The sequence below is a fragment of the Pelophylax lessonae genome (genome assembly GCF_965119305.1).
Source record: "Pelophylax lessonae genome assembly, chromosome: 11".
NCBI classification, from domain to species: Eukaryota; Metazoa; Chordata; class Amphibia; order Anura; family Ranidae; genus Pelophylax; species Pelophylax lessonae.
In genome coordinates, this window is record NC_138778.1 from 97988047 (window position 1) to 98276404 (window position 288358).

At 43.4% G+C, this 288358-nt stretch overlaps 1 protein-coding gene across 6 annotated transcripts; it reads right to left on the bottom strand.

Annotated features, from left to right (window-relative positions):
* Positions 1 to 12100: 12100 nt before the first annotated feature.
* Positions 12101 to 176918, bottom strand: ATP6V0A1 (ATPase H+ transporting V0 subunit a1). Of its 6 annotated transcripts, none has more exons than XM_082272083.1 (22): positions 176807 to 176918; positions 137577 to 137719; positions 133282 to 133360; positions 124544 to 124641; positions 120424 to 120552; positions 102479 to 102561; positions 101233 to 101359; positions 78525 to 78607; positions 74905 to 74998; positions 73514 to 73726; positions 73228 to 73378; positions 72995 to 73134; positions 71282 to 71445; positions 64799 to 64889; positions 64589 to 64707; positions 63994 to 64225; positions 53981 to 54088; positions 43535 to 43642; positions 40275 to 40292; positions 26822 to 26939; positions 20550 to 20721; positions 12101 to 12403 (listed from the first exon to the last, which is right to left on the bottom strand). In XM_082272083.1, exons 2-22 carry the CDS (start codon positions 137691 to 137693, stop codon positions 12310 to 12312), a joined length of 2538 nt encoding a protein of 845 aa, XP_082128209.1. In that variant the 5' UTR covers positions 137694 to 137719; positions 176807 to 176918; the 3' UTR covers positions 12101 to 12309. The 6 variants fall into 6 exon arrangements, with proteins under 6 accessions (XP_082128209.1, XP_082128212.1, XP_082128207.1 ...); XM_082272086.1 differs by lacking the exon at positions 40275 to 40292 and adding an exon at positions 27254 to 27346 and having other exon boundaries at positions 102479 to 102585; XM_082272081.1 differs by having other exon boundaries at positions 102479 to 102585.
* Between the last annotated feature and the right edge of the window lie 111440 nt (positions 176919 to 288358).

Genomic DNA, 288358 nt, shown 5'->3' on the forward strand with positions numbered 1-288358 from the left:
AAGGTACACATCTGGAAATATCCCTAGGAGACACAGCTAGGGATGTAGCGTTAGTGGAGAACACATATGGTCATGGAGGAACTTGATAATTTAATGCCAATAGTCTTGGATCCTCGGGCATTGGCAGAATAAATGAAAACAGGTACCCTGGTCTGCCTTACACACAGGACAAAGAGTGTCAATATTACCCCTGTACTTAATTAGCATATGAGGCGTAAGATATGAGCGATGAAGGATGTAAAGCTGCGTCAGTCGATCCGACAGCTTCGGGGACACCATTTTACAAGCGTCTAACGCTTCGCTCCACTCCTCATTCTCAAGGGCAGCAATGTCATTCTCCCACTATGATTTAAGTGCGTATGCCGCCACAGAGGAAGTAGGTAAACGCAGCATATTGTAGAAGGTTGAGATCAAACCCTTAGGGTCAGTGCTCCTAAGTATTGTTATCACTGGGATAGATTCAACCCACGGGACACCTAGGGCAAACTGCAAGTGGAAGGCATGACGGACCTGCAGGTATCTGAAGAGCATATGACCCGGCAACAAAAAGTCAGCCTTCAGATGTTGAAGGGCTTAAGCTCCCCATTGTCCAGCAGATGGGAAAAGTAATAATCCTAGTGCTTAACAAATTTGAGTCTGGAATCAAACTGGAATTCAGAGAGCAGGGTATTAGAGGGGTGTAAACTAGGGATCGACCGAATATCGGCAACACCGATATACTGGGGGCCGATATGCACTTTCCCTGATATATCGGAATTGGTCCCTGAGGTTACCAATATTTAGGGAAAGTGCATGTACTGGGGTGATGCTTCTAGCTGCAGGCATCACCCCAGTGTCCATAGCCGACAGTCGGCTGACGTGTAATGACAACCGATGCGGCTGAGAAGCCGTTCCGGTGTCATTACAAGGAGCGTAAGGGGACGCCCCCCCCCTCCCGCTGCCTTTGGCGGCTCGCCCGGGTCTCCTGTCCCACCGGGGAGACCCGGGAATCCTACCTCCACCGCCGCCAAAGAGAAGACCTGGAAGAAACCTGGAAGTGATGTCATGACATCACTTTCGGGTACTCGGCGCCGAATTAAAAAAACTGACAGCATTGTAAACAGCTAAACTTGGCGTTTTGAATACTTTTTAGTGCCGAGGAGGGGTTTGGGGTTTTTTTAGACCCCCAGATCCCTCCACAAGGAGTATCTTTAGAAAAAAACATTTTTTTTTACATGTCCGAAAATATCGGCCAATACCCAATGACCAAAATATCGGTATCGGCATTAAAAAAACGATATCAGTCGATCACTAGTGTAAACTCATGGAACTTGGGGAGATTGAGTCTATCGGACACTACATCCTATATGCGCCGATAATATAAAAGACTTGGCGTCTCCCCTGGCCTTGGCCCCCAGCAGACCAGTCAGTATAGCCGAGAGGGGGGTCGGCAGAGGAACGGGACCACGTGGGGACAAAGCAAAGCAAGAAAACGCGACTTATCTGTCTTGTCGATATGAAAGAGCTGGGATAGTTGGGATGCAATATAGTGTAAGCTAAGGTCTGGGAGTGCAACACCCTCCAAATAAGTGGGATTCTTAAGTTTTTGCCATGACAATTTGTGTCTACTGCTCCCCCAGACAAAGGGCTTAAGGAAGGATTCCATCTGCTTAAAGTATTTGAGAACCATTTTAATTAAGTTTACGTGACCCATTACTCCAAGAGGCAGTCTAGCCCAAATTTGCATTTTGGGCTTGATTAAACACGGGTTGTATGTTGTCAGAAACATAGTCAGATGGCATATATGTGACCTGTATGCCTAGGTATTTGATGCGATTTACTCTTTGCAGAGGAAGGGTAATTCCATCGGGAGGGGGAGGGGCATTATCAATCGGTAGGATCTGAGATTTGTCCCAGTTAATTTTGAGGCCTGAGAAAGTACCAAACTGTTCTATGAGATTAAGGGCCGTGGACAGGGAGCTTCACTGTGTTTTTAAACTGCAATATCTTGTGTGTGATATTGTATATTAAAGTGTTTTTGTAATAAACATTTGTTATTAACCTACTGTTTGATCTAGTGATCTGTTCAGTGATGGTACCATTAAAATCTCTCTTTTGCCCCTCCCATTCTCTATTTGTAATATATTTGAAATAAAAAATAAAATTTGAAATTATTCAGTCAGGGTATACTGACAAGATCCTACATGCCAGCAGTGCAAGAGAAAACAAACAGAGCGCCTCTAAGTGCAGCATTTATTGGTAGCCATCAAATACATAACTGTAGCAACTCACATGGTAAAAGAGTATAACAGGCTTGGGAACTCCAGTGGTATGTCCGATGTAGGTATAGGGGTCCTGGAGAGTGGGATACCAAGAGCCAGTCTGAAGTCTCGACGCTGTACATGCCAGCAGTGAGTGATGCATGCTTTCGCATCTTCCATATGATCCACAATATCAAAAACGCCAACTTTTAATACCGATCCACTGCAAATATTCTATTGTCATAGAGAGAGGCAAAAATGGACATCCACCATAGTTATGTCATGGCATCACTTCCTGTTTACTGAAAGGCGGCAGATTTTAAAAAAATGTCAGTATTCAAAAACAGGCAAACTTGGTGTTTTGAATGCTTTTAAGTGCAAAGGAGGGATTTGGGGTCTTATAGAAACCAGATCCCTCCATAAAGAGTACCTGTCACTACCTATTTCTGTCACAAGGGACAAAAAAAATGAAAGGGACAGTGTAAAAATAAATAAAATAAAAAAAATTAAAGCGCCCCATCCCTTCGTGCTCGCGCGCAGAACCGAACGCATTCGTAAGTCCCGTCCGCAAATGTAAATGGTGTTCAAACCACACGTGAGGTATCGCCGTAATTGTTAGAGGGAGAGAAATAATTCTAGCACTGGACCTCCTCCGTAACTCTAAATTGGTAACTGTTAACATTTTTTAAAGCATTGCATACAGAGATTTTTAAGTACCGTAGTTTGTCACCATTCCACAAGCGTGCACATTTTTAAGGCATGACATGTTGGATATCTATTTACTGGGCGTAACATCATCTTTTACATTATACAAAAAAATTGGGCTAACTTTAACTTTTTTTTTTTTTTATTCATGAAAGTGTATTTCTTCACCTAGTATGTATGATGCATGCATATTCTTAGCCCCCAAGTGCATAACTTTACATTTATCAACATTAAACCTCATTTGCCACATAGTTGCCCAATGAAACAGTGCATTGAGGTCAGCTTGTAAGTTGGAGACATCCTGTAAAGAAGTTATTCCACTGCAAAGCTTGGTGTCATCTGCAAAGACTGAAATGCTACTTTTAATCCCAGACCCTATATCATTTACAAAGATATTAAAAAGTAACGGTCCCAAAAATTAACCTTGGGGTACACCATTGATAACCTTAGACCATTCAGAGTAAGAATCATTAACCACTACTCTCTGAATTCTATCTTTTAGCCAATTTTCTATCCAATTACAAACTGATCTTTCCAAGCCAGTAGACTTTACCTTACACATTAGCCGTGTGTGGGGAACTGTCAAACGCTTTTGCAAAATCCAAGTATACTACGTCCACAGCCACTCCTCTGTCCAAGGTTTTACTTACCTCCTCATAAAAAGAAATCAGGTTTGTTTGACAACTTCTGTCTTTCATGAATCCATGCTGTCTGTTGCTTAAAATATTTTTTTCCAGCAAGAACTCATCTATGTGGTCTTTTATTAAACTCTCCAATATCTTCCCGAATAGAGAAGTTAAACTAACAGGTCTATAGTTACTTGGCAAAGACTTTGATTCCTTTTTAAATATAGGCACCACATTGGCCCTACGCCAATCAAGTGGTACTATTCCAGTCCTTAACGAGTCCCTAAAAATTAGAAACAAAGGCTTAGAAATTACAGCGCTCAATTCTTTTAGGATGCGTGGGTGGATGCCATCTGGTCCAGGCGCTTTATCCACCCTTATTCTGTCTAAATATTTCTGGAGCATATCACTTTTGAGCCATTGTGGATGATTTGGGGCTGTGTCAATACCGTCCTCATTATGGTCATGAGCTCCCCCATTCTCCTTTGTATATACAGAGCTGTATTTAATACATTTGCCTTTTCTTTGTCCCCAGTCACCCACTCCTGATTATTTTGTAGAGGGCCTAACATGCTCAGACCTAACCTTTTTACTGTTAATACATTTTAAGATTCTTTTGGGGTTTGTCCTACTATCTTTTGCAATCTGTCGTTCATTTTGAATTTTTGCTTCCCTGATTTCCTTTTTACATATTCTGTTATATTCATTCTTTGTAACAATTAAACAATGATAGTGTTCCCTCATTTTTATATTTTTTAAAAGCTCTTTTTTTTTATCTATAGCTTTTTTAACTTTTGCCGTGAACCACATAGGTTTTATTTTTAGCCTTTTAAACGTATTACCCATGGGAATATACTTTGCAGTGAGTTTGCATAAAGTCTTTTTGAAAAATTCCCATTTCTGTTCTGTGCTCATCGATGCCAATATTCCCTCCCAGTCTAAACCCTGAGAGCAGCCCTCATTCCTGGAAAATTTGCTCTCTTAAAGTTAAGTGTTTTTGTATTTCCTGTATGCAATATTTGCTTACAGCTAACACTAAATGAAATCATGTTATGGTCACTGCTACCCAGATGTTCTTTCATATGAACATTGTTAATAAGCTCTGCATGGCTTGAGATTACCAGGTCCAACAGAGCATCATTTCTAGTGGGGGGCCTCAATAAACTGCACCATAAAATTGTCTTGTAATAGGTTTATAAATTTTTGCCCTTTAACTGTTCCAGCAGTGCCATTACTTCAGTCAATGTCTAGGTAGTTAAAATCCCCCATTATAACACTGCCCCAGCCCTTTCTATCTGTGCCAGGAGCTGAGTCTCCACATCCTCATTAAAACTGGGAGGTCTATAGCAAACTCCACTGATAATCTTTGTTTTATGCACATCCATGTGCATTTCAATCCATACTGCTTCAGATTCAGCACACTCTCCATCAACTAGGTCATCTTTCACACTCACTTTGAGATCACTTCTCACATAGAGACAAACACCACCACCCCTCCGTTTTACCCTGTCTTTCCGAAAGAGAGCATAGCCAGGAATATTAATAGCCCAGTCATGTGAAGAATGAAGCCAAGATTCAGCAATACCAATTAAGTCATAGTTCTCCTCGTGCACCAGAGCTTCCAACTCACCTATTTTGCTTGGCAGACTTCTGGCATTGGTGAACAAACACTATAAATCATTGTCCCATTTTGCACACTTATTTTGCATGTTTTTAATTTTGGTACAAATAGTACCATTTCCAATGGTTGTTTGTAACATGGGAACCTTCTTATCCTCTGCCATAACTCTCCCTTATCTTTCCCCATTCCACCCACCAATAGGGGCTGACCCCTGTCTGACCCATTATAATCTAATCCACCCTCCCCCCTCAATCCTAGTTTAAAAACTCCTCCAGGCTTCCCATAAACCTCTCCCCCAGCACTACAGACCCCCTTCCATTTAGGTGCAAACCATGTTTAGCATATAAGTTGCACCCCAATGAAAAGTGAGCCCAGTGCTCTAAAAACCCAAATCCCTCCTTCTTACACCAGGTCTTTAGCCATGCATTCAGCTCTCTAATCTCCCCTTGCCTTTCCTGTGTTGCGCATGGCACAGGCAATATTTCAGAGAATATCACCTTGGAGGTCCTTCCCTTCAAATTGCAGCCAAGTTCATTAAATTGGTTCTTAAGGAGCCTCCACCTTCCATATATTCTGTTATTGGTTCCAATGTGGACCAAGACAGCTGGGTCCCAGCCCCTCCCAGTAATTTATCAACCCGGTCCACCACATGCCGAACCCTGGCACCAGGGAGACAGCAAACCATTCGGTTGAGGTGATCCTGGCAACAAATTATTCTATCAGTCCTTCTGATTATAGAATCCCCAATTACCACCAACTGTCTAGGACTACCTACAGTCCCCTCACCACCTCTACTAGACGGACTGCTCTCCCGGCTGTTAGGGATAGCAGTGACATCTAGGGCTGCCACCTCTGAGTTTGCCACCCCCACATCTTCACCCAACATGGCAAATCTGTTAGGGTGCTCAAACCCAGGTCTGGCCTTCCTTTTCTGTGAGCCCCTACCACTCCCTCTGACTGCATTAACCCATCTTCCTACCTGATAAACCTGACTTACCCCTCCACCCTCCCCATTAATCCCACTAGCCACCTGCTCAGTGAACAGAGGACCCCTTTCAAGGTTTTTTTTTTTTTCAAATTATTTCTTTATTTCTTTAAGTTCAGTTACATATACATTGTATTGAATACATTCCAACTTTCACAATTACAAATTATACAATATTTAGTTCAGCTCAAAAGAGCCATAACCTTCCTTTAAACATTCTATAGCCGAACATTTCAACTTTCACGATTACAAATTTCAAAATATTCAGTTCGACTCAAAAGTGACCAAAGTCTTCCTTAGGCATTCTATAACCGAACCCAAATCTCCCATTTCAATCCTTTTCCCTCTCTCCCCTCCTCCCCACCTCCAAAAAAAAAAAAAAAAAAAAAAAAAAAAAAAAACCAAAATCCTTTTTCTTTTCCCTTCCCCCTCCCGCTCAAATCTCTCTTCCCCTCTCTTCTCCTCTCCCGAACCCCTTCCTTATACTTATTTATCCATTATATCTAATTCTTTCTCTGTGTTTTAAAGTTGTCCTTCTCCTGGATTTACGTAATCTATCCATTGTTTCCATTTCTTCTCATATTTATCCGTTTGTTGGCGGGCGGAAGAGACCAAGCTTTCCAAGTTATTTATTTCCTCCACCTTCCTAAACCACGTAATTATATTAGGTGGCTCAGTCTCTTTCCACCTGAGAGGAATACATGTCCTGGCTGCATTTATTAAATGTGGTATAATAGATTTATTGTAATTTTGTATCGGTATGCTAGAGACGTGGAGCAGAAACAAAGCCGGTTCTTTGGGGATATAGCTTTTCGTAATTTTTTGTATTATCTTCAGAATCTGTTCCCAATACATTTCTAATTTAGGACATGCCCAGAATATATGAAGCATTGTGCCTCTCTCTGTCCCACATCTCCAGCATCGGTCTGTATTCGCTATAGAAATTTTATTCATTTTAACCGGAGTGTAATACCACCTGGAAAAAATTTTATAATTCATTTCTTGAATTCTAGCACACATTGAGGTAGCAAATACTGACTTAATTATTTGATTTTCTTGTTCTGGTGAGAAAGTAGTGCCCATTTCCCTTTCCCATTCCCTCAAGAAAGGGAATTTATGCTGTACCACTGATGTCATTAACAAGGAGTACATTTTGGATATAGTATGTTCCAGTATTCCATTTTGGGTGCATATTTTTTCATAGGGTGTTACCTCTTTATCCCCCTGAGGGGGGGCTTTCAATGTTCCCAGAAAGTGGCGTAACTGAAAAGCCCTCCATGAGTCTAGGCCGAAAGGGCCTGACCCATCTGTTAACTCATCTGTGGTCACCCATCCTGTGTCTGAGCGGAAATCAAGAATCTGAAAGATTCCCCTTTCTACTAAAGCCTTAAACTTCCTGTCTTGACACCCTGGCTCAAAGAGGGGGTTCCCCAGGACCGGGTATAGTAAGGAATTCTCCCGTGTAAGATTGTCTTGTTTAAATATTTTTGCGCATATTTTAATCGTGTTTCCTATAACAGGGTGATTCTTAATAGCTGTTGGCAAGTTCTTATGACACCAGGGGGCTCTTTTCAGTGATACCTCACATTGTGCCTGCTCTATGTTTGGCCATAATTTATATTCTCTATGGCGACACCAATCAATCATTCTGCCTAATTGAACAGCATGATAATATCTCTTCATATTCGGAATCGCCAGCCCCCCATCTGTTTTGAATCTAAATAAATATTTCTTCCCTACCCTGGGGCGTTTTGATTTCCAAATAAAATCCATTATCATGGTTTCAATCTGGGACAAGTATCGAGGTGGAATGTGGATGGGAAGTGCCTGGAAAATATACAGAAATTTTGGTAAAACACTCATTTTAATTATATTGCACCTTCCCATTTGACCCCTTTCAAGGTTGTCAGTTCTGCCCAGTGTTGCAATTTGCTCCTCCAGATCTCTTATGCGAGCTTCCAGAAGGACAACCTGCTCACATCTGTCGCAGCGGTATCCATCCTGGAGCGGTTGCTCCGTTATTGTATACATGCGGGCACACTGTGCACTGCACAAAACCTTCAATCTTGCTAGCACACATTTTCCCAGTTACAAAAATAATACAACTAACAGAAAATTTCAGATGTTACTTACTGGTCTGAAGACTCCTGTTCAAATCTCCTGTTTTAAACTCTGGTTTTTAACTCACCACTTAGTCAAGTTCCACTAGGTCAGAGTTCCAGCAAGCAAAAAGGTGACAAGCTAAAGGATGAGCAAGCTCAAATGAGTCCAGCAGAAATGTAAATAGCACCTGTGACCAATTAAACACTCCCCTTAATTAGTAGTCTGAAGGAAGGAAGGAAAGAAAGAAAGAGAAAAAAAAAAAGGCTATTTAAAATGAAAGTGACAGAAAAAAAAAGAACACAAAAAGGGAAAAAACCCCCCAAAAAATGCAAGAAAAGAGCCCCTCAAAATACAGTCACCAACAGTCGAAATCAAAACCGTTTATCACTCTCCAGTCAAATTTCCCACTCTTCGGCCTCCAAACAGCAAATCTGCTAAATATATAAAACTGTATTTTAGGGAGTGGCCACTACGTGGTCATAAACACTGACATCCAGTCAGCCACTCCTCAGACCTTCTCATCTCAGATGGTTTCTGTCCTCCCCCCCCCTCAAGGAACAGAAACAAGTGTCTGCATCAGCAGTCTAGAGGTCTCCTTTTAACATAAAAGGAGGAACATCAGCAAAGACTTCTGAGAGACACTCATAAATCTTGGTCATTGATTGGACTTTTCCAAACCCACAGAACTGGACTTTGTTAAGTATTTTTATTTCTAAACCCTTTTTATTTATCATATTATTGTCTCTTTTTCCTTTATAATACTGTATCTGTAATATTTTTTAATAAACCTTATTTAAAAAATTGTTAATATTGTCTCTAATACACTAACGCAGAACTTAAAGAATCCCTGTCTCTTTGAAGAGCGCTGCCTAAATGGTAAATCTATGGATATACTGGTCTGTAGTGACAGTGTGTCTCGCAGAAGTTTATTTAAATCATAACCGTTATCGCGAGTAAAGAGTTAACTGTTCAGTTAACAAAACCCAGTGAGGATTGCTCTCAGACAGCTGGCACTAAGATTGTGGTTCTGTGAGATGGAGAATCTTTGTGCAGGGTGAGGCTGAGAGTGCCACCATGATCATGTATTAGTGACAATGTGGTGTGAGGGTGGCAGGAGTCTGACGCCACGTTGATCACATGGGGCACTGAAGAAGCGAAGGTCATCTCAAATTGGCACATACTAGAAACTATGTCATATCAGCATTTTGCATAATTTCCACTCCAGCATCGTGAGTTCCAAGCAGTGAAAGGAACTTATTAAAAAAAAAAAAAAAAATGAAATCAATCTTGGTGTGCTGCAACCTTTCTCCAGGCCATATGGTAATTTAGACTCCCTTCTGCCTGCAATGCCATACCACATATTATAAATGGGTCTTAGAAAGAAGGTACCAAAAAAAAAAAAAAAGTGAGAACCCTGCCCTTCACCCCTTCAGCAAGAAAAGAGTTACTCCCTATCCTGCCTGACCCTAGTTCAAGGCAGAGGAATCTCTTGATCTCTGCTGCTATGGAAAGACTGAGAAAATGTTACATTGCTCAGTGAGTTCCTATAATGTATGGGGAAATAGCACACAGAAGAATTCAGCTGCCACCAGTGATTCTGCCAGGCTCCCTGCTGGCAGAACACAATAGCACTGCGGGAGAGATTCCTCCATCAACGCTAACTGTGTTGATGGGGGGGAAATCAAGCAATTTATTTTACTTTTAAGGAAAGAAAATTGCATAATGTATGGCCTGCCTAACACATAGGACTGAATCAGTGACTCTCAGTAGGTAAGGCTGAATATAGACAATAGCCAATCCAGTTCAGCCTGTGAAGGTGCATGTGTGCCAATGTCTGTAATAATTTCCCATATCCCTGTATGTTGCGCTTACTAAGATGCACATCCAAGAGTCTTATAAAACTATCAATACTCCCCGCTGACACCACAGATTGTGGAAGAGTGTTTCACATCCTTATAGCCTTGACAGTGAAAAACCCCCTACGCAGCTTAAGGTTAAACTGCTTCTGCTCCAATCTCATTGCATGGCCCTGTGCCCTCTTACACTCCCTGGAATTGAAAAGTTTCCTTCCTACGCTGAGATCACCATTACAGTATTTGTACACGGCTATCACATCTCCATCTCAAGCATCTCTTCTCCAGGGAGAATACATTTAGCGTTTGTAGTCATTCCTCATAATTGAGGTCCTCCGGTCCTCTTTTTAATCTTCTAGATTTTAGGGTTCTAACGAGCAGGGCCATCCAATTCCTCCTGTATTGAATTGTATTGTAACTGTATTGTCTTCCCTCATATTGTAAAGTGCTGGGCAAACTGTTGGCGCTATATAAATCCTGTATAAGAATAATAATTTAGTTGCCCATCTCTGGACTCTCTCCAGCTCCAGCACATCCTTCCTGAGGACTGGTGACCAGAACTGGACAGCATACTCCAGATGTGGCCGAACCAGAGTTTTATAAAGTGGCAGGATTATCATTTTATCTCTGGAGTAAATCCCCTTTTTTATGCATGCAAATAGTTTGCTGGCTTTGCATGCTGCAGCTTGACATTGCCTGCTATTGCTCAGTCTATCTTCCACCAGGACCTCCAGATCTTCCTCCATCTTTGAATCCCCCAGAGAGACTCATTTCATGTTGGATAAAAAATAAACCGCTTCTGCTATATCTGCTTTAGAAAACTTCTAATCCTCTGTTACAGTAGTATCATGTGTTATATATTTATTTGTAAAACACAGATTTAAAAAAAAAAAAAAAAAGATAAAAAAAATCAGCTCACAAAATTCTACATTAAAAGTGAAATAAATTGGCCCAGAATTATTCTAGGTCCCCTAGGGAAATAACAGTAAAAATGCACACACGAGTTCCTGGTCGTCATAAATTACAGGTTTATTTCCAGAAGCAGGGAGACTTCATTCACCGATTCACAGCATCAAAAACAGGGTAACAAGGTCATCTATTATTACAGTGTGACATTACTAATGTAAACAATATAGGGACAGTGATGGTTTCTGGCTACAATGGGTCAAGCTCATGGTACCTAAATTGCTCAAACTTTTTGTTACCCTCCTGTTTTCCCAATAAGGTTTAAACCAGCGTCAGTTAAGTGTTTACCTATCTTCTATTCAAAGTAAAAGCAACTATTAGAGTTCAAACCGGATTCCACTTTGCAGTTTACACAAAACCGTCAGAATAGCCTTTCCCAAAGCAATATTATAGGTTAAAAGGAAGAATCTAATTCATTTCTTTGGACAACAGTTGTTCAGCCCTCAAAAAGTTGCTGCTACGTTTGAGCAAAATGGAAGATGGGCGCACAATTTCATCTTAAAATCTCATATTTGTAAACCATTTTTATATTGTTTTATAATGTTTTTGTAAAATTGACTTATTGCAAAATGAACATTCCATATCTGTAGAAAAAAAAACAAAATCAAAGTGGCAAATATTTATCTCAGTAACATGGGAAACAACATGGACTTAAATTTATTGACAACCACCTTGCCACATGGACATTCTGCTGTGGCCACCTTGGGTACATTTACAAGAAATGTAAATAAATACAACTGTCATGCCAGTACTTAATAGATCACCCCCCCAACCCTGAAAATGTATGATGTGAGCGAGGATATACCACGGTATTGTCAATTATCAAGCGCAATTGCGTGAAGTTATTACTGCAATAATACAATTACTACCGTGTATCATTAGTGAGCAAATAATGAGGTAGAAAATGGTAGGAACAGCAAAAGAAAACGCACACGTGTAGGCGTTGACATTTCGATTCTTAAATGATGAAACAAGGTATTTTTCATCTACATTTACCATGAACTATGTGATTATGCAAACCCCCTCATAGCGGGCTTCCCATCCTCCATTTTTTAGTAGACCACTGACTAAACAGAGAGGGCTCTAGCAAACTAGTATTCCATTTAGGACAGGAACTAGTCTGTAATGTTTGAAGGTTTAGGTTTCACACCAATGCATCATAACAGGAAAACAACATAGGGAGGGAGAGGAACACATCTAACACAACACATCAGTCGTCAAATTTGCCCTCTCGAATGCACTCAAATGAAAATGGCATGAATTTGAAGCCTGTTCCAATGTAGAACTTATTCTGAAACTCTACCCTGAAAAAGAGAAAGAATAATATGTAAAGAGGATATCGGCAGGTAAATATATATTTCTTTGTATATCAACTTGTAAGACTATGGAAGTAACAACCACTTTATTTATTAGGACAAGCATAGAGAACATCTGCACTGTAAGCAATATAAACCAACTGAGTTTTTTCGGTAGTCGGGAAAATAACGGAATTTTTGTAAAATCTTACCGTAAAATTCCTTTCTCTGAGTCCTCCGATGTCAGAGGACGTAAGAGAAATAGATGATTTCTAAAGTCTCACATTTCCCTTGCCTTTGTCAACTGAGTTTTATTAATAAAGTTTCACTGTATGTGCTTCCTCAGCCTGCTTCCGTAACAATGGTGAACATGCAGAATAGAATGTACTGTGATAAGGTGCATTGATTGAGATAAAATGCCTGCACATTGACAAATGGACTGATTGATAGGCAGCCAATGGAAGTCAATGCAGCTGGCTTGTGCAGGACTGCGTCTAGCCAGCTCAGGGAAACCCTAGCAAGCAGAGGGATTGGTATTCAAGTCTGCCATCTGCACCATAGCAGCTTTCCATCTCAGGTCTATAGGAGTTGTGGAGGACGATAGACAGCCTTTGAAAAATGTAGTTTAAAATCTTGATTTTACGTTAAAGGAAACATGAAGGCTACCAATGCCGACTTCTCTCTGAAAAATGCGTCTGGCTGTCCGACTGAACCTCCCGTTTAATACATAAAATCATGAACAAGGTAGAAGCATGTAGAGAAGAACTTCTAAATGTTTACATCTATATACTTATTCTTTATCACTGTGAAGTAGTGAAGCCAGTATGTCAACCTGACAGCCAAGCAATTGGAATTTTCAGAGGGAGTTTGACAATGGCAGCCTATTAATTTGCCTGTGACAGGCGTATTTTAAGAGAAATCTGCATAGAAAGATTTGGAGGTTAGCACTGAAGACAACAGTGAATGAGGGAGCACACATGAACCGGCTCAGACTCATTGTAAGCCACTAAATTGTATCTTAATAATGAACTTCTTATGTGCTCCATTTTGCTGTTTTTTTTTTTTAACCGAAGATATGTAGCAGAATACATTTAGGCCAAAATTTATTGAGAGATCTGAATTTTGATGGGATATGTTTTATAGCAGAAATGAAATAATAGTTTTTTTAAAAAATAGTCAGCAATTTTTTGTTTATATAATTAAAAAGAAAAAAAAAAAAAAAACAAGGAGGTGATTAAATACCAGCAAAAGAAAGCTCGGTTTGTGCGAAAATAAATTATATAAATTTTGTTTGGGTACAGCATTGCATGGCCGCGCAATTGTCAGGTAATGTAGCGCAGTGCTGAACAGCCAAAAATGGCCTGGTCATGAAGGGGGTAAAACCTTCTGGAGCTCAAGTGGTTAAACATACAATTGAAAGTGTTTAAGTATATCTGTTTAATTTATGCACAAAGGGAGGGCTGACACCAATCAGCCCACAACAGGACTTAGGAGTGAAGTCCATTTCTGGCAGAGAAACATGTATTTTTCTGTACTTGCCAGGCTTTTAAAAAAACAAAAAAACTAAAAAATGAAAATGCAGGGAAAAGTGCATCTATTGCAGGGATGTACAGCAAAAGTTTTTTTGGCTTTGACAAATGCTTTGAGATTTCTTCAGCACATGATAAAATGTTATGTGGGTAGTACGGCAAGAATGCTGGAGTTATGCCACGAATCTCTCTAGCCAGATCCAAATAAGGGAAAAGTCAATTTGCTGCAAGTTTGGAAGAGCTGGACTGTGTCCCCGTATAAGGAACTGCTCAGAGCTGCTGAGCTCGGTATTCATGAAGTGCTATCATACTGTTCATCTTTCTCCTCTGTCCCAGAAAATCACAATGATGGTGTGTATACAGATGTTGTCTTACAAAACATTTATTCTATGTAGATTGTAAAGCTGTGACGGTAATTCTTCCATTGTAGTGAAGCTACACTTGTCATGCTGCGTTCCCCCCTCTACATACCCACATTGCTGCTCTCATCCTAAGCACATTACAGTACATGCATATCCAATACATGCTGGGAAAATGTGTTAAACAGGGACAGCGACACACTGATGGAAATCAGCCAGCTTTACCTTCTAGTCTTAGAGCTAACCTTTGGTTCCCATACAAGCAATAAAAAAAAATTAAATTTTTTTGTTGTGGGTTAATAGTTACATTTTAACCACTATTAAGATTTGGCTGCTCAAAGACCAGGCCCTATTTTGTGATTCGGCACTGCGTGACTAACAGACAATTGCGAGGTCATGCGACGCTGTACCCAAACAAAATTGATGTTCTTTTTTCCCCACAAACAGAGCTTTCTTTTGGTGGTATTTGATCACCTGTGCAATTTTTATTTTTTATACTAAAAACAAAAAAAAATAGCGACAATTTTGAAAAAATAACAATATTTTTCAAATATTTTTATATGAAATTCTCAAAAAAAATCAAAATTTTTTAAAATTTTAGGCCAATTTGTTTTCTGCTACATATTTTTGGTAAAAAAAAAATCGCAATAAGCGTATTTTGATTGGTTTGCGCAAAAGTTATTGCGTTTACTAACTACACGATAGATTTAGGTCATTTTTATTGTTTTTTTTACTAGTAATGGCAGTGATCTGCGATTTTTTTTGCGGGACTGCGACATTGCGGCGGACAGATCGGACCCTGACTGACATTTTTGACACTTTTGGGAGTACCAGTGACCATACTACAGTAATCAGTGCTATAAATATGCACTGTTACTGTAAACATGACACTGGCAGAGAAGGGGTTAACTTTATTGGTGATCAGTGGGGGTTAAATGTATCCCTAGGGGCGTGATTCTAACTGTGGGGGGGGGCGTGGCTTGTGATGTAACCACAGAGACATACTTTCCTACATAGCAGGATCGCATAGTCTCTGCACTTACATCAGGGAGAATGACAGACGGCTGTGTATACATCAGCCGTCTGCCTTTCTCCCTCTCCTGCGGGACTGCGCAGACATCGGAGCCGCCGGTCACTCGCGCTGGGATCTCAGTAAAAGAGCGGGGGCGGGACGCGCCTCCAATGACGCGCGCTCGCCCCCCCCACAGGCGGCTGAGCGAGTGACGTACCGTTATGTGGTTAAAGGGTAACTCCACTTTTGTGGAGGAAAAAATAGTGAATAAAAAAATGATTATAGCTTTACAATTGGGACACAAGTCATATTGTAATTAAAGGTTATTAAAATTACCCTCCCTTTTCAAACTGCAGTGGTGTAAATTTCTGAAAAATGCAATGCAATATGGCTACCTGGAATGTGTACAGAACCCCCCAGAAACAATTTCCTGCTTGTGTGATTGGCTGATTTTCCCAGAAGTCTGCACTAAGATAAAAATCAGATATTGAACATCCCCTGCAACAAAAATGTAATTTTTTGGTGGGATACGTTTAACCGAAAGACCGCTACAGCGCGGAACTTAATTGCCAGGAGGGTGTCTATGAACGTCCTCCCGTGCATGAACTGCCTGCGCGCTCCCTGTGGAGCACGCACAGCTCACTCTGTGATTAGCGAGTCCACGATACTCAGCTGATCACAGATCTGAGTAAGGGGCCGATCCTAGCCCCTTACCACGTGATCAGCTGTCAGCAAATGGTAGATAAATCACGTGATGTAAACCGCAGATCAGCTTTTTTTTCTCCTCACGCTGTCAGCGTGAGAAGAAAAAAAAGCCAATTGCCGGCTGTTGTTAGAGGGACACCGGGCCCGAAGAGGACAGGATCATCTGTGCCCCAGTGCCTACCAGTGCCACTAACCAGTGCAGGTCATTGACACCTGCCAGTGCCACCTATCAGTGCCCCATCATCCGTGCTGAATCAGTGTCATCTATCATTGCCACCTATTAGTGCTCATCAGTGCCCATGAGTGCCACCTACCAGTGCCCATCAGTGCAGCCCATCGGTGTCACCCATCAGTGACACCTTATCAGTGCCCATCAGTGCAGCCTAGCAGTGACCACCAGGGCCCATCAGAGCTGCCCCATCAGCGCACATCAATGAAGGAGAAAAATTATCTGTTTGCAAAATTTTATAACAAACTATAAAAACTGTTTTGGTTTTTTTTTCCCCAAAATTTTCGGTCTTTTTTTGTTTGTTCCAGCAAAAAAAAAAAAAAAACCCCAGCAGTGATTAAATACCACCAAAAGAAATCTCTATTTGTTTGAAAAAAAAAAGATAAAAATGTAATTTGGGTACAGCGTTGCATGACCGTGCAATTGTCATTCAAAGTGAAACAGCGCTGAAAGTGGAGAATTGGCCTGGGCAGGAAGGGGGTTTGGGTGCCCAGTAGGCAAGTGGTTAAAAGGGAAATCGCATCTAAAAAGGGATGCAGACCCTGCGAGTGTCCTCATTAGAGCCCTGCATGTGCAGCAGCTGACTGATAATTAAAAAAACACTCCCATACAGTCACTCTGCGTCGGACACAGACAAACAGCCAGCTATTCCTTCAGAATAACAAAAGGTGGGAATCTGTAACAAAGTTTGTTAAAATCCTTGCAATGTACAGAGATTAGCCAGAGGGGAATGTTCTTTTTGTCAACAAAAGTGGAGTTACTCTTTAACCCTCACTTTGCCAGTAAAATAGCTAATGTGCAAAGCAATAGTGTTAGTAGCAATGTAATTTACTGGCAATTTTCCTGGGAGGAATGGACTCTAAAAATGAATGTCCAGGATTGCAGAGAAAATGATCAGGAGGTTCATTCATCTTACTTTTCGAAGTGAGGCAGATGAGGCGATTATTATATGTGACACTGGTGTGGGCAGTGTGCGGGAGACAGCTGCAATATGCTGCTACTATGTTTCTTCCATGTGCTGGAAGAATGACAGCAATGTCCCACAGTCTTGGGTTTCACTGAAATTCTCAGCTTTAATTAGAGCAGCTGAAAAGCGGCGTGCTCACGCAATCACTAGAAGGGACACAGAACATGCATCCTATGACTGGACTGTAAATTTATGTGTGTGTGTCAAAGGGCTGCTTTGATCACATTTCTCCTACCAGTTCTATCTGTTATGAGAAGCATACAGAGGCTGGCCACTGCAACCTTTTGAAAGCTGGCTATTGCAGTACTGACCCAGAACAAGTATATAAATCAGCTGGGAAGTGATCACTTCACATAGTTTCAATCACTTTGGTTCCCTGCAGCTCTCACTTATTCTGTCTTATAGATCAGGCTATTCTACAATTTTTACAAAACCCAAAAAGGCTCTCTTGGCCAATCTAGTGGCTTGTTTTGCCAATCCAATCACACCTTGTATGCAAAACTAAAACTGCGTATGAATAGTCTTTGTATTTTGTTTGAGAAACAAAGCACTAAATAACTAAGATATGTGATTATGTGAGGTATGCTTTTTAGTTATGTGTAATTATGCTAAGCAGAATTACTGATTTTATTGAAATAGATAAACATCATCAGCACTTCTAGAGATGTTATTTTCAGCATTTTTGCTTTTAAAAAAACACAGGTATACATTTGTTTACATTCAGTCTAGAACCCTAATATGGGCTCTTTCACACGGTCCGCCTCCGTAAGCGGATCCGTGCCGCTCAGCGGGGATCGATCCGTGATCCCAGCTGAGCCGGCGGATGACAGCTCCGTCTCCGCTTGCAGTGCGGAGAGGGAGGTGTCAGAGCCCCGCTGCTCTCTATGGGGGATCGGATGAGAGCGGACCACCTGTCCGCTCTCATCTGATCCCATCCGATCCGATCCCCAGGACGGATGGAAAAACGGAATTTTTGTAAAATCTTACCTGTAAAATTCCTTTCTCTGAGTCCTCCGACAGTCGCCGCCTCTTCATATTCGTCACATATGGGGTATTAGACTTTGCTCCGAAGGAGTAGCTAGGCAACAGAATATGTTAACAATAAAGCTTTAACATATCCCACCCTCAAGGGGTGGTCCCCTCAGTCAATACCCTCCTACTTCCTGCAACCATATCTCAGTTTTAGTGGAATAGCAGTAGAGTATACATTCAAACCCCAAAAGAGGGGCGGGGGCGGCGACTGTCGGAGGACTCAGAGAAAGGAATTTTACAGGTAAGATTTTACAAAAATTCCGTTTTCTCTTACGTCCTCCGACAGTCGCCGCCTCTTCATATTCGTCACATATGGGGACGTCCCAAAGCAGTGCAAACATGAGGGGTGGGAAACGCATCCGCGCCGAAAGGCAACGCAGTCTCCACATCAAAGAAAGGAACCTTACCAAAGGAAGGAAACCAGCTGGGCAACAGCAAAAATAAGTGCTCAACAGGAGCAACAACCCAGGAAAAGACAAAAAACCAGGGGATACAAAACTTATCCCAACAGCCAGGAGTCCCCAACAAGGGACCCTAGGGAACAGCCGCACTAAGAACCTTGCGGCCAAAGGAAGCATCCGCCGATGCCTGAACATCTACTTTGTAGAATTTTGTGAAAGTGTGTACGGTCGACCAAGTCGCCGCCTTACACACCTGGGCTACAGAAGCCCCATGACGACAGGCCCAAGACGTACTCAGAGATCTAGTAGAGTGCGCCTTCACAGGCACAGGGGGAACCTTCCCCTGCAAGGCATAGGCCTGTTCAATGGTCTGCCTGATCCATTTGGCAATGGTAGAGGCGGAAGCCGCCATGCCCTTCCGAGGACCCTCTGGAAGAACAAACAAGGTAGAGAGAAAACTCAAACAAAATATCAAAAAGAAGAAAGAGTCTGGGACAAAAAGTCCCAGCACAGAGAGAGCCAGCCACTCCTGACAAGCTAGACATTAAAACTGAGATATGGTTGCAGGAAGTAGGAGGGTATTGACTGAGGGGACCACCCCTTGAGGGTGGGATATGTTAAAGCTTTATTGTTAACATATTCTGTTGCCTAGCTACTCCTTCGGAGCAAAGTCTAATACCCCATATGTGACGAATATGAAGAGGCGGCGACTGTCGGAGGACGTAAGAGAAATAGGGTTTACATCCGTCCGGATTTCACGGACAGGATCGGATGCGGATGGCAGCGGGTGTCAGCGGAAGTGTCTCCGCTGACATCCGCTGCTCCATAGGGCTGAATGGGCATCCGATCAGATCCGCCTAAAAAACTGACAGCCGGATCTGATCGGGCACCCCAAAAACAAATAAACAAATAAAAATAAATTGGTTAAAAATAAAAAAATAAAAATAAACTAAAAATAAAAAAAAAATTGAAACCAGTGGTGGAACTACCAGGGTCACCATGGTCGCACTTGTGACCAGGCCCTGGCTGAGGTTCAGGGGACCCTTTATGGTTTCTTGCATCAGGGCCCTGAAGTTTCTAGTTATGCCTCTGTACTATAAGGCAGTGGTCCCCAACCCTGGTCCTCAGGGCCCACTAACAGGCCAGGTTTGCAAGATAACTGAAATACATCCCAGGTGATATCATTTGCTGCTCAGTGATTGCAGTACTCTAGTCTGCATCTCCCCAAGGTAATACTTAAAATCTGGCCTGTTAGTGGGCCCTGAGGACTGGAGTTGAGGACCACTGCTATAGGGTATAGTGCAACTTCTATCCAGACATTGGGAAAGCACCACTTGCCAGACACATGGTAGCAACATTTGTGAAAGACACTTACTGGGGCATGCATATCACAGGATCTGTTATATTCCTTGATCGAGAACCCACTGCCTCCCCATACATCCTTTATATAATGAATCACATTTGTTGATTAAACTGCAGATCTACATACAACATTGCCTGCACTGCCAATAAGTCAATGAAACATTTACCTACATGAAGAAGATTTTTCCTTTTACTGCCCCTATATACAAGGCAGGGCAGCATTTTTAAGGTCTCTGGCTTTGGTACATTGTGGAGGTGTGGGAACCTAAGTGAAAATGTAGGCAGATGGGGATAGTAACAAGATGTTCCACAGGGAATAATTGCCAACCTAGTGTAGACATAATCTCTCACCATCGTAGTTGGTCAGCTGCCTGAGCCTTCATGACGTTCCAAAGTGTGGCTAGAGTTTGGGCAGCAGTAAGGAGCAATTCTCTTGCACAAAGATAGGAAGTATTATTTACTTACTGGAAGCACAGGCTGCCTCAGGACTGGAGATTCTTATACTTATTCTAATACTGCTAAGGAAGACATTACAAAGACAAGAGGTTTCCAGACTTACCAGTGCAGACGTAGGGCATGCAGGAAAGCTGACAGTCCCTCCATGATAAGCAGGATGGCAATAGTCAGTGCAGAGAATGCTGCAAACACCAATACCAGGAGAATGCCTCCACCTAAACTTTTTACATGTAGGCCCACATGCATCACCATAGTCCAGAGGACCTCAGAGAGCTCTAGAGGAAAATCAGAGAATACATATTTATGCAGGGAGCTAATAAGAAGGTAACAGCAATACATATTTCTCAAATACTGACTGGCTTAACATCTTTTCTAATACAATACTCCTCGACAGTCCACAATATAAGAGGGTTTACTTGCAAACTGCTTGTATGCTGTTAATTGACCCCACAAAGGCAAATAAATGGAACCTATAGCCTAGGTTGGCTTTGTTCGTTTGATGTTGGTTCTTTTAATATGGTGACAAGTGGGGCAACCCAGTCATACTTAAGTATGACATTTACCTAAAGCATGTGAAACATAATTTGCGGTTTTAATGTTAGTGAAAGACTGTATCGTTGCCCGCATTTTTTTTTTCTCCTTAGGTGTAATGTAATAAAAACAGAAGTATGGCCTAAGTTTTTTGGGGCATAACTCTTGTGGGCAGAGTTGTATAAAGTACTCAAAACCCATACTTGAGTAAAAGTACAAGTGCTCGATCAAAAAGTGACTTGAGTAGAAGTACTAAAGTATTTAACATTTTTTGTACTTAAGTATTGCAAGTAGTTTTTTAAAAAAAATTTGCTACTCAAGTACTGAAAGTAAAAGTACCAGTAGTTTTGAAAAAAAAATTGCTACTCAAGTACTGAAAGTAAAAGTAAAAGTACTGTGTTATGTAGTGATTAAAGAAAGAAGTCAAAAGTTTGAACATCATATTGTTTTTTATTATTTCAAATGCAGCTTTTATTTATGCATACAGTAGCATTTATTTTCGTATGCGCTGATAATACGCATGTTTTGAGCTTCATGAAACCTGCCATCTACTGTTCTGGCAGTGGTAATTTTTATAATAGTAACGAGTAACTATGCAGCACAAAAAAAAAATACTGGAGTAGAAGTATTGAAATCATTGAAAAAATGTAGTGAAGTAAAAGTGGAAGTAGGAGAAAAAAATTCTACTCCAGGAAAGTACAGATACCGCCTTTCGGTACTTAAGTACAGTAGTTCTACTTAGTTACTATACATCTCTGCTTGTGGGTCACAGAAGGGGACTTACTTGTGCTCTCCTGTGACCCAAAATCAGGCGACAGCAGGCTTTAGCCGCTGCAGGCTCTGGAAGGATCCCAACCATGTTATCAAGATCCACGCCGATGCCTGATGGGTAGCTGGCCTTAAACCTGGTGCTCCAGTGAGAGCTGGAGGGGTATAGCAGGGAACAGAGACTGAGAGTCACCGCTCTCTGCTCAGAGCAGAGACTAACAAATGAGTGATCGGAGGTCATGTGACCGCTCCGTTTTCGGGGCTCAGAGGCAGTGGGGAACAGCTATAGCATAAAGGAGAGTATGTGTGTTTGTTTTCTCCATTCCCATACTTCTCTTTTAATACTTACTTTAATATTTTTTTTATTTATTTTCCTTTTATTCCACTAATTCCCCCATCATTGCACAATACAAACTGATTCAGATATGAACTGTACTAGAACCAGACTGGTAACTCTACAGCTCCTTAGCTTTATCTCTCTTCTGAATTCCAGACCTTTATTTTTTATGGATTAAAGTTATGTGTTATTTTCTGGCAGACCTACAGTAATAATTCCAGACTTAGGAGCGTGAAACTCAATTCTAGGCAGACTGCTACATAAAAGACCGCCTTGGTCTACTGACTGGACAATAAAGCAACAGAGAGATATTGCCTGACTCCAGATGATATGGGAGGCTGATATAAAGCATGAATCAGTTACTCGTGGTAATTGTATGTAAAAATACAATCTGCTAGAACTGCTGTACAAACTATTCCACAGTGCAAATCGTTTAAAGCCCATCAAAGTAAAATATTTAAAGCGAGCCCACACCTTTTATTGATATATGATCCCCCAAACTCCCACTGGAAAACCATCACCTCCAGAACAGCTACTCCATTGGGTTCCCTTCAGCTCTAACGCATTAGACTCCATACAGAGCCGGACCTAGGAGATTGACAATCCTGGAAATGTTGACTTTTCTAGCAGACTTTGGGGGACCATTTCATAGCAACAGAGCCCAGTTTAGCAGCACAGGCAGCAGGGGCAGTAAGTATTTGGTCTCTTCTTTACAGGTATGTGCTAGCTTTATACATTTTAGATAAGTGACAGGGTTGTTCTAAGCTTAGTATCAACAAATTTATACATAGTGTCTGCATGACACTGCTCAGTGTATTAACAATGAAAATCTGTACATAGTAATACATGATATCCAACTGATCTGCCTCCAAATGAAAAATAACAGCTGACCTAGATCTACTCTTTGATTACCTACTAAGTAATATTGGTTCCTTTAATTACTACATAACCACAACAATCATGTGAAAGAGTAACTGCTAGAAATATTTCATTGTTTCAAATTTTTATTCGTAAATGCATATTCATGTTAGTTGGCAACCAATTCAAAATAAGGCTAGCAAATAAATAATACAAGAAAGGGATTGATTGATTGAATCATCAGTTGCAACAACTATAAAATGTGAGACAAGAATAGGTGCCACCCAAGAATTGAAGCAATCGTTATTTTCCAACATGCTGGAAATAATCTTTGGTACCTAGAATCTAATTGGTCAGTTTTCTACAGAAAAAAAATACATTAGGTTTTCACTCTGTGAAATGGACCCAGTTTCTTGCCCGAAAAGGTCACGCTAGTGTAAGTGTTATTCAAGGATATGCAAAAATGTACTAGTTGTCATTCTAGTCAAATAAGGTACCTATCTACAGCCTCCCTAACTCAACTTCTCTAAAATATTTGAAGGAAAGGACAGTAAAAACCTCACCCTAACACAAACAAATGTACTGCATCTATTCTTCCCCAATGATTCTTGTCACTGGGATCCCATAAATACAGTACCTTCAGCAGTAGCAAGGAAAATATACTGTAAGTAAATCTAAAAGCAGGGCTGGTGCTATCACTAGACAGCTGCCTAGGGCGAACTGCCACCGATGGCGCACCCACGGCTGCTGGTTTCCCTACTCTCCCCCCCAGGGCCGGCACCAGCATAATCCTGGTTTCCGGCAGACTCACCGCAAGTCTCGGCACAGGAAGAATGCAGGGAATAGAAAAAGAAAAGAGGATGCACTGGCCTAGTACATTATCGAACAGATTTATTAAAATATATAAATAATTTCATAAAGATGTCTACATAAGGTTAAAGGGAATCAGTGTGTGCAGGAAGGAGGGGTGTTGGGTTAAAGGGGGACAGTTTGTGCAGGAAGGGGCAGTGTGTGCCGGAAGGGGGATGTAGGGTTAAAAGGGGGCAGTGTGTGCAGGAAGAGGGTTAAAAGGGGGGCAGTGTGTGCAGGAAGAGGGATAAAGGGTTAAAGGGGGGCAATGGGTGCAGGAAGTGGGGTGTAGGGTTAAAGGGGGGCAGTATGTGCAGGGAAAATAGGGGGGGCAGTATGTGCAGGAAGGGGTAGGATTAAAGGGGGGCAGTGTGTACAGGAAGGGGGTGTAGCGTTAAAGGGGGGCAGTATGTGCAAGGGAAATAGGGGGGCAATGTGTGCATGAAGGGGGGCAATGTGTGCAGGAAGGGAGTGTAGCATTAAAGGGGATCAATGTGTCCAGGAAGTGGGTTGTATGGTTAAAGGGGGGAAATGTGTACAAGAAGGGGGGTGTAGAGTTAAAGGGGAGCAGTATCTGCAGGGGAAATAGGGGGGCAGTGTGTGCAGGAATGGGGGGGCAGCATGTGCAGGAAGAGGGGTATAGTGTTAAAGGGGGACAGTGTGTGCAGGAAGGACGGTGTAGGATTAAAAGAAAGCAGTATGTGCAGGGGAAATAGGGGGGCAGTGTGTGCAGGAAGGGGCACAATGTATGCAGGAAGGGGGGGGGGTATCAGATTAAAGGGGGCATTACCTGCAGGAAGGGGGGCAGTGGGGGGGGGGGTCGTGCAAGTAGCAGGTCTTGCCTAGGGTGCAAAATAGTCTAGCACCGGCCCTGACTAAAAGGAACCCGTATGATTGTCTAGATACAAATCTAGTTACTACAGTATGTGATGCACTAGCCTTGAGAAGTAAAAATAAATCTTCCTTTATGTTTCCTGACTAAGCCAAATCCTCCATCCATTTTTATCTCACATGCTCTCCCTTTCGGACACTGACCAGGTGCTGAATGACAAGCTGCAAGCTTGGGAATCAGTAGTGTCACTGCTATGCCCTCTGCAACATCTTCTCATCACACTGTAGCACAGGGGTGCTTAACCTTTTGAAGAGCGAGGGTCACTTAAGTGATTTGGTAACTCATCACGGGCCACAATGAACTATGGAGCCCGCCCGTGTCTGACGTCACAAGCCGGAAGATGTCCGTTGCCGCTCCAGCGGCTTTGATATATAGATTGGGAGCTTTTTGAGCTGCTTTCATTTCATTTTATGTGTGGTGAGTGCATTACTTTTTAATAATTTATACTGTTTGAAACGTACTGCACCATTAGTTCTCTTTTACTTCTGTGGTACCACCAACCCCATTGAACATTTGCAAGGATCAAAATACTCCACTACTCAGTTCATCTTGAGGATACAGAACCAAGTGCCCCCCAGTATGATAATCTTTGGGATTTAAATGCTTATTTTGATCACTGTGAGAGCAGTGATCAATTCACTCTGGTAAGAGGCTTGCAGATTTATGTGGTGGAGGTGTAGGATATCCCTGTTCACCAAGTGTCATCCTGCTATTACACACCAAGGGGTTAAAGACGTGGACTCATTGTATTTTGTGTTTTTTAACACTATATGGACTCTACTTTGATCCCTGTTCTCATATACATATTAGCGCTGCATTTTAAATATTATTTCTGTTGTCATTTGTTGATTGATGCTGGCTGCTATATCTTAAACTTGGACGCACGGTTTTCTTTTATTTTATTTCTATGGAGTTTTACTGCCTCCCCAAACCATAAATTTAAACAAGCCCTTACGGTCCTGAGCCTCCTATAAAACTGTTTTCACACATATGCGCTGCGGTTTATCTGCACCGTGGGTGCAGCGTAGGGCACCTGCGGGTTAGCTGAGATTTGCCATAGACTTCTATTATATCTTATGGGTATGGTGCAGTTTCTGAAAGCGCACCAAACCTGCAGGATATAATAGAAGTCTATAACTCAGTGTGGTTAACCCACAGAAAAGCCACAGGAGCACTGCGCTGCACCTGCAGATCAGTGTGAAAGCAGCCTAATACCCCTTTTTTTGTGCTAAAATGCCCATTGCAAAAGTGCAGTGTATTTGACAGTTAATACACTGACCTTTTCCTCTCTTCCTGCTTCTGCTGGCATCTCTCTCCAGGCTGCTAGAACCCAGGCAAAGTGCCTGGGACAAAATCTGGCGCTACAGAATAAGCATTGGCTCCTTTCGCGGCCGCCTGCTTTCTCCACTGCTGGCACTGGCTCCATGCACTCTGATACTCTGGGATGGTAGGTTGGCAACCCCTTGATTGCAATCTGGGCTTGGCCACCCACTATCTCAGAGCATGGGCTTCCCTGGTTTAAGGTCGAGGGCCACATCACAGGGCTCCGAGGGCCAAATGTTGACAAGGGATGCTGTAGCAGGAAGCTGCATAAAGTGGACTTCACTGGCATAATCAACAATTATTTATGGGACCCTTACAGAGAGACTAGGAAAACTGTAAATGCAGATGTACTTATAATTAAGTGGTGCAGCACATTTTTCTTTTTTTTAATGGGAAGCCATAGTTCCACTTCAAACATTCAGGCTACGTTTCCACTAGTGCGACGCCAAAGTCGCACGATTTGGAGTGCGACTTTGAATGCAATTTTGATCTGACTTCAAACTCTCTGACTCAATCGCATCAAAAGTCGCATCAAAGTAGTGCAGACACCTTTTCAAAGTCGCTGCAACTTTAACTCAGATAGATTGGAACGTGTGCCATTGAAATCAATAGGCCGTAACTTGCCATGTGACTTTATGTGTCCAAAGTTGCATGACAAGTTGCACTAGTGGAAACGGAGCCTCAAGACCCTACACAACATATGGGCACATGACATTGTGATTACTATTTACAAAAAAGTAAAGTCTGGGTTCAAGGGTAACTCATACATGTGTACAAACAAAAACATTACACTACAATAATACATTTTTTTACTTACGGGCATGGGCCAAACTCAAGGCCCAAAGTCGAAGATAAGAAGCTGTGTTGGAAATGCACCCCAAACAATATTCAATTGTATGAATGGCCTGGTGGACCACAACATCTCCAAAATTAAACTGCAGAAAAAGGAGAAAACCAGAAAAAAAAGTTACAATGTCTCACAATAAAGATGAGGTTGTTTTAGACGAGAAGATACATGGAAGGATATCCCATCACATATTCACCAGGTGCATAGAGGTGTTTGTGAACAGATAAGAAGCACAGAGAAAGTCCAGATGCAAGCACTCCACCATTTTATGTGTCTTTCTGACAACCCAAAGAACAATATCATCCCTGAGCAATAACCATACTCACCCTGATTTAGAGGTGTTTTAAAGAGAATGTTCAGAAACCTATTCTACTCTTTTATAGTAGGCAGATTTATACTTACAGACTGAACAGCAATCATAGCAACCTGACCTTCATCGTTATCTAACTCATCAACCACTACAGAGTCTTGTTGATAGGAGAATTGGCTGGATAGCTGGAAATGGAGGTGTGACATTATAAAGAGGTTGGAACACTGTGTGTCAACCAGAATTAACAAAAGATATTAATGGTCCTATTCAAAAGAGTGTGATAATTCCTATGGGAATCCAATCAGATAGAAAACATGAGAGATTCGGATTGGTCATATTGTGTACTGCACTTGGGATTTGGCAACCATTGTAGAATAAGACCATAGATGGTTGTATACCTATGATGTCTATTGTTTTCAGAGGTATTCAATAAAGTGGAACTTTAGTCAGACGTCCTGTTATGGCGCTTTTCCACTGCATGGACCCGAACGGTTCGGCTCGCTTTTGTGCTTTTCCACTGCTGGTACCACATGGTACGGGGTAGGAACGGTTCGGTACGGTGGCGCTTTTCCACTACATGGAACCGAACGGTACGGCTCTCTAAAACAGTACCACCTCGATTGTGGTTACAAGAGGTACCATATCCCACAATCCTTTGCATGCAGTCACTACTAGCCACTGATTGGTCAGATAATCGTTGTTATCCCACCCACTTAACTTTAGTACTACCTTAGTGGAAAAGCAAACCATAACAAACCGTACCAAACCGTTCCAACACCGTACCATGCGGTACCAGCAGTGGAAAAGCAAACCGGGCTAAGCAGGGCCGAGTAGAGCCGAGCCGGTACTTGCAGTGGAAAAGTGCAATTAGACTACTTCAGGCTGGCCTCTTTTGCAGGTATAGCGATGTAAAGCATCAAAAAAAGTGCCTATATTGTTTAAATCCAGTAATAAACTATTTCACCGTGCTCTGCACATGCTCAACTGCTCTCTATTTTTTGGCACTGTGCCGAAAATGTAAAGGATGATTTGCTGACAGCCTAAATATTTCCTGTTGCTCAGGGGCTCTGGGCTTCAGCAAAATGGCAGTCACCAGTAAGAAGAAAAAGGAACAATTTTGGAGGCAATATACAACACACTCTAGTTTTTGAAGCATAATTATTAATGTCAAGTGGTTATGGGTAAAGTTCCCCTTTAAGGGAGTAACAGCACTATGGACAAGGTTTTCAAAAATTCCTCCATGACACCCCAATCAGGAAATTTGTCCTCTTAACTATTTGGACCATGAAGCATACATAAGTTATCACAAGCCCTTCCCAATCCCTTCCCCCAACCTGTGTTAAATAGAAAACACAACAATCACAGCCTCTGCAGCAGAGTGGCAGAAATTACAGTGGTAAGAGTATTGTCAAATTTCCACACTCTAAAAGTTGTGCACCTGGGAGTACCGCCTCATGGAGGTATTATATATCTAATTCTATATATATATATATATCTACAAACACAGTACCCTAAAAAAGTATACCCCTTGAAATGTTCCACATTTTGTCATGTTACACCACCAAAAAAGTAAATGTATTTTATTGGGAGTTTATGTGATAGACCAACACAAAGTGGCACATAATTGTGAAGTGGAAGAAAATGATAAATGGTTTTCAAAATGTTTTACAAATACATATGTGAAACGTGTGGCATGCATTTGTATTCAGCCCCCCTGAGTCTTTTTGGGGATGTCTCTCTAGATGTGCAATGCTGGTAGAGTGACGTTTTTGCCCATTCTTCTTTGCAAAATAGCTCAAGCTCTTTCAGATTGGATGGAGAGAGTCTGTGAACAGCAATTTTCAAGTCTTGCCACAGATTTTCAATTGGATTTAGGTCTGGACTTTGACTGGGCCATTCTAACACATGAATATGCTTTGATCTAAACCATTCCATTGTAGCTCTGGCATGTATGTTTAGTGTCTTTGTCCTGCTGGAAGGTCACCCCAGTCTCAAGTCTATTGCAGACTCCAACAGATTTTCTTCTAAGATTGCCCTGTATTTGGCTCCATCCATCTTCCAATCAACTATGACCAGCTTCCCTGTCTCTGCTGAAGAAAAGCTTTCTCACAACATGATGTTGCCACCACCATGTTTCACGGTGGGGATGGTGTGCAGTGTTAGTTTTCCACCACACAATGTTTTGCTTTTAGGCCAAAAAGTAAAAATTGTGGTCTCATCTGACCAGAAAACCTTCTTCCATGTTTGCTGTGTCCCCCACATGGCTTCTCGCAAACTGTAAACAGGACTTCTTATGTCTTTCTTCCAACAATGGCTTTCTTCTTGACACTCTTCCATAAAGGCCAGATTTGTGGAGTGGACAACTAATATTTGTCCTGTACACAGATTCTCCCACCTGAGCTGTGGATATCTGAAGCTCTTCCAGAGTTACCATGGACCTCTTGGCTGCTTCTCTGATTAATGCTCTCCTTGCCTGGCCTGTCAGTTTAGGAGGACGGCCATGTCTTGGTAGGTTTGCAGTTGTGCAACACAATTTCCATTTTTGGATGATGGATTGAACAGTGATCCGTGAGATGTTCAAAGCTTGGGAAATTTTTTATAACCTAACCCTGCTTTAAACTTCTCCACGTCTTTATCCCTGACCTGTCTGGTGTGTTCCTTGGCCTTCATGATGCTGTTTGTTCACTAAGGTTCTCTAACAAACCTCTCAGGGGTTCACAGAACAGCTGTAACTATACTGAGAATACATAACACATAGGTGGACTCTGTTTACTAATTAGGTGATTTATGAAGGAAATTGGTTTTACCAGATTTTAGTTAGGGGTATCAGAGTAAAGGGGCCTAAATACTAATGCATGCCACACTTTTCAGATATTATTAATCATTTTTTAAAACCATTTATCATTTTCCCTCCACTTCACAATTATGTACCAATTTGTGTTGGTCTATCACATAAAATCCCAATAAAATACATTCATTTACATTTTTGGTTGTAATGTGACAAAATGTGGAAAATTGCAAGAGGTATGAATACTTTTCAAGGAACTGATTATATATATATATATATATATATATATATATATATATATATATATACATACATACATACATACATACACACATATATACACACACACAATATTGTCAAAAGTATTGGGACACCTGCCTTTACACGCACATAATGGCATCCCAGTCTTGTCTGTAGGGTTCAGTATTGATTTGACCCACCCTATGCAGCTATAAACAGCTTCAACTCTTCTATGAAGGCTGTCCACAAGGCTTAGGAGTGTGTCTATCTTCCAGAAGTGCATTTTTATTAGGTCAGGCACTGATGTGGATGAGAAAGCCTGGCTCCCAGTCTCTGCTCAAATTCATCCCAAAGGTGTTTTATCGGGTTGAGATCAGGACTCTGTGCAGGCCAGTCAAGTTCCTCCACCCCAAACTCGCTCATCCACACTATATTGGCAAAAGTATTGGGCCACTCCTCCAAATCATTTGGGGAAGGGGGGATTATGATGTGGGGTTGTTTTTTTTTTTTTTTTAGAGGGTTGGGCTGGGCCCCTTAGTTCCAGTTTAAAATCATGCGCGACGTGAGAAAAAGACATGAGTGCATATCTGTTTCTCACATCGCATATGCTCTGAAAAGCATTCTTTACTCCCTCTCCCGGTGACGTCACACGCCAGCGTTGCGGTCCACGCTACGTTCCATTGAAGAGGTCTGCTCGGTAGTGACATGGGAGAACGCCAGCGTTCAGTATCCACCTTGCGGCTCCCTGACATGTAGACCCTTGGTGCTTGTGTGATCCACCGGATTGCTTGATCCTTCTAGATGGGTCTTATTCTTTACTCTTTAGGGAGTGCCCCCTTGTCTGTGTGATTACATTGTTTAATAAATACTGCACTAAGAGGCGCTTTTCAGTTTTTTTTTTCATTGTTCCCCTTGATGTATAGAGTTGGCCTCACTCTTAGAAGAACTTTGCCCTAAGTGTTTGCTCTCCACTGTGTGTCTATCATTCGGGCTGGAGACAGACATTTATCAGGGTATACATTATGGACCATTATTGGACTATGGACTCCCTTTAAATTTCAATCCTATGCGCGTGCCTTTTTTCTTCTTTTGCATTCTCGTACTATTTCAAATACACCTCACATACATACATATCTTATCTTCTTATCATATATATCTTCTTTTCTCAGAGCAGGTTAACAAGAAAATGAAGATGCCAGAGATAAGAAAACAAAGTCACTCGTAGCTTTCAAACTGGCAATTGGCTGTCATATCTTTTAAGGATGCAGAGGAGTCCTCTGCAGACACCATCTCTTTAGTGCATGGGTGTCCAAACTTTTGGCTTCTCTGGGCCACATTGAGTGTAGAGAAATTTTCTCGGGCCGCATATAAAATATATAGTTAAGGTATATAAGTAATAAAACGCCACTTCGCCCTTCCCGTGCTAAAGCCCCCCCCCCAGCACTAATTTAACACAACTAGTGGATGATCCCCCTCCGAGGCAGCCTCTGTGGCCATGCCCCCGACTCGACTTCCTTCCTCCCCAGCAAAAAAAATGGTCAGGGGGCAGTGGGCCTCATTGCCTGCGGTTCCGGGGCGCAGGTTGGACATGTCTGCTTTAGTGCATGCATAGCACAGAGACTTTTTGTAAGAGGAGAATAGTGGAAATGCTGCATAAATTTGAAGCCTCTGTTCTTTATTGGCGTCATTTTGGCTTCTTGCAAAAAAAAAAAAAAAAAAAAATTGTCCACTACGCTAAAATGAATATACATGCACAACAATAAATACTTCGATCTCGGTATCGCTTTGTGTAAAGATTTACTTAAACCTTTACACTTATTTTTAAAACAACCACTGTCTCTATATGTGGACGCTCAAATCTTTGCATGTGACCAGAACAAACCACCCCCAAAAAAACAAAACAAAAATAAAAATCCTTCCACCACACACTTTTTCTATTGTTTTTTCACACACCACCAAAAAGACCTCAGATCAGAGTCACTGAAAAGTGACATGTCTGCAACAGCCTGCTATGCACACAAAAGCATCAAACATATACACTGCTCAAAAAAATGTAAAAGAACACTTTTAAATACACATCAGATCTCAATGTGGAAAAATATCACGCTGGATATCTATACTGATATGGACTGGGTAATGGGTTAAGAATGAAAGGATGCCACATTGTATGATGGAAATTAAAATTATCAACCTACAGAGGACTGAATTCAAAGACACCCCGAAATCAAAGTGATAAAAAAAAAAATGATGCAGTAGTCTAGTCCATTTTGCTGAAATTTCATTGCAGCAACTCAAATTGGTACTCAGTAGTTTGTATGGCCCCCATGTGCTTGTATGCATGCCTGAAAAAGTCGGGGTATGCTCCTACTGAGACGACAGATGGTGTCCTGGGGTATTTTCTCCCAGATCTGGATCAGGGCACCTCTGAGCTCCTAAACCGGCTGAGGTGCAACCTGACGGCGTCAGATGAACCAAACATAATGTCCTAGAGGTGTTCTATTGGATTTAGGTCAGGCGAGCGTGGGGGCCATTCAATGGTATCAATTCTTTCATTCTCTAGGAACTGGCTGCATACTCTCTCCACATAAGGCCGGGCATTGTCATGCACCAGGAGGAACTCCGGACCCACTGCACCAGCGTAGGGTTTGACAATGGGTCCAAGGATTTTATCCCGATTCCTAATGGCAGTCAGGGTGCCATTGTCTAGCCTGCAGAGGTCTGTGCGTCCCTCCATGGATAGGACTTTACTGGCCATCACTGACCCACCACCAAACTGGTCATCCTGAACAATGGAACAGGCAGCATAATGTTCTCCGAAGCTTCTCCAGACCCTTTCACAGCTGTCACATGTGCTCAGGGTGAACCTGCTCTCATCTGTGATGTCAGGCCACCCTCATGAAGTCGGTTTCTAATTTTTTGGTCAGAGACATTCACACCAGGGGCTTGCTGGAGGTCATTTTGTAGGGCTCTGGCAGTGCTCATCCTGTTCCTCAGTGCACACAGGAACAGATACTAGTCCTGTTGTTGGGTTAAGGACCTTCTACAGCCCCATCCAGCTCTCCTACAGTAACTGCCTGTGTCCCGGAATCTCCTCCATGCTCTTGATACTGTGCTGGGAGACACAGCAAACCTTCTGGCAATGGCCATCCTGAAGAAGTTGGACTGCCTGTGCAATCTCAAGGGTCAATCAAGGGTCCAGGTATCGCCTCATGCTATCAGTAGTGACACTGACCCTAGCCACATGCAAAACTAGTGAAAAACAGTCAGAAAAATGAGTAGGGGAAAAATAAATTTCAGTGGCCTCCACCTGTAAAATCATTCCTGTTTTGGGGGTTGTCTCATTGTTGCTCATCTAGTGCACCTGTTGTGAATTTCATTAACACTAAAACAGCGGAAACTGATTAACAACCCCCTCTGCTACTTAACTGACCAGGTCAATATCCCAGGAGTTTAATTGACTTCATGCTGTACTCTAATTAAAAAGTGCTTCTTTAATTTTTTTGAGCAGTGTATTTTTCCTATGTTCAAAGCTGATCAACATGCAGGGCTACTGCACTGCCATCTAACTAAAAGCTAGAAGAAGCTGCAAGATCCAAATGTACACTGGCAACTCTACTTCCAGACAGCACCTTCAACTCAAATCTAGAGGGTTGGCGTAAACCAATTAGCTTGAATCTCCTAAGATGAATTAATCATTTTTACATAAAAAAGGGAAACAGCAGCATCTAGTTATGACTTTTAGCAAAAGTAAGATTAGCAGGTTATTTTGCCACCATCATGCCACACACACGGCCTAACTGTCACTAGCAATGTTTAAAGGGTTTCTGCAATCATACTGTCCATGTTCACTTAAGTCAGCCATTGACTGTTGGAATCTTGGCTGGTTCAATAGTGACCGGCCAAGATTGGAACCATTATGGGCAGGCTGATTATACCAAAGTTGACCAATCAATCAAATTGGGTACAACCAGCCTGTCGTATTTTTCATGCGAGTATTGCCAGCGGCTATAGCCGCTAGCAATAATCACTGTGTATTCTCCCGGCCAAAATGGGTTTCCCCACCCCCCCATGCCAGGACAGCACAATAGCTCTGCAGGAGAGATTCCCCTGTCAACACTGACTGTGGTTGCAGGAAAGAAAATCACACGTCTATGGGCAGCTTTAGCTGACAGATACTGTATTTTCTGGCGTATAAGACTACTTTTGAACCTCAAAAAAATCCCCCAAAAATGGGGGGTCGTCTTATACGCCGAGTATAATATCTCCAAGGTAACCTAAGTATAAGTATTACCGGTAGATGTAATCTCTCAAGACGCTGGCTGTGTGAGAATCCTGTACCGGTATACCGTAGCTTCGGCTACATACAATGTACCGTGCGGAGCCAATCAGGGAGAGCGATGTATTCTATTATTGAATGCAAAGCCTGCTCGGATTGGCGGAGTAACATCAGCCCGCCTCTCTGACTCTGCCAATCCGAGCAGGCTTTGCATTCAATAATAGAATACATCGCTCACTGTGATTGGCTCAGCGCGGTATACTGTATGTAGCCGAAGCTACGGTACATACGGTATACCGGTATAGGATTCCCGCACAGCCAACGTCTTGAGATTACATCTACTGGTAATACTTAGGGTACCTAGGGAGATATATGAGAGATTACATGTATTACAGTAAGTATGACAGACAAAATGATGCAGCGCAAATCCTGTAAATAATGGCATAAGAAATAAAGAGTCCCAAAAAGATGAAAGAGACAGTTCCTTAGGTCCAATCTGTGTTGAAAGAGGATATAGGAGACAACGACTCCACACAGTGATCTCCCTCCACCATAAAGCACACTGATGCCCTCACCTCATGATTCGACCACTGTGTTACCAGAGGTCAAAAATCGCAGTGTAAATCCACATCAATAAGCAGGCTTCAGGTACATTCGTATACACTCCTTGATAACTAAGGACCAGATAGGACTCACAGACCGGATTCCCCAAATGTAGACATTCCGAGGTATAAATGAAAGTGCAGACTGCCAGTACTAAACTTCTTTTAATAAATATAGTTTGCACTTACATGGTAAACGATAAACACAGGCACATCAGTACAGGTGCACATCGATAAGACTTCAGCGTCGTGGGCTGTGCATAACAGCAGCCAGCCACACACGCTCAGAAGTCGGAACAGCAGCAGCAGCGGGTGACGTCAGACGGATGCGGCTCAACCTCCCGTACGTACGTTACGTCCACCGGGACTTCGTCAGCGGGGGTGGAGCCTATCAGTCACCAACATGATTATATAACCTGACGCTGCTCACATGATCTTGAGGACGTACTTGACAAAACACTGAGGACATCTAGTGGTCAATGTCAAGTATTACATCCTTCAAGTAAAAGAACCCACAAGGTCTCTTATAAATACTAATGTCTCATGGTCAATTTGTAAAAACTTTTTCCCATATCCCAGACACATGTATATATCTTTACAAATGAAGGCACATACATATAATGTAAAAATACCCACACTGTTAAAAACACATAAAAAATATATGTATTAAAAAGTTCATATAAAATCAGAAACAAATATAAGATATAAAAAAAAGAGTCAATCACCTATCCGAAATAAAACAATTAAGGTCAAATTCAACATTTAACCCAGACGGATGAGAAACTCTAGTTTCAAATATCCAGTAAGATTCCCTTTGGCTCAGGAACCTAACAAAATGTCCTCCCCTCCAGTGCCTATTCACCCTCTCTATGCCCCAAAACCGCAAGCCTCTGGGGTCACGATTGTGCACCATCCTGAAATGTTTGGACACACTATGGGTTTTCAGGCCTTTCTTGATGTTATTCACATGTTCGCCAATGCGAACCTGCAATGCCCTGGAAGTTCTGCCGACATACTGGAGGCCACAATCACACTCCAGCATGTAGACAACTCCCTGGGTCTGGCATGTGATCAATTCCCGTATTGGATAGACCTTATTTGTGGCAGATGCTGAAAATTCCTTCTGCTTCTTTACATTGCACTTGGAATGCCTGCAGGCTCGGCATCGCCCACAAGCATAGAAGCCTGATAAAAAAGTAAAGAGTTTATTTTCTTTAAATAAGAAAAGAGGGTCCACCACTCCAGGAGCCAGTACATCTCTCAAGGTTCTGGCCTTTCTGTAAATGAAATGGGGACGGGAAGGTAAAACTGGACCTAAATCCCGATCCTTTAACAAAATGTCCCAATGCTTGGCCACTATCTTTTCAAATTGTTTGAATTGTATGTTGTAATCCAAAACCATCCTGAAATCCTGGGCATTTGCTTTATTCTTAGGTGGACCAGAGACAAGGGCACCCCTGTCCATATCTGCCACTCGAGTAATTTCTTTCTCAAGATCAGCTTGGTTGTAACCTTTCTGCACAAACTTTTTAGATAACTGTGTGGATTGTGATAAAAAATCCACTTCAGAGGAACAGTTCCTCCTCAAACGGACGAACTGCCCCCTGGGGATATTACAAAGCCAAGCTTTGTGGTGACAACTACTCAATGGAATGTAACCATTCCTATCGGTAGGTTTGAAGTAGCTGCGTGTCTTGATAGCATTCTCCTCTCTGAAAATCTCTAAATCCAAAAAGACAATCTTTTCCGGATTGGTATTCCAAGATAGAACAATGTTCAGATTATTGGAATTCAACCGTTCCATAAACCTATTGAGACCTTCAGAGCTGCCCTGCCAAATAAGGAACACGTCATCTATGTACCTGTGGTAACAGATCAGCTCCTCTGGGCGTTGGTGAAATACCACAGCTTCCTCCCAGTGGGCCATGAATAAATTGGCCACACTGGGAGCAAAGCGGGCTCCCATCGCCACTCCCTTCCGTTGAAGGAAGAAACGATGGTCATACCAAAAATAGTTTTTTTGGAGACAGAAATCAAGACATTCCAACAAATAAGATCGATGTTCATTACTCAGTGGAGAAGCCTCGAGTGCCCAACGGACTGAGGTCATAGCATTCTCATGGCCTATAATCGTGTAGAGGGACCCTACATCTGCGGTCACTAGAAAGATACCCGACTGAATACTCGTGTTTTCAAGGATCTGAATAATATGCCGGGTGTCTCGCAAATATGCTTTTGTGTTACACACTAAGGGTTTCAGGAAATGATCAATGTATTGACCCAAACGTGCAGACACAGACCCAATCCCATTCACAATAGGTCTCCCAGGTGGTCGCAGGGCATCCTTGTGTACCTTTGGTAAAAAGTAGATGATGGGGGTACGACAAGACAATGGATCAAGGAACAATGATTCCTTCTTGTTAAGAATGTTATGGTCCTTCCCTCTCAGGATAAGTGAATGTAACTCCTTTTGAAAATCAAAAACATGATTTTTACTTAGGGGTAAATAAGTATCTCGGTCTCCCACCAGTCGTCCCATTTCCTCTTTGTAGTAGGATTTGGACATAACCACTAAACCTCCTCCCTTGTCAGCAGGACGGACGACAAGATCCCGTTTCTGCTCAAGAGACTTAATACCGCGTTTAATATACGCTGGGTCATTCACCTTTTTGATTTTCAGATCCTCGAGGTCTCTGGTCACCATATTTTTAAAAACTACCAGATGTTTATTATCTTTCACAGGTGGGTTAAAGATGGATTTATTGAAGAGGTTGGAATGATTCCCCCTTTGTTGTATTGCAGACCTTTCGCCTGGTTTGCTCAGGAAATATTTCTTAATGTTTAGAGTCCTGACGAACTTCTGAACATTAATAAAAGTGTGGAATTTGTCAAGATTCTTGACAGGGGCGAACTTAAGTCCTTTATCAAGGACTTTAAGTTCTTCGCTCGATAATTCCGAGCCACTAATGTTAAAGATCCCAGCACCTAGCGGGATCTTTTTCTGCTGGACACGTCTTCCTGATCTCCTCCCTCTAGTCCTCTTTTTCCTCTGGGAGTATGTTGAAGCGGCCCCTCCCTCCGTGGGCCGGGAGTCCCTAAAAAATGGGAATCATCAGTTTCCTCTACATCCTCAAGTGCGCTAAATCTATTATGGACAGGAACCGGTTTTCTCAGATAAGGTGGTATATTTCTATTGTTCTGATTATAATTGGATCCGTAATCCTCAAACGGGGCATAATCATAAGAATTCCTATTTGATGTTTCTTGATAATAGTTACCATTAGCAGGAGGGGGAGGGTATTTCTGATATCTCCCTCCTCCATTGCTAGACTGAATAGGTGGAGGGGGTGGATGAGGCCTACCACCTCTCCCTCTATTTCTGCCCCCACGTGGTCTCCCTCCTCTCTTCCCCCGTGGTACTTGAGGATGATAAACCCTTTCCACTGGAGGTGCATTGGGTCTCCTAGGGGCTTGATAAGAAGGGACCGACACAGGGACTACATTAACCTGATCTGATAAGTTAGTGGCCACCTGGGGGCTAGATTGCCACTTAAACACCTCACCCCTTTCAAAGTCACCTGAGTCCCTGATAAATTTTCCTCTCTTTTTTTTATCGTTTACCATGTAAGTGCAAACTATATTTATTAAAAGAAGTTTAGTACTGGCAGTCTGCACTTAGAGGTTTTCTTCTTTCATTTATACCTCGGAATGTCTACATTTGGGGAATCCGGTCTGTGAGTCCTATCTGGTCCTTAGTTATCAAGGAGTGTATACGAATGTACCTGAAGCCTGCTTATTGATGTGGATTGACACTGCGATTTTTGACCTCTGGTAACACAGTGGTCGAATCTTGAGGTGAGGGCATCAGTGTGCTTTATGGTGGAGGGAGATCACTGTGTGGAGTCGTTGTCTCCTATATCCTCTTTCAACACAGATTGGACCTAAGGAACTGTCTCTTTCATCTTTTTGGGACTCTTTATTTCTTATGCCATTATTTACAGGATTTGCGCTGCATCATTTTGTCTGTCATATCTCTCTGGGATTTTTTGCTGTGTATCCTGGGTCGGTGTTCAGCTGGCATTTCCATCTAGTTTAGCTACACTTACCTGTCTGCGCTGATTGTTTTTACTTGGGTACCTTAGAGATCTAGGAGAAATCTGATGTTTTTCAATGGTGTTGCCTTGCTTTTTAACTTGAAAATTAGGGGGGTCGTCTTATACGCCGGAAAATACGGTATAAAGAAATTTCCCAACTGGCAAACTTTTTTACATTGTCAAATTGTTTACTTTTTAATCACAAAAGACCCTAAAGAAGCTATTTCTGGACTCCACCTGTTTTCAACAAACATGGCGTTATATTAAGGACAGATAAAGAAATAAAAGACAAACAATAACCTGTGCATGTGGTTTTCATCTAATGCTGCCTCTAAAGTAATCAGTGTACGGATACATTTCTAGACAAATCCAGACATATAAAGCTTTGTTCTGCCTATGCATAAAGCAATGTACAACATTTAGCAATGACCTGCAGCACGCATACTGCACCACAGAAGAAGTGAAAAGCTATGTACGCACACAGAAAACCACTCACAATTTAGCATATTCTATGGACACCAAATATACACGAATCACATATATATGTACATGAATTTATATACATATATAATTTAATTTTGCAATTTATATACTTTATCTTTAAATTGATACAGCCACACTAAAATTGCAGCTCCCCTGTATTCTTTTTCTCAATGTAGTGTTTTTTTGTTCCTTTTTTCTAATGGCATATTATCATTTTAAACAACTATCCTCTGCAAATGATGTATATCAGGATGAGGTTTCTGTAATTTTATTGTACACACGAAATCTCACATATGCTTTTCAGGCCAATGAAAGGAAACTGACTGTTCACAAAAGGTCTGCTTGGGAGATAACAAAAAACATCTTTATAGATGAAAAAACCATTGAATCTGATTCAGAGGGAAGCTGCAATTTTAGGTCAGAAATTGCTAAGCATCAGAATTAATGAATGAAATGAAAGATTGCAGAAACGTCATGGATTGGTCCGGGAACCATCACAAAGCCCACCAAGCGAACTGAAGAAACAATGGTTAAATTGTGTAATGGTTAAATTAAAACAATGATGAATAAGCCATATCTCCAAGTCTTCTTGTCTGATTGAGAGCATGCACAACGGACTTTGGCTCTTACCACTTCCTCCACGGCAGGCTTGGAATAATATAAATCCAGATTTAATAAAGGTTTAAAAGAGAAAGAAATACAGGTTAGCCATAAATATCACTTTAAAACTTCAGTCCCTCTTTGAAGATTCTTAAAATGTTTTTTTTTTTTTAATAAAAAAGATACAACAAATCTACTGTGAATGTTACCTTACTGTATTTGGAAAAAAAAAAATTAAAAGTTACGTATTTAACTTGCTTAACTTTTGCCTTTAATGGAAAACAACCAGTGTTTGAAATGGTATCTTACATTGATTTGCAAAGCATGTGTTAGCTAATATGTTTAATAAGAATAGCAAATCTATAATTGTCATGGGACAAGAAACATTACTGAAATTACACACCAAAGCATGAACAAATGAGCATTGCTTGTGATGTGCACATAAGTAAACATAAAAAAGATACTATTATAAATATACATTTGTAAAAAAATTTATTTTAATATTGAAAAAAAAAAACCCTTTAAGGTTTCACATGCATTAATTAAAGCAGAACCGAACCCAAAACCTTTTTTCCATTTTGCAAAGAGTACAGGAGGGTTTTAACCCCTGTCATTTTTTCCATTCATTTCCTGTCCCAACAGGAAGTAAAAGGAATTCTCTCCAGAGTGGGGGCTAGCTCTGGTTGTCACCAAGGTCACAGAACTATTTGTCCGTTCGATTTCCCCTTTATTCCTGTTCTGGTGAGAACTCAAAATGTGAAATTTTCTTTCGCTTTTCTGCTGGTGATAATGGCCACCAGGACCTATAGAAAGGGTAAATATCCTTAAAGGGGGCACACCAACTGTCCTCTTAGAGCTTAACATGGATTGTCCAGTACAAATTTCCTATGTGACAGCCGATATAGTCATCTTCATTTTCATATCGAGATATATCAAAAGAGGACTTTGCATGCTCGCTGTCCATGTTTTACTGCAGAGATGAACTAGAAGCACACATAAGCTGGCCACAGACAAAATTGAAGTTGAGCAGGTTCAGCTGAATTTCGAACCTGTCTATGGACAGGCTGATTGTATTGAATTCGATCCATCAATCAACTTCAGTACAACCAGCCTGTCAGGTTTTTCTTTGCCTGATTGCTGCCAGCTGCTTGCCGCCAGCAGTAATCATTGTATTTTGCTGTGGGGAAGGCACCTTTGTGCTCCCTACCGGAAGAGCAATCTCAATCATACCTGGCTTTATTCCTGCACACGTTGGTGTTTTGGTTATTTCCACCCTCCTTGAGTTTTCTTCCACTTTTCCTCTAGTGTTATCTCCAATCACAGATAATATTTAAATGTAGTGAATTTGGCAAATCCAATGAGACTCAAGCAATCAATGATTCCATGTGATGGCTTGCTTTATGGCATTATTGCTTGCCATTACCTTTGCTGGCTTGTTAAACCAAGTCTTTAGATGTATTATCCCACTTTCTGTAGAAAATGTTCCCTTATCTTCAACTGTTAGGAGAAATGTGACTTTTAACATTTTTGCTCCAGATGCAGAGAGTGCCGGGCTCAAACAGCCACTTCACATGGTGCAAGTCAGAGAATGGAATATCTCTTCCATTCTTTGACTTGCACCACGTGAAGCCGGTGTTTCAGCCCGGCACTCTCTGCATCTGGAGCAAAAATTTTAAGAGTGCCGGACTGAAACACCGGCTTCACGTGGTGCAAATCAAAGAATGGAAGAGCTATTCCATTCTCTGACTTGCACCATGTGAAGTGGCTGTTTGAGCCCGGCACGCTCTGCATCTGGAGCAAAAATGTTAAAAGTCACATTTCTCCTAACAGTTGAAGATAAGGAAACATTTTCTACAGAAAGTGGGATAATACATCTAAAGACTTGGTTTAACAAGCCAGCAAAGGTAATGGCAAGCAATAATGCCATAAAGCAAGCTATCGCATGGAGTCATTGATTGTCTTGAGTCTCAATGGATTTGCCAAATTAACTACATTTGAATATTATCTGTGTTTGGAGACAACACAAGAGGAAAAGTGGAAAAAATTTAAAGGAGGGTGGTTATAACCAAAACACCAACGTGTGCAGAAATAAAGCCAGGCATGATTGAGACTGCTGGGGATTGGCAGTAACGTTAAGAGGAAAACGTCCTAGGGCTGGTCCTGGATATCCATATACAGCCAGGTGGAGCTGCGAATGCTGGTTACCCCTTTTGAGGGGAGAGATTTCTGGTGAGTGAAGCAACAAGAGGGGAGACATCAGGCACATTGCATGATACTGTGGAACTCCCTTTTGCTGCAAAATCACTTAATATAGTTTTTCTAGCAGCACTATCATAAGGGCTTGCAGTGCTGTCACGTGACAGTGGAAGGACAATTGCTTACCATATAAAGACTTTCCATTTAGAGCACTGATCACTTTATATCAGCTTTGGTCACTTCAAATGAATTTTTGTTACATTGATTTATTGATGTTTTAAGTGCAAACGGTCTATTTCATACTAGGCACTAGCACTTTTAATATTTTAATATGGTTTTAAATTTCTGTTTTTTTTCCATTGATTTTTTTTATATTTTGATTTTTTTTTTTTCTACCTGCACCATTTTTTGAGGTTTTATGTAGTTTTGATTCTAACACTATATAGACACGCACAGGGCAGCGCCAAACCCATTTTTTGTTTAAAACTCCATAAAAAAATACTTTGACCTAGGCTAAGGTTGGTCAAACATTATACAATTTTCCTTTAAAATTTCCAAAACAGTATAATGTGAGGTCAAACCTAAACACTTTCAATTAGTATGCAATCAGGCAGCTCCTTGCACTACATAATTTAAGGTAAATCTAAAGGAAATTGAAGAAGAAAATCATATAATCTATGGCCAACTAGCTATCAAAGCATTCGCATTCAATAGGTACAAAAGAAGGCCCTGCTGCAATTTCTAATTATAAAATGCTGTCTAGAGTGTTCTATGCATATTGTGAGAGTATGTCACTGCATATTACCACATGCTTACACCGATTCTTTTCCATCAATCACATTTTTTAGTGCTGTTTGCATATGTACTTATATTTTCCCCATTTGTAGTACAGCTGGCAATATAAAGAACATCTACATAGAACATTTGAGGGACTGATATTTCAAAGCAATGTTGTTGTCACACAGGACTAGAAACAATATGTTCAAGCAATAAATTCCTTTGATGGAAGTTGTCCTTGCAACACATTAGGAACTGATGCTCTGCAAGGTCCTCCAACCGCAAAGGATTAAAGGATCAATATAATAAATGATTACCTCTTCGCCTTCTTCTGAATGCATGGACAGCTGGTCGTGCTGAATAATTTCGGCATCTTCTTCTGTGGGCCCGTTACCAACGCGGATACCTCCAAAGTTATGCGTACCCTGGATTAGTGGGTGTGGGGAGGGGTATTTATAAATCAGGGTCAAGGCTCTTGGCCAATCAGCATGCTCTTTTTCCCCATCCCAAAGGCAACCTTTCTTCACAACATCAAAATGCCATAAAACTCCCCTATAGAAGTAATATTGGCTACAACTATTTTAGTTATAGGTGGCTATATAGTTAATTATATATATTCCTAGATATATTTTAAAAATCTATGATCCTATGTATTTAAAATTTGATAAAGAGAAACCCTGATTTATAATTTAATAGCGCTAACACTACCTGCCAAATCTGAGATAAGAGGGGGGTCTGCCTATACACACGGCTTAATACGAGTGTGTCTGAGTCTCTTATCCCAGAACGTGGTAGTAGCATTAACCTTATTAATTTATAAAACACACCAGGAAAAGCTAACCCACCCTCTAGGAAAGAGAACATGCTGGAATACACAGACAGTTCAAGTAAAGTTCAGAGGAATTTAAAACAGCTGACAAATCTATTCTTTATAGTACAGTGTTGGCGCAATATAAATGACATATACAGTGACTAACAGAGGTCTCCCTTTCAGCTGTCCATGTCCTTACATTTAACGAAACATTGCTTTCTACCATGTAGGCCACCAGTCAAAAGTATTTTGTTCTCATCAGAAGAATCCTATTAGCAAAAAGTAAAACATGATCACCACCAGTCGAGTCTACCAGTTGCATTTCACTGTGGCCAACCCCCAACATTACCAAGAGAAAAAGATCAAGCCATGTTGGATATTTCACCTAAATCCTGTCTCTTCTTTTTCTTTCCTCCCTCCTCCACAGACATAATTATGGATGCTTGCATGCCTATAAATTTAATTTAGAACTAAGGTTTTTTTTGTTTTTTTTTCTTCAAACATGAAATTTTCGTGCCTCCCTCTTAAACTGAACCTACAGTTAGGTCCATATATAGTTGGACACAGGCATAATTTTATTTTTTTTAGTTATTTACCAAAACAGATTCAAGCTATAGTTATATAATGGATATGGGCTGAAAGTGCACACTCTCAGGTTTTTGAGGATATGTTCATCCAAATTGGAGGAAGGGTTTAGGAAAATTAAAGCTCTTATGATTAGCCATCCCCCTTCTTCAGGGAAACAAAAGTAATTGAACAATTGAATCAAAAGCGGTTTCATAACCAGCTTTTGGCTACTCCTTCGTTATTTCTTTTTAATTAGGCAGGTAAAAGGTCTGGAGTTGATTCTAAGTGTGGTATTTACATTTGGAATCTATTGCTGTGAACCTACATCATTCATTCAAAGGAGCTGTCCGTGCAAGTGAAACAAGCTATTGTAAGGCTTCAAAAACAAAACCAATTTATTAGAGAGATAGCAGCAACATTAGGAGTGGCCAAATCAACAGTTTGGTATATTATGAGAAAAGAAGAACGCACTGGGGATCCTAACAACATAAAAAAATGACTGGACGTCCATGGAAATCAACAGTGGTGGATGATCGCAGGATCTGCTCTATGGTAAAGAAAAACCCATTCACAACATCCAGACAAGTGAAGGACACTCTCCAGGAGGTGGGCGTATCATTGTTAAAGTCTACAATTAAGAGAAGACTTCACAAGAGCAAATACAGAGGGTTCACCACAAGATGCAAATCATTCATAAGCCACAAGAACAGAAAAGCCAGTTTAGACTTTACCAAAAAAACATCTAAAAAAAGCCAGACCAGTTCTGGAAAAGCATTCTTTGAACAGATGAAACTAAGAATAATCTGTACTAGAATGATGGGAAGAAAAAAGCATGGATATGGCTTGGAATAGCTCCTGATCCAAAGCACACGTCATCTGTAAAACATAGTGAAGGCAGTGTGATGGCATGGGCATGTAAGACTTCCAATGTCACTGCGTCATCGGTGTTTATTGATGATTTGACAGAAGCAGCAAGATGAATTCTGCAGTGTTTAGAGATCAGCCCAGATTCAGCCAAATGCAGCAAAGTTGATTCTACAGAACTTCACAGTACAGATGGACAGTGATCCAAAACACACTGCAAAAGCGACCCAGGAGCTTTTGAAGGGAAAGAAGTGGAATATTCTGCAATAGGCAAGCCAATCACCTGGTCTCAACCCAATTAAGCATGCTTTTCATCACTTGCTGAAGGCAAAACTAAAGGCAGAAAGACCCACAAACAAAGAACAACTGAAGACAGCTGCAGTTAGCGCCTGGCAAAGCATCACAAAGGAGAAAACCCAGTCTTTGGTAATATCCATGGGTTCCAGACTTCAGGCAGTCATTGCTAGTTAAGGATTCTCAAAAAAATATTAAAAATTAACATTTTATTTATGATTATATTAATTTGTCCAATTACATTTGAGCCACTGAAAAGGGGGGGGGGGTGTCTGTGTATAAAAATGATTGCAGTTCCTAAAATTTGTACTTGATATTTAGGTTCAACCCCTTGAATTAAAGCTGAAAGTCTGGACTTCAAATTCATGTGGATTGTTTCGTTTTAATTTTATTCTGGTGGCATACAGAGCCACAAGTATGAAAATTGTGCTTGTGTCTAAATATATATGGACCTAACTGTATATCTAGACTGTACACAAAAAAAAAACCGATATATTCTGATCAAGCAATAAAACACTTTAAAACATTCACATTTGTAGCTATAGGCATTGAGGAAAAAAACACCTTTAAAGTTTAGAGACTCTTTGCAACTTAGATAATTTTCTGTTTATTTCTTTCTGGGCAGCCTGCCAGCCCTCTAATGTAAACACTCAGCAGATACTTCTAAGGCTTATTTCACACCAGCAGACCGATCGGGTCCATCTGTCCCTTTTTCAGGCGGACCTAATCGGACCTCCTATTGTTCTCTATTGGGAGGAGTATGTAAACGGACATGTTTCCCTATTTACACCCTCCTGCGTCTGATCCAATTCGGGCCGCCAAAAACAGATGGATGGGGATTCGTTCTGCATCCATCTAGTGTGTTGGATGGAAAACAGACAGTCGGTCCGTTTCCATCCGACCGCTTCATACAAAACACTAGGCTGGGTCCGTGTCCACTCTGCATAGCAGAGCGGACACTGACCTGTCATCCACCTGCTCTGCTGGGATCAGTGGACAGATCTGTTCGATGGAGTCCACCCCATGTGAACGGGGCCTTAGTAGTTAGAAACTGATTGAATCTTAAAGTGTTATCTTTGAGGAACTGAAAGCTAGGAGTCCGCTTTCTCAGAGGGGGGGGGGGGGACCTGTCCGCTGGTCCCCGTTGAGCAGGCAGCTGGCTTATGTCACTATGCACCTTTATTTGCATAAGAGCAACAGTACACACTGCACATAACACTCATAACATTGTAGCTCCTCCCTGTCCTGTGTGGTCTTCTCCCATCTCATTTGTTGACATCAGCATTTTGTAATAAAAGTAATGACTGGCTGATGATGGAGCTAGTAAGAGGGAGGATTAAGGAGGGGATGGACCACACTACTACAAGCCCAGTTCTTGGCAAAAAATTAAAAAAAAAAAAAAAAAAAAAAAAACTTTTTCGTACAAAGAACTTCCTGTGCAGGAAAAAAAATGTCACTTCCCTAAAATGGTACCACCATTTCTGCATCTGAACATGCCCCGTTATAGCTATAAACCTGACAATAAAATCACAGGGCATAGTCATATTCAGAAAATCTGCCAAATGCCAAAAAGGGAAACCTCTAAATGGTTTTTGGATTAGCTTTGTGTTCGTTTAACATTTTTGTAACTTTTATCTTTTGTCTACTTAATCCTTTCACTACCAGAGGTCAGCATGCATCAATTAACTTGGCAGTAAAGCTATTACAAATCTGAATACTAAATATTATTCATAAATAATTTTTAAAGGCCATATGTTTGTTATACCATTTCAATTAAAGCCATGCTTACTTTTTTGTATGATTTCTGAAAACTGTGCAAAAATGTAAAAATAAAGTTTTTTTCCTACTATAATTGTCCTATTTTGAATTATTACAGTGATCACTTGATTGGAAACCATATTGGAATTCCAGATCAGCAGCACAGCAGCAGTTAACTTTCTTCCAGCTGTCAAATAAGATAATAAAACTTGCTGGATTGAATACCAGAATTCATATTCAGTATTTTATATTTACCGGACTCTAAATTTATATAATTTCTAGTCCAGGCCATAATGAGGGGAAAATGTGAAAAACCACCCATGCATTCCATTTAACTAACACCAAAAAGATATCGGACACTTGATTTACACGATTCATCATCTCCTCAACTAGAGACCCAACTCTGATTCAGTCACAGAATTATTAAATGTTTCCGATTTCACCTATAATATTATATATCAATTTGATTCTCGTATTGAGGACAAAATATATTTTCATAGCACCTAAACAGTGGCAGGCATCTTGTAGAATACAGTTTAAGCCTTTGTGTCTCTCTCTAGAAATATCCTTTAAGCAGCTTAATTTTAAAAAATCTAAGACCAAATTTATCTTTTCTTGTTTCTTTTGGATAGAATATGGAACAGGTAAACCTCCTGTTGAGGTTTTTTAAGTCCATTTGGGGAGATTTTGTTTTTAACTTGCCCTCTTCAGACACAACAAAAAGTGAGAAATCTCTTACTGGAAAAGATTTGCCCTCTATTCCTGTAGTAATGACAGCTTAAAATATTAGAATTTTCCAAACTTTCAGTTTTTGGACAATAGTAACCTAGGCAAACAGGGAGGATATATTTCCCCTGCAGGAACACAGAAAAAAAAAATGGACAGTTTCCAACCATTTCTTACTCTAGAATCACTTTATGGAACCTTGGACATAAGTCCTTACCAACTATAGAGACCTCTAAACAGACACTGTAAATGTCAATTAGGTCACCATTTGAATGCTGAGTTTTTTATGTGCACATATCCCCATTTGCCTGCCAACTGAGGCATATCGATACCCAATACAGAAAAGTTGGATACAAGGAAACAAGACTATACTTAGAAAGATGCTTTCTTTTTTTAATCTCAAGACATAAGGGTAGGACAATCTCTGGGTATAGCCAAAGACTGAAACAATTACAGTGCCTATGTTATTGTAGTCAATAGAAGCACATCTTTACTGGCTCCCATATTGGACAGACTTCTGAATCTGTCCCCCTGTATAAATGTGTTAAGTGCTGGGTATTTGTTGAAATAAATCTAAAACAGAAAACAATAGACACTGAATGAAAGATTTCTAAACCAATTGCCATTTATTGATGGTGTCTCAAGAACATAAACATTCACTGTATGATGGCCATTTAAAACCTAGTGAAAGTGAAGATATCATTAAATTTGGATCTTGTGTATAATGCTACGCCTAAAAGATAAGTCCAGGCAAAACCTTACTAACGCTAAACCTGCTCTGTGCCACATTCTAAACCTAATCTATCTAACCCTGTAAAGCAAAAATCACTGTACTTGCCTATTCTGCAGCTGATCTGGTCCAGTCCCACGCTGAACTGTCAGCGGCGCTTCAGCATGGAGGCGGGTGCAGGAGAGGCACTCGACAATGGAAGCCCCATAGTAAGTCTATTAGTGACGTCACTTCCCATTCATTTCAAAGCTGTTATATATGGGTGACATCACTTCCCATTCATTTCAAAGCTGTTATCGGTCCTCTCCAGCACAGAGCTTCCGTCGCTGAAGACCAGACCGGATTGGGTGCCACTGACAGTTTAGCGTGGGACCAGACCGGATCGGCTGCAGAATAGGTACAGCGATTTTTGCTTTACAGGGTTAGATAGATTAGAGTGAGAATGTGGCACAGAGCAGATTTAGCGTTAGTTAGGTTTTGCCTGGACTTATCCTTTAAAGGGACCCATATTTTATCTCTGATGTATTATATACTGTTGTGGGGTAATAAAACAAGTCCTATACATCATCAACATGGTTTCATTACAAACACAGTTTGCTTTAATAGGGTATTTTGGGTCGGCATCAGTAGATTCTAAAGCTAACATTTTTTTTACAATTACAATTTTCTTTATGATTACATTGGGGCTTCTTTTCACTTCAACCAAAACTTAAAACCCCAAATTTCACAACACCAATTAACAAAAATCCAGGACATCATGTTGCATAGAGATTATATGGTCAGTAGACCACCCAAATTTGAAAAATCTTATGTTTCTCAATACTGTATTATGTTGTAGTTTACTGGATTAATGCAACATATTTTTTAGTAAAATGGGATTTTGGTTATACATTCATGGACAAGTGAGGTACATTTCCTAATACATTTACAAAAGGCTGACAAAGTTAATGTGGGTTGTGGTAAAGACAGGTTTAACGTGACCTGTACCCATGATTACCATAAGAGCTGGTTCACACTGGGGCGACTTGTCAGGAGACTTGGTCGCCTGACAAGTCGCTGTGGGTCGCCTGCCATAGATTAGCACAGGACCTGTTCTAATAGGAGCGACACAAGTCGCTCCGACTTAGAAAAAGGGTCCTGTACTACTTTGGGGCGACCTGGAGCGACCTGCATTGACTTCAATGATATGAAGTCCGTGCATGTCACTCCGAGGTCGCGGTGCGCGCTGTGCACCGCGACTTCACAGGTCGCCCCGGCAAGTCGGATCGCCTCAGTGTGAACCGGCTCTTAGGATGGACTATCACTACTATCGCTCTGAATGTTTGTCAACTGCATATAAATGCAGCAACAAACTGAAGTATTGAAACACACATCCCGGCAAAAAGTATGAACTCTTAACACACGGATGCCACAAATTATTATATATTTTTACTAATGGCGTTTACTGTAACTTCATGCATTTCTATGATTTGTATCCAACTCACTGTTGTGCTAATTTACGACTTTCTGCGGTTTTTCTATTTGGGATATGTATACACAAAGCAGCATTCATAAAAAAAAAAATGCAAAACCACAATCTAAGAACTGTAACTGTTTTAAACTCATAGGTGCTGAAGAATAAAGGGACAGATATATTTATGTATGTAAAATTCACACATATCACAATAGAAAGGAAAAAGAAAAAGAGACTATATTTTTTATAAATGGACATACATATTATATATATATGCCCATTTCATGAAAACGCTTTGGCAGAAATATTAAATTTTTAATACTAAAACCAGGTCCACCTAAAACAGAGATGCAACCTCTGCTTATAACATTCAGTGACCCCAGAAAGAAAGCTTTCCAGCTCAGGCCCCTTTCACCTCCAACCCCACAGCATGTTACTTTATATATGCGAGGAATTTAATGGGTAGGGTATTACATACTGGATTCCCCATTTATTGCTAATGGGAATGCAGTATGGGGAGAATGAACGAACTGCATGGAACAAAAATTACACAATTATACAGTTTAATGTTTGACAAGTTTACAAAAACAGTATGTAGTATAACGAGTTTAGTTTCAACTAAATTAATTAGAAGCATGAAGGCCTCGGATTTAAAGAAACATTAAAGTGGTTGTAAACCTCAGACATGAAATATGAACAAAGCATATCCCTCTACAGTGTGTACTGTTCTCAATCCAGAGTATTAAGTGTTATTTCTGTGTGCTGCCTTTTTTCCTCTATCTGTATGAATCCCACTTATGAGAAGTTTTCCTGACACCAAGAGAAAAATGGTGACGGAGAGGGACCTTCAGTTGATTGACTGCATCAGCTCTGTTCATGTGTGCTGTGTGAAGGGGATGTGTCCTTTCCCTCCAATCAGCTCTCAGAGCTCCCCACACGGAGCTCTGCAGAATGTAACTTTAGCCCTCTGCCCCTTTTTTCCTGACAACTTAGACAAGCTTTAAAAGTTCAGCACTTTGAATGTATGTAGAGAGAGGAAGACTGCAGGCAGACAGATATAACTTATGTAGGATGACTTCACTGGGTATATCAAAGGGTTTACGACCACTTTAAATTAACTTAATTAATTCCCATTTTTGGGGCAGGGACTGGTGAATGATCACCTTGTAAAACTAAAAAACTGTTCCATGCACAGTGGTGTAGTGGTTAGCACTTTCACCTAGCAGCAAGAGGGTTGCTGGTTCAAATCCCAACCACGACACTACCTGCCTGGAGTTTGCATGTTCTCCCTGTGCCTGCGTAGGTTTCCTCCGGGTACTCCGGTTTCCTCCCACACTCCAAAGACATGCTGGTAGGTTAATTGGATCCTGTATAAAATTGGCCCTACTATGTGTGTATGTGAGTTAGGGACCTTAGATTGTAAGCTCCTTGAGGGCAGGGACTGATGTGAATGTGCAATGTATATGTAAAGCGCTGCGTAAACTGACGGCGCTAAATAAGAACCTGAAATAAAAAAATACAGCAAAAGTGTACAGTTTGCGGTGTTCACTGGTCAGGTCTCTAAAGATTTAAATCGGGCACTGTCAGCACTGACCACTTCTAGGAGTGTCAGATGTCTGTGTCCCCCACCTCTGGATGGTTCCCTTTCTCTGACCTATGCATCAGTACAAGATTCAGCAATTACGTAGAAGTCAGAATAGAAACATAGAAACATAGAATGTGTCGGCAGATAAGAACCATTTGGCCCATCTAGTCTGCCCAATATATCTGAATCCTATGAATAGTCCCTGGCCCTATCTTGTATGAAGGATAGCCTTATGCCTATCCCATGCATGCTTAAACTCCTTCACTGTATTTGCAGCTACCACTTCTGCAGGAAGGTTATTCCATGCATCCACTACTCTCTCAGTAAAGTAATACTTCCTCATATTACTTTTAAACCTTTGCCCCTCTAATTTAAAACTGTGTCCTCTTGTGGTAGTTTTTCTTCTTTTAAATATGCTCTCCTCCTTTACCGAGTTGATTCCCTTTATGTATTTAAATGTTTCTATCATATCCCCTCTGTCTCTTCTTTCTTCCAAGCTATACATGTTAAGGTCCTTTATCCTTTCCTGGTAAGTTTTTTCCTGCAATCCATGTACTAGTTTAGTAGCTCTTCTTTGAACTCTCTCTAGAGTATCTATATCCTTCTGGAGATATGGCCTCCAGTACTGCGCACAATACTCCAAGTGAGGTCTCACCAGTGTTCTGTACAGCGGCATAAGCACTTCTCTCTTTCTACTGCTTATACCTCTCCCTATACATCCAAGCATTCTGCTGGCATTTCGTGCTGCTCTATTACATTGTCTTCCCACCTTTAAGTCTTCTGAAATAATTACTCCTAAATCCCTTTCCTCAGATACTGAGGTCAGGACTGTGTCAAATATTCTATATTCTGCCCTTGGGTTTTTACGCCCCAGGTGCATTATCTTGCACTTATCCACATTAAATTTCAGTTGCCAGAGTTCTGACCATTCTTCTAGTTTTCCTAAATCCTTTTCCATTTGGCGTTTCCCTCCAGGAACATCAACCCTGTTACATATCTTTGTGTCATCAGCAAAAAGACAAACCTTACCATCGAGGCCTTTTGCAATATCACTTATGAAGATATTAAACAAAATTGGTCCCAGTACAGATCCCTGAGGTACCCCACTGGTAACATGACCTTGTTCTGAATGTTCTCCATTGACTACAACCCTCTGTTGTCTGTCACTCAGCCACTGCCTAATCCACTCAACAATATGGGAGTCCATGCTCAATGAACGACATCATGCGTCGAGAGACAGGCATCCGACACTCCTTGAAGTACTAAATTCTAAAGAGGCTTTCAGAGGTTGAAGTGCTAGAATAGAGGAGAGGTATGTGAAACAGGCCACCAGAAAAGATATACAGTGTCTTCTAGTGCAGGGTTGCAAATTAAAAATCTTTAGAGAACCTACAGTGTTCTCTGGGGGGGGGGGGGGGGGGGGGGGAGGGGGTCACTGCACAAGATACAGGGATGCTCTTTGAGACTGGAGAAAAACATGTTTACCGTTCACATACAAGAGCTGGTTGTAGCCAACTCAGTTGAGTGCCTCAAAAACAGCTGGATGTGACAATGCAAGGAGTTTTTTTTTATTTATTGGGTTGGATGAATGTACAGGTGTCCAATCTGAATAACTATGATTGCATGTATAAGTTACAGTTACAGAATGCAGATCCCAGGCAGCCTACTGGAGCCCCCTCTAAATGTATGAAGCAGTTTGTGGATGAATCATTTCCTGGTATGAACACAAATCTGAGCAGTCTGTTTTAGGTGGAAATACACAAAAGGTCTTAGGGTCCGTGGGTGGATGCAAAGGCACCACACAGATTTTGGAAATATTTTGCCTTTAAACATGTGATTAGGTGACAAATCTAAAAAGTTAAGAGCCATTTTCATCTGCAATGTCACTGTTCTTAGAGATAAGCAGACCCCATGTAACAGTGCAGAGGTAAGTCATGGCTCAGTAACAAAACACACACATTTTCCAGATACTCACCAAATGTTTCCTCCTTAAGTACTGTTGGCGCAGCATAAAAGGTTTTAAGACCAGCATCCAAGGCACGCAGAGCATAGCACAGACAACCAAGAAACACTGCAGTCCTTTCTAGAAGACAAGACAACCATTACTAAAACACACAAGTATGGTGAGACAGCATAAATGCAGCTCTACTGCATGTTTTTACACATTCCCCCCCACCAGCAAGTGTCGAAAGAGACCTAAAAGTTTGTTTCCTCAGAAAGCATTGTACATTGTAACTTGATTATGACAAAATATTTTCAAAATGTATTTCAGTGAAAATATAAAATGTAGTGTTGCAGCATAGTTCATAAGCCTCAATTTAGCAATAAAGCAAAGCTTCAGCCAAAAGAACAAGACAGAAATGAGGCACACCAGCTTTTGCTGCAAGATTCACTTCAATTTCAGAGATTTCCCCTGCTGTACTTTTTTTCTGCCGCTGGATGTCCTCAGCTCAATGGCCTGCATTATTGGACCCAATTCCTTTGAGCCCAGGTCATTCTGGACCTTCCAAAGCCTGAAGCAGCACAGTGATAAGCTCATATCGGTCACTTCTTTATTCTTACTTTTCTTGTTTAAAAAGTCTTCCCCATTTTTTCAGGCTACTTTTTCGTCCTTTGCACACTTCCTATCCTCCGCTGATAAACCTTACTGGTAATAGTTTAGAGTGAGCAGAGCAGGTATTTCTGGGTAACATGCTCTCCTCTATGGGGTTGATTTACTAAAGGCAAATAGACTGTTTGCAGTCATATTCATTTTCCCCAGAGTTTAATAAAAACCTACAAATTTAAAACATTTTCTGAAAGCAGGGGGCCTGCAGAGAAAAAAATTGTACATGCAATTGTTGATGCCACACAATATTTCCACAACGACTTATCAATCTATATATTTAGTAAAAAACAAACTCAAAATAATTTTCATGCACACAAAAACAACAAAATTCCCTTTTTTTTCTTGAAAAATATAACATGAGATTGTGTTGAGTAAATGGATATACTTCAAGCCTTAAAATTGTCTGAGGAAAAAATTGCAAAAAAAAAAAAAAAAATGATGCTCAAAACTGTTTATTATTATTATTATTATATGTAGCAATATTTCCAGGCACTGGGCCTGATGTGGGTCTGCCATGGTTATTGTTACCACCAACAGCACATTTAAGCTTGTTGCCCAAGTGTGAGATCTGAGACAATGAACAGTCCGGCATCTTTGGTTTTTAGTTTTATTGTAGTAACTTGGATGGGAGAAGGGAATGAGTGGGATACTCCTCTGGTTCAACTAGGTACAAATTTGGGACACTTGAGAAAAATGCTGCCTAGCGGTGTCTTGGTGCCAGCTGAAGGCTGACCAAAGCTTACTGGCGCTTGTAAAACTAACTTGCGGTCTGTGAACTAAAACGACTTGTGCGACTTCCTCACAGCTCAAAAGTCCTGTACACTGCTCCCTGTAGTCTTCACTGACTGAGGTAGCTACTTGCAATGGTGCTGCAACACTTTACACTTTACCCTTCAGGGCCCAACTGCTGGCACCCCCTTTACTCTTCAGGGTTATCACTGGCACCCCCTTTACTCTTATTTCTGCACCGGATTGCTAGCTCCTGGATCCCTCTGACCTTCTCCGGAGTGGTCCCCTCTGCTAGGCAGACCCCCAGGGGCAGTTTGCAGTACTCACGACTCAGAATGCTTTCCTGAAACTCGACCCCAATGCTCCGTTGGTCCTCAGCACACCTGGACCCTCACTGCAGCTCAGCTCAGCCCTGTGCAGAGATGTATAGTAACTAAGTAGAACTACTTCACTACTGTACTTAAGTCCCGAAAGGCGGTATCTGTTCTTTCCTAGAGTAGAATTTTTTTCTCCTACTTCCACTTTTACTTCACTACATTTTTTCGATGATTTCAATACTTCTACTCTGATATTTTTTTTTTTGTGCTGCATAGTTACTCGTTACAATTATAAAAATTACCACTGCCAGAACAGTAGATGGCAGCTTTCATGAAGCTCAAAACGTGTATTATCAGCGCATACAAAAATAAATGCTACTGTATGTATAAATAAAAGCTGCATTTGAAATAATAAAAAACAATATGATGTTCAAACTTTTGACTTCTTTCTTTAATAACTACATAACACAGTACTTGTACTTTCAGTACTTGAGTAGCAATTTTTTTTTTAAAACTACTGGTACTCTTACTTTCAGTACTTGAGTAGCAACATTTTTAAAAAAACGACTTGCAATACTTAAGTACAAAAAATGTTGAATACTTTAGTACTTCTACTCAAGTCACTTTTTGATCGAGCACTTCCACTTCTACTCAAGTCACTTTTTGATAGAGCACTTGTACTTTTACTCAAGTATGGGTTTCGAGTACTTTATACATCTCTGGCCCTGTGTCTACTCAGGCCAGCCTCCTGGGACAGCCGACTCTTCCTGATAGGAGGAGAGACAGCCGTCACCTCCCTCCTGGGACTCTGCTTCCCGCCAAAGACCATCTGACACGCGCGCTCCATGGATTTATACCCCCTCCCAGAATGCTGTGAGGCAGAATCTGCCCTTCTAGGATGGATACAAGCCCTGGTGTGCTATTGGTCAGGTTTCCTCCACTGCCCAATGAGAGCCCTCATTGGGACACGGTGGGGAGACTACCCAACACAACAGGCACACCTGGGAACACCTGCCAGCCTAGCTGAAAACATGGCCCTGCTGATAAGCAGACAAGGCCCACTATACTTTACCTAGCACCTACATTGGAAGGTGCTACATATATATATATCAATTAACCATGAATTAGCAACCTAGAATTTCATATCAATCTGGCGTGCATGGCAATGCCAAATGTGTGTTCTGCAACTGTCCTTTATGCATGTATGTGCATCCCATGCTTGAGTTTACATTCATGTCTGATGCTGCCGTGGGCGCTGTACATATTTATTACATTCCAATAGTTTTTTTTTTTAAAAACGTTTGCTATTACAATGGGGCTGGCAAGTCTCCTATGTGTCATCACTGAGCAGCTGACAGGTAATATTGTCTTCTCTGTTCGCGCCTGAAGTAGTTTGAGCATTAACTGAGTGCTGCACACAGCTTTACCTGTAAAAGGGGTTGGGTGACTTTAAAGCTGCCCAGATCCCTTTTACTTAAAAGCCAGAAGGCTGCTGATTAAATCTAAGACAAGCTCATAGTTGCAATATAGAGAGACACTTCCTCAGCAGAGAGGCGCTTAAAAGAACAATCATCAAAAGAAGTTCTTTGATATGGTGATAAAGATCCTCTCTTAGGATCTGACCCAAAGAATCGTGGGAAATGTTGTAGATTTTCTGTAAAATAAACACATGCATTTTGTCTAGAGATGATAGCTTGACCAGAACAAAGCCAGGGTAAAACATTGAGCAATTATTAAGGCAAAATAGCCTTGGTAACTTGGACGCTCACCTATATTAGGACCTTGTTGTATGATTCATTATCTGTTTGTTTTTTAATTTATGTGTCACTCTTGTGTATTCATATCTCTTTGTACACTATCATTCTATTACAAAATCTTTCAATGTCTCTCTTTGCTTTGAAACCACTTTCTGCATCCACAGAAAAATTTAATTTTGAATGAATAAATGGATTTTTGTAAGATCTTACCGTAAAATCCTTTTCTCTTAAGCTCATTGACAGACGTAGTCTTCTTGATTCTCAAGAGCTGGGTTATGTTGTCTCCGCAGGAGTAGGACTAGGCAGAAAGACAAAACGTTCTGGCTCCACCTTAGGGGCAGTCCCTGAGGGTATATCCTCCCTCTCTCTGCTACAGGAAATCAGTTCTGTTCTAAAGCAGTAACAGAGAATTTAACCCAACCCAACTCAATGATAGAGGGGCGGGCACTACGTCTGTCAATGAGCTTAAGAGAAAAGGATTTTACGTTAAGATCTTACAAAAATCCATTTTTCTCTATCGCTCATTGACAGACGTAGTCTTCTTGATTCTCAAGAGCTGGGACATCCAGAAGCAGTGCCACAAATGAGGGGTGGGATTGACAAAAATCAAATCCAATCTAGAAGGCCCAACCGGTGCCAAACTAGAAGTTTTAAAGGCTCATTATAAACAAAGAATGAGACTCAAAAGAAAAATTTCCAACGGAAAAAAACCCTCGAGGCAGACCACTGGTCTCCTCAAATGGCGGCCTGCAAAACCTTGCGGCCAAACACGGCATCAGATGATGCCATTACATCAACTTTATAATGTTTTGTAAAGGTATGCACCGACGACCAGGTAGCCGCCTTGCACACCTGGACCACTGACGCCTGATGGCGAAAGGCCCATGACGCACTAAGCGCCCGAGTGGAGTGTGCCTTAACAGGGAACGGGGGCTCCCGACCCTTAATAGAATAAGCCTGTACCACCGTCTGTCTGATCCATCTGGAAATGGTCGCGGCAGATGCAGGCAACCCCTTTTTGGGTCCATCCGGGATCACAAAAAGTGAATCCGTCTTGCAAAACGAGTCTGTCGTTTTCAAGTATACCCTGATCGCCCGGACCACATCCAAGGAGTGTAAAGCAAACTCCCGAGGATGACTGGGCTTAGGACACAGGGAAGGTAATACAATTTCTTCATTCAGATGAAATTCTGAAACCACTTTTGGTAGGAAGGATGGATTCGGACGAAGAACCACCTTATCTCTATGAACCACCAGATATGGGGAACGACAAGATAAAGCGGCCAGTTCTGACACCCTGCGTGCAGAAGTGATAGCCACCAAGAAGGCCACCTTCTGGGACAACGTAGGTAGAGGAATCTCCCTAATATCTTCAAAGGGAGGTTTCTGAAGAACCGACAATACTAAATTAAGATCCCAGGGTGGTAACGGCGCGCGCACTGGCGGAGCCAGATGTCGCACCCCCTGGATGAAATTCCGCACCAAGGAATGAGTAGCCAAAGGCTTCTGAAAGAAGATAGCTAAAGCTGAGACCTGACCCTTGATAGTGCTCAAGGCCAGTTTCTGCTCAACCCCTTGTTGCAGAAAAGCTAATATTCGACTAACCGAATAAGACCGTGGACGGAACCCCAAAGGTTCACACCATGCAATGTAGGACTTCCATGTGCGATGATAAATCTTTCTGGAAGTCGCTTTCCTTGCTTCAACTAGAGTAGGAATAACTGAAGCTGACAATCCCTTGTCCTTCAGCACCTGGGTCTCAATAGCCAGGCCGTTAAAGCCAGCGATCGTAAAGCAGGATGGAAGATCGATCCCTGAGACAGTAGGTCCTCCCTGAGAGGAAGTCTCCACGGGACGTCCGCCACCAGTCTGACCACGTCGGCGTACCAAGCTCGACGAGGCCAGTCCGGAGCTACCAGAATTACTGGAATTCCTTCCTCCTCTATCCTGCGAAGAAGTCTTGGCAGTAACGCGAGAGGAGGGAAGGCATACATTAGCTGGTATTGCCCCCACGGGGCGATCAGTGCGTCTGCGGTCTCTGCTAGAGGATCGCGGGAGCGAGCCACGAATCTCTGTACTTTCCTGTTGAATCGTGATGCCAACAGATCCACATCCGGGGTGCCCCAACGAAGGCACAACTGGTGGAAAACTTCTGGATGGAGGGACCATTCCCCCTGATCCAGAGTCTGACGGCTGAGATAATCTGCCTGCCAATTCTCCACCCCCGGAATGAACACCGCAGAGATAGCTGGAACAAATCGTTCCGCCCAGCGAAGAATGCAAGCCACTTCTTTGGCCGCTCGGACACTCTTGGTGCCCCCCTGGTGATTGACATAAGCCACGGCCGTGGCGTTGTCCGACTGGATCCGAACCGGGCTGCCCTGGAGCTGCTCGGTCCAGTGAATCAGACAAAGTCTGATCGCTCTCAGTTCCAATACATTTATCGGCAACCTGGATTCTTCCAGGGACCAAAGTCCCTGGACAGATAACTGACCGAGAATTCCTCCCCATCCGGATAGACTGGCATCCGTGGTCACTATCGTCCAATATATTGGCAGAAATTACTTTCCCTGGCTGAGCATCGGAGACCGAAGCCACCAGACCAGAGACTCTCTGGTCTGTTTGCTCAATCGGATCTGATTGTCCAGGGATTCCGGATTCCGATTCCATCTGAGAAGAATCTCTTGCTGAAGAATTCGGGTATGGGACTGGGCAAATGGGACTGCTTTCGAAGGAAGCCACCATCAACCCCAGAACCCTCATACAAGTTCGAAGAGAAGACCAGCTGTTGGATAGTAACAACTGGACTGCTAATTGAATCTTCCGGAGTTTCCCTACCGGAAGAAAAACTCTTGCCCTGACTGTGTCTAGAATTAGACCCAGATATTCGAGCCTCTGGGTGGGAACCAGAAATGACTTTTGCTGGTTCACCAGCCACCCGAATTCCTGTAAAGAAATCATAGTAATTTCTATGTTTTGTAGCAAGGTCTGAGGAGACTCTGCATGAAGCAGAAGATCGTCTAGGTAACCAAGAATCGATATGCCTCTTTGGCGCAGTAGTGCCAACATTGGGGCCAACACCTTCGTGAAGACCCGAGGAGCCGTGGCGAGACCGAAAGGTAACGCCACAAACTGATAGTGGTTCTCTTCTACGGAAAAGCGTAGAAACTGCTGATGTCCTGCGAAAATGGGAATGTGAAGATATGCGTCCTTGATGTCTATGGACGCTAGGACATCCCCTGTATGCAGGAAGGCTGCTACTGTGCGAATGGACTCCATTCTGAATTTTCTTATGTTGACAAAAGAATTGAGTGCCCTTAAGTCCAGAATTGGACGCACTTTGCCCTCTTTCCTGGGTATTGTAAATAGGTTTGAATAAAACCCCTGAAAACGTTCTGTCCAAGGAACGTGGACTACCACTCCTTGTTGTAGTAAATCCGTGACTGCTCTCCGCAGATCTTCTAAACGATCCGGGGATAGTCGAATATTGGAAGGGAAGAATCGCGCCGGTGGGAGAGATCGAAACTCGATCTTGTACCCTGACCTTATGACTTCGCAAACCCACTTGTCCGGGATTCTGGAAAGCCATGGATCCGGGAACCGGCGAAGACGTCCCCCACCCCAGTTATGGGTGGGGGCGCACCTTCAGGCTTTGGACGATTTATCTTCAGGTCTGGAGGGGGCGGGCTTTTGCTTGCCCGACCAACGTCCCCTGAAGCCCCCTGAAGGAGCTTTGGAGGACTTAATTTTTTCACCCGCGGGACGAAAAAACCTCTTGTGAGCAGAAAAAGAAGGCCCTCGTCTTTGACGAGTTCCTTTACCTTTAAAATCTTGCGGTAAAAAGGTGCTCTTTCCACCCGTGAGATCCTTAATGATCTCATCTAAGTTGGCTCCAAATAGACGCTCTCCTAAAAAGGGGATATTAGCCAATGCTTTATTGGAACCTTGGTCGGCTAACCAACCTTTTAGCCACAGTGTACGCCTGAGAACCACTGCTGAGACTGATGTTCACGCCAATAATGGAGTGGCGTCTAACGCCGCATCACACACAAACTGTAACCCCTGTATCATTTGTTCCAACAAATCTGATACCGCCTGAGGGACCTCTTTTTAAGTCCCGGCGTAACCACTTGGTCCATTCAGTTACAGCCTGCGAAACCAGACCAATAGCAATTATTGGTCTGAAAGCTGATCCAATCAAGGTAAACATGGTGCGAGACATAGCTTCTATCTTGCGATCCACTGGATCTTTAAAAGACGGAGCGTCTTCTAGAGGAATAACCGTGGCTTTATTCAATCTAGCAATTGGTGAATCCACCACAGGTGGTTCTGTCCATTTCTTAATGAGGGTTTCCTCAAACGGATAACGCCTGTTGATGCGTTTGGAAATAGCAGAAGTGCGTTTTGGCAGACTCCATTCTTCTTTGATTGGATTGCCAAAACATTTGGGCAATGGAAAAACCTTCGCCACTTTGATGCGTTTTTTAGTCCCAAAAGGGATTTCAGTTTCAGCTATTTCCGACGGAATACCCTGTAATCTTAAGGTTTCTTGAACAGATACAATGAGTGCGTTTACCAACGCTTCCTCTTTGGCTATGGCTGATGCCGAAACATCCTCCTCACTGTCTGAAGAGACAGTATACGAGACACCAATCCTAGATGAAGTACCTGCAACTGCAGAAATAGGCTCAGAATCTGAATCCGAGGTTTCAGATAATAAGGGGTTAGGCGGGGGTCGCTTTCTTGCGCCCTGTCCCTGACAAGCCACTTCCACCCGGGACACAAAAGTTTCCATAATAGCTGACAATGATTCAATCGTCAGTGGGGTGCTGGAGGATCCTGCAGACCCCTCGAGGGGATCCGGAGGAGATACATGAGTGGCAGGGTCCATGTTAATTCAGGACACCTCTGCCAGAAAACACAAAAAAACTTTTTTTTTTTTTTTTTTATGTGTCTCCCCCTAGCGCAATAGCGCCCCTCAGAGTACCTGCTTCTCGATCCCCACAGAGAGAGAGAGGGACCCCCAAGGCTCACCAACCGATGCAGTGAAGTTTCCCACCAACTGCAGTCAGCGTCTGTCTTTTACAGACTGGAAGGAGCTGTTGCTTCTTCCCGGGTAGAAGGACGTGGCTCCGCCCCCTGTGTACGCCTTCCGGCGTTCCCAGCTCTCCACGAGGTAGCTGGGCTCATGAAACATGGCCGCCCCCATACAGGAGACATTAGACTCCAAAAACATGGCGGCCGGCGTGACCTGAGGACATACATGCACCTGGTCTACAGCAAAATGGCGGCGGACCGCCGAAATCGTTTTTCCCAGCACATCCACCTGCATCTCTGCTGAGTGGCGATTTATTGATCTACAGGAGATACACTACAAATAAGGTAGGATTATACCTCCTATGTCTGCTGTAATGCTACAGTCTGCTGGGTAGAGTGTTAGCTCTCAAACCAAGTCCACTTCCCACAAACACATACTGTATTTACAAGGGGGACTTTTAGTGTCAGGTAAATACTGACCATGTATGGAGGGGCCCATAATTCATACTGCCTCATAACGAGGAAAGAAAAAAGGGAACGTTTACTCACCATACCGAACCGACAGGCACCCTCTCTTCACAATACCCTCTCCACCGGGGTGGGAGGTTGTGGACCACTCCGGACGCCTCGACTCTCTGGTTCCTGGCGTCCAAGCGAGACTTTTAACTCGCAAGGTCAGTCCCTCCACTGGGACTCCGTCGCGGCCGACCCAGCGCGGAGCTCTGGTCTGCACGCGCTCGTAGGCAGAAACCGGGGTGACCACTGGATCTCAACATCCAGCCCGTCGCCCGGCCCCGCATACTTACTTGAATGTGTCGAGGCCAACCAAGCGCAATGCAATGGTCTGCGCGCGCTCGTAGGCCGGCTGGGGTGACCACTAGTGTCGCCCAGTCCGGCGTTCTTGCTTGAAGATCTCACAGGAAAAAAACACTGGAGAAAAACTACCTAAAAAATATTTTTTCTAAAGAAAAAATCTTGCCAGGACCAAAAAGATCCCAGCAAGGAACTTAGGTCCTTACTCCTGACTAGACAGAAAAAAACTGATTTCCTGTAGCAGAGAGAGGGAGGATATACCCTCAGGGACTGCCCCTAAGGTGGAGCCAGAACGTTTTGTCTTTCTGCCTAGTCCTACTCCTGCGGAGACAACATAACCCAGCTCTTGAGAATCAAGAAGACTACGTCTGTCAATGAGCGATAGAGAAATACTTTTTGTGTGAGTATTATCAATGCTACTTGTTTTACATAGTTAAGTAATGGGTGGGGAGATCATGTGGTCATTTTACATACAAACACGACTTAGAGGGGTTCTTTAGGAAACTCTTTTCATTTGACCCGTTCCACTGTGAATACTGGTAAACTGTTGTGTACGCTGGGTATTAATCATAGCTGACCTTTACTCAAACACTGGTATTAAACCATGTACATGTTAAAACGGTATTACAATCAGAATTAATAGCACATAATATGCTTTAATTTATACAATAAAATACTTGCAGTATCTTTAGTGACCTAAAATGCAGGTATGTTGACCATTACTGACCTGTCCACTATACAGCATAGGAATGTTGTTTTTGCTATCAGGATCATTATTGTAGCTGAAGAGGAACATGTTGATGAAATGAATGAGAAGGCTTGGTGCTATCCTAGAAGTTGAGGCATCATAAGCACACCACTTGTAAAGGATGAGTATGATTAGATATCCAAACAGAGATGCCATGAAGATCATTTCTGGGATAAATCCCAAGTAAATATTAAAGGGCTTCTTAAAGTATCTGAGAAGATAAAAAAAGTGAAAGCTTTGTTGTTCAGTCCATATCAAATTAAAATTAAAACTTGACAAGGTACAGTTGTTATAGGACAAGCACTGTAAAGTATTGTCTGAGTGTCAAAACTTCCTATTGTAAATTAAAGTCAATCTATGGTTCATAAAGAGACCAATCGGATGTAATTATAATATGTAAGTGTCAAAATAGAAATCAATTAGATGCCCCAGGGCACTATAAGGCTCTAAGTTGACTGTTTCCCACATAGATTCCCATAATAATATATTACATTGCTAGAATACACTAGTTGGTCTGTAGAACATCTAGATATCATCTTGGATTACTTAACTGTATCAGAGAAAAAATACGTACATATGGTTTAGCAAGCTGAGGGTGACCCCAAAAAGCATATGTATGACACCCAGGACAACGGACATTTTCATCTTGAAGGAATTTAGGAAGGTAAGCTTGTTTGTTGCTATGCTCCAGATCTGCAATACAGTCATAATGATAATAACATTATGATACACTTTAAATATACAATCAATCCTGGTTATAGTCACATTCAATAAATGAGCTTACCGGGTCAATGCCAAAAGGATATGGGCCATTAAACACTCCAGTTACATCTGGATCCAGCTGCAGAACTGGTGCATTCTTCAGAAGCTCTTCTCTACAAAGGCAAAGAAACATTAAATAAGAATGGTTTATTGGCCAGAGACGAATCTACTTTTCATTACAGAAACTGAAATAAACAGAATTTTTGTAAAATCTTACCGTAAAATTCCTTTCTCGGAGTCCTCCCACAGTCGCCGCCCCTCATAAGTCATCACTATTGGGTATTGCCTTCCGCTCCGCAAGAGTAGCTAGGCATAAGACTCAGTTAAAAGACAAAAGCATTTAGCATAGACACACCCATGGAAGCTGTCCCACTGGTCAATACCCCCCTGCAGTAATCCCTCCCAACTCAGTTTGGTAGAATAGCAGTAGGTGTACAAGAAAAAACCCCAAAAGAGGGGCGGGGGCGGCGACTGTTGGAGGACTCAGAGAAAGGAATTTTACGGTAAGATTTTACAAAAATTTAGTTTTCTCTTACGTCCTCCGACAGTCGCCGCCCCTCATAAGTCATCACTATTGGGATGTCCCAAAGCAGTGTAGACATGAGGGGTGGGAGACGCAACCGTAGAAAAGGCAACGCAGTACCCACATCAGAGAAAGGAACCTTACACGCACAGTAAGAGAACCTTCTGGGCAACAGAAAAGGCTCAACAGGAGCAACAGCCCAGCAAAGCAAATAACCCAGGGTATAAACAACCCCAACAGCCAGGGACCCACAAAAAAACAAGGGTGCCCTATGGCACTCCCGCACTGAGAACTTTGCGGCAAAAGGAGGCATCAGCTGATGCCAGAACATCCACCTTATAGAATTTTGAAAAGGTGTGCACCGACGACCAAGTCGCAGCCTTGCACACCTGGGCCACCGAGGCTTGATGCCGGTATGCCCAGGACGTACTCAATGATCTGGTAGAGTGCACCTTAACAGGGAAAGGTGGAACCCGTTCCTTCAAAGCATAGGCCTGTTCAATGGTCTGTCTGATCCATTTGGCAATGGTCGCTGCAGACGCAGCCATGCCCTTCCGAGGTCCCTCAGGAAGGACAAGAGGGAATCCGATTTCCGAAAGGATTCAGTGGACAACAGGTATACCCTGATCGCCCTGACAACATCCAAGGAATGCAATGCAACCTCCTTAGGATGCTTAGGCTTCGCAAAGAGCAAAGGCAAAACAATGTCCTCATTAAGGTGAAAATCAGAGACCACCTTAGGGAGAAAAGACGAATGAGGTCGCAAGACCACCTTATCCTTGTGAACCACCAAATAAGGAGAGCGGCAAGAAAACGCTGCCAACTCCGACACCCTGCGAGCTGAAGTGATCGCCAGTAGAAAGGCAACCTTTTTAGACAGCAGAGGTAACGATATATCCCGGATGTTCTCAAAGGGAGAACGCTGTAACACGGACAGAACCAAGTTCAAGTCCCATGGAGGTAAAGGCTCCCTCCGGGGAGGAGCCAAATGTTGCACACCTTGAATGAAGGTGCGAATTAAGGAATGAGACGCCACAGGGCGTTGAAAAAGAACAGCCAGTGCAGAAACCTGGCCCTTTTTCGTGGCCAGCACCAGGCGCTGGTCCACACCAGTCTGAAGGAAAACCAACACTCTCGTCACCGAGTAGGAGCGAGGAGAAAACCCCCTGGACTCACACCAGGCAAAATAGGCTTTCCAGGTACAGTAATAAATTTTACCAGACGAGGCTTTCCCAACCTTGATTAAAGTAGGCATGACCTCTGGGGAGAGACCCCTGTCTCTCAGGACCTGGCTTTCAACAGCCAGGTCGTTAAAGCCAGCGACTGTAAAGCAGGATGGAAGATTGGTCCCTGAGACAGTAGATCTTCCCACAGTGGCAGTCGCCAAGGAGGCTCGACCACCAGGTGAACAACGTCGGCGTACCAGGACCGGCGTGGCCAGTCCGGCGCCACTAGGATCACCAAGTTCGGTTCCGAGGCTAGCCTGAGAAGGAACCTGGACAACAACTGAATCGTAGGAAAGGCATACATCAGACGATACTGATGCCAAGGGGCCACCAACGCATCCAAGGCGTCCGCTCGCAGATCGCGCGTTCTTGCCACGAACCTTTCCACCTTGTGATTTAGCCGAGACGCGAACAGATCCACGTCCGGGAATCCCCACTTCGCACACAGCATTTGCAAGACCTCCGGGTGTAGGGACCATTCCCCCTGGTCCAGGGTCTGGCGGCTCAAATAGTCGGCCTGCCAATTCTCCACACCCGGAATATGAACTGCCGATATTGCCGGGACATGAGTCTCGGCCCAAGACAGAATGTCGGTCACCTCCCGGGCCGCCCGGGCACTCCTGGTGCCCCCTTGGTGGTTGATGTAAGCCACCGCGGTAGCATTGTCCGTCTATACCCGAACAGGACGGCCCCAAAGTCGATCCAACCACTGGAAGAGACAGTTTGATCGCTCTCAATTCCAAGATGTTGATCGGAAGGGAGGATTCCTCCTTCGACCAAGTGCCCTGGGCAGACAGGTTGCCCAGGACTCCACCCCAGCCTGACAGGCTGGCATCCGTGGTAATCACCGTCCACAGCAACGGATGGAAGGATTTTCCTTCTGACACAGCCGGGGACTGAAGCCACCATAGAAGATCCATTCTGGTCTGGCGACTCAACGAAACCCTCAGATCCAAGGACTGAGGAAGTCTGTCCCACCTGGCCAAGATCTCTGCTTGAAGAGACCGAGTGTGAAACTGAGCAAATGGGATCGCCTCGAAGGCTGATACCATCAACCCCAGGCACCGCATACAGGTCCTGAGCGACGAGGACTTGTTGTCCCTGAGGGACCTGACCTCGTTTTGAAGGGTCCGGAGCTTGTCCTCCGGCAGAAAAACCTTCGCTTGAGACGAGTCCAGAACCATTCCCAGGTAGGGAAGACGAACCGAAGGAGACAACGTCGACTTCTGAACGTTGATGGTCCAACCGAACTCCTTTAGCGTCTGTACCGTAGTTGACAGATTGCACGTGAGGCTCTGACTGGCACTCGATCTTAACAGGAGATCATCCAGATATCCCAAGACCGCAATGCCCTGTGCCCTCTACAGGCCCAGAACAGGCGCCAGCACTTTGGTGAAGACACTTGGAGCCGAAGCGAGACCGAAAGGTAACACTACAAACTGATAATGGTCCTCCACAATGGCGAACCGAAGGTACCTCTGATGACCCTCGAAAATGGGGATGTGCAGATACGCATCCTTCAGGTCTATAGAGGCCAGGAATTCCCCTGGACTCAGGGAGGCCACCACTGAGCGGAGGGATTCCATGCGGAACTTCAGAACGCGCACAAAGCGATTCAGAGCTTTTAAGTCCAGGATAGGACGCACCTTGCCATCCTTTCTGGGCACAGTGAACAAATTGGAGTAAAACCCCCGAAAACTGTCCCAATGAGGCACCGGGACAATCACCCCCTGGACCAGGAGGTCCTGCACCGCTTGATGCAGGTCTTGCAAACGCCCTGGGATCAAATGAAGATTTGAGGGAAAAAATCTGTCCGCCGGCCGCGAAAAGAATTCGATCTTGTATCCTGATCAAATGATTTCCTGAACCCACCTGTCCGGAATACTGAGAAGCCAAGGATGGAGGAAACCACGCAAACGTCCCCCCACCCCTGAAATGGGTGAGGGCGTCCCTTCAGGCAGAGGCGGGCTGAGCCGTCGTGCCGGCATGGCCGGACTTTTGTTTACCCGCCCAGGGCTTCTTCTGGCCACCTTGGCCCTTGGAAGGTTTGCCCTTGAATTGTGACTTAAAGGCACAAAAGGACCCCTGAGTGGGTTTAAAGGCGGGACCCCGCTTGCCGCGAAAGGACTTGTGCTTCGGATTCTGGGGCAGCAGAGTGCTTTTGCTCCCAGTGACTCCTTTAACCAAAGTATCCAAAGCCTTGTCAAAAAGGCAAGACCCAGCATAAGGAAAGTCAGCCACTGTTTTCTGTGACGTCTGGTCAGCCGACCAGCTCTTCAGCCAGATCAGTCGACGGTTAAGCACCAAGACACTAGACAGGCGTGCAGCTAAAGGGGCCTCATTTAAGGCCGCATCGCACAAAAACATGACCCCTTGATGAATCTGGTCCACCATTTCCAGCGTAGCAGGTGGGGCAGAATCAGTCACGAGAGTGCGTCTAAGCACCTTAGTCCAGTCCGCCACTGCCAGAGCCACCATGACAGAAGCGAAAATAGGTTTGAGCATAGAGCCCGCCACCGTATAGGCATGGCGGGCAAGAGACTCCAACCTCCTGTCCGTAGGATCCCGGAACACCGGGGTATCCTCAGTGGGAACCAGAGTAGCCTTGTTTAACACGGCCACAGCGTGATCCACCTTGGGGGCCACGCACCAGCGCGCATCCGTAGAAGGCGCAAAGGGGTACAGCAGTTTAAACCGACTAGGCACCGTGAAGGGGCATTTTAAACTGCGCCATTGTTCATTTACTGTGTGATGAAACTCAGCGGGGCAGGGAAAAACCTGGGCCGACTTGCAGGCCCTATGTGTACCAAAAGAGGACACAATGGCCGGAGGAGTGGGCTCATCCTCCAAATGTAGTGTTTCTTTCACAGAAGAAATCAAATCATCCATGTGTGCGCGTTCTTCAGGCGACCCCGGGGAAGAATCATCAACCCCCTCCACCTCCCCCTCAGACCCCAGAGGGTCCAGGGACGAGCGAGACCCTGAAAAGGGCACGCCAGGCACAGCAGCCACATCACCATCTGAATCAGAGGAGAAAGATAATCTGGGCCTTTTCCTAGCAGCACGTTCAGCCATCAGCACCTCCATTTTTGACACCAAAGACGCCACCACAGCGGCCACATTAGGCATAACGGGGGGTTCAGCAGAACTGGGGTCCCCCACCAAGGCTGGCGGGAATTAGCTGTCCTGAGAATCCATTGCCCAAAACAATGAGTAAAAGTACTGGCCCTTTAAAAGCGCTGCGGATAGCGCAGCCCACCGCTATATCACTGTGTACACAGACCCCCCCAAAAAGGGACAAAACTGAGCCAGGAAGGCCCACATGTGCTTGGAACGATCGTTCTGCCACACACAAGATGGCGCCAAAACACTACATAGCAAGCTACTGTAAAAGCCCATAGTGAAGCCAGGCATGCTGCCCACATCCAAAATGGCGGACCGCACGGTTTTTAGCTACAGCGGACGCCTCACACACAGTCTGCACCTCCCAAACACTAAAAGTGACACAGGAGAGGGGCCCCCACACCACGCAGTGCCAGCAGTGTAATAAAGAAGACCCCCACAGGGATCGCATCAGGGAGCCCCACAACCGCACAGACATTAGGGGACACACAGCAACACAGGACTGCCACCCCAGACAGAGGTCCCCACACAGAAAGTACTTGCCTGTACTGGATGGCGTGGGGTGCCTCTATGAACGGAAAGCCTCTGTCCTCAGACGACAGGGAATGCCGTCAGCCAAAAAACGCAGGACACTGCAGCACAGGACCGCAGATGTGTCCAGTGAGGTAGCCACCTCACAGGCTGCATCCCTGCTGCGAGCAGGGATGGGTCTTTCATAACGCCAGGGCGAACCGTAGCCGAACGCTCGATGGCAGGCTGGGGATCCATCTGACCCTCTGCCCTGGAGAGCCAGGACGGCCAGTCCGATTCCCAGCTCCGCATGATCCATCTTCATCCGAAGATCCGACTAAACTAAAGCTGACAAAATAAACAGCTAGTAAAGCAAAGAAAAAACTGACATTTTGCAAATAAAAATCAAAGAAAAGATTAGAAAGGCTGAGACTGAAGCCCCAGGACAGGGAAGCCTGACTACTCCTGACGCTAGGCAGAGACAAACTGAGTTGGGAGGGATTACTGCAGGGGGGTATTGACCAGTGGGACAGCCCCCATGGGTGTGTCTATGCTAAATGCTTTTGTCTTTTAACGAAGTCTTATGCCTAGCTACTCCTGCGGAGCGGAAGTCAATACCCAATAGTGATGACTTATGAGGGGCGGCGACTGTCGGAGGACGTAAGAGAAATTCTTCTGTGTCACAATATCTTTCAGTATATCTGAAATCAGTCTAGCTGGTTCAGTTAGAAGACAAGTACCACAAGCTGGACTTATCAGTGGACTTAAAAGGGTAACTATTCCTAACAAAGCTTTACCTATAAGTCATATACTTTTCTTATGTGACAGGAGATGGCAGATGCCAGACCTGGTGTTTTTGCTTATGTCTTTGGGTGGTCAAATCTATGGGCAGCTTTTAAACTAATATTCCTACATAGTGCCAACTACAGAAGTGAATCTATTGCATATTTCAAGTAAGAATTCTGATGCATGTTCTATGATCAAGGTGAGACCCTTGATCAGAGGAACAACAAGTTTTGATGTATGAACAATAACTAGATGGGCAATACCAATGTTTAAAAAGAAGGCTGTAAACTCCTTATTAAAAGAAAACCATACTTATCAATGACTTTCTAACACGTACGTCCAGTTAGCCTTTGGGCTGGTGAACATTGGCCTTACACTCCAGGAGGAACCAAACATATTCAGAGCCTTGGAGAAGCAGTCATTGTAAATCAGGCCAGTGTAGACGGAGAACAGGCCCATCAACAGAATGATATATCTACCGCTGAACACCATGCTAAAGAGCTGTAATCAGAGAATAAGGCCAGTTAGATTATAAGAATGACACACAAACCATAATTCTTCACATACAACATGAACTGTCACAGAGATTGATAATTTAATTTATTATATTGTAACAGCAACTGAGCCAACAGTGCTCACAATGATCATCAGTGACACGAGTTTTATTTGCGAAGAACAAGAGTAGGATAGGCAATATGGGCTATAGGGTAGTATAACGCTTCTAAACCAAGAGAGAATTTACCTGATCTTTATCTTCAGTTTATTGCATATTGAAAGGTGCGCATTAGTTATTTTAAAAGAAAAATTCAGTTTGAAATTTGAAGGGGAAACAAATAGACTTTTGCAATAATTAATAGGGCAACTTTAAAAGTCATCGATAACTACTCATCCCGTTATTTTTTTGTAATCTCTGCTTCTGCAAGTGACCCTTGTCTTAAAGTTTTCTGTAACCAACCACCCTTCATGATGTCCTATTTACTACCTAAACACAGTGCGGATAATTTACACTTTCCATGTCTGTGGCAACATTTGACACCAAAAAGCTTTTAATTTCCTTTCCTGTAGCTCTTTTAAGTGCCTATATCACGTCACAGATTATGAAAGCTTCCTTTTTCCCCTTGCCCTTTAGAATGACCTCAGTATGCCTGTTCAGCTAATGGTCAGTGGACACAAAAGGCCCCTTCACACCAGTTCAGTTTGTTTAACACGTGCATATTACCAAGCACTGTTAAGGCAGCCCATTATGTGAAGGGGCTGCCTAAAGAAGGCCATAGTTGCAGGAAAGAAAGTCCCTTCATGCACCCATCAACACATTCAGCGAGGAGCCGTCCCTGATGGAAAAACACAGTGATTAATGCTAGCTGTTATAGATGCATACTAGGGATCCAATGTGCTGGTTGTAGCCAAGTCAATCGATTAATCAACTTGGGTGCAATCAGCCTGCCCGCAGATGGATGGAATCTTGGTCAGTCCCTGCTGAACCAGCCGAGATTAGATCCATCCAAGGCCAGCTTAACGCATCACAATTGTGCATTACAGGTGCATTAATGTGCCCCAAATGAGCTTTTCCATATACAATGATGTAAAATTTCATAAACAACTCAGATCTGGGACATCAACTACGAGACAATAAGATGACGACGACTGATTTAGGAGTTACTACATTAAGCATATTGCTCTTTGCCTTAAACAAGTACAATTGTAATGATAAAAACATGTGAAAAGCTGTTGCTGTTCTAGAAAATGCTGGTTGCATGGCTGTTCGAATACCAAAATCATGTTGGTGAAACAAGCATGCAGCTATTAAAGTCAAAAAATGTCAGTGTTCCTTGGCTTCATTTTTGCTCCAGCTCAGTGACTTACACCAAAGCGGTCACAGCCAGGCAACTCAAATTTTCAGTAGGAGAAGTCCGCAAGGGTAGACCACATGTTTCTCTCATGATGACAAATGTATTTTTAAATGGGCTTGAAGTTCTTGGAAAAAGAGGTCTTGGTTATCTAGCCATACAAAGTGAAAACATTAAAGAGAAGGTGATGAGTAGCTTCTTACCTCATTGTCAGATTTTTGGGACAGAATCCGACTTTCTCTCACGACCATCCATACTGCAAACAGTGTCATCAATATGCCATGACCAAAGTCACCAAACATTACAGCAAACAAGAATGGGAAAGTAATAATTGTGTATGGAGCTGAAAAGAAAATAATTACAGTAAATATACTCCATCTACCTATGCTGCACGCAGAAAACTACAAACATTTATTTTAAGTAAGAATGAGATTACCTGGGTTTATTTCTCGATAATTGCCAATACCATAGGCATCTACCAGGTTTTGGAAGCCATATGTGAACTTGTTTGTCTTATTGTAGGTTGGTGGAGTCTGGTTAGTTTGCATCCTATTGAGGATGGAAGGGACAGTTGATCCACTGTGTTCCTAAAAGAAAGAGGAATTTCTTTGAATATGTTATACCATTAAATTGATTCTTGCCAAAAAAATGATCCAAGCACAATCTATATAGGATGTAGGCACATATTGTTATTTGAATGGGTAACATAAATGTATACTTACTGTCCCTCTCCTAAGAGCGAACTGAATGGAATCCAAATCAGCCACTGGGCACCATACTTCTGCGATCAGACACTTCTGTGTCACATCAATGTTACAGAGGTTCAAAGTATGGTAAATAGCTTTCATTTTCCGTACTTTGATGAACCATACTCGGATTGTTTTTGCTGCAGCCTGGAGGACACGCTGGCGATGGTCTTCTGTTTGATTGAGAACCTGGGCATTGCAAAAGAAGATGATGAAATTAGCTGTAGAATGCTATAAGCCTAAACCTCAAATGCAGTCTTATTGACCGATTGCAGCTCTTGTACCTTTATATCCCTTATGTACCGGAGCAAAAATCGCAAAATACGGCCAGGTCATTAAGGGAGCAAATCCTTCCGGTCTTAAAGTGGTTAAAAAAAATGTAGCCGTACTGTAAGCATTAGCACACATTTTCAGCAGCCTTTTTCTATTAGCATTCAGCCATTGACAAGGCATACAAAACCAGCATACTTCAACAAGCCATAGTATTTCTAGGTGTTAAAAAAGTGGCAAAACTACATGGTAGTGGCCTAATATACCCCTACCAACCACTAGGTACAAAAGGGAATAAACCCCAAAATCCAGAAGTGCTTATAAGGACAGCTAGGGTGAACTTGGCTGCAAGGGGGCTCAGAAAGGGAAGGGGACAAAAGGATCGAGTGGCTGCATATTGACAGTCAGCAATGGCCAGTAATTGCAGCAGGGGGTGAGACGGCAGGGGGAGCGGAATTGAGCTTAAAAGATACATTCTTTAACCTTTGTGGAAGTTTATTTAGGGCATTATCTCCAAAGTTTAAAATCAAGTGTTAATAATTATCGCAATTCAGCTGTTTCCTGCTCCATGATAAAACTGGGCCTTAGGAACTATGTAAAACTACAGAAGATATCTACAGACAATACCTGCTTTGCATTTCTAGTGGTACTCAACATTTCCTGAGATCAGATGCATTAACCTACAGATTGACAAAAGTCTTGCCACTTATTCTTACAACTGCTACATCTTGCTGGTGAAGGATCTCTGGATAACAGACTTTAGTGAGCAGGTGTCTAATATTAGGGTATCTCACTCTGTGTGCTGTTTTTTTTCCCCCATTTATTTTATATTATAATTAAAACGCAAAGACGGGGGGGAACACTCATAACTCCGAGTCGTGTGGTAAAAAAAAAAGTCTAAAACTATAGCTGAGAGAACTTATTGTTGCAGTATCCATGACAAATGATAAGCCAAGGGCTGGACAGGCTCCGCCAATAAGTAAAATATTAATTTTGGATTAGCTTACCCTTGAACAAAAATTATCCTAAGAAAGGTTTCTCAGACAAAATGAACTTAGATAAATATTTTTGTAAAAAAACACCCTCTAAAGCTTTACCATTTGCAGATCATCAATCCTTGTGTTTACTCCAGCAGCCATTTCTTTGCGCTCCTGAGGGGTCTCTGGACAAGGATAGAGAGAAGCACGGAACCTGCAGAAATCAAAAGAGATGTATTCATTTACAAAGGTGCAAAGTACCACAAAAAACATGAGAATGTATATTCATATATCCGGGACTGAATTAGAAAATAGATCAATGGGAAGGGATGTGGTAAAAATCCGTTTTCCCATATTATGTGATTGGAGATCAAGATTTTTTTCAATCAACACCAGCTGCCCAGGCAAATTCTGACATTTCTCTCATACATGTACAATTCTGAATTTTTTGCCAGAAATTTACTTAGATAATAGCCATTTTTTTGGGTAAAATCTAAAACATGTCATGCTTTAAAATCGTGCACACCCGTGAAATGGCAAACTATGACACATTAAAGCGGAGCTCCATCTGAAGGGGAAACTCCGCTTGTCTGCCTTCTCCCCCCCCCCCCTGGTTTTGATGGTAGTGCCAGCACCCAAGGGCAGATTCAAGAATTGGCTCGGGTGAGAACACTGCTTGATACCTAGACAGGTAAGTACCCAAATAGTAAAAGTCAGAAGCTACAGTGTTTGTAGCTGTTGAGTTTAATTTTTTTTTATCTTTTTGGGGAGGGGGGGGGGCAATTACCTCTTAAAATTATTTAAAGGTGACACTTAAACAACTGTTAAATGATCACCATTTACTTATGTATGCATTCACATCTGCACGTGAGCACGGGGGTATGGGGATGGTTTAAAAGAAGTTTTTTCGATTTTAATATTTGTTTTCGCTTTTTTTTTTTTAAATCAAATTTATTGCTATTTCAAGGAGTGAGCAACATCCCTTGTGATAGCATGGGCTGTGACAGGTCCTCTTTATGGCGAGATCTGAGGTCTATTAGACCCCAGATCTCTCCTTTGCCCTCCAAAGCAATCAATTAAACCAAGATTGGTTTGATTGGCTGCTTTACTAGCCAGTAATGGCTGGTAAACAAAAGACCAAAATCGGAAGTAACAAAATCCTCAATGCTTCCGGCTTCATACATCAGAGAGGCTATTGGGGAATGGAAAGTTCCTCCTTCCTCCCTATGGTCAGCTGGTGCGACCTCCGGCAATGACACTTGGCTATCCGGTGGGATGTGTGGCGGTGGGAATGGAGGGGTGTCCTTTCACTGCTTGTAAAAAGTGATTGAGTGGCTGTTTAGCTGGAGCTAAAGAATGATATCTGGAAGATAACTGTAGCTGCAGCCAACATCCAGATATCAGTACCACTTCCCGAGAAGGCACATATGCGTACTTTGCTCAGGAAGTGGTTAATGAAAGAGGAATAATTAGGATTAAATCTAGCATAATGCACATACTACTACTAAGAGAACTAGGATTGCCAATCGTTTTCCTTCGGAAATGGTCTGAGGCTTGTAGGCAAAGCAACATTATTTCAGTAGCCATCTGCTGCGGCTACAAATCTTTCTGATTATTTTCTCTACTAAATTGTATCTATCTCTAGAGTTGTGTGTAATCGCTTACAACTATATTAGGTATAAAAATGAATTAAAATTGGTATATAAAGCTGGCAATATTTAAACTAGTTTTAAATGTCTCAAAAAGTCAAAATCGCCCAGCTACTGTCCTACATATAGCTGCAATCATCATGACTCAAGCCTAACCATAAACGTCTTTGATTTGCTTCCTTTTGGGCTGGTAAATATTCAAGTGAAATGGTTGTTATATTTGTTTGATAGGAGCAATAGTACCTGCCAGAAATCCTGTGAACGTCCTGTGCTTTCTGCCTCAGCTACACAGTTAGCATTGTTCCCAGCTATGTTGAAGGACAACAAAGCAGCTCACATATGTTATTGAGGAGAGAGGAGGTTTTCCCTATGTCCTGTCCTAAGGTGACAATGCTTCTCCTCCACAGATACAGTACAGAAAGTCAGCGTTGTCACCCTATTAAAGGAAGTTTGACTTGCAATATTACCAGGTAAAAATCAAAGGAGGAAAAAAAGCTTTACGCAGTCACCACATTTAATGGATAAGTTCACCTTATGGAACACGTTACATGTTCCACCCCTATTTAGGGTGAAACATGTTCCAGCAGATGCAGCCTTCGCCCCCCTCCTCCCCAGTGACAGCAGGCAGGCATCTTCTCCAGATGCCTGCTGTCATTATTTGACATTGCCCGGGCACGTCATTCATTCACAGTCCTCTATGAATGGAAAACAGCCTTTGTGGCTGTTGGCTTGAACTACCATGGTACGGTTGAGCGCTCTGGTAGTTCATTCATTCTGCCTGTCAGTGTCTATCTGCCTGCCCATACGAAGTACAAGCAGACAGATACACTAAGAAGTTTGCAGGAGTCGTGCATTGCACCCATAATCTCCTGGTCACGGGTGCAATACTTTACAGGCTCAAAGCTTAAAAAAATATAAAAAAATTCAGATTTTATTTTACCCGCAAAAAGATGTGCATTTATTTATATATTTTTATTAAAAGGTGAATTTATCCTTTAAAGACTGGTAAATTGCAATAGATTACATTATTTGTTCTTGGGTTTAGATACAAATTTTCAGTAGCCTACTTCAATATTGTTCATGTGACATAGTACTTTATCTTTGTAAATGTTTAGTATTGTTAAGAACATTAACAAGACAATCTATGAGCAGATACGTTTTACCCAATGATCGACCGATATTTTTTTATTGCCGATACCGATATTTTGGTCATCGCATATCGGCTGATATTTTCGTACATTTTTTTTTCTTACAGGTACTCTTGTGGAGGGATCTGGGGGTCTAAAAGACCCCAAACCTCTCCTATGCACTTAAAAGCATTCAAAACGCCAAGTTTGGCTGTTTTGAATGCTGTCATTTTTTTTTAATTTGGAGCCGAGTACCGACGTCCTTGTAAATACAGCCGTGTGGCTTCTCAGCTGCATCGGTTGTCATTACAAGACAGCCAACCGTTGGCTATGGACGCCGGTACCGGGGTGATGCCTCTAGCTGCAGGCATCACTCCGGTCAAACACTTTCCCAGAATATCGGCAATATCGGTCACCTTGGTGGCCGATTCTGATATATCGGGAAAGTGCATATCAGCCCTCGATTTATCGGCTTTGCAGATGATCGGTCAATCCCTAGTTTTAACCATCTTTTCCTTTTACCACTGCCTGGTGGTGGCGAAACCTCGAAACGTTCTCAACTTTCCAACACTCAAGCTTCTCTGCTTTTTCTATACCAATGTGTCAGATTTACCTTTGATTTGGAAGAAACCTGCCAAACACAGCTAGAGCCTTAGATATCACGGGGATGAGTTAAAAGGTCATGCTGGTCCAGGAGGGAGCACTAACTAGTGTTTATGTCTATGTCAGGAGAGAACTGCTTTTTGCAAATTAATAAAATCATGTATAATCAAATAGAACAGTTGGTATTCAGTTTAAAATAAATATGAATGAGTGAGATGAAAAGGTATTTCCAAGTTTAAAGCATATGGAAAAGACCTGCCCTGCTGCACAGAATGCTAAAGCACCATATATTTTCATTTTGTAATATACCAGGATCATGTGGGTCATCAAAGTAGAAATGTCATCACACACTGAGGCTTACCCCTCGCAGATCTTCTTCACTCGGTTCTTCAGCTGATCTCCTTGGAAGAATATGATGAAAACAGATTTGTGAACACTGTCACCCTGTGAAATGTAAGCAAAAAAAAAAAAACATTATCTCAGTGATCCTATGACTTTCCTATATAGGAAACATACTCTACAAAAGGCACTAATTATTTTAGTATATTAGGGTGGCTGAATAGCATAAACATTCAGGGAGTTCTACCATTCTAGGCACACACTTTCTGTAGTGTAGTTTACAGCAGTCGCAGATCTACAAACATTTTCTGTATCCTTTTATCTCTTGTAACTGGTCACCAGGGAGGCTTAAAAGAAAATGATGGGGTTGGGAAAAAAAAAACATTTAAACTCTGATCGGTGCTGCTTCTGACCCTCTTCAGCTCTGCACTGAGAACTGAGCAATCAAACATCACTGATTGTTCAGTTCTCCCCTCCACTCTGAGCAGAGAGCTGTGACTGTCAATCGCCGACTCTCTGCTCTGCCAATCCAGTGCTCACTGGAGCGCTGGGCTGTGGAAGGGATCTGGATCAGTCTCCCAGCGGCTCGCTGAGAGGCTGAGCTATGTGTCGGTCCAGGCTTCTGGGTGGATCCTGACTAACGTCGGAATTGGTCCAGAGCTGGACAGGCTGAGTGATGCCAGCTGACAGCAGACTTTAGCCCACTGTCGGCTGAAAATGGGTCACAGGAGTGCAGAAAGAACTGCAGTACTGTGATCCATAGAAGGCCAAAATAGCTTTGGCCAAACTTCTTTAACTCCAGGCTGCTTTTTAATGTACCCATGCAGTGGAGTCCCCCTCTACACTGGGGAGAGGTTAAATGCTCATATGAGTAGAGAGGAAATTAATAAGTACAAAAGGCCTTTTTCATCACTCCCACAGACTTCCTGGCTACTAGCCAGTCACAGCTCTCAGTGACATCATCATGCCCACATTTAGGAACATCAGGCAGCAATTTTTACCACTGTCTGTTTCCCCATGGAAATATTTTCTTACAGTTTTTGTTGAACTTTCATGACAGAAAGTAATAAGGGATGTTAGAACCTCTGTCGTGTTGAAATAGCTCTGTCCCAATAGGCAATATATCCTAACGTCCTCTTGCTTTACTTGTTTGTTTATTATACATTATTTCATGCAATAAGAAGTGAAAGAGCTCCTTTACATTTGAGGTTGGGAGGGGGTAACAGTATAAACAGGTGGTTGAGCCATATTTTTACTGCCCCTCCATTTTTAAGCTGAAAATTTGGGGGTGTACACATGCAACAGTTACAATGCTTTGCAGCAAAAAATATATTACCATGTTTGGTGGGTAGTACTTCTGCCGGACGCAACCCAATCAAGTAAATGGGCCCACATCACAACTGCCCTGCAACCATGTGTACTGCACGTGGTTGCAGCACTGAGGTGTAGCATTTACAAGGTCAAAACGGGAGGGGAGGAGGCTATATATCGTGAAACCCGAGTTTGACTTCCATAAAGGGCAAGGCTCTGGGATTTCTACACACAAGCAATTACCCTTTTGACCACAGTACGGTAAGTAATACTTTAAGAATTTTCAAGTGGTTGTAATTATTATTTTTTGTAAAAAACAATTATGTCTATACCTACCTACGCTGTGCAATAGAATTGCACAGAGCAGCCCCGATCTCTCTCTTCTCGGGTCCTCCGCAGTCGCTCCTGACTCCTCCTTTCTTGCTTGTGCCCCCCAATAGGAAACCAATTCCCATGGGGCACTTATGCGGGCTCACTCCCGCGCCACGCTACTGCATCCATTGACACAGACAATGCCCCTGCTCCCTCGTCACTGGAGTTAATTGACAGGATCTGCCCAGGGAGGAGGGACAAAGCTGGGAAAGCCACAGCGCTCATACACAGTGCATTAAGGTAAAGAAAATCTTGAGGCTTTATAACCACTTTAAATTGAGTTTTTGTAGATACTTAAGGTTGTTTGGGCCTCGGAAAGTATTTTGATTAAAGGTTAGACCTGTATCATCAGCGAGTTCGACCAGATGTGCTAAAAAAAACCTACCACCTTTGCAAAAAAATAAATGAGAGTAAGTTGGAATAGAATGGGAAATACGTAAAAGGACCAGGTACCACCAAAGGAGGAGTCTTCACTGCCAAGACATGTGCTGAACTACTGGTTGTGTTGGGCCAAATCTGATTACAATCCTCTGCTGCCATATACCCAAACCAGTTCTTCCTCCCATTTGAAAGCATAGGGGGGAACAGTACATGACATCTGTGCCATAAAAATAAAATAGACTACCGTGGATTGTTTAGCAAGAGCAAGACTCTCCGATATGCTTTGAGAAAGGACCCTGCAACCGTTTATGGGGAGATCACTCTGTAACCCCCCATCTCCTTTCTTTTTGTGCATTTAGTCCCTTGGTTGCTTAGGCTCCCCGGTCTACATTTGGCCGTTTGGTATTTTTTAATTTAGGAAGTACCATCCTCCAGCTCAGTGGCTGGGGGTTACAGTATCTCTGGAAACCTTTTATTTCCTTTGAGAAAGGACAAGTTGGGTCTCTCAGGTACCTATGATTGGAGGAAGTGTTTAACTTGGGGGTATGGAAAGACCTCCCCTTAAGTGTAGTTCATGCTTATCCCAAAGGGTCTCAAATAGGCCTATATCAGAGTCTCATTTTCACCTGGTAACCCTGTTTATAACAAATCTCACGTCCCTAGGTAGCTACACTCACTCCTCCAAAGTATCAAAGGAGTATCACACAGATTAGGCTATTACTTCTCCACTACATTGTGGATTGATGGGATTAGTAATTTACAAAAGAAAGAGAAGATATTGTGTTCTGTCTTTTCAGATCACTAAAGTGACAAGGACACTGCAATTCTGGAAAAATCAACAGGTATTTTCTGTACTTGCTAAAAATGTCATTACACCGGAAAAGAAAAAGAAAATGAATGCAACCACCACATCTAAGGACTGGCAAGCTGCAACATATTACATTTTTGTTTTTGGGTTTAGATGTTTAGATATGGTTTTTTAAAAAATTCTGGAGATCTACTTTAACACTGCAATTGGATATCGGCTGCTGTGGGGTCATAAGTTGAACTCCTGCAGAATTTGAAACTTTTTAAAAGCCTTAAGTGCAGGGGTGTGCCAAAAGCAGCATGCCCCATCTCTGGTGTGTGATAAAAATACAGACAGCTGTATGATCTCTCTGAAGTACCACCAGTGCATATGCTAACAGATGTGATTTATCACAGAGGCAGCTGTGTGGTCTTCTCATAGTGTAGAACACATCGCAAATGCTGACATGTAAAGGGTCTCCTACCACTGACAAGAACAATCACAACACAGACTGCTGTGAAGCTAATCTCAAAAGTGAGGAAATTGTGCTTTCTATTCATCTCTTTAAAGCAAACCTACACTTTGACTATGCAGGACAAACTAAATGGCTTGTTTTAAAGCCCCCCTTTACAAAAGTACATATGACCTTTCCTTTGGTCCCAGGATCACAAAACGGGAATTTCCAGGTATTGAGGAGTATGTGACCCACTCGGTTTCCTTTCATTTGACAGTGCCGGTGGCCAAAGTTAGTACCAGCAAAGTCACACGGGTGCGGGGAGAGAGTCCTCCCCATATGTAAACTTTGATTAGAGCAACTCAAGCCTACATAGACTTGCACAAGGTTTGCATTAGGAGGAATTCCAGCCTAGACCATGCTGTTATCAACACCGAAGAACCAGAATGCTTGCCTTGTTATATACTGTATTCAAGACATGGAGCTGTAAGTAACTAGGCTGAAGATGATTTGCTCAGCAGGGTACTATGTCTTCTTGTTTGGTTGATACACCTCATCTGACCATCTCTCTCTAAAGAGCATGAGATGTTCAATAGTTTAAAATTCAGTCCAAGGTATTAATTACTAGTCTACGACTGTAGGTCCCTATTCACACTTCGCATAGCGAAAAGCAAAATCCTGCTGGGTATTTTTTGCGTGTTTTTGCCGCGTTTCCATGCATAGGGCAACCCAATTATTTTGATTGACTGCCCATGCCTGACAAATGCACCAAAGAAGCTTCTGCACCTTGTTGGTTTTTTCCATGTGCATTTTTGCTGCGCAACAATCACGGCAAAACCTCACTGTGTTTGGGGATTAATTACCACTGAATAGCACCCAAACCCATTTTGTGCATTTTCTGTGTTTCTAGCGCAATTTAGAATGGAGGACAGAATCCCAGCGATTTCAAGTCCCTCAGGTGTAAATGGGGACTAATGAAGGGGTGTGTTCGGTTTAGCGGTTTTGCGCTTTTAATCATAGTCCTCAAGATACTTGCCCACCTTTAAGCAGGTGTGCGTGGCAACATGTCAGCCTCTATCTTTCATGCTCAAAGCTTAGAGGCATTGTACATTTTCAAATGTTTTTTCATCTTAACTGGGTATTAGTGCAGTTCTATTCCCAGTGCCGTTTCTTTGTCTTACCTTGGAATGATGGGCTCACATGTTGTGACTGCAGTTTGTCACGTCATGGCTTATCGATTCCCCCATGTCCATATATAATTCACCTAGTCTCTCCCTATTCGATAAAGGTACAGGCAACTTTTTGTTCCAGGTCACAATCCATACCTCATCATTTCCTCTGTCTTGCTTCCCAAATGTGGAAGTGCTAATGAGATGAAAGAATCCATAGTGATCTCTCTAGTAATTGCCCTGCCTGCTGTGTCTGTGTCATATCTAATTAAATTACCTATTACCTGAAGAACCGCAGACTGAGAGACCCTGGGATTGTGGAATATGACGTTTCTTCACCGGAAATGTCAGCTCCCACACTACAGACAGAGGTTGTGCATTACCTGTGCAGTGTCATGCTGCTTGTCTCTGTTTGAGCATACATTTTTGACACAGGAATACAACGATTCTGTCTACTATAGACTGTGCACACAGGCCAACAAATGACACCATGGAACCTACCTGATCAATGCAACATGGTTGTAAAGGCTGAAGGTTTTGTGTGTGAAGCTAAAAAACCTTCTCTGTGTGAATCTCCCCTCCTAATATTTACCTGAGCCGAAACTCAATCCAGCGTTGTGCACGAGAGTAGTTGCTTTCCCGAGTTTCTCCATCCTCATTGGCTGAGACACAGCAGCAGAAGCCATTGGCTCCCACTGCTTTCAATCACAGCCAGTGAGGAGGGAAAGGAGGGCAGGACCGAGCTGCATTCTGTTTGTCTTATGGACACACAGTGGCAGCTCTGGAGTGAGCACGCACGAATGCCCCCATAGCAAGCGGCTTGCTATGGGGGCACTTGGCAAGGGGGAGGAGTCAGGAGCACCAGCAGGGGACCAGAGAAGAGGAGGATCCCAGCTGCTCAGTGCAAAACCATTGCACAGAGCAGGAAAGTATAAAGTTTTTTTATTTTTTTTTTAAATTAGCATTTAACCACTTACCGACCGCCCACCGCAGATGTACGTCACTAATTTGATGCTAAATACCGTGGTTATGGCAGCAGATAGCTGCCATAACCCCAGTATTTTTAAAAATGGTGGGTGATCTGCTTTCAGGTAAGGGTGGTCCCAGTGGCGGATTCGCCGCAGGATCATCCTTACAGGGCGGCAGAAGAGGTGACCCCCCCCCCCTCCTCCGCCGTGTTCCGGTCCTTTTCCCCACTTCCCAAACCCGCCGGCAGCGGGGAAAAACAATCCGGTCCAGGATCCTCTTAGACAGGAAGTCAAGTGAGGACAAGATGGCCCTCTCTCGACTCTATGGTCTTGGAGGACCGGAGCGACGTCAAACATCGTTGCCTAGCGACCGGCTTAAAGAGCCGATTTTTTTTAACCATTTTTTTTTTCTTTTTAGTGTACTTGTGAGCTCTGAGGACTTTTTGACCCCAGATGTCACAATAAAGAGGTCCTGTCATGGCTATTTCTATTACAAGGAATGTTTACATTTCTTGGAATAGAAATAAAAATGATCAAATTTTTTTTAAACTGTGTAAAAATCAAAAATAATAAAATAAAAAAAAAAATGTAAGCGCCCTGTCCCCGTTAGCTCGCACGCAGAAGCGAACGCACACGGAAGACCCACCCACATATGTAAACGGTGTTCAAACCACACATGTGAGGTATTGCCGCGATCGTTAGAGCGAGAGCAATAATTTGAGCCCTAGACCTCCTCTCTACCTCTAAGCTGGTAACCTGTAGACATTTTTAAAGTGTCGCCTATGGGATTTTTAAGTACCAAAGTTTGTCGCCATTCTGCGAGTGTGCAATTTTGAAGCATGACATGTTGGCTATTTATTTACTCGGCCTAACATTTATCTTTCACATTATGGAAAAAAATTGGGCTAACTTTACTGTTTTCTTATATGTTAATTTAAAAAAAGTGATTTTTTTTTTCCAAACAAATTGTGTTTGGAAGACCGCTGCACAAATACAGTGTGATAAAAATATTGCAACAATCTCCATTTTATTCTCTAGGGTCTCTGCTAAAAAATATATAATGTTTGGGGGTTCTAAGTAGTTTTCTAGCAAAAAAAAAAAAAACGGATTTTAGCTTGTAAACACCAAGTGTCAAAAATAGGCCTGGTCTTAAAGTGGTTAATATCAGTTTAATAATGTCTATAAATGAACAAGCTGAAGGTAGGAGCTGGTTTGCTATGCAAAGATGCTCTATATTCTGTCTGCTCCACTTTTGATCAAACCTCCTCCACTAAATGTGTGCCATGTGGGGAATTCTATTTCTCTGAGTGAATGATGGCATGATTCTGGTAATTCTCTGTTGATGAGAGTGTGGAATGATCCACCATGAGTTGGTATCCCAAGCTTAAAACTAACTGAAGAAACATAGTATTATCATCATTTCGCTTTGGCTCACTCATGCTGACGCTTAATTTTTTATTTTTTGTTTAAAACCTAAATAATAAATATGTGAGCAAGGAAAAAAATCAATTCAGTTGGCTGGCTTCTGTCCTCGGGTGAGGAAGCAGCTGCGTTAGCGCTCTACAAATCCTGATTATGTATTCACTACTATAACACATGACCTTGCATGTATCCTGATGTGAACGAAGACCGTTAGATGCATATCATCACATATGTATATACTGGCCTGCCAGTGTTCCCTGGCACGGTTCCACTAAACGTCTTATCTCCAGAGGCAGGCAGTTTATTGCACACAACAGAAAGCTTTGATCTGGCACTGGTTATGGGCACTACCCACCAAATGTTCTTCTCAGATAAGCAGTGTAATTACAATGACTCATACACAGAACATTTCTCTACTGTGCCAGATCCAGAGACTGTCTCAACTTCTACACTCACGCTGCAGGCCAGAAATAAAAACATACTAATTCAATCAACCTTATTGCGCGTGCTGTCAGTAAAGTGCCTAAAAAGTGTGGATCTGTAAAGTGGGGTACACACTATAAGAAAATCAGGCGAACGATCGTCCGATTTTCCTCGTTGTTTCACAGCAAATCAGAACCGATTAAAAAAAAATTTGTACAAAAATTCTCGTACGACAAAGGCTTTTTTTGTTGTTTATTGTTTCTGATCATGCCTAGTCTTTCTTTTCTGATTTTTCTTGTACAAAAATCGTACAAAAACGGTACACATTAAACGAAAATCGTTTGTTTTGTCCCGTATGAGAACAATTTTGGGGTTTGTCCCTTCGAGAATTTTCATACAAAAATTCTGAATCGTCTGTAGAAACTTCTGTACACACTATACGAAAATCGTACAAAAATTCTTTGGACGAAAACGTTCGCCCAATTTTCTTATAGCGTGTACGAGCCTTTAGAAATTATTATTAGTTTGTTTTTTGTTTTTTTTAAGGAAAGACAAAACATAGCACAGACGCCATTGTTAAAATTTCAGAAATCAGTAAACTACTAAAAAGATTGTGTTTAATCTAAAAGTTAGCAATACAGTACACCTATTTTCTCCTATTCATCCAGAAAAATCAATAGAGTCCTCCATCCACACTAAATAATGTGAATGGAGGAATCTTCACTGCCAATAAATGTATTTTAAGTGTTTTTTACCCCAGCATTTCAAATTCCTGATATGTTCCTGCTGTACCATGTACAGTACTTGTATGAAAAAGTATCCTGTACTCTTTGTATTACTTCCTTTGTGCGAAATCCCTGGTGTTCCTGTCAGTCCCTCTGCTTTCCTGTTAAAAACTGACCATACTAGGCAGGAGAGCACACTGTGGTCAGTTCCCCAGCTGTACTGGGAACTCAGCCTGCTCCCCTCCAATGATCAGACTTGTCCTGACACGCCCCCCTGCACAGCCATTCACTAGGAAGCTCAGTGTGCTGCTGCTTCTCCTCCTCCCAGATCTTATGCGGCTGAGAACAGAGGGAATGTGATCACTTATAAAAAAAAAAAAAAAAGGGGGGGGGGGGGGGAAGGTATTTATAATGTTTTTTTAAATACATACACAAATATTTGCCTTTCGTTTCAATTTTAAACGAAATGGGTTGTTTTTGTTGTGATCATTACAAATCGCTTTAAGTCATCCTCAACATCAGCACTGTCTGAATACCTGAACATTGACTGGATCCAATCATGTTGATTTTCCCCCCAGATCTGTTAATTTTTAAATCTACTTTTGTTGAGCCGGGTGGTGCTAACTGGGCCACCCATGGCTGGAATTTTTGTTGATTCCTGATGTATGAGCTTAAATGAGCTTATGCGTCTGTTAGGTTAGGCCAGGGGTCTGCTAACTTTAAGACAAAAAGAGCCCCTTGGACCGGTTTCCGAAGAAAAAAAAAAACTGGGAGCCGCAAAACCATTGCGACATTTAACACAAATATAAAGTGGCAAGTATACAGAAATGAGAGAACCTATGCGCTACCAATGGGTAAATAAGGGAGAAAATGAAGGACGGGAATATAGAGAGTAGAATGGAGCACCAGAAATCTGCAGCCAATTCAGTAGTGTCCCCACATACTATAAATAATCTAAGGTAAAAGGAACCAGCACAAAATATTCTAAAATCGGTGAACCAGACAATCTCTAAAACTTAAATAAATGGCAATAATGACAAATAACACAATTGAAAACCACTAAAAATCACAGTGAACAGTATAAGTCAATAAAATCAATGAATAATCAAAATGAATCTTCTAATAGCTGATAAATATAAGGTGCAGACAAAATATGTGAAGTGCTCGAGTGCTCGAGAACTAAATATTTACAATGAAGTGATCACTGTGATAAACACATTCGATGTGAGAAATTATGATCCACGGAAACTAGTAAATCTAGTGACGAAATGCTGAGTAATCACTCAGAGATAGAGTGACAGTGATGATCCACGGTGGTTAATAAAATAACTAGTGAAGTGACAGTGTGATAAGTAATAACTCAAAAATATGGTGACAGTGGAATGAACCAATAAAAATTAATTTGAATATTAATATGTGCTGGACAGCACCAAAAAACTATGATAAAATAGAGAAAACACTACTTCTGCAACAAAGTGACAGTGCATGAAAGTGCTCGAAATCTAATAAGGTAGCATGCCAAGTAAAATTATTAAAATTGATGTAGATTATAAAAAACGCAGAGAAGATGATGAAGCCCCCAAAAAAGTGCGACAAGTGCAATAAAAACGCCAAGGATGGCAATGGAAAACTGTCCAATGGTGGTGGGGCAACACAAGACCCTTCCGGTGACCGACCAGTGAGATTGTTTCATGAGCTATAAATCCACAGCTAGGTGTAATGGCCGCTCACCTCACTTAGCACTCAAATGCGCGTTTAGGGTATATTAAGTAACCCCTCAGGACTCCTCTCACATCAATGGTTACCAGTTATTCCTCGCAGTGTGTCCCCCAAATAGATCAGATGCCTTTTCTCATCATATCCCATGGACCGTGAATGATGATAATAGCGATGCTCTCCATTGACCTGCATTCGCGCCGCTGTCCTCCTCTCTGACGGCGGGCGGGAAGGTGATGTCAGGACGGTGCGTGACTAACGCACGCACCGCCCCCCACGCGACATTACACGGGATGTCCTCTATGATTGGTCCAGCCTGGACCAATCACAGCCAGGACAGCGCCACAGTGGAGGAGTGTCAGGGCGCATTGCTATGCGCCCGATGACACCCAGAAGGCCGCCTCCTCCCCTCATCCGCCCCGGAGCCGCGGCAAAGGTTTAAAAGAGCCGCAGGTTGCCGACCTATGGGTTAGGCTATAATTAAAGATTCCTGGAATAGGCCTTAGGCTAACTCCAAATACATCAAGTAGAACCTATCATTTTATAAAAAAAAACAGCGAAGGGCACATTCAATTTATTAAACAATAACCGTTTTTTCTTGTTCTTTGGACTATCAAATATGAAGGTCCTGGCACAAGGCGATACCTTAAAGTGGTACTAAAGTCTTGTTTTTTTTTTTTGGTTAAAAATATCAAACATGTTATACTATCTGCTCTGTGCAGTGGTTTTGCACAGAGGAGCCATGATTCTCCTCTTCTTGTGTCCCTCTTCGGTGCTCCTGGCTCCTCCCTCCTGCTGAGTGCCCCACAGCAAGGATCTTGCTATGGGGGCTCCCGAGCTGAGCCGCTGCTCTGTGTGTCCATTCAGACACAGAGCCATGGCTTGGCCCTGCCCCCTCGCTCTCCTCAATGGCTCACTGACTTTGAATGACAGCAGTGGGAGCGGATGACTCAGAGGAGAATGAAGGGTCCAAATGATCCTGCCTGAAAAACTGACAGGAGGACCCAATCAGTTCACTCGTGTGTAAGGGGCCTTACATAGCCAATCATCCGTTTACATATGCAAGTCCATAGGAATAAAGTGCTATCCATTTTTCATCTGAAAGCTGACACATGAAAACAGACAAACAGAACACCCATGTGAAAGGGCCCCACTTTAGATTTAATAACATATCCCTGCAAAAAACAAAAATTCTTACTTCTCCTTCTGCATGTGCCCCAAACATGCAATGAAGAGGAATCACCGTCCTGTGTCCACAGTTGCACACAGGGATTCCTCCTAACAATCCCAGCATCACTGCTGTATCTTTGCTTTAGGCTGCATTCACATGTCAGCGTATTGATCGTGGGAAGAATAGCCGCGATTCCGCCCGCAATCCGGAAATCATTGCAAATTACGGGACACCTGTGCGTTGCTGGTGATTTGCAATAGCACCCCAAACGCTGTGCGATGTTGCCGCGATTTCCGCCTGCCGAATCGCGGTAACATCGCGCAAAAAAAATTGCGGGATGCATTACGCTCCAAAGAAGCTCTTGTACTTTTTTGGGAGTAATGCGTCCCGAGATTATTTTTGGCGCGATGTTACCGCGATTCGGCAGGCGGAAATCACGGCAACATCGCACAGCGTTTGGGGTGCTATTGCAAATCACAGGCAACGCACAGGCGTCACGCAATTTGCAATGATTTCCGGATCGCGGGCGGAATCGCGGCGATTCTGCCCGCGATCAATACGCTGACATGTGAATGCAGCCTTAGGCCCCTTTCACACTATTGCAACGCAATTTTGCCGCGATTTCGCGGCACGATTTTTGCTGCGATTTTGAAAGCATGGGCAAGGCTATATGCCTCAAAATGCATTAAAATCGTGGCAAAGTAGTGCAGGAACTACTTTGAAGTCGGTGCGACTTCAAAACGCACTGATATGAATGGGGCTCATTGAAAATAATGGAAAACGACTTGTCATGCGATTTTGCGGTCCAAAATCGCGGGACAAGTCACACTAGTGTGAATGGGGCCTAAAAGTGTAACTGTGGCCTTGTTGTGGATATTCAAATATTTACATATTCTTAACAAACAGTAAATTATTTTTAAAACATTATCACTGACCTCTGTAGCTACGGGCACTATAGAACAATTCAATAAACTTAACAACAAGAAAATTATTGTCTAAGGTGGCAGGTGTCAAACAGATGACCCTCCAGCTGTTGTGAAACTAGAATTCCCATGAGGAATTGCAAGGCTGACAGTTACAACCATGACTCCCTTAGGCAGAGGCATGATGGGACTTGTAGTTCAGCAACAGCTGGAGGGCCACTAGTTTGACACTTTGCCATCTCAGCAAGTTACCCCCCCCCAGCCCAGCAGGGACAGCCTTCTAATCTCTGACATAAACAAATAGTAAGTGCTCTGGGAGAGGTAAACAAGGTGAGCTGAGCTGCTTGGAGATGGACCTGAAGGACTTCATTGCTTTTACTTTAAGGCCCCTTTTCATACTTGTGCGACCAAAAAGTCGCACTATTTTGCTGCAAATTTTTTGCCACAATTTTGCTGTGATTTTGACTAGCCTTGAAGCAATGCCTGTGTGATCTTGAGATCTCTGGACCACAAAACGCATCAAAGTCAGACCAAAGTAGTGCAGAGACTACTTTGAAGTTGTTGCGACATGCAGTAGATATTAACGGTACTCATTGGAAATCATTGAGTATGACTTGTCATGCAACTTTGCAGTCCCAAGTCGCAGGACAAGTCGCACAAGGGTGAAAGGGGCCTAAAGCTGCCTTTTTCAACCAGGGTGCCCTGGCACACTGGTGTGCCTTGAGGTTTCTTCAGAGGTGCCTTGGCAAAATGCCTAAAAACTGATCAAAAATTGTTTACAAGCCAGAAGGTGGATCCAGCCTTCCTGTTACACAAAGCCACAGGTTTTCATTATGCACCATTACGTTTTTCTAGACACTGCCATCTTAGCAACCAATGGCGTCATCAGTTAAGAAGAAGGATGTCTGTTGCCTCCACCGCATCCTTGTTCTACCCTCCTGTGCCTCTCTCCCTCAGCGCTGAGGTGACATTAGCTGATTGGAGAGAAATGAGGGAGTAGAGAAACATTGGAATACTAGTCAATACCAGCGTGAAAAAGTGTATTTGCTTTGGAAGAATAAATCACCTTTGACGCGGATGTCCTACACGTGGATGTTGCTGCGTTGTGTAAATCTATTAGAATACTTTTTTTACATTTTAGAATGGGGTTCCTCGAGACAGTCCATAATTTTAATGGGTGCCTTGAGATTGTCTATAATTTTAAAGGGTGCCTTGACTGAAAAAGGAGAAACACTGGCCTAAAGGATGAGTTATTCCATAGTGCCTGCAGCTACAGAAGTCAGTGGTGGCTTGTTTTGAAGCCGATTTACTACTTATTGAGAATATGAAAAAGGCAAATGACCATGGCCTGGCCTCAGTAACAATCCATTTTACTCATTATGCACAGTGATCTCACAAGTCATTCAATCGCAGTAATTAAGGCTTACAAATAATCTCAAAGTTCTGTTAAATATGCTACAAACCTCACACAAGACCGCAGCTTCTCTGATATGAAGGTCATAAATGTCAAATATTAACCAAGGGAATTATATTAGAAAGAGGTTACTGACCATTATAAAACATTATGATTTCTGAAAACTACGTTCTATATTCTAAAAGCCAAAGAAGACTTCAGGCCATTAGATGCGATAATGACACAGTCCGGTGTCAAACAATGAGACAAAAAGTAACTAGTAAGCCTGACAGACTGTTAATGTAAACATACTAGATTCATTCCCCACTAAGCCCTCAAGCACATTGGAGTGACTTGTCATGCGATTTGACAGGTCAAATCGCATGGTAAGTCGCACCCTTTTGTCAACAGTGGCACTGTTCAAATTGGTGCGATGCCGACTTTGTGGTGCTACATCAGTTTGAAAAATTACACGACTTTTAGAGATTTCGGGTGCGACTTGCATATACATTTGTGCATGAAGCCGCACAGACCTCTTTAAAGTCACACCTGAAGTTGCACTGATATGCGGCTTTGAAATTTCAGATGAAGCTTTCAATGTGAGTGAACCCTGTGACTTTCCCATCATGGCAGTGTGAATCCAGCCATAGTACCCATGTAGAGCCAGATGTGCAGGGTAGATTGCAGTTTTTTTTTTTTAAATTTGCAATGAACAATTTAGTAGTTTACAGGAGCTTGAGCCCATGTAATTCCAGGTGATTTTGCTACAACTAGAACTGGTAGTCTAGACCCAGTACTAAAACTGAAAAAAATCAGCTCTAATTCAATCAAAACTGAGAATCCACTCACAAATTAATAACATACGGATATGAAGCAGTAATAAAATAATTATACAGTGATAATGAATAAAAATCCAAGTGAATTCATTAAATTAAATTAAATGATCATATACAATAGATAAATAAAGTTCAATGTAAGAAGTCCATGTGAAAGTGCAGAAAATAATAATAAGCAGCCGGTGGTAATCCAAAACGTGATGCAAGTCAATCACACAGTGTCACCGATGTGAACAATCCCAACATAGAATCCAACATTGAGTGCAATGGCTGCTCACCTCAGTATAGATAAAATAAAGCGATTTGTCATAGATATAATATTCCTCTGTGAAACTCCAATGATGATGGTGGCTCAGCTAACAGGATGTTATAGATAGATAGCCAAACGTATTGGAAGTGCACATCCCCTTAATAGTTCGCTCATGTAAAATAAAATAGGGGCTCCATAGTGTAGTAAATAAGAACAAATTTATTGCAAAATGATAAGTAACTTACAGTTAAAACAGCAGAGGAAATGGATCCCTTGGTCCCCGCACTAAGCGGGGTATAGTTTCCGAACTTCCGGTCACGGCCGTAGACCGGAAGTGATGTCACTCGGCTCCTCCCGACGCGTTGCGTCACAATAACACGTGACTTTCTCAAGGGTTTTCTTATTTAGTTTAATGAATTCACTTGGATTTTTATTCATTATCACTGTATGATTATTTTATTACTGCTTCATATCCGTATGTTAATTAATTTGTGTGTGGATTCTCACAGTTTTGTTTGAATTAGCGCCAATTTTTTCACAGTTTTTGATTCTATTGGTATGTGGTGACACTACAGAAATTGGCAGTTTTTTTCACATTTTTTATTATTGGATCACAGATACATTACGCTTTTTATTTCTATATTTACTTCACCGGTAGCGCAATGGTCATTTGTTTTTTTATTTCTCTAGACCCAGTACTGCGTTATCTTGATAGTCCATCTCAGAGTGTCTGCAGAGAATGAATGCAGAAACTCATACAGCTCTTGTGTTCAACTTGCCAACAGCAGTGCTTTCTACAACAGTCACCTGTTGGTGTAACTTGGGATCTTTAAAACGCCACCTAAAACCAAGAATTGACAGACATCTAATCCTATGTGCATGATGATTCACCAAACACAAGGTGAGTTTTCCTGCCTGTTGCACTTCTTCTGTGGTCAGTGGGTGTCACTGTGCAACAGTAAGACCTGCTAGAATCAATCTGATGGCTAATGACATATTAATCTGCTAAGTAGCCCTTGGTGAGTATGAATTCATTTATCTCAGGATGCAGCAGTGACTTAATCATTTCCTAATCTTAATACATCATACAGTGTCATTCCGGACAAAAATGAAAACCTGTCTTTTCAAAGTTTCCCATAATCTGTGTACATTCGCAATATTTTTTAAATTAGCCCAAGTTATCAGCTGCTATTCAAATGGCTATTCCCACAAAGCGACTTTGCCACCCAGAAGCTGCACTGCTTCATTATGCGTGAAGAAGTCCCAGGCAAGGTGGACACCTCCTCCGGTGTGCATGCTTTGTAATTGTTAGACTGAGCTCTGGTACCAGTCTGAATGAGCATATACAGCAACTATCCTCCTCTTCCCTAATTTTGCCATGTGTCAGTCCTCAGGAAATCTCTACCTGCCACTCACCAGAGGTCTAGTGGTCACGTGACCACAAATACAAAAAAAAAAAAAATGAGGCATTTTAACCACTTCAATACCCCCTTTCTGCCCAGGCCAATTTTTAGCTTTCAGCGATGTCGCACTTTGAATGACAATTTTGCAGTTATACAACACTGTACCCAAAACAGAATTTTAATGATTTAGTGTGTGTATCAAAGGTCAATGAGTTTCTGGACTCCTGACAGACCCTTACATTTTTCATCCAGTGCTGCACTGACGTTTCTGAATTCTGAGTCACGGGGAAAGCAAAAGAATTGTCAAAGGATCTGCGGGAAAAGGTAGTTGAACTGTATAAAACAGGAAAGGGATTAAAAAAAAAAAAAAAAAAAGATATCCAAGGAATTGAGAATGCTAATCAGCAGTGTTCAAACTCCAATCAAAAACTGGAAAATGAGGGGTTCTGTTGAAACCAAACCACGGTCAGGTAGACCAACTAAAATTTCAGTCACAACTGCCAGGGAAAGCGTCCGGGATGCAAAGAAAAACCCACAAATAACTTCAGGGGAAATACAGGACTCTCTGAAAACATGTGGTGTGGCTGTTTCAAGATGCACAATAAGGAGGTACTTGAAGGAAGGGAGTTGCCAGAAGAAAGCCATTACTAGGCAAATGCCACAAAGTATCTTGCTTAGGCTCCATGTACACGGGACGTTAGAAAAAACATGCTGCAAAGCCAGTTCTGACGCCGGGAAAAAGCAGCTGTAAAACGTGCTTTCAGTAGCTTTTTCCATTGGCGTTATTGCACGTTTGGCCATGTTGCTTTTAGCAGCGTTTTTTCTGCCTCCATTCAAAATCAATGGTTCCCTATAGGAGCCTATTGATTTGAATGGAAGTCGCACCACAAGTCGGAGCGCTGTGAGAATCTTAAGGGGGAACTCCACGCCAAAAATGGGAAAAAACAGCGTGGGGTCCCCCCCGAAATCCATACCAGACCCTTATCCGAGAATGCAGCCCGGTAGGGCAGGAAGGGGGAGGGGACGAGCGAGCGGCCCCACCCCCCCTGGACCATACCAGGCCACATGCCCTCAACATGGGGGGGGTGTTGGTGCTTTGGGGTAGGGGGAGCTCTGCACCCCCCACCTCAAAGCACCTTGCCCCCATGTTGACGAGGACAAGGGCCTCTTCCCCACAACCCTGGCCGGTGGTTGTGGGGGTCTCTGGGCAGCAACAGAAAAAAGTGACGGTTCTGGAGTGGCCATCTCAGTCTCCTGACCTCAATATCATTGAGCCACTCTGGGGAGATCTCAAATGTGCCGTTCATGCAAGACAGCCCAAGAATTTACAATTTTTGTCAGGAAGAATGGGTAGCTTTACCATCTCAGACGAGAAAAGAGCCTCATCCACAAATACCACAAAAGCCTTCAAGCTGTCATTGATGCTAAAGGGGGCAATACACGGTACTGGGGTATGTAAACTTTTGATCGGGGTCATTTGGGTAGTTAAATGTTGTCATTATGATTTAAAAAGAGTAAACACAGACGATTGGTAATAAATTAATTCAGCCAAACACTAACCATGAGTGAAAGAAACGTTTTTGTGTTATCATTCATATTCTCTGAAAAATGGCCAAGAAATCAAATTCTGCTAGGGTATGTAAATTTATGAGCACAACTGTAGTTCACACAACTAGAGCCTTCTTTTGGTGGTATTTAATCACCACTAGGTTTTTATTTTTTGCCAAATAAACAAAAAAGACTGAAAAAGAACGCATTTTCTTAGTTTCTGTTGTACCCATATACATTTTTATCATTTTTTTATCACACAAATAGAGCTTTCTTTTGGTGGTTTTTAATTTTTTTGCTAAAATTAACAAAAAATTACAGAATTTTTTAACGTGTTTTTCTTAGTTTCTGTAATAAAAGTTTGCAAATATATAATTGTTTTTCATAAATTTAGGCCAAAATATTTTCTGCTACATTTCTATGGTGAAAATAACCCAAATCCATGTATATTATGTAGTCTATAGGAAAGTCCAGTCCATAAACTATAGTATATATCTGAAAATTGATCAATCCTGATGTACTGAGGCCCAAAAATGTCAGGACAGTACAAATACCCCCAAATGACCCCTTTTTGGAAAGAAGACAGTCCAAGGTATTTAGTAAGAGGCATGGCGAGTTTTTTGACGTTGTCATTTTTTTGTCACAATTTTTTGGAAAATGAAGAAATTAAAAGCAAACAAAAAAAAAACACATTTATTTTTGTTTACATACTGTCACTAGTGTAGTGCAGCATCATCATAACCAGTGTGGTGATAGTACGAAAAAAATGTAATAATTTTTTTTATTACTTTTTTATTTTTTTTTTATTTCAACACACTGTGACCAGAGCAATATAATGTACTACTCTGTGGAAGTGATCCGGAGTTTTTATATTTTTTACACATTATGATTGCTTATATTAGTGAATTTCATTTCTACAGTATAAAGCAAGCATTTTACTGAAAGAAACGGATTCAGTTTGTTTGCTTGTGATTAGCTATGATTGGCCAGAGCTAAAATCCTGGTACAGATGGGCTGTGATTGGCCCGGTCTGTACCACGTGATCACATTGACCAATCACAGCTAGAAACTGTACACAATGGATGGCAAATAAGGAAGCCATGCATTGTTTACAATTGTCTTGTGATCTGCTGTGATTGGTCAGCGACAGATCGTGAGCTGCGACTTCTGAGAGGATGTCATAGGACATCCACTAAGAAAGAGGAAAGGCCACCAATCTGCTATAGGCTGGGCAGGATAGTGGGTACATTATATAGTTCAAAGCAATGCTACTGAATCACTAAAATTGTTTTGACACTATAGGGCAGCACAGTGGCTACGTGGTTAGCACTTCTGCCTAGCAGCACTAGGGCTGTCAGTTTGAATCCTAAGCATGACAGGAGTTGTTCTCATTGTCCTGTGTGGGTTTTCTCCCACACTCCAAAGACATGCTGGCAGGTAAATTGAATCTTGGCTAAATAGGCCCTAGGGACCTTAGATTGTAAGCTCCCCGAGGGTAGGGGCTGATGTGAATGTACAACATATATTTGTGAAGTGCTACGTAAACTCACAACACTATATACAGTGCATTCGGAAAGTATGCACAGCGCTTCACTTTTTCCACATTTTGTTACATTACAGCCTTATTCCAAAATGGATTAAATTAATTATTTTCCTCAAAATTCTACAAACAATATACCATAATGAAAATGTGAAAGAAGTTTGTTTTAAATTTTTACAAACGTATTATTAATAAAAAAAAAAAAAAAAACACATGTATATAAGTATTCACAGCCTGTGCTCATCACTTTGTTGAAGCACCTTGGGCACCAATTACAGCTATAAGTCTTTTTGAGTATGATGCTACAAGCTTGGCACTTATTTTTGGGCAGTTTCTCCCATTCTTCTTTGCAGGAGCTCTCAAGCTCCATCAGGTTGGATGGGGAACTGTAGCCAACAGCCATTTTCAGATCTCTTTAGAGATTTTTAATTGGGTTGAAGTTGTCCCGTAGCCACTCCTTTGTTATCTTGGGTGTGTCCTTATGGTCATTGTCCTGTTGGAAGATGAACCTTCGTCCCATTCTGATGTCCAGAGAGCTCTGAAGCAGGTTTTCATCAAGGAGGTCTCTGTACATGATGCCTGCCATTCAGGCCAAGGAGTTCAGTCTTTGTTTCATCAGACCAGAGAATTTTGTTTCTCATGGTCTGAGAGTCCTTCCGGTGCTATTTGGCAAACTGCAGGTTGGCTGTCATGTGCCTTTTACTGAGGAGTGGCTTTCATCTGGCCACTCTAGCACACAGGCATGAATGGTGGAGTGCTGCAGAGATGGTTGTTCTTCTGCAAGGTTCTCCAAAGAGAAACGCTGGAGCTCTGTCATAGTGACCATCGGGTTCTTGGTCACCTCCCTGACTAAGGCCCTTCTCCCCGATAGCTCAGTTTGGCCGGGCGGCCTGCTCTAGGAAGAGTCCTGGTGGCCCCAAACTTCTTACATTTACTTATGATGGGGGCCACTGTGTTACCTTAAATGCTGCAGACATTGTTCTGTACCCTTTCCCACGATACAATCCTGTCTCAAAGGTATGCAGACAATTCCTTGGACTTCATGGCTTGGTTTGTGCTCTGACATGCACTGGTAACTTTTTATAGACAGGTGTGCACCTTTCCAAATCATGTCCAATCAACTGAATTTACCACAAGTCAAGTTCTAGAATCATCTCAAGGATGATCAGTGGAAACAGAATGCACCTAAACTCAACTTTGAGTGTTAAGGCATAGGCTGTAAATACGTATGTACATGTGATTTATTTTTTGTTTTTTGTTAATAAATTTGGAAAGATTTTAAAAAAACGTATTATGTGTTGTCATAATGGGGTATGGTTTGTAGAACTTAGAGGAAAATAATCAGTTTTGGAATACGGCTGTAATAAATTGTGGAAAAAGTGAAGTGCTGTGAATACTATCCGGATGCGCTGTAAGTACCTGTAATAAATAGATACATATTTATGCACAATGCCATTAAGAAGCCATCTAAAAATGAAGACAGACTAAAAGTTCAAAGCCACTTCTCAACACATCTGCATGGCGTTGAATAGGGCCGGAGAGTCGGGGCTCCTTAGAGCCTTAGTGCAGATAGACAGGACACTTTCCTGTGTTTGTATGGTGGATACTCTGATAATATGGAAGGAAGTCAATCTGTTAATCAGCGGGGACTGACCTCACTAAGAAAGCACTTCCTCAGCTGCACAATGAAGAATATGAAATCTCATACACAGAAAAGACTGCCAAGCATAAACTGTACCATATACCTAGGCACTCATCTGTGCTGCAGTACCAAACAAAGAACAATTTCCCTGGTTACCAGGATAAAAAAAATAAAAAAAACATACATTAATGCTTACGAAATGAATGTGGCTGGGAAAGACTGAGAAATTAAATCAAATGAGACAAGAAAAAACAGTTAAAACAAAAAATAAATAAAAAATCATGCTGTTATAACAGTGGCTATGTCTTGTGTATGTGTAATTTGTAGAGAACCTTTTACTTTTTTATATTTAAAAAAACTTTTCACTTGGACAGGAAACACGGACCATCATTCTAATGGCTGCCTTTTCTGGAAGATCAAGCAGTTCCTAAATGCTAAACTGACAAATAGCAAACCACTGCGAGAAGCTTCAGATTAAAGCTATCATTTTCCAACCCCAGAAAAAGCAACCCAGGATTCAGAAAAGCTCTAGTTGAGGTATTTTATTGTTACCTATTTCTTTTAATAACACCAGAACACATATAAGTATTATTTCATAAGAAATCATGTATTGGGCGGCACAGTACAGTGGTGTATTGTTAGCACTTTCACCTAGCAGCAAGAGGGTCGCTGGTTCGAATCCCAACCACGACACTACCTGCCTGGAGTTTGCATGTTCTCCCTGTGTCTGCGTGGGTTTCCTCCGGGTACTCCGGCTTCCTCCTACACTCCAAAGACATGCTGGTAGGTTAATTGGATCCTGTATAAAATTGGCCCTAATATGTATGTATGAATGCGAGTTAGGGACCTTAGATTGTACGCTCCTTGAGGGCAGGGACTGATGTGAATGTGTAATGTATATGTAAAGCGCTGCGTAAATTGATAGCGCTATAAAAGTACCTGAAATAATAATAAAAAAAATAAAATGTATTCCCCCAGATCAATAAGGTTCTTTAAAATAGGATGGCATCTAGGTTTTCTGAGTCAGCTGGGCTCAGTAGGTGCTTGTTTCTTGATTTAAATGTAGTGCACCCCCATTCGGATGACTAAAGCAGCCCAAACATTTGTCTTTTTTTTTTTTTTTTTTTTCCATTCAACCAGCAGGTTGATCGGAAAAAAAAAATTGATTTTTGACTTACTGTAAAATCCTTTTCTCTTAAGTTCATTGACAGATGCAGTCCTCTGATCCATATCAGTAGGGTTATACTGCCCCCTACAGGAGTAGGACACTAGGAAGAAAAAAGGTTCGGGCTACGCCTACAGGCAGTCCTGGAGGGTACACCCCCTCTCTTCCTGCATAGGATGTCAGTTTTGTATCAAAGTGTCAGAAGAGTAACACCGACCCAACTCAAAAAATAGGGGCGGGTACTGCGTCCGTCAATGAACTTAAGAGAAAAGGATTTTACGGTAAGTCAAAAATCCAGTTTTCTCTATCGTTCATTGATGGATGCAGTCCTCTGATCCATATCAGTAGGGACGTCCCAAAGCAGTGCCATAAAATGAGGGGTGGGAACAGCAGAAAAGAACAAGCCCCCAAGGTTAAACATAGCCAACCAGGCAACATAGGACTCATCAGAATAAAAGATGAGGCCCACTTGAAACAAACAGTAAACACCCTCAAGGAAGGACGAAAGCCTTCCAGACAGCAGCCAGCAAACCTTTGCAGCCGAAAGAGGCATTTGCAGATGCCAGCACATCCACCTTAAAAAATTTGGTAGATTAAAACTAACATCCTATGCAGGAAGAGAGAGGGTGTACCCTCCGGGACTGCCCATAGGTGTAGCCAGAACTTTTTTTCTGCCTAGTGTCCTACTCCTGTATGGGGCAGTATAACCCTACGCATATGGATCAGAGGACTTTGTCCATTAATGAACGAAAATTATTTAATTCCCCCAACCATACATTCGAGATGGATGTGGGAATCTTCCCAGCTGATCCGTGACTTCCCAGCATTGGGTGTCTTCCCCGCTGTGGGAATACACTGATCAGTGCTGCCAGCTATAGCATTGGCAAAGTCTGACAGGGTGGATGTACAGAAGTCGATCGATTTCTGTACAACCACCCTGCCTATACATGGATCGAAATTCAGTCAATCCCCGCTGAACTGGTCAAATTTCGATCCGGATTTAGTCAACTCCTGCCACAAACACATTACAGTGTCATAAAGTGCCAAACCACTTTCTAATATTCAAAAATAAAACCATTAAAGAACAGAACACACTTATGTTAATAATAAACACAGAAGGCATTTTCTTACCGTCACTGGATCTTCCAATGGGTTTTCAATCTCTGCCTGTCGAAGGAACACATTGCCACGGCAAACGCGCCACAACATCCTCTCAAAAGTAGGAATCCGCTCTCGATTAATGACTCCAGCAACAAAACTGTAAATATATCAGTTTTTTTATTAAATACCCAGGTAACAATTTTTTTTATAAGGAAGATGTGAGCTGCATCTACAGTGATATACAGTCATGGCCAAAAACATTGGCACCCCTGCATTTCTATCAAAAAAAAAAATGATTGCAATTACAAATGTTTAGGCAATCTCATGTTTATTTCTTTTGTTTGTATTGGTATGACACAAAAAAAGTGGAGACACAAAAAGCCACATCTGGCACATTCCACACAAAACTCCAAGAATGGACTGCACAAAATTATCGCCACCTTCTCAAAATTGTAAAAAATCATTGCATTCCAGGTTTGTGATGCTCCTGTAATTTGTAATTAAACTGACCTGTATCAATTAACAGGTGCCGACAATATAGAAAGCACCCTGGCAACCAGTTAAAATGGTGAAAAATTTACTAAACCTCAATGCACGGGTGGCAATATTTTTGGCCATGACTGTATTTAACATTTGAAAAAGATTAGATGAAGCAAACAGCTTGATAAGGTGAGGTACATGTATGATCTTTATAAAGGGGAAATTATACTTGGGAGACATGCTGGGAGAAAAGAAAGGTGTGTTGTTGGATCAAATCCCTACATCCAACAATAATTTTAAGTTTATGGTCAGCTTCAAGGAGAAACGGAAGGTCGAAGCTCTTTTGGTTATACTTACACTGTGGGTCACAGGAATGGACTTAGTTCTGCACTCCTGTGACCCACAGCCTCTGCCACGATCCTGACAATAACGCCAGGATTAGCCCAGATGGCTAAGCGGTAGCTGGTTCAGCCTTTCAGTGAAGCGCTGACAGCCTGAGCCGGACGTTCCCTTCCCCTCTACAGTCTGGCACTCCAGTGAGCGATGGAGGGGCAGACTGACAACCACCGATCTGCCCTCAGAGTGAACCTGAGAAATGATCGATTATCGGTCGTTGATCTCTTAGTCCTCAGTGTAGAGCTGGCAGAAGACAGCTGTAGCATCGGATTAATGCTGCAGCCAGCTAGGTGAGCATGTAGGTTTATTCTTTTCATTATCCGCCCTTCCCTTTTAAGTTATATGTAGTTAAGTACAGCGTGTATGTAATAGCATAAATGTAAAGGACAATTGCACATACCCTAGTCTCAGCGGCGTTCCTCTTCCCACCTCACTAGGGTCCAGGAGAGATGACGACTCTTCCAGCAGGTCAGGATCCGCCATCTGCTGATGATGATGTAATTGAGCCTGAATTCACAAACCAATTAATAACTAATCAAAGCAGTTAGTGGCATGCAGGGGCCATGAGGAGCAGATGTTACAGCCAGAAAGAAGGTGGGACACAAGGATCAGGTGGTAAAGTCTATGTATCAAGGCAAAGGGACATTCCATTTTTTTGCCCACAAAAAAGGTATGCTATAATGCACATGGTTCTACAGACTGAACAATCCCATGGAGCCAGATAGCCAATTTAACAATGAATAACAAAATAATAAATAAAACTGGTAGCACCCAACTTCTGCTATTCAATTCAGAAGCTTATCTTTAAAGGCTACTTAAATCGGCTACTGGCTCTTCAAATTATTAAAGTAGAACTGAAGGCAAAACTTTTTTATCTTGGACAGAGTAAAGGCGGGGGGTTGGGAAGGTTACGTCGTGGTTTTTTCTTTTCTTTTTTTTTGTGCCATCTGGGGAGATTTCCATTCACTTCCTATTTCATAGCTAAAACAGGAAGTGAGAGAAAATCCATCCAAAGTCCAGGAATCCCTGGCTGTGACCAAAATTAGTGTCCCCATTGGAGGGTTTCTCCTCTATTTCTGTTTTGGTGACAACCCAAAATTTGGGATTCTCATTCACTTTCACTTTGAAGGATAATGGTAAATAGGACAAATACAGAGGGTGAATCTTATGAATGGGGGCACAGGCAGCAATAAAAAAGACAGGTGTTCTAATCTCTCTTCACTATCTAAAACTGAAAAAAAAGTTTTATCTTTAGACATACTTTAACATATCTCTGAGACAGAAAGGTCAGAGATATTGTTAGTAGGATGAATACAAATTGGGAATGTACTGACAATATGTGCACAATATCTAAGGAAGTAATCTGCATTAATACATAGACCCGAGAAGGGAGGGGGCATGGGGTACCTATAAACAGTAAGGTCTTTGGGGCTGCAGAATAGCAGTGTCGGAGTAAAGGATTTGGGAAGAACTCAAAATTATACCCATTAGCATACATTAAACTTAATTTCATCTTTCATTTAATGTTTCATCAACTACTAATTTACTGTACCCAGCATCTGAAGGAAACATATAAGGCCAGAAATATGGGCGCTGCAATTGCTAACTTGATGCAAGGTTCAAGACTGTCCTCCTAATCCTGGTCACTACTTTGTGAGTCCCAAACCTGGGAAAGGTATGCTGTTCCAGGTTACCAACTCTCTTCTTGTAGGGACGTCAGAATCTTGAACGCAGTCCAAAATCTGGCATATTTAAAGCAATACCTGCAATGGCAACTGTTGAATTTCTTTCCTCTGCTGTAGCCCCCCGCTCTCTGTTTAAAGGATTTGTTGACAACAGCAGAAGCCACTGCTCATCTTTCCTTCTGTGCGAAAGAAAGGGGAGAAGAACTGCAGGTGGGCATAGTGCTGCATCGATACAGGTAAGTGTTTAGGGGAGCGGGGGGGGGGGGGGCACAGCAAGTGGCAAAATGTTTTGTAATTTTAGTCCCCATTCACACTAGCGCGACTTGTCAGACGACTTGGTCGCCTGACAAGTCGCGGTGGGTCGCCTGCCATTGATTAGCACAGGACCTGTTCTAATAGGAGCGACACAAGTCGCTCCGACTTAGAAAAAGGGCCCTGTACTACTTTGGGGCGACCTGGAGGCAACTTGCATTGACTTCAATGATATTAAGTCCGTGCATGTCGCGCCGAGGTCGCGGTGCACAGACTTCACAGGTCGCCCCGGCAAGTCGTGTCACCCCTGTGTGAATGGGTTCTAAAGTGGCTGTAAACCACAACAAAAAAAAAAACACCTGTACAGCAATTGTATAATGTGCTAGTATGCATCACGTACTAGCACAATATGGAATACTTCCCTTAGAACGAAGTCCTCCCCTGACGCGCTGTCACTACTGAGAAGGCTGACATGTTCTCCCGGTCTTTTATCCGGGTTCACGCGCTCTGGCTATGTGATTGGCCAGAGCCCCAATGACGTTACTCCCGCACATGCGTTTGGTAACCCTTAGTTCTGGAACAAAGCTCTGAAGTTCAGGCAAGGTACCTGGGACCTTCAGAGGGCATGTGCTGGTGATGTCACTGTCTGCATGCAGGGTGAAGATCTCCTAAACAGTGCACGTTTAGGAGATCTTCATTTTACCTACAGGTAAGCATTATTATGGATTTACCTATAGGTATAAATGACCAAGCGGGGTTACTACCGCTTTAATGTAGGGAATGCATTAGGGTAAAAAAAACGCTTTAGCTTTAGAACCACTTGAAGTGTACTGGGTTGTCTTCAAATATTGTTTTCAGGTAACTAACTGGCAAAGTAAATTAAAGAGTGCATATTTATTAAATTTAGTTTTTTTTTTCTGGGATATTTTTGCTGATGATACTAGATGTATGCTGAGCCTATTCTGATGCTAAGGAGATCCATAAAAGCTGTGAGGGTCTGGGTGGCCCAAAGTTATTGGGATATTTATACTGGTGACACTGTATGTATGCGGAGTCTTTCCTGATGTAAAGGAGTTACAAATAAGCAGTGAAGGTCCTTTCGACCCAAAGTCATCTGGTGACTGCAGGAATATCTGGCAAGGGAGCTGCAGGAATATCTGGCAAGTACTGGCTGTGTTGTACATGTGACAACAATTGCTCATTTTCTTCATATGTCTGGGTTATGGGGTAGAGTGGCAAGACGGAAACCTTTTCTTACGAAGAATAACATTCAAGCCCGGTTAAATTTTGCAAGAACACATCTGAAGTCTACCAAAAGCATGTGGGAAAATGTGTTATGGTCTGATCTAAACCGTACATACATAGTTTGTGAGGTTGAAAAAAGACATCAGTCCATCCAGTTCAACCTATGATGTGTGTGTTTGATGTTAACCATACATTGTATACCCCCTTATGTTGTGGTCTTTAAGGTGCCCATCTAATAGTTTTTTAAGCTATCGATGCTCCCTGCTGATACGACTGCTTGTGGAAGAGAATTCCACATCCTTACCGCTCTGATAGCGAAGAACCTCTTACGCATTTTATGGTTAAACCGTTTTTCCTCTAGTTTTAGTTTTGAGTGGCCACGTGTCTTATTGTATCTCCTTTCTCTGAAAAGTTTGTTCCTTATGTTACGGTCGCCAGTACAGTATTTGTACATTGATATCATATCCCCCCCTCAATCGTCTCTTCTCCAGAGAGAATAAGTTCAATGCTTGTAGTCTTTCCTCATAGCTGATGCCCTCCATTCCCCTAATTATTTTTGTTGCCCTTCTCTGGACTCTCTCAAGTTCCAGCACATCCTTCCTGAGGACCGGTGTATCTAAACATTTTAGTTCCTATGGGCTGACAAAACCTTTTTAGTACATCGTTCTGAATACAGTCATTACTCTTATGACAACACCATACTCTACTTTTAACCCAATTCAAACATTTAAAAAAACTAAGTGGCTATTATGTATAGAGATTTTTCATTTTAAAACTTTTAGGGTTATAATTTCCTTTAAACAAAGTATTCCCACAATCCTTTATATTTTAGACTTATTCTGCAGCAATAAATGCCTTCAAATACAACACCAACACACAACACTAAGGATAAAAGATAGATCTGCTTCGAAGGCAACATCAATAAAGCAGATAAAAAAAAAACAAACACAGAATTGTCACTACTGTGTAAAGACAACATTGGTGAAATAAAAGAAATACATGATAATATAAAGTAATAAATTATTAAGGAATCCAGGATATAGTTAGAATTATTATCCCTATGATTGTTGGATATACAGACTTTGTGAAGTCTACTGCAGAATTCCTGCCTAGTAAAACATTATAACTAAGTAATAGAACAGCAATGCAGAGAGGAATACAACTTGTCGGGTGATTTTTTTTTTTATTCCAAAAAAGGGTCAGAAAAACACAATTTTGGTCCATATATGGATATATAGATGACATATATATGGATATATAGATGAAATAGTATAATTATTAAAAAGTTGAGAATAACTTAATTTTCTTATTCTAAACGTTCCTCACAATCAGGAACAAGTAAAAAATGGCCGCCCAAATTTGCCACTGCAGATATTCAACTGGAATAATGAATCTGCATGAAATGAATCTTAAAAACCCAAATAGCAGAAATGTGCCTGGAAACCTTAATAGTAAGTGCTTGGACACAATACGAGAAACAAAATAAGAGGGGGAAAAAAAAACAACACAAATACAATGCACACTGCTGTAGCGGCAAGTCAATGTTGTATGTTCATAATGACAACCAATAAAGACATAAAATGGTAATAACACAGCAGTACCCCCACCCCTGAGTGCTTAATGAAAGGCACAAAGGGCTGGAGTCCCCACATTATCAATGTATCTTAGGTGCAGGACTACAAACACAGAGAAAAAATAATTTGCTTGTAATGATATTCACAAAACACAAACCACCACAAATACTATGGCAAGACAAGTATACTGCATCCTATCAACCCCTCAGCACATCCGGATGACGACACAATTATATAGGTTACCGTGATGGCCTGGATTCTGCAGGCAAAACAATAAACTACACCTGTTACGGTGCCAAGTATTCCATTCATTTAAATCACTGAATGGAAATGCAGAAATATTATTGACATCTTAACCAGAATCTCTTTATGCAGAAAAAAATGGATTTTTGTAAGATCTTACCGTAAAATCCTTTTCTCTTAAGCTCATTGACAGACGTAGTCTTCTTGATTCTCAAGAGCTGGGTTATGTTGTCTCCGCAGGAGTAGGACTAGGCAGAAAGACAAAAATGTTCTGGCTCCACCTTAGGGGCAGTCCCTGAGGGTATATCCTCCCTCTCTCTGCTACAGGGAATCAGTTCTGTTTTAAAGCAGTACAGAGAATTTAACCCAACCCAACTCAATGATAGAGGGGCGGGTACTACGTCTGTCAATGAGCTTAAGAGAAAAGGATTTTACGGTAAGATCTTACAAAAATCCATTTTTCTCTATCGCTCATTGACAGACGTAGTCTTCTTGATTCTCAAGAGCTGGGACATCCAGAAGCAGTGCCACAAATGAGGGGTGGGATTGACAAAATCAAATCCAATCTAGAAGGCCCAACCGGTGCCAAACTAGAAGTTTTAAAGGCTCATTATAAACAAAGAATGAGACTAAAGAAAAATTTTCCAACGGAAAAAACCCTCGAGGTAGACCACTGGTCTCCTCAAATTGCGGCCTGCAAAACCTTGCGGCCAAACGAGGCATCAGACGATGCCATTATATCAACTTTATAATGTTTAGTAAAGGTATGCACCGACGACCAGGTAGCCGCCTTGCACACCTGGACCACTGACGCCTGATGGCGAAAGGCCCATGACGCACTAAGTGCCCGAGTGGAGTGCGCCTTAACAGGGAACGGGGGCTCCCGACCCTTAATAGAATAAGCCTGTACTACCGTCTGTCTGATCCATCTGGAAATGGTCGCGGCAGATGCAGGCAACCCCTTTTTGGGTCCATCTGGGATCACAAAAAGTGAATCCGTCTTGCGAAACGAGTCTGTCGTTTTCAAGTATACCCTGATCGCCCGGACCACATCCAAGGAGTGTAAAGCAAACTCCCGAGGATGACTGGGCTTAGGACACAGGGAAGGTAATACAATTTCTTCATTCAGATGAAATTCTGAAACCACTTTTGGTAGGAAGGATGGATTCGGACGAAGAACCACCTTATCTCTATGAACCACCAGATATGGTGAACGACAAGATAATGCGGCCAGTTCTGACACCCTGCGTGCAGAAGTAATAGCCACCAAGAAGGCCACCTTCTGGGACAACGTGGGTAGAGGAATCTCCCTAATATCTTCAAAGGGAGGTTTCTGAAGAACCGACAACACTAAATTAAGATCCCAGGGGGGTAACGGTGCGTGCACTGGCGGAGCCAGATGTCGCACCCCCTGGATGAAGTTCCGCACCAAGGAATGAGTAGCCAAAGGCTTCTGAAAGAAGATGGCTAATGCTGAGACCTGACCCTTGATAGTACTCAAGGCCAGTTTCTGCTCAACCCCTTGTTGCAGAAAAGCCAATATTCGACTAATCGAATAAGACCGAGGACGGAACCCCAAAGGTTCACACCATGCAATGTAGGACTTCCATGTGCGATGATAAATCTTTCTGGAAGTCGCTTTCCTTGCTTCAACTAGAGTAGGAATAACTGAAGCTGACAAACCTTTGTCCTTCAGCACCTGGGTCTCAATAGCCAGGCCGTTAAAGCCAGCGATCGTAAAGCAGGATGGAAGATCGGTCCCTGAGACAGTAGATCCTCCCTGAGAGGAAGTCTCCACGGGACGTCCGCCACCAGTCTGACCATGTCGGCGTACCAAGCTCGACGAGGCCAGTCCGGCGCTACCAGGATTACTGGGATTCCTTCCTCCTCTATCCTGCGAAGAAGTCTTGGCAGTAATGCGAGAGGAGGGAAGGCATATATTAGCTGGTATTGCCCCCACGGGGCGATCAGTGCGTCTGCGGTTTCTGCTAGAGGATCGCGGGAGCGAGCCACGAATCTCTGAACTTTCCTGTTGAATCGTGATGCCAACAGATCCACATCCGGGGTGCCCCACCGTAGGCACAACTGGTGGAAAACGTCTGGATGGAGGGACCATTCCCCCTGATCCAGGGTCTGACGGCTGAGATAATCTGCCTGCCAATTCAACACCCCCGGAATGAACACCGCAGAGATTGCTGGAACAAATCGTTCCGCCCAGCGAAGAATGCAAGCCACTTCTTTGGCCGCTCGGACACTCTTGGTGCCCCCCTGGTGATTGACATAAGCCACGGCCGTGGCATTGTCCGACTGGATCCGAACCGGGCTGCCCTGGAGCTGCTCGGTCCAGTGAATCAGACAAAGTCTGATCGCTCTCAGTTCCAATACATTTATCGGTAACCTGGATTCTTCCGGGGACCAAAGTCCCTGGACAGATAACTGACCGAGAATTCCTCCCCATCCGGATAGACTGGCATCCGTGGTCACTATCGTCCAATATATTGGCAGAAATGACTTTCCCTGGCTGAGCATCGGAGACCGAAGCCACCAGACCAGAGACTCTCTGGTCTGTTTGCTCAATCGGATCTGATTGTCCAGGGATTCCGGATTCCGATTCCATCTGAGAAGAATCTCTTGCTGAAGAATTCGGGTATGGGACTGGGCAAATGGGACTGCTTCGAACGAAGCCACCATCAACCCCAGAACCCTCATGCAAGTCCGAAGGGAAGACCAGCTGTTGGACAGTAACAACTGGACTGCTGATTGCCTGACTGTGTCTAGAATTAGACCCAGATATTCGAGCCTCTGGGTGGGAACCAGAAATGACTTTTGCTGGTTCACCAGCCACCCGAATTCCTGTAAAGAAATCATAGTAATTTCTATGTTTTGTAGCAAGGTCTGAGGAGACTCTGCATGAAGCAGAAGATCGTCTAGGTAACCAAGGATCGATATATACCTCTTTGGCGCAGAAGTGCCAACATTGGGGCCAACACCTTTGTGAAGACCCGCGGAGCCGTGGCGAGACCGAAAGGTAACTCCACAAACTGATAGTGGTTCTCCTCTACGGAAAAGCGTAGAAACCGCTGATGTCCTGCGAAAATGGGAATGTGAAGATAGGCGTCCTTGATGTCTATGGACGCTAGGACATCCCCTGGATGCAGGAAGGCTGCTACCGTGCGAATGGACTCCATTCTGAATCTTCTTATGTTGACGAAAGAATTGAGTGCTCTTAAGTCCAGAATTGGACGCACTTTGCCCTCTTTCCTGGGTATTGTAAATAGGTTTGAATAAAACCCTTGAAACCGTTCTGTCCAAGGAACGTGGACTACCACTCCTTGTTGTAGTAAATCTGTGACTGCTCTCCGCAGATCTTCTAAACGATCTGAGGATAGTCGGATATTGGAAGGGAAGAATCGCGCCGGTGGGAGAGATCAAAACTCGATCTTGTACCCTGACCTTATGACTTCGCAAACCCATTTGTCCGGGATTCTGGAAAGCCATGGATCCGGGAACCGGCGAAGACGTCCCCCCACCCCAGTTATGGGTGGGGGCGCACCTTCAGGCTTTGGACGATTTATCTTCAGGTCTGGAGGGGGCGGGCTTTTGCTTGCCCGACCAACGACCCCTGACGCCTCCTGCAGGAGCTTTGGAGGACTTAGTTTTTTCACCCGCGGGACGAAAAAACCTCTTGTGAGCAGAAAAAGAAGGCCCTCGTCTTTGACGAGTTCCTCTACCTTTAAAATTTTGCGGTAAAAAGGTGCTCTTTCCACCCGTGAGATCTTTAATGATCTCATCTAAGTTGGCTCCAAATAGACGCTCTCCTGAAAAGGGGATATTAGCCAATGCTTTTTTGGAACCTTGGTCGGCTAACCAACCTTTTAGCCACAGTGTACGCCTGAGAACCACTGCTGAGACTGATGCTCGCGCCAATAATGGAGTGGCGTCTAACGCCGCATCACACACAAACTGTAACCCCTGTATCATTTGTTCCAACAAATCTGATACCGCCTGAGGGACCTCTTCTAAGTCCCGGCGTAACCACTTGGTCCATTCAGTTACAGCCTGCGAAACCAGACCAATAGCTATTATAGGTCTGAAAGCTGATCCAATCAAGGAAAACATGGTGCGAGACATAGCTTCTATCTTGCGATCCACTGGATTTTTAAAAGACGGAGCGTCTTCTAAAGGAATAACCGTGGCTTTATTCAATCTAGCAATTGGTGAATCCACCACAGGTGGTTCTGTCCATTTCTTAATAAGGGTTTCCTCAAACGGATAACGCCTGTCAATGCGTTTAGAAATAGTAAAAGTGCGTTTTGGCAGACGCCATTCTTCTTCGATTGGATTGCCAAAACATTTGGGCAATGGAAAAACCTTCGCCACTTTGATGCGTTTTTTAGTCCCAAAAGGGATTTCAGTTTCAGCTATTTCCGATGGAATACCCTGTAACCTTAAGGTCTCTTGAACAGATACAATGAGTGCGTTTACCAACGCTTCCTCTCGGGCTATGGCGGATGCCGAAACATCCTCCTCACTGTCTGAAGAGACAGGACCCGAGACACCAATCCCAGATGAAGTACCTGCAACTGCAGAAATAGGCTCAGAGTCTGAATCCGAGGTTTCAGATAATAAGGGGTTAGGCGGGGGTCGCTTTCTTGCGCCCTGTCCCTGACAAGCCACTTCCACCCGGGACACAAAAGTTTCCATAATAGCTGACAATGATTCAATTGTCAATGGGGTGCTGGAGGATCCCGCAGACCCCTCGAGGGGATCCGGAGGAGATACATGAGTGGCAGGGTCCATGTTAATACAGGACACCTTTGCCAGCAAAACAAAAAAAACTTTTTTTTTTTTTTTGTGTGTCTCCCCCTAGCGCAATAGCGCCCCTCAGAGTACCTGCTTCTCGATCCCACAGAGAGAGAGAGGGACCCCCAAGGCTCACCAATCGATGCAGTGCAGTTTCCAACCAACTGCAGTCAGCGTCTGTCTTACACAGACTGGAAGGAGCTGTTTGCTTTTTCCCCGGGTAGAAGGCGTGGCTCCGCCCCCTGTGTACGCCTTCCGGCGTTCCCAGCTCTCCACGAGGTAGCTGGGCTCACAAAACATGGCCGCCCCCATAGAAGAGACATAAGACTCCAAAAACATGGCGGCCGGCGTGACCTGAGGACATACATGCATTCGGTCTACGGCAAAATGGCGGCGGACCGCCGAAATCGTTTTCCCAGCACATCCACCTGCATCTCTGCTAAGAGGCGATATATGGATCTACAGAAGATACACTACACATAAGGTAGGATTATACCTCCTATGTCTGCTGTAATGTTACAGTCTGCTGGGTAGAGTGTTAGCTCTTAAACCAAGTCCACTTCCCACAAACACATGCTGTATTACAAGGGTGACTTGTAAGTATCAGATATATACTGACCATATATGGAGGGGCCCATAATACATACTGCCTCATAACGAGGAAAAAAGGGAACGTTTACTCACCATACCGAACCGACAGGCACCCTCTCTTCACAATACCCTCTCCACCGGGGTGGGGGTTTGTGGACCACTCCGGACGCCTCGACTCTCTGGTACCTGGCGTCCAAGCGAGACTTTTAACTCGCAAAGTCAGTCCCTTCACTGGGACTCCGTCGCGGCCGACCCAGCGCGGAGCTCTGGTCTGCACGCGCTCGTAGGCAGAAACCGGGGTGACCACTGGATCTCAACATCCAGCCCGTCGCCCGGCCCCGCATACTTACTTGAATATGTCGCGGCCGACCAAGCGCAATGCCATGGTCTGCGCGCGCTCGTAGGCCGGCTGGGGTGACCACAAGTGTCGCCCAGTCCGGCATTTTTTGCTTGAAGATCTCACAGGAAAAAACACTGGAGAAAACTACCTAAAAAATGTCTTTTTCTTAAAGAAAAAAAGTCTTGCCAGGACCAAAAGATCCCAGCAAGGAACTTAGGTCCTTACTCCTGACTAGACAGAAAAAAAACTGATTCCCTGTAGCAGAGAGAGGGAGGATATACCCTCAGGGACTGCCCCTAAGGTGGAGCCAGAATGTTTTTGTCTTTCTGCCTAGTCCTACTCCTGCGGAGACAACATAACCCAGCTCTTGAGAATCAAGAAGACTACGTCTGTCAATGAGCGATAGAGAAACAGTGATGGCTACTCTTCACTTTTATGTTATATGCAAGACATGCTCACTAAACCACAACTCCATAGCAGAGTTTCTTATTCCAGAGGTTCTCCCCTGCTTGCCCCATTAGACTCAATGTGGCAATTTTATGTTTTAGTAAATAATAAATTGCATAAAAAACTGGATGTGCTATATTTAAAAAAATGAAGGGACTTTTTAAAAAATACATTTTGTAGACAAGGGCAAAAAATATGACACAAAAGATGGATCCAGTACAGAAGAAATGAAACTGCACGCCAAACTCCCACAATAACAAATGAATTGATCCAGTAATCAAACTCTGCCCCAAGGGTTCTATAAAGTTTTTATTAGCAGGTGTTTGGGGTGCATCTGTTTATTCATATTGGAATTTTACAACAGCCGTGGATTACCTGAGGGAACACGTGCACTCTAGGATCAGTATGAAAATACAAGTTAGGCCCCTTTCACACATGCTGTCCGTTTGTCCGTTTTTTATCCATCCGTTCAAGGATGAAAAACGGACATCAATGTATCTCTATGTAAAAATGGATGACAACGGATGATCATCAGTTAACATCCGATTTCATCCGCTTCCGTCAATGTCCGTTTTTTTGAACGGATGAATGCCCTATTTTTCATCCGTCAAAAAAACGGATCGGACGAAAAACAGATTACAACTGACGAAAAACAGATGAAAAATAAATAACAACTGATGAAAAACGGATGACAACTGACGAAAAATGGATGAAAAATAGATGGAAAACTGATACATTTTGACGTGACTGAACTGATGAACTGAACGGACCGTATGTGTGAAAGGGGCATAAGAAAACTGAAAAGGGGAAAAAAGAGCACTTCTGATTATGGCTGTGTAGAAAAGCCACAGGTAAAATAAATAAGGCTCCACTTCCAAAGTCACATAGTTTATTAAATAAAAACAATGGGATAAAACATCAGCTGATAGGATGTCAGGCTGAGCCCATGTACTTGCCCCCACTGCTGATATACTGCTAGGCTGAGTCTCCGGCCAGACGACACAGCCAGCTGGCATCTGCGCTGTCACCTGGATGATGGATGGATGGGTTGACAGAGAATCTGGAGAAACAGTCGGTACCAACCCCTAAGGCAGAGAGATCTTGCGCTGGACAGCTAGATGTACAAACCTTGTCGGCGCGGTGTAGTGATGTCATCTCCCGCGCCGCCGCTGCATCTTCCAGCCGTCTGGTGCAAGGGCTCTCCCCTTCGGGGGTTTGTACATCTAGTTGTCCAGCGCAAGATCTCTCTGCCATAGGGGTTGGTACCGACTGTTTTTCCAGATTCTCGGTCAACCCATCCATCCATCATCCAGGTGACACCGCGGACGCCAGCTGGCTGTGTCGTCTGGCCGGAGACTCAGCCTAGTAGTGTATCAGCAGTGGGGGCAAGTACATGGGCTCAGCCCGACATCCTATCAGCTGATGTTTTATCCCATTATTTTTATTTAATAAACTATGTAACTTTGGAAATTCCCCTTTGGAAGTGGAGCCTTAATTATTTTACCTGTTGCTTTTATACACAGCCATAACCAGAAGCACTCTTTTTTCCCCGTTTCAGTTTTCTCACATTAAACTCTGCACCCCGGAGTCTTCAGTTGAGCTGCTGAGGTTGTACACTGGCCTTTTTTTAGACTTTGGTCATCCAGGCCCCCTGTCTTCTTTTGTCTGCTGAAAATACAAGTGGCTACCTTGAGCAGAGAGACTTGTATGTAGGCAGCTTTGGTGGGTGCTAAATATTCGCTGTAATGAAGGGGCACATAATATAAATACATTTCCACAACAAGTTGTTTTTTTTTTTTTTTTTACTACTGAATTGTGTCAATGCGAACAGAAATATTAAAGGAATGTGGAATGGGGCCAAAACATCAAATAGTCTTCAAAGTAATCTTATGTATTGTGAGCCAAATTATTGAAAATTCCCTGAACTAGAGAAAAAAAAAATCAGATTACTAATAAAGCATATTTAAAACGCCAAAAACCGCAATCCCTAGCATCCATAATTTAAGCAGAACCTCGGCCTGCCCCTCTCTACGATACCGCCGTTATGGCCGGCCCGGCCTATGGCACATCTGTGCACATACAGGTGATTTTCTGCGCGTGCAAATGGTTGGGGAAACCAGTGGATGAACAGATGTGCCACAGGGTCTTTGCAAATACCTGCAGCACATCTGCACATGCACAGGGAGAAAAAAAACAAATTCTCTAGGCAAAAAAGGTGGAAGTCCTACTTTGCAGTAGAAATAAATGACTTTGTTAAAAAAAATAAAATTCAATTGTAAGAGTGAGAGGAAGGAGGCAGGGCAGCATGACATGATCTTTAGGGTGAAGGTCTGCTTGTTCCATGTTACAATGTGTTCCATGAAAAACAAGCACTTGCTCTTGAGATGAAGAATAACAACCAATAAAATAAAAGATTGATATAATTCAGAGTGTCCTACTTTACAACATATTTCTAAAAACACACAAAATGTATTCCAGCTGTCTCCTTGGCCATCCTTTGCAAAAACTCAAGGTACCTTCTTCTGTATGTCATTCTGGATTATTCAATAAGCTTGTCCAAAGAGCAATGAAATCATGTAATTGTAATAAATCTCTAATTGATAACTGTAAAAGGATATCTGTCTGCTATGCGGATGCTATACTTAAAATAAAAAAAAAAAATGTAATAAAAGAAGCCTGAATCTTTACAAAATGGTTGAAGAGGTTTTTCAATGCATAATACCAATTATAGAAGAGCAGTTTATTTACAAGTATTTTTTTTAATATTCTGTACTTTCTAGATTGGGATTCCAAGATGTCAGACCTGTGATTAAAATTGCTTTTGTCCATAAAGAAATGCAAAAGAGTTAAAAGGATGCAGCCTTAATTGTAAATTGATTAACTGAAAAGCACAATTTAGAAGCAACACACTGAAAACAAGGATGAAGCAATGGATGGAGGGAGGGGGGGGAGGGGTGTTGGGAGTGAAGCCATAATGCCACCTGCATGCCATTAACCTCTTTCTCAAAAACAACACAATTTATTTTGATTGGCCTGATCAGCCCACCAATCAAAATAGTAATCTATTAGCCAACCTTAACACCTCTTACAGATATCAATCTGCTACACATATAAAAGCGTTATCCTAAAACTGAGCAGTATTCGCAAACTCTTTCACAGCCATCAGCAAAGAGGGGGGGTTGGTGGGTGTTCATTCTGCACTTACCTTACATGAAGTTAGAACACACCCACCATGTATAAAACCTCCCTATAACACAACTAAGTTTAGCAATCTCTGAAACATTAAAGCAAAAATGTTAAACCCCACAAGTGTGCCTAACCTAAACCTAAGTCAGTCCATCAAAATGTCAGATTTGAGTTAAAGTCTATGTATAGCCACATTTTCTATTTTTTTATTTCTTCGTTTTGGATTGAGTATGTAATGGATTAGTCCCTGGTCAGGTTATGTATTTGCTGTTTGTGTACCATTGGGGAAATTTCCCTTAATTTCCTGTACAAGAGACACAACAGAATGGAACAGGAAATCTCCCAAAGCATAGCCTTCTTAGACCTCGTAAGTGCCCCCATTAAAAGACTTTTCCTTACCTTTTGTTCTGGCCTATAGATATACTTTAAAGTGAAACACTGGGCAAACCTCTAAATATACAGCCGACTGCATATACAGTATGTTTACAATCTTACCTGCAATTTTTTTTTTTCATTCTGGTCAGCCAATCTTGTGATTTACACTGCACATCCTGGTTTCACATGGGTAGTCCAATCAGGTCCACCTGTCTTTCAAGCAGACCTGACTGGACCAGCCATTGTTCTCTATAGAGCGGCAGATGTCAGGGGACATATGTCCACTGACACCTGCCGGCATCAGATCCAACCATGTCCGCCAAAAACAGAGGGATAGGGGATGCATTCCTCAGCCGTCCGGTGGATCGTATCGGATGACAGTTGGATGGAAACAGCCAGGAGGTCTGTTTACATCCAACCGCCCCATAGAGAACAGGCAGAGTGGTGTCCAGGTCCACTCTGCATAGCGGAGAGGAGACAGATCTGTCATCCACCTGCTCAGTGGGGATCAGCAAAGAGACCCCCTTCTGAGCAGGCGGATGCGCATAACGGTATTCTGGCAGCACTCACAGTTCGTTGTTCTTGGTGGCAATAAGCTGTGGGCTTAAAATGCCTCTGCAGTGTTGCCACCACAGTGCACAAGCTCCCCTTCTTTTGCTACTTCTCTCTACCCCCTGCTTATGGTGGAGATTACTGTCTACATCAGCACAGTCCAGGTCAGGGGTTAACCAAGCCAAAGCAGGTTATATGTCATTGTGGTGTCAGTTTATCTTTTTCAGGCCCTTGTCCCCCCAGGCCATGCAGAGTGAAGAGGAGCAGTTAATTAAGCTTCTGATCCACCCTGCAGGCAGTAAAATACTTGTCTGACAGCTCCATTTCACTCTGCATGGTCTGGGGAGGGGCAGAGGGTGAATCGAAAAAAGCTGGGAGCTATGCCATCAGGACATGTGACCTGCTCCTGCTCAACTCAAAAAAAGTCACATGACCCCAGAAATGACAGAACAAAAAAGGTTTAAAATGTTTCTTCTGTTGATGGTATGCCCTATATTTCAGACATGGGAAAACTATCTGGGTCTACAACCACTTTAGGGACTGCAATGAGTGTAGCTTTTGACTTGCTTCTTCACTCCTGTTGCATTCTCACAAGTCCAAGTAGGTTAGAAGTACCCTGGCTGTGATGACTGTGGCTACTGTGCAAACCTGTCAACATAATCACAGAGACGTTGCCCTATGAGATATACAAAAAGATTGTTAATTAAACTATCGGGATTTAACCAATAGCTTAAAACAACAGTTTTGCTGGACTGACCCTTTAAACTAAAAGAAACCCCAAGAATGTGAGCATGAAAAGCTGTGGAGAAAGAAAAGTCAGTAATGCATTAAAAAAAAAAGAAATATGCAAGAACAATGAAAATGAGAATACAAAAACATAGGGTTGATTTACTAAAACTGGAGAGTGCAAAGTCTGGTGCTGCTGTGCATGGTAGCCATTCAGCTTCTAACTTTGGTTTGTTCAATTAAGCTTACAAAAAAACCTGGAAGCTGATTGGTTTCTATGCAGAGCTGTACCAGATTTTGCACTCTCTGGTTTTAGTAAATCAACCCTTATATGTTGAGATATGTTGCATGTAGACATAGGCAAGGAAGCAGAAAATAAGAGGGTAAAAACAGTAAGCAGGCACCAAAAAGGATGATTGGGAGGAATCTGGCAGAGAGACAAAGCGTGATTACAGGGGAAGCAGATATCCAGAAAGGGCTAACCAACAACAATAAAGTAGGCTACCAAATGGAAAAAAAAAAAAACAGACAATGAGCAGGCAATAAAAGAGACAGCAAAAAAAAAAAAAAAAAGGCACAAGGTGGGTAAGCTAGAAAAATAATACACAGTCAATGAAAAAAAAAAGGGCTAATGAAATCACCAGGTAGAAGAAAACATGGAGTTAAAAAAAAAAAAGTCAAAAACGCAAGAATAAATAAAAAAGTAGTAAAATATCAAACAGTAAAATGGTATATTGAAGAAAAAAAAAGCAGACGACACAAATGTGGAGTCACAAAAACTAGAGTAAAGAAAACTGAAGCAGTCATCCCTGGCAACCAATGAAGTTTCAAACTCCAACTTTTTTTTTGATAGGGCTTCAGCTACAGCTTCTATTTTCTCTGCTCTGCTTGTTGTACATCAGCACAGCTGATACAGAGACCTGGAAATATACATCAGTAAAAGCGAGCAAATATTCTAGCATAAATAGTAATGAAGCCAAAACCATTTCAATTCTGTCCCTACATTCACAACATATTTGTGAACACTTGATACAGTGTGATTAAGAATTAAACAATCAAGTACAGATATATAAAGTGGATTCATTAATCCTCGGTGTCAGCTGTAGCACTTCTAATCTAACACAACTGGAATGACCTTATGGTAGAGCCAAGTATAGCACAGAAAGTATTAAATGTGAAAAATCAGGATAAAATGCAGCCAGCAGCTGCAATCATCTAAGCCTAAATCCCCACCCCAATTCTAAGCCTATTCTATCTACCCTGTAGAAAAAAGAAAAAAAAAAAAGCCTGCCTGTGACGGCACTCACCGTCACTGGAAGTGAAAGACAGATACTTAATAGACACCGAGAATATGGTTTTGATTACTTCAAATGGGACAGTAATATTTGACAGCCCTGTATCTTGAGAAATAAGTGAGGACTATTTCTGGCCTGTTTGATTCTGAACATGTTGATTGAAAGAGCTAATCACATTGGCCTCTGTTCCATGTTTTCAATGTCAGAGACGGACAGTCTGTCACTGGCGGTCTCTTCCTATTGTATGTATTAAGGTTTGATGTGGATTCTGTTAAGCCTGTCTGTTGTTAATTGTTAATGAACTCACATATGGTTTCTGTCCAGATGACTAGATAATTAGTTCAGGTTAATTCTATTTCTGTATACAATTTCATCTGCATATGATAATGTAATCAGGCCCACCTGACCTGGTGGGGTAATCTGATTAGGAGGGGAATGTCCATGCTGTATATAAATTCTGTGTCACTGTTCAATAAAGAGGTTTCAGAACAAGCTAAGTAGTTGGCTAGCTTTGTATGGGGGTGGCTGGAATATTTGATATCTATGTTAAAGACTAAAGGAAGCCGTATACTGACGGAAGCCCACAAGCACAGTGTTGGTCGCAGTTCAGTTACACTGCCTATACTTACCTATTGTGAAACTGCTCTGGTCTGGTCAAATGACAGACTTAAAGCACCGACTTAAGTGTAGAAAATGGACCGCAGACAACGACTGCCCCATAGTAAGCCTATGGGTCATGTCATTGCCCAGGTTCTGCAGCCTTTGTGGGATGTCCCTCCTCTACACTGAAGCCGAACCAGACCAAAGCAGCTTTAAAATATGCAAGTATAGGCATCTTTTACAGGTTGTATAGAATAGGCTTAGCATATGGGTGGGAGTGGATTTAGGCTTAGTTAGGGTATGACTGGAATTCCACTTTAAAAAAAAAACTTTGACACTATATACAATTGAAAATATATGTAAAGAAAAAAAAAATCAAACCAATTGTTCTGGGGCGCAGTTACTAAATTAGGAGACAAAGAAACGCTGACCTCATCAAAAAACTGCTGTGTTTTGCGCAGAATGAATTTTAGCTCCGTCAGCTCCAGGAAGTTCCTCTTCAGAGCCTCTTGATTTGTATTAATCTCTTTCAGCTCATTCTCAATCTTCTCAAAATTGGCCTGTTAGTTGAACAGACAGTAAAGTTATAAAAAAAAATAGAAATATTCCCATCAATGCAACAGAAATATAGTTTATTACACCAATTTTTTTCTGCACCTTAAGGCCTGTACACACGATACGAAAATCAGACGAAAAATACCGCTTTTAAAGCGATTGTACGATAATCGGATCTTTAGTACAGAGCTTTCGTGAGCCAATCATGACAGTTCATCTGATATTATCCGATCGGACAAGCACTAAAGTTTTCTCGTACAATACCAGATCATATAGTTTTTGTTTAATCTGTACAGTTGTCATTCGTAAATACAATACAAATATAAAACAACACATATTATTTCCAATTTTTTATTCTGTCGCATGAGAATTTTCCTAGCTTTAGTAAACTCTTCATGTTCAATATGTGACTAGCATGCCAAAAAAAAAAAAAAAAAAACAGATGATTTTCGGATTTAAAGACTGTGTGCTGTAACCTGCACACTTTTAGGCTACATTCACACCATCAATTTATCCCAGTGCGAATAGCATTGGTAGGATTCCTGCTGCTGTTGTGAGCGGCTATCTGTGGCCGCTGGCACCATTCACTATAATGAAAGGCTGCTGGTGGCCGCAGCTTTTTGCGGCTGTCCACACAGCAAATTACCTGTAGTTATCACTGCTTAGTTTTCTGTGTGTAATTGCGGTTACCTGGGTTTATTCATAAGGGAAAACACAGGTAAATTTTTGTATATAGTGTGAATGGGCCCTTAAAGTAATACTAAACACACACACTGTTTCATTTACAATATCCTTTCTATTTGACAGCACTGTATTTATTTTAATTAAAAAAACGTCTAAGTACCTTTTTCCTAATATACAGCTGTCACATGACCCAGCTATTTCCCAGCCCGTCTGCAGGAAAACATAAGCAGGAGGAGCTTCTAGTCCTCTGCTGCTGGTCACATGTTCAAAACAAATACAAAAAACAGCCTTTGGAATACAGAATAAAAATTAAAGTAATATAAATAAACTGTTAGAAATTGTCATACAAATATATTGTTTGAAATCAAATCTTTATTATTTTTTTGCAAAAACATGTTGTGGGTGGATTTCTGCCAGTCACAGACTGTGTCATGCCCCTGCAGTTTGTGTCTTAGAATAAGAGAGAGAGAGGTGAAGCCACCATCAATCTACATGTACATCCTCCATTGTGTTTAGTTGGTATGGAGGAAGAAGGAGGGAGTGGGCTGTTATATACCATTGTGTACACCCATTCTACAGTCACATGGGCTGCTCTGGGGTGATATGGAGGAAATGCTAAGCATAGAAACTCAATAAAGACTGAGCATGTGCAGACCTGCCAACACTGCTCTACAAAATCCCCAACTGCATTGGGGACATGAACAGAAGGTGGAGATTAAGAACAGCAGGATCAACCAGGCTTTTTGCAGAATACAGAAAAATCTCATAGTGACTTGTGTGAGTATGAACAGCATGGAATACAGAATATATTAATAGTTTCTTATGATGCAGGTTTATTGAAACTTTAAATGCAAATTTCCACTGTGTTAAACAGATGGCAATAAAGATTTCTTTTTAGTATAAATATTTTGTTTTGGAAACATTTTCTTAGCATTTCAAAAGAAACTTTGTTAATTATAACTTTTTTAGCACAAATGAGCCTATTTCACACCATGTCTACATGTTCAAATATTTCTTTTTTAATTATAAGCAACTCTTATATTGTGGTTTTAATTATGTTGATTTTTATGGTTGGCCTGTGCCTTGTAGTCAACAAGGATAGTTTTATTGCATTATTTTAGGTATTATTGTTCCACTTTTTATTCTTTTAAATATTCATCACATTTAAAGCGGAGTTCCACCCTGAAATTTTTTTTTCACTGTCCGCTTGCTCTAAATTACTTGTAAAACAATTGGATAATTTCATTTTTTTTTTATTCACTTACCTTGTTTTTAAAGAAAATATACTTTCCTTACTTCCTCTTCCTCCCTTTGCGGCCAGGGTCGGCCCGCCATCACTTCCTGCTTGCGTTGACTCCTGGGAGCTGAACGTCATCGCTCCTAGGAGTCAATGCGCCTGCACCGGCCCCGCTCATCAGTTCCGGCGCAGGCGTGTCATTCCCCGCTAAACAGCTTCTGGGCATGCCCAGAAGCTGTGCAGGGCTGACGCGCCTGCGCCGGAACTGGAAAGCGGAGCCGGTGCAGGGTATTCTGGGACCGAAAAGGACGCCCTGGCTTCAGCTGCCCACACCTGAGATGGCAGCGCTGGACAAGAAATTTTCAAGGTAAGTATTTCTTCTAAAAAGGTAAGTGTGACCTGGGACAGTTCAGAGGCTATCCATTCAGAAATGCACTAGCCCTGACTGTCCCAGGGGTATTTTAATCTTACTTTTTTTTTTTTCAGACCGGATCTCCGCTTTAAGTCTTTTTTTATATGACTATCCTAGCCATATGACAGCTACTTTTGAGTGCCCTTTAGTCTACTCGTAATGCTTTTGTGTCTGTTGCCCTGGTCCTACATTAGGACCGCGTTGCACCGCTCAATATCTATCCTGTTTAAAACTCCAGTGTTACAGTTTATGGGCAGGCTTGGCAAAAAAATGGTGTTTATATTAAAATGGGTTCCCATGCCCATGTTCCACGAGTCCACAGATGCTGTGAATGTAACAGCTTCCGTAAGGGGTCCAGGACTACTGAGCAGCTGTCATCCTGTGCTACATGTGATCTACCGGCTACCTGTACCTCATACTCTGTGGATGCTATCCGTGATAGAAAGAGGCTTCTTCTGTGTAAGTCTGTAATTGTTCTTGTCTAAATAAATGTACTCAGCTTTTAATTCCTATTACTCCACCCTTGTTCATCTTTTATCTTGCTCCAGCTTTTTAGCTCCCCCCAGATTGGTAAAAGAAGCTGCAGGACCAGCACAATGTGAACTAAATAAGCTGATGGACTCTCTGGGATATTACAGTCATGCAAATTATAATGTTTTTGTATAAATTGTATATTTAATTTATATGTATTATTGGTTATCTTTTTATTGTGCTAAAAGCCCAGGCATCCTGGACTTACAGTACCTTCTAACACAATCAAGTGCTCTTACCAACACTGATTAGGACCTGACTGGCCCCTCTTCATTTTGTGCATGCCTACCATGGCTCGCTCGTTCTTATAGAGAGAGAGAGAAGGCAACAGCTGCAGGCTGCCCATATGCATAGCTACCCATAAAAATGAATAGGGCCAAGGTATGCATGTGCAAAATGAAGAGGAGCAGTCCAGTCCATGTAGATTGCAAAATTGCTGGGTGGATGCTAAAAGGTAAATATATGCCTAGACTGTCTAAACTCAGGGGGTTGGAAGCTTAATTGTACTTAAAAGCACATTTTTTGCTTTTTCAGAATGTGTAAATATTTAAATGAATGTAAAGTTATGTTTTTTTCCCCTAGAATAAAAAAAAAAAGAAGAGCATCCCAGAACCTCCTTTTCTGTTTCCCCCCACTGGTGCTCTGGGGTCCTCCTCTTCTGTGGGTCTTCCTATGGTAGAACAGGTGCGGACTTGATCCTGAGGTGGGCTGTGTACATACATAGACACAAAAATGCAACTCAGTCCCCGCCCCACTCCCTGCTCACTGGATTTGACGGATAGCGGCAGGAGCCAATGGCTCCCATTGCTCTTAGGAAAGCCTGAGAGACAGTGGAGAGAGGAGTGAAGACTTGCAGACAAGCAAAGCACTGTATTGATACAGGTAAGTAGTTGGGAAGGTAGGGTAAAAGGGGAGAAACAGGCACTGAAATTTTTTTACCGTAGTGCAAAGAATGTATTAAGGTTAAAAAAAAAAAAAAAAGTTATGCCTTTAGAACCACTTTACATATCCACAGCCTGGTCACATTCTGTCTCTATTTGGTTTCCATCTCTCACATATCTTACTTGCCAATCTTAACAATTTTTCATATCAACATACAATAAAAATGGAGACTTCTTAATCTGAAACTCACCTCAAGGTCAATCATGTCCCTTGGAAAGGGTACTTCTGGGTTCTCACCAGTGTCAAGAATGGGGATATTCGCCTTCTTAATTTCTTTCTCCACAAATCCTATAAAATTATAACATTACAATCATTGTACTTTTAGACATCTCTGGAACAAAGACCTTCCATAGGTAGGTCTATGACAACTGAAATTAAATTAGTAAACAGTACAAATCTGTCTCAGCCTACTTCTGAAAAAGGTGAATATAGGTAATTAATAAACGTGCTAAAAAAACAACATTAGGGTCAGTCTTTTACTTGCAGTTGCTAAAAGATTTTTATAATTATCCTTGCAATAACACAGAAGGGCATAGAACTGCTTCTCATAAAATAGTACATGCTGGCCTTGGGACAGATCTCAAGCTATTAATGTGTACAGTATGTGAACCCTTAACAAAGATCTTAGTATTTGTTCACTTTTGAGCTAATAAATATGCCATTGAAAGATTTTTATATCTGTCAAAAAAAAAAATTTGGTTGATCTTATCAGAAATTTAGTGCAGTCCTGTGTCCTCTGCACATTTCTTGTGTTATCTCAAAGAGCCCCTCCGAGTTCTATTCTTGGACTACAGAATTAGTAGAGTTATGTTGTCGAGATCTGAGAGTGGGATTGGTTGGGCAGTTTATCAAAAGCCACTGGGCAGAGCTAACACCGCTCAGTTCACAAAAATGTGGGGAGCAAGATTCAGAGGGCACAATTGGGGACATTAGCGGTAGGGTGTTCAGAGCTCCTAAACCCAACGTGGGTATGGGGAAAAAAAAAATCAGAAAAGCAGCCTAAAAACAACATCAAACGAGGATATATGCAACCAGTCAAGATTACGAGGTTTGTATACCAATGCCGGAAGCCTGGCCAACAAGATGGGAGAGCTGGAGCTGCTGATGTTTGAGGAGGAATAAGATATTGTGGGGATAACAGAGACTTGGTCGATAGCTCCCATGATTGGATGGCGACCATTCAGGGGTATTCCCTTTATCGCAGGGATAGAGAAGATTAAAAAGGAGGAGAGATATGTCTGTATATTAAGAACAGTGTACAGGTAAATATGAGGGATGATATTAACCACTTCCTGCCCGCCCTAAAAAAGGGCATGCCCAGAAGCTGTTTAGAAGGGGATGACACGCGCGACCCGGAAGTGACGTCGGGGCCGGTGCAGGCGCAATGATTCCTGGGAGCTATGACGTTCAGCTCCCAGGAATCATTGCAGAGCCAGGAAGTGACGACGGGCCGCGGCCGAGGAAGGAGGAAGAAGGAAGTAAGGTAAGTATTTTTTCTTCGCTACGAGGTAAGTAAAAAAAAAAAAAAAATATGCGATTATCCATTTCTTTTTCAGGTGACCCGGAGCGAGAAGATGGAGGTAAGTATAAAAATAGGGTGGAACTCCACTTTAATACTAAAGAAAAGGCCTTCAAGGCTGAGGGGTCACTGGCAGCATTCAAGCATTACAAAGAGTGTAAAGACCAAATCAAGGTGGCTAAAATAGAACACGAGAGACATATAGCGGAAGAGAGTAAAAAGAACCCCAAGAAATTCTTTAAGTATATAAACAGTAAGAAAGCGAGGCCAGAACACATTGGCCCCATAAAAGATGACAAAGGAAATATGGCCACAGAGGACAGAGAAAAGGCAGAAGGGTTAAATAATTTCTTCTCTTCAATCTTCACAAAAGAATCGGGGGGCTACACTTACCCAGCTTGTAAGGCTAAACTAAGTAATACGCCTCAGGAAGTACCGCCATAGCTAACAGAAGATAGACTTAGAACTAAACTAGAGAAACTTAACATAAATAAATCACCGGGACCGGATGGCTTGCACCCGAGGGTTCTTAAAGAGCTCAGCCAGGCGATTGCCAGACCATTATTCTTGATCTTTAAGGATAGTCTACAGACGGGTATGGTGCCAGCTGATTGGGAAAAAAAGCCAACGTGGTACCAATATTTAAAAAAGGGCCGAGATATATCCCGGGTAACTATAGGCCGGTCAGCCTAACATCAGTAGTCTGCAAGATTTTGGAGGGGATGTTAAGGGACCACATACAAGACTTTAGTAATGAAAACTGTATTATTAGTAGTAATCAGCATGGATTCATGAAGAATCGTTCTTGCCAAACCAATCTATTAACCTTCTATGAAGTGAGCTGCCGACTAGATAAAGGGGGCTCTGTGAGGGTCTCTGATGTAAGGGGGGGGGGCTCTGTGAGGGTCTCTGATGTAAGGGGGGGGCTGTGAGGGTCTCTGATGTAAGGGGGGCCTCTGTGAGGGGGGGTCTCTGATGTAGGGGGGGATCTCTAATGTAAAGGGGGGCTAAGTTATAAGTGATCATAAAAAGAAAAGTCAAATAAAGTCCAAAAAAGGTGCAAGAAAATGTGAGGGGGCGCCACAGGATTAGATTGCACAGGGCGCCTTTAACACCTAAGGCCGGCCCTGAAGGTAAGCCTGTGGATGTGGTGTATCTGGACCTTGCAAAGGCCTTTGACACCGTTCCCCACAAACACTTACTGTTCAAACTAAGGAAGGTAGGTATGGACCATAGGGTGAGTACCTGGATAGAGAATTGGCTCCAGGGGAGAGTCCAGAGGGGGGTGATAAATGGGGAGTACTCGGATTGGGCGGAAAGTGTGGAAAGTGGGGTCCCCCAAGGTTCTGTCCTGGGACCAATCCTGTTTAATTTATTCATAAATGATCTAGAGGAGGGGATATCTAGTACAATCTCAGTATTTGCGGATGATACTAAACTAAGCATGCCAATATCTTCTACCTTACAAGCGGACCTGAACAAAATAATGGGGTGGGCAACTACATGGCAGATGAGGTTTAATGTTGAAAAAATTTAAAGTAATGCACTTGGGCGTCAGAAATATGAAAGCAAGCTACTAACTAGGGGGGAAACCTCTGGGTGAGTCTAGGATGGAAAAGGACCTGGGGGTACTGGTAGACAACAGGCTTGGCAGTGGCATGCAATGCCAAGCCGCTGCAGGCAAAGCCAACAGAATACTGGCATGTATAAAAAAGGGGATTCACTCCAGAAATAAAGAGATTATTCTCCCACTCTACAAGACTCTGGTCCGGCCACATCTGGAGTATGCTGTTCAGTTCTGGGCACCGGTCCTCAGGAAGGATTTGCTGGAACTGGAGAGAGTCCAGAGAAGGGCAATAAAAATAATTAGGGGAATGGAGGGCCTCAGCTATACGGAAAGACTACAAGCATTGAACTTATTCTCTCTGGAGAAAAGACGATTGAGGTTGGATATGATATCAATGTACAAATACTGTACTGGCGACCCTAGCATAAGGAACAAACTTTTCAGAGTAAGGGAATACAATAAGACGCGTGGCCATTCACTAAAACTAGAGGAAAGGCAGTTTAACCTTAAAATACATAGGGGGGTTCCTCACTGTCAGAGCAGTAAGGATGTGGAATTCGCTTCCACAAGCAGTCGTATCAGCAGGGAGCATCGATAGTTTCAAAAAATGATTAGATGGGCACCTTAAAGACCACAACAAAGAGGGGTATACAATGTATGGTTAACAGCAAACACACACACACATCATAGGTTGAACTGGATGGACTGGTGTCTTTTTTCGACCTCATGTAACTATGTAACTATGTAATAAACAAACAAGATTGACGGTGTAAATCCACCGTCAATTTCAACGCCTGCCGCCACGAAAAAGAGGGGCTGCTCCCGCTGCCTGATGGCTTTTAAATAACATCAGCAGGTGACCTTGCCCCCTTGCCCTTGGGACATCAGCCAAGGGCATGCTAGGTCACCCAGTGATGTCATTGGGTGGCGCCACCCTTTAGTTATTTAAGAACTGTCGGACGGGTCATGTGCTTGTGATCTGCAGGGTTTGCATGCAGTAGTACCATGCGATCTGGCTGCTGTGTGCTTTATAAAGTAGTGCATTCATTACTGTTGGTGCGGTCTGGTGTAATTTCAGCCTCTTCAAACGAATGGACTAAAACTGCACTGCACCCAGATCACATGTGAATTACCCAGGAACACACAGCGCATTCTTGTGCCATTCATGGTGTGAACCAGACTCTTAGGGTTTGCATACACTTTAAAGCAATCCTGGCACTAACCTAAATAATTGCAGGTATAGGCACAGATGTAAGTAAAGTGCAAGAAAGGGGTTGAAAATGGCGCTACCTTTGTGCAATAAATAATAAGGTGCAATCACTTGCAATCAAATGATAAATAAGGGGGTGTGTCCCATAAAACAATAAAAGAGGTAAAATTAATATATACTGTATATTGGGTGGATTCAAATAAAACGGATTAAATATCCTGATGTGTGGTAGGTACAACCCAAAAGTGCTGAAGTGCAATAAATAAATTTATGACATAGACAAGTGTGTTTATTGTGATAAGTATATATAAATAGATCAATACAGTGCAGAAGTAAAATAAATCATGTGTTAGGTAATAATCCTGGCACTATTACTATTTGAAAGTGTAACGTGCCAATACAAAACAAATTGGTGATAAGAGTGGTAAGTGAACCAGGGAAAAATCCCTTAAGGTAAGGTGGCAGCTGCAATCACCTGTGTAACCACTAGGTGTCGCGCTGTGTATACAACCTGCCGTGTATAGACCAATGTATATCTCCGAGGGTCCCCCTCCACGGTCAACAAGGCACCAGTTGGCGTGTTTTCATATGGAAAAAGAAAGAGGGGGGCCCCATGAAGTATTGATCACAAATAGTAAGAGAAAACGTAGCATCCACTCACTGTGAGAGCTGCCTCGGATCAGTAGCAATCGCCGGGAAGCTTCCGCGTTCCACGGCGGTGGAGTCTCAAAACCGGAAGTGATGCTATGACGCAATGGACCCGCCCTACGCTTTTACCATAGGCACAGATGAATTAAGCAATTAAGTGCTTATTTACAGTGTTTTCTCCTTCTATATGTAGCACTGCCCCCTAGGGAACTGCTGAGAATTACTTCTTGCGGGTCCCCTGGGTTACCATTAGCAACCGATAGCAGGCAAAACAGCATTTGAAAGTTCTTGGTTCAGACAATGAACAGTCCAGGGGATTTGTTTTTTGGAACTTGGATGGGAGAAGGGATGAGTGGGATACTCCAACTTGAACTATGCACAATTCCTGAAGACAACTAACTGTACAATGTGACAAGGCCGCTGCTTCACCTTGCTACTGAAGTGAAGATAAAGAATATGGACTCTCACATAGATTACTCTTCAGGGTCTAACTTGGCACCCCCTTTCTCACTGACTGTGTGCACTGACCTTCTGTCCACTGACATGCTACTGGAGTGGTCCCCTTCCTGGGCAGACCCCCGGCAAGCTTCCTGGTACTCACAGACACTGTTTTTCTCTGGGTCGCTCTGCCTCCAACTCCTTTGTCAGCATCCACAGGACCTCCCGGCTCAGCACCACACCTCCAGTCCACAAGGCCGACTGACTGTGACCACCTTCCTCAGCAGCAGGAGGAGAGACAACTGTTACCCTCCTCCTGGGATCAGGCTTCCCGCCCAAAGACCCCCTGTTGCATGTGTCACTGGCTTTATCACCTATCCCAGGATGCATCACTCTTGTGCCAACCCACTGAGATAGTGACAAAAGCCTGTGTGTCACTGGCTGGGTTTCCTCCACTGTCCAACATGCTCCCCTATTGGATGCAGTGGGGACACTCCCTCAGACCAAATGGATCCCACATGAACACATGCAACAGGCCTAACTGTAAATCGTGCTCCCTGATAAGCAGGAAGCACATAACTTTAGCCTGTAATTCTGCTGATCAGCAGCCAGAATCAAAACTATGCTACTTATCTATCACCTGACTAGGAGGGTGCCACATCTAAATAATTACTTATTCACTTGCAAGGTGCTTTTGAAATTGCTAGGAAAAAAAGGACTAGTCGATTTTTCCCATCAAAGCACCCTCACCCCGTTTACAACCCCAGCAAAACACCCCCTCCCTCCTTACAGGTCATGTCCTCTTCTGGGAGTGTGGTATTTTCATCTGTGCTGGCAGCCTCTCCACCCCTAACTTCACCTCCCTGCATAAACTTTTTTGAATCTACAGGGGAAGGGTCATAGGTGAATCGCATAGGGTGTCACTTGAGTCACAGCTCTGAGCCTGCTGACATCACATACAAGACAGAAACATAAAAGAGTGACAGCAGAAAAAAGAGTTGTCCATTGAGCCTGTACAGTTTTACACTGATCAGCAACAACATTATGGCCACCCACCAAAACATGACTAACCGCAAAACAAAACCAAAGAAAATTCCCAGCTCAACTCACCAGCTAATCTGCAAAAACCAAACTATCCTGTTAACATGACTACCTACAAATTAGTAGGTCCCTCTTCTGGCCTGTCAAGGCATAGACTCCACTAGGCCTCTGAAGGTATGCTGTGGTATCTGGAACCAAGCCATCACTAGCAGATCCTTTAATTGCTATAAGTTGCGAGGTGGAGCCTCTATGGGTCTGACATTTTTAGCACATCCCACAAATGCTCCCAGCTACCGTCTCAGAGCATTTGGATGTCTACACAAGCAGGGTTTTTACAGGTAACTAACATGCATAAAATATGTTCGATGCACATATAAAATGAATGGTAAAAATATTTTTTAACCACTTAAGCCCCGGAAGAATTTACCCCCTTCCTGACCAGGGGGTATTTTGCGATTCGGCACTGCGTGACTTTAACGGACAATTGCGCGGTTGTGCGACGCTGTACCTAAACGAATTTGACGTCCTTTTTTTCCCACAAACAGAGCTTTCTTTTGGTGGTATTTGATCACCTGTGCGATTTTTTGATCACGCGCTATAAACAAAAAAAATAGCGTCAATTTTGCAAAAATAACAATATTTTTCACATTTTTTTATATGAAATTCCCCCCAAAAAAAAAGTAAAAATCAAAATTTTTTAAAATTTTCGGCCAATTTGTTTTATGCTACATATGTTTGGTAAAAAAAAAAAATCGCAAAAAGCGTATTTTGATTGGTTTGCGCAAAAGTTATCGTGTTTACTAACAAAGGGAAAGATTTTTGTTGTTTTTTTTTTTAACGCGTAATGGCGGCGATTTGCGATTTTTTTTGCGGTACTGCGACATTGGGGCGGACAGATCGGACCCTTGACTGACATTTGTGACACTTTTGGGGTTACCAGTGACATTTCTACAGTAATCAGTGCTATACAAATGCACTGTTACTGTAAAAATACACTGGTTGTGAAGGGGTTAACTTTATTTGGAAGGGAGGGGCTGTGTGTATCCCTAGGGGCGTGCTTTCTACTGTGATTGGCTGTGGCTTGAGCTGTAAGGACACTGATCAATGGATCTACATACTAGATCCGTTTGATCAGTGTCTTTACAGCGAGGAGAATGACAGGTGGCTTGTTTACACAAGCTGCCTGACATTCTCCCTCTCCCCCGCCGATCGCCGAGTGACCGGCGGACATCGGGTCCGCTGGTCACACGCGCGGGGGGGGTCCGTGACCACGCGGGAGCGCGCCTCCGGGGGCGCGCGCTCGCTCCCTAGACCCTCACAAGCTAGTGACGTAGCCCTACGTCACTTTGCCTGTGAGGGGCTGACTGCCGACGTAGATCGGCGTTAGGCAGTCGGCAAGTGGTTAAATTAATGGTCTGGCAATAGGGTCTCTAAGACCCAGTTCACACTACTCCGACTTGGGACGTGACTTGTGCAACCTCAAGTCGCCCCAAGTCTCTTGTCATTACAAATTCAATGTAAATGAATGAGAACCGTCTTAATATGCACTACTGAAGTCGCTTCGACTTCAGAAAAGGTTCCTGTACTACTTCAAGGCGACCTCTATCCGACTTGTGCACATAGACTTCAATGGGAGTCGCCTCCAAGTCGGATCCTTATCTATTTTCAAGCGACTGTGATCAGACTTTCCAGGAAGAAGAAAAAGATTACCCAGACATTCCCCACAGACAAAGTCGCCTATCATTTAAGTCTCTTCAAACGTCGCGCTAAAGTCGTGCTAAAAAGTCGTTTCTTCATGGGGCGACTTTCTGGTCACAGTAGTGTGAACCGGCTCTAAGGGTCATCTGCACCAAGCCAGAGTTGTGTACTGCCTGTGCCTAGTTGGTCATCTGCATCTGCTAAATAAAACCGTTTAATAACAACTTTCCTGAGTCTTAATAGGCAATAAAGAAAAGCTACGTAATCTATTTCTGGCAAAGGTGCCAAGATTTCAGAGCTAATGTGTGCTCAATACTGTTTGCTAAGGCTATGCGCCAGGGAATTTTAGACTTTATTTCTTAAGAATATTGGTGTAAGAGCAAAGTACGCCCATTCTGACAACAAGTAGCAGACATGCGTCTCACATGCAGGGCTGTCTTTTATTGGCAGGGAGGCATCCCATTCATTTCCATTGGGACACACCGCGGCACGGGCACAGCTGCCGTGTCCTCATACAACACGTGGGTGGGTGTTGGTCCTCACCCTGTATGCGTACGGGGGTCCATACCAGCAAGTTGTATTAGGATACAGCAGCTGTGCCCATGCCGCTACGTGCCCCAATAAAAATGAATGGGACACCGGCAAAGGGATGCATGCAACAGCTTTGCATACCCTTGCCAGTAAAGGATGGCCCTGCACGGGAGATTCATGTTTGCGCCCCATGTGCGCACTAAAGGAGAGCGATTAGGGGGGTGGAGTGGTTCCCTCCATACAAAGGAAAAGACAACAAACAGATCTAAAACTTACGTAATTTTCGATCCATTTCTTCGCATCTTCTAACCTCATTGACAAATTTTCTTTGGAAAACATTTACATCAGGATTCAACTGAAAAAAAAAGAAAATGGCATGCAAAAAACAGATCTTTAAGGTTAATATATATTAGCTAAAAATGAGAAGGAAGCAGTATAAAAATATAAACTATGACTTTTTTAATTGAAAGCTTTGAATGTTACTTCTACTGATATCAGTGAAACAATATATTCTTAACCAGCTTCCTGCAGATTGCAAACTACATATCCCATAGTTCCCTGCCATGCCCCCACTGTACTGCTGTTTTGTCTAAGCCAGAGTGAAAGAGCCTTTCCTCAGGCACCTTTTAGATATGCATTATCAAGAGGTACCTTACCACTACATGGCGTAGACTTTTATTACGCAGTCTAACTATCACTGGTCTTCACTTAAACCCAGTACATGTACACAAAAAGTCAGCTGGTTCAGCAAGAACTTTACATGTGTACTGCTGTTTGTTCAACAGAAGCCCGTCTAATGACCGGCTTCTGTTGGAAGGGTCATGCTGGAAAACCAGCATTCCATCAGCGTTTGTAGCCAATGGCTGCAAGCGCTGATCAGTGTATTCTGCCGGGGAAAGTCCCCCCCCCCCGTCTGAATACAAGCTCAGTGGGAGAGATGCCCACATCACACATGGTTGTGTTGTTGCAGGGATCAGTCAATGGGTTGAACGAAAAAAAAAAAAAATATGAGCATGTATACCCTGCTTTACACAAGGAGATAAAGATAGAACACAATTCATCGTAAACACAAGCATAAAGCAAATTACTGCAGATGGGGTTCTCTGGAATGATTCTAAGGTATATATGGGGACTATATGCATACCTTCCAACATTTTGAGATAAGAACAAGGGACACCAATTAATAAAAGTATGTAGACATAGGACACACACCATGCCACGCCCCCTTTAAGGAGAATTATACAAAAAAAAATGATTGGTTAAATCCACAAGTGTTTTTTTTTTTTTTTTTACCATTACTATTCCTTTATACTGGCTTTGAAATTTACAAATGCAGCAGTTTAGAATTTTGATGAAAGGTTTAGCACTAGAAAATAATTTTTGAAAGATAAATGGTGCATTTTATATACACAACTATATAGATCAGACCAAAATGAGGGACAAATTATGAGGAAAGAGAGACTGTTCCAAATCAGGGACAGTCCCTCGAAATCAGGGACAGTTGGGAGCTATGTATATGTACACAGAATTTTAAAGAAACAGGATAAAACTATTGAAAACTAAAGCATACGTTTGTCTTTTTAACTCAGATCTTAAATGGGTTACTAAACCCAGGACCCTGCATTGACTATATCTGGTCTCCCACAGTACATGGAAATGCAATTATTTTAGTAAATATAAACTGCTAAATACCTTTTCTCATCAGCAGTATATAGCAATCTTTTGAGTGTCTGGTTAAAGCTTGTTCGAGGTAATCTCTTTCCCTCCTGACTGTCCTATGAAGCTGCAGGACCCCTGACCCTCTTTTCGGACAGTGCTGATTGGCCCTGTGCTGATCACATGCACTCTCCCAAGAAAAGAAAAGAAAAAACTCTCTAGCAATACACACCAAACTGAGCTCATGCAGGACTCTGTACTATACTGTAGTCTACTGTACTAGAGCCCTCTAGAGCAGTGATTCTCAACCTTTTTTTAGTCAAGGCACCCTTTAAAAATGATGGACAGTCTTAAGGCGCACCATTCTAAAATGTAAAAAACATTCTAATAGTCTTACATAATGCAGCAACATCCACAAGTGCAAGTAGAACACCCAACATTAGAGGTGATTTATTCTCCCAAAGCAAATACACTTTTGTAAACTGGTACTGACTAGTATTCCAAGGTTTCTCTTCTCCCTCAGTTTTTCTCTATCATTCAGCTAATGTGAGGGGCAGGGGAGGGTCAAACAATGATGCTATGCAGGCAACTGACATCTTTCTTTCTTATCCACTGATTATGCCAATGGTCGCTAGGACACCAGCAGCTAGAAGGTTGTAATTGTGCACAATGAAAACTTTTTTTTTTTTTTTTAATTTTTGGGCAATTTTTAGCCATTTTGCCAAGGCACCCCTGAAGAAACCTTAAGGCACCCCAAGGTGCCTAGGCACACTGGTTGAAAAAAGCTGCTCTAGAGTACTCTACTAAACTAAACTAGAGCCCCGGGGCTCTGTACTGTCAGCAGATGTTGATCTTTTAATACTTATTTATTTCATTGGACTTTTTCATTGATATAAATTGTTTTTTTTTTTTTTTTTTTATTTCACATTCATTTCACCTGATTTTTCATGGATATGAATTGTTTTTTATAATATAATTTTTTTCAATTTTTTATCACTATTTTTATCAACATATTTTTGCACTGAATAATACAAATAGATTTTCATATTTTTTAAATAATAATATTATGAACTTGCACTTTCTTTTAGATATTATAGGATATTATAATATTGAAGGGTAGATTTGCGCTGATTCTATAGTTTGTGGATTCATTTTATGCTGCGCACTTTTGCAGCCAATTAGCTGCAACTACATATAGTATTCCTTAATCACAGTTTGTAGCAATTGATTGTTCTAGGCGCCAGATCTCTTTTTAGTATATCAGCAAATGTGTTGGGGACTGTGGAAGAAGGGAAAGATCGGGGGAGACAGGATCAAACAGCCTTTTTACAGAATGCAGACAAATTAACCCCCTTAGGTTCCACATTGAGTATAAAAAGCATACTTTACTGCATATACACTCTGACTTTACTATTGTGGGTTTAGTAACACTTTAACTGTGTTTCTAATCAGTGGTGGCCCATCCACTGGAGGCGCAGGGGTGCCGCCCCCCCCTATCAATGCATCCAGCCCCCTAATCTACATGCAGGGTGCCGGACGCATGGATTCCAATGTTTTTTTTTTTTTGGAAGCATGTGAAAGAGGCTCTAATAGGCTTCAAAAAACGGTGGGCTCGGGGCGCAGAGCACTGCGTCCCGAGCCCACCCAATTGTGTGACAATAGCGAATTAACATTTGCTATTGTCACACGGATCTTCCTCCGGGCCAATCAGGAAGCGGGTCCTGAGACCCGTTTCCCATTTGGCCGAAAGGCGAAGCCATGCCATCGGCCAAGGAGGAGGGAGGAGACACAGGAGACTGAGGAGAAGCCGCCGCCGTTGCTGCTGCCTGCCTGCCCTCCACATGTTCAGGGTGAGTGAGCCGGCGACCGGGGGTATGGTGTGCGGGCTGGTGTGGTCTGTCTGCCCCCCCGGCCCATGGAGCACCAGCTGCCACCACTGGTTTCTACTATGGAAATTCTCCTTTGCCCTTTGACAAGGCAACCGTTGTCAGACATAAGTGAAAGTGAGGAGGATTCTCCTCAGTGGTGACAATAATAATAATTTTAAAGTCACCAAAAGTTTAATATTTCTCTCATCCAAAGTGTATAACTTTATCAAAAAAAATTACAGAACCACCCAGGTGATTACATATAATTGGGATATAAAGAAACTTCAAGCATAGTTGGCTCCTTCCAAAATGTCTCTTGAAATCCTTCCAGAGACATTTTGATGCTGGCTTGGTGTATACCCAGGCAGCATCAACATGTCTCTAGAAGGATTTCAAAATGTTGAAAACGAAGAGGCTTTATTTGGCAGCTCATAACAATGATTAAGATCCTGAAAAGCTACGGTGAAACTTGTTCCTTGGCTGATGATTAGAGGTAATGAAACCTACCAAGCAGCCACAGGTGTTATGCCTGGTAACAAGGGTCCAGGTTGTGTGCTTGGAGCTTCCTCCCATAAATGTTATTTTTGGCAGTGAGGATTTGTTTAAATAGACAAATTAAACCTTATTTCCATTTCAGCAGTGCAAATAATATAAAACATTTCACACACCAACTACTAGACACCCATTTATAACTCTTCACTGGCTTTGAAGTTCACCAACAGCCTGTTCACATTTTATTGCATGAAAAATACTTTGTTTCCTATAAGGATTATTTTTTTCATTTAGGATCATCCTCCTAGCAAGCACAAATGACAGTAAACACAATTTATCGCTCATCACTGTGAGTAACAGGAAATATTTTTCCTTTCCATATTCCAAAGTATTGAGAAGCATCAATTGCCTATTGAGAGTGGTTCCTTTTCCGAAGAAGACAAATCACTGTGTAATGGGCATAATAAAGGAGTGCAGGCAAGGCAATCATCATGCACCTTTTTCATTATAAAACATTTTTACCCCGTTATACTGACTGATCAAAAAAATACTTACATCTCGGAACTGCACTTTTCCCAGCTCGCCCAGTTCACTGACACAACAGTAGGCAGCTTCAGACTGGAGAAAAAGCTGAGCCAGCGTCATCTCTTCGCTCCTGAAAAGTTCCCCCATCTTTACAGATTCGTCTGCTGCTTATCCTAAAAAGGAAACAATTTACATATGACTATACAAGTTTCTCTAACACAGCCTGTATGCAATTCTAAAAAATAAATAAATAAAAAGGTTTCCTGACTTAACTAAAAAAAAGTTGACCCTTGCTTGTTGTTTCCCTACTTATACTTGAAAAGCAGCAACCATTGTATCAACATAAATGACAAATGGTGGACAAACATCCAAGAACAATCTAAATGCTGAATGACTTGGTGTAACAATTTCGAGGTATTCATGCAATGGACAAAGAGTCTGCAAGCACACATGTCATCAACTGATAAGCAGCTCAATCAGATAGTTATACAGCACAGTGGTTCTTGGTAAGGCTGCATTCAACAAAAGTGAGGAGTCCCAAAAAGCAGGAAGGTCAGATTTGAAGGTTTACGTGCACAAAGTTCAAAGTGAGCGCCACACAAAACGTCTGACAGTTAAAGAAGAACTATGGGCAAACATTTATTCCCCATTTTGGATAGAGAAGGCAGGGTTATAACCCGTCAGATTTTTTTTGCCATCTTTGCAGAGATTTCCCTTCACTTCCTGTCTCATAGCCCAAACAGGAAGTAAGGGGAAATCCATGCCAATTAAGGGAAATCCTTGGGGACCCCCAGGTCACCAGAACTAGTGTCGTCATTGGAAGAATTTCTCTCTATTACTTTTCTGGGGACAACCCAAAATTTGGCATTTTCTTTTACTTTCAGTGATAATAGAGACAAATAGAGAGGGTGACCCAATTAAGCAATACAATTTAACAAGTGTTCTAAATCCCTCTCTATTCTGGCCTTTAGTTATACTTTAAGTGCCAGTTCACATAAATGTGATACGGGAACCCTGCGAATCCAATGTGGGTTAACTCACAGACAGTTCACACTGCCATATGCGAATCGCTGGGGGTGTCAATACAAAGTTAACGACACTCCCGGATTAGTTCACATATCGCAGTACTGTCAGTTCGGACATGAATTGTATCGCATAGGTGTGAACACCCATGCGATCCGATTCTGGTGCAGACCCAAAAAAGGGTCCTGTGCGAGTTGTGACCGAATGCGATGTGAATTCAGCCTAACAATCTGTATGGCTGAATTCTCATCGCATGTGATTTTCAGAGAAGTGCTCTCCGAATCACATACGATGTCTGTCAGCGCACATATGTGAACCCGGGACTTAGGGTCCATTCACACGGCTTTCCGCCCAGCGGACTGTTTTGCTCAGTGGGGATCGATTCGCCGATCCCCGCTGAGCAGGCGGATGACAGGTCCGTCTCCACTTACTTTGCAGAGACAGAGCTGTCAGATCCCCGCTCTCCTTTATGGGAGATCGGATGAAAACAAACCGCCTGTCCGTTTTTATCCGATCCCCTGGATGGATGGAAAATAGGGTTTCCATCCATCTGGATATTACAGACAGGATCGGATCGGATAGCAGCGGGTGTCAGCAGACATGTCACCGCTGACATCTTCTGCTCCATAGGGGTACATGGAGCATCCGATCAGGTCCGATGAAAAACTGACAGGTGGACCTGATTGGAAAGCCTGTGTGAAAGGGGCCTTTTACTGATATTTGCTCACTAGGAGACAATGCATAACAGCCAAAACATTTGAGGGCCTCAAAAATCTCCCCCCTCTTCTGAGCTTGAATTTGATGGGAGGATTGGAAGATTATAAAGTGGCACAATCGCCAAGGTTTAATTTCTTGCTTTATAAAGAAAAAAAAAAAAATCTATATATGCGAAAAGGGTCAGTGAAATAAAAAATCTGCATATATCTAAATATATTTTGGGATGAATAGCACTACAGCACACCAGTGTACCAGAGGCGTAACTAGAACCTTCAGGGCCCCGATGCAAGAAACCATGGACCCTGGCCGGACCCCTGGCCAGGGCCCTTCCCTTCAAGCCTAGGGCTCTTCCCACTTATCCTTTATTATGGTCCCACGGCGGGACCCTTTCACAAGTTCTGCAGTGGGCCCCCTTCCTGCCATCTTGGGGCCTCCCCACGGTGGTGGAATGCCAGGGCCCGGTTGCAAGTGTGACCTTTGCGATGCTGGAAGTTCACCCACTGGTGTCAGTAGTTTTTATTTTTTGGTATTTTAATTGTATTATTTTTTATCATTTTATTTTATTTTTTTCCAATGTCACTGACTATGACTCTGTCCATTTAGAAAAGGAAGGAGCTGGTAAATTACATATTTACAGACCCCTTCCTGGTTCTCTATTGTGACACATCCCCTGCAGCAGCCGGCAGCAGAGGGAAGGGAGCACAGTGGGGGAGGGGGGAGCACACAGGGGCCCAGAGACAGCAGAATACAAGTGAACTGGATAGGAGGAGTGGCGGGGGCAGCATATAGAGGAACCAATCTCCTCCATTTTCCTCCTGCAGCTACAGGAGGAAGAAGGAGGGCAATGATTTCTCTACATTCTGCCCCCGCCCTCTCCTGTCCAGGTGTACACGGGAGCCGCACAGGACTCCTGGAGCATGGGGCCCGGTTGCAATTGCAACCCTTGCAACCCCTGTAGTTATGTCCCTGCATTGTACCTTGAGGGGCTGAGGTGTTCTGGAGGACACACTGTGGAGTTATCTTTCTGTGCATACAATTTGGACGTGGGTACTCGATAAAATTTCTTATGACCACAGCCATACATATAACTTTATAGCACACTATTGTATGTAACGTGCATTGCCACTTGTACCACAATTCAACAGTATGAATGTGTCCTAAAGGGAACCTGTCAGGACAGCTGTTATCTGTCATAGCCAAATCTCTCATCCAGTACTACCACTGTCTAACTTCTATAAGTGATGCCAGTTCCTGAACAAATCACATGTCTAAGTGCCGGTTCACACTGTTCCCGACTTGTCAGGCGACTTGGTCGCCTGACAAGTAGCGGACCGTGCTGTACAATTGGAACCGTTCTAATAGGAGCGACTCAAGTCAAGTTCCTGCACCTTTTCTTTGCAAAGTCAGAGCGACTTGCATTGACTTCCATTATGTGAAATCATTGCAAGCCGCGCCAAAGTCGCTGTGCACGGGCGACGGCATTAGTCGCCCGAAGTTGTGTCGCCCTAGTGTGAACCGACACTAAAGCAACACACAGGACCTGAAACATTCAGGCAAATAAAGGTTCAAGTGTTGTACTGAGAGCCTAAGATGGGGAAACCGAAATACTGACAGGTTCCCTTTAAAGTGCAGGGTTTCAGTAAAAAAAAAAATGAAATCTTGGAAATAGTTGAGACTTGAAATAAGAGATTCTTTAACCTTTTTGCCTGTTACAGTAATACTGGTACCCATGGAGTGATGACCGTGGTACAGAGAGATTTGGCTAGATGAACAAAGAATTTTTTTATTTTCTTATTGTTGACTTAAGCAAACTAACAGGCAACAGAATATCAAATTCTTCCCACAAAGGACCCCTACAGAACATTAAACTTATCAGATTTTACACCAACACTAAAGCAAACTGTATCCCTTATATTAATAAACAGAACCAAGCAGTGTGCTACATAAATAGCATCAGGGGGTATATGTAGCCATATGTTAAGATTCTTCTAACTATGTATAGGTATATACTCCCCCCAATCACCTGTTTTGTGGGGTTGTCTTTAATTTACACATGTTTTCATCGCGTTTCAGAAACACTCTGCAAACATATGCCGCGCTGCCGGGGCCATTAATTGTTAATGGCACCTCAAGTGCAGGTAGTGGGTGTGCATTTGCCATACTTTGTCGCACTACAAACGCTAAAAAAATGGACCACACTCCACTCCAGAAAAGGTTTAAGAGCTTCTTTGGATTGCTTGTCACACATAGGATATCCCATTCAAGTGACACAAGCCAGTCGTCTATGCGTATTCCTGCTACCTGTCTGCTGGGATAACTAGTGGACTTGAACCTGCGGCCCAACCAGAGTTCCCCTTTAACCACTTAAGCCCCAGAAGATTTTACCCCCTTCCTGACCAGGGCTTTTTTTGCGATTCGGCACTGCGTGACTTTAACGGACAATTGCGCGGTCGTGCGACGCTGTACCTAAACAAATTTGATGTCCTTTTTTTCCCCACAAACAGAGCTTTCTTTTGGTGGCATTTGATCACCTGTTCGATTTTTTGATCATGCGCTATAAACAAAAAAAGAGCGTCAATTTTGCAAAAATAACAATATTTTTCACATTTTTTTATATGAAATTCCCCCAAAGAAAATGTAAAAATCAAAATTTTTTAACATTTTTGCCCAATTTGTTTTCTGCTACATATGTTTGGTAAAAAAATCGCAAAAAGCTTATTTTGATTGGTTTGCGCAAAAGTTATTGCGTTTATGAAGGGAAAGATTTCTGTCAGTTTTGGTGTTTTTTTATTTTAACGCGTAATGGCGGCGATCTGCGTTTTTTTTTTTGCGGCGGACAGATCGGACCCTTGACTGACATTTTTGACACTTTTGGGGTTACCAATGACATTACTACAGTAATCAGTGCTATATATATGCACTGTTACTGCAAAATGACACTGGCAGGGAAGGGGTTCACTTTATTGGGGAAGGAGGGGTTAAGTGTGTCCCTAGGGGCGTGCTTCTAACTGTGATTGGACATGGCTACTAGTGTAGGAACAGTGATCAACGGTCCTACATAGTAGAACCGTATGATCACCATTCCTACACAGGGGAGAATGACTGGCGGCTTGTTAATATTAGCCACCTGCCTTTCTCCCTTCACGGAGGACGATCGCGAGTGACCAGCGGACATCGGGTCCGCCGGTCACACGCACTGACTTCCCGGGGAACGAGCCAGGGCGGGTGGGCGCGCGCTCACCCCCTATTGGCTCACAAGGAAGTGACAGGCTAGTGACGTATATATACGTCACTTTGCCTGGCCGGGGCTGACCGCCGCCATATATAGTCGTGCGGCGGTCGGCAACCGGTTAACTTCTGCTGGTTTGCTTGTGGTTCTGCCTATCCCTGACTGACACTTGTAACCATATGCTCTGCTGATCTTTCTGGTGGGCATCTCTGATTCGAGGTTCTGCAATCCTCTTGTCCCTTGCCACCAAGTGTTCCACTTCCAAGGGTGCTTGAGCAGAAAAAATAAGTGTCCTTTCACATGGGCTTTCCGCCCGGCGGACTCCGTTTTGCTCAGCGGGGATCGATCTGCCGATCCCCACTGAGCAGGAGGATGACAGGTCCATCTCTGCTCTCTGTGCAGAGACAGACCTGTCAGATCTCCGCTCTCCTCTATGGGAAATCGGATGAAAACGGACCGCCTGTCTGTTTTCATCCGATCCGATCCTCCAGACAGATGGAAAATAGGGTTTCCATCCGTCTGGATTTCATGGACAGGATCGGATCAAAGAGCAGCGGGTATCAGCGGAGATGTCTCCACTGACATCCGCTGCCCCATAGGGATGCATGGAGCATCCGATCAGGTCCACCTGAAAAACCAACAGGCGGACCTGATCGGAAAGCCCGTGTGAAAGGGGCCAAAGAGAGGCCACCTGTGTCCTTTCACTCTCCCATCTGACAATGTGAAACCAATAACTGACACCAGCCACTATCCAGCAAACACTGTAGCCATTAGAAATTGTTGTTTAGAACCACTGGTAAGAATCTGCTGATTCTAGCTGGCTGTGTGCAGGCCTTGTGAGTGTAGCCCTATGCTACCAAGGCAGCTTACAGGACAACTCAAGGACACTGCATTTCAGGCAAGATGAAGAAGTATTTTATGTACTTGCTGAAAATGTTCTTAGGCTGAAAAAGAAAACTACTGCAGTCATCACAGAGCAAAAAGGAAAATACAAAGTGACATAAAAAGTTCAGTGCTAATGTATCAGAAACTGTCCAAGGCAGCAATCTGTGATTATAACAGCAGTAGTCAAACATACCCACAAAACTTTTCCTAACCTTTTATTCCTTATAAAGATCCAGATTTACCTGAAAAGACATCCTTTTATGTATCTGCCTTGTTTAACCAGTTGCCGACCCGCCGCCATACTTATACTGCGGGAGGTTGGCTCTATCCCACGAAACTACGTACCTGTACATCATTTTGCGGGACAGCTAGTGGGGGCGCGCGCGTGCCGCCGGAGGCACGTGTGCACACTGATTGGTCACAGTGAGAGCCAATCAGCGGGTCCAACGACCGCGATGTCTCCCAGGCACCCGCAATCGCTCTCCATGGAGACAGAACGGTGATCTGCCAATGTAAACACAGCAGACAGCTGTTCTGTCAGTAATGAACACAGGGATCCTGTGTTCCTCCTATTTAGGTACACAGGTCTCTGTGTTCATCCAGGAAGCCCATCCCCCACACAGTTAGAAAGCACCCCCCTAGGGACACATTTAACCCTTTGATCGCCCCTGGTGTTAACCCCTTCCCTGCCAGTGTCATTAGTACAGTAACGGTGCATATTTTTAGCACTTATTACTGTAGTAATGTCACTGGTGCCGCCCAAAAGTGTCAAAAATGTCAGTTAGGGGTCCGATCTGTCCGCCGCAATGTCGCAGTCCCACTAAAAATCGCTGATCGCCGCCATTAATAGTAAAAAAAAAAAAAAAAGACATAAATCTTCCCCCTAGTTTGTAGAAGCGATAACTTTTTCGCAAACCAATCAATATACACTTTATACACAATATACACACAAAATACGTAGTAGAATACATATTGGGTTAAAATGATGGAAAAAAATTGATTTTTAATTTTTTTTTTTTTTTATTGGAAATGTTTTATAGCAGAAAGTGAAAAATATTGTTTTTTCAGAATTGTCACTCTTTTTGGTTTATAGCGAAAAAAAATAAAAAAATCGCACAGGTGACAATGACCACCAAAAGAAAGCTTTATTTGTGGGAAAAAAAAGGACATCAATTTTATTTGGGTACAGCATCGCACGACCACGCAACATTCAGTTAAACGCAGTGCCGTATCGCAAAAAATGGCCTGGTCATTAAGGGAGTAAAACCTTCCGGTCCAGAAGTGGTTAATAATCCACCCCATTTATACAAGTACTGTATACACAAGTACATGTATAACAAATATAAAAAAAGATTAGCATTATATTCATTACAGCATTTACATCATTCATCCTGGAAGATAGTAGAAATGACACAATTTATATTCTGATGTTTGATTGGACACATAAGTAATATTGTAACCAAACAATAACCAGAAGGGAACTGACAAACCATCAGGAAGCCGTGGTTTTCTAGTGAAAGCTGACAGTTTAAGCAATTTTAAGGAAACAAGCTTTAAGGAAATCCTCTGCACACAGTTATCCTTACAAATAGAAATCCATTCTGCTAAGATCTATACGTCCGCATATACCACATGAAACAAGCTGTTCTGGCATGTTCTGCGAACAAAGAATAAAATGTATACACCAGGAATCCTAGATCACTTGAGAGTAGCGTGACTAACCAAAAATGGGTTCGCCAGCTCGCTGCTCGCTCTATTGAGGCATCACATGTGAAGCAGCTGATCTTTCTAATAAACAGAAAGCAATTATCAGAATAATCACTGCTGAACAGTGCAATCCAACGCCATATGCAATTACCGGCTGCATGATCATCCAAACATTAAAAATTAGGATTCCTATCGGTTAGCTTGTATGACTTGGCTCTCAAACTAGATGATTATCTGTGGCCAGAAATGAAATCCCTGGAAGCAAATTGTCTTCATTCAGAGCCAGAGTCCCTGATCTCCATGATCTCTTTACCGTACACCGTTCACTTTTCAAGGAGCTTTTAGAGAATAAGTTCTTCACTTTGAACACCCAGACACATGCAAAGGTAAATTTGTCCAGTAGGGTATGTTGGTGTCACACACAGTCTGTTGTGTTTCAAGTTATGCCTTTCAGCACAAGTACCTGATGATCCTGACAGTCCCTCATTTACTTTTCCAAACTGACCTTACTAAGCACAGAACCATATGCAGTATCTCACAAAAGTGAGTACACCCCTCACATTTTTGTAAATATTTTATTATATCTTTTCATGTGACAACACTGAGTCCCCGTTCACATTAGGTCGCTCTGACTTAGGGGGGCGACCTGTGAAGTCGCGTGCAGCGCGACTTGCACAGACTTCAGATAATGGAAGTCAATGCAAGTCGCCTCCAGGTCGCCCCCAAGTAGTACAGGACCCTTTTTCTAAGTTGGAGCGACTTGTGTCACTCCTATTAGAACGGCTCCTGTACTACACAGTGGGAGCGACGGTGCACGACTTGTCAGGCTGACCAAGTCGCCTGACAAGTCGTACCAGTGTGAATGGACCCTTAAGAAATGACACTTTGCTACAATTATTAAATAGTGAGTGTACAGCTTGTATAACAGTGTAAATTTGCTGTCTCCTCAAAATAACTCAAGACACAGCCAATAATGTCAAAATCCCTGGCAACAAAAGTGAGTACACCCCTAAGTGAAAATGTCCAAATTGGGCCTAATTAGACATTTACTCTCCCCGGTGTTATATGACTCATTAGTGTTACAAGGTCTCAGGTGTGAATGGGGAGCAGGTGTGTTAAATTTGAGGATCTGAAAAAAAGAATTGTTGCTCTACATAAAGATGACCTAGGCCAGTGATGGAGAACCTTGGCACCCCAGATGTTTTGGAACTACATTTCCCATGATGCTCAACTACACTGCCGAGTGCATGAGCTTAATGGGAAATGTAGTTCCAAAACATCTGGGGTGCCAAGGTTAGCCATCACTGGCCTAGGCTATAAGAAGATTGCCAAGACCCTAAAACTGAGCTGCAGCACGGTGGCCAAGACCATACAGCGGTTTAACAGGAAGGGTTCCACTCAGAACAGGCCTCGCCATGGTCGACCAAAAAGGTTGAGTGCACGTGCTCAGCGTCATATCCACAGTTTGTCTTTGGGGAACTAGAAGTATGAGTGCTGCCAGCATTCAAATTGGTCTGCATGGCTGCCGTCCCAGAAGGAAGCCTCTTCTAAAGATGGTGCACAAGAAAGCCTGTAAACAGTTTGCTGAAGACAAGCATACTAAGGACATGGATTACTGGAACCATGTCCTATGGTCTGATGAGACCAAGATAAACGTATTTGGTTCAGATGGTGTCAAGCGTGTGTGTGTGTGTGGTGGCAACCAGGTGAGGAGTACAAAGACAAGTGTGTCTTGCCTACAGTCAGGCATGGTGGTAGGAGTGTCATGGTCTGGGCTGCATGAGTGCTGCCGACACTGGGGAGCTACAGTTCATTGAGGGAACTATAAATGGCAACATGTACTGTGACATACTGGAGCAGAGCATGATCCCCCCCCCCCCTTCGGAGTCTGGGCCGCATGGCAGTATTATAACATGGTACCGACCCCAAACACACCTCCAAGATGACCACTGCCTTGCTAAAGAAGTTGAGGGTAAAGGTGATGGACTGGCCAAGCATGTCTCCAGACCAAAACCCTATTGAGCATCTGTGGGGCATCCTCAAACGGAAGGTGGAAGAGCGCAAGGTTTCCAACATCCACCAGCTCCGTGATGTCATCATGGAGGAGTGGGAGAGGACTCAGTGGCGGCCCGTGCATAGGGGGCGCCAGAGCGCCGCCCCCCCCTAAAAAAAAAAAAGAAAAAAAAATAGAAAAAAAAAATGACAAAAAGTACAAATAAAGTTTTGAAAAAAAAAAAAATCGTGTTCGCAGGCCTATGCGCTCGGCCTGGTGGCTATGGGGGGGGGGGGGGGAGGGGGTTTACGACCCAGAAGAGGCGCCGAATGGCTGCCTTCTGGGGGCGTAACCAGGGCGCAGGAAAAAGCGATGAGCCACCCCCACCTTCGTGATATCCTGGCTGTGATTGGTCCAGTCTCCAGCCTGGACCAATCATCATCCAGGACATCGCTGACTCGCAATGGGGGTGGTGCCGGTGCGTGCGTCAGTCACGCACCGTCACCGCCAGATCTCCTTCCCGCCGCCCCGTTTGGAAGACAGAAGATTGAAGAGGAGGACGTCCATGGCGCTGCTCGTCTCGGTTCCCGGAATCCCGCCATCGTCAGAAGGTAAGTGACTGAAGCCAACCTGTGCCCTCACCTGTGCCATGCCTGTACCATCACCTGTGCCATCACCTATGCCATCACCTGTGCCATGCCATCACCTGTGCCATGCCTATTCCATCACCTGTGCCATGCCTATGCCATCACCTGTGCCATGCCTATGCCATCACCTGTGCCATGCCTATGCCATCACCTGTGCCATCACCTGTGCCATGCCTATGCCATCACCTGTTCCATGCCTGTACCATGACTTCAAAGTCATGCAATTTTTTTACCGCGTTTTTTGCCGTGAAGCAATACCTATTACATTTTTCTTTTTGCGCCCCCCCCAAAAAATTTTGAGCACCAGCCGCCACTGAGAGGACTCCAGTGGCAACCTGTGAAGCTCTGGTGAACTCCATGCCCAAGAGGGTCAAGGCAGTGCTGGAAAATAAGGGTGGCCACACAAAATATTGACACTTTGGGCACAATTTGGACATTTTGACTTAGGGGTGTGCACACTTTTGTTGCCACCAGTTTAGACATTAATGGCTGTGTGTGGAGTTATTTTGAGGGGACAGCAAATTTACACTGTTATACAAGCTGTACACTCACTACTTTACATTGTAGCAAAGTGTCATTTCTTCAGTGATGTCACATAAAAAGATAGAATAAAATATTTATAAAAATGTGAGTAAATGGTGTATTACCTGCTGTTCATACTCCCTTAGTCACGAGATGTGTTCTTATTTTTTTAAATTAAAATAATTACAGTGCCTGCCATCACATACATACAGAAACAGAAGGGACAATGTAAGTTAAACGGTGTGTTTTGTATCACTTTAAGCATACATCTCCTGTGTTCTATGTATCCACATGCAGGAAGTCCCATTCAGTGGGATACAGTGGCTGCTGCTCCCAATTGGCTATCCATGTGGGTGCAGGTGCGTGTCTTCAAACTCTGTCTGTGTTCGGGAACAAGCACTAGTACCCTCACGTATGTTAAATGTGGAGCATCTGTTGTGTCTCTGCAGCTTCTGCATCCCAATGGACGTGAATGGGACTACCTGCATGCAGATGCACAGAACATCGGAGGTGTGCATCCTGTGTGGCAATGCAACATGTGTGCATTTTTATGTGTTTTTGCTGCATTTTCAATGCATTTCAATGGGGAGGTGTGTTTTTGGTGCGGTTTTTGTACTGGACCAAAATGCAGCAAGCAAGATTTTGCTAAATGCAGTGGACCCACAATGGAACAGAGTTCCATAGAATTACATGGTCACACATTTTTCTTTCGCTTTTTTTTTTAAACGCAGCCTAATGGTGCCCATACACTAGACGAAGAATAGTTTGAAAATCTGTTCATTCGTTTTTTGTCAAGTTAAAGGGCACAAATCGAAAATCAGTTGTGACGTTTTTGAGCCAAAAAAAATAATTAAAAATCGAAGGAAACGTTTGGAAAATTTCTGCCAAACCGATGATAAATTGAAAGGTTAATGAGTTTCTTGCTCGTTAAAAATTGAACTGATGGTACTTTGCATATGTGACCCAGGAGCAAAAAACAAATGAGAAATTGATTAATTTATGTCCATTGAACGATTTATCGTTTGAAAGTCATTACATGATGGCAATATCATTTGCTCTCACCACCGTATTTTTACTTCAACTCTTCTGGGAAGGCTGTCTACAAGGTTTAGGAGTGCCTCGATGGGAATGTTTGACCATTTTTCCAGAAGTGCAATTGTGAGGTCAGGCACTCATGTTGCACGAAATGGCCTGGCTCGCAGTCTCCGCTCAAATTCATCCCAAAGGTATTCTATGGGGTTGAGGTCAGGACCAGTCAAGTTCTACCACCCCAAACTCGCTCATCCATGTCTTTATGGACTTTGCTTTGTGCACTGGTCCAATTCATTTGGTAATGGGGGGATTTTGGTGTGGGGTTGTTTTTCAGGCGTTGGGCTTGGCCCCCTTACTTCCACTGAAGGGAAATCTTAAGGCGTCAGCATACCAAGACATTTTGGACAATTTCATGCTCCAAACTTTGTGGGAACAGTTTGGGGATGGCCCCTTCCTGTTCCAACATGACTGTACACCAGTGCATAAAGCAAGGTCCATAAAATACATGGATGAGTGAGTTTGGGGTGGAGGAACTTGATTGGCCTGCACAGAGTTCTGACCTCAACACGACAGACCACCTTTGGGATGAATTTAAGTGCAGACTGCGAGCCAGGCCTCTCTCGAACATCAGTGCCTGACCTTACAAATGCGCTTTTGGAAGAATGGTCAAACATTCCTATAGACACACTCCTAAACCTTGTGGGCAGCCTTCCCAGAAGAGTTGAAGCTGTTAGAGCTGCAAAGGGCGGGCAAACTCAATATTGAACCCTAAGGACTAAGATTCATGTGCGTGTAATGGCAGGCGTCCCAATACTTTTGGAAATATAGTGTATGTTTTCTAGGGTTGATTGTTCAAAACTATGGTTGCAAGTAAAACTGGTCATAGACGAAATTTCGCCAGTTCAGCAGGGACTGGCAAAATTTAATTTTGTGTATGGCCATCCCGGTTCAATAGAAGTTGACCATAAGGGACATGTGGGAAAACTTTTGCTGATTGACTGCAGCTGCTGCTTAGTGTATTCTGACAGCCGCTGTCAGAATACAATGTCCTGGCAAGGGGATTCCTCCATCCACCTTGTTTGTGTGGAATCAAGATTCTATTAGTATTTTTTTGTTCAGCAAAAATCTTCTACTTTGGTTTGAAAACAACTACTGAATACAATGATAGTAATCGTATACAATACATCAAAGCCATTGGAGTTCTAAGAAGTCATACTGCAGGAAAAAAAAAAATACTGCCTAGAATCAATCCCGGAATTCAGATATGCTCATTTCAGCATTAGTAATGGATTCTAGTCTAAATTCTTTGATTCAGTTTTCCAATAAGCACAAACAACTATAACTAATGCATGGCATTAACACACACAATGCCTCCATTATAGTCAGGCCACTTCTCATATCCTAGTTACTATTTCTGACTTGTTTCATCCACAAAACGTTTTGTTTGACTTTTAAGCAAAGAAAACTAAATAATTATGTGCGTTTATAGAAGATTTATTGGTAGAATAAACAGATTTGTAATAATAAAAAAAAAAGTTACATCGTGACAGCTGCTCTAAATATGGTCTCTAGCTGAGCTGGCTGGAGAAGACTTGTAGGACCTGTGTTGGATTTCTAGTGCTGCAAAAAATAAATACTTAGGAGGGTTAAGGTGCTATTAAACCCAAAAGCAAACAATTATATTGCAGCTTACCAATTCTTAGATATGGTGGCTGCATTCATTTTCTGTTTTAGGCCCCTTTCACACTATCCGTCCATCGGAAGGATTCCGTTTTTCTCAGCGGGGGATCGAGCAGGAGGACAGCTGTGTCTCCGCTGTGTCTCCGCTGTCAGCTGTCAGTTCCCCATGCATCTCTATGGGGGAAATCAGATGGGAACGGACCGTCGGTGCGTTCTCATCCGATCAGATCCGCTGGAAAGATGGAAAATAGGGTTTCCATCCGTCCAGATTGGACGGATGGGATCGGGTCGGATGTCAGTGGACATGTCTCTGCTGACATCCGATGCCCCATAGGAATGCATGGGGGACCGTTCAGATCCGCCAAAAAAACGGGCAGGCGGATCAGAAAGGTACGCCTGTGTGAAAGGGGCCTTAGGGTTTCTATACTTTATTTTCACCTGGTGATCTGGCCAGTAAGTCTTGTTTTTTCAATAGAACAAGCTCTTCAGCAGATTTAATAGAGGGTTAAGCCAAACCATTTACCACTGACCGGCATGCTTACAATTGTCAGCTTTTATAATTTATCACAAAAGGAACAAAACTGTTGGCTGCAACTGATTATAAAGTATGAGCTGGAGTTTGGCTTCAATCTGTTCATGTGTTTAAATTTGCTAGCACATCTAACACTCCCCTGCCCCCCCCCCCCCCAGACTGGCAATGCTGCTGTCCAAAAGGTGCCCTCTGCGCTCCTACACCCAGACTGCGGGCACTCTATTACAGGTCGTGTGTTACTGGCCAGATCACCAGATAAAAACAGGGAGGGGGTGGGGGGGGGGGGGGATGAGCCTAAAGAAAGCTGCAATATTTTTGGTGTTGGGTTTAATACCCCATTAATATCCACATACTAACAAAAATGCAACAACCAGCCATTGTTTGTACATTTGTCTATCGTTTTTGAAGGGCTCTTTCACACGGGCGATCTGATCAGATCTGCCTGTCAGTTTTTTAGGCGGATCTGATCGGATCCTCCATGCAGCTCTATGGGGCAGCGGATGTCAGCAAAGACACCTCCGCTGACACCCGCTGCCACCCGTATCCGATCCGGTCCGTGAAATCTGGACGGATGGAAACCCTATTTTTCCATCGTTCAGGGATCGGATCGGATGAGAGCGGACAGGCGGTCCGCTCTCATCCGATCCCCCATAGAGAGCAGCGGGAGCTGTGACACCTCACTCTCCGCACTGCAAGCGGAGACGGAGCTGTCATTTGCCGGCTCAGCGGGGATCTGCCTACGGAGGCGGACCGTGTAAAAGAGCCCTAAAGCTGGGCACACAAACATGTGACCCCCCCAAGAAAAAAGAAATGATTTATCTCCTTTACACATACATTCACAATTAAATACATGCATGTTGGTGATCTTCCCATTACCGTCTTTGAGGAATACAGCTCACTCGGCTAAAATACTGTATAGGAAATCTGTATAAGTGTGGAATAAACCATCATGGGAACCTCAATATGAACTAAACCTGTATGGAAGATACATAGTGTTAAATGTACTGTAGGCCAAAGCCAGCGATACACTGTTAGATTTTCAGTTGTACGCTAGTACAGAAATTCTGAAAAATCGCTTGTCGGAACATTCTTTCTTGCCATCCAGTCAACTAAGACTTTCCTTTTCCTTTCACTCAAAAATTACCGTTCACTCTTTACCTCCATCCCCACAGCCTGTAATTGTGTTTCAAGACTTTTGAAGGGGGTAACGAGTACCACTTTTTGTCAGTACCCACTTCCCAAATCTTCTAGCCAAGCATTACCCTGCTTACCCTCCCCCTCCCCCCTGATCTGCACCCGCAGATTCCTATGACACCTCATATGTCCCAGAGGCACCAGATTAGTCACCCTTCAACTCATGCTTTTGCGCAAAAGTCATAGCCGGCTCCCAAATCCAAGATGGTGGTCCAAGGGACCTGTAACAAGGCGAAGACATGGCTGCGGGAAGACAGCACTGAAAGCCATGGGTTGTAAAGTACCCGATTTTTAAAAGTCAGCAGCTACAGTATTTGCACAGTAGCTGGCATTTCTTTTTTTTCTAAAAAATTCTAAAAAGTTCCTCTTTAGAGGTTTAATCCATCTGTTTGCTAGAAATGCAGACAGTGCCTCAAAATTAAAGCGGCTATAAAAGGTTTTCTTTTATTCTAAAAATAACAAACATGCAATACCTGCTCTAGCCAGGCTGGCCTTGAACCTCCCCTTCGGATTTGGATCAGTCTATCCCTAGCCAAAATTGTGGTAGTAAAGTAGCTCTTCCCAATTTTCATCAGATAAACCAGGAATATACCTTGTCCGTTGGACTCTCACTCTCCCTAAGCGAGATGGGACACTTCAAATTAGAGTGCTGTAATAAGAACTGATTAGTTTAGAGTGTACATCACACAACAGTTCTTTTTCCAATATAGAGTTACCCAAGCGCACTTTCCTGACTCCAGGCTGCACTGAGGCTGTGTGTTTCAATTGAAGGTATCTGTAGTGCCAAAAGTTCGGGACCAGGAAGGCCTTAGGAAAGTAGGTAAAGGATTTGAAGGTACCATTATCAAATAATTGAGGGGTATATTTAAGGCCCTTCCTAGCCCAAAGGGCATCTGGGGGGGGGGGGGGGTGAGAAAGTGCAGAAGGGTAGGATTATACAATAAGGGCTGATTCAGTGAGACAATTCCTGGAGAACTGGGTAGCATAGATTCACATTGATTATAAATTTGGGGGGAGACTTTCAATAGGTCTGCACCATCAAAAGAGGTGACAGAACGCCTGTAAATTAAGTTTGTCATAGCTTCATATAAGGTTACCACTGCAGCCTCAGCACCTGTAGCCGCAATTGTGGAAATAGCCAACAATGTACATACATTAGTTGGGAGGCATAATAATAAAGACGTAAATTAGGCAAGGCCAGTCCTCCGCGTGACGCCGGCTGCTGAAGTGTAGTTCTAGAAAGTCTAGGCGCCCTGGGATACCATAGAAATGACGAGAGGAGAGAGTCTCTCTTTGAAGATCCTATTGGGGATAAATACAGGACTGTTCGCCAGGATATATAAAAATGTAGGTAGCATGATCATTTTGAAAAAAGGTTCACCCTTCCAGTCAGGGTTAAAAAGGTAGAGCTTTCCAATTATCAATTTTAATTTTGAACAGGGATATACGGGGAAGAAGATTGATGGAAATATATGCGGACAAGGATTTCTGCACATGGACTCCTAAGTACCAAAATGAGGCAGGTTCCGGTAATGGGCAATCCATAGGGAGGGAGATGGGGAGTCCCAAGTCTACAGGGAATATATTCGACTTGGACCAGTTAACCTTGAAGTCTGAAAAGGTCCTGAAGTCTTGCATAATTTTAAGTACCTTCATAAATGTGTTTTGAGGATCTGATAAAGTAACATGTCATCCGCGTAAATGAGAGACACGTTCTTCCAAGGTACCAATCCATTGAGTGCCTGAGAAGTTGCCTGAGGGGTTCTATGGCAATAGAGAACAATAAAGAATACAATGGACATCCCTGTCGCGTACCACGATGGATATAGAGGGATTTGGACACTTTACCATTGATACGCATATGGGCTAATGGTTGGTCAAACAAGATACGAATTCAAGTTAGAAAGACCCTACCAAAACCAAATCTTTCTAACACGTAAAACAAGTAGGGCCACTCCACTGAGTCAAAGGCCTTTTGTTGGTCAAGTGTCACCACTGCTCTGGGCAATGAAGGAACATTTGGAGCCTAGAGATTGGTAAATAGTCTACGGATATTTATGTACGTAGAGAGGCCCGGAGCAAAACCGGTTTGGTCTGCACTAATTATGGTAGAGATCACCTTATTAAGCCTTAAAGCGAGAATTTTGGAAAGGATTTTAAGGTCCACATTAATGATATCATCGTGTACGGGTCACAGTACATATATCTTTCATAATTAAAGTGGAAACCCCTCTGGAGTATGTGGAATATGTAGCGTGAAAGGCATGAGCAATTCGAGGTCTCTTCAAGGTCCATTATTCTAGAGGTGGAGATGGGTCTCTTGTAGCAGGAGGACACTGGTTTTCGTGCGCTTAAAGTGGTCCAACACCAGGGACCTCTTAATTTTAGAATTCAGGCCTCTAACATTTCAAGGAATTAATTTAAGATTCATGATACCGCCTGGAAGTACAATGGCTTAAAGAGGAGCACCGACCCATTATAAGTAAAGATAAACTTGGAGATAGTCATTGCTAAACACTGCAGTGATCAATTGGGGACATAACTATGCCAGTGCCGAACTAGTAAGGGGGGGGGGGGGGCTAACACCCCTCAAAAAAAAAAAAAAAAAAAGGGGCAAGAGAACAAAAAAAAAAAAAAAGGGGGGTTCATTAGGAGAAAAATGGGTGTGGGGTGAGCTTTTTCTTGCACCACTTTCAGCGGTGTGTCTATTGTTCAGCTTTTGCTCCATGAAAGACATTTCCAGAGTCACAGAGGGGCAGGTATGCCTTTTATATAAGACTTCCAAGGATCGGGAGGGTTAACCCACATTTTTAACTGGTAACAAAAAAAATCAGAAAAAGATGAATGGAAAGAAAACCAAAAAAAAAAAAAATCATCCCAGGCCTTAAAGCCACTTTGAGGCCTCAGAAGGAGAGAGAAAAAAAAAGTGGGCTTTGCCATCACTGACCACTCATTGTTTGGCAGGGTACATCATATTGTAACTTAGTTGCCTGTCTCGAAGGCGACGCTTTACTGCATTGGAGGCGGTTCTCTGTTTCTGGGTAACTGACGAAAAATCCAGGAAAATGGAGATTCGATTTCCGTTAAACTTAAGTTCATTGAGGATGCGAGCTGCTCTTAGGATGTTCTCTTTATCTCCAAAGTTAAGGAGTTTAGCCAACAATGGTCTCGAGGGTGACCCAGGTGGAGGAGGGTGCATGGGTACCCTGTGAACTCTCTAAATGGCAAATAGGGAGGAAAGATGTTCTGTCCCTATGATGGATTTCAGCCAGATTTCAAGAAAATTGTCAGGGTTTTCCCCTTCAGCCCCCTCTGGAAAACCAATAAAGCGCAAGTTATTTCTGTGCATGCGATCCATGAGATCTCCAAGCTTAGCAGAGCGTTCCTTTGAATCTTGGTTTTGGGATCTAACCTCAGCAGTTAAGGGGTTAACTGTCTTCCACATCACTAATACGTTGTTCTGCCGTGGAGATCCTAGTAAGAATCTTTTGCATATCATGTTTACCTATAGATAAATGCAGCCTGACTGTTTCTATCTGGGTTGTCAATGCAGCTTGACAGGATTGTATGGCCTCCATAATATGTTTCAGAGTGAGATCACCATCTCTCGTGTCTCCCTCCCCCTCAGTCATCTCCTTCTATGCAGGGCCTCCATCATGCTCCCTTTCATCCCAAGCCCCTTCTGCCTCCCAGGGGTTGGATTCCTCACTGAGTAGAGGGGGAGCTGTAGCAGACCTCTGTGGGACCAAATGGGAGAGTCAAAATGATCTTGAATGGTCGCAGGGGGTTTATTTATAACAGTACCTTGTTTGCTTTTAGGTGTTGGTATCCTTGTTTCCTCCTGCGTTGAGCGCTGCTGGGTGTCCCTGGGCGGCAGTGAGAATGGGGATGGAGAGCCGGCACCAACTTGAGAGCACTCCACAGCAGACTGGTGCGAGAGATTTCCCTATAATTTAGAGCCATGGGAGCCAATCTTCACCATCTTGCCGGGCATTGGAATGTAGCTGGCAGTAAGCCCGAGCGGTTTGTGTCAAAATTATGGCAGAATCGCTGACGGATCTTTGTAGGACCGAGAGGTGCACTCAGAGCTCTGGAGTCACGCTGCTCACATCTCCGGCGCTAGCCATGCCCCCTCCTTGTTTGACTCTTTGCTGTTGGCAGTAGAGCCCATCATTTCTGGTAGGTGGTCCTAATTTCCCCCCCATGGTGATCGATGCACTTGTGGTGATCCCTCTTTTTCATTCCAGAACATGGAATATCTATTTTCTTGGATACGGATCTTAACCTCCTTTTGGACATTATCTATTCACAAAATGTGGACTTTGCCTTTTTTATATCTGATATTTTGATCTTTATTGTGAAAACACGTCTTTTTTTTTTGCTATATTGCATAATTTTTCACTTCGGTTGACCATTGCACTAATATATTTTATGATTGAAATGCGTACATGTGGCACTTTACACGTTAAAGTAATCAGACTTGTTTCCATGTTTTTAGCGCGGCACTGTTGGGTTTTTCACTTTTTTTAAACAATATAGTTGTATTGTAGTGCCAGCAGCTGTTTTTGAACACAGTAAGCACATTTGTTTTTCTATACCTTCACTACTTCTCTGATTGGATGAGATGAAGGTTGTGACATCACCGCCCTGCCTATCCACCTTCTCCAATCAGAGAATGCTTTGTACTCATTCAGAATGCAAAGGATTCTCTGAATGGTGCCTGTTGCCAGCCCAGGAGACTGACCAGCAGAACCCAGAGGCTAGCAACAATCCAAGCGGGATCCATGTAAATGCAAAAATACCCACACCCAAACATTAGCTTTAAACTAACTAAAAACATTCTGGGTGCATAAAAAAGTCTTACAGTTTAATCCCTTTAGAAATCAGCTACACCCTAAGAAGACAAGCCCTGTCCCCTGCCAGCACACTGTAGAAAGAGTCCTTGCCCTCTATGTGGATGCAGTGGTCTCTCTGCAGAGGTCCAACACACTCCTGCTGAGTCATTCCCCTAGCTGTCAGAAAAGTGTATGCTCCCTGCTGATTGGACAGCTCTACCAATGACTCAGCAGGAGACCACAGAAAGAATGGGTCTTCTCTACAACTTGCTAGAAGAGGACCGGCTTTTCTACCTAGACTCAGGCTTTGACTGCTTTCACACATGCTAAGCCTTTGTACGCCTTTTGTTTGGATGCACCTGGAATGTATTCAGCCAATTTGAACTGAAAGCTCAGTTGAGCATTCAAAATACACAACTCGGAGGAGAGGCTTTTGTTTCGGCAGCTAACCGTCTCTGAAGTGCTCCAGCTTTGTTTACATGTCTATCTTTGAGCCAGCTGGACGAAGTACAGATGAGCTGCCCCTATATCATCTCACTGATAGACTGACGGAAAGCCCAATGAAGTTGAAGCAGCTGCTTTGTGCTTATGCGCTAAACGTAAGCCTTAACCACTTAAGCCCCAGCCCTATTTCGGACACTTTTCGTTTACAAGTTAAAATCAGTATTTTTTCCTAGAAAGCTACTTGGAACCCCCAAACATTATATATATATATTTTTTTAGCAAAGACTCTGGAGAATAAAATGTAGGTCATTGCAATATTTTTTGTCACGCGGTATTTGCGCGGCGGTCTTTAAAACGCCATTTTTTTGGAAAATTTTTGAAAAATCCCATTTCACTGCAATTAAAAAAATACTAAACAGTAAAGTAAGCCCATTTTTTTTGTATATTGTGAAAGATGATGTCACGCCGAGTAAATAGATACCCAACATGTTACGGTTTAAAATTGCACACACCCGTGGGATGGCGACAAACTACAGTCAATAGAGATCTCAACAGGCGACGCTTTAAATTTATTTAATGGCTACCAGTTTAGAGTTAGAGTGTCACTCTTTTTTTTTAAATTATTGCTCACGCTCTGGCAATCGCGCCGATACCTCACATGTGTGGTTTGAACAGCGATTTCATTCGCGGCTCGACTTCTGTATACGTTTTTTTTTCGTGTGCGAGCTAACGGTGACGGGGGCGGCTAAAATTTTTTTTTTTCTATTTTTTTTTTTTTTTAACTTTATTACAGGTTTTTAAAAAAAAAATAAAAAAATCTGATCACTTTTATTGCTGTCACAAGCAATGTAAACATCCTTTGTGACACCAATATGCAGTGACAGGTACTCTTTATAGAGGGATCGAGGGTCTTAAAGACCCTAGACCCCTCCACTACACTTCCCTGTATGCAAAACGCCGAAAACAGCATTTTTGCATACAGCCGTTTTTTAAATTTGACGCCTTTTGCAGCACAGTAACCCGGAAGTGACGTCATGGACGCCGCCTCCGGGTTACGCCATCGGAGACCCGATCAAAGCCGTTTCCGGCTTTGATCGGGACTCCATCCAGCCGGCGGACGTGCCGGCTGGGTGCTCGGGGCTCCCGTTGGGACGGGAGCCCCGAGCAAAGTCGCGGAAGGCGGCGGGAGGGGGGGGGGGCGTCCCCTCCCGCTCACCCGGGTAACGATCGAGCGGCTCCCAAGCCGCATCGGTCGTCACCGACGGAAAGCCAACTGTCGGCTGTTAACCACGGTACCGGGATGGTGTCTCTAGCTAGAGGCATCATCCCGGTATAACCCTGCAAAGTCTGCCGACGTAGATCTACGTCAGTCTGCGGTAAGTGGTTAAGGCTGGATACACACTATACAACTTTTGTTGTTAGATTTCTTTAAGATTTACCTTCAACTATGTAGTGCAAGGGCCTGCCTGATTGCATACAAATTGAAAGTGTTTAGATTTGACCTCATATTATATGGTTTTGGTAAATATAAAAGAAAAAAATCTAAAGAAAATTGTATAGTGTGTATCCAGCTTTACAAACATGTATACTTACCTGCTCTGTGTAATGGTTTTGCACAGAGCAGCCCCAATCCTCCTCTTCTCAGGTCCCCCAGTGGCATCCCAGGCTTCTCCCCTCCACTGCTTGCTATGGAGGCACTCATGCATGCTCGCTCCCAAGCAAGCTCTTTGTGTCCATAGACACACGGAGTGTGTGCCAATGACTCCCACTGCGGTCTCTGAGCCAATGAAGAAAGAGCTGAAAGAGCCTCTGCTCGCTGGCACATCGCTAAATCAAGATCATGCTAGGTTTGCAGCTGCATGCAGAAGGTGTTTTTTTACCTTAAGCCCCGATTCACACCATGCAATTTGTCATGCGATTTGACAGTTGGCAAAGGAACTGTTCAAATCGCAGCGACTTTTAAAAAGGTTCCTGCACTCCTTTTTTGTGATTTCATTGCGACTTGCACCGACTTCTGTTAAACGAAGCCACAATTCAAATCGCACTGAATCCGCAGCTTTAAAATCGCACTGCTTTAGCACGATTTTAAAGCTGCACTGGTGTGAACCAGGGCTAATGTAGAGAAAGTGATTGTAAAGTCTTGTTTTTTTTTTTTAAATAACAAACATGTTATACTTACCTCTGTGCAGTTGGTTTTGCACAGGGCAGCCCGGATCCTCCTCATCTCTGGTCCCTCTTCGGCTCTCCTGACCCCTCCCATCTGTCAAGTGCCCCCACAACAAGCAGCTTGCTATGGGGGCACCTGAGCTGAGCTGCAGCTCTGTGTGTCCATTCAGCCATGAAGCCCCCTCTCTCTCCTGATTGGCTAACTGACCTAGATTAACAGGAGCGGGAGTCAATAGCGCCACTGCTGTGTCTCAGCCAATCAGGAGGGAGGGTTTCCGGATGGCTGAGGGACTCATGGACATCGCTGGATAGAGATGGGGCTCAGGTAAGTATTAGGGGGTGCTGGGACGGCTGCTACACACAGAAGGCTTTTTATCTTAATGCAATGAATGTATTAGCATAAAAAAACCTTCTGCCTTTATAACTTCTTTAAGTTAGAAAACGTTCTGCCTCTAAAACCACTTTAACTCTTCAATACAACACATGTAACATATGTCCTCTTTTGTATCACACTACTTTCCTTTACTATCTCCAAGGAATCCTCCAATGTATGTTTTTTCTGTCCATGTTGTAAACTATAAGAATAGATTTGACTTGTTTCTATTTATTTTTCGTTAGGTGTATGAACAATGCCCATTTTTTATTGCATCTTCATTGACCAATTCTATTCTGCGGTATATCTGCTTTGCTAAACACTAAAACCTACCAGTTAGGAAAAAAAAGGGTTTGCTGTGCACATAAACAGGATACTTGGTAACAAATAAAAGTTTTCTTTACCAATAACCCTCATGCATTTACACCTACCCTTTCTTCTAACACTATGGCCACACTGACCTGACTCAGCAACAGTTTGTTGAAAACAAATAGAAAGAAGTGACACTGCTATGTGCTGGTAATGACACTGGATCCAGTGCGTACATTATATATGACGATCTAACCATTTGTCACAGTCTGCTAATATATTGAAGGGCATAAGAGCATCTAGTTTAGGGCGTATATACAGTTCCATCTAAAGTGGGTATAAAAAGGATGATCACCCCCTTTGGTGTGGATTTTGGAGCCCATGCCATTTTTTTTTTATTGTTTTTTGCAATTTTTTTAAATGTAGGCAATCCTTTTATTTTTTATTTTTTCTTACATTCAGATGTCAGCGGGAAGACCCGCTGACAGCTGATAACTCATCAGTTGTTAAGGTCGCACCTGCCAGATTCCCAGGCCATTCCTTAACAACTAGATATTCACAGCTTGTTAAAGAAAAAAAATGCAAAACACATGAAAACTGCATGGGGAAACGCATCAAAACCCAGGTTCAAAAACGCAAAATGCGCCGGAAAACCGCATCAACAGCAGCTGCATAGATGTGAACCTAGGGTAAAGCATGGAGCTGGTAATATCCTGTTATAGGCGTGTTTTTCTGCAGCAGGGACTGGAGCACTTGTCAGGATAGAAGGAAGAATGGATGGGGCAAAAAATCTCAAGGAAAATCCGCTCCCCTCTGGCAGAAAGTTGTCAATAGCAAGGCTTACCTAACAACATGACTATAACCCAAAGCACACAGCAAAAATTACCACACAGTGGTTGAAGGAGAAAAAGGGGACTGTCCTTGCATGGCCTAGTCAGAGCCAAGACTTGAACCCCATTAAAAATCTGTGGAATGACTTGAAGTCTGCAGTCCACAAACTGTCACCTTCAAATTTAACTGAACTTGAGCAGTTCTGCAAAGGATATGGGCAAATATTGCAAAGTTAGAAGAGACATATCCCAACAGACTAAAGGCTGTAATTTATCTCTTGCCGACTGCCCACTGTAGTATTACTGCAGCAGGTATAGGCATAGTACAACGTGATTTTGTGCACGAGGTCTCAGCGGCGCGCGAAAATGCCACTAGAGCCCAGCTTCCACTGTGTATAGACACAGCAGGAGGCAGGCCGCGGGAGGAGTGGCGGCGATTGCCACCGGCCTCCCTCAATTTTCAGAGAAACTGACAGAAGACCCGCCTGCTTATGTAAACAAAGCAGGCGAGTCTTCTGTCACGCAAGCAGGGGGAGATCAGGGGTTTCAGCATAGCTGAAACCCCGATCTCTCTGTGCCTGTCACAGAGCCCTTCCCCCACACAGTGAGTAAGCACCAACAGGCATACATTAATCTTTGATCACCCCCAGTGTAAACCCCTTCCCTGCCAGTGTCATTTATACAGTAACAGTGCATATTATTTAACACTGATTATTGTATTGGTGTCACTGGTCCCCAAAAAGTGTCAAAAATGTCAGTTAGGGGTCCGATCTATCTGCCGCAAAAATCGCAGATCGCCACCAAGTCCAAAAATCTCTCCAGTAGTTTGTAAACACTATAACTTTTGCGCAAACCAATTAAAATACGCTTTTTGGGATTTTTTTTTACCAAAAATATGTAGCAGAATACAAATTGGCCTAAACTGATTAAAAATTTTTTTATTTTTTACATTTTTTTATTGGGAATGTTTTATAGCCAAAAGTAAAATATATGGCATTTTTTTTTTTTTTCAAAATTGTTGCTCTTTTTTTGCTTACAGCGCAAAATCTAAAAACCACAGAGGTGATCAAATATCAGGAAAAGAACGCTCTGTTTGTGGGATAAAAAGGACATCAATTGTATTTGGGTACAGCATCGCACGACTGCCCAATTTTTCGGTAAAAGTATCGCAGTGCCGAATCACAAAAAATGGCCTGATCATTAAGGGGGTAAAACCTTCCGGAGCTGAAGTGGTTAAAGCAAAAGGTGGTTCAATAAAATAGTGACATAAAGCGGATGATCCTTTTTCCAACTCAATTCTGTTTTTGAATTTTTTTTTTTCTGTTTTTTTCTGATTTGTTGGTGTTATATCTTTCACTTGGATGTTGCAGTAAATAGAGCTGGATAAAACAAAAACGGTGTCTGTCTTCATCTCAGCCTGCAAAGCAACAAAATGCGATTATTTTAAAGGCGGTGATTCTTTTCTATACCCGCTGTATATTAGCGTGCAAAGTGCACAGAAAGGGAATGTAGCAATCGGCTGCAGATCAATTTGTAGATCTAGGAATATTAAAGTGGCACCAAAAAAAACATCTATTCAGGTATTGAGAACTCCAAAGCCCCTTCTATTCTAGCAGCCTCCTCCAGATCTACAAATGGATTTCCTATATCTGCTGTGATCCGACTCTCTGTTAGGGGGTGGCAATGTTTGCTCTGCAGGGTCCCATTGTATGCAGGAATGTAATCACCCTCTCTTGCTCACTCCTGAGATGGTCTATGGGATTTGTAGTGTTCATAGAGCCGTGCACATGACTGCGACCAACATTCGGTGCTCATTTCAAACAGAAGTGAGGAGAGGTGTGGGATCTCACAGAGGATGTTACAAGAAGGCAGAAAAAACACTGAGAAACTATTTGATGGAAAATAGATTACATAGCCATTAGGTAGATGATGTTAATGGATTATTTTTAGGGGGTAAAGAATTTCGTTACTTTAAAGTTGAACAAAGAAAAAACACCATTTAATACAGTGTATTTCTTTCAAACAATGAAGTGTATTTTTTACTGCACTGCTCCCCCCCCCCCCTTTTTTTTTAACAAATTTTATTGAAATGTCACCCATACAATTGACTGTGGTGCAAAGAGGTGACTCACGCTGTGCTAAAAAAAAAAAAAAAAAAAAAAAAAAGAAGTAGTGCATGTGGTCTTATTTTCAGTATACAGTGCCCGCACACCACCACAACACAGTGTCAGACCGGGCACACAGGACACAAGGCATTTTGCCTTGTCTTGAGGTGGGACTGTGCTGGAATAGCCACCCAAACAGCACCACAGCAGCTGGTGTGAATGGGCCCTTAACCGCTTGCCGACCGCCGCAAGTAGATTTACTGCGGCGGTCAGCCCCTGCCAGGCAGAGTGACGTTAATTAACGTCACTAGCCTGGGAGGGTCTGGGGAGCGAGCGCGCTCCCGCGCGGTCACGGACCCCCCCCGCGCGTGTGACTGGCGGACCCGATGTCCGCCGGTCACTCGGCGATCGGCGGGGGAGAGGGAGAATGTCAGGCGGCTTGTGTAAACAAGCTGCCTGTCATTCTCCTCGGTGTAAAGACACTGATCACACGGATCTACTATGTAGATCCGTTGATCAGTGTCCTTACAGCTCAAGCCACAGCCAATCACAGTAGAAAGCACGCCCCTAGGGACACACACAGCCACTCCCTCCCAAATAAAGTTAACCCCTTCACTGCCAGTGTATTTTTACAGTAACAGTGCATATATATAGCACCGATTACTGTAGAAATGTCACTGGTAACCCCAAAAGTGTCAAAAATGTCAGTCAAGGGTCCGATCTGTCCGCCGCAATGTCGCAGTACCGCAAAAAAAAAATTGCAGATCGCCGCCATTACGCGTTAAAAAAAAAAACAAAAATGACAAAAATCTTTCCCTTTGTTAGTAAATGCGATAACTTTTGCGCAAACCAATCAAAATACGCTTTTTGCGATTTTTTTTACCAAACATAGGTAGCATAAAACAAATTGGCCGAAAATGTTAAAAAATTTTGATTTTTACATTTTTTTTGGGGGGGAATTTCATATAAAAAAAATGTGAAAAATATTGCTATTTTTGCAAAATTTACGCTCTTTTTTTGTTTATAGCGCAAAAAGTAAAAATCGCACAGGTGATAAAATACCACCAAAAGAAAGCTCTGTTTGTGGGAAAAAAAGGACGTCAAATTCGTTTAGGTACAGCGTCGCACGACCGCGCAATTGTCCGTTAAATTCACGCAGTGCCGAATCGCAAAATACCCCCTGGTCTTTTAGCAGGAAAATCCTCCGGGGCTTAAGTGGTTAAAGTGACGCTGTAATGAGGAGTAACTGCCAGTTTGACACCTGTGTGCTAGGGAGCATTTTTCAAAGATGTTTTCACGTTTCACAATAATGAATAATTATTGATACTATTGTATTGTTGATTCATATATTTTTGTTTATGTTTTTATATTGTTTATATTGATCAACTTCTATTTATTCATATGTATTTGTATATTTATTTTGTTTTTCTTTTTGACTTATCTATTTAGATAAAATATGTCCCCTGAAGAAACCAAAATCAAAATGTGAAACATGTCAGGATTGCTACACTGCCACTTTTTATCGCATTGAATTTACCTGCTGAACATCGAACATAGATTGGTCCCATCCGATCGAAGTGATTTCTCAGCAGAATAAAGCATGGATGAATGGATGGGTTTTCTTTGAAGATTAACAATAAATTCAATAGTGTTTTTGGTTTGTGGTGCTCAGATGCAGCGTAGTTCCACTTTAAAGCGGTAGTATCCTGCTTTTTGTGACTTTTATCCTAAGGTAAGCCTATAATAAGGCTTACCTGTAGGTACAACCGGCACGGTTTAGGAGATATTTGCACTGCATGCAGCCGCTGACGCGAGCGGCGCATGCGCTCTGAAGGTCCGGGGGGACCTTCAGAGTTCCTTGCCGGGAGCTTGCCGGAAAATGACTCCCACGCGCATGCACGGGAAATTACGTCATCGCTGCTCCAGCCACTCACAGCGCCGGAGCCGCCGAACCTGGAAGAGACGCAGAGCGATCATGTCAGTTCCCACAGCAGTGTCCGGGGGTCCGTGTCGGGGCTTCGTTCTAAGGTAAGTTTTTGATAATGAGCTAGTATGTGATGCATACTAGCTCATTATGCCTTTGTCTTGCAGGGGTTTTTTTTTTTTTTTAGTATACTACCGCTTTAAGTACTTTTAAATGACGGACTTCCGTTGGTTTAAGGTGGATTATTATAGCTATGATTACAAAGCCACACCTCAACTTCAACTCTAACAGGGAAAGTAGTTTCACATCCTGGCTGAGCTGTCTGGCAGGGGTGTATGAAACACAAAAATGTATGGAAAGAATTACAAATCCATTGACAGATACAGTAAGTCAGTTCTCATATGAGCATTTACATACAGTATACAATATATGCAAAGTGCTATATAAATACCTAATAAATGATATAGTTGCTGCCTGGAGTTCTGCTTTAACCACTTGCTGACTGCCGACAGTAATCTTACTGCGGCAGTGCGGCTCCCCTGGGTCCAACGAAGTAAACATACGTCGCTGGACTCCTAGTGGTTTCGGAGGCACGCTCCTGCTGTGTTTAGACACAGTGGAAGTCGGGCCGGAGGAGGAAAGGCGGCGATTGCCGCTTCTCTTCCCCGATCATCAGGGAAAATGTGAGAAGACCCGCCTGTTTATGTAAACAAAGCAGGCGGATCTTCTCAGTGACAGACAGCATAGCTGAACCTGCGATCTCTGTCTGTGTCACAAACCCCCCCCCCCCCCCACGTCAGTAAGCATGAGGCTCACATTTAACCCTTTGATCACCCATAGGGTTAACCCCTTTCCTGCCAGTGTCATTATTACAGTAACAGTGCATATTTATAGCACTGATTACTGTAGTAATGTCACTGGTCCCCCCCAAAAGTGTCAATAAATGGCAGTTAGGGGTCCAATCTGTCCGCCGCAATGTCGCAGTCCCGCAAAAAAAAAAAAAAATCAAAGATCGCCGCCATTACTAGTAAAAAAAAAAAGACATAAATATTTCCCGTAGTTAGTAAATGTGATAACTTTTGCACAAACCAATCAAAATACGTTTAACTTTTTTTTATCAAGAATATGTAGCAGAACACAAATTGGCCTAAAATGTTGAAAAATTTTGATTTTTACACTTTTTTTTTTTGGGGGGGGGGGGATGTTTTATAGCAGAAAGTGAAAAATATTATTTTTTCAAAATTGTCGCTCTTTTTTTGTTTATAGCGCAAAAATTAAAAATCGCACAGGTGATCAAATACCACCAAAAGAAAGCTCTGTTTGTGAGGAAAAAAAAGAATGTCAATTTTATTTGGCTACAGCATCGCACGACCAGGCAATTGTCCAATAAACTAAAGCAGTGCCGAATCGCAAATTAGGGCCTGGTCAGGAAGGGGGGTCAAATCTTCCGGTCTTAAAGTGGTTAAACTTAAACATTAGCTTTTTTACAAAAGAGATCGCTTACGTGGCTTGCATTCGGATTGTGTTCGGGTACTTTACGTGTACACATGGGTGTGAATTTTGTATTTCCCGAGTGAAGTTAGTCTTGGAACTGATGCAAGTCGTCCCGTGACAGGGATCAGCATTCTACTACTGGCAGAATTCCTCTCTGTTTTGTGACCGGTTGTCTTTACAAAATGCAACTGAAACATCCGGCCATCACCATTGATGAGAATGAGAAAATAAGATGGGCCTGCCATAGCAGAAATGATTACCGGCACCACGTTGAAGCAGCAAGATACAACTGCCAGGATCAAAGCTGGCCAAATAATCATGTAATCAAATAGGAAAACTGCTCACTTACACACGGTACAGGTAGAATGGATGAAAAGGCTGTGTTGGGGATTTATCTCAAAACTAGACAATTCACTAAATGTGTGTTGTTTAACCACTTAAAGCGGAGTTCCAGCCTAAACACACTCACCTGTCCAACGGTCCAGCGATGCGGCGGCCCGAAGCCTCGCTCTTCTCCCACTCTCCTCTGCAGCGCCGGCATCATTGGTGTGGGCAACCGGCTATGACAGTTTGCGGATTCACAGCCGGGTACGCACTGCGCATGCGCGAGTTGCGCTACGCGTCGTGATTGGCCGGCAATCTTCTGGGACCTCTGCCATGTCCCAGAAGATTGCAGGGAGGGAGGGGGAGAGGAGAACTTCCGCTCAGAGTGCCACGGCGCTCCGAGCGGAAGCAGGAGCGGGTACATGTCAAAACTAGGTACCCACTCCCCTCCCAAAAATGACATGCCAAATGTGGCATGTCAGGGGGTTAGAACTACCTAAAGAGGAAGTTCCACTTTTGGGTGGAACTCGGCTTTAAGGATCGCCCACCCGCAATGTACTGTGGACAAGCAAATTGAGGGGTCACTGCCTGCCACCGGGTTTAGGGCACTCAAATGTTATTGTATACAGTCTGTAAGCAGGCTTCGGCCAATGATTCATGGCTGGGACCTGCTGATCGGCTGGGTCCAATCACAGCCCGGAGCCATGCGTTGACAATCAACACAAGGCTCTGTACTGAGGGAACAATCTCTTTGTTTCTTTTCCCTGCAAAGGGATAAAAAAACAGGAGATCTTTAAGCTCTGTTCACACCTGAGCGCTTTTCAGCTCGTAAAACGCTCATCTCTAAAGTCTCAAAACGCCCAACAAGCAAAATCCCATTCATTTCAATGGCCCCTGTTCACATATGAGCGTTTTGTCGTCTGAAGCTCAAAAAAGTACACAAGCTTTTTTTTGGCAGATTACAAGCGTTTTTGTTAGATGTTAATGCCTGCCTCCAAACACCTGCAAAAAATGCCTGAAAAAAGCACAAAAAAATACCCAAAAAAATGCCTGAAAACGATACGCTCCGCTGTGAATGAAGCTTTATGCCATACTTGCAGATTATCTGCAGACTTTTGTCTGCAGACTTACCTTTTCTATGTAGTGCAAGGGCCTGCCGGATTGCATACAAATTGAAAGTGTTTAGGTTTGACCTCATATTATATGGTTTTGGTAAGTCTGCAGACAAAAGTCTGCAGATAATCTGCACGTGTGTACGGGGCATTAGTAAAAAAGCAGCAAACATTGTTAGGCACACATTTAACCCCTTGATCGCCCTAGATGTTAGCCCCTTCCCAGCCAGTGTCATTAGTACAGTGACAGTGTATAATATTATCACTAATTAGCGTCACTGGTGCTGTCAGTGGCAGTTAGTGTCAGATTGTCCGCCGCACCATCACAGTCCCATTATGAGCCACTGATCACTGCCATTTGTAGTATATAAAAAAAAAGTTCCAATTTATATACCACTTCCACGCAAACCAATCAATATACACTTATTGGGATTTTTTTTTTTTTTTTTTTTACCAAAGACATGTAGCAAAATATATTTATGAAGAAAATCCATTTTTTTTTTTTATTGGATGTTTTATAGCAGAAAGTAAATAATTTTTTCACATTTTTTGGTCTTTTTAAATTTATATTGCAAAAAATGAAAAAACCCAGTGGTGATCAAATACCACCAAAAGAAAGCTTTATTTGTGTGAAAAATAAAATTACATAAAAATTTCATGTGGGCACAGTATTTCATGGCTGTGCAATTACCAAATGAAGTAGCACAGTGCTTAACCACTTGCCGACTGCCTAACGCCGATCTACGTCGGCAGTCAGCCCCTCACAGGCAAAGTGACGTAGGGCTACGTCACTAGCTTGTGAGGGTCTAGGGAGCGAGCGCGCGCCCCCGGAGGCGCGCTCCCGCGTGGTCACGGACCCCCCCGCGTGTGTGACCAGCGGACCCGATGTCCGCCGGTCACTCGGCGATCGGCGGGGGAGAGGGAGAATGTCAGGCAGCTTGTGTAAACAAGCTGCCTGTCATTCTCCTCGCTGTAAAGACACTGATAAAACGGATCTAGTATGTAGATCCGTTGATCAGTGTCCTTACAGCTCAAGCCACAGCCAATCACAGTAGAAAGCACGCCCCTAGGGACACACACAGCCCCTCCCTTCCAAATAAAGTTAACCCCTTCACAACCAGTGTATTTTTACAGTAACAGTGCATATGTATAGCACTGATTACTGTAGAAATATCACTGGTGACCCCAAAAGTGTCACAAATGTCAGTCAAGGGTCCGATCTGTCAAAAACATAAAAAACTAATTTTTATGTTTTCAAGAAAGACTCTTGTCCGCAGAATGTGCGCAGACAGCTGTCGGAGGCATCATACTAACAAGCGTACAATCGGCAGATCTTTCGTCCGCCGACGTTTGTATGCTGACGATCGGTACGTGTGTACGGGCCTTTAATGAGCTCCTAGTTTGTCTTCATTCACAGAATGATCTCCGTCTAATGCAGTGGTCTACAAACTGCGGCCCTTTCCTTGCATTTATCTGACCCTTGGGGCACGGTTTCGTCCACTAATACAAACAATAGGACCTAATCCCCCCCCTCCCCCCCCACTGACACCAACGATGGGACACAATTCCTCCCACTGACACCAACAATGGGGCACAATTTCTCCCAATGACACCAACAATGGGGCACAATTCCTCCCATAGACAACAATGATGGGGCACAATTCCTCCCACTGACACCAACGATGGGACACAATTCCTCCCACTGACACCAACGATGGGACACAATTCCTCCCATAGACAACAATGATGGGGCACAATTCCTCCCAATGACACCAACGATGGGGCACAATTCCTCCCATAGACAACAATGATGGGGCACAATTCCTCCCATAGACAACAATGATGGGGCACAATTCCTCCCACTGACACCAACGATGGGGCACAATTCCTCCCATAGACAACAAAGATGGGGCACAATTCCTCCCATAGACAACAATGATGGGGCACAATTCCTCCCATAGACAACAATGATGGGGCACAATTCCTCCTAATAACACCAACAATGGGGCACAATTCCTCCCAATAACACCAACAATGGGGCACAATTCCTCCCATAGACAACAAAGATGGGGCACAATTCCTCCCATAGACAACAAAGATGGGGCACAATTCCTCCCATAGACAACAATGGGGCACAATTCCTCCCACTGACACCAACAATGGGGCACAATTCCTCCCATAGACAACAATGATGGGGCACAATTCCTCCCACTGACACCAACGATGGGGCACAATTCCTCCCATAGACAACAATGATGGGGCACAATTCCTCCCAATAACACCAACAATGGGGCACAATTCCTCCCAATGACACCAACAATGGGGCACAATTCCTCCCAATGACACCAACAATGGGGCACAATTCCTCCCAATAACACCAACAATGGGGCACAATTCCTCCCAATAACACCAACAATGGGGCACAATTCCTCCCAATAACACCAACAATGGGGCACAATTCCTCCCAATGACACCAACAATGGGGCACAATTCCTCCCACTGACACCAACAATGGGGCACAATTCCTCCCACTGACACCAACAATGGGGCACAATTCCTCCCAATAACACCAACAATGGGGCACAATTCCTCCCAATGACACCAACAATGGGGCACAATTCCTCCCATAGACAACAATGATGGGGCACAATTCCTCTCAATGACACCAACAATGGGGCACAATTTCTCCCAATGATGCCAACAATGGGGCACAATTTCTCCCAATGATACCAGTGATGGGGCACAATTCCTCCCATAGACACCAGTGATGGGGCACAATTCCCCCATAGACACCAGTGATGGGGCACAATTCCCCCATAGACACCAGTGATGGGGCACGATTCCTCCCATAGACACCAGTGATGGGGCACGATTCCTCCCATAGACACCAGTGATGGGGCACGATTCCTCCCATAGACACCAGTGATGGGGCACGATTCCTCCCATAGACACCAGTGATGGGGCACAATTCCTCCCATAGACACCAGTGATGGGGCACAATTCCTCCCATAGACACCAGTGATGGGGCACAATTCCTCCCATAGACACCAGTGATGGGGCACAATTCCTCCCATAGACACCAGTGATGGGGCACAATTCCTCCCATAGACACCAACAATGAAGCACAATATCTCCCAATGACACCAACAATGAAGCACAATATCTCCCAATGACACCAACAATGAGGCACAATATCTCCCAATGACACCAACAATGAAGCACAATATCTCCCAATGACACCAACAATGAGGCACAATTTCTCCCAATGATAGCAGTGATGGGGCACAATTTCTCCCACTGAAACAAAGAAATGGGCATTATTTTTTCCCACCGACATCGGGACCTCTTCTACTCCCAGTGGCCACAGTGTGGCCTCCCAAAAGTCTGAAGGACAGTAAACTGGCCCTTTGTTCAGAAAGTTAGGAGACCCCTGGCCTAGTGCAACATTACAAATGATTTGCATACCTGAGCTAAAGGCATAACATTACCACAATGATACATTGTATTCTTTGTATTTATTGACCAATGTAGAATTCCCCTCATTGTTACTTTGTACATTCCTAAAGTACCATGAGATAAATAATGAATGTGAACTGTGTGTTTTTTATCTAAGAGAATTAACTTTAAAGTGGAACTGAACCCAAAAGAGGATGTTCTTTTCTGCCACCTCCCCCCTTCTCCCAAATTTGGATATATGTTAAAATCATTAACCAGCTCCCACCTAGGCGATCTGAGCAGAGGTTCACCCCCAGCCCCCCCCCCCCCCCCCCTTTGCCATCAGCTTTTTGGGACACATCACAGAAGGCTGTGGGACCATTCACAAAGCACTGTGCGGCTCACGCATGCGCAGTGGGAAGCCGGCTGTAGAGCCACAAGGAGTCACAGCCAGCTTCCCTTAGTAAACACGCCCAGCGCTGGGACCCGATTATCACCGAAGAACCAGCCCGGGTCAGAACAGCACTGGATCCAGGGACAGGTAAGTGTTCTTTTATTAAAAGTCAGTAGCTACAATATATATATTATATAATTTCTTCTTTAAGATCCTCTTTAATGATTTATCAAATTGTTTGCAGCATTAACTTCACATATTTTCTGAATGAAAGGTAAACTTGGCCTTTAAGTGCTCTTTTGCAGGTTTTTATTGAGCTTCTTTGAGCATAAGCATTTTTATTCACAATCCCTTCCCCTTTTGCAGACAGAAAAAAATGAGAGCTGAAAAAAGCTCAAAAGCCTGCAGAAGCCGCTTCTTTGAGATGCATGAGCCCTTAGAAGTTTAAGACAAAGCATTTACCACTGACAGGGGTGCTTACAATAATCAGCTTTTATTCATTTATGTAAAACCTTTATTCCAGAAGGAAAAAAAAACTGTCACTGTAACTGCGTATAATGTGTTAGCTGGACTTCAGGTTTAGTCAAGTCCATTGAAATCAGCGAGTCTAATGCTCCCCTCTCCCCAGACTGACAATGCTGCTGGAGGTCTGCTTTACTTCTTCATCCAGAATACAGACACCTCAAGAGACGTATTACTGGCTGGATCACCAGGTAAGAATAAAAGGGAAAAAATAAGGCCCCTTTCACACTGGCTTTCCGATCAGGTCTGCCTGTCAGTTTTTCAGGCAGACTGGATCGGATGCTCCATGCACCCCTATGGGGCAGCGGATGTCAGCGGAGACATCTCCACTGATATCTGCTGCTATCCGATCCGATCCTGTCCGTGAAATCCAGAAGAATGAAAACCCTATTTTCCATCCATCTGAAGGATCGGATGAAAACGGACAGGCGATCCGTTATCATCCGATCTCCCATAGAGGGGAGCGGGGATCTGACAGCTCTGTCTCTGTATAGAGAGCGGAGACGGAGCTGTCATCCAACTGCTCAGCGGGGATTGGCGGATCGATCCCCGCTGAGCGAAACGGAGACGGGCGGAAAGCCTGTGTGAAAGGCCCCTTAAAAACAAAACGAATTCACATTTAATGACTGGTAAGCAATCGATTACATTTTTATTTTGGGTGTAATATTAGGTTAAAGTGGTTCTAAACCCGCATTTTTTTTTTTTTTTTTTACACCTTTTAAAGTGCCAGGGGTAAAAAAAAAAAAACGATTTTTCCATGTTTTTTAACATACCGATATCAGGCCCTTCCTGGTTTACGTCCCCAAAGCTTCCGTTCCCCTGAGTGTGCGCCCAGCCACTACGTTGCGTCTTGGGACTACATGTCACGACATGCTTGGCATCACCGTGAATATGCCTTTCTTCAATTCTGGGGCTGTGTGCGGACGCGCAGAGTTTCTCTTTAGCCGCTCAAGAGTACTCAGCGCATGCTCCTCCCAACAGGATCAATCAGAGCACACGGGAGGCGGAGCTACAGCGTCCTCCATGGCTTTCATCAGCGTCCTCCCCATTCATACGGGTGCAGCTAGCACTGCCACGCAGGCTGTAGGCCCATAGATGTAAGTGTGCGCCCACGTGCCCCCATGAGATCAGTAATACAAAGGGGGCACTTTTTAACCCCTTGGTGCCAGCTGCACGCAAATATTCAGCTTCTCAGTGGGTGGGCCTTGGTGCCAAGCGGCCGTATATTAGTGTAAATACAGCTATGCTGAGAGCGCGCACCCTGCACGGAGTTACCACACAGTTACCAGCGACTAATGGAAAGCTTCCAATCACTACTTGTGATCTGGAGTTTTCTGATCATGTGACTGATGTGACGTCACATGATCTTAAACCCCGCCACCCGGCATCCTAAACCTCCCAAAGGGCCAAAAGGTTAAAGAGGACCACCGGAAATGGGGAAAACAGACCCAGAAAAAAACAACTTTGAAGCAAAAGGTTAGATTCTTTATGTAATGCAATTATTTAAGAACAGAATTAGGCAAAAAAAAAAACAAAACTGAGGGTTTATTATCACTTCAACTATACAGTAATGACACCCAAAGAGAAAAATGATCACAGTGAGGAAAATGACAAGCATAGAATAGATATATAATAAGAGGCCAAACGTTTAGGATTCATTCCCACTAGTGGGTAGGCAAGGGGTGGTGGGGAAACCTCACAGTTGAGCCACAACTTTACTTCACAGCAGGAATTTTACCCCCTGTCACTTTCAGCTGGCATAGCGCCCGCACACACAGACACGCCTGTGGCGCACTAGTGTGGGGTTCACCTCCTTACTGCCTGACAAATAGAAGTCTAATGAATCTGAAGAGTGATCCAAACAGGGAAAGCATAGGCTTACCTATAGGTAGTGTAAATATCTCCTAAACATGTACCGTTTAGGAGATATTTACCTTACATGGAGCCAGTGACTTCACTGGCGCATGCGCTCTGAAGCCCCGTGCCGTGCGCGGGAGTGACGTCACCGCGGCTCCGGCCAATCAGATGGCCGGATGCCGCGATCCTGGAAGACAGGCGACTGGACATGTCGCCCGTCATAGAGGTAAGTGGGCGGCACGGCGGGGGCTCATTCTAAGGTAATTATTTCATAATGAGCTAGTATGCGATGCATACTAGCTCATTATGTGTTTGTTTCTCTTTCAGGTTGAAAAAAAAATAATAAAATTTGGGTTAAGCCCCCGTTCACACTGGGGCAAGCTGTCAGGCGACCTGGTCGTCTCACAGGTCGCCTGCCATAGAGAAGCTGTGGGCCCGTTCTAATAGGAGCGACACAAGTCGCTCCGACTTAGAAAAAGGACCCGGAGCTTCTTTGGGGCGACCTGCATAGACTTCAATGTTATGAAGTCCGTGCCGGCCGCTCCGAGGTCGCAGTGTGAGCAGCGCGCCGCGACCTATGAGGTCGCCCGGCAAACTAGCGTCTCCCCAGTGTGAACGGGGCCTTACAACCTCTTAACGACCCCCCCCCCCCACACTTTTTTCCTGCGACAATTTGGCTCTGTCCCATGAAGCGACATAACTGAACATCGCTTCGCAGGCCACAGGGAGGAGCCGATCAGCGGGTCTGGCGGTTGCGATTGCCCCCGCGATCGCTCCTCGTGGAGACAAAACTGCGGCGTGCCGCTGTAAACACAGCAGTGTGTATCCAGCTTAACAGTGCATATTTTTAGCACGGATTACTGTAGTAATGTCACTGGTACCCCCCAAAAGTGTCAGAAATGTCAGTCAGGGGTCCGATCTGTCCGCTGCAATGTCGCAGTCCCGCTAAAAATTGCTGATCGCCGCCATTACTAGTAAAAAATAAATAAATAAAAATGACAAATCTTTCCCCTAGCTTGTAGACGCGATAACCTTTGCGCAAACCAATCAAAATACGCTTATTGGGATTTTTTTTTTTTACCATAAATATGTAGCAGAATATAAATTGGCCTAAAATGATGAAAAAAAAAAAAAAATTGATTTTTACATTTTTTTATTGGGAATGTTATAGAGCAGAAAGTAAAAAAATATTGTTTTATTTTTTTTCAGATTTTTTTTGTTTGTAGTGCAAAAAATACAAAATCGCAGAGGTGGTCAAATACCGCCAAAAGAAAGCTCTATTCGTGGAAAAAAAAGGTCATCAGATTTATTAGGTACGGCGTCGCACGACCGCGCAATTGTCTGTTAAAGTAATGCAGTGCAAAAAATGGCCTGGTCATTAAGGGGGCAAATCCTTCTGGTCCTTACGTGGTTAAAGTAACGCAGCGCCATATCACAAAAAATGGCCTGGTCATTAAAGGGGGGTAAATCCTTCTGGTCCTTACGTGGTTAAAGTAACGCAGCACCATATCACAAAAAATGGCCTGGTCATTAAAGGGGGGTAAATCCTTCCGGTCCAGAAGTGGTTAATCGGTTTAAAATCTCCCAAAAAAGCAGTGAGGGGGACATGGAGCTGGATGTGTCCAATCAGTGAGCTCTGATAGGATTCTATAGGATCACACAGCTGATCTATGCTCAGGGATGAGGACCAGAGATCTATAAAGGATCTGACACCTAGGGGCCCCCAGGCTAGGTCAGGGCCCATAATACCTGACTACTGAGCCTTGTAGTTCCACAGCTGCTGGTAGTAGGCCAGTGTATGTGTGATATGATATAATACAATGGCCAGGGCTCACACCCACCCACACCCAGGTGACAGCCATAGGTGTATGTATGGACCTTGGGCAGGTGAAGGTCCCTCACCCCGGTGTTCCCCTCCTCAGCCCCCCTCATATATCCGCCCCCCCATTTATTCATTATAATACAATATTCGTACCTTAGAGATGAGAGCCCAGCATCAGCTGCTCCTTCCCCTCCTCCAGTCTACAGTACAGCCACATGACGTCACTGCACCAACCCACAATCCGCCGCGCCGCCATTGGCTGTCACTAAGCTGTGAGGAAAGGCTGTCATGTCTCCCTTCAGGATTCTCTTCCCACACGGTCACCTGCTTCAGGACACCTGCGGGGGGGAAAGTAAAAAATTCTAGTATATTTATATTCTGCCTGCTGTGTCTACTCAGGAGTATGACTACGTTCATATTCTTTTATTCAATATATTTTATTAGCCTATCCTGCCCATAACCAATATGGACGCTGGAAGGAAGGTCACGTGACAATGTCTACAGCGGAGGAGAAAGGGGGATGGGGATCTGCCGCATTGAGGAGGGCGGAGGTCACATGATTCACACCAGGCTGTCAGTTATTGGCTTGTGTAATTGCTGTTTGTGGAATGTGGAATGTAGAATTTCGGGACACTAGTTAGCATATTTCAGGTGATTCGTGATAAATATATATATATAAAAAAAAAAAAACTTCTTACATTAAATGTTATACTGTTTGTCTATTGGCTGATCTGCAATTCTCTAAAACACTACTGTGCTAAATACATGTTATATTTATCTGCCGTTAGACACTTTCACTGCTTGATTTTTAATGCACATTTTATTTAACCACTTCTGGACCGGAAGGATTTGACCCCTTAATGACCAGGCCCTATTTTGCGATTCGGCACTGCGTTACTTTAACTGACAATTGCTCAATCGTGCGACACTGTACCCAAATAAAATTGATGTCCTTTTCTCCCCACAAATAGAGCTTTCTTTTGGTGGTATTTGATCATCTTTGCAATTTAAATTTTTTGCACTATAAACAAAAAATTGAAACAATTCTAAAAAAAAAAAAAAAAAAACAATATTTTTCACATTCTGCTAAATGACAAATCTGCAATTTTTTTGCGGGACTGCGACATTGCAGCGGACAGATCGCACCCCTGACTGACATTTTTGACATTTTTGGGGGGACCAGTGACATTACTACAGTAATCAGTGCTAAAAATATGCACTGTTACTGTAATAATGCCATTGGCAGGGAAGGGATTAACCCTGTGGGTGATCAAAGGGTTAAATGTGAGCTTAGGGGGGTGATTCTAACCGTGGGGGGGGGGGGGGGGGGTGTGGCTTGTGAAATGACCATTGAGACATGTGATCCTAAATAGAAGGATCACGTGGGCTCTATGATCATTTCAGGGAGAAAAACGGTTGGCTGCTGGAACCGTCCTTCTCTCTCAGTGCGGAGCAATCTCAGGTGTTGGGCGGCAATTGGAGCAGCCTGACCCGTGCATCGGCTTCCCCGCTGCCAAGTGGGGGTGGGAGCGCGCCCTCTAGCTTTCCCCGCGCGACTGACATAGGTGTACGCAGGAGAGCCACCCTGCTGCAGTAAAACTGCGGCAGGTGGTGGGGAAGAGGTTAATTAGTAAAACAGTCTATTCAGGTACTATATGGCCTTCTAACAACAACCGTGTGTCTGTTCATACTATTTACTTTGTGTACATACAGGTGCGTCTCAAAAAATGAGACTATCATCAAACAGCTATTTTCTTTGAGTCTTTCAATTTAAAAAGTGAAACTCATATATTATATAGAGCAGCCTTTCTCAACACAGAGGAACCCCTGAAATAAATTTCTGGTCTCGGGGAACCCCTGCTAAAAAAAAAACTCTACAACTCATGACACATTAGTGTGACAGTCAGTGGGAAGAATGCTCCTTAATCTTGTCATCATTGGGAAAAATTACCCCCTTACAGATAGCTAAAAGGAACAATGGTGTCATTGGGAACTTATCTGAGAGGCAGAAATTACCCATTGCTCAAGGAACCCCTAACAACCTCAGGAGGACCCCTAGGGTTCCACAGAAACCCTAATGTAGATTAATTACACACAGAATGATATATTTAAAGCATTTCTTTATTTTAATTTTGATGATTATGGCTTACTGCTAGTGAAAACCCAAAATTCAGTATCTCAAAAAATTTGAATATTACATAAGACCAATAAAAAAAAAAAAAGGACTTTTAATACAGAAATGTTGGCTTACAGAAAAGTATATCCATGTACAGTATGGTATGCACTCAATACTTGGTCAGGGCTCCTTTGGCACAAATTACTGCATCAATGCGGCATGGCATGGAGGCGATCAGCCTGTGGCACTCCTGCGGTGTTATGGAAGAGAGAATGGTGGCTAAATTGTATACTTTGCTCTATAGAAAATGATTGCATTATGAGACTATGTTCAATTTCCTTATTCATGCCTAATACTGGATTTAATTTGCTGGGGAATCATATAATAACCCCCTGTTTGCATATGCTAGCCCAGCCTTTTTCAACCAGTGTGCCCAGGCACCCTGGGGTGCCTTGAGGTTTCTTCAGGGGTGCCTTGGAAAAATTCCTAAAAATGCATCAAAAATTGTATACAAGCCAGCAGGTGGATCGGCCTTCCTTTTAGTTACACAAAGCCTTTCTAGACACTGGCATCCTAACAACCAATGACAACAGTGAATAAAGGAGGATGTCTGTTGACTCTACAGCATCCTTGATTGTCCTTCCTGTGCCCCTCTCCCTCAGCACTGGGGTGACATTAGCTAACAGATGGAGAGAAATTGAGGGAGAAGAGAAACATTGGAATACTAGTCAGTACCGGTGTGCAAAAGTGTATTTGCTTTGGAAGAATAAATCACCTCTAATGTTGGGTGTCCTACGTGTGGATGTTGCTGCATTATGTAAAACTATTAGAATAGTTTCATTTTTTACATTTTAGAATGGGGTGTCTCAAGACTGTCCATCATTTTAAAGGGTGCCTTTAGATTATCTATAATTATAAAAGGTGCCTTGACTGAAAAAAGGTTGAGAAACACTGTGCTAGCCGATATTGGATGCGTATATAAAGGACACTGCTAAGTGCTAACCCTATGGCTGTTAAAATCTACAAATCTCAATGACATTGCAAAGTCTCCTGTAACGAGTGGATTTCTTATAAGAATGTTTCAGAGTTTATATTATATATATATATATATATATATATATATATATATTGTGACAGGAAGTCAGGTAAATCTGTGGATGTAGTCACAGACAGGAGATACATTTCCACCTGGTTTAGAAAATTCACCAATTACTATAGGGTGTCGGCTGCAAAGGTAGCCAGAACTGTCTAAGGACGTTGAACAGACTTCAGCTGTTCAGAATGAGGAAATTAAGGCCTCTATAATTGGTCCAGAGGAAGTCGATTGATTGCTGCCTCCTGACGCTGTGTGAGCTGGGGAGAGGAGGACGGTCAGATGTGTGCCTCCCGACGCTGTGTGAGCATGGGAGAAGACCTCCTGAAGCGATGTGCGCTGAGGAGGGTAACAAGTGTGAAGACTACTCAAGGTGAGGTCTGGACTATTTCTATGTGAAAAGAAATAAATGAACTGTTTGCTATGTGAAGAGACAAGCAAAGGAATGGTTGCTATGTGAAGAGACAAGCAAAGGGACATGTTCAATGTGAAGAGGAAAAGGGACATGTTCAATGGACATTTGTTGTGTGAAGAAAAAACATGGACTATGGAGTGTCTGCTGTAGGATCAGCAAAGTTTGCCCAACAGTAGGTTGGAGACAGACTCCGTAGGTAGGTTCCTGTATGTGAGAAGGTAGCCGCCCACAGTGGCAAGGATTTATTTTGTGTTTTATTTTTATTTTGGATGTTTTTGAGGCTTGCACTTGTGTGAAGTAAATTGCAAGAATAAACCAAACTGTTGTTTGCAACCACTTCTCGGCTATCTCCTTGTGTAACGAATCCCCCCCCCCAAGGGGTCATCCACGCCCGCCACCGAGCTAATCTCCCACAATATATATATATATAATATAAACTCTGAAACATTCAGATCAGGTCCACCTGAAAAAAAGACAGGCAGACCTGATTGGTCTGATCGTGTGGAAAGTGGCCTTAACCACTTTACGTCCAGCCGCCGCAGATGTACTGCGGCAGGCTGGCTCTCCCAGGCAAAGCCCCGTACAATTACGGCGCTCGCCTGGGAGGAGCTAGGAGGCAATCGCGCCCCGCCGGCGGTGCGCTACCGCCCACGCTCATCAGCGGGGAAGCTGGCGCGAGTGTCCGACACTAGCGATCTCTCCCCACTGATAGAGAAGGACGGACGGCTGATGTAAACACAGCCGCCCATCCTTCTCCCTGACATGATCACAGAGACCATGCGATCCTGCTATATAGGATCGCATGTCTCTATGGTCATCTCACAAGCCCAACTCCCCCACAGTTAGAATCACTCCCCTAGGCTTACATTTAACTCCTTGATCACCCATAGTATTAACCCCTTCATGGCATTTTTACTGTAACAGTGCATATTTTTAGCACTGATTACTGTATTAATGTCACTGGTACCCCAAAAAGTGTCAAAAATGTCAGTTAGGGGTCCGATCTGTCCTCCGCAATGTCGCACTGCCGCAAAAAAATCGTAGATCGCCACCATTACTAGTAAAAAAAAATAAAAACAATATAAATCTTTCCCATAGTTAGTAAACGCAATAACTTTTACGCAAACCAATCAAAATAGGCTTATTGCAATTTTTTTTACCAAAAATATGTAGCAGAAAATAAATTGGCCTAAAATGTTAAAAAATTTAGATTTTTACATTTTTTTTGAGAATGTCATATAGCAGATTGTGAAAAATGATTGTTTTTTTTTTTTTTTTTTTTAAATTGTCGCTCTTTTCTTGTTTATAGCGCAAAAAATAAAAGTAGGGCCTGGTCATTGAGCAGCAAAATTTTCCGGTCTTAAAGTGGTTAAAGCACAAGATTTCTGAGACAGTTTTATGTTGGATGGTGATGAATGTGATTCATTCTTTGTGTTTTTCAGTAGTCTTTTTTGCAATTCTTCCAATTGCATAACATGCTGTGTATCACAACTGGTAATATAATTTGTGGTCTGTAATTTCCAGAGAATTTCCCTAATATTTTACTGTACACTTGCACAGATTTGCTAGGTAATACAGCTTCCTTTTTTTTAGCTATAGCCAAAACCTTTTTGTTTTTAGTTCAGGACAAAGAGCTCCATTCAAGAAACAGTATCTACCTTTACCAGACCATACATCCTCAACATGGGGGGGGGTACGACTACCGATCTACCTTTCCCTGGTTGATGATGTCACAAGGGAGTTGGGTCAACCAGTGATGTCACCAGGTGACCCCACCCCTTAGTTCATTTAGTGGTGGGTGGGCAGTCGAGCTGTCATTTGGCAGGAGGACAAGCGTTAGGTGTGGATCTTTTTTTTTTTTTCATGCTTGTCAGTGGCCGACATTTATCGTGATTGACGCTGGATTTACTTTGGGGGACATTTATTTTTTTTACTTACATTTTTGCCCATTTTTTAGTGAATGAGTACAAGTGCTATGTATCCTATACTCAATCACATGGGAGGGGGCCGGGATCTAGGGGCCCCTTTTGCTGGAAAACTACTTTGAACCACCAAACATTTTTATATATATATATATATATATATATATACATATATATATATATATATATATATATATATATATATATATAATTTATTTATTTATTTTTAAGGCAGAGGCCCTACAGAATAAAATGGTTGGTGTTGCAATTTTTTTTTTTCACACAGTATTTATGCAGCAATTTTTCAAACAATTTTTTTGGAAAAAATACCCTTTTTTTAAATTTTATTGCAGAAAAACACAATATATTGCCCAATTGTTTGTTAACATATTAAAGATAATCTTATCACGAGCACATAGATAACAAACACGAGATGCTTTAATATTGCGCATGCCCATGCAGCGGAGACAAGCTATGTCCATTTTTAAAAGCCTTTACAGGTTACCACTTTAGATTTACAGAGGTCTAGTGCTACAATTACTGCCCTCAATCTGACTTTTGCTGTGAAACCTCAAATGCATGGTGCAATTGCTTTTTACATACGACACAAGACCGATGCTTGCGTTGGCCTTTGCGCGAGAGCACGGGGGGACAGGGGTGCTTTCATTTTTTTTTTATTATTATTTATTTAATTTAATACTCCACTAATCCTTCATTTAATACTCCACTGCTTGTAAAAGCAGTATAGCCGCTAGGATTTCTTTTACATGAAAACCAACTGCCTAAAAAAACTATACCAAGATGATGCCTAAACCTTCAGGCATCGTCCCGGTATAACCACTCAAAGTCCAGCGACGTACCAGTAGGTTGCTGGTCCTTGTTGGGGATATACAGTATTGTAATGTTCTTTTTTTTTTCATGCAGCTTGTGGGCTGAATGAAAAAAGAGAACCTAACAGATTCCTCCATTCACATTGATCAATGTGGATGAAGAAATCTCTGCCAGAAAAGGTGTGTGGTATGCCAACCATTAGAATATACCAACCCTGCATCCACCCACTTGTGGCCCACTATTGATGGGCATACATTGAATGTTCTTTTTTTTTTTTAATTCAGCCAATGGGCTAAACCTAACAGATTCCTCCATTTAAATCGATTGATGTGGATGAAGAGATCTCTGCCAAGAAAAGTGAAAAAAATATATATCCCGAAGCATACGGGCGATCCTCCCACTGTCTACTCAGCGATGGGTTGCTGCTGGGTTTAAAAACATTAACTCAAAAAAACACCAGCTTTTTTTTATTGCAATTTGTGCAAGAAAAGAGTAAAAAATATACCCTGAAGCATAGGGGTAATCCGCCCGCTGACCACCCCTGCCCCCATGCTTCAGCATATATGCTCTTTTTTTAGATTGCGGTGGTTAAATCATCTCCTACAGTGCTGTAGTCACTGATTTATGCATTCTGAAAGCAAACATAAACAGATCACCGCTGCAGCTGAATGGGGTTCTTGCAAAGCAAACAACCGTTAACAATAAAACATTACCTTAATAAAACTGCAACTTTTTTTATTATTGCAATCTGTGCCAAAATAGAATAAAAAATATATCCTGAAGCTTAGGGGCGATCCACCCTCTCACCTCCCCAGCCCCATGGTTCAACATATACTGTTTTTTTTAACTACGGTGGTGCAATCACCTTCTACAGTGCTGTAGTCACTGATTTATGTATTTTGAAAGCAAACCCTGTTGCTTTCAGAATAAACAGAATAAACAGATCAGTGCTGCAGGTGAATGGCATTCCTGCAAAGAAAACAATGATTAACAATAAAGCACAGTAACAATAAAACATTGCAGTATAGCAGTATAGTGTACAGTACAACAGTAAGAACAGAACATTAACTCAATGAAACAACAACTATTTTTGCCTTTTTTATTTATTTTTTTACTATTTTTTTTCACTTTTCTTGTAACTGTAAAAAACTTTCAACGTTCCAGGCTAGGGTCTCTCAAAATGCGATAGCCAGTTTCCTGACTATCTAACATCTTTCGAGACCCTGTGTGAATGTGTGCCCTAGACTGTGTCGTGCTGTACCTTATACTAATACTCCCTGAAAACTGCCCTGGATGCAGAGCCCAGGTTGGCCAGGACAGGAGGGACAAAAACATGTATATATCAGTGGTTACTACCGACATCTTTTTTGGCGTGCTTTTTGGGTAGAGGTACCAGGGAGGACACCCGGAAAATGCCTCTTATGCAGCCAGCACTGCATCTGGATTGGAAAATTGGGCCACAGTACCTTCTGGAAACAAAAGGGCTGTGATGATCTCTTCCTGAAACAACAGGGCGTGAGCACGCGGCCATTCAGTTGTACACTAAGGACATCCCAGAGGATCCCCAGTTATAACGCCCATTGAGTCCGGGCAACATCGCGATCAGGTGGCTGGATCACCTGTACCGTGTGGCTCAGTGGGGACAACGTTTGCAGCGGGAGGACCGGGTTTTGTGCCTTGGATATTTGTTTCGCTTGACTACATCCGATTTCATGTGAGTGTGATTTTAACTTTTTAATAAAGCCTTGTTTGTACATATTACACTATGAGTCCCTATTTGTCCCCCTTTATGTGAGAGGAGAGGAGGAGGTGCTGTTCATATCTCTACTGGTTGGAGTGGAGTCCTGAGGGGATCGCCATCAGGGAGTGGAGGATCATCTGTTGAACAAAGCGCTAGACCCTAGCGTTAAGGGTACGTGTTCACTCTCAAGGGGGGGGAGCACAGTGGTGAGGTGAAGGATATGTTAGTTGCAGAGTGACCAGCAAAGAAGTCTTGTTCAACACTACATAACAAGTTTCCTATGCACCCTATCTTTCGTGTGACTTTACCCTGAGAACACCATGGACTTATGAACTTTGGCTTTATTATATTCACCATTTTGCCATATACCCTCAACCCGGTTAGAGGTTGTTTTCTAGCGCTGCTAGTGTTTATGCGGGCTGTGGCTCCTATACGCACCTTTTTATATGTTATGATCTGAGTATAGCGGCTGCTTTATTGGGAATATTGGCACATGAGAATTTACATCTGGCTGTTTGGCTAGTTGTATATGTTTGATCCTTTGAGGATTGCATTACATAAGCGCTGAGTGGGTGGGATAAGGAACTATTGCTTCTTTCTTGCTCTTTTTGTGGAATAAATATACAGACACTTTCTTTTACCAGCGCCTGGCCTTACAGGAAATTAAGCATGGCCCCATTATCTGGTCATTGAAGTCCACCCCTCCCATGTTAAGGATGTAGTCGTGGACAAAGGGGGGGTTCTCAAAAACACCAGTCGCTGTTGCAATTTGGACTGTTGTATCTGCATGAATAGAAGATAGGACGTGTCCTTCCACTTCACTGCAAGCAACTTATTACTTTTCAAGCAGGCTCTCTCCCCCGGTCTAAGTCGGGAATTTACAAGCCTGTTCGCACAGTGCCACATGCGCCAATTCCAAATTCAAAGAGGTATCTAAAAAGTGGCACGCTTGTATAATAATTGTCCATGTACAAGTGGTACCCCTTTCCGAATAAGGGTGACACCAATTCCCAAACAATCTTGCCACTGCTCCCTATGTAGTCTGGGCAGTCACAGGGCTCCACACTGCTATCTTTTCCCTCACCAATCAGGAAAGTCTATGTATTCTGACACACTTGCTGGGGAGAAACTGTTTTAAAGCAAGGCGGCCAGAAAACTTAATGAGAGACTCATCTACGCAGACAGCTTGTTGCGACATATACAAGGCTGCAATTTTTTGGTTCAAGTGATTTATGAGTGGCTGAATTTTGTGGAGCCGATCATTTCCCGGGTCACCCCGAGGATGACAGAGTTCATTGTCATTGAAGTGCATAAACCACATGAAATGCTTGTACCCCTGGCCATGGCTGCAGAGAACATGGGCACATGATGAATTGGGTCTGTGGACCAATATGACCGTGACTCTTTTTTAGTAATACCTATGTTGAGGGTTAGGTCCAGAAACGTCTTAAATTCATAGTTACATAGTTAGTCAGGTGGAAAAAAGACTCAAGTCCATCTAGCTCACCCAATGAAAAAAAAAAACACAAACATACAATCCCATATACACAATCCTTTACCTACAGTTGATCCAGAGGAAGGCGAAAAACCCAGCAAAGCATGATCCAATTTGCTACAGCAGGGGAAAAAAATCCTTCCTGAACCCTGAGAGGCAATCAGATATTCCCTGTATCAATTTTACCTATAAATGTTAGTACCCACTTATATGTACACCTAGGAAAGAATCCAGGCCTTGTCACAAGTTAGCCTACAGTTCTTGCTTGTGTACTCTTACCTCCTTGCTGCTGTGTTTTTTCAACCCTTTTTACTTTCACATGTGTGGTTTGGCTGGTCTCGCCTATGAGCTTTGTCTGCTATTCTGTGGGCTTTTATTTCCTTCCCTTCCATCACTTCCTGTCCCACCTCCTGGTTGGCTTGTCTATTTTAGAGATTCTCAGTGTAACCCATATTGCCTGAGCAACTTCACAGTTTTCTGAGCTCCCGTTTGCATACCACTTGTCTATAATGTGTTTGAATACCTGTGTACTGACCCCAGCTTTGTTTACCGCCTGTGCTTGTTCACTACCCTCCCTGACCTCGGCTTGTCTCCTGGATTTCCTTTCGTCTGCTGCTTGTACTCTGCACACATGAGTGGTCTCCCCATCCTCAGCTGGGTGTACTTGGGGGCCGCGATCTGGTTCTAGCTTGCTGCAAGTCCATCCCCACCATCAGGGGCTCGGGTAAAGAAGTAAGCTGGGGCCTTAAACTCCGAGCCCTGGGGAATCCTGAGCTGGTGATCTACAAGGGCTCACTACCACAGACTCCTGATAGGCATGTCTTAAAGAAATCTACTGAGCTGGCCAGAACCACCTCTGGAGGGAGTCTGTTCCACATTTTCACACCTCTTATAGTGAAGAAATCTTTCCTTATTTGGAGACAAAATCTCTTTTCCTCTAGACGTAAAGAGTGCTCAAAATCAAGTTCACTAAATGGACCCCTTATATATTTATACATATTGATTATATCCCCCCTAATCTCCTCTTCTCAAGAGAGAATAAATTCAGTTCCTGTAATCTTTCCCCATAGCTGAGCTTCTCCATGCCTCTTACCAGTTTGGTTGCCCTTCTCTGCACTTTCTCCAGTTCCCCGATTATCCTGGTGCACAAAACTGAACTGTGTAATGATATCCTGTACTGGACACACGAAAAGCTGTTGCAAGCAGCCATGTTGTTCAGTCATTATAGGTCAGCCATTCCAGTCTTGCAGAACAATTACACATTGCTGCAGTGATTACCTCCTCCCTCCTCCTCTAATTCATGGAATGTATAGGTTTTACACTTCAAAAGAGCCGTTATCTCAACTCGGAGACAACAGAAACCAGCCTGTGCTGAGCTGTAAACCACTACTTGAGTCCTGCCAGGATGTCTGTTTCTGCTGTCCTATCATAAAACTTTGACCAAATCCATTAAGGATACCAAGAACTAATGGGGATCGTAAAAGGCAATCAGAGAGCTCTGCCCAATTCAAAACTTAACAAATCCACACACAATTCATAAACTCAGACAGGAACATGACACATTAATAATAAGTATATATTTGGATGAGAAATGTTGCACTGAACGAATGAAAGTAAAACATGACCACACTAGCACATAGAGAAGGTAGCTGTCAGATGCCTCCTGGGTGACAAGTTTATCTGAGCTACCCAGTGTTTAGTATGCCTGGATGTGAAATTCAATGCTAAACAATAATCTATCAGTTTCAAGAATGCAACCGGTACCTATTGGAAGATATGAATAGTGGTTTAAAAAACTGTCCATAGAGGAGGGACCTGATATTGTCATAAATTCAGGACAGCCCATGGACACTCCGTTTTATTGGTCAGGGGCATCTGTCAACACCCCTTTGATCCCAGAGAAAAAAGGGAGACCTCACCAGTTGAGAGAGTTCTCCTTTACCCACAAAGCAGGAATAGCTGTCAAGTTTGAGAACCGATAACACTTGGTTTATCGACTGAATTCTGATAACACCCAGGACATTGACTGCAAGCATTCTTCCTCCACCATTCTACCCTTTTTTTCTATTGCTGAAATGATGTCTCTATTTCGTTCAAACACCTTTTTTCTGTAAATATTTTATTTGCACCAACTTTGACCTTTTCAATATTAAAACCATATTTTGGAAAGGGTTAACCTTGTCCCTAAGCTCTTAATGCAAGCTAAAAAAGAACCTGTCTATTGAGGAGTGCTACTGTATAGAATAAATCCTCTGAACAATAGTTATTCAGAGAAAGGGAATACAATAAGACACGTGGCCACTGACTAAAACTAGAGGAAAGGCGGTTTAACCTTAAAATACGTAGGGGGTTCTTCACTGTAAGAGCAGTAAGGATGTGGAATTCTCTTCCACAAGCAGTCGTATCAGCAGGGAGCATCGATAGTTTCAAAAAAATATTAGATGGGCACCTTAAAGACCACAACATACAGTGGTATACAATGTACGGTTAACAGCAAACACACACGCACATCATAGGTTGAACTGGATGGACGGATGTGTAACTATGTAACTATGTAACTAACATACCTGTCTGTGGTGACAGTGTGTGTTATAGACGATTATTCTAAAATCATAATTGGTATGGCTAGAATTACGAACTTCCCCCTGCTCAGACCAAACGGGAGTGGTGGCATTTAAAGTGGCAATCGCTCTTAACCTGCTGGCACCTAGATTGTGGGTCCCATGAGCTGGAGAATCTTTATGCAGGGTGCAGATGAGAGTGGCATTGTTAGGTAAAGGCCCGTACACACACGCAGATCGTCGTCATACAAACGTCGGCGGACGAAAGATCTGCCGATTGTATGCGTGTTAGTATGGTGCCTCCGACAGATGTCTGCACACAATCTGCGGACAAGAGTCTTTCTTGCAAACATGAAAATTTTTGTCTGCAGACACCAGAACGGACAATTGTTTGCCTGTCAGTACAGAAATCAGCCGACAGACCGCAGATTTGCAAGACTGGGCATGCTCAGAAAATAAAAAACACAGGGAAAGTTAACCATTACATGACATCACTTCTGCAGTCAGCTGAAGTCTGCGGACAAAATTCTTGTGCTGTCCTTGTGCTGTCTTTGCACTTTTCAACAGACACCGACATCCCGGGGAGAAAAGACGAACATTTGTATGACGACGATCTGCGTGTGTGTATGGGGCTTAAGTGACAGCGAAGTGTGAGATTGGCCGGTCCTTTGTCACAAGTTAGTGAGAAGGTCGGGGATCCGATACCTGCATCCATCACAAACTGCATATTCCAGATGAGGTCTTACTAATGATTTGTACAGGGGCAAAAAACCTCTCTGTGGTCCAAACCTCTCCTAATACAAGAAAGAACTTTGCTTGCTTTGGAAAACCGCAGCTTGGCATTGCATGCTATTATTAAGCTTATAATCTACCAGAACACCCAGATCCTTGTCCACTATGGATTCCCCTGGTTCTACTCCCCCAGTATGTATGATGCATACATATTCTTAGCCCCCAAGTGCATAACTTTACATTTATCAACATTAAACTTCATTTGTCACATAGTTGCCCTATGAAACAGTGCGTTGAGGTCAGCTTGTAAGCTGGAGTCATCCTGTAAAGAAGTTATTCCACTGCATAGCTTGGTGTCATGTGCAAAGACTGAAATGCTACTTTTAATCCCAGACCCCATATCATTTATAAAGATATTAAAAAGCAATGGTCCCAACACCAAGCCTGTAGACTTTACCTTACACATTAGCCGAGTGTGGGGAACTGTGTCAAACGCTTTTGTAAAATCCACTACGTCCACAGCCACCCCTCTGTCCAAGGTTTTACTTACCTCCTCAAAAAAGAAATCAGGTTTGTTTGACAACTTCTGTCTTTCATGAATCCATGCTGTCTGTTGCTTAAAATAAAAAAAAATTTCAGCAAGAACTCATCTATGTGGTCTTTTATTAACCTCTCCTGTATCTTCATGATGTAGCAAGGTTTCTAGGCCTGTGGCCTTATGTGGGTCTGCCGTTAGTGCCGGAATCCTCTCCCGCCCATGTGAGCGGAGTCCCTGGGTGTGACAACTGCAACAGAATGAGTGGGATACTTCTTTAGGCTCAAACTAATTACAATTGGGACTTTGATCCTGAAAATGCCAGTTGGCGCTTCCTTGACGCCAGCCAGCGCTAGCCAATGCTCTCTAACACTGAGTACACATTGCAATTTGATAGAAGTGCTTAATCATCGACTGAAAGTCCAGAAGATCCAGGACTGTGAAACTGTAGAACTCCTGACACTGTTATGCTGTATAAATCACTGAATACTGTCCCCCACTTTTGCCAGCTTGAGGTAGTATGGAATAGCTGTACTTGCAACTGACACACTGTCTACAATTCAGGGCCCAGAATCAGGTGCCCCCTTGACTGTAACTCTTCAGGGTCCACTGACTATGTACCCCCTTTGTACCTTCAGGGTCCTCAACCTAGGTACCCCCTTTGCAGCTAGCTGACACTGGATTCCAGAACCTCTTCCGGAATGGTCCTCTCTGACTCTAGGCAGACCCCCAGGGGCAAACGTTAGTACTCACAACCTGTGCAGGCTTTCCTGGGACTGGACCCCTTTCCTTTCCGCAGGCTCTCGGTACACCGGATCCCCTCAGCTCAACTCAGCACTCTCTGGATACTCAGGCGACACCCCGAGATATCCTCCTCCTCAGACAGGAGGAGAGACAGTTGTACTCTCCCTCCTGGGACTCTGCTCCCACCAAAGACACCATGCCACGCACTTCCCCCCAAACCTATTCCAACTCCCAGAATCCTTTGCAGCCTAATCTGCCTTCTGGGGTAGTTACAAGCTGGGATGTGTCCCCTGAGTGGGCTTCCCACACTGCCCAATGAGAAGCCTCTCACAGGAGCCAGTGGGGATACTTCTCCCCTCAGCAGGCACATCTGGAAGCCCTGACACCCTAGCCAAATAAATCACAGCCCTGCTGTTAGCCACTATACATTTACCTAGCACCTACCTGTAGGGTGCTACAATGATATAGAAGTTAAACTAACAGGTCTACAGTTACTTGGTAAAAACTTTAAACCCTTTTTAAATATAGGCGCCACATTGGCCCTACGCCAATCCAGTGGCACTATTTTAGTCCCTAACGAGTCCCATGATACGTTTCCATGCAAATTGTCTGGCAAAGTTCGAATTTGGGTTTTCGGCGATAAATTGATTGGCATATAATTTTCTTTGGTCCACAATAAATCTGTACAGATCATTTGTGACAAACAGCAGATTTACTTCCCCTTGGATTTTTTTTAGCTGTTTCCACCTGAATCCTGGTTTGGCCAGTGAATCAGTGAAGTACGGGCGCTGGAGAATCTGTGGGCTCCCAATCAGTATTTGCAGATGCAGCCGGAAGGACACTATGGGCTCTACGGGCCTGTGTTTAAATTCTTGGTGGCTTCAGGACACTACTTGTGCTAGCCACTGCACCAACTTGAACTACACTTATGGGACTCGCCATGTCAGCAAGTGTTACTGCAGTGCTGGTTTGTTTACGACCAGGTTGTACTAGGCCACTGGTGCTTGCCAGTACACCAAAAGGTAGAGTGGCATTAGTACTGGCACTGTGCTGAATATGGGAATCATTATGCGATTGTAGAACCTCAGCAACCAGGGAACGGGGTTGGGTATGCCTGACTTTAGCAGTTACCTCTACTCCGTCATCAGAGCCAGGGCAGCCATCAGAAATTTTGGGGCCCCTTGCACTGTTTTAGGCCTGGGCCCCTCACATGGATCCGACCGCCAACATTCCCTAAGGCCAACCTACTATGTCCTCATCCTCCTCCAGTCGCATGTCCTCCTTCTCCTCCAGTCCCATTTCCTCCTTCATCCCATGTCCTCATCCTACCCCAGTCCCATCTTCTCCAGGAAAATAAAGGTGAATGGTTCTAGTAAGTCCCGGTTCACACTACCGCGACTTGTCAGGCGACTAGGCCGTCTGAAAAGTTGCGGTCCATTCTGTGCTATGGGAACCGTTCTAATAGGAGCGACTCAAGTCGCTCTGACTTAGAAAACAGTTCCTGCACTACTTCGGGGCGACATCGGAGCGACCTGCATTGACTTCCATTATGTGAAGTCTGTGCAAGTCGCGCCGAAGTCGCGGTGCACGGCGACTTCACTAGTCGTCCCCAAAGTCGGATCGCCATAGTGTGAACCGACACTAAATGCCACCCCTCCTGTTCAAGAGTGAACAGCTGGAGAACAGAGGAGGGCAGGGCTTACAGCTGTGTGGGAGGGCTACTGAGGGGCACGACCCCCCACATAGTGCCAGCCTGCAAGGGAACGGCGGAGCTTACAATTGAATGGTATTTCGAGGACAGGTTGCAACCCAACCCTGTTTGGGGCCCCTCAGGATGCCTGGGCCCCCTACATGTGTATGGGCTGTACCCCCCTGATGGCGGCCCTGATTAGAGCTATCTTTCAGGGTGCCGCTGCTCTCTACAGGTTCATATACTGAGCTTGATTCGGACAGTGAGGACTCCCCATCGCTCTCATCTGTCATGCTCAGTATCCTGTAGGCCTCTTCAACAGTGTGCCTTTCGTTGGACATTTTAGCCACAAAATTTATAGGTACCTAGTGTGACTCACAGGTAAAAAAGCACCTGGCTGTCAAAAACTATTTGCACTGCTACAAACAAAATGTATCTGCTAGTGCTAGCAAAGATCAGGCCTGATTCTGCTAACGCTGCGGGCTTGTGTATTGTGTATCAGAATTGACAGTGCTCTACTGACACTACACTTGTTGGGGGGGGGGGGGGAGGGGGGCAGAGGTACTAATGCAGGTACTGGCAGGTTTTCAGGGCTGAACCTGCTAATTCTGCACTTTTGGGAACACTATACTATTAGGGATGTTAGTAAAGTTCTGATCTGTTCAAAGATTTTGATTCGTTCAGACTATACCAGTAATGGAGGTTTAGATTGTGTCTGTGTTAGTGTTACTGGCAATAAAAGGATTAAATGTGATAATGAATATGTGGCGGGCAATCTCGCCAGGGATTGACGCTAACTGACTCTAAAGGCCCGTACACACGTACCGATCGTCGGCATACAAACGTCGGTGGACGAAGGATCTGCCGATTGTACGCGTGTTAGTATGGTGCCTCCGACAGATGTCTGCGCACAATCCGCGGACAAAAGTCTTTCTTGCAAACATGAAAATTTTTGTATGCCGACACCAGAACGGACGATTGTTCGCCTGTCAGTACAGAATTCGGCCGACAGACCGCAGATTTGCAAGACTGGGCATGCTCAGAAAATAGAAAACACAGGGAAAGTTAACCATTACATGACATCACTTCTGCAGTCGGCGGACAAAATTCTTGTGCTGTCCTTGTGCTGTCTTTGCACTTTTCAGCAGACACCGACATCCCGGGGAGAAAAGAGGAACATTTGTAAGCCGACCATCGGTACGTGTGTACGGGGCTTAACTCTATCTGGTGTCACCCATGACACCAAAACAGTGAACAGCAAAATATCTGTACACTGCACCTAATGACACTGTGACAGGTAGTGAAAGGGTTAACTGGGGGGGGGGGGATTAAGGGGTAAAATGTGCCTAACTATGTGTTCTGGTGTCAGTGTAGTGCTTGTACTCACTTTAGCTGTTATTTCTTCTCACACTGGATCCTAAAAGGACTCAAGCGAAAAGACTACATTATTTCCTGTGTCTGTGTAATAAAAACTCAGACACAGGACATTCTGTGATTTGTCAGAACTTATCAGCAGGTCCAGGCCAGAATTTATTGGCCTAGGGTTCTGAACTAAATCACAGAACTGCTGGGCCGGTGGGCACGCGTGCCCCCTGCCCGTGAGCACGAATGATGTACAGGTACGCGATTCTGTGCAGGGCAGCCGCGGCCCCGCAGTGACTGTACACAGTGTTGGGGTAGTTACTCAAAAAATGTAACTAGTTACTTCTGTAAATTGTAACAAGATTACTTTACTAGTTACTGCATTTGAAAAGTAACTTCACTACCTATTACTTTACTCCACTTTTTCTTCATTGACCGTGTAGAAGAAGATACATGACACTCTTTCTGCATAGAGTTCATTGTATAAACACAGGCTTTGGGAAACATGAGAACAAAAGCTGAAAAAACAGAATAAAACATAAAGTGCAACAAAAAGTCATAAACTTCATCCCTCTCTATTCTTCGAAATAACGATTGTATCGCACGGCTTGGGTAACGCAGGAAAGCCCGTTCCTATAGCCTAGTAAAGTAGTGTAGTTACCTCCTATAGCCTAGTAAAGTAGTGTAGTTACCTCCTATAGCCTAGTAAAGTAGTGTAGTTACCAATATTAGTATTGTAACTAATTACTTTACTTCGTTACCAAAAAAAGTAATGTAGTTACTGTAATCAGTTACTTTGTAACTAGTTACCCCCAACACTGACTGTACATGGGGTCAACAACCAGTTAATGTATGGCCACTTCCCTCTTGAGGTGTGTGTACTAGTCAGTAGCTTGACCCAGTCCCTTTATAAGGTGTGAGGAGGAGCTGTTCAGTGGTTGCATACCTCCCAACTGTTAAACTTGAGAATGAGGGACATTTCGGGTTGACAGTGACCTGCAGAGCGCTATGCGTGCCACAGCAAAAAGTGGGTGTGGTCAAACAGGATAGTGGAAGGTGCTTAAGACCGTGGTTAAACAAAACCTGGGCTTCCTTGTACCTATAAAATATACTTTGAATGCTGTCCCACAAGCTGGATCTCAGGGATACATATAAACATCAACACAATAATTTGGAAAAAATACTTCCAATGCATCTGGTTTTGTATACACTGAAAATAGACGAAGAGCTTAAAATAGAGGATTTTTTGAAGGACTGGAGGAACCCTGGGAGGTAGCCAAAGAATAAGTACTGCAATAAGTGTAGCACATAGAAGCAAATGATGTTTATGGCCAAGAAGTGCCTAACATTGGGAGTGGCTTAAAGAGGGATGATTGCACAGCAGCTGAGCCTAGATGCTGTATACAGTACAGCATTTCTTGAACAAATGAACATCAGAATGAAATCTTATCTCAAATGTTATAAATATGCAACATGACACTTAAAGTTCATTCACACTAGTGCTTGTAGCGGTAGAAAAACTGTGGCTCAACCACAAAGTTTTACCACCTCCCCAACTGCTCCCCCATTAGCTGCACAGGCAGCAGTCGTGGGTGTACATATGATGCAGCTGCGATGCTTTACTTTGTGGTTGCAGCAGAAATGATATCCCCTGATGCATTGGTGGGCACTAAGGCCCTCTGGCTGTGACTCATTTGAGTGAATAGGGATTCTGTGCAAAACACTACTTTTACAACCCATACCACTCCAAACCACATAGTATTGCAGTACCATGGGGTTCGGTGGCCGCAAACAAGCTGCCATTTACAATTGATGGCACCCATGTGCATCTCACAAGGGCAACATGGTTGCATGCAGTGTGGGAAATGCACACTGGACACACCCATGTTCCAGTGTGAACCAACCCTTAGGAAGAGAGATTTGAGAGATGAAAGAATCACTATGGTATATGGAAGGCAATAAGGAAGGATCACTATGGCACATAGAAGGCAGGAAGGATCACTATGGTATATGTAAGACAGAATAACTATGGCACATGGAAGGCAGCAAGAATCTCTATTGTACATGGAAGGCAGGAAGGATCACTAGGCTACATGGAAAGCAGTGTAAAGATGGTACAGCGCCACTAAATGGAATAACTAACTAAAGGAAAGGAGGTGAACCAATGTCCATAAGTCCATGTGGAGGAAAAGGATTCAAATGCTGAAAATGTAGCCACAGATTCAACAAAATTCTTGCAAATGGAGTTTCTTGGCAGAGATCACACAAACAATAAAGGATGTACCCTTACCAGACAGTTGGACCCCCTGTTAAGGAAGGTCAAACAGGCGTGCAAAGTCAGTCACCAGAAACGAATAGACAACCCAATTCCTCTCCGAACAGCCAGAGAACATCCGGATAGGACCATGGAACCGGTAGACCTCAATGGACTCCAGGTGTACATAGGGGATGACCTCCAATAATACAAATGGGGGCGCACATGGTGAAGTATGTACGGATTTTTATTAAGGCGTTTTGCAAAGGCCTGTTCCAGCCGCGGCCAATCAATCGATTAACATCGATTGATAGCTGTGTTAGTGGAGTCAAGTGCTGGAACTTGGCTCCACTGCAGGATTCAGCCCAGATTTGAGGGACACCAGGATTTACTTGAAAGAACGTGCAAATCCGGGACGGTTGGGAGGTTTGTGGTTGGTGTGCAGAGAAAAGCTCAGGATGCAACATTAAGGTGGAAAAACATCCCCTCTGGGGAAGGGGAACCCACGAGGAAGGCCTACAGCCTGGAGAGGATAGGATTGAGAACTTTATTTAGTAATTAGTACCATAAGCAGCCTCTCCTGTATAGTTGGAGGGACTTTGGAGCTGTACAGCTAGGATGTGGATATTTTGTGTTATGCACCTTGGACTCTAGTTAACATAGTTTGAAATTACTCATACCATATGTACTGGACTGTGTGACCAACCATGTGGAATTGTGGAACTGATTATCTGTAATCCTTTTTCTTTTCAATAGTTTTTATTAAAGTTTCAAAACATCAAACATAAAATACAGTACAGGTAAACGTAATGGTTGTATAACATTGAACAAATACAGTAAACACACTAGAGTATACCATACAAAACCGTGACGGATACATTTTTGGAGCCCCCAGTACTCAATATCCGGGCCCCCCCCGGAGACCAGGCCCCAGTCCAACTCCCCCCACGCTGAGCCGAAGGTTCGGGCCGCCCGGACCACCCCCAAGGGGATCAATACTGTGGTCCCACGCCCTCCCCCCCCACCCCCGCAGGAGCTGGGACCCAGCCCCCGGCGTACACCCAGAGCTTCCCGAAGCTAACAGGAGGTGCGTCCACAAAGAACCTTAACTCTAGCATGCTGTAGAACAATACGTTTGCAATATCCACGCAGATGAACACAGAGACCATCAACCGGACGGTCTAAACATCAGCCTCAGATAGAAATATATGTCATCATTAATAATATGATCAAGTAAAGATCAAGCCCGAGCAAGAGGAAAACCCCTCAGCTCGGGTACTTTAGCAACCAAGGACTCCATTCACGGTCAAACAGCAGGCTTCTATCGCTGGAGTTGGCAAAGAACTGTTCATAGGAGTAGTGGGTTCTAACCCTGTTTATGACATCTGTCACCATGGGTGCATCAACAGACCTCCACGCCGCGGTGACAGACATCCTAGCAGCTGTGAGAATGTGAGAGGTCACACAACGAAACGGTCGTGGAACCTTGTCAATACCCAAGTTCAATAGAGCTAGGGCTGGGGACATGGACAGCGAAATTCCCGTTATAGAGATAAGTAGTGCAAACGCCGCTGCCCAATATCCTCTCAGCTTCCTACACTGCCACAGTAGATGGAATAGTGTACCTCTACCCCCACACCCCCTCCAGCATAGGACTGGTGCATCTTTGAACATCTTAGCCATCTTCACAGGTGTCAGATAACTACGGTGGAGAAATTTGAGAGCCACCTCCCAGTGGTTAGTACAATGCGTAAATGTGTAAAGGAGCGAATAGCCAGCCGCCATTCCAGCTCCGAAAATGCCACTGAAAGGTCGCCCTCCCAGGCCACCATACTAGCCGACTTGACCCATCCACGCTGGAAGCGCAGACGATGGTAGAACCACGACAACCCCCTCGTTTTACGATACTCCTTGTGCAAATAGTCCCAGATCTCAGAGGGCACCTCAATAATCGGGTTGGGAAACTTAATGTGGTAATGGTGTAGCTGTGCATGAAAGAAGGAGGACGGGGTTCCGACCTGCCCACGGACATCATGGTATGTGAAGGTATCCGGGAACAATGTCCTCGGAATTTTTAGGGAGGGAAGCAGGAACTGATAGGCTGCCAGTGTTAATTCTCTCTTAGCTATCGGGGTTCCTTCCATCCTCTGTACCTCCCCCCAAGCTCCCAGTGTGGCCCGCAGTGAGGACAGGCTGGGAATGTGCACCTCCCTTTTCGTCAATGCGGCCTGAAGCAGAGATGGTAGATCTCGCTGCGCCACCATTGCCCTCTCTAACAGCACCCATAGTTTGTCCGAAATTGGATCGAACCAAGCTTTCGCTTGGTCCAACAGGGCAGCAGAGTGGTAGGACTTAAGATGAGGGAAACCCACCCCCCCAGCCGATCTAGATTTAAGTAACGTGGAGTATGACAATTTAGGTACCCTGCCCTCCCATAGGAATTTTCGGAAGAGCTTATCCATACCTCTAAAGAAGGATTCGGGTAACAATATAGGGAGCGTCCTAAAATAGTACAATATTTTGGGGAGCGCTATCATTTTAAGGGCAGCTATGCGGCCCATCCAGGAAAGATCGTAGGACGCAATGTGCTGCAAGTCCCCCGCAATAATGGACTGTAATTTAGCAAAGTTGGTCTGGTACGTTAAGGATGTCGGCGCCACTAGGGAGATACCCAGATACGTAAGGGACTTGTTAGTCCATTGAAAAGGATATTTTGACTTCAGGAACTTCAAGATCGGAGGGTTCAGGGAGAGTGGTAAGCACACGGACTTAGTGACATTGAGTTTGTAGTAAGAGACTGTCCCAAACCTGTCTAGCTGTTGCTGTACGTAGTGCAATGACTTTACAGGGGAAGTTAAGGTCAGGATCACATCATCCGCAAAAAGCCCGATTTTGTGATCCCTACCTCCCACCGAAATCCCAGATATATTAGGGTCGCTCCTAATCGCCTCAGCCAGAGGTTCCATAACCAGAGTGAAAATCAAGGGGGAAAGGGGGCACCCCTGACGGGTCCCATTTGTAATGTTGAAATTAGATGATAAAGCACTTGATGTAAATACCCTAGCTGAGGGCTTGGTGTACAGTGCTGAGATAGCCGAGAAGATGTTCCCCCTCAACCCGAATTTAGTGAGTGTCGCTCTAAGGTACCCCCAGTGAACCCTATCGAACGCTTTTTCAGCATCTAATGTCAGGAACACCGAGGGCACCTTCCGGGTTTCAGCTATCTGCACCAGGTCCAGCATCCTCCTGGTACCATCCGGCGCCTGTCTCCCTTTCACAAAACCCACTTGGTCAGCCTTGACCAGGTGAGGAGTTACCTCAGCCAGTCTGACCGCTAATATTTTGGCATACAACTTGAGATCGGTGTTTAAAAGGGAAATGGGGCGAAAATTCTGAGGAGCATCTGGCGCCTTCCCAGGTTTTGGAAGTGCCACGATAACCGCCTGGAGCATCTCCTCGGGGAAGGAGGAGCGCTGAACAGCGGCATTGAGCATCCTACTTAGATATGGAGACAGAACCTGACTGAAGGCCTTATAGTATTCTGAGGAGAAGCCATCCGCTCCCGGTGATTTATTGGAGGGCAAAGAAGCTATGGCTAGTTGGATCTCCTCTTCGGTTATGGGGGCATTAAGGGATTGCAACATATGGTCCGTAACCCCTGGGAGATGAAGGGTATCCAAGAAGTCAGCTATGAGGGAATCTGTAGGCTGTGGGGTAATCACATCATCCTGGAGATTATACAACGAGGTATAGTAACTTGAGAAAGCATTAGCGATCTCATTAGGGTGTCGCACCTGATTACCAGAAACGGGATCAGTGATAGAGGCCAGCTTAGTTTTTTGTTGTCTTTTCCTTAAGTAGTTAGCTAACATTTTCCCCGACTTATTTCCTTGAGAGTAATGCCGCGCTTTAGTGCGAAAGAGGAGGTATTGATGTTCCTCCATAAGTTTAGCTCTAACCTGCAGTCTACAGTTTGTGAGGTCTCGCAACAAGAGCTGGGACGGATTCAGTTTATGCGCTGATTCTAGTGCTTTAAGTTTCTCCATTAGGGCCCTAAGTGCCCCCGTTCTTGCTCTTTTACCCCTAGAAGCCTGCTGAATGAGCAACCCTCTCGAGAACGCCTTATGAGCGCACCACAAGTGAAACACATCAATCCCAGGGGTATCGTTGTACCCAAAATAGTCCCTTATCTGACCACCTAGTCGGTCCCTATGAGCGGGGTCCCGGAGCAAAGAGACATTATTGCGCCACAAATGCACCGGCGTTGTCACGTGAGACTCCGAGACCGCCACCGAAACCGGCGCGTGGTCAGACCATGATATAGAATGTATCACAGAATTCTCCACTGCCCTCAAAAATTGCAAATCGGCCACAAACAAATCCAGCCACGAATAAGATTTGTGAGGGGCCGAGAAGTAGGTAAAATCCCTTTCCGTGGAGTTAAAGCATCGCCACACATCGTACAGGTCAGAGGCATGCAAGAACCTCTGCAGAGTAGCCCTTGCACGTCCCTGAGCTGGAGAACAATCTAGCTCCTGGTCCACCACACAGTTGAAATCCCCACAATACACCGTGAGACCTTTCTTCACGCGATCCACCTTCTTGACTAATGCTTTAAAGAATTTGATCTGGCCCTTGTTCGGGGCATAAAGATTTACGATTGTATATGTAGTGTTGTTGATGTCGCAGATCAATATCACGTATCGACCTGCCTCATCTGACACCACCTCATGCAGCTGAAATGCCACAGAATGTTTAACTGCAGTGAGCACCCCCTTTTTTTTGGATTCCCCAGAAGAGACAAATATATGTGGATAAGCCTTATCCGTGCATTTAGGTGGGTTGGATCGCGCAAAGTGGGTCTCCTGTACACATACAATATCACCCTTGAGGGTGCGAGCCTCTCTCCAGAGGGACCTACGTTTGAACGGGCTGTTCAGTCCATGGGCGTTAATAGAGACAATTTGAATAACCATTCAAAATGGTACCGTAATGATCATTGCAGTCCAATCTATATGCAGAGACAAGGACTCTGTAAGATATGGTTGGGGACCATGAATGGCCTCCAGCATCAGCGACTAGACCTAAATTGGAGGGTAACACTAGGCCGTGGCCGTCACAGTACCTGCAGTCCATGTAGAATAAGGTCAGAACTGAGCAACTTGTCCTCGCTGGTATAATGGAACCGTGGGAGTCCTTGGTTACAGGGTGAGTGGTTTCCAGGTGTAAGTAGCTTGCAAAGAGGCTGAAGAAATGAAAGAAACAAAATAAAACAAAACATGGAAGTAACAAAGGTAACAAACCAAAAGCTTGGGGTAAACCCCATCATGCGATTCAATCGCAGGTAGTGGTAAGGGGGGTAATAGCACCGGCCTCCCGGATACCCCTTGAACTCCAGCATGTCGGTCAGGGAGAAAAAAAAAAAGGGAAACAGACAGACCCCCTAAAACCTCTCTGGATCTGCTGAAGAGACCTCCAGGGAAAAGGGACAGGCCATTAGAACCATCGGGGCCAACGGGAAGGGACCCAAAGTTCATTTGTTGACTCGGCGCCATTCAGGTTCAAGTCGAGTTGGCGGATCTGTACTCGGCGGTGAGCTCTGCTGATCCGGGATAATTCCCCACTGCTTAGTCAGCGCAAAGCCCTCATGCACTGAGCGAATAACATGTGTGCGGCCCTCCTTGATTATGAGCAGCTTGGTAGGGAATCCCCAGGAATAAGCAATGTTGTTGTTCCGTAGTAGCTTGGTCAAGGGAACTAGTTTCCTCCTCGCCGCCATTGTGAACTGAGACAGGTCTGCGTAGACAGATATATCATGATACGGGTCCGGCAGCGGTGAATGCTTCCGCGCGAACCTCATGAGATCGTCTTTGACATGAAAAAAATGGATGCGGGCTATGACATCCCGTGGCACCTTGTCTGGAAGATGTTGCGGCTTTGGCAAGCGGTGGGCCCGATCTACCACTACTTCCGTCACAGGTGTGTCAGGCATCAGAGCCAAAAGCATGGCTTGGACATACGGCCTCAGGTCTGACGGGGGAATAGACTCCGGGACCCCCCGAAGTTTAACATTGTTTCGGCGGGCCCTGTCCTCCAGGTCCGCCATCTTGCTCTTTAGGGCCTCCAGGTCATCGTCCTGCCCGTTATGAGAGTCAACTAGTTCATTATGCGCTAGTGTGAACTCCTCCATTTTGGATTCCAAATGGTCCACCCTGCCCCCGAGTTCAACTACATCGGTTTTAATTCCATTGACACAGGCCACAATTTCCCTGTGAAAAGCGCCATTAATAGTGAGGAGCATTTCCTTCATAGTGGCATCTGTGAGAGGCTGCCCTGTAGTAGGAAAGTCTTTAAAGTTCTCATAGAACTCCAGCGTGCTGTTCAGGGACCCCTCCCCCGCCCGCTCATCTCCTGCCCATCTGTGGCTTTCAGACCTCTTGGGCGCCGATTTGTGGGGGCTGTGGGTAGGTGAGGTCCCCTGGGATGACTTGCTGCTCGCGGCGGGGGAGACAGAGCCGGAGGTCCGTTCGTGAGTTCGCCGCGCCTCTCCGGAGGCTCCGGCGCCTCGGGCCTGCAAGGAGGACTCGGCGCCATCTTGTGAGCGCGGGGTGCTGGAGGTGGCGAAAAAGTCCGTCAGTTTACGGGGCGCCCCGCGGTCTTTACGCTTCCTCATGGTGGTCTAGAGGTTCCTGAGTGGTGTATGAGGGGATTAGGAGCCGGAGGTGCTTACCCACGTCGCTTGGCTGTCGGTGGAGATACCGGGAGAGACGGAGCTCGGATCCTAAGCGGCCATCTCCTTCGGCTGCCGGCCACGCCCCCCATCTGTAATCCTTTTTGATACTTCAGTAAAGGTTATTAAAAGCCATTGTAATGCCTCTTTCCTGGTTAAGACTGAGTAGAAGTGTGAAAAAGAAACCCCCACAATGCAACACTAAGGTGAACGTGAATATGTGCACAGCCAACAGAGATACTTTATTGTAGAAGAAAATAATTGGTGAGCCTTGGAACTGGTGGTGGTTAGGGGAGATGGTCAACCTCCTGGTGGTACAAGTATAGTTCACTCTCAGTATGTCACAAACCAGATGGCCTGGGCCCCCATGTACTGTGGGCTTCAAGCGTTTGGTCAGATTATGGAGCTCTAAGCTGTAACCGCATTATTAGACAAGCCCTTAGATTAGGATGAGCTCCAGGCACTTTTATAGATCTGGGAATAGAGAGTTATGTTCTAGGACTTGCCATCGTACAAGGACAGCATTTGTTGGCTGCATTGAGGGTCAAATGGATGTCTTGCTTTGATGTAAGACCCCTAGCTGCATAGCACCGGCATATGTGACTGCTAGGGGACACTATCAGTTGTCTCCCAGTTGTGCTCTTACTTTGTCACCTTGTTACACAGGCTTCCATTGGAGGCTACAAGAGGCCGCTCCAATGCACACTGCACAGGTATGATTCACTGTCGTCATCATCAGGAAATATTCATCCTATACAGCCATCGCTGAAATGCATTACGTAAGAAGGAAATGGCTGCAAAGGGACTACAGGAGAAGAGCAGCTCTAAAATACAGCAAATGGTAAAAAGGTAAAAAGTATTTTTTATGGCACTTATTTGTTTTATATTAAGGGACATAATCATACCCCCCTGAGGAAGTCACGTGAACCAATGATGATACGTATGAGAGGAGGGGCTACATTGTATGACGTCATCATGCATTGAGGTGCTGTTTGAATGGTATTGCATTGCAAAAAAGGAGCTATAATGGAGGAGTTTAATTGTTTGTAATTGGCTGTATTTGGTGTTTTATTTGTATGCACAATGTGAGTGGTAGTTTTAAGGATGGGTTTTAATAAAGAATGTTATAAGGATAAAACACTATCTGGAATTTTTTTCCTATATATATGGCCAAATGGAGGAGTGAAGGAGATACTGCAGAAGGCATTCTTAACAGAGAAGTGACCTAATATTTGAGATAACACTTTTGGATGATATCCTGGATATTAATACAAACCTGAAGGTGGAGGAACACTGGAAAGTGGACCCTGAGGGTTATACTTGTCCATTTAAACGGGACACAGGCTCATATTGACCATGCAGTAAATAGCCTGGTCATTGATTTCAGGTGAGAGTAAATCCAAAAGAGGTGCTTAATTACTAATGGTGGTGGATGTCACTATGTGAGTGGCTTGTGTACATTGTATAAAATGTGAGTAATATTCTGGAGGATGCACGTAAAGGAGTGATGTTTTAAAATTATAAAACATTATCTTGAGTTCTCTTTTTTATGTGAATATTTTTGTATTTGTGTGTGAGTGGAGATGGAGAGAAGGTTGCCAGTAAATAAAGGCTGATCTACTAAATCATCTGAAGTATTTGGAAGTCCATCTGGAGACGAGCAGATAATATCCTAAAGGGATAGTACCATAAAATAAATAAATAAATAAGAGATTGTTACTATCATTAGTTGAACCATATGAAGACTTAAAGCGGAGTTCCACCCTGGGACATTTTAATAAAAATACCCCCGGGACAGTCAGGGCTAGTGCATTCCACAATGGCTAGCCTCTGATCTGTCCCGGGTTGCACTTACCTGCAAGAAGAAATACTTACCTTGAAAATGTACTGTCCAGCGCTGCCATCTCAGGTGTGGGCAGCTTGAAGCCAACGCGATCCTCTTCTGTGTCCTCTTCCGTCTTCTTCGGTCCCACGATGCACTGCACCGGCCCCGCCGTCACTTCTGGTGCAACAGCGTCATCCCTGAACAGCTTCTGGGCATGCCCAGAAGCTGTTTAGCAAGGTATGACGGCGCCCGCACCGGAACTGATGTCGGGGCCGGTGCAGGTGCATTGATTCCTGGGAGCGATGACGTTCAGCTCCCAGGAATCATTGCAAAGCCAGGAAGTGACGAATCGCCGTGGCCGCAGAGGGGAGGAAGAGGAAGTAAGGTGATATATTTTCTTCTAAACCAGGTAAGTAAAAAAAAAAAAAATTGTGATTATCCATTTGTTTTTCAGGTGACCCGGAGCGAGAAGATGGAGGTAAGTTTTATTTTAGGGTGGAACTCCGCTTTAAGAGGTCTGCCGATCCTCAGCAAAAGAATGTAAGGAGTTTTTGACCATATATAACATATAAGGTCCTACCAGTAATGTAAGGACACACTTCATGGTAGAATCAGCACATGTATGTTGGATGCTGGTGGACTACTTTTACAAAAGAAGGACATCAAATGGTTGGAGGTAATATCAGCACATGTATGTTGGATGGTGGTGGACTACTTTCACAAAAGAAGGACATCAAATGGTTGGAGGTAATATTCAGACACTGGGATCAAGAAACATTACAAAGTCAAGGTTTAGGAGACTTTACTGATGTATACAATTTCTTTTTTTAAATCAGAAAACATCTTTATTGAGAGAAATTCACAGCACCATCGTAAAACAGCAATATACGGTACAAGCATAAAAACATAAAAGCACCAGTACCTCACAAAATTGCTTACAGAACAAATACAACACAGCCCCTTTAGAGCAGACAACCCCCAGCAACCGTGCCTGAAACAGTATCAGTATTATTACAGTCCTCCAATCCACCCCCAGAGCGTCAAGCTATCTTCCCCCGGCAGTCCCAACCCATAGTTACACATTTAAGATAACAAACGGTCCAGGATGAGGTCAGTAGGGGCCATTCCCGGGCAATCCAACCAGGCACCCCAGACTTTAGAGAATTTTTATGGAGATCCCCTGTGTTGGTAAATAACCTTTTCCATTCTGAGAGTGCCCCCTACCTGTTCTAACCACATCCGATAAGTCGGTGGCTCAGGCGCAGTCCATAGTGGCAATATTAGTAAGCGAGCCTGGAACAGGGCGCGGGAGGCGGCCTCACGCAGATATCTGTCTTCCACACGTTGGTCCAGAATGCCTAGAAGGCAGTGTTTAGGGTCCCCAGGTATATCTATCCCCAGGGTACTATTAATAGCAGAGCGCACTTCAGTCCAGTATCTGTGCAGCCTTGGACAGCGCCACATCAAGTGAATCAAGTCACCCACCTCCCTTTGGCAATGACCACACATGTCGTCGTCACGGACACCCATAGAATACAGTTTCAGAGGAGTATGGTGGACCCTAAGTAATATGTATAATTGAGATACCTGATGGGAAATATTCAGAGAACATGTGCGGACTGATTCTAGGGCCTCTTCCCACTGCTCACCCGGGATCTCTCCCACATCGGTGCTCCATTGGTCACAGGCTTTGCTAGGGTATTTTTCTAAGTATGCGCTCAGCAGGGCAGTATAGCAGCTAGATATGAACCCCTTAGTGTCAGCAAACTGCTGCATGAGATAGAATATAGGAGTAGGCGACATGTGGAGCTGTCCCGTGGCAGCCTGAGCCCGCAGCGCGTGTTGTAACTGTAGGTAATAAAATTTCATGTGGTCGGGTAAGGAGAATCGCTCCTGTAACTGTGCAAATGGTAGCAAGACTCCTCCGTTGAGGACGTGCCACAAATGTGTCACCCCCAAAGCCCGCCATCTGTCCGCCTGATCTAATTTGCACAGTTCCGGGTAAGCGCGGTTGCCCCAGATCGGACTAAATTTGGTATATCCCGTCACTTGTTGCATCTGTTTAGTCTTATCCCATATCTTCTGTAAGAGATGGTACGTCGGGTATCGCCGATTGGGTTTGGTGAATAGCTGTGCCTCCAGACCCTCCGGCACCCCAGCAGCCCCCGTAAATTCCTGCATAACTGTTAACGCTGCACCAGTCGGAGTCCCCGACAGCGCGCCCACCAGGTGTTGCAGCTGGGATGCCAGATAGTACAGCCAGGGTTTGGGCAGGGCAAGGCCCCCCCCATCCCTGGGCTTCTGCAGCTGCTCCAAGCGGATCCTAGCCGCCTTTCCCTTCCACAGTAGGAAACGGAAGAGGGTATTTACAATACGAAAAGTTTTCAGGGTAATAACAATCGGGGAGTTGTGCAGGAAGTACAACAGCTGTGGCATCAAGATCATTTTTATAAGGTTTACCCGTCCCGCCAGTGACAGCCAAAGCTTAGTCCAGATCCTAATTTTATCCCGGAATCGCTTAAGTAGAGGGTTAATGTTGAGCACACTATATTGATTTGGGTCCGCCGATACCACCACCCCCAGGTATTTAAACTTATCAACCACCGGAACCGGGCATTGAGGGTCCAATGGTTGAGCAGGGTTCGCATCCAAATGCAGCAGCGCCGATTTGGACCAGTTTATGGTGAGGCCCGAAAACCTCCCGAAGTCAGTCATAACCGCCCGTAAGGAGCCACCCGTGTCCCCCAGGGTCGGGAGCATGTCATCCGCGTATAGGAGTATTTTGTCCTGGAGAGGGCCGTATTTGAATCCCACTATGGAGTCCTTGTGTCTGATACGCGTCGCAAGGGGTTCAATTGCAAGTGCGAATAACAGAGGGGAAAGCGGGCAACCTTGCCGCGTTCCCCTACGCAGGTTGAAGCCCACAGATGTCCTACCTCCCTCTCGTATCGAAGCCCGGGGCTGATGGTATAGCAGCCGCACCCATGACAGAAACACTGGGCCAAACCCAAACGCCTCCATCACCGCCCACAGATATCCCCATTCCACGCTGTCAAACGCCTTGTTGGCGTCCAAGGACAACAAAGCTCTTTCTCCCACGTTATCCACAGGCGTTTGAATCGCAACGAACAGTCGCCTAAGATTAAGGGCAGTGGACCTATTGGGCATGAAGCCCGCCTGATCCTCATGGATAATATGAGTGATCACCGAGTTCACCCGCCTTGCCAAAACCTTAGCTAGCAATTTGACGTCCACCTGGAGCAACGAAATGGGTCTGTACGATCCCGGGTCCGTGGGTGACTTCCCGGGTTTAAGCAGAAGCACAATGCTCGCCCTAGACATGGACTCCGGAAGTGCCCCAGCCGCTCTAGCCGCCCGGAACACCTCCAGCAACTTCGGCATCAGCAGCCCCGAGAAGGTTTGATAAACCTCTACGGGGAGGCCATCATCCCCGGGCGCCTTGGCTCCCGGAAAGAGGGATAATGCCTCCACCAACTCCTCCACTGTGATGGGTGCCTCAAGCCCCTCCCGTTGTTCAGCCGTTAGTCTCGGGAATGGTATGGTACCCAAATACTCCTGCAATTCCTCAGAAGAGTACGCTACCCTCGTGGAATAAATGTCAGTGTAGAATCTGGTAAGTTCTGCCATAATCTCCTCCTGCCTATTCACCAGCTGCCCCGTTGGTAACCGTAGTGCTCCTATAGGGGGAACCGAGGGGCGCGCCCCCACCAAACGAGACAGCAAGCGGCCCGTCCGCTCCCCCTCTTCGTAAAACGTGGTCTTGCTGAAAAAGCGTTTCTTGTCCACTTTAGAGCAGACTTCCCCCATCCATACCGATTGAGCCGAGAGCCATGCAGCCCTCTTCTCCTCAGTAGGGTCAACAATATAATCCTTCTCCAACCTCCTTGCGTCACCTGCTAACTGTTCCTTAAATTGCTTGGACCCCATCTGAACCTTCCGGATCTGGGTAATCAACACCCCACGGAGGAAGCACTTGAAGGCATCCCACCTCGCCAGCGCATCCCCGTGATGGTCGTGGATTTCAAAGAACTCCCCGATGGCAGCTGCAATGCCATTGTCTTGTGGGAACAGCTTCAGCCAAAACGCGTTGAACCTCCAGGGGGCCCTAGTTAAGGCCACCCGGGGGCGCACCGCCAACTGAACCACCAGCGGAGAGTGATCGGAGATTCCCCTAAGGGCATATTCCGTTTCCTCAACAACAGGGAGGGCGGCCCTATTACACACACAAAGATCAATCCTAGACAGGGAGGAGTGCGTTTTAGAAAAACACGAAAACTGAACCATTCCGGGGATGCTTCAAGCGCCAGGCCTCCGCCCATTCCACCTCCTCCAGGAAGCGTGAAAGGGCAGTGCCCCTGTCAGCCAATGGAGAGGGGGATGGCGGATGCCTATCCCGGGCGGGGTCCAAGATACCATTAAAATCCCCCACCACAATCAGCGGGGTGCCCATTTTGTCTAGTGTGAAATTAAGCAGTTCCCTAAGAACGAAAGATGAGAACGGGGGCGGAGTGTAAACCACCGCCAACACACATGTAAATTGGAACAGTACACAATGCAAAAAAACAAATCTCCCCTCAGGGTCCACCTGCACCCCCAGTTCCCGGAAAGCCAGCGCCCGGTGGATCAGAACGCTGACTCCCCTGGAATATGAGGAGTGGGTGGAGTGATATCCCCACCCCAGAATACCGCAAACAGCTCACAGTGTCCCCCTGCAGATGTGTCTCTTGGAGGCCTATGATGGCTGGGTGATGTTTCTTCAACTGTGTAGCAATCATAGCCCGTTTTACCGGGCACCCAAGGCCACGGACATTCCACGAAATTACAGGCACTCCAGCCATGACGAAAAAGAAAGACATTGTGGGGCCTCGGCCCACCTGTACCTCCATCGTGCAGCAGAGCAGGGAGCGACATCCAGCAACAAAAGTAAAACAGGCAAATGGTGCGGAAGCATAGAAGCCAAGAAGTCTGATGTGGGTGAAGATCTCTCAAAAACAAAAATAGGAAGTAGAATGAAAAGTCTCAGTCCAGCACGGCACAACGGCGCCTCGTCACAAAACTGAAAACGGGCGGGCAGCCCATGAGCGGTGAACCCGACAGTGTCCGGACAGTCCATTGGTGTCCACCTGCCCAAAAACGCACAACTGTGCGAAAAAATCACAACAAGCCACACCAGCAGTGTTGGCAGATATAGCAAAATCCAGATATGCATACTTTGCGTAGAGCTTCATCTTCCAAACAGTGAACTGTAAACGTCCCCGGCCGGGTCAATTTGTAATCCAACATGTAGGCACTTGTAGAGGAGAGCGAACCCCCACACTCATCAGGAATCCGTCACGCCACCACCCCAACTCAGTCTCCCGGATCTTCAGGGCGTCTGCGACGGAGAGCGGGCTCGTGCACGTCCAGCCAATTCACCGCATCCGTGGCCGTATCAAAAAAGTGTGCCCTTCCTTCAGCCGTGACACGGAGGCGAGCGGGATACAGCATGGTGTACACCAGACTCAGGCGGCGGAGCCGCTGCTTTACTTCAATAAATTTTGCCCTCTGCTTCTGTACCTCAGCCGAAAAATCAGGGTAGAAGGACACTCTGACCCCATTGAACCGTAAATTGGCCTGGGGGCGTTGCCAGGCAGAGCCCTAGTGGGGACCCGGTGCGCCCTCTCCACAGCAAATAGGGGGGAGAAGGAGGCCCGGTCAAAAGTATCGCACAGCCAAGTCTCAACAAAATCAGTGGGGTCCCGCCCCTCCACCTTCTCCGGGAGCCCCACTATGCGGACATTATTTCTGCGCAGGCGGTTCTCAATATCATCCGTTTTATTCCTATTAGCCTGAGCCAGCCTGGCCGTTTCCCTGGACTCCGAGAGTAATGTGGGCATCTGATCCTCCAGGTCGCAGATGCGACTTTCAGCAGCAGTGGTGCGTTCCCGCATTTTTTGCAGATCTTGCCGCAAAAGGGCCACCTCCTCCGTGAGACCCCCCAATCTGTCCTTGACAACATTCACGGAAGCCGTGCACTTCTGTACAGCCATCAGGATATGTCCCAAAGTGGGCTGGGACCCCTCCAGCACATCACCCTCCAGCTCAGTCCCAAACTCAATTTGCCCAGGTGGTTCCAGAGCTCCCAGGTCCTGCTGCGTGTCCCCCAATGCCTGCGCACCCGGGTGGGGTGCAGCCTCCATTGCGCTAGGGCCCAGGATGTCGCATAGTTTCTTTGCGTACAGGAGGATGTCGCCCACGCTGTCCTTTCCCCCCGGGCGCCCTGTCTTGGGTTTAGTGCCAGTGTCCTTCAACTTATCAGGGCCCCTTGAGGTGGGCTGCGGTGTCCCCCCACCGGCGCCATCTTGGCCGGCCGAGCCAGGGACAGATCCATCCTTCTGTTTGCTCCCGCGGGTCATAGCAGCACCCGAGCGGGACATTCAGGGTATAGGGAGGTAGGGCCCGAGCTGTTGAACAGTCCCTGGTGATCAGTGGGTCGGCAAAGGAGGTCCGCTGCCGACCGGATCCGCGCTGGTACGAGCGGGCGCCTGCCGCAGGAAAGGCAGCGGCTTCGGCCCACGACTAGGCCGCAACCCGGAATTCAGGGAAAATCAGTCCGCCTCCAAAACTAACGGTAGTCCCGTACCTCAAGAGGGTCCGCAGTGGCAGGGATGGCGATCCGGGTCCCAGGGCCTCAAGGATGAGGAAGGATGGCTGAGGATGATAGTCCGGCGCGGTGTTCCCTCGGCGATCCCGAGCAGCCCCACGCCAGGTGTCAATCCGGGGGTAATGCGGGCAACTCGTGTAGCGGCAGACTCAGGGGGACCCCCCAGGAGGGGTTCGGGTCCAATGTGGGCTATCCCGGCCGGGGGAAAAAGGGCAAAATATCCGGGTAATAAAGGGAGCTCCGTGAGTTGCTGCTACTCACATGCCCGGTCGGCTACGCCCCGATGTATACAATTTCACATGGGCTTATGGCATATAGTCTTTATTATTTGAGTATATAGTATCTCACAAAAGTGAGTACACCCCTCACATTTTTGTAAATATTTTATTCTATCTTTTCATGTGACAACACTGAAGAAATTACACTTTGCTGCAATGTAAAGTAGTGAGTGTACAGCTTGTATAACAGTGTAAATTTGTGGCCCCTCAAAATAACTCAACACACAGCCATTAATGTCGAAACCGCTGGCAACAAAAGTAAATACTTGTGGTTAGCTTGTTAGTGGGCATGGAGGAGGAGAGAGCGGGTTGTCATTTTCAACTGTGTATACGCCCACATGTGTGAATCTACAGCAGGGATCCTCAAACTACGGCCCTCAAGCTGTTGCGGAACTACACATCCTATGCAGTGGTGGGATTCAAAAATCTTAGTAACCAGTTCCGACTTTCCCAGCAGAATGACCAGCGTGCCCCCTTTCAATGCACAGTGACCAGCGTTCCCCCTTTCAATGCAGAGAGACCAGCGTGCCCCCTTTCAATGCACAGTGACCAGCGTGCCCCCTTTCAATGCACAGTGACCAGTGTACATGCCCCCTTTAATGCACAGTGACCAGCGTGCCCCCCTTTCAATGCAGAGAGACCAGCGTGCCCCCCTTTCAATGCAGAGAGACCAGCGTGCCCCCTTTCAATGCACAGTGACCAGCGTGCCCCCCTTTCAATGCACAGTGACCAGCGTGCCCCCCTTTCAATGCACAGTGACCAGCGCTGCGTGCCCCCCTTTCAATGCACAGTGACCAGCGCTGTGTGCCCCCCTTTCAATGCACAGTGACCAGCGTGCCCCCCTTTCAATGCAGAGAGACCAGCGTGCCCCCCTTTCAATGCACAGTGACCACAGCATTGCCCCCAATCATTGCAGAGCGCCAGCCACAACATTGCCCCCAATTGCAGAGCGCCAGCCACAACATTGCCCCCAATTGCAGAGCGCCAGCCACAGCATTGCCCCCAATTGCAGAGCGCCAGCCACAGCATTGCCCCCAATTGCAGAGCGCCAGCCACAGCATTGCCCCCAATTGCAGAGCGCCAGCCACAGCATTGCCCCCAATTGCAGAGCGCCAGCCACAGCATTGCCCCCAATTGCAGAGCGCCAGCCACAGCATTGCCCCCAATTGCAGAGCGCCAGCCACAGCATTGCCCCCAATTGCAGAGTGCCAGCCACAACATTGCCCCCAATTGCATAACGCCAGCCACAACATTGCCCCCAATTGCATAACGCCAGCCACAGCATTTCCCCCAATTGCATAACGCCAGCCACAGCATTGCCCCCAATTGCAGAGCGCCAGCCACAACATTGCCCCCAATTGCAGAGTGCCAGCCACAACATTGCCCCCAATTGCAGAGCGCCAGCCACAGCATTGCCCCCAATTGCAGAGTGCCAGCCACAACATTGCCCCCAATTGCAGAGTGCCAGCCACAACATTGCCCCCAATTGCATAACGCCAGCCACAACATTGCCCCCAATTGCAGAGCGCCTGCCACAGCATTGCCCCCAATTGCAGAGCGCCAGCCACAACATTGCCCCCAATTGCAGAGCGCCAGCCACAACATTGCCCCCAATTGCAGAGTGCCAGCGATCCCCCCCGCGAGACCCATGCACTTACCTCACGGAAGGTCTCGCAGTCGGCTCCCCGCGTCTCCGAGTCCTCCCGCGGAGCCTCCTTCTCGTCCAACGGCACGGTGTTTGCCTTTCGGCCAATCAGGAAGCGGGAGGACCCGCTCCCTGATTGGCCAGGAGGAGGATCATGTGACAATAGCGAATTCTCATTCGCTATTGTCACAGAATGGGCGGGCCGTGGCGCCACGTCTGCCCGAGCGCGGGACATTCAATTGTCCTGCGCATCCTCAGACGCGCAGAGGGATTCAGCCGGTTCTGCGAACTTGCAGAAAGTTAGCAACCGGTTCTATGGAACCGGTGCGAACTGGCTGAATCCCACCACTGATCCTATGAAGCATTGTAAAACTCTGACATTCACAGACATGACTAGGCATGATGGAAATTATAGTTCCTGAACAACTGGAGGGCCATAGTTTGAAGACCCCTGATCTACAGTTACATGGGCTGCTCAGATGTGATAGGGAGGAAATGCTTAGCATAGAAACTCACTGAAAACTGAGCATGTGCAGAGCTGCCAGCACAGCTGTAAAATCCCTAGCTGAATTGGGGACATGAACAGAATGTGGAGATAGAGAGAAGCAGGATCAGCCAGGTTTTTTGCAGAATACAGAAAAGGAATCTCATAGTGACTGGGTTTACAGTGGGTACGGAAAGTATTCAGACCCCCTTAAATTTTTCACTCTTTGTTATATTGCAGCCATTTGCTAAAATCATTTAAGTTCATTCTTCTTCCTCATGAATGCACACATAGCACCCCATACTGACAGAAAAACACAGAATTGTTGACATTGTTGCAGATTTATTAAAAAAGAAAAACTGAAATATCACATGGTCCTAAGTATTCAGACCCTTTGCTGTGACACTCATATATTTAACTCAGGTGCTTTCTATTTCTTCTGATCATCCTTGAGATGGTTCTACACCTTCATTTGAGTCCAGCTGTGTTTGATTATACTGATTGGACTTGATTAGGAAAGCCACACACCTGTCTATATAAGACCTTCCAGATCACAATGCATGTCAGAGCAAATGAGAATCATGAGGTCAAAGGAACTGCCTGAAGAGCTCAGAGACAGAATTGTGGCAAGGCACAGATCTGGCCAAGGTTACAAAAAGATTTCTGCTGCACTTAAGGTTCCTAAGAGCACAGTGGCCTCCATAATCCTCAAATGGAAGACGTTTGGGACGACCAGAACCCTTCCTAGAGCTGGCCATCCGGCCAAACTGAGCTATCGGGGGAGAAGAGCCTTGGTGAGAGAGGTAAAGAAGAACCCAAAGATCACTGTGGCTGAGCTCCAGAGATGCAGTCAGGAGATGGGAGAAAGTTGTAGAAAGTCAACCATCGCTGCAGCCCTCCACCAGTCGGGGCTTTATGGCAGAGTGGCCCGACGGAAGCCTCTCCTCAGTGTAAGACACATGAAAGCCCACATGGAATTTGCTAAAAAACACCTGAAGGACTCCAAGATGGTGAGAAATAAGATTCTCTGGTCTGATGAGACCAAAATAGACTAAAATTCTAAGCGGTATGTGTGGAGAAAACCAGGCACTGCTCATCACCTGTCCAATACAGTCCCAACAGTGAAGCATGGTGGTGGCAGCATCATGCTGTGGGGGTGTTTTTCAGCTGCAGGGACAGGACGACTGGTTGCAATCGAGGGAAAGATGAATGCGGCCAAGCACAGGGATATCCTGGACAAAAACCTTCTCCAGAGTGCTCTGGACCTCAGACTGGGCCGAAGGTTTACCTTCCAACAAGACAATGACCCTAAGCACACAGCTAAAATAACGAAGGAGTGGCTTCACAACAACTCCGTGACTGTTCTTGAATGGCCCAGCCAGAGCCCTGACTTAAACCCAATTGAGCATCTCTGGAGAGACCTAAAAATGGCTGTCCACCAACGTTTACCATCCAACCTGACAGAACTGGAGAGGATCTGCAAGGAGGAATGGCAGAGGATCCCCAAATCCAGGTGTGAAAGACTTGTTGCATCTTTCCCAAAAAGACTCCTGGCTGTATTAGATCAAAAGGGGGCTTCTACTAAATACTGAGCAAAGGGTCTGAATACTTAGGACCATGTGATATTTCAGTTTTTCTTTTTTAATAAATCTGCAACAATGTCAACAATTCTGTGTTTTTCTGTCAGTATGGGGTGCTATGTGTACATTCATGAGGAAGAAGAATGAACTTAAATGATTTTAGCAAATGGCTGCAATATAACAAAGAGTGAAAAATTTAAGGGGGTCTGAATACTTTCCGTACCCACTGTATATGAACAACATGTAATACAGCATTTATTGATATTTTTTTTTATAATGTGGGTTCAGTGACTGGCCTGGCAGACAAGTGGCACATTCAACGCTAACCTCAAAATTGGTCTTAAAAAAAAAACAAACATAAATGGTGTTTGCAGTTTTAGGTCCTCTTTCCACCCCCTAGTACAAAGTGTAGATGAGCCTACACATGAATATCCTTAAAGGAGAAATTTGAAATTTGGGGTAGTTAAAAAATAAACATCTATACTGTACTCATCTCTATGCTACTGCATTGGTCTGATTCTGCTGCTGAAGCATCATAAATTCTCCATGTTAAGCTGGCCATAGATGGATAGAATTTTGAATGAAAATTCTTAGTATAAGAATCTGTGCCTATTTCTAATCTTTAGTGGGTTAAATCAAAGTCCATTTTCGACCAGAGTGAAGAGAAGATTGGATGGGAAATTTTTCTCGAAAAAAATAATTTCTAACCGTGTATGTGGTTTACATTCGGTAAAGTCCATTCATTTAGAAAAATTGAATGTTAACAGCAAACAAAATCTTTCAAACAACATTCAAATGTGCTGAGAATTTTCTTAGGAATTTTCTTAATATTTTTCCTTAGAATTTATTGAAAAAATTTTTTTTTAATTTTGTTTATTAATTTTTCTTTTAGGCACTAATTCAAAAAAGAGCACAACAGCCTGACAACAGGTCACACTGTATAACAACACAATAGTCAGCACAGGGCTTCCTGCATAACTCCCAGACTTGATATGGGTGTAATGTTTAACAAGTTCCATTATATATACTTAGGGCTTTTTTTCTCAGAAAATAGGTACAGGAACTCAGCCCACGAACCCCCAACCCCCCCCCCCCCCACACACACACACACACACATACACACACCCTCCAAACCGCATCAAATAGTGGGTGTTGTCAAATTTCACTAACAGTGGGAGGTCTTAAAGGGGCATTGAATATAAGGAGTGTATTATGTACAGAGTGCAGAGTTTGGGGGGGTTGCACACAGAGTGCAGAGTTCGGGAGTGCGTTACATACATAGTGCAGAGTTTAGGGGTGCGCTACACAGACAATACAGAGTTCAACCTTCTTCCACAGCTGTTTATCTCTGCATTTCCATCCACATCTCATTTTCACCCCTCTTCAGCTCTGACCTCTGCATGCAACCCCCCTCTCCACTGCCCCCATCTTATCCCCACCTCTATAAAAGCCCCACTATCTTCCACATGTCTTACTTTTGTTGCTGTATTAAGCTGAGGAACCCAGTCGGCTCTAGTAATTCTGCACATTGTATTTGGCTCCGTCTCTCTAACACTCGGAGAGATTATCCAGTGAGGGTGTAGGCATCTACATTGCACCCTGGGCACCTGCATCTCCCCTGTCCCTGTCCTGTACTTAGTGGGAGCCACTCAGAATATAAGATCTGGGGGAGCCGTTGGGAGACAAGCTGTCACTTGTAGACACTGAAGTAAGACTTCTGTGTTTACAAGTGATAGTGGTAAGCAGGGAGCAGAGGGCCGGAGCCAGAGGTGGTGGAACTGAGTTCCACCAAGTTTCAGCTGAAGAAAAGCCCTGTATATATTAATGTGATATAAGACTAAGAATGTTTCTTAGAATTTAATTTAAAATTCTATCCAGCTATGGCCAGCTTTATAGACACTCTCTAGGAATTCAACTGCTACCACAACAATGGGAAGATACTATCTACCAAAAATCTGGTACCAATGACATAATGGGGTTGATTTACTAAAACTGAAGAATGCAACATCTGGTGTAGCTGTGAATGGTAGCCAATCCGCTTCTTACTTCAGCTTGTTCAATTAAGCTTTAACAAGAAAACTGGAAGCTGATTGATTACTATGCAGAGCTGCACCAGATTTTGCACTCTCCAGTTTTAGTTAGTCAACCCCATTGTTCTGTGTGGGGTTTGTAGGGTGTCCAGGAATCGTCATGTACAAAAACAGTACATAGTAATTTGAAGCCCCTAATTTAAAGCCTGCAGTTGTTTGATTAGCTTTCTCATTGCAGTATGTAGTAAAGGTATGTTATATTTCACACAACTGCCTAAATTGTAAAGCACTGTCAGCCAATAAAGACACCAGAGGTCACAAAAGGATTATTTATAGTTAACAACCCACTTTTAGAGAACCTGTCATAAAATTAGGCAATTCAAACTGAGCAAGAAAGAAAATTGTGCAAGCAGAGATTACCTTCAGTATAAGCCATATGTTGGAAAAATTCAGTAAATCCAGAGATGTAGGTAGCTGAAGATAAAAATCTTGACTTTGCCTGTAAGGCTGCAATCACACCTAAGCGACGCAACATGCTTTTTTGCTGCCCTGGTCTGGTGTAAATCAGTTGCAAGTAAAGTGGTATCATAAGGTCTGGGATGCTACTACTATATAGACCTCCCAATTTATTCATTAATACTATACTACAATTGTGTATGTACTATACCTTGACATACAGTGGATAGTTGTTTAGTTTCTTATTGCATTGTAGCTTGTTTTTACTTTTTTACAAGGTTTGGCCTTTTCCTTTTTTTTTTTTTATTATTTTTTCCCTTCCCCCTTCTTTTTTTTTCTCCCTATTGATGGGGAAATGGTTGTGGCATATATACGTCTCACACATACCTTTCCTGTTACGCATATTACATGTCTTTGTTTCTTCATATGAAATGAGAAAACTGTTCACAAGAAAGGAACTGCGTATAATGATCATTGGTCTAACTATAAAACTGTATTTCAGAAACACACTTCTTGGTGTTATATTGTACCTATATTATATAACATGTACAACTTTGAACACATATGTAGGCCCTCACTTTTGTATTTTTTTTTTGTATGTATGAAAAATGTAATAAAAAATGATTTAAAAAAAAAAAAAGAATGAGCTGCCCTAAGCACAACAGATGCACTGAATAAAACCAATTTTGCACTAATGTGTTTTTAGCACATTAGACACACGACAAAACCCTGGACTTAAACCTGCATTTGGGTTACCATTTAGAAATAATTTCACCACAAGCACGATGCACGTTTTTCCCCGTTTTTCGCACATATTTAGAAACACGGGCAAAAACACGCTTTCTGCACGTTCCTGGAACACTTAGGGGTGAATGCTGCCTAAAAGTTGAGCCTGACACTTCTGAGTCAGCTACTGGTGAGTGACACAATCCATCACTTTAAGGGTGCATTCACATATGAGCAATGCATCACTTTTTTTGCCGTGTTTGTCACCTGACAGCATAGGGTAGCCTATTCTCTTGAATGGGCTACCCTAAATGGAACAAATGTGTCAAAGTAGCTCATGTACCTTTTTTTTGGTACTACGTTTTTTATACCTTTTGTCGTGTGACAAAACTCAGGACTGCTGCCTGCATTTGGAGTGTCATTAAGAAATACTCTGTACCAATACCATGAAGAGCTCAGTGGGTACAAGATCTAGGGCCTATATCAGATGATCTATGGGAGGTGGCACTATCAACCCTTCCCTTATACTCCCTATCCTCCACACAAAAATTAACTAGCTGTTTACAATACATAGATCTTATCATCCCCTGGAGAAGTTATTTAAGTGGCGGTGTAGAGGTTCACCATCATGTCCAAGGTGCAATCAGGGTTCGGCTAATTTAATACAAATGTTGTGGAGATGCCCGAAACTTCACCGTTACTGGAAGGGGGTTAGCTCTACTAATAATTTGGTCTTTATGATAGAGCTGCAACTAGACCCTGGTATATGCCTTTTGATTGTTGAGTCCTCGGAGAATAAATATCCTTGTCCTGATAGTGCGTAGGCTTTTTCAAGCACGCAAAATAATAGCACAAAATTGGTTGTCACCACATCTGCCTACAATAGAGGGTTGGAAAACACAAATAAAGGATATTATACTTAACGAAAAATGTATATTTCAACTTAGAGGTTGCCCTGGAAAAATGGGGAAATTATGGAAGGGGTGGTTGGGCTACTTTGGGTTAACCGAGATGCCTGTTAGTTAAAAAGTGATGAGAGGGGGTGGGGCTTTTTTGTCTTCTGTGTTTGATATATTTCTTTGTTAATATGTGTATTAATATGCATATGTGTACGTGTGTTTTTGCAGTTGTTTTTGTATAAAATTGCCCCAAAAAAAAAAAATATGATCTAAAAAAGAAATAATGGCACTGCAAGCTTAATGCTCTTTTTTTCTGCGTTTTTTTGTATGTTTCCAGAAACGTGGGCATAAATGTGTGTTTATGCCAGCATTCCTGAAGTGCCTAAAGTGGGGTAAACACTAGTAGAAAATCTGCCAAAAATTCCCGTCCGAGGTAAAATCGTACGATTTTCGGCTAGTGTGTACACAACATTCAGCAGCCAGTGCCGACATTTTCAACGGAAAAAAAAACGGAGGGACAAACACCAAAATTTTTATCGTCTGTCCCCAGCACGACCAATTTTCGTTTAATGTGTATGCAGTACATCTGCAAAAAATTGGATACGAAAGACTGGGCATGATCGGAAGTTGCTGACAACCCGGAAGTCTAGAAACAAACGTCCCAAAAAAAAATAAAAAATCGGACGAGAAATTTCGTGAACATTATGCACTGTCAACTAAAAATGGTTATGACCGCTGAGCATGAGAGAGAAAAATCGGACGATTTTAAGGGCTAAAGTATCAATTTAAAGATGGGGGATGGGGATGGAGTTGGGGCTGACTTACAGGAAAAGTTGGATTTAGGCTACGTTAGATTTCTAGATTTACTAATCAAGTTGTCTCACAGCATTCCCTGAGGCTATCTGCTGCTTGTGCAAGGATTACTAGACACTGATGTCAGGTCAAATGCAAATACTTAGTACAAATTCACACTGTGCAGTCCCACTAGCACTTTGGGCAAAAACCTGCAAGTTTCTTGGGGGTTAGCTGAACTTTCCTATAGACTTCGGTTTCGGTGCGGTTTCAGAAAGTCCACCAAAGAGGCAGCATGCAGGACTTTTGGTGCACTTTCTGAAACTGAGACCTCATAGAAAGTCTATTGGAAAGTGCAGCTTATTCACACAAAAAATGCTTTAGCAAAAGTGCAGAAGGGCAGTCTAAAGTTGCCCTTACACTGCTTGCATTTTTTTTAAAATTACATTTACCCACTTGCCGCCTGCCCGCCTGCCGCAGTTTTACTGCAGTAGGCTGGCTCGGCTACGAGAAACGACATAGTACTACGTCGGTCGCACGCATGGTGCTGGTGGGCGAGTGGGTATGCTGATGCACGGGGTCGGCGGGCCGCGATTACAGCCGGGCACCTGCGATTGCTCTCTGCTGAGAGAGGAGGACGGTCAGCTGTTGTAAATCATTCTTCTCTCTGAAACGATCACAGAGCACCTTCTATATAGGACCACAGGTCTCTGAGGTCATTACACAAGTCACTCGCCCCCCACCAAAAGAGTCAAAAAGGTCAGTTAGGGGTCCGAGCTGTCAGCCGCAATGTTGCAGTCCCGCTAAAAATCGCAGATCGCCGCTACTACTAATAAAAAAAATAAATAAATAAATAAAAATTACATAAATCTTTCCCTTAGTTTGTAGACACAATAACTTTTGCGCAAACCAATCAAAATACGCTTATTGTGATTTTTGTTACCAAAAATATGTAGCAGAATACAAATTGGCCTTAAACGAGGAAAAAATTAGATTATAAAATTTTTCTTTTGGAAATGTTATATAGCAGAAAGTGAAAAATATTGTTAGGTTTTTTTTTTTTTTCAGAATTGGCGCTCTTTTTTTGTTTATAGCGCAAAAAATAAAAATCACAGAGGTGATCAAATACCCCCTTTTGTAAGCTCTATTTATGGTAAAAAAAAAGGACATCAATTTTCTTTAGGTACAGCGTCGCACGACCGCGCAATTTTTTGTTAAAGTAAAGCAGTGTCGAATCGCTAAAAAAAGCGGAGAAAATCCTTCCGGTCCAGAACTGTTTAACCATGTATAAATGAACACAGAGCTGCAATACTTTGTGTCTTTTTTTATTTGCCTAAAGATCAGCTGTAAAGTAGATCTTGGATGCTAAATGTCTTTTTTTATAAATAACTGCCATTTTTTTCTGGAAATACTTTTAATTTCTTTTTACATCTTTTTTGTATCATGGGGCTGCCAATTTTCCTCCAGCCCTTTGCAGCTACTTCCTGCCTTCAAGCACTCGTTCCAAAGTCTGCAGCACATTATTGCTATGATATTTTTAATGGTTAAACATAGCTGAAAAACGTATTCTTCATCACTTGTGACAGGGTGACAGGATTATTTGAACCTTTATGGTAAAATAACAATGTTTACCAATCGCATACATGCACATAACCAGTGATATGTAAAGCCTTGTTCAAACGGGCATATTTAACCACTTTACCACTGGAGGATTTTCCTGCTGTACGTCCAGGCCACTTTTTGCGATTCGGCACTGTGTGACTTTAACTGACAATTGCGCAGTCATGCAAAGCCGTACCCAAACGAAATTTACGTCCTTTTTTTCCCACAAACAGAGCTTTCTTTTGGTGGTATTTGATCACCTCTGCGCTTTTCATTTTTTGCAATATTAATAAAAAAATGCGACAATTTTGAAAAAAATAACAATATTTTTCTATTTTGACAGTTAAAAAATATCCAATATATTCAATTTTTGTCATATATTTAGGCCAAAATGTATTTAGCTACATGTCTTTGACAAAAAAATTCTCAATGAGCGTATTTTTAACCGCTTTAAGACCGGAAGATTTTACCCCATTCCTGACCAGGCCATATTTTGCGATTCGGCACTGCGTTAATTTAACGGACAATTGCGCGGTCGTGCGATGCTGTACCCAAATTAAATTTATGTCCTTTTTTTCCCCACAAATAGAGTTTTCTTTTGGTGGTATTTGATCACCTGTGCAATTTTTACTTTTTGCACTATATACAAAAAAAAGTGACAATAACAATATTTTTCACATTTTTTTATATGAAATCCCCCCCCCCCCCAAAAAATGTATTTTCTGCTATCACCGCAGCTCCTCCCCTGGCCCGACTCCCGCTGTGACTGAATACAGCGGGAGCGAGCCTCTGGCGGCGTGAGCACGCCGCCCATAAGGGGAGGAGTCCAGTGATGTAGGTCTACGACGCTGGACGGAATCAAACCACTTTGCCGCAGTAGGCTCAACGTGAGCAGTCGGCAAGTGGTTAATGTTGGTAATATATTCAGGTAATATGTGCAATGATATTACAGCCAATGGAGTTTACAGTTTTTGGGTTTTTTGTATTTTAAAGTTGCACTTCGGTTTGTCAAAAAGCAATATTTCTGTTTGTTTATGATACTTGGTTTTATTTGTAAAGATGTTATATATCACAATGGCTAAATCTGTGTCTGTAGTGTATGTTCAAACCTTATAATAACATATTATTCGATTTTTAGGAGTATACAATTCATTTGGAAATGCTAGAGAAATGTTAAAATAATGCATTACAATTAACCTAAACCTATTCGATTTGTAGTTGACTAAAATGTATGAGATTTTAGTTGACTAAAATGTCCTGGAGATTTTAATCGACTAAAATATGACTAAAACTAAAACAATTCAGACAAAAGACTAAAATACGACTAGAACTAAAATGGCATTTTAGTCAAAAGACTATAACTAAAACTAAAATGGCATTTTAGTCAAAAAGACTATAACTTAAACAAAATCGAAATTTGCTGCCAAAATGAACACTGCTCACGATACTGTTTTTCCAGAAGTATTCTGCCCAGCAGCTCCACTTGGTCAGCACACTGGATCCTTCTGCAGCACAGCTCAACCCCTGGTCCCTAGGACGACTGCCTGGACCACCTTCCTCAGCAACAGGAGGAGAGACAGCCGTCTCCTTTCTCCTGGGACCTTGCTTCACACCCAAAGACACCCTGTCACATGCTCCCTCTGGATTTATTCCCAATCCCAGGATGCATTACAGCAATGCCCACCCACTGATACTAAAGTGAGAACACTGCAAAGGTTAAATCAAAAACCAATGGGCATGTGCTATATATGATGAAGTGTATGTCTCCTAAATGGGATGATATGACCACAGTGCATAAAAAACACTACAATATAGATAACAAAGTCTAATTAAGACAACCAATATCCGTGATGAATGTAAACCAAAGCGTACTAAACCATAAACGGTACAGCTGTGCAAAATGGTGCAAAGTCCAAATAACAGTGTCCGTGATCAAAAAAACAAACAGGACAGGTGATGTTTCAGGTGATAGTCCCAAGACAACTAGATGTGCTTGATATCCCACCACCGATGTAGATTAGCTTCTTACCAGAGTTGTAAATAAAAGGGCATATGTGTAACCTGATCCAATTGAAAAATCACATGCTGGGGAGAGGGAAAAGTGAATATCTCACCACACCTTCCTTATCAGGGAGGGGGAGGGTAAAGCCCCGTACACACGCAACGATTATCGGCCGACCGATCGTCCGTCTTTTATCCAGAGTTGTGTTTTGTTGGTTGGAATGTGCCTAGACTGCACATGAATTTTCTCGCCCAACAAAAATCTGCTTCTGAAGTGATGTCATGTGTTGGTTTGCTTTCTTTGTGTTCTTTCTTCTCTGAGCATGCCCAGTCTTGCTCATCAGATTTTTCCCTATCGAAATCTGTACTGACTGCACGAAAATCGGCCGCGTTTTGACGGCCAACAAAAATTTTATAGTCTGCACACCAGATTTTTTTCGGCCGAAAAGTCGGAGTCAGTTGTCGGAAGCATCATACTAACAAGCCGAAAATCGGCAGATCAGACGTTGGACGAAAATTCCCTGCCAATTTTCGATGCGTGTGTACGGGGCTTAAGCCTCTTACCGGATCAATAAACTGTAAGGACCTTAGATGTTTCCTGTCTGGAAGTGGGTTCCCTCCTCTCATTCAGATATGAAGATGGACCGATACTCCCTGGCAGTCTATGGCTGTTACTGATCCTCGTAGTGTAACATAAAGGACAAAAGCAGCTAATAGTGCATTATCCTCAGACCAATTTATTAGGTAAAATAGAGTACACTTGCATCAAGTATAAGACACCATGGATGACTTCTGAGAGGTTCCTGTAATCCGCGGCCGCCTGCAGTGCAGACCACAGCGATGTGTGTGACGATGCGGCGCCTCCTCTCTGCAGTAGAACTTTCTCACATTTGTTTAGCTCACCTGCTTTATTTACTTCATTACATTATTCCTTATTTTGGATCTAAGGTTGCAGCTTCACAAATAATTAATTTTTCATCAGCGCACTTTTCACCAGAGTTGTATAAAGTACTCGAAACCCATACTTGAGTAAAAGTACAAGTGCTCGATCAAAAAGTGACTTGAGTAGAAGTGGAAGTGCTCGATCAAAAAGTGACTTGAGTAGAAGTACTAAAGTATTCAACATTATTTGTACTTAAGTATTGCAAGTAGTTTTTTTAAAAAAATTTTGCTACTCAAGTACTAAAAGTAAAAGTACCAGTAGTTTTGAAAAAAAAATTGCTACTCAAGTACTGAAAGTAAAAGTACAAGTACTGTGTTATGTAGTTATTAAAGAAAGAAGTCAAAAGTTTGAACATCATATTGTTTTTATTATTTCAAATGCAGCTTTTATTTATACATACAGTAGCATTTATTTTCGTATGCGCTGATAATACACATGTTTTGAGCTTCATGAAACCTGCCATCTACTGTTCTGGCAGTGGTCATTTTTATAATTGTAAGGAGTAACTATGCAGCACAAAAAAAAAATATCGGAGTAGAAGTATTGAAATCATCGAAAAAATGTAGTGAAGTAAAAGTGGAAGTAGGAGAAAAAAATTCTTCTCCAGGAAAGTACAGATACCGCCTTTCGGTACTTAAGTACAGTAGTGAAGTAGTTCTACTTAGTTACTATACATCTCTGCTTTTCACACCCTTTACATATATGCTTTGCCTAGCACCAACCTAGGAGGGTGCTACATAAAGAAAAAGTAATACAGAGTACACAATTCCGACACAACTCATATTGTAATTTAATGTTTTTAAAATTATCTTTCCTTTTCAATCTGCAGCTCTGTAATTTTCTGTGAAATGCAATGCAATATAGGTACCTGGAAATGTTCTGTACACATACAGTGTACAGCAAGCCCCCCAGAAACATAATTTCCTGCTTGTGTGATTAGCTCACTGATTTTCCCAGAAATCAGCCTGGCATCCCCTCAATAAAAATGGCATTTTTGGTGAGATACTCCCACTAGGAAATCACACCTAAAGGGATGCAGACCCTGAGGTTTTCCTCATTAGAGCCCTGCAGGTGCACAGCTGATTGATAATTTTGAAAACACTCCCATTAGATTCACTTTCCCACATGGATACAGACAAACACACAGGGATTTCTTCAGAATAACAAAAGGTAGGAATCTGCAATAAAGTTTGTTAAAATCCTTGTAATGTACATAGAGCACCCAGAGGGGAATGTTTTTTTCTCAACAAAAGTGGAGTTACTCTTTAAGCAAATTCACCCATCCTTCCATGTCTCCATACTTTTAAATGTTGAGAAATCTTTTTGAAAAACACCCCCCTAGCAATTTTAGCCATGGCCATCTTGAATAAGGACAGATGATTCTTATAGCCTTTACTTCCTAGAATCCATCTACCCTTAGCACAGGAATGCAAGCAGTGGGGCATGCTTTGCCTAGCATGTCCCTCCTCCTCCTCTCTTCCAGATGAAATAAGAAAAAATGCCCATGAAGACTCCTGGGATGTATAACATAATTTGGCCTAGGCCAGAAACCAGGAAGCAATTGAAAAAATGTAAAACAAAAGTTGAAACAAATGAACATAATATACCTTCCTATCTATTGCCTACTGCTAGCAGCATAAGGAATAAAAATAGTTGATTGAGAGAGTTTAGTTTCGCTCCAATGAGGTGTCAGGAGAGCGGGGGAGGGGGGGATAAGTGCTTGCAATGGAGGGTTCGGGCTATTATGCAAATGTGTTATTTTGTACTGAATATTATTTTAGGGTCCCCCATTAACATCTATACTAGTCCCTCATATAGAAAAAGAGTCTGAAGGGAATTCCTTGCCGTTTGTTTACAAACAGAATGAAGGCCTCTTGACCCCTGTAGGGAAAGAGAGCCTTGACTAATGGGAGCATGGCCAGGAGTTGGGATCAAGCAGGAGGATATATGGGTCAAATAGATTGGACGGAGCCTTGAGTATGGGGATGGGCCTGAGCTCAGTTAGGAGGACCTTCCCAAGGAATTTCTGGGTCCTTTTGAGAAGAATCGCGGTAATGAGCTTTCCGAGGCTAAGTGGGCCTTTAGGAGGAGGGAGGGCCGGGGTCTGTATTGTAGTCTTGGTGGGCATTTCCTGAAATCTTGTCCATCCCGTCCGGGAAACGCTCGCACCTAAGGTCCTGTCGGGAGCAGATCTTAGGTAGAATTTCCTCATCCCCAGTTTCCCGTAAAGATAAACCACTAATCACAGTTGTCCTCTCCTGGGCAGCGGGTTCGGTGGTTACTCAGGCGTTGGTAGACTGCAGTGCTGGCGGTTATTTTATTGATAGTACTTTTGCTGCTGCGAATTCCATACCCTTGCAGCCTCGTGTTTCTCCACTAGTTTTTGAGGCGATTGATAGCAGACCCCTGCAACCGACACAGGTTACCCATGAGACTTTTCCAGTTGATGTGGCGATAGGGGCTGTTCACAGGGAATTGACCTGTTTCCAGGTTATTTCGTCCCTGCACTACTCCGTTATTGTGGGGTGCCCTTGGCTTCAGAAACACAATCGGACCTTTGGTTGGCAGTCGGTCGAGATCCTCTCTTGGTCTCCACAGTGTGGTGCTGTTTGTATTTATGGGCCTGTTAAGGTACTTTGTACCGCCTCAGATTCAATGTTATCAAGATGTATTTGACAAGGTGCGTGCTGGTGCTCTTCCTCCTCATCGTCCGTACGATTGTGCTAAAAACTTGCAACCTGGTGCCTTATCCCCTCATGGCAGGGTTTATCCTCTTTCAGTTGCGGAGAATAAGACTATGAAGGAGTACGTCGCGGATGCGCTTGCCTGGGGGCACATTCGCAAGTCCACTTAACCAGCAGGTGCAGGTTTTTTCCTCATAAAGAAAAAGGGGCGTGAGTTGAGACCTTGCATTGATTACAGGGGCCTCAATGGTCAAGAATGCATACCCAATTCCAATGATTACTGAATTGTTTGACCGCCTCAAGGGAGAAACGGTCTTTACCAAGCTTGACCTAATGGCATAACCTTGTAAGGATCAAGGAGGGAGATGAGTGGAAGACCGCATTTAATACCAGAACTGGTCATTACGAATCTCTGGTTACGCCCTTTGACTTGTGCAATGCGCCCACTGTCTTCCAGCAGGTCATCAATAAAGACCTTTGTGATATGTTGCAGCAATGCGTGGTACTCTGTTTGGACGACATCTTGATTTACTCGGACTCCATTCAATCACAATACCTGGATGTCAAGTGGGTTGTCAGGATCCGGACTGGTAGCAGGAGCGGTGCAGGGAGTGGATCCTCTGTGTCAGTGAGGGAATGGCGTGGACCGTACCGGAGGATCGGTTCTAAGTAGTTACTGCTTTTCACCAGAGCCCGCCGCAAGGGTCGTGTCCTCCGGTAGCGGCTCAACCTCACTGACTGCTGAGACAGGCGTAGTACAAAAGGGACAGGCAGAGACGTAGTCAGACGTAGCAAAGGTCAGGGCAGGCAGCACAGGTTCAGAGGCGGTAATCATTAGCAAAGGGTTCGGCAACAGGCAAGGGATTACACAAATAACGCTTTCACTAGGGCACTGCGGCAACAACGATCCGGCAAGGGCAGGAAGGGGCAGGTCACCTATATATGAAACAGGAAACAGGAAGGGAGGTTTGGACCAGGCACCAATTACTGGTGCACTGGCCCTTTAAATTTCAAACAGCCGGCGCGCGCGCGCCCTATGGTGCCGGGACGCGCGCGCCGGGAACCACGTGAGCGGGGAGCGGAGGAAAGAGCCGGAGCGGGCACAGGTGAGTGGATCTGGGACGAACGCTCAGCGTTACATGGGTGCTGAAATGGTTACATGAGAATGGGCTTTTCTGTAAGCTTGGGAAATGTGAATTCCACCTGTCTCAGGTTGCCTTCTTGGGCTACATCATTTCTGCTGAAAGGTTCTCCAGGGGACCCACAGAAGGTTTCGGCTGTTCTACAATGGCCTCGCCCCAGTGATCTCCATTCCATTCAGTGTTTCCTTGGGTTTGCCAACTACTATCGGAAATTTATCAGGAACTTTTCCTCTTTGGCCAAACCTATCTCAGATCTGACCAAGAGGGGCAGCAATTCCCACATTTGGACGCCTGCTCCCATCCAAGCTTTTGAGGCCCTCAAGTCTTCTTTTGCTAAGGCTCCCATTCTGTCTTATCCCAATCCTGGTTTGCTCTTTGTCGTAGAGGTGGATGCGTCTGAAACAGGAGTAGGCGCCCTCCAGTCTCAGCGTCAGACACCTGATGGACCCTTACGTCCTTGTGGGTTCTACTCCAAAAAGCTGTCTCCAGATGAATGCAATTACGAAATTGGAGACAAAGAGCCATTATTCTGGCTCTCAAAGAGTGGAGACACGTGCTCGAAGGTTCTGTGTTCCTGTTCACATTCTCACCAATCATAAGAATCTGATGTATCTCTCAGAGGCCAAGAGGCTCACACATTGTCAGGCCAGATGGGCCCTATTCTTGTCTAGTTTTAACTATGTGGTCTCCTATTTGCCCGGCTCCAAGAATGTTAAGGCTGATACCTTGTCTCGCCAGTATTCTGAGTTGTCCAGGGAGGACTCCGTGCTGACACCGGTCATATCTTCAGATCATATCCCGTCTGCCATTTACACCAACTTAACCTCTCTTCTTGGGGAACAGATCTTGGCTGCCCAACCTGATGCTCCCACAGAGAGACCTGCTGCAAAATGTTTTTTTACCTGAGGGGTTACGCATCAGACTGTTGCTCACGTAGCACAATTCCAAGACTGCCGGTCATCCTGGTAAGAACCAGATGTCCTGGGATATTTCCAGTCAGTTCTGGTGGCCATCTCTCCGTACTGATGTAACAGGTCAAGGAGAGGGTGTGGTTGTCAACACATTATCTCAACCTCAGGGTGCCCACTGCAAAACTGGCAACCTGTTTTGTTGTTCCTTTTCGCATCCTCTGTAAGGTGAACCAGGTGGCCTATGCCCTTGGTCTTCCCCCTGGCATGCGCATTACCAATGTCTTTCACTTGTCACTTTTGAAGCCACTGGTTTGCAATCACTATACTCATTCACTTCCTCGCCCTCGTCCCATTCCTGTGGGCAATCATGAGGAGTATGAGGTTAGCGGCATCTGTGATTCTCATCTGTTTCGAGGTTAGATTCAATACCTGGTGCACTGGAAGCATTATGGTCCTGAGGAGCACTCCTGGGTTCCCTCTCTTGATTTCCATGCTCCCGCCCTTCTCTGAGCTTTCCGTGCTTTCCTCAGAAACCGTTTTTTGCTGCGCAGAGGAGGGGCCCTTGAGGAGAGGGTACTGTCAAGGTCTTACCTTGCCCTCCTGTTGGCAGCTCTCTTGGACATGTGCAGACTGCTGCCTCTTATAATCTCTGATTACATCATCACTTGCCTGCTGCCTGGGTGTCGCACAGTGATGATGCTGCACACCTGACTATATCTACCACCTGATGAGTTGCAGTGCTTGTCCTTGCGTTTGTGCTCCAAGGTGCATCTCTTCTAGCAGTCTTCTGTTCTCCATGTTCCTCTGTGTATGACCTGGCATGGCTGATGATTCTCCTTGCTCTCGACCCCGCATCGGCAGAGAACCTGGCACTGGCAGACGACCCGGCATCAGCAGACTACCCGCTTCTGGACTTGACCCCGGCCTGGATGACTACCCGCTTCTGCACTTGACCCCAGCTTGTTCCAGATTTTGCTTCCTCACTCTTGCTGTGCATTTATTGTTATTTGCTACAATAAACTGTTTATTTTACCTGCATTTCCGTGTGGTCTGGTTTTCTGGCACCCTGACAACATCATACAAACACATCAGGGTTAGGGTCCTTTCACACGGCCGCTCCGTGTGTCCGCAAATCATCCTATTTTTTTGCGGATGATTTGCGGACTTTAATGTAAGTGAATGGCACTGCGGATGTCAGCGGAATACCATCCGCTGACATCCGATTTTCCTCCTTTCAGTTCTGTTCCGTTTTTAGGAATGGAACAGAACCCTATTTTTTCATCCGTGTAAAAAACGGAAAGGAAGGAAAATCGGATGTCAGCGGTGTCATCCGCTGACATCCGCAATGCCATATACTTACATTATGTCCGCATATCATCCGCAAACGGATGGGATGATATGCGGGCACACGGAGCGGATGACACAAATGTCATCCACTCCGTGAGAAAAAAAAAAAAAGTCCCGCAGCGGACTAAAGCAGCGGAGCGGCCGTGTGAAAGAAGCCTTAGGGTATCCCCCCAAGCATGTTATTTATGATAATTTACAATTATTATTTATTTTTTAGTCTTTATTTATCAAAGGCAATTGTCCTATATTACAGAGCAAGGAAAAGAAAAGGCCAAACAGAGACGTACAAATACCTGAAAATGATGAAGAGCTTTAAACGTACATGCAATCAAGGAGTTTATTAGTTTAGAAGAAAAAGAGGAAAAAAGAAACAGCCCACATTGGCAAGTTCTTTTTCCACTGAATGACAAGAATTCTATACTCATTATGGTAAACCTGTCTCCCAAGCCTCACCTGGTGTCCAAGAGGGTTTCATACTCATACCATTGAAGCAACTAAATTTATCACAAGTACTCTTCTCAGTAGCTACCAAATCCTCCATCTAGTATATTTAGTTTAGTTTTGCCAACCAGCCTGTCATTTTTTCCAACAGGCCGGAATACAGCCGGAATACAACTATGCACTACATTAGTTACGAGTATATAACGATTGTGATGTGAATGTGCAATGTATATGTAAAGCGCTGCGTAAATTGACAGCGCTATATAAGTACCTTAAATAAATAAATAAATTGTAAGATACAATTGAGTCGGTATGATGGTGTAACAGGAAGAAAGCCGGTTCCAATTGGAGAGGCTGGTCTTTAAATTTATGTGTAATAAGGAGAAGCTCTGTTCAAAAGGAGCCTACCTTATTACAGGACCAAAACACATAAAGCAGGTCCCCTACAATCTTCCCACATCTTCAACACAAGTTTGAACTCAATGAGGACAATTTGCTCAAGCGGACTGGCATATAATACCATCTGATTAGAATTTTAAAACCCAATTCCTGGTACCTATAGTTTTTATTTAAGTTTTTTAAGAAGTTCAAAAAATTCTAACAATTTTTATTCCGGAGTACGAACGAGGACGAGATATGCAGATCTCTTTCCCATTTACAGATATACAAAGGTCTATAGCCAGTGAGATAGCCATGCCATAAGTCAAGAATATTGCGTGTCTAGGTGTCTTTGAAGAATCACAAAGCTGTTCAAACAGAGTGAAAGTATGCGCAAACACTGATGCTGAAGGAAATGACGAGAGGAAATGCAATAACTGAGTTTTGGTCCAAAATTTGAGAGTAGATAACTCAGGAACATATATCAGTAATTCCATGTTAGACCATTTATTACCCACCTTAAAATGGTGTGCTGGACAGAACTTCTGCCTCACCAGATTTTGGAGGCTATAATTCTCCAGACATGGGTGAAAGACTGGGTTTCTCAGTATTGGAAAAAAAGGGGAAGGAACCAGAGAGATAGCCTTATCAGTAAAAGCTATCTGGCAAATATACCTCTTCACTCCTATAGAATGGGACTTTATAGCTCATGCTAACATAGCAGGACACCAAGGAAGAGTAGGCAAAGGAATTGCTGATATGACTTGCTCAATAGCCACCTACTGTTTTTGGGAATTATGCTTCAGCCAATCAAGAACTCTAGCCAGGTGGCATTCCACCTGATAACAATAAACATCTGGAAAAGCCATCCCAGTTTATTTGGTAAAGTCACTAGCGAGTTAGTTACAAAGAAAAGAAGGTCATCGGCATATGCCGCTACATTTGGTGATGGAGATTTCCCTATGTTGCAGCCAATAATGTAAGGGTTCATCCTGATCCATCTCAAAAGAGGCTCTAAAGTGAGAATAAAGATCAACAGTGACAGAGAGCAGCCCTGACGGGTCCCATTAGTAATCTGAAATGGAGTAGATAATGGGCATTTACATTTATCTGTGCTGGGGGATGGGAATCTATTGCCCTAATCCAGGCCAACATCCTATTTCCCAGGCCCAGATGGGCCATTGTCTCCTCCATAAACTTCCAGTTCACCCGATCAAAAGCCTTTTCGGCCTTCCTGGATGGCAACATTAGGGGATTAGAATGGGGAGGAGCTGTGTGATCTAAAGCAAGCGCTTTGGTCATATAATCCCTTGCCTCTCTAGAGGGCATGAAGCCCACCTGGTCAAAATGAACAATGTTGGTGAGATTAGTTAAGAATCTTGCCACTACAATCTTTTTAAAAAATGTAAGATCTAAGTTCAAAAGAGAAATAGGCCTATAAATGTGACATAAATTAGGTTTTTTACCTTCCTATAGGATGACAGAGATAAAGGCTCTAAGTGCATCAGCCAGGAAGGGGGAGCCACATCCAATAGCGTTAAAAGCCTTAAAAAAGAAAGGCAATAGCACCTTTATGTAGATCTTATAATACAATAGAGTAAAGCTGCTTGGCCCAAGTGCTTTACCACTCTTTGCCTGAGAAATATCTATAAGAAAGTCTGCTACTATTTCCACATGAAGACGAAGAAGTTCCATCTCTTCCAAATACTGTGCAATTACTTTGGAATCACCCGTTCGCTGACAGTAGATAGTTTACAATTTTTAATATTGACCATAAAGCATTGCTAAAATCAATGTTCCCTGCCAAACTATATATGTTCCCCAGGGCAATGCACAGCCTGTAATGCCATTTGTTACATAGTTACATAGTTTGTGAGTTTGAAAAAATCTATACTGGGAAAGGTATCCCAAAGAGTGAAACCCACAGCTGGAACCTGAGGTGTACAGGTAGGTGCTGGGGTAAGAAGACATGAGAAAGAAAAAAACCTATAAGAGAAGGGGAAGGGAGAAGAAAAAGGAGGGAACGGAAAAGGGGGAGGGGAAAAGGGGGGAAAGAAAGGGGGGGGGGGAAGGAAAGAAAAGGAGGGAAAGAAGGATAAAAATATGGGGAGGAAAGGGATAGGGGAAGGGAAACAAAAAAAGAGAGGGGGGGGGGGAAAGGGGAAAAAGAAAAAGGGGTTGGGAACTGGGAAAAAAATGGGGAAGGAAAGAGGAAGGGAAAGACAGATGAAGATGCGAAAAAATGGGAGGGCTAGTGGGACTTTAAAGGTACCAGGTAGTTCAAAATAATAAGTACATAGTTTAAAAACTAGAAATATTTATTGACATAACATCTTTAAAATACAAGACAAACAATACAACATAGATGCAAATATTTTGACATATACAAGAAGAACAATGTATTGAACATAAGGCAATGATGATAATGAAGATAAATAGGTCCAATGATGAGCATTAAACCAATCCCGACATGTTTCGCGGGCAATGTCGGGATTGGTTTAATGCTCATCATTGGACCTATTTATCTTCATTATCATCATTGCCTTATGTTCAATACATTGTTCTTCTTGTATATGTCAAAATATTTGCATCTATGTTGTATTGTTTGTCTTGTATTTTAAAGATGTTATGTCAATAAATATTTCTAGTTTTTAAACTATGTACTTATTATTTTGAACTACCTGGTACCTTTAAAGTCCCACTAGCCCTCCCATTTTTTCGCATCTTCATCTGTCTTTCCCTTCCTCTTTCCTTCCCCATTTTTTTCCCAGTTCCCAACCCCTTTTTCTTTTTCCCCTTTCCCCCCCCCCCCCTCTCTTTTTTTGTTTCCCTTCCCCTATCCCTTTCCTCCCCATATTTTTATCCTTCTTTCCCTCCTTTTCTTTCCTTCCCCCCCCCCTTTCTTTCCCCCCTTTTCCCCTCCCCCTTTTCCGTTCCCTCCTTTTTCTTCTCCCTTCCCCTTCTCTTATAGGTTTTTTTCTTTCTCATGTCTTCTTACCCCAGCACCTACCTGTACACCTCCGGTTCCAGCTGTGGGTTTCACTCTTTGGGATACCTTTCCCAGTATAGATTTTATACAGACTAGGGATGTGGTACCTTTTGTTTATAACTCTATAAAACAAACACACTTTTTTCAATGAGTTTGAAAAAAGACATCAGTCCATCCAGTTCAACCTATGATGTGTGTGTGTGTTTGCTGTTAACCGTACATTGAATACCCCTGTATGTTGTGGTCTTTAAGGTGCCCATCTAAAAGTTTTTTGAAACTATCGATGCTCCCTGCTGATACGACTGCTTGTGGAAGAGAATTCCACATCCTTACTGCTCTGACAGTGAAGAACCCCTTACGTATTTTAAGGTTAAACCGTTTTTCCTCTAGTTTTAGTGAGTGACCACGCGTCTTAGTGTATTCCCTTTCTCTAAAAAGATTGTTCCTTATGCTAGGGTCGCCATTACAGTATTTGTAAATTGATATCATATCCCCCCTCAAGCATCTCTTCTCCAGAGAGAATAAGTTCAGTGCTTGTAGTCTTTCCTCATAGCTGATGCCCTCCGTTCCCCTAATTATTTTTGTTGCCCTTCTCTGGACTCTCTCCAGTTCCAGCACATCCTTCCTTAGGACCGTTGCCCAGAACTGGACAGCATACTCCAGACATGGTCGGACCAGAGTCTTGTAGAGTGGGAGAATAATCTCTTTATTTCTGGAGTGAATCCCCTTTTTTATACATGCCAGTATTCTGTTGGCTTTGCTTGCAGCGGCTTGGCATTGCATGCCACTGCCAAGCCTGTTGTTCACCAGTACCCCCAGGTCCTTTTCCATCCTAGACTCACCCAGAGGTTTCCCCCCAGTGAGTAGCTTGCTTTCGTGTTTCTGATGCCCAAGTGCATTACTTTACATTTTTCAACATTCAACCTCATCTGCCATGTAGTTGCCTACCCCATTATTTTGTTCAGGTCTGCTTGTAAGGTTTTAACATCCCGCATAGAAGATATTGGCATGCTTAGTTTAGTATCATCCGCAAATACTGAGATTGTACTAGATATCCCCTCCTATAGATCATTTATGAATAAATTAAACAGGATTGGTGCCAGGACAGAACCTTGGGGGACCCCACTTTCTCCACCCGCCCAATCCGAGTACTCCCCATTTATAACCACCCTCTGGACTCTCTCCTGGAGCCAGTTCTCTATCCAGGTACTCACCCTATGGTCAATACCTACATTCCTTAGTTTGTACAGTAAGTATTTGTGGGGAACGGTGTCAAAGGCCTTTGCAAAGTCCAGATACACCACATCCACAGGCTTACCTTTATCTAGGTGGCAGCTCACTTCATCGTAGAAGGTTAATAGATTGGTTTGGCAAGAACGATTTTTCATGAATCCATGCTGATTACTACTAATAATACCGTTTTCATTACTAAAGTCTTGTATGTGGTCCCTTCACAACCCCTCCAAAATCTTGCAGACTACTGATGTTAGGCTGACCGGCCTATAGTTACCCGGGATATATCTCGGCCCTGTTTTAAATATTGGTACCACGTTGGCTTTTTTTCCAATCAGCTGACACCATAACCGTCTGTAGACTATCCTGCCAGGCAATCACCTGGCTGAGCTCTTTAAGAACCCTCGGATGCAAGCCATCCGGTCCCGGTGATTTATTTATGTTAAGTTTCTCTAGTTTAGTTCTAAGTCTATCTTCTGTTAGCCATGGCGGTACTTCCTGAGTTGTATTATTTAGTTTAGCATTACAAGCTGGGTTAGTGTAGCCCCCTGATTCTTTTGTGAAGACTGAAGAGAAGAAATTATTTAACACTTTCGCCTTTTCTCTGTCTTCTGTGGCCAAATTTCCTTTGTCGTCTTTTATGGGGCCAATGTGTCCTGGCCTTCGCTTTCTTACTGTTTATATACTTAAAGAATTTCTTGGGGTTCTTTTTACTCTCTTCCGCTATATGTCTCTCGTGTTCTATTTTAGCCGCCTTGATTTCGTCTTTACATTTCTTATTACACTCTTTGTAATGCTTGAATGCTGCCAATGACCCCTCAGCCTTGTATTTTTTGAAGGCCTTTTCTTTAGTATTAATATGCATTTTATGTTGGAGTTTAGCCACCCAGGGTTTAGTTTTGCTCTTTTAAATTTATTTCCCTTTGGAATGCACTGGCCAATCCCTTTGTTAAGTATGCTCTTGAAGCACTCCCATTTTCCTCCGTGTTCTTTGTTTCCAGGGTTCTATCCCATTTGATATTTTCTAGCAGAGAGCGCAGTTTTGGGAAATTGGCTCTTTTGAAATTCAGTGTCCTTATATTACCCTTGTGTTTCCTATTACTATGATTAATACTGAAACTAATTGACCTATGGTCACTGTTTCTTAAGTTTCCCCGTATTTCTATATCCGTGAGCAGGTCTGTATTGTTGGTAATCAGTAGGTCAAGTACTGCATTGTTTCTTGTCGGTGCGTTCACCATCTGACCCATAAAATTGTCCTGCAAAAAATTTAACTCATTCTACCGTGCTTCTGTCACAGTCACACCTCGGTCTGGCTTTACCTTAGATCCTCTGAAAAACTGATACAGCCCTTTCATTAGCTCTCTCTCACACCTGAGCCTGCTTTTTGGACTCCAGCCGCACACAGTTTCCCATGGACGGGTTTGTGTGAGCTTGACACAAAACTTGAAAGGGACCTACCCCTCTAGATACAGGTCTTCCTGACCTTGTAGGCATCTTCTATGATCTACACTCCCTAGTGGACACACGAGGAGAATGCTGAGCCTGCCGAACTGATTTTAAATCTATGCATGCAGAATATCTTCTTATACAGACAGAGACCTTACAAAAATTTATGTGCAATACTTTACATTACCCCTGAAGAAGAAGCGAATAGCTTCGAAACGCGTTGGGTATTTGGGTGTGAATCATATTGCACGTCTCTGTGGCTGTACTGTATTGCATTTTCTGTCTGCTTACTTTATTTGTACATGTAATATTTTGCTGTTTTAGACTCTTATGGTTGTTTAAATAAAACTTTGATATTTTTTTAAAAAAAACCTTACTATCCATACTTGTCTCATACTAACCTAAGTGCCCTAAAAGTCCCAACCCCTTAGGGGAACCCTCTTTTTTTGCTGTATTTGCTTATCCGGGATGTGGCACTCCTTATAGGGGGCTCTGGCTGAGGATAACCTTTTGTGCAAAACATTTAGGAACTGCCGAGCCTTGGCTGAATGCGTGGTTCCTTCTGCCCAGTCTATATCTGGATAATTAAAGTCCCCCATTATAATGACATTTCCCATCCTTTCTGCCAATCCTATCTGTAAAAGGAGGTCCGCCTCCCCCTCCTCCCTTTGGTTGGAGTGCCTATAGCATACACCCAATATTACCTTCCCTATAGTGCCTTCCCTTTTAAGTTCTACCCATAGGGATTCTGCCTCGTCCATAGCTCCATTATTAATATCATCCCTCATATTTACCTGTACACTGTTCTTAATATACAGACATACCCCTCCCCCTTTTTTACCTTCTCTAGCTCTGCGATAAATGGAATACCCCTGAATGGTCGCCAGCCAATCATGAGAGTTGTCGAACCAAGTCTCTGATATCCCCACAAAATCTAAGTCCTCCTCAAACACCAGCAGCTCCAGCTCTCCCATCTTGTTGGCCAGGCTTCTGGCATTGGTATACAAACCTCGTAATTTTGATTGGTTGCATACTATACCCTCGTTTGATGTTCTTGTGATTTTTCCCCATACCCACCTTGGATTTAGGTACTCTAAACACCCTACCACTAATGTCCCCATTTGTGCCCTCTGAATCTTGCTCCCCGCTGGCTAATTCTACATCTGTACCCTCCCCCCCATCACAAAATTTAAAAGCCCATCTAACTTTGGCCATCCTCTGTACGGTTGCACCCTCCCCATTTAGGTGCAATCCTTCCCTACCAAAGAGCCGGTGGCTGACTGAGCACCTGTCTTTCCTTTCCCTTTCTCCCGGCCTCACTGGAGGAGTTCTTCCCCTGGCAGCTAGGGGCGTCGCTCTGCTCCTGCAATGCTGGTCCCTGACTGGTTTCCCCAACATCACGCAACGGGGCGTATTTATTGGGGTGCTCCAGCCCAGGATCGGCCTCCTTGCCTTTTTCCCTTCTACCCCTCCTAACTGTCACCCATCTACTCTGCTCTGATGCCTGCACCTCTGTTTCTGCGCCCTCCTCTGTGCAGGCCCCTGCCTGCACTTATCGGGTACGATCCCAGCTCTCCTTCGGTATGGACATTCGTCTCAGTGTTGGCAGCTGCTTCCCTGGATTCAGGACCTGAGCTTCCAGGGAAGCAACGTGCTTACATTTTGTGCATTTGTATTCGCCCTCGATTGCATGATCGAGGAACTTATACAGTACATACCACAAGATGTACACCGAATCGCATCTCCACACCCGCCGGGCATTGTACCTACTAATCTAATCTAATGGGGATTCAGTCATTTAAGTCTGTCCTGTATGGCTGTTTTCTAGCTTCCTAACTCTACTTTCTCACCCTCTGGTACTCCGCTACACTCACTGACACTCCCAGACACTCAGGTACTCACAGATACTCCCAGACACTCACAGTTACTCACAGGTACTCACTGACACTCACAAGTACTCACAGGTGCTCCCAGAACTCCCAGACACTCACAGATACTCCCAGCCACTCACAGGTACTCCCAGCCACTCACAGGTACTCACAGACACTCAGGTACTAGTAGGTACTCACAGATACTCAGGTAGTAATAGGTACTCACAGACACTCAGGTAGTAATAGGTACTCACAGACACTCAGGTAGTAGTGGGTACACTCAGGTAGTAATAGGTACACAGACACTCAGGTAGTAATAGGTACTCACAAACACTCAGGTAGTAATAGGTACTCACAGACACTCAGGTAGTAATAGGTACTCACAGATACTCAGGTAGTAATAGGTACTCACAGATACTCAGGTAGTAATAAGTACTCACAGACACTGAGGAAGTAATAGGTACTCACAGACACTCAGGTAGTAATAGGTACTCACAGACACTCAGGTAGTAAGGTACTCCCAGATACTCAGGTAGTAAGGTACTCACAGATACTCAGGTAGTAATAGGTACTCACAGACACTCAGGTAGTAATAGGTACTCACAGACACTCAGGTAGTAAGGTACTCCCAGATACTCAGGTAGTAAGGTACTCACAGATACTCAGGTAGTAATAGGTACTCACAGATACTCAGGTGTTGATTGTTGACAATCACTTGCCTGTTAGTTGAGAAAATTTATATTATTGTTCTTTAACATTCAGATCCTATTTACTTAAAAGGGATTCTGAATCCACACCTGAACTGTATGTTCATCAAACCTGCCTCAAACTAAACCCAGGTACATTTGGCTCATCCCTACTACCTAAGTTCCCTCCATGTACAGTAATGTTAAGGAGGGGCAAATGCACAGTCTCTCACTTCTCCTCCTCGGCTCACTCCAATAACCAGTCCATGTGTTTATTTTTGTGTTTTATTATAAATTAGGGATGGGAGAAGGGAAAAGAGGGATACTCCGAATTAACTATTCACAATGTTGGAGAACTTCTATCTTTAGACACATCCAGGCTGTTGATTCACCCTGCCACTGAGGTGAATCTAGTTTTGAGTCTCTTTCTTAAGACGACTTGATGAACTATGTGTTATCTTCGGGACACTCTCCTCAGTATCCTTTCTCTTGACTACCAACACCTGTCCACTGACTATCCTACTCCTGGGGTGGCCCCCCTCAGGTCAGGCCTCTTGACATGAGCCCCTGTACTCACAATACTGTTTTCCCAGGGTCTTCGGTGTCTTCCCTCCAGTCAGCTCTCCTGGACCTCTGGATTCAGCTCCGTTCCTCTGGCCCTCAGGAAGACCTCCTGCGACCACGTGCCACTGCTACAGAGGAGGAGGCAGCCGTCCCCTTCCCTCCGGGACTCTGCTCTCCAGCCATAGACCCCACAGCACATGTGCTCCTGGCTTTTATACAGTATCCCAGAATGCACTGAGGCGACCCGCCTCTGACAATCACCAGGACTGTATCAAAGCCTATGCATCCATTCCTCAGGTTTCCTCCCACTGTCCAACATTTCTCACTATTAGACCAGTGTGAAACACTCTCTAGACACAATGAATCGCATACTGAGCACAATAAGCAGACCTCACTAACATATCCTGCTCTCTGGTAAGTAAAGAGCAAGATAGATTTGCCTGCAGCTCTCTAATAAGTAGACAGAGCCAAAAACTATACTCTCTCACTAGCACCTACCTAGGAGGGTGCTACACATGTATTATCCTTCCATTAAACATCGGTTTAACTCTTTCGCTGCCACCGACATGACTGCAGCCACTGGACGTGTGTGTATATCTGACAAGCTAACTGCCGAATCCACAGATTTAGAAGCAATGTGAAAAATGTCACTTCTGGGTCCCCGTGTCACCTTCCCAGACAGTATGGCTGGGGGAGAAGCTGATGGAAAACAATCTGCATTCCATCAACTTCATTGGAGGCTAGGTTTTTTTATTAAAGAGAACCTTTCACCAAAAAATCATCACATAGGGAAATTTAAAAAAAAAAGTTAAGTAAAGAAAAATGTAAAACAATTAAAGTTCCACTAAAGCTCTTAAGTGTTACTAAACCCAGGACCATGTATGTACTATATCTGGTCTCCCACAGTACACAGAACATAGAAAATGCAATAGTTTTAGTAAATATAAACTGCTAAATACCTTTTCTTATCAGCCGTTAGAGCAGTGGCAAGTGGTGCTGGAGGATTTTGAAGGGGCGTGGGATGCTGTGACCAGATCCGCACTCACCCTACGGGCAGAACCCCCCCCCCCTGTCGTGGGATGCTGTGACCAGGTCCGCACTCACCCTACGGGCAGAACCCCCCCCCCCCTGGTCACAGCATCCCTGGTACCGGGCAGTGGCTTCTGTGTTAACCCAGTCTTCTTTCCGGGTTCTGGGTCTTCAGCCTCCTGTCCTGATTGATTGGGCGGGAAGACAGAAGGGGATGGCGAGTGTTGATTCCCTTGTATCGTAGGGTGGGAGGGTTCTGCACCCCGAGGACAATATGAAACAGGCCAATTGGGACCTCAGTCTCTGGTCTAGTGTTTGTGAGGGGGTGATGGACCTAGTGGAGATCTGTTGGTCTGGCGTTCCATTCAGTGCAGATTGTGTGGGCTGGGGGGGGGGGGGGGGGTTAGATCAGTCTTGTAACTTCTAGCAGTGTCTGGTTAAAGCTTGTAGGAAGAATTTTCATTCTGCTCTGACTGTCCTATCAGGCTGCTGGACCCCTGACCCTCTGTCTGGACAGTGCTGATTGGCCCTGTGCTGATTACATGCATTCTCCCAAGAAAAAAACTTCTCTAGCAATACGCACCAAACAAGCATGTACAGCTTGTCCCCTAGCCTCTGTTCTATCAGGAGATGGATTAGGGACTGTGGAAGAAGGAGAGGATCAGTGCATACAGGATCAAACAGCCTTTTTACACAATGCAGAGGATTAACCTTTTAGGTTCCACAGTGAGTATAACAAGCATACTTGCCTGCATATACAGATTGATTTTACTGATGTGGGTTTAGTAACACTTTAAATTCAATCCCCCCAAAAAATGTTGAGCCTTCCCACTGCTACATACACTCAAGGGTGCCTACGCACAAAAAAATTGATTGTACTACACGTTACATATCACTGTGCATGATGGAGTGATATCGAAAATTCTAGACCCAATATTCATTGTTTAACTATGAGCTGATGACCTGTAGGGGCTTGCCTAACGAAAATGTAGGTTAACAAAGTCTGTTGTTGTTTAATAGGTGCACACAATTTTAGGGTTTGACATATTGGGTATATATTTCCTCAGGGCAACGTCATCTTTTACTTTTTAACAAAATCTGGTAATTTATTGCATTTGTGTGCCCTAAAATTTACTATAGTGTATTTTTTACTGAACTTTTGTGTTTCCTAAACCACCAATATCATGTAGCATAAAAAAATTTGAACTACCAAAAATTTTTTTTTCTGGAGGGTCTCCTTTCAGAAAATATATAATGTTTGGGGGTCTTCAGGCCTAAAATTATTTTTTAAATGTCTGTGCAAAAAAAAAAAAATGCAAAAACAGCTATGACAGCGAGAGCATTAAAGGAGGCAGGTAGGAGAAGCCAGAAGATCATGTGCGGGTTCTCACATGCTTTTATAAATTGGTGAGGTGTCAGCACCAGTAAATGTGAGTGTGCTAACATTGTTTGGATTTTAATAAAACAAAGTAATTTTAACAGTATTCTATTCTATTTTGCATCACTTGAGGAATTAATGGAATGAATAGAAGGACAATAAGCAAATGGAGAGATTATTGGTATAAGCGCAAATTTGACCTAAATGATCTAGGAAAGTAATTTACCTTTGGTGAGATTGTCTATTGAGCATAGGTGTGGGGCACAGCATGGCTTGAAGTGTTTGTTCTTTTTACATCGGTGTTGAGAAATACAAAGGTGAGACATTTGTTGCAACATAAGGCTGATTAATTCCATGTTGAAAGAATTCATTTTAGAGAGAAATAGTCATGGATATATTAACGTGTGACTGGAAAAAGTTTACACCGGAAAAAGTAATTCCAGTTTCATTTGAGCATTGGAATCCAGCCAGGGAAAGAGTAGGTGGGTTCCCAAGCCATCACTGCAACAAAGAGTTTTGTACCACCTTAAAAGCCAAGGTTCAAAGGTGGGTTGGAGGTGGTACCTTTGAAAATGAAGGTTTTGTTTTGCCACTTTAAAGTGACCCATGCCTCTTTACCCATAAAGAGTAGGTGGGTTCCCAAGCCATCACTACAACACAGTGTTTTGTACCACCTTAAGTGCCGCTTCACACTGCTGCGACCTCTAAGTCGCCTCATAAGGGGCGACTTCTAGCGCGACTTTTAGCACGACTTCGGCACGACTTCAGTGCGACTTAGCGCGACTTCAGCGTGACTTAGCGCGACTTGTGAATTTTTTTTTTTTTCAAATATCAACTTTTATTCAGGAATTACATACAAAAAGAGTATACATGGTTTTTCGATGTCTCATACTTTTCCAACTTAATATGCAATATAACATCTTCTTTACTGATTCATTAAATTCCCTTCTTTTTCTTTCCCCCCCCCTCCCTCCCTCCCCAAAATAGAACAAAGCAGAACAAAACACGGAAAAAAAAAAAAAAAAAAAAATTAAAAATTGGCTCTCTATGAACTTGCCCACAGAGACGGAGTCATTCCTCCATTTTAATTTATAGATATTGTTTCCCTTCTTCCGAGCTTATAAACTCATTCCAAGATTTCCAAATTTCCTCATATTTTCCGTGCCTATTTTGTGCCGAGGCAATTAATTCTTCTAATCTCCTGTTATCTTCTATCCTGTTTATCCACTCAATTACCGATGGAGGTTGTATTTTTTTCCAACAACCCGAAATGCCTGCCCTTGCCGCATTTATCAGGTGTGGGATCAACGATCTTTCATACTTAGATGCTGGTATATCCGATATATTTAATAGAAAAAAGATCGGGCTCTCCTCTACCTCATATTTCACAATTTTCTGCACTATAGATTTTACTCCTGCCCAATATGTTTTTATCTTAGAGCAGGTCCAGAAGATATGATACAGCGTACCTACTTCTTTTCCGCATCTCCAGCATTGATCTGATTGATTTGGGTACCATTTTTGTAATTTTTTAGGCGTAATGTACCATCTTGTTATAAGCTTATAATTCATCTCTTGTATTTTGGTACATCTAGCTGGACCAAAGGTAAACCTCAATATCCTCTGGATCTGTTCCTTTGTCAAGGTACAGTTGAAGTCTGCCTGCCACTCTCTCACCCAGGGCAGTTCCGGTTGTTCCTCTGGGTTTGTCAGAATACCATATGCTATCGATAGTGTACGTTGTAAGATCCCTGGCTTTACGCAGGCCTGCTCAAATCTCGTTAGCGCTCTATCAAAATCTTCTGGTTTCGGTATAGATACCAGGTAGTGATGTAATTGGATTGCCTGCCAAAATGGTATATTATATGGTCCTTCCTCCTCCATCAGTTTGGTCACTGAGGGCCACTTTTTTTGTATTAGAAATGATGATGCTTGTTCCTGTTCTTTTTCTCTTAATGTTATGAACTGTCTATTATCTAATCCCGGTGGGAACTGGGGATTACCCATTATTGGAAATAAGGGGGATCTATCCGTTGTCAGTTTAGGAAATATGTTTGATCTTGTACAAATGCGTAGCGTATTTCCTATTATTAAATGATGTTTTACGTTTTTGGGCAGATCTCGGTAGCACCATATAGCCCTTTTCAAATTTGCCTCTGTTTGTGCTTGTTCCAATTCTACCCACAATTTAGACTCAGAATGGTGCCACCAGTCTAGAATCCTGCTTACATGTGTAGCCTGGTAGTATGCTCGTATATCTGGGAGTGCTAGACCCCCTTTTTTTTTTGGTAAGGTCAGGATTCTTCTTGCTATACGTGCTTTTTTATGTGACCAGATATACTTTATGAATAACGAGTGTATCGCCTTGAAAAATCTGTTTGGTATCTTAACTGGTAGTGCTCGAAAGAGATATAAGAATTTTGGCAAGACAATCATCTTCAACAAATTACATTTACCAAACCATGACTGCATCCCCCCGTGCCATTGTTCTAAAAGTTTCTTAGTTGTTGCTATCAGGGGAAAGAAGTTGAGATCATAAACTCGTGTTAGTTTTGCTGGTATGTATGTCCCCAGGTATCTTACCGCCGTCTCATTCCACTTAAAGCCAAAACTGTTTTTCAATATTTGTATTTGATTCGAGGACATCCCCACTCCCATTGCCTCTGACTTCCCAAAATTAATTTTCAAATTTGATACAGCTCCATATCTCTTAAATTCTTGTAGCAGATTCGGCAGTGAGATACCTGGGTTAGTCAGTGAAAACAACATGTCGTCTGCGTAAGCGGCTGTTTTATATTGTTTTTCCTTTATTCTCACTCCCTCTATGTCTGGATTCAGACGTACTCTACAAAGGAAAGGCTCCAATGTCAAGGCAAAAAGAAGGGGCGACAATGGGCACCCCTGCCTTGTGCCATTCTTTATTGGAAATGCGTCTGATATTATCCCGTTGGCTTTTACTCTAGCTACTGGGTTTGTATATACTCTAGTTATCTTATCCAGCATCGAATTTCCTAGTCCGATATATTTGAGCACTGCAAACAGGAAAGGCCATCCGACCCTGTCAAATGCCTTCTCTGCGTCCGTGCTCAGCACAACGCACGGTATCTTCCTCTCATTTACTATTTGAATCAAATTGAGTATTCTTGTGGTATTATCTTTTGATTCTCTTGATGACATGAAGCCTACCTGATCTAGGTGTATTAATTTTGGTAAGATTTTTGCCAATCTGTCTGCTATCACCTTGGTAAATATCTTCAGATCTACGTTCAATAAAGATATTGGTCTATAGCTTCCACAGGTAGCTGGGTCTTTGCCTTCTTTTAATATTAATGAGATATGTGCCGTCAATGTTTCCCTATGTAATGTCCCATCTAGTTCTGTCGCATTATACAGCTTTGCCATATATGGGCCTAAAATCTGAAACAATCGCAGGTAATATTGTGTTGTTAAGCCGTCCGGCCCTGGCGCCTTCCCTGGTTTCATTGACCTTAGTGCTTGTTGTATTTCCTCTATAGTAATTTCCTCTTCCAGAAGTTCTTGTTCTTCCTCTGACAATTTAGGTAGGTGAGACTGACTTAAATACTTTTCAATCTCCCGTTGTGTATTTGTCGTTCCTTTTAAATTGTATAATGAGGCATAGTATTTCTCAAATGTTTCTGTTATTTGTGTTGGTAAGGTTTTCTTAGTCCCATCTGCTGTCACTATGGGCCTGATTCATAGTACGGCGAATTGGCGTTTCGGCGTGATTTTGCGAAGCGGCGATTATTTAAGTCTGAAATTGGCATTCAAAGAACGGCGGGCGGAAAATAGCGCCTAGTGTGAGATTCATTAAGATGCAATATGGTCAGAGCGCGACTTAAAACCACGCCAGCTAAAAGCTCGACTAAAGTTTAGCCAAATTTTCCCCTGTACCCCCAAAACTCCCAAATCACTGTGGAAGGTGTGGAAGTCAATTTGGAGATGACTTGCGTTTAAAAAATCTCAAAAACTGACTTAGAAAGAGAGATATCTGCGAAAGTGTGGAAAGGTTAAACAGCTCCTCCAGCCGCGAGCTGCGAACTCGCGAATGTGCGCATGCGCAACGCCAAATTGGCTCAAAAAATTTCGCCAGCGCGATTTTGGGTCAATTTTTTTTTGAATACCGCTTGCAAATCCGCTGTCTCGCCCATAGAAAATGGCAAAAACCGGCGGAATTGGAAAAACATGCACACTTCCAACAAGGGATCCTTTAGTAAACACCATCACATTCCATACACCTTTCCTGCTAACTCCGAAATCATAGCAGTCAAATCTACAGTGTTTATATAGAACCTCCACATTCTCTGAAAAAACCCACAAAATATTACATTGGGGAATTGGTCGTCAGATAGAAAAAAAATAGATGTAAAACATATTTCAAAGAAAGATTATTAGCATTTCACACATATCAAGGAAATGTCACAATTTTGACAATATTTTATGTGTTTCCAAAGAATGTTTTTAGAAATATATTGCAAATACTACCTTTTCTTCCATATGGGTATGGCCAAGTGTTACCATTTTACTACACATTTAACTGAAGGTATATATATATATATATATCCCTTATACTTGGCTAATTAGCAAAGTATGCCCAACAAACAAATAGAGCTTTAGCTCACAATATTGCTACATATTGACTTTATGTGGCATCTTTTGTATTTTGTTCATGTCTTTAGATTAAAAGTTTGCTGATACACATGCCTTTTTCAAACATGAACAAAATTAATGATGTCAACATTTGGAGGATTGGAGATATCCAAGTGTTGCCCATACAGAGGGCACCTTCCGGATTCGAACTTACAAACCTACAGCAGGAAGGCAGACTCCCTAATCATTGTGCTATTTCTCAGTGAGCGTTGGGTGTTTTCCTCATGCCGTCAAAATGCTCACATGGGAACAGGGGCCATTGAACTGAATAGGATTGGATTTTTTGCCTGTTTTGGGAGCTGATCCTTGAGCTGGACAAATCCCCCTCAAACGCCCCCAAACGGGCTACGTTCACATGTACGTGTTTGTGGTCTGTTTTTGGGGCTTTTGTAGGTGATTTCATATAACAATGCCTGCCCAAAAAATGCATGTCAAAACGCCTGTGAAAACGCCAGCCAAAATGCACATAAGAACGCCTGATATAATTGCCACGCCAAATTTAGGGATGTTCATGAGTGATGAGTCAGATTGTTGGCTTACATATCTGGTCAATTGTCACAATCTCACTTCCCAAATCCCAAAAGGTGTGTTTCAATTGTTTACCTAAATATATATTTCTCTCTCTCTCACGTAATTGTATATATATGTATGTATTCCTGTATCTAAACATTCTAAATAATGACTAGCAAACTTCAAGAGAGAATTTTTTCAATTCACATATACTATACACACACCTACATACATTTCTATTTCCCTTGTTTTGGCAACTGAGCATGCTCCAAAACACACAGGACACACACAGTTAATTTTTGGACTGGGCGTTACCATTCTGGGTGTGTTTGCTTGGATTATATATAGCTCACTCAGACATCAGGAAAGATTTGACCTACGAAGAGGTCCAATATATTTGTGTGTCACATGCTTTATGGGTAACATTTTTGGCCCTTTGTTATTTATGGAGGTGAGATTTGGCTGTGTTGTGTGTTGACTCTCTGTAAGTATTTATTGCTGTTAACATAATTCTGTCAATCTGCACATGCATCTGTTGATTATGGGCTCTTTGTCGATGTATATGGTCTAAATGTTGTACAAAGGTTGTTTTTGTTTGAAAAATACAAATGTAATAAACAGCATGTTTCCAATTTTTTTTTAAAATGTCTTCATGTGTCTAAATAAAGTTTTCTGGTGTCCACAAATGTATGTATTTGTATTTCTTTTTCTAAGTTAAATCTGCTTAATGGTTGTGTATGTTCACTATTCGCGAATTCGCGAATATACAAAACCGCGTTCTCACATTTATACATGAAACCGGAAACGAAACTTTTGGTGCGTGCACACGTTTCCGGAAATTGTCCAGGCCCTGTCTTAAGTGTGCATCATGGCTCCTGCACTGTTTACTGCCGAAATAGTGGCATTTGTGTGTAAGGTAAGGAGGGGGTGTGAATGTGCAGGGTGCGGGATGGGGGATGGGTGGGTCGCTTATCTAGCGGGTGTGCAAGAAACTTTTGGTCTGCTGATCTGCGCATGCACTTTCTGCCTATTAGACGTGATCTAGAAGCTTCCTGTTATAGAAACTTCCTAGATGTGAACCTGTTCCCTATATATATATATATATATATATATATATATATATATATATATATATATATATATATATATATATATGTGTGTGTGTGTGTATATATATATGTGTGTGTGTGTATATATATATATATATGTGTGTGTATATATATATATATGTGTGTGTATATATATATATATATGTGTGTGTGTATGTGTGTATGTATGTATGTATGTATGTGTGTATATATATATATGTATGTGTATATAAAAAATATATATTATACAAAATATATATATTAGACAATATATATACTATGTATATATTATATACAATATATATACATTAGATACATTATAGAATATGTTATATACCATATATTAGTGTATATAATAGGGAACAGGTTCACATCTCTGAACTTTCTATATAGATATAGATAGGCATACCCTGCTTTAAGTACACTCACTTTATATACAATCGTGAGTAAGGACACAGCTTGTTCAGCTTGCCATGACACTGCTCACAAACCATAAGTGACAGGGATAACAAACTTAGGGAGCAACGACAGGGTACCCAGGTACCCAGGACTACACCATATCCATTTTGTGGCTGGCCAGCTTGCCTAGGTAATCTATCATGTCATAGTCCTGGATCCCCTTAACATGCTCCCACATGGTTTGGGAGTAAGGCTATGTCAATGTGGCCAAAATTTACAATGGAGCTGGTGTATTTTCATGCATCGAGAAAAGAAAAAAGGGATTGCTTCACTTTAAGTACATTTTCAGTTTCCATACATGCCCTGGTCCCATTGTGTACTTAAAGTGGGCTATGCCTGTATATAGATAGATTTGATTCGTTTCAACTTTTACACAAAATGAAACACAATTATCTGTGACAGATTGCTCTGACGCTTTGGAATCTGTCTCGATAAAGACAAATGTATTGACCCTTTTCATATATGCAAGATTAGAAACATTATATTCCCTAAATGCATAATGCCAAAAATTATTGCCTTACATACATCCATACACACTGCAAGCTCGGCACCGTTTGTCTTGTCTGACACTCTTACCATCATAAGCTGGATCTGCACACAGCAGCTAATTGGTTCACCTGAGATGGAATCAGTGATCACAAAAATCTGGAATGGTCATGTCTTCAAAGGATTGCCTTGAACAAATCACCTCTAAAAGAAACACATGAGTGTATAATCACTTGTCTCAATGGATCACATTCCCAACACACCCATCTCACACTGCCATATGATAATGAATGGGGGTGTCCATTGCAAGTTAAATACACCCCCAGATCACATTGCTTTGTTAATTTACAGATCTAACTGGAATCTGATGGCACTGCTGTGAACCACTATGCCATCAAATTCTGCTGGGGACCTTTAAAAAGGATTATGTGTGATTGTGTGGATAATTATGCCACCTTAAATTTGCATCTCCCACATACCATGTGCAACTCTTGCAGGAATTGTGAATCAAGGATAATTCAGCACAGCTTAATGAACAGACACATTGAGGAGTGTAGGAACACACCGTCAGATTACCCGATCACACTATGGGGTTTTAACTCCTCCATAATTTTGCCACTTTGGAAACCAAGTGCTTACTTTATGTATACTTTTTAGACGGAACTACAATTTCTAGTAGGGTGATATCATTGCATGAGATTTTCCCTCACTTCCTGTCTTAGTGTCACCAAGACAGGAAGTGAGGGGAATATCACTGTGGGGAAATAGCTTGCAATTGTTGCCTTATAATGTCCATAGTATATATAAAAGGAAAGAATTGCTGGCTATATCCCCACGGGAGATTCCCTCACTTCCTGTCCTGGTGACACCAAGACAGGAAGTGAAGGGAAATCTCCTGCAATGATATAACACTGTTACATGTTCTAGTTATGTAGCAAACTTAAGAATATACAAAGCAAACATCTTTTTTTTTCCATTTTGGCAAAATCATGGATTAATTAAAAAACTATCTTTGTTTGTCCCGTGGCTTGCAGGAAAAACATTTTGCCTTGATTCCACCATCAACACAGACAGGGGAAACCCTCCTGCGGAGCCATTGTGTTCTCCTGGTGCTGCCCCTGCCAGGAAAACACAGTGATTATTGCTAGTGGCTACAAGAGATGCTAGCGATAAGTGTGTGTAAAATCTGACAGACTGGTTGTACGTTGTCCTCCAGGTGATCGACCAATCAACTTGGGTACCTTCAGCCTGGCCATACACAGTTTAAATCTGCATCTCAAATGAAGCAATCCCATTTACATATAACACTCCATAAAGGAGAATTGAGGGGCTTATCAGGTCTGCGTCAAAAATTAACAGCCACACCCAATCAGACAGCTCGTGTTAAAAGGGACCTGAAAAGCAATCTGCATGGCTTGCTTTTCCAAGCATTGGCTAGTTTAGTGAGCCTGGACTAATAACAGTCACTGTAATGCTACCCATACTGCTGTCCTTTTAACATGGTGACAAAAGTTGATACCTATGCTACATGTGTGTAAAGTTACTTGCACCCTGCTAAATGGACAGCAATAAGGTTGTAAATACAGTGACTGCCTGTCCCCCCCTGATGGCGGCCCTGGGTGTGTCATGAAAGGCCGATTGAGAAAATGGCTATATCATGTAGAGGAAATCACCAGTGTGGGGCAACCTATGTCATGGAGGTAGATTTGGACATCGATGTATATGTATCACCAGAAATGGAATTCTTTGTTCTACAATATCTCAAAGACGACCTAGCATGTTATTTGAAGACTGTACTATTTTGGACATACTTGGACTCAAACATACACTGCTCTTTCCACAGCTCCTCCTCCTCTGGGGGTATGATAATGTATATACGCATCTTCACCAAAAGCACAAGATGATGTGTCGTCTCCGGATGAGGCTGCAGCGGAGATTTCAGTTCCTGCCTGATATAGTGGATCTGCAGCGGGCCTGGAGTGATGCCAAAAGGCGCTCACCCAAGCTCCTGCTAAAGGCTGTGGAGCAAATCTCCGGTAAGTAAAAATATACATTACATGTGACCAGATAGGTTACAATTTTTTGGGTAGGTGGACATGTGTTTAGCTATGCAACAACACTAATACCAACACCCCCCCCCCCCTCCCTCTCGCTCCTACCTTTCCTACCTCCATCAAGTGTCTCTTCACAACCTTTAATACTACTATGTACATTCGTATTTTTTATGTTTCTTTTTTTTCTTCTGCTTCTAGCCAAAGCGGACGGACGGCACCCTCTTGTGCTTTTGGTGAAGAAGGGGAGGAGGAGGACGGCCACACTACAATACGCATTCAGAGGCAGCGAGCCATTTGAGCAGCTGAAAATTGTGGATCGTAAGTAGAAAATAAAAATGATAGAAATTTCTAATCTCTAATCACATTTTACAGAGCCCCCTTTACATCGGAGTCTCCAGACTTACTACACTGTAAGAGGGAAGTGTGAAGACTCTGATATAAGGAGAGTTTGGGAACCATTATTTGAGGGGGGAAGCTGGGGACTCTGGTGTAAAAGGGAACTCTGTGTTCCCCAAAGCTCCCCCATACATCTGAGCTTACAGAGACCCTCTTACACTTCCCTTCCTCAGTCCACCACAGTCAAGGGCACAACAAGTCCCACTGCAGAAGGCTACCTGCTTGGACTTGTAATCCTCTCTGTAGGGGAATGAGGAAATACTGCCTGCTATGCTAAGACTTGTAGTGCCCTCTGTTAGGGACTAAGGATTCCTCAGTCCTCAACATTCTAGGGCACTATAAGTCTCAGCATAGTGGGCTGTCATACCTCAGTCCCTCACAGCTCGGGTCAAAAACAACACAGTTAAACATCTAAAGGACAACTCCAAACAAAACTACCAATAATGGACAGAGTCCATATGCTCTATAATGTCAAAGACCCGCTACCACTCACCTTCCACCTCTGGTGCTGTCATTGTGTAGGGCAAAGGGCTCCATCTACACCATGTTTGGCTTTCATGTCAGATAGGCAGGACTTGCTCAGCTCCACTCTCTTCCTTGGCAATTGACTCTGGCGTCATTGTGGATCTTTCCTCCTCTAGAAAACCCCCAGGGGCCCTCTCCTTGTCCCCCAGCCACCCAGGGCCTTCTTCTCCTCCTCCTCCATCAACCATTTTCAGACTCTTCCAACTTCCCTGGGGCTACTCAACCACTTTGCATAGTGGACACAACAAATCTATGACCAGCCTGCAAAATATCAAGTCTGGGCCTGGTTACCTGTATGTTCCGGGTCCAGGGCGGAGCTCTCCTCCCAGAGCAACAACTGATGATAGCAGAGTGAGTTGACCGGCCAGTCACTTCCTACTGGTGCAGGTACACACCTACCGATTCCTCCACATCTTAGGATAACATGATCAGACGGCCAATCCCCAGGCAGAGAAGGAGGAGTAAGTGTCAGCGGACAACAGACACCTGGCAGACGCAGTGAAGGGACTGCAGCACACTGCTGCAACTTTTTGATCCGAGGATTGAAAGCAATCTTTTACTTGGGAGATTTCCCTGACTGCGCCCTTCGAAATGTTGGTGCTCCGCCACTGGCCGCAAGGCCCCTGTAGGTGCGAGGCCTTAGGCGCCCGCTTAATTTGCATGGTGCCCTCCTGTTTTAAAACATGGTCAATGCATCTCATTGGTGTAAGTGCACTTCTATGTTCTGAATTGTAGGGGCATTGAGTATGGTGCTAGCATGATGAGAGGTTACTGCCTATTTGTGTCCATAAATAATATATAATGTTTTTCTTTTATTTTAGAAACCAGTGATCAGGATGTGGAGGCTCAGCCTTCTCAGGCCCCCTGTAAGTAATGTGGATGTGCTGGTGTGTTGTGTATTAGGTCGAACTTGGAGGAATGATTGTTTGTTTTGTTTTCTTTTGTGGTTGATGTAACTTCAGCAAGAGAGGAGCCTCAGGCAGGGCCAAGTCGCCTGGATCCGGGCCAGGAACAAACTGTTGGCCAAGAAGAGGCCAATTGGTCCGACTCGGATGAGGACCTGGGCTCTCCTCAAAGGGGAAGTAAGTATTCTACATGTGTTTGTGTGTTCAATGTGTCCTGGTAAATATAAGGGCTGTAATATATATATTTTGACATTGGGGTTTTGTAGCAGCTGACATTGAGGATGTTTGTTGTGGAGGACTGGGGAAGAGGGGCCACTGCTTACCCAGTCCACTGTAACTACTACCTTCAATGTTTCCAGACTACTTTCTGTGTGCCTTTATCAAATAGCTTTTGTTCAAGGATTGTATTTGTGTCTTTGTGTTTCTAGGAGATACAACGCCATCCCCCCATGAAGGGACACCATCCCCCCATGTAGGGTCTCCCCCATCCTCCCCCACTCCAGGCTCCCCTGAACTAGTCTGTAAGTACCTAAAATTAGATTCTCACATGAATTGTGTGTGCTAGGATGATGTGTATCTAGGATAATCTAAGTTGGAGTCAAAGCAAGTGTAGTTTTGCTATATGTGACAGGAAGGTTGGTCATGAAACACTCTTGCTTAACCTTCATGTTTGAAAGGTGGTTTTGGGGAGCATTACAGGACATGTTATCTTTTGTAAGTTATCTCAAGCCACCCTATTCTAAATTGGTGTTAGTTTCTCTACATTGGAAATGGTGTGCTTTGTACTTGTAAATTTTTTGGGGACATTGTAATTTAATCATGTCCTGATTTAGTCAACACTGAAAATGTGTGTTTGTCAATCTTTCATAAATACTCTTCCTCGGTAATGTACCACATTCCAGTTCACAATTTGTGTTCTTTTTGTGCAGTTTCTCCAGAGCCAGCCACGCCATCCACTTCAGGGGCCCCAAAAAAACCTGATGATGGTAAGTTGTGTGCTTTTCCAGTAATGTGTCTACTTAGTAAGTGGAGAAATGCTAACTGTGTATGTCCCCGCTCAGGCTTCAAGTTGTTCTAAAGGCAGCGGGTTCTTTATGTGAATGCATTCTATGCATTAGTATTCCAAGTGATAGGTGTGCATATTCCCCCTAAGACTTACTGGGACCATTTTTTACGGTCCAAATTTTTGCACTAATACTTGTCTGGAACAGACTCCCCCTCCTCCTTAACTGAGGTGACAGCATGCCAATATTGCCTCCTGATGCTGTCACTCCTAATCATTGAGACCATTGGAAGGGAGGGGGCTGGCTCACAGCCTAGTGCCTGAACAGGCACAGGGTGCTTGGCTTCATCTCATGTGCCTCCATAGCAAGCTGCCTGCTGTGGGGTCAAACAACAGGAGGGAGGTGCCTAGAGGTGTGTACAGGGGCCATGTAAAAAGGAGGATTGTTATTTCTCTTGTCCCCAAAAACCTAGAGAGTGTAAGTCTAACCTGATTAGTTTTCCGCAGCCCTCCCAAAATGATATGTTTCCAACACTTAGAACAGGCAGGGCTGAGGCACCAAAAACATCAGAAAAACACAATCAGCACAAAAGCAGGGAGTACGTATCCTTAACGCTACAAGCTTCACCCAGAAGAATGACGCTTGCACTGTACAAATCTGCATCACCACCATATCAATGTCTAAATAAAACTTTCAGGGAAATGTGGAGGGGTAATGAGTGGGTGTTAGAGCGTTTTCATGACTGCGTAACCTACAGTTAGCGTGAGTCCATTTGTTGATAAACTTTTTCTTCTCTCTTAACACAGCTGGGATGGCGGAAAGGAGATCAGGGGAGCAGACACATCTGCTCCGTCCAGAACTGGCCCTCAAAATTCCTAAGGGTGAGTCTCTACTATGTGTCAGGTTCAATCTATAGACAGTAAGAGGGAGAGAGAACGCTCCACAGATTCCAATGGTGATAGAGATAAATGTGTGCACATGTATCGTGTTGACCAATTGAACCCAAAACACCTTACATTCTTCAAAATGATTGCTTGTGTTTACATGCAGAAAAGCATTTTACTTAGCTTTGGTGGAACTGCTACTAACATTCCAAGCCATCTTATGTAACCTTTTGAACAATTTGCTGTGAAAGTTTGAGTTTAAGGTTTACAACAGCAATTTAGCATATTTGCTTCAGAGTGTTGATAAAAGCCAACCAATAGACTCCTAAGCATATTTGTTGAGGCACATTAATTACAATCCTTGTTTGGATCATTTTGCCTAAAACTAATTGTCATGTTTTTTTCTACCCAGGGCACACCCACCTCACCTACGAGGTCCTCCTGGATTATATGAGGTGGTGCGGAGACCGAATTCTCTATTTGGAACACCTTTGTGGCGTGGATCCAGACCCTAAGGAGCCATTCGTTAGGAATGTCACACCTTTAAAAAGATCCTAGTAATTTTTTTTTTTGTTTGTTTACTTATGTTGCACGTTGCAACACAAAGAAATGTCACATTTGTAATTGTTGCCCATTATAAACAAAAATCTAACAAAAAAATCAAAAAAAGTTAAAAAAAAACCCCTTTTTTTTGGGACCCAAAAAAACAAAAAAAAACAAAAAAAGCCTTGTTTTTGGCAACCAAAAAAAATATAAAAATTAAAAAAAACCCCATTTTTTGGGACCCAAAAAAACAAAAAAAACAAAAAAAGCCTTGTTTTTGGCAACCAAAAAAAATATAAAAATTAAAAAAAAACCCTTTTTTTGGGACCCAAAAAAACAAAAAAAAACAAAAAAAGCCTTGTTTTTGGCAACCAAAAAAAATATAAAAATTAAAAAAAAACCCATTTTTTGGGACCCAAAAAAACAAAAAAAACAAAAAAAGCCTTGTTTTTGGCAACCAAAAAAAATATAAAAATTAAAAAAAACCCCTTTTTTTGGGACCCAAAAAAACAAAAAAAAACAAAAAAAGCCTTGTTTTTGGCAACCAAAAAAAATATAAAAATTAAAAAAAAACCCTTTTTTTGGGACCCAAAAAAACAAAAAAAACAAAAAAAGCCTTGTTTTTGGCAACCAAAAAAAATATAAAAATTAAAAAAAACCCTTTTTTTGGGACCCAAAAAAACAAAAAAAACAAAAAAAGCCTTGTTTTTGGCAACCAAAAAAAAAAAATGTTTACAAAAAAGCCTTGTTGTTTTTGGTAACAAACTAAACCAAAAATGTTTACAAAAAAGCCTTGTTGTTTTTGGCAACGGAAAAAACCAAAAATGTTTACAAAAAAGCCTTGTTGTTTTTGGTAACAAACTAAACCAAAAATGTTTACAAAAAAGCCTTGTTGTTTTTGGTAACAAACTAAACCAAAAATGTTTACAAAAAAGCCTTGTTGTTTTTGGTTACAAACTAAACCAAAAATGTTTACAAAAAAGCCTTGTTGTTTTTGGTAACAAACTAAACCAAAAATGTTTACAAAAAAGCCTTGTTGTTTTTAGGGCAAACGACAAAACCACAAATGTTTACAAAAAAGCCTTGTTGTTTTTGGTAACAAACTAAACCAAAAATGTTTACAAAAAAGCCTTGTTGTTTTTGGTAACAAACTAAACCAAAAATGTTTACAAAAAAGCCTTGTTGTTTTTGGTAACAAACTAAACCAAAAATGTTTACAAAAAAGCCTTGTTGTTTTTGGCAACGGAAAAAAACAAAAATGTTTACAAAAAAGCCTTGTTGTTTTTGGTAACAAACTAAACCAAAAATGTTTACAAAAAAGCCTTGTTGTTTTTGGTAACAAACTAAACCAAAAATGTTTACAAAAAAGCCTTGTTGTTTTTGGTAACAAACTAAACCAAAAATGTTTACAAAAAAACCTTGTTGTTTTTGGTAACAAACTAAACCAAAAATGTTTACAAAAAAGCCTTGTTGTTTTTAGGGCAAACGACAAAACCACAAATGTTTACAAAAAAGCCTTGTTGTTTTTGGTAACAAACTAAACCAAAAATGTTTACAAAAAAGCCTTGTTGTTTTTGGTAACAAACTAAACCAAAAATGTTTACAAAAAAGCCTTGTTGTTTTTGGTAACAAACTAAACCAAAAATGTTTACAAAAAAGCCTTGTTGTTTTTGGCAACGGAAAAAACCAAAAATGTTTACAAAAAAGCCTTGTTGTTTTTGGTAACAAACTAAACCAAAAATGTTTACAAAAAAGCCTTGTTGTTTTTGGTAACAAACTAAACCAAAAATGTTTACAAAAAAGCCTTGTTGTTTTTGGTAACAAACTAAACCAAAAATGTTTACAAAAAAGCCTTGTTGTTTTTAGGGCAAACGACAAAACCACAAATGTTTACAAAAAAGCCTTGTTGTTTTTAGGGCAAACGACAAAACCACAAATGTTTACAAAAAAGAATTGTTTTTGTGAAAACCTTCCAAAAAATGATGTCAAAACATAAAAAATGTTTAAAATGTTTATCTAAATTAAATTTAAGTATGTTGCTCTTTGCAACACAAATGTTACATTGGCAATTTAGTTCATTCTATTATATATTGTAATATATTTTTTGTACGCTACAGTTGGTAGACACCCACATGTGTTATTAAAACATTTATTTTATTACCCAAGTTTTCTTTTTGGTGTACACATCGAATGTCTTTTGTGTTGTATTTGTTTAGTTGAGTGGTGTGGTCTGTAATTGTTAGTATGTTGGCTTTGGTTTATGTTAGCCTTGAGACTTGTTTTGAAGCTACATTTGAAGGGAGACCTTTTCTTGGGTCGTTATGTGAACATTGAGTTATCCAAATTTACATGAAATCATATGTTTGGAGATAGAGAAGCACGTGTGTATAAATGCCTACATTAACCAGGGCCATTACTTGGCCACCAACACTCCTAAAAAACCAAAGAGCAAACACAAACTAATCATTTTGCATAAAATTTTATTTCATCCCCAAAAGAAGCACTATAATAAATCATATTGTGCCACCCTCAAATTAAAAAAAAAAATGGCCCAACAAATTGGCCAATGTAAATCATTAACAAAACTAAACCAAATTAAACAAAAAAACAAAAAATCAAGTTGGTGGTGGTGCCTGAAGCAGTGTGGTGAGCACTGTTAAGTTTCCTGCCATCAAATGGTGGGCCAATAGTTCCATCTGGTCTGGGGTTAACTGTAGAGTTGTGCTCAAGTGGCCCATTAGGATCATATCTTGTGTCTGAGGCTGCTGATGATGCAGGGTGTTGAACGTTGGAAATGTCCCAGACAGAAGATGTTCTGCCAATAGTGTCATCTGCTCTGGGGTCAGCCTAAGCATTTGGGCAACGTGTGCCATTACCATGAGATGGGATCGTTGCTGCTCCAAGGCTATTTGATGCTGCTGGTGGTGCAAGGGTTGTGAAGATGTGTGGGGAGTGGTGGTTGATTGTTTGTTGTGGTCCACGGTGCGGGGGCAAACGACATGTCGCATTGGTGACAAAAAAGAAGAACGGCCTGGGGAGGAGTGAAGTGATAAAGGTGTGGAGGGAATGTAGTCAGGTGGAAGGGGTACTGTGGAACCAGTGCGCATTGAGGTTGTGCAGGAGGATTGCTCATTGAGGGGTGTGGGAGTCCGAACGGAGTGTGAAGTGCTAGGAGTGGCTACAGGAGGAATTGTCCCATCCCCAGCTGCCTGACAAGTGGCCAACACTGGCATTACCCTCCCACTACCACAACCTGCAGTGGCAGGTGAGTGAGATGTTTGGGAGGGCTCTGCCAATGGGGCATCTTCAGATCCAAACAGGCATTGGCGTGTGGCCAGCACCTGAGTGTCAACACTTTGCCGATCCCGTTGATGCTGGTCTGCTAAACTTACCAAGCTGTTACGCATATCCTGTTGAACCTGTAACATATCCTGGTGAACCTGTACCATTGTTGCTACAGATTCCTGTATGAGCCCGAGCAGACGTACTGCCTCAGTAGATTGCTGAGTACGCCTCCTTAACTCATTTTGGACCTGATACTCATCAAGCAGCCTCTCGGCTACATCCAGCATAGATGGACGAAGTTGGGTAGGTGACAATCCCTCTGCATCTAAGGCTACCTGAAAGCAGAAGAAATAGACCAAATCATTATCAAACATCATGCCTAAATATTTCAGATTAGTTTGACAACTTAACACCCCAAGCAGAACGTTGAAAAGTTTGATGTGCTTCTAATGAGTACTTGTTCATTGTAAGATTATCCAAGCTAGCAACACTTCTGATAATGGGTACATATTATATTGGTATGACTAATATGACAAAGGCAAAAAAGATTCAACATGAAGGTGTTCCCAATTAACCCTGGTGTGGTAGGTTGTTTATGCTTTTGGTAAATCTGTTACTACACCAATGACTTTATACATCTACGTATGTTGTCTAAAATCTTGCCATCAATCGGCTAGAGGACAACCCAACCAAACGATACCCATGAATTTGGACCTGGAAAATCAAAGACGGGCCGGACTTTAAAGATCCTGGATGTTTTTGGAACATTAGTGGCACACCAAATTATAACATAATTCCCTGATGTTCAAGATAGAACTCTTGTTGTGCTGGTGCATCGTCAGAATGTCATAGCACTAATTTAACACACACAATGTAAGCCACATCTAGTCCAAAATCAATGCTACCATTGAAATGTTACATGTGCACCTTGTTCCCTTATATCACATACCACAGCACTGGATGCAGAATCGTCGCCAGCTCCTGATCCAACTCCAGCTGCAACGTCAAGAGGGGCCTGATGTTCTTTTAAAAACAAAAAAAAAAAAACATGTTTAGTACATAACCTTAGTCAGTAATGATTATGGCCAGATTGCCCTCCTAGCTTCATGAATGAAGCATTGAGGCCAAACATTCAAAAGTGCTTTCCTGGGCTCATAGGACACTTGCTAAACCCTCCCAAAGGTTAAGAAGGCTTGGTCTGCCTACTAATGACGGCACCCATTAATGCTGTCAACTGTGTTTTGCAGGGTAAACATCTAAAAGGCAACACTCTTTCATAAGAAAAAACATGTGTGTTAATGGGGTTAATAAGATTCAAAAAAAACATTATTTGACTAGACATACCAACACCTTCCTCCAGGCCTAGCTGCACTGGGTGTGTTCCCTGCTGCGGATCTTCTGTAAAGGACATAGCAATATGAGCTATCTTGGAAAAAAAAAAACATCTACATTGTTTGGCACAGTATGATATTGGACCTACCAGGAGGAGGGTCAGCACTGATGTCAACACCTGTGAGTCCGTCTGGTTCGCCAAGCTGCATGGGCTGTGGAGGGGCTGAGATCCGTGCTACAGATGAACAAATTGCAGGTTGGGGAAAACAAAAAAAGGACAATTGGAAGGGCAAGTATCACATTCTCTTAATGTCACACATAGGATAGTAGTTAATCTTTTCCAAACAACTCACACAATTGACATCCAAGATAATATCCTACCTCGGTGCAAAGCATCCGAATCTAAGTCCTCTCTGGGAAAGATGGTATCGGGTCCTATGATGTTCAAGAAAGGTAATTGATAATCCCAGAGAGAACTTCGTGCACGTTCATCCAGCCGACCTTGATATAAAGACCCTCCGCAGCCCATGCAATTAGCTTCTTCCGAACGGACCCACAGATGTCGTTGACCTTCTTCCGCACACTGTCACGGTGGCGAGGTGCTTCACCCAGTGCATTTACAGCATCCCGGATTTCATCCCACAATCTGTTCTTCTCTGTTACTGAGTAAGACGCGGCCCTGGTCCCATGTATCGCCTGATATCTGGCCATATAGGCGTGGACCAGGGCACAGCACTGATTGTGGGTGAAACGGGGAAGCCGGGGTAATGTGGACAAGCTGACTCTGGTGGACGGACCCGCTCCAGGACTACTGTCAGAAGAGCCAGCTTGTCCACTTGGTGTGTTAACACCTCCCCCGGCTTCCTCCTCCGGGATGGGGATGGTGGACTCCCTCATGGATACAGCTGGAGCCTCCCTCACACCAGAGCCAGACGATCTGCCCACCCTGCCCCCCCTGCCCCCCCTGCCCCCCCTGGCCCCCCTGGCCACCCTGCCCCTTCTCATCCTTCCAGTGGGTGGGGCCATGGGAGCACGAGGTGGGCAGAGAATCTGGCTGTCCAGCAGCAGCAAAGAGCCCCAAACTCCTAAATCTGAAATGACAAAAGAGAAAACAGAAAAAACAGGATTTGCAGATTGCTCTTCATATACAGTATAATTAGTGAACAGTTACAGAACACACTTACCTAATGGCACAAACAGACTTGGTGGTGGTGGTGGTGGTAGTAGTGGGCAAAGAGCAGAAGAGGCTGCAAAGAAAAGGAAAAAAAAAACACATAAGAAAACGCATATGGGTACAAATCACACGAGGCCCTCCAAACACTTACCTAATGGCACAAACACGGTGGTGGTGGTGGTGGCAAAAAAAGCAGAAGAGGTTGCAAAGAAATGGAAAAAAAAAAACACATAAGAAAACGCATATGGGTACAAATCACACGAGGCCCTCCAAACACTTACCTAATGGCACAAACACGGTGGTGGTGGTGGTGGCAAAAAAAGCAGAAGAGGTTGCAAAGAAATGGAAAAAAAAAAACACATAAGAAAACGCATATGGGTACAAATCACACGAGGCCCTCCAAACACTTACCTAATGGCACAAACACAGTGGTGGTGGTGGTGGTGGTGGTGGTGGTGGTGGCAAAGAGCAGAAGAGGCTGCAAAGAAATGGAAAAAAAAAACACATAAGAAAACGCATAGGGGTACAAATCACACGAGGCCCTCCAAACACTTACCTAATGGCACAAACACAGTGGTGGTGGTGGTGGTGGTGGTGGTGGTGGTGGCAAAGAGCAGAAGAGGCTGCAAAGAAATGGAAAAAAAAACCACATAAGAAAACGCATATGGGTACAAATCACACGAGGCCCTCCAAACACTTACCTAATGGCACAAACACAGTGGTGGTGGTGGTGGTGGTGGTGGTGGTGGCAAAGAGCAGAAGAGGCTGCAAAGAAATGGAAAAAAAAAAACACATAAGAAAACGCATATGGGTACAAATCACACGAGGCCCTCCAAACACTTACCTAATGGCACAAACACAGTGGTGGTGGTGGTGGTGGTGGTGGTGGTGGCAAAGAGCAGAAGAGGCTGCAAAGAAATGGAAAAAAAAAACACATAAGAAAACGCATATGGGTACAAATCACACGAGGCCCTCCAAACACTTACCTAATGGCACAAACACAGTGGTGGTGGTGGTGGCAAAAAAAGCAGAAGAGGTTGCAAAGAAATGGAAAAAAAAAAACACATAAGAAAACGCATATGGGTACAAATCACACGAGGCCCTCCAAACACTTACCTAATGGCACAAACACAGTGGTGGTGGTGGTGGCAAAGAGCAGAAGAGGCTGCAAAGAAATGTAAAAAAAAAACACATAAGAAAACGCATATGGGTACAAATCACACAAGGCCCTCCAAACACTTACCTAATGGCACAAACAGACTTGGTGGAGGGGGGGTGGTGTAATCCTTTATAGGCAAAAGGAGGCTGCAAACATTAAACATACATGAGAAATCGCATGACCTACATACGTGCACATAATAAATTACAGTTATCAGGAAAGCAAAAATGGTGTCTTTGGAAGCTGGGAAGGTAAGGGGGCAGGTTTAGATGCCAAATCTAGACTGCACACCTTTAACAAACATGAGAAAACACATGTCCAAACCACATGCACATGGGGCCAACTGCCAATGATTAAAAGACACTTGAGGGGTTCCCAAGCTATTGTGGGTTGGAGGGGATTCACCATAGACAACTTAAGCACACCCAAGATAAGTACAAATTCTCTCCTTCCTTTTTTTTGGGAGAGAGAGATACAATTGTCTTACCTCCAGATAATGTAGGTTGTGGGTCACAGGGTCTTGCTAGCACATAAGAAACATCGATCTATAACATCCAGCAGCCATATTGGCCATGTGCTCCTTTTATAGCTGGCTCACAGGTGTGATAATTAGCGGCCGTTTCTATATATATCTGCGCATTCGCGAATTTGCGCGTTCAAAATGGAGGACGATATCCCAGACGCATTAGATGGTGCAATGCTGGCATTTATCGGTGCCTTGTTTGAGGAGGCCCTGGCACAGGAGGCAGCAGAAGGTGGGGAAGCTGCAGCAGCAGCAGCAGCAGCACCTCCAGCAGCAGCACCTCCAGTCCGTGTGCCCTTACCTCGCCAGCCACGCATTTTTGCTCCAAGGATCTATTTGGACAAGCTGCGGGATTCTGATGTCAGGAGGAAGTTCCGGCTCGAGCGAGGAACTATTCTACACCTCTACCAGCTCATAGCAGAGAAAATTGACCCGGACACACAGCGCGGCCATGCGGTGCCCGGCATGGCCAGATTGCTGGCCACTTTGTATATTTTAGGGCGTGGCAGCTTCCAAGCCACTTCGGGAAGTATCATGGGCATTAGCCAGCCCACAGTTTCAAGGGTGTTCATGTTGGTCATTAATGCCATAGTGGATATAGTGCCCAATTTTATCCACTGGCCACAGAATGAAAATGAGTGGAATGAAGTCAAGTTGGGTTTCTACCGGCGGGCACACATGCCGCAAATCCTAGGGGCAATCGATGGCACCCACATAGCCATTAGGCCCCCAAGGAGCCACGAAAGTGAATACCGGAACCGCAAGCAGTACCACTCCGTGAACGTCCAATTAGTGTGTGACGCCAAACAGCGCATCATGAGTGTCAACACTGGTCACCCAGGGTCGTGCCATGATTCCAGTATGTTAAGAACAAGTACTCTGTACGAGGTGTTTGAAAGTGGACAAATGCCCGAAGGGTGGCTTATTGGTAAAGTATTTTGTCTTAACAACATAAACTGTAAGATTACATAGACATAGGAATAAGCTACATCGGTGTACACCCTGATTTAAGCAAAGCCTACCTAAAATGGATGTGTTAGGAGTTGTCAGGCTGTTCACACACAACCAGATCAGCAGCTTAGCAGCTCACAAAAGAAAGATTTGCAAAGTTGTCTTTGAGTCCAATGAAGGTGGTTAACCAATGTGTAAATGGTGTCCTCTAGCCACCCAAAGAAAACCTACAAATGATTCCAATGGTATTGCCATATCCCCAAAGTACTTTGCATAAGTGAGTCAATATTGGTTTCCTCACTCTAGTTGCAGATATATTCCAGAAGTAAGACCTAGGCTAATGTAATAGGAACAAAATAGGGGCCAAGTTGGAACTTGCAAGAGAAACCCACCACTTTGTGTGTCCTTTTTCCCATTTGTATTAGTGATTTAGGCAGTTAGACAGAGTTGAGATGTTTCATATGATTTTTTGCAAACAGACGAGCAGGTTGTTTAGTAAAATGCCTAATTGTCTCCCATTTTGAGGAGTCATCTAAAGTCACATGATAGGAAGAACTAATGTATATTTTTCTTATTTTTCAGGGGATGCTGGTTACCCGCAGCTGACGTGGCTGATGGCTCCAATCAGGTACCCCCAGGGCCCAGCAGAGAGGAATTACAACAGGGCCTTGCGGAGAAGCCGGAGTATCATTGAGTTGACCATAGGTCTTCTCAAGTCCCGGTTTCTCTGCTTGGCCCGGCCTGGGGGTGAACTCCTGTACTCTCCTACAAAGGCTTCCAAGATCATCCTGGCGTGCTGCGTGTTGCACAACATGTGCGTTGCCCGGGATGATTCTTGGGAGCTGACGGAGGAGAGGGAGCCAGAGGTCCGTCAGCCGGCGGCCCCCAGGCGGCGGAGCACCGCTGCCGGTATGGCCACCCGGAATACCCTGGTTGCTAGCCACTTTACATGTAAGTACTGTAACCGGTCAAGATAGGGCATGTGTATTAATTAGCTAGTTAGCAGAGGTGCCACTCACAGGGAGACAGAGGGTGATTATCATCTGCCAATGACACTTGCCATTGTAGATAAAGTGTAGTCAACATTGGTAAAATTGTGTTACTTGAGCAAAAACATGCACCTCTAACCATAAACATGTTGGTATTGTGAATAGTGAAAAGGGCTGAGAAGAGCTGGCAGGTGTTTATTTGTGTCTATGCCACCTGTGTAGTTATTGATAACATGAACGGCTGCTTGGTATCTTATGGTGTTGTAATTTTCCAGAACATCAACATCTTGGAATCATGGCACGTACCATGGGAAGCCTGTGGTGATGGGCTGTCTGGCGTCACAGGTGTGTATTCAAATGTTTACATTAATGATTTCTGGTTTGTGTAAGTTGGCATAAAATGTGTTATTTCACTCGTGATGTCGAAATTAAATGAAGTTCAGAATGAAGCAAACAGGCATTAAGATGTGATTTTCATTATGAAATGTCTTATCCTTTGTTTTATTTTTCCAGGAGTGGTACTGCTTGCGGGTGTAGGTGGTAGAAACCCACCTTGATGGACTCCACTCATTTTCTTTTGTGGTCAGTGGATATTTGGTAAGGCACATGGCCAATGACCAACATGAACACCCTGGAACTTCGAAAGTGGCTTGGAAGCTGACCAGCAAACTTGCCATGCCTGTCCCCTATGAGCTGGTAGAGGTGCAGAATGGATTCTGAACTCTGCCGGAAGTTGTGGAAGACATCAGAATCCCGTAGCCATGGAGCAAAGATCGTGGTCTGGCGCTGTAAAGGCACACGGACTGGAGAGTGACAATATTCTTTTGCTGCATCCCTCCTTCTGCTGTCATTCTCAAATAAATAAATACATTAGAATTGAACATGTGTTTTTTTGTTTTGTGTGGGTGCCTACAGACAAAAGGGCCATCCACACTGTAAGATTTAGAGAAGACTTTATCCTTCAGATTGACATTTTCTATGTAGTGCAAGGGCCTGCCTGATTGCATCCAAATTGAAAGTGTTGAGGTTTGAGCTTATATTATATGGTTTGGTTAAGTCTACAGGAAAAAGTCTAGACAAATTGTTAGTGTATGGCCCATTAAGCTGCCAAGGCCGGAGTTTTGCACTTTGCATGCTGCTTGTACTGGTGATGTGAGGGGTTGTAATGTAGAGTAGGGATGTGACAGTGTTGTGTTGAGGTGTGAGGCAAATGTAGTGTTGGACTATGAGGGTCTGTGTTGTTGAAATATGGAGAGAGTCCAATATCAGACACCTATGTTTATTGGTCAAGAAATTGTAAGAACCATGGTAAATATGTAAAGAATTGCATCTCGATAAAACTAGGACCACACTCATAAAATCAAAATTGTGTTGTTTCCATTGATGTGCTTGAAATTTGGGTAGGACACCCCCCCCCCCCCAAATTCAAGATAGTTTAAAAAAACTGTTTAAAAAAATGAGAGTGAAAAGAGATCCCAAGTGTAGTGATGTGATTTGAACCCATGACGTTGTTAACTGCAGTGAAGTTGCAAAGCACTTAGCTATTGTGCAGAATAAAGCTGTATGGTGGAAAAAAAGGAGTGTGTTAAGGCTAAAAAGCACATATAGCTAAAGAACTAAACATTGTATGGAATGTGGGAAGAAGACCATGGTAAAATTGTGAGGTTTCATCTTGCCCTGAAGTAGGGTAGGGGTTTGGTCACTTGCCTTTGGTACTTTCCTTCATAAGATCGATTCGACACACAGACAAGATCAAAAAAACACTTAAAATGGTGTAAGCTTGCAAGCGCTTCTGAGTGTAACATTATTTAGCAATATATATGATGTAATCCGTTACATTTTAGCAATATAAACAAAAAAAGAAAATAAAAAAAGTAGGTGGAGATGGTAAGCCTCGAACCTACAGCAGAGGGAGATGAATTACAGACATGTGATGTGTGCACTAATCCACTAGCCCACATCGCTATGTGAAACTGCTATAAGCACGAAGACATAAGTTTGTGAATTGGCGAAGCCGCGATCGTAAGTGAATCCCGCTGACGGCGGAATTCATTATTGCTGTTTTACTCGCCAATTCGCCGCAGCGCCAGTTAATTGATTTGAACGCGGCGAAACTGAAACACGTCATAGATGTTTGAAGCTGCAGTTTCTTTAAATCCGGCCCTATGTGAGGTATGTATGATCTCAACTTCTGCCCCTGTACCGTCTTAGCGAGTAGTTTCCCACATTTATTTCCCGCTTCATAATTTAATTTCCGGCACCTTTGTATATCTGCCTTAGCCTTGTATTGTAGCAAGTCTGTGATCTGCTTCCTGGTCGTCACTAAGTCTGTCCATATTGTGCCTGAGGGGGATTGTTTGTGTTCCGTTTCTAATATCCTCAGTCTGTCTAGTAACTGCCCCATCTGTTTACTTCTTTCCCTTTTTATACGTGCCCCGTGTTTAATGAGGGTCCCTCTAATTACTGCCTTATGGGCCTCCCATAGGGTGCCCATCTTGCAGTCGGTTTGGTCATTAATCTCAAAATAAGTTTTTAGCTCTTGCGTTACTTCCCTAACTATTTCTTCCTTTTGCAATAAGCTCTCGTTCAGCCTCCAGCATTGTCTTTTCTGCGTAGAATTCTCTGTTAAACTATATACTATTGTTATAGGTGCATGGTCTGACCAAGTGATACTGTTAATGTCAGATTTTTTCACTGCCTGAAGCTGAGCATGGGGTATTACAAAATAGTCAATTCTCGAATAGGTCTTATGCGGTATCGAGTAAAATGTATAATCCTTACTAGAGGGATGCTGTAATCTCCATACATCAATCAACTGGTTTTTGTAGAGTGTCTTTGCTATGCATCTACCTATTCCAGTGGAGAGTGCCGAGGTCCCGGAGGAGGTGTCCACTGCCGGCATCGGGGGCACATTAAAGTCCCCTCCTAGTATCAATTGACCCTCTGTAAAGCTACTAAGTTTAGCTAAGGTTCTTGATATAAACACATCCTGTTGTTTGTTAGGCGCGTATAATGTTGCTAGTGTTACTTGATTTTTACCTATCTGTCCTTTTACAAATAAGTATCTTCCCTCTGGGTCTATTTTACTGTCCTGAAGGGTCCATTGAACATCCTTTGCGATCAATATCGATACGCCACTTGATTTTGCATGTAGATTCGTAGAATGGTATGTATATGGGAAAAATCTATTTTTAAGGTAAGGCAATTTATCTGTCCTGAAATGCGTCTCTTGTATTAATGCTACACTTACTTTATGCTGTTTCAATTCCCTTAATAGTATCTGTCTTTTTTCTGGCACATTTAGCCCCTTAACATTGTAAGAGATAATTTTTATTTCCTCCATCTCTGTTCAGGCAAGAACAAAGAGAGCGAGAAAAAAAAAAAAACTCCCCAACTAATTGACGGCTGAGAGGTTCCGGCACTTAAATAGTACCGGTTCCTCCCCCCGTCAAACTGGATAGCAATCCTATCCTTATCGCACACGTCGTTGCTGGCTACAACTTGTGTGGATTTCTAACTAATTAGGGGCCTACCCCAGCGTGACCCTCCGCTGCCCTCCTGCACCTCCGACTTATTCAACTTAATATAGGAGAAGATAGGAGATGGCAATCTAACCAGTATTTCTATTCTAGTCCCTCCCCCAACCCTCCCCTTCCCCCTAAGTAAGTTGGGCTAAGGGGAAAAAGGGAAAGAGACAGCTCCTACTTTAACCTCGTAAACATCTGCGGGCAATGCTTAGCTATCTCCTTTTCCCCGTCTTTTATTTTCACAGCTGCCATTCTCATATACGGATTCATATAACATCATATAACATCACATCCTGATACACATAAAATATTCTTATCCCCTTATTTCCAAAAAAAAAAAAAAAGAAAGAAGAACAATTAAAAACTCGTGACTACGTCCAAGCCGAAAAAACAAAACAAAAAAAAAAAAAAAATTTCTCGTGAATATTTTCAATTATAAGAGAGAGGGTAAACAGAAAAAAAAACCTCTCATTAGAACAAAAAAAATAAATGACTAAATAGTGGCAGTATGTGTTATGTGCAGGGTCAAGGAAGATAAACACACACAAAAAAAAAAAAAACAAGAAAAATAACCAAAAAATGGTGTTAAATTGCTGGGAGTGCTCTCGTGATTGTTTAAAGTTATAAGAGAGAGGGAGAAGAAAAAAAAAAAAAAAAAGAAAAGAAAAAAAATCCTCTCATTAAATTGCAACACTAAGTTACTTAATAGTGAAAAAATGTGTTATGTAAATAAAAAAAAAAAAAAAAAAGAAAAAAGGGGAAAAAGACCCCTTTCTTCTCCCAAGTGTATCTTCTGCCATAATTCTTTCAGGATTATTCATCTTTCTCTTGTCGTTCTTTCTTCTAATGTATCAGTCCCTTTCTTTTGTTGCTGGGGGTACTCAAAAGCTCCTTCCCTGGGTATACGGCTCAACCAGTTGGTAACCTGTATAGGTTCCACCTCTATAAATCGAAAGAATGCAGCTCTATCCTGATAAGTTCTAAGGTTAAAGTATCTGCCATTTCTATGAAACGTTACGTGGAAGGGGAATCCCCATTTATACGTGCACCCCGCTTTCCTGGCCATATCCAGTAATGGTCTTAAAATCGCTCTTCTCCGCAATGTTCCTCTGGATATATCTGAGTATATCTTTACTGGTGCCCCTTCCAAAGTTATGTCTTGGGCCTCCCAGGCTAATCTCAGGATCAACTCTTTGTATGTATAGTGGTGTATTTTACAGATCACGTCTCTGGGTCTCTTTTCTTCTTTACTTCTGGGGCCGCTGGTTCTATGGATCCTCTCTATTTCAAGATTCCCTGGGTATTTGTCTTTTAATACCTGTTTAAAGATCTCTTTCGCTGCCTCAATTAGTTTTTCACTACCAACAGATTCCGCTATACCTCGTAGTCGCAAGTTACTACGACGACTTCTATTTTCAATATCCTCCAACTGTAATTGTATAGCGTCTTCTGTTTCTTTTTGGACGTCTTGTTTTAACTCTAGAGCTAGCAATCTTTCTTTTATTGATTTAATAGATGTCTCCTCTTCTACTAGGCGGGCTGTAATATCTTGTATATCCTTCTTTACCTCTTGTATTTCCTGCTGATGTTTTTCCTCTATTCTATTAATCATTTGTTCAATGTCCGCCTTTGTCGGTAATGCCTGTAACATGGCTTTAAGTTCCGAATTCTGTGTGGTGGTCTGCGTGAGTATGCAGGCTATCGGTGTTTCTCTTTGGCTGCTCATTGTACTATTAGCCTCTCCTTCTATAGAGAGAGTAGTTTCCAGTGAATTTGGTATATCACTGACTTCTGGGCTTGTAAAGGCTAATTTTACACCTTTAGAGGATTTCTGATTATTCGTGAAAAAGCGGTCGATTTCTCCTTCCGTCCTATTTGTCTTTGTTTTCCCCGTTTTTCCTGCACCCTTCTTTCCTTTCCTTTTTTTAGTAAGTGTCATCCTCTTTCCTTATCTCTTAAAGGATTGGGGCTTTTCCTCTCCAGGTATACTTCGGGGACCTTAAACTTCCTTTTGTCCCCCTCTACTTAGCCCAGCCTAGTAGTTATGGCCTTCGCCTGTTGTCATTTGTCTTTTCTGAAAAAGTGGTGTGCTTCTTTATATAGCCCGTTTGAATTTGTGGACTGCTAAAGCGGGCAGCCCCCTCTCTACTCTCTAGCTATTCATGTGCGTCCCTGGTATTTCAGCACCCTTTAATAAACACCTTTATCTTTATTTGTTTGGCAGTCTCTTGCTCTCTAACACATTCAAGGTATTTGGAGCGTCTGCATCATTTTATATTGATCAAGCTTTAGGTATACTCTGCAGTACTCACGAGAGGTTTAGTGGTGCCAGCGGGGTTGTTAGTCTGTCCGTCCCGGTCCTCCGTGCTGTATAGATCAGGTTTTCTCAGCCTTCCCAATTCGGGGTAGCTGGTCCCGGTCTACGTGGTATCTATCCGTGTCTGCGCCTTAGGTGCGGGTGTCGAGTGCTGCGGACGACTCACTCCTTCAACCGCAGTCTCGTTCCCGACTTCCGCTCCTCTCGCCTTTCCCCTGCTATTCACCGCCTCTCCACCGCCCGGCCGGCGCCGGCGGTAATAGCACCTCTCCCCCTCTTCCTGCACGGCAGCCAGCAGCTCCCGGCCGGTGTCGGCGCCTGTGGACCGCCTCCCCTCTCTCTCCCCCTCCTCCTGTAGTGCGGGAGCGATGTGGGTACTCGGCGCCTACCGTGACACACTCTGCTGCCGCTCTGCTACCAAAGAGTCCTTCCGCGTGTAGCTCGGTTCTCTCCTACTCTCCTCGGCATCTGCTTAGTTATTTCCAGCATCGGAGGTGCAACAGGCCACGGAGGAATCACTCAGCGCGCCTTCACATGGCCGCTTCCGACTTGTGAATTTTGTACCACCTTAAGTGCCGGTTCACACTGCTGCGACCTCTAAGTCGCCTCATAAGGGGCGACTTCTAGCGCGACTTTTAGCACGACTTCGGCACGACTTCAGTGCGACTTAGCACGACTTCAGCGTGACTTAGCGCGACTTGTGAATTTTTTTACGCGACTTATATGATAGACGACTTTGTACGACTTTGTATTTGGCCAATCAGAATATGATGTTTTTTGGATAGTGTCTGGGGGTAGTGTCTAGGGGTTCTAAAAAGTGTCCCTGTGAAGTTTCATCACTGTAGCATGTCCAGAACCAGCAAAAAAAAGCATTTTTCTTATAATTTTTATTAGCACATGTGTCACGAACCTGGTTGGAGGCTGAGGTGACGAGAGGGCTCCCCTTGCGGCTGAGTGCAGAGCACCCCTGGAGATGGTGACAGAGGGTGCTGTGCCCAAAGGTGCACGGGTTGCCTGCAGGTGTAGCTGTGTCAGGACTCGGATCCGCAGTAGGAAAGACAGTCACTTGGATCACTGGAAGTGCAGGCAGGCTAGTGCAAATCAAGGTCAGAAGCCAGGCCGAGGGTCAAACATGGGTAGTCAATCAGGAGCAGGCAGGGAGAAGTCCGTAAGGCAAGCCGGGTTCAGAGCAGGAGAAAGCCAGAGCAGGTCAAGGATAGCCGGGTCGGTAACAGGTAGTCAATCAAGCAGGAGTTTCAAGGCAAACAGGTAAACAGGTACTAGCTGAAGATAATCCAGCAATGAATGGCAGCCAGTGCTGAGTTTATATAGGAAGTGGGTGTTGATAACTGGCCCTAATTAGGACGTCCCACATGGCTGTTTTGGAATTAGCATATATGTCATTTCCTGACAGTCCTGCGCGGCCATTTTGGAAATTGGAAACTTTGCCATTCTTTATCAAGTTCTTCCCTGACAGTGCCCCCCCCAAGGGGCAGCCTCCGGATGCCCAAACGTGCCTGTTTCTCCGGAAATCTGCCAAAGAACTCCCGAAGGAGTCTAGGGGCATGAACATTACTTGCTGGTTCCCATGAGTTCTCTTCAGGTGGGAACCCCTTCCACTTAATGAGATACTGCACTTGTCTTCCTCTTCTTCAACCATCTATAATGGCCTCTACTTCAAATTCTGTGTCCTCCCCAACCGTAACCGGAGGTGGAGGTGGCTCCTCTCTGTTAGGAAATGAACTAGTCACTGCTGATTTAAGTAGAGAGACGTGGAAGACTGGGTGTATCTTATAGGAGTTGGGAAGGTTTAATTCAAATGCCACGGGGTTAACTTCCCTTTTGATTTCAAAAGGTCCAATAAACTTAGGACCCAATTTCCGTGAGGGACAAGTGAGTTTGATGTTTGCTGTGGAACGCCAAACTTTGTCTCCAACCTAAAACATAGGATTTCCCTTCTTCTTTTTGTCAAAGTGCCTCTTATAATCCTCTTGAGCCTTCAGTATTGCTTCTTTAAGGGTCTGGTAGTTGGACTGTATAGAGGCCACCCTATCCTGGACTGCCGGTACTGAAGCCTCCGGGATGACATCCGGCAAAAAGGAGGGATGGAACCCATAATTTGCCCAAAATGGGGATTTATTCGTGGAGGCGTGCACCGAATTATTATATGCAAATTCGGCACATGGAAGAAGAGATGCCCAGTTGTCCTGGGTAAAGGTAGAGAAAAATCTCAGGTATTGCTCCAACGTTTGATTGGTCCTCTCTGTTTGTCCGTTACTTTGTGGATGGTATGCAGACGACAAACAGACTTGGATTTGTAGAGTCCTGCACAATGATTTCCAGAATCTGGAAGTGAACTGCGCCCCTCTGTCGGACACAATACTACTTGGTAGTCCATGTAGTCGGACAATTTCTTTAATGAATATATGTGTCATATCCATAGCTGAGGGGGTGCCTATCATAGGCAGGAAGTGAGCCATCTTGGACAGTCTGTCGACTACTACCAAGATGGTGGTGAATCCGTCTGAAGGGGGTAAGTCCACAATAAAGTCCATTGATATCATCCTCCATGGCTGTTCCGGAACAGGGAGAGGTCTCAGCAAGCCCCAAGTCTTGGTATTGTGACCTTTACTGCGGAGACAAGTTACGCAGGAGTCCACATAATCTTTACAATCCTGTCTGAGATTGGGCCACCAGAAGGATCTTTGAACAAGATCACACGTTTTCCTGACGCCAAAGTGGCCGGTAAGGAGGTGATCATGACAAGCCTTCAGGAATTGGGGTCTTACTTCAGGAGGGATGAAAATTTTGTCATTATGCCATAAGAGATTTCGGTCTCTTTGTAATGCCAAGGTTTCGGCTTCTGGGTACCGGGCAGAGGCTTGCTTGATCATTGTGTTTAGATTGGTTGAAAGCAGCAAAAAGTTGTGTGGTGACAGGATCGTGCTGGGGGAAGGTGTTTCCGGGGTCTCTGGGAACATGCGGGAAAGAGCGTCAGCTTTCCCATTCTTGGATCCTGGGCGATATGTAAGGTGGAAGTTGAACCTGGAGAAGAATAAGGCCCATCGGGCTTGCCGTGGTCTGAGTCGCTTGGCGGTCCTGAGGTACTCTAGGTTCTTGTGATCTGTAAAGATCATAATGGGGTGTGTAGCGCCTTCCAGTAAGTATCGCCATTCCTCCAGTGCCGACTTGATGGCTAGTAGTTCCCGGTCACCCACATCATAATTCTTCTCTGGTGGAGTCATCTTCCTGGAGAAGAAAGCGACGGGGTGAAGCAGGGCCTTGGGCCCCTGGCGTTGAGACAGAATGGCTCCTGTGGCAACTTCAGAGGCATCTACCTCAAGAACAAAGGGCAAAGCTGGATCTGGGTGTTGCAGTACTGGAGCAGATGTAAAAAGGATCTTAAGCTGATCAAAGGCTAACTGGGCTTCCTGAGACCATTGGAACCGGACCTGCTGGCGGGTTAACTGGGTAATGGGAGAAATGATTGTAGAAAAGTTCTTGATAAAGCGTCTGTAAAAGTTAGCAAACCCGACAAACCTCTGGATGCCTTTCTTGTCAGTGGGAGCTGGCCAATTGATAATAGCAGCCACCTTCTGTGGGTCCATGGAGATCCCTTCTGTGGAGATGATCAGTCCCAGAAACTGAATGGACAGTTTTTCAAACTCGCACTTCTCTGCCTTTGCATACAGTCCATGTAGTCTTAATGTGGCCAAGACCTTTTTTACATGCACCTGATGAAGATCCAGGGAGGCAGAGAAGATGAGAATATCATCTAGATACACTATTACAAAGTGATCTAGGAACTCTCGAAAAATGTAATTTACTAAGTGTTGGAAGGTGGCTGGAGCATTACATAGTCCAAAGGGCATGACTAGATATTCAAAGTGCCCGAAGCGGGTCCTGAAAGCTGTCTTCCACTTGTCTCCCTCGCGAATGCGGACCAAGTTGTAAGCACAGCGTAAATCTAGCTTGGTAAAGATTCGGGCAGAACGGAATCTTTGGAAGAGTTCAGGGACAAGAGGGAGTGGGTAACGATTTTTAATTGTAATTTTATTAAGTTCCCGATAATCCACACAAGGTCTCAGTGAGTGGTCTTTTTTCTGGACGAAGAAGATGCCGGCGCCAGCCGGAGAGGAGGAGGGGCGAATGAATCCTTTCTCGAGATTTTCATTGATATAAAGGCGTAGAGCCTCCAATTCAACTTCAGAGAGAGGGGAAATTCGCCCAAACGGAATCTCCGCACCTGGAAGTAGCTCAATAGGGCAATCATAAGGCCGATGAGGTGGTAAGGCATCAGCCTTTTTCTTGTCAAAAACATCCAGGTAGGAATGATAGGCTGGCGGTACTACTTGGCTAGTACTGGTGATGGGTTGAACAGACAGACAAACGGGAGGCTTGCTGATTTCGGGGACAAAGCAGTGCTGCTGGCAGTATTCGGAGTTGAAGGAGATTCTCCCCGATGGCCAATCAATTTGAGGATTGTGCGCCCGGAGCCAAGGAATTCCGAGAATAATAGGGAACATAGGGGAACACAAAACGTCAAAGCAGAGAAATTCCTGATGACCAGAGTTCGTCCAGGTTAGGATGGGGATAGTCTCCTGTGTCACGGGTCCGGATCTGGGAATAGTCCCATCAGCTAGATGGACTTCAAGTCTCTGCTTCTTATTCCTAAGCGATATTTGTAATCTCTTTGCCAAGGTGATGTCCATGAAGCAGCTGCATGCTCCGGAGTCAAGGATTGCCTGGAGCGGGATCTCCCCTTCCGCCACCTGCAATGAGATGGGTAAGACAAGGTGAGCAGGAGGGGATCCAGAGACCTGGAAGTAGACAGGACATGGAGGAAGGCACTTACTAGGTCTTACGGGACAGTTGCTTAGGAAATGTCCAGAACCTCCGCAGTACAGGCAGAGATTGGCCTGTCGTCGCCGTAATTTCTCAGCAGGGGATAGGGTACCCCGTACTAGTCCAATCTGCATCGGTTCTCCTTCAGCAGCAGGAGCAGGTGGAGATTTAAGCACAGGTGCGGGTGAGGGTGGAACCCTGGGGAGCATCCAGGAAGGCCGGTACGTACCAGTCTTTTCAGACCTTCGCTCCCGCAGGCGGCGATCAAGCTGAATGGCCAGCTTAATAAGATCCTCCAGGGTGGCCGGGGCATCAACTCTGGCTAAATCGTCCTTAAGGACTTCAGATAGACCAAGCCTATACTGGTATTTGAGGGCTGCCTCATTCCAGCCGGTATCTGCCGACCACTTGCGGAAGTCCACAGTATAGTCCTCCACTGGGCGTCGCCCCTGTTGGAGGCTATGAAGGGCAGTTTCTGCAGTCGTCACACGTTGAGGGTCGTCAAATAATTGTGCCATGGCATCCAGGAACGTGGAGACTGAGTTGAGCACCGGGCTTTTCTGCTCTAATAAATGGTGAGCCCAAGACTGGGGGTCTTCTGAGAGTAGAGATATGATAAACCCCACCTTCACGGACTCCAGGGAGAAAGTCCTGGGCTGGAGGGCAAAATATAACTGGCAGGCGTTCTGGAATGCCCTAAACTTCCGTCGATCCCCCGAGAAGCGTTCGGGGACTGGAACTCTGGGTTCTGGAACTGGCATGACCACCGAGGAGGCCAATGCGGGGTGTTCTTGGGCTGAAGCAGCTGAAGCAGAGGGTGCAGCAGGTGGATTCTGGACGCTTGGTGTAGCAGATACTGCAAGGTTCTGTAGGCGACCCTCTAATTGAAAGTATCCGTCTTGCAGATTCTTCACTGCTTGGGTAAGGCCGGCGACCTGCTGGCACAGAGCCTCTAGCGGGGTAGCACCTCTTTCAGCCTCAGACATAGTGGCTGGATTATGCTGTCACGAACCTGGTTGGAGGCTGAGGTGACGAGAGGGCTCCTCTTGCGGCTGAGTGCAGAGCACCCCTGGAGATGGTGACAGAGGGTGCTGTGCCCAAAGGTGCACGGGTTGCCTGCAGGTGTAGCTGTGTCAGGACTCGGATCCGCAGTAGGAAAGACAGTCACTTGGATCACTGGAAGTGAAGGCAGGTTAGTGCAAATCAAGGTCAGAAGCCAGGCCGAGGGTCAAACACGGGTAGTCAATCAGGAGCAGGCAGGGAGAAGTCCGTAAGGCAAGCCGGGTTCAGAGCAGGAGAAAGCCAGAGCAGGTCAAGGATAGCCGGGTCGGTAACAGGTAGTCAATCAAGCAGGAGTTTCAAGGCAAACAGGTAAACAGGTACTAGCTGAAGATAATCCAGCAATGAATGGCAGCCAGTGCTGAGTTTATATAGGAAGTGGGTGTTGATAACTGGCCCTAATTAGGACGTCCCACATGGCTGTTTTGGAATTAGCATATATGTCATTTCCTGACAGTCCTGCGCGGCCATTTTGGAAATTGGAAACTTTGCCATTCTTTATCAAGTTCTTCCCTGACAACATGAATATGTCTTCTCTCCACCTGGCCGTTTTTCTTGCAGGCATTTATCGGGCATTTTTGGAGGCAGGCATGACTTTTTTTGTATTTAGTGTCTGGGGGGTCTAAAAAGTGTCCCTGTGAAGTTTCATCACTGTAGCATGTCCAGAACCAGCAAAAAAAAGCATTTTTCTTATAATTTTTATCAGCACATGAATATGTCTTCTCTCCACCTGGCCGTTTTTCTTGCAGGCATTTATCGGGCATTTTTGGAGGCAGGCATGACTTTTTTTGGATTTAGTGTCTGGGGGGGTCTAAAAAATATCCCTGTGAAGTTTCATCACTGTAGCATGTCCAGAACCAGAAAAAAAAGCATTTTTCTTATAATTTTTATTAGCCCATGAATATGTCTTCTCTCCACCTGGCCGTTTTTCTTGCAGGCATTTATCGGGCATTTTCGGAGGCAGGCAGGACTTTTTTTGGATTTAGTTTCTGGGGGGTCTAAAAAATGTCCCTGTGAAGTTTCATCTCTGTAGCATGTCCGGAACCAGAAAAAAAAAGAGCATTTTTCTTATAATTATTAATACAGCAGTGTGGCGGCTTCTCTACACCTTGCATTTTTTATTGCTGGCATTTATCGGGCATTTTTTGGGCGTCTCTGGAGGCAGGCATGTCTTTTTTGGATTTAGTGTCTGGGGGGTCTAAAAAGTGTACCTGTGAAGTTTCATCTCTGTAGCATGTCCAGAACCAGAAAAAAAAGCATTTTTCTTATAATTATTAATACAGCAGTGTGGGTTCAGTGTGGGTTCTGGACATTGAAAGATTGTATTAACATGCCTTATTATATTTCATATATATATTTCAGTTTATGCCCATTCTATGATGAAATGTGGCCCCCTGCAATTACAGATTTAACGAGCCAGGCTAACATCAGACAGCTGTATTTTGCATTTAGACGACATGTTAAACCACCTTTCCATTCATTCATTTGAACACTTGACAGTTGGATATTTTGCATTTAGATTACAAGACATTTTGCATAGAGATTACTGACACCACCCATAAACAATTGACAATTGCTTTCATTAACACAGACAAGCTGAACACAGACGGACCGACTCTACAACAAAACACCTCATATTGACACAAATGCATAGGGAAACAAAAGCCTTTTATGTACAGTTTCTGTGAGACATGTTCTATTGTCAAATTGACCGGTAAATTGTAAACCAGTTTGGAGCAGTCTTTCCCGCTCAAAACGTGCCTTAAATATGAGTGAAACTTGCAATAAAATCAGTTGTGTCTGCACTAAGTTTGAGTGCTATGTGTCGTCAGAACTCCTGGCCGGATGAGGGGAAATTCACTATCTAGGGGGGGGTTTAGCAACTGAAGGGCTGTATATCATCTTGTAATTGCCTCCTGACGGGATATGAGCTAACAGACATGCTACAGAGCTGAAACTTCACAGCTACAGTAGTTTTTTTAATAAGCTACCATGGCGATGTTCATTAGATTGTGTCTTCTTTCCCGTACGAGATGTACGTGGAAGGGGATACACTGGCAGATATGCAGGAGACCTGCATGGCACCAACGATCTCAAAAAAAAAATAAAAATTAAATCCACATTTTTTTACCTGCAAAAAAATGTGCATTTATTATTTTTTTCAAAAAAGTAAACTTATCCTTTAAACTCTTAAAACGAAAAAGCTGTAAAGGCTCTCAAAGTGATGCCTATGTACAATTTTGGGTTCTACAATTTGTCGCTATTTCATGGGTGTGCGCAGTTTTAAGGATTGACATGTTGGGTATATTTTTATTTGTCCCAGCCTCATCTTTTATAATTTTGCAAACATTTTAGTAATATGTGTTTTTATGCACTTATTTAAAGTCTTTTTTACTAAAACATTTTATTTGTTAAACATGGGAGCTATTATCATGTGACATAAAAAAAAAATTGCAACTACCTACATTTTATTCTCAAGGGTCTTTGCTTATACTGTTTGAGGAGTTTACCTAAACTTTAGGCCTAAAATGTGCATTTTAACGTGTGCAAAAAGAGAAAAAATAGTCCTGTATACAAGTGGTTAAAGTGTATGTAAACCCCAAAAATGAACTTTTCTTTTGGTCTGTTAAATATAACATTGGAAGCATTTTTTATATACAGTATATGTTTTATAAGTGCAAAAAAGCTGTTGAACTTGTCAGGCATTCAGAGCTGCCTTGTGTCCTCTGCACACTCCCTGTGTTATCACCCTACATGTTATCTTGGAGATGACAGTGGTAGTGGTTGAGCAGTTTAGCAAATTAACACCACTACACTGACACCACTCAGTCCATAAAATGTTGTATGTTGTCAGTTCACAATAGGAAATTAAAGCTGAATGCATTTCTGGCAGACCAATATGTATTTTTTCTGTACTTGCAGGATTTTAAAAGGGAAATAAGGGATTTAACATCGAAATAAGTAAAGGCTTCTTCACAGTAAGAGCTGTTAAAATGCGGAATAGACTCCCTCAAATGCTGGTTCTGGCCAGCTCAGTAAATAGTTTTTTTTTTTAAAAAAGGCCTGGATTCTTTCCTAAATGCACATAATATAACTGGATACAGTAAAACCTTGGCTTGAGAGTAAAGCCCTGTACACACGTAGCGATTGTCGGCCGAACGATCGGCCGTCTTTTGTCCGGTGCTGTCCTGTCGGTTGAAAAGTGCTACGAATTTTGTCGGCCAACAACAGCTGACTGTAGAAGTGATGTCATGTGATGGTTAACTTTCCGTGTGTTTTTCTTCTCTGAGCATGCCCAGTCTTGCTCATCTGCTGTTTGTCGGCCGAATTCTGTACTGACTGAGGAACAATCGGCCGTTCTGGTGTTGGCCAACAGAAATTTTAAAGACTGCACACCAGATTCTGTTCGGCCGAAAAGTCGCAGTCGGTTGTCGGAAGCATCATACTAATCTCTGTAGCATGTCCGGAACCAGAAAAAAAAAGAGCATTTTTCTTATAATTATTAATACAGCAGTGTGGCGGCTTCTCTACACCTTGCATTTTTTATTGCTGGCATTTATCGGGCATTTTTTGGGCGTCTCTGGAGGCAGGCATGTCTTTTTTGGATTTAGTGTCTGGGGGGTCTAAAAAGTGTACCTGTGAAGTTTCATCTCTGTAGCATGTCCAGAACCAGAAAAAAAAGCATTTTTCTTATAATTATTAATACAGCAGTGTGGGTTCAGTGTGGGTTCTGGACATTGAAAGATTGTATTAACATGCCTTATTATATTTCATATATATATTTCAGTTTATGCCCATTCTATGATGAAATGTGGCCCCCTGCAATTACAGATTTAACGAGCCAGGCTAACATCAGACAGCTGTATTTTGCATTTAGACGACATGTTAAACCACCTTTCCATTCATTCATTTGAACACTTGACAGTTGGATATTTTGCATTTAGATTACAAGACATTTTGCATAGAGATTACTGACACCACCCATAAACAATTGACAATTGCTTTCATTAACACAGACAAGCTGAACACAGACGGACCGACTCTACAACAAAACACCTCATATTGACACAAATGCATAGGGAAACAAAAGCCTTTTATGTACAGTTTCTGTGAGACATGTTCTATTGTCAAATTGACCGGTAAATTGTAAACCAGTTTGGAGCAGTCTTTCCCGCTCAAAACGTGCCTTAAATATGAGTGAAACTTGCAATAAAATCAGTTGTGTCTGCACTGAGTTTGAGTGCTATGTGTCGTCAGAACTCCTGGCCGGATGAGGGGAAATTCACTATCTAGGGGGGGGTTTAGCAACTGAAGGGCTGTATATCATCTTGTAATTGCCTCCTGACGGGATATGAGCTAACAGACATGCTACAGAGCTGAAACTTCACAGCTACAGTAGTTTTTTTAATAAGCTACCATGGCGATGTTCATTAGATTGTGTCTTCTTTCCCGTACGAGAGGTACGTGGAAGGGGATACACTGGCAGATATGCAGGAGACCTGCATGGCACCAACGATCTCAAAAAAAAAATAAAAATTAAATCCACATTTTTTTACCTGCAAAAAAATGTGCATTTATTATTTTTTTCAAAAAAGTAAACTTATCCTTTAAACTCTTAAAACGAAAAAGCTGTAAAGGCTCTCAAAGTGATGCCTATGTACAATTTTGGGTTCTACAATTTGTCGCTATTTCATGGGTGTGCGCAGTTTTAAGGATTGACATGTTGGGTATATTTTTATTTGTCCCAGCCTCATCTTTTATAATTTTGCAAACATTTTAGTAATATGTGTTTTTATGCACTTATTTAAAGTCTTTTTACTAAAATATTTTATTTGTTAAACATGGGAGCTATTATCATGTGACATAAAAAAAAAATTGCAACTACCTACATTTTATTCTCAAGGGTCTTTGCTTATACTGTTTGAGGAGTTTACCTAAACTTTAGGCCTAAAATGTGCATTTTAACGTGTGCAAAAAGAGAAAAAAATAGTCCTGTATACAAGTGGTTAAAGTGTATGTAAACCCCAAAAATGAACTTTTCTTTTGGTCTGTTAAATATAACATTGGAAGCATTTTTTATATACAGTATATGTTTTATAAGTGCAAAAAAGCTGTTGAACTTGTCAGGCATTCAGAGCTGCCTTGTGTCCTCTGCACACTCCCTGTGTTATCACCCTACATGTTATCTTGGAGATGACAGTGGTAGTGGTTGAGCAGTTTAGCAAATTAACACCACTACACTGACACCACTCAGTCCATAAAATGTTGTTTGTTGTCAGTTCACAATAGGAAATTAAAGCTGAATGCATTTCTGGCAGACCAATATGTATTTTTTCTGTACTTGCAGGATTTTAAAAGGGAAATAAGGGATTTAACATCGAAATAAGTAAAGGCTTCTTCACAGTAAGAGCTGTTAAAATGCGGAATAGACTCCCTCAAATGCTGGTTCTGGCCAGCTCAGTAAATATTTTTTTTTTTTTTAAAAAAGGCCTGGATTCTTTCCTAAATGCACATAATATAACTGGATACAGTAAAACCTTGGCTTGAGAGTAAAGCCCTGTACACACGTAGCGATTGTTGGCCGAACGATCGGCCGTCTTTTGTCCGGTGCTGTCCTGTCGGTTGAAAAGTGCTACGAATTTTGTCGGCCAACAACAGCTGACTGTAGAAGTGATGTCATGTGATGGTTAACTTTCCGTGTGTTTTTCTTCTCTGAGCATGCCCAGTCTTGCTCATCTGCTGTTTGTCGGCCGAATTCTGTACTGACTGAGGAACAATCGGCCGTTCTGGTGTTGGCCAACAGAAATTTTAAAGACTGCACACCAGATTCTGTTCGGCCGAAAAGTCGCAGTCGGTTGTCGGAAGCATCATACTAACAAGCCGACAATCGGCCGATCGGACGTTGGCCGAATATTTACGGCCGACAATCGCTACGTGTGTACGGGCCTTAACTTGGTTTGAGAGCGTTTTGCAAGACAAGCAAAATTTGTTAATACATTTTGATTTGATAAATGAGCAATGTATTGATATACAAATAGCGTTCTTTCACAACCGAGTATAAAAGAGAAGAGAGGTGCCTCTAAGTGTAGCAATATGGTTACATTTAATGAAGGTACAACATTTAGCAACTCACATGATTGATGATTAACACCGGCACATCTAAGTATGCAGGCATCCGGGGTAAAGCTGTCCACATAGACCGTCCTCTGCACTGTTATTTACTTCATCCCTTTCACACTGCGCTCCCTGAGCAATTCAAGCCTTTCTTTCAGATCGCTCTACTGCAGGGTAGTCTTCCCGGTCATGACTGCAGACTGACAGCGGTGAGAGCCAGCGGGGAGGTGGATGGTCTATGTGGACAGCTTTACCCCAGGTGCTTGCATTCTTAGATGTGCCTCTTTTAACCACTTCCCACCCGCCCTATGGGGAATTGACGGCGGGAAGGTGGTTGTATTATCCTGACACGCCGTCATGACCGCATCTCCGATCTCGGTAAAGAGCCTGATGTAGGCTCTTTACCATGTGACCAGCTGTGTCCAATCAAAGCTGGTCACATAGTAAATAGGAAGTGCCTCAGTTCCTCAAGTAGAGGAGAGCCCATCTGGGGATCTCCTTACAGGGGGGGGGGGGTCTGCACTGGTACTCAGAGCATTGATTACCAGTGCAGATCCTTGGGGGGGGGGGTGCCACTAGAACCACCAGGGATGCCCACCCATGACCCCAGGGATGCCCACCCATGACCCCAGGGATGCCCACTATGGCCACCAGGGATGGCAATCAGGGCTCAGGGAGCCCGCCAGTGCACTCCCCATCAGTGCTGCCGGCCAGTGCCCTCCCCATCAGTGCTGCCCATCAGTGCCCATCATTGCCATCTATCAGTGCTGCCCACCAGTGCCCATTATTGCCCATCAGTGCCGCCTATCAGTACCCATCAGTGCCACCTATCAGTGCCGATCAGTGCCGCCCATTAGTGACTCCTCATCAGTACCTGTCAGTGCGGCCTCATCAGTGCCCATCAGTGCAGGAAAAAACATATCTATTTAAAAAATGTTATAACATAAACAAAAAAACATTTTTTGTTTAGCAAAAAAGAAAAAAACCTTGCGGTGATCAAATACCACCAAAAGAAAGCTCTATTTGTGGGAAAAAAATGACATAAATTTGGTTTAGGTACAGTGTTGCATGACCACGCAATTGTCATTCAAAATGCAACAGGGCTAAAAGCTATAAATTGGCCTGGGTGGGAAGGGGGAAAAGCAGTGTCGGCTGGTGCTCAAAATTTGGGGGGGGGGGGGGGCGCAAACAGAAAAATGTAATAGGCATTGCTTTGCGGCAAAAAACGCGGTAAAAAATTGCGTGACTTTGAGGTCACAAAAGTGTGAAGGGGGCCTTCAGTAATCAAGGTATAGTGTGCCCCCTTCAATGCAGAGTGACCAGTGTGCCCCCTTCAATGCAGAGTGACAGGCGTGCCCCCTTCAATGCAGAGTGACAGGCGTGCCCCCATCAATGCAGAGTGACCACAGTGTGCCCCCATCAATACAGAGTGACCAGCGTGCCCCCATCAATGCAGAGTGACCAGCGTGCCCCCTTCAGTGCAGAGTGACCAGCGTGCCCCCTTCAATGCAAAGTGACCAGCGTGCCCCCTTCAATGCAGAGTGACCAGTGTGCCCCCTTCGATGCAGAGTGACCAGTGCACTTACCTGATTTGCAGCAGTGGCTTCTCCTCAGTCCCCCGCGTCTCCTCGAGTCCTCCCGTCTCGTCCTCCTCCTTGGCATGGGTTTACCTTTCGGCTAATCAGGAAACTGGTCTCGGACCCGCTTCCTGATTTGCCAGGAGGAGGATCTGTGTGACAATAGCGAATATTCATTCGCTATTGTCACACAAATGGGTGGGCTAGGGGGCAGTGCTCTGCGCCCCGGGCCCACCCTTTTTTTGAAGCCTATTACAGCCTCTGGCTCTAATCAGGTGCTTCAGGGAAAAAAAAAACCATTGAACTCCATGCGTCTGGCGCCCTGCATGTAGATTAGGGGGCCGGAAGCATGGATAGGGGGGATGGCGCCCCTGCGCCCCCAATGCACCAGCCGCCACTGGTCTCCAGCCTCCTGCATCTAAGTTTAGATCCAAATGCGATATAAATAGGATGTGTAGGAACGCAGTGCAGCTGGGATCTGTCACTAGAATCCCAAGAATATCTGTGACGTTGCTATAGACGGGCTGTCAGTGGTGAATGCAGGTCGGGTGTCAGGGATGCTTGGGATGGATGGGAGATCGCAGTGACATAAAATTCTCTAATGACTTTCTGGAGTTAGTTGTCTCTCTAGTCCTGGTTGGGTTGATGTGGCTTCCAGCCGCAGATATTGGATTACTATAGAGTAGCAGCTACAGGAACTGTCATTTGCGGCTGTCCGTACGATCTGCATGGCTGTACATTGGCAGGAATGCAAGGCTCACTCCCAGAGCAAAGATCGTCGCCTGCTCCTGTCTTCACTTGTACAGAGGACCCGGCACGGATGGCTGGCTGCCCAGCCAGACAGCCAGCATCCTTACCTGCTCTTTCCCGCCGCAGTGTCTTTTCCTCAGCTGTATGTCACCTACCTCTTCCTGGCCAATGGCCAGTAAAATCACGTCTCTTTTTAGCCAATCAGGAAAGGGGTTTCACGACCCGCTTCCTGATTGGCTGGGAGGCGAGTCAGTGTGATAATAGCAAATTTTTATTCGCTATTGTCACACAACTGGGTGGGTTCGGGGTGCAGTGCTTTGCACCCCGGGCCCACCCTTTTCTGAAGCCTATTAGAGCCTCTGGCTCCAATCAGGTGCTTCAGAAAAAAAAATCCCCATCGAACTCCATGCGTCTGGCGCCCCTGCATGTAGATTAGGGGGCTGGACACATGGATGGGGAGGTGGCGCCCCTGCGCCCCTAATGGGTGGGCCGCCCCTGGGGAATAGTGCCCTGTATTGAAGTGGTTGAATATCACTCATGTGAGTTGCTAAATGTTGTACCTTCATTAAATGTAACCATATTGCTAGACTTAGAGGCACCTCTCATCTCTTATTTACTGTGGCTCCTCCTGGATTTAGTTTCTAATCCCCTTGTGGAGGCTGCCATTTGTGGGTGGACATTTTATGGTTACACAACCTATCACACTGCTATATTCTTTTTATATGGACTATAAACTGAAGGACCTTTAAATAAATCTGAGTTTCCATTATTTCTTATGGGGAAATTCACTTTGATGTAAGAGTGCTTTGGATTTCAAGCATGTTTCCGAAATGAATTATGCTCCCAACTTGGGCGTCCGCAGGTAGGGGCAGGGGGGGGGGGGCAAATGCCCCCCTGGAATCTCAACTAGCAACATAAAAACTTTAGGCCACTTTCAAGTAGTTGTTAAGCCATTTATACCATCCTGTCTGCTCTGTTTAATAATCCTGTGTGTCTGTGTATGTGTTTTAAAAAAATAAGCCGTTCATTACCAGTTTTCAGAGGGCCGAGTGCCACTCACGTTGCCCCTCGGCTCTCTCCTCTCCCAATCTGACAGCTGCCTGCAGGGCCGAGGATTCCTCATTGATGTCAATCGGGAGGGGAGGAGGAGGGGAGGGGGAGAGGAGGAGAGAGGCGGCCTGTCACATAAGCAGCGAGTGGCGCTCTGAAAACTTGTAAAGAATGGCTTATTTTTAAAAAACACAGACACAGGGGCACACAGGATTATTAAACAGACTGTAGATAGGATATGAAACTTTTATTGAAATTACAGCAGCAGGAGGGGAGGGGGAGGACACTGACACAGGAGCAGACAGGCAGGGAGAGAGAGGACAGAGGAAGACAGGAGGGCTGCGGATGACGGAGGCACGTAAACTGACCACAGTGTCAGGGCTCAGCAGCCATGGTATACCGTGGTCAGTTTACAGAGCCAGTTAGGATCAGCCAGGTATTTTAGGTGACAGAAGGGGCCAAATTACACAGCACTGTGCTGTATAACATGCTTTAAGGGATCAGGATCATTTTTTTTTCAGGTTAACAAATCCTTTAAAAATAAATGCTGCTGTTTGCTCTTTAAAAATAAATACTCAAAATAAATATAATGACTGAAAGAGTGTATTAACGTGCCTTACTAAAATATTATATTTCATTTCAGCTAGGGCCCATTCTACGATGGAATGTGGGCTATTGCAAATGACATTAACGAGCCATTTGACACACCTCATTCATACAACCTGGACATCAGACAGCTGTATTTTGCATATAGACGACAGACAGTGATAGGTGTTTACATGTCAAACACCTTTTGATTCATTCATTTGGACACTTGACAAGTTAAGGCTTCGCATAGAGATGACAGACAACACCTGAACACAATTGACAATTGCTTACATTAACACATCAGATAGCTGAACACAGACGGAGCGGCTGTCCCACAAAACACAATTTCAGACACAAGACACCTCATATTGACACAGATGTATGGGGAACGCAGGGACCTTTTCATGTATTGTTTCTGTGAGATATGTTCTATTGTTAAGTTGACCCATGAATTGTAACCGGTTTAAAGCAGTTTTTGCCGCTCAAAACTTCCTTTAAATGTGAGCGAAACTTTCAATAAAGTCAGATGTTTCTACGCTAAGCTTGAGTGCTATGTATCGTTACGTCTCCTGGCCAGAGGAGAGAGAATTCACTATACAGGGGGAGTGAGGACTGAAGGGCTGTATATCATCTTGTAATTGCCTCCTGACGAGATTTGAGCTAACAATGTCTAAGCCCCTCCCCTTCACAATATT

Excerpts from the sequence above, each read along its gene's own strand:
- ATP6V0A1 (XM_082272086.1), bottom strand. The coding sequence starts at position 137,693 with ATGGGGGAACTTTTCAGGAGCGAAGAGATGACGCTGGCTCAGCTTTTT. Across the intron at positions 78,608-101,232 it reads CATTGGAAGATCCAGTGACG|GGTGACAGTGTTCACAAATC; the intron begins GTAAGAAAATGC and ends TACATTTCACAG. Across the intron at positions 74,999-78,524 it reads GTGAAGAAGATCTGCGAGGG|GTTCCGTGCTTCTCTCTATC; the intron begins GTAAGCCTCAGT and ends TGATTTCTGCAG.